The sequence below is a fragment of the Balaenoptera borealis genome (genome assembly GCF_965194805.1).
Source record: "Balaenoptera borealis genome assembly, chromosome: 3".
In the NCBI taxonomy this organism is placed as follows: domain Eukaryota; kingdom Metazoa; phylum Chordata; class Mammalia; order Artiodactyla; family Balaenopteridae; genus Balaenoptera; species Balaenoptera borealis.
In genome coordinates this window covers 122,727,615-123,013,059 of record NC_138866.1, presented here as the reverse complement: position 1 = coordinate 123,013,059, position 285,445 = coordinate 122,727,615, and the positions used below count along the sequence as shown (strand labels likewise).

The following is a 285,445-nucleotide window of genomic DNA, read 5'->3' as shown; positions in this document are numbered from 1 at the left end:
TCTTGCTCTGACCCCGGGCCGTGCCAGGACTGGGTGGGGCTGGGCATCTAGCCAGTGCCTGAAGCATAAGAAGGTCTCTCTGGGGCCGTAAGTCCCACTGGCCCAGGCAAGCAGGCCCACAAAGCTATTGTGACAGCAGTGGTTAAATTAAGTGGCTGTCACGGAGCCAGGCAGGGGCTGGTTTCCTGAAAGGGGATTTATGGCCTCCCTGCCTCATTTACTGCCCGATCAGCCTGGGACCCCCCACTATGTGCCTGCCTGACAGAGGCCCATTCTCAGAGCCCAGGAGCTCCTGCCACACGGGGGAGCCAGCTGGTACTGTCATGCCTGGGCCGCCAGCAATTGGGGGCCTCTAGGGTTAGGTTTCTGGGGCCGTACCACTGCCTGCCTTAGTCCTCGGAAAAGGGGCCCAAAGGCCGTGAGAGGGCATGAGGCCACGTGAGGCCTGGCCCAATCTCTGGCTCCCAGACGACACATCCACACTCCCTCCAGGATTATGCTCAACCCTGCTGCCTCTGAGACCCTGCTGGCTGGGGCCTAGCCCCTCGCCTTGCTCCTATCACCTGCCATGTTCCCTGACCTTATCCCAGGCCGCTCCCCTCCAGGCCTTCCTTCTCTCCCGGAGTCTAGTCTGTGGTGACAGAGTAGGAGGTGGGGGGCTGGCCATGCCTCACCTCATTCTCACTCACACACACACACACACACACACACACGTATTGAGTAGCAACATAAATGTGCCAACATTTCAGGTCATTGTAGGGTAAGACACTGTGCTTGGAGCATTTCATCTGCCAAATCCCCTGACCTGGACATTGTCAGATGTTTACTGGGAACGTCAAATGAAACATCAATGATAACAGTAAAGAAACAATACATAAAACATGTAAGAACTGGAGTCCCCAAAAGCGTCCTCTGACCAACCTGTTCCTCTAAGGAACAGGTCGTCTGGCCTTAGACCCTCAGGTGCACAAAACGTCTCAGCCAATGAGGGTCCAGAAGGGTCGACACTCCCCTCCTGGACCCCACCCTGGGTCCACAACAAGCCAGAGAGCAGTATCTGCTCTCTTCCCTGGTACTCATTCCTGGGACCCTCCTAAGTCACATTAGTGACATTGAAAAGGTGAATTGTGGATGGCCAATGACCAAGTCCCAAATAATAAAATCATACCCAGCTCAAAGATGTCCTTGAGCAAAAGCATGTGGCGACTGGGACCTGCCACCCATCTCAGGTGGGTCTGCTTGGGCCATACCTGCAGGGCAAACTCTGGGCCCCAGACAGCACCTGGGACACAGCCATCAGGAGCAGCCCAACCCCCACCCTCCCTGCTCTAAATGGGCTCCTGTGGTCTTGACTCTCTGAGGCCTTGAGGGGGCAGGTTCTCACCTGGATTCTCCCCTGAAGGTCAAGGATGTCAGGAAGGCCAGGAGGGGCTCCCTCTCCTCAGCTTGGCCCCAGGACCCCAGGCTTAAGCTCCAGCCAGCCTTTCCAAACCTTCTCCCTCTGCTCCTCATGTGCACGAGTTGGAGGACTGCAGGTGTCATTGGTACCCTGTACTTTCCCACCTGCTAGCCTTTGCTCAAGCTGTTCCCTCCTCCTGGAGGAGCCTCCCCCTCCATCTCCACCTTTTCTGATCCTCTCCAGCCACCAAGGCCCAGATCAGATGGGGCTGCATCTGAACCCTGGAGAGGGTCTGGCCTTCATGCTGCTAGATTCGGGAATCCTAGGCTTTCCCTTCAGTTGAAAGAAGGCTGATCTGGGATGAGTATAGACAAAAGATCCGTTTGCCCTGTGGGATCCTCATTGACCTCATCTGTAAAATGGAGAGAACAGCCCTGCTCATCTCCCTGCCCCACTGTCCCCCAGACTCTGCCCCTGTCCACTGGGTCTCAGGCTTAGAAAAAAGGAGTCAGCATTGGAGGATGGGGCAGCCTGGAGCAGAGGGTAGAATTAGGAGGGGAGAGGCTGCTGCGTCAGGACCAGCTGGGGAGCAAACTGGAGGAGTTAGAGTGAAGCGGCGAGCTCTCTCTGCCTCAAGGCTCATGAATGGAGAGGGGTTTGTAGGCAAGGCAAGGAGAAGCAAGCTCTGCAGCTTGTGCCTGGAGGGCAGCCTGGGCTCTGTGTGTGTGTGTGTGTGTGTGTGGTGTGTCTGTGCGTTTGTGTGTGTGTGCAGAGCGTATGCTGCTGTTAAATGTGTGAATGCAAATATGCGCATGTGTGTATGCCACGTGTATTTCTGTGTATCTGTGTGAGCTTGTATGTGTGTATATATCTATGTATGTGGTATGTTTGTGTGTCCTTGGACGTGGACTAAGAAGCAGGGTGGGCGCGGCCCTCTTGTTATTCTGCCGCATCCCTGGAGTCCCATCCTGAGCTTTCAAGGGTTCCATCCGCTTTCCTCCACCTGCTCCTTCAGGTTCTAAGACTTTGTAAGGTTCGTCACCAGTTATTCATTCACTGGCACCTGGCCCTGGCCTGCTTTGCCTGGTGCACAGCAAGAAAACAAACAAAGCCTTACACTGTGGGTACCTGGCTGAGGGGTAGGAGGATCCAGGCCCTGACTTTGAGGGTCTCCCTGGTGGGAGGCCAGGAGATACTGCACACACACGTACACACACGTACCGCACGCATGAGCACGAAACAGTGAGATGATGGGGCGAGGGAGCCGGTGGGGGTCTTGGTCAGGGACAGATTCAGCCCTTGGGGAGCCCTTGGGGACCACAAGGCCAGAGCATGCTGGTAACCCCCATTCAGATCAAGGGGCTGGGCAGAGGTGGAGGTTCCTGGCCCAGGGCTGAGACAGGGGCAGAGCTGGGCAGATGCAGAGAGAAGGGAGAAGGAGAAGGCTCCGAGGAGAGAGCCAGATGAACAGTGCGTGAAGGAGAGATGCTGGAAGGGGCAAGCGGCCCTGGGGCAGTGGAAAGGGGGAGGAGGGGCTGCTGCTATCCTGGCCAAGTTGGCTGAGCTGGACATCAAAACTTTGAGTGTGTTCTGAGGAAGCTAGTCTCTCCCTCCCGCGGAGAGACAGATGTCCCTTTGATGGTGAGAAGAAAGGATGTTGTACAGAGAGAGTGGAGGAGGGGGGCAGGGGGAGACAGAGTCTCCTCCCTGTGGCCACGTCTCCTCCCTGTGGCCACCCAGGGAATGGGAGAGACCACACAGTGTCACGTCTTCCATCTCCAATGCACTGTGACACCAGACCCACCACTGGGGTCCTCATCTGCCAAGGGAATGGGCAGATGTCCTGGGGTCAGGGTCCGATCACCAATTGACTACTGGCTACTTCCTGGCCCCTGAAGCCCCGTGGCTGGCTCAGTGGGAGTGGGCCAGTCCTGCAATGGCGGAACAGCCGTGTCCCATGGGAGCTGGAGCAGAGCAGGCTCAATGCCTGCTGGCCACTTCACACCTCCCTGCAGCCACCTTGGTTAGGCGTCTCACCTGTGCCAATGTGTGTGTGCACACGTTTATCAGCCTCGAGAGGTTCTGTGCAGTGTGCAGGGCTTGCCCCTCCAGCCCCAGCTGGCCCTCTCACTCCAGCAAGAGACAGAAACGCTCCCTTTACAGTCCCTGGACTTCTCTGAGTCCCACCTCTACTCTTGGCTCGCAGTTTCCTGGCCTGGCATACTTTCTGCACCATCACGAGGTCATAGGATGCCTTTGTAAGAATTTGCAGAAGGCGCCCCTTCCTCCAGATGCTTTCCTGCCATCTGTCGGAACAATGTCATACTAAATATACACATCTATGATGGACTGAAGCTGTGAGGTGAGGGCCTGGAACGCTCTCCCTGCTCCCCTCTTGGTGGCCCCAATCCACCATGTTCCTGCGTGAGGCGCTCTCTGATCACTCCAGCCCTGGGGTTTCCATAGCTCCTGGTGGGGAGCAGCTCTTGGTGAGAGCAGTGGTGGCCTTGGGCATCCCTTCTGAGAGCCAGGTTCGGGGAACTCTTCCTAAGAGAGGGCCAGCCTCCTCCACTCCACTGTCACAGCCCAGAGAGGGCACACTTTGGGGCTCCCAACCCCGTCTCCACCAGTGCCTGAGGGGCCCTGCGTTGCAGGCAGCAGCTGCGTCATGGCTGGATCCAGGGCAGATTTCAGTCCAGGCGGGGAAAGCATCCTCCCGGCCAGCCTTCTAGCTGAAGAAGGGGGATTGGCTCGTGGTTCCAGTTCCAGGACCAGCAGGAAATGTCTTAGAAAGGTCCCTGGTGTAGCTACTGGCTCTGAAAGCCACGGGGCCTCTATGGCCTTCTTATTCCAGGTTCTTTGGAAAAGCCCCTTTCGTATGGAGCACAAGCTCCCCCAGCCACACCACCCTCCCAGCCTGTGGGTGTTCGTGGGTCATCACAAAGGGAATAACCTTTCTCTGCCCAGGCAGGGCCACAAGCTCTGACAGTTTCTGGGATGTCTCACCTGCACTTGCACTCCTCTTATATTCTTCGCTCTACGCCACAGCCTACAACCGCGCCCCCTGCGAAGGGAATGCCTCACCACATCCTTCTGCCCATACCCACTGTGGGAAGGCTCATCCTGTGTCCAGGGCCTGGTCCTTACTTGTGCCAAGGTGCTGCTGGCTAGGTCTGTAGGGACCTACAGACCCCTTACCCCAGCTCTGCCCAGCTTTTGCACCTGCTCCTGGGACTCCAGCCTTTGCGCTGTCAGCCCCTCCAGCCTCTGCCCACAGCCTCTCCCCTCCATGTCCATAAGGCCGAGCCGTTCCAAAGACCCCTGGCTGCCCTCCCACTTCCTCCTAGATACAGAGGCTTGCAGACTGCAGCGTCCACACCTGCTAACCAGACATGCCTGGACCCCCTGGGACAGAAACGCAGCAGAGCCTCTGCTTTTCATGTCTGGGGAAGTTCACACCACCCACCACTTGGGCCCAGGCTCCATCAGCAACCCAATGGAAAAATCCAGCCAGCCCCAATGGACTTGGCTCTGACCCCTTGGGAAGGAAAATGGGAAACGAAACGGAGGTGGGGGAGATATGGAAAAATAAATTTCCAAGCCCTGTATGTGACGGTGACATCCCAACAGCCGCTGCTGACGTGGAAAAATAAAAGTTGCTGGCTTGTTTTCTCGCCTTCTCTTTCTAAATGATTTGATGTTTTATTCCCCCCCATCAAACTCTCTATTCTCTGCTAATGGCGGAATAATAAAAAATTATCCCTCATAGCGTGTGAGTGAGAGGCCAAGACGGGAGTCCAGGAGAGGAAGGAGAGGAAGAAAAAGGTTATTATAAATGTGTCAGCCTTGTTTATGGCCCTTTATCAGCGAGGGAGAGACGGGGAGGGAGAGACACCGTGAGTGCACACTTTAAAGCGGCCTGCCAGCTTGGTTGAGAAGTGTAAATAATTTTTATTTTCAGCTGCATTTAGAGATTTTAAAATATATGCCCGCCAGCCAGCCGTTGCGGGGAGCCAGCCGTGCTGCTGTGGAGAAGAGGGGTGGGGGTGGCTCGCCTTTTGGCCCCTTTGATGGGCCCGTGCTTGACAATTATGGGTTTCAGAAGCAGCATTCACTGATAAGGGCTTCCTTCCCAAGGAGCCCGGAGAGATAGTGAGGCCAGCCTCGGTGGCTGCCAAACTCCCCAGCTGGCTGGCTGGGGCCGATCTAACGGAGCAGGATTGGGGAAGGCCGCTCAGCCATCCAGTGTCCTTCCCAATAAGGCCAGCAAAGGCACAGGCTGCGCCGGGTCAGCACCCCACCCTCCCTGCACCACTGGATGCCACACCTGCATCGCGAGCTTGAGACCGTGTAGCTTCTGCCCCTCGGGTTTCATTCATGCTGTCATTCACTAGTCAACATTTATTGAGCACCCACTCCATGCCAGGATCATAAGGGTTCAAGGGCAGAGGAATTTAAAGATTGTCTCACCTAACTGGTCCTATGATTCCCTCCTCCTTGATTGCCTCCAAGAGCAGTCCTTCATGACCTCTCGTGCTAGCCCACTGCATTCTGGGCTTGAAATAGGCTGTCCTAAGGCTGTGTGGTCCTTCATGACCTCTCGTGCTAGCCCACTGCATTCTGGGCTTGAAATAGGCTGTCCTAAGACTGTGTGGTCCTTCATGACCTATCGTGCTAGCCCACTGCATTCTGGACTTGAAATAGGCTGTCCTAAGGCTGTGTGGTCCAGTGGTTAGGAACACACACTCCATAACTGAGTGATGGCTGACACTTTGGGCAAATGACTCCCTAGGGCTGAGCCTCCATTTCTCCTTCTGTAAAATGGGGATAATACTGGTACTAACCTCATATGGTTGTGGAGATGATGAGCATAAAGACTTTGCTGTTTGACACACAGGAAACACATACTAAACAATGTCTCTTGTCATTGGCTGTGCATATTAAATCCCACCAGTAACCCCTAAATGTCCAGTGTGCTAGTACAGAGGCCAGGGTCAAGGGGATGTTGCAAGGAGCTGAACTCTGTCTTCCAGAATCTCATGGGCCAGGCTGGACAGAGGGCCCGTGTGTGGGAAAGGCTCATCAGCACAGGTTCTGGCAGAAGGGTCCCTGAAGGAGGAGTAGGATGGGTGGGGGAATAAGGAGGAGCCTGGCCTGGCAGGAGAGGAAGAGCCAGTCAGTGCCCCAATGGCCTGATGCCCTCCCCCAGGCTGGGTCCCAAACCAGCTCAGAGAGGGGATTTGGCACAAATACCCCATGAGAGTTGTGTCCCAGGTATGTGGCCAGCACATTACTGTCCCCTGTGCCTTGGGGCTTCTAATTTTGGTGCCCACTGAATTCTACTTCTGTCTGATGGAAATGGGAGACAACTTCCATGCCCTACGTGCCCCTCCAGACTCTTGGGCTGGGCAGGCTCACAGAAGCAAAGGAGAACAGAACCAAATCCCCAGGTCTGTGACTGCTAATTACAGGAGAGCAAGCCTCTTAAGTCCTCCCAGTTAAGTTCCTTCTTCTGGCTGGAAGGACAGGTCACATCAGGTCAAAGGCAACTGGGTGCTTAGCCCTGAGTATGGATTTGGACAAGAGCACTGAGCTGGGCAGGAGCAGACCCAGGATTGTACTAGGCCTGACATGGGGTCTGCGGGTTGAGAGCAAACCACAAAGCATGGGAGAGAGAGAGAGGCAGCGGGACAGGGTGAAGAGGGAACAGAAAGGGGCTCTGCACCTGCCTCCTACCTCTTGTCAACCCTTCAGTCAAACTTTCATGCCATAAACACACTACTGCCTGCTCTGAGCCTGGACCTCAAAACACTAACAGCCCCAGAGGGAGACAAATGTGTAAACAGACAAGGACAAGCCAGCATATGAATTGGTGGTCTATGGTGGTCCAAAGGTGGGAAAGGGAGGTAGGCATCAGGGAAGGAGGCACAGAGCAGGAGAGATTGAGTGGGCTTCAGAAGTAGACACAGGAGTTTTCCAAGCACACACTGCTTATAGAGGGTGCACCATGAACAAAGGCCTGAAAGCACATAGCCACATGGATCACTGGGAAAAGTACAAGGTAATTATGAAGGCCTGGGTTTATGTCCCCAAAGTATCCTGAGGAACATTAGTCCTGGGAGATGTTGATCAATGTTACTTGAAACAAGAGTTCCCCTGGTCGGATATATTTGGGAAATGTTAGACTAAACAATGAAGAGCACAGGGTACAAGATCAATATACAAAAATCAATTGTATTTCTATCATAGCAGTGAAAAATGAAATTAAGAAAGTAATTCCATTTACAATAGCATCAAAAAGAATAATATACTTAGGAATAAATTGAACCAAGGAAGTACAAGATTTGTACATTGTAAACTACAAAATACTTATGAAAGAAATTAAAGAAGACTGAAATAAATAGAAAGACATCCAATGTTCATGGATTGGAAGGCTTAATATTGTTAAATTTGCGATACTCCTTAAATTGATGTACAGATTCAATGAAATCCATAACAAAATCTCAGATGGCTTTTTCTGCAGAAATTGACAAACCAATCCTAAAATGTATATGAAAATGCATGGGACTGCTGGTGGGAATACAAAATGGTACAGCCACTTCAAAAGACAATTTGGCAGTTTCTTACAAAAATAAACATACTCTTACCATATGATCCATCAATTATGCTCCTTGGTATTTACCCAAAGGAGTTGAAAATTTATGTCCACACAAAAACTTGCACACTAATGTTTATAGCAGCTTTATTCATAATTGCCAAAAGTTGTTATCAACCAAGATGTTATTCAGTAGGTAAATGGATAAACAAACTGTGGTACATCCAGATAATGGAATATTATCCAATGCTAAAAAGAAATGAGCTACCAAGCTATGAAAAGACATGGAGGAATCTCAACTGCATATTACTAAGTGAAAGAAGCCAATCTGAAAAAGCTACATACTGTATAATTCCAACTATATGAAAGTTTGGAAAAGGCAAAACTATGGAGACAACAAAAACAATTCAGTGAGTTTTAGTGGTTGGAGGGAGGGAGGGATAAGTAGGTGAAGCACAAAGGATTTTAGGGTAGTGAACTACTCTATATGGTACTATAATGGTGGATACATGTCATTATACATTTATCTAAACCTATAGAATGTAAAACACCAAGAGCGAACCCTAATGTAAACTGTGGACTCCGACTGATAATGATGTGTCAATGTAGGTTCTTCAACCGTAACAAATGTATCACTCTGGGGTGAGATGTTGATCACAAGGGAGGATGTGCATGTGTGAGGGCAGGGGTTATATGGGAAATTTCTATTTTGCTGTGAATGTAAAACTGCTCTTAAAAATTGTCTATTTAAAAATAAGTCTATTTTTTAAATGCAAGGGACCCAGAATAGCCAAAATAATCTTGAAAAAGAACAAAGTTGGCAGACTCATACTTCCCAATTTCAAAATTCACTACAAGCCTACAGTAATCAATACAATGTGGTACTGGCATAAGAATAGACATATAGATCAGTGGAATAGAAATGAGAGTTCAAAAACAAACCCTCACATTTATAGTCAATTGATTTGCAACAAAGGAACCAAGACAATTCAATGGGGGAATATTAGTCTTTTCAACAAATGATGCTGGGACATGATGCTGAATATCCACATGCAAGAGTGAAGTTGGACCCCTTCCTCACACCATACATAAAAATCACTCAATACAGATTAAAGACCTAAATATAAGGCCTGAGATTGGGAAAGGCTGGGCTCTTGGGGCTAGAGGCAGGAGAGTTGGATTACCACCTGGTCAGGTCCTCTGAGTCTTCTACAATAATCATTATTATTTATTTTGCCCTAAAATTTAGAGGTTGACAAGTGTCAGTAACAGATCTTGGGGTGAATCAGTAGAGACAGGAAGGGTCTCTAAAGGATTTCCATCTCTCCTCCAATTTATCTGCTTTGAAAGTTGATGGGAGTAGATATTGGTACAACCTTGTGGAGGACAGCTTTGCAGTTAATAATGCCCTCCCTGAAGAATGTGAGAGCCCTACCACCCTTTAGCATTTGCAGAAAATGCCACTGTGATGGAGCGGAGAGAAGGAGGAACAAAGGTGTTCATCACAGAATTGTTTGTAACAGCCTTTTTGGTAGACCAATTACAAAAATGGTCCCAATTCCCCATACTTTCCTGTATCTCTTTCCAATGTCATTTTGCAGTCTTTCCAGCAAGAGATGGAGATGATTTCTCCACCCCTTAAATCTGGACTGGCCTCTGACTAGATTTGGCCAGTGGAATATGGTGGAAGTGATCATGTGCCAGTTGCAAGTGTTGGCCTCAAGAGCTCTTGTATGCTCCCACTTGCTCTCTTGGACACCTGCTACCAACACGAGGACAAGCCCAGGCCAGTTTGCTGCAGGATGAGAGACCACGTGGAAGAGAAGAGAATCATCTCAGGCAAGGCCATCGTAGACCAGCCAGCCCCCAGGTGATCCTCCAGCTGACTGCAGATGCCTGAGTGGACCCCTAGGAATCAGCCTAGCCTGGCCCAGACCAGGGCTGCCCAGCTGACTTCCAGACTCATGAACATAATAAATGCTTGTTTTAAACAGCTAAGCTTTGGGGTTGTCATGTAGCCCTTATTTATGGTACGAAAAAACAGCCCCAAACTGGAGGCAATCCAGATGCCGATTGACGCGAGGCTGGAGGTATAAATGGTGGTTCAGCCATACAGTGGAACACCCTGCGACCATTAACAAATGAGGTTGATCCATAAGTACTGACCTGGACGATGTCCATGATATATTGGTGAGGGGAAAAAGCAAGTGACTGGCTGACCAATATGTATGCCATGACCCCATTTTTGTTTTTTAAAAGTCTGTGTATAAAAATATATAGACACAGACCTACTAGAGAATGGACTTGAGGATATGGGGAGAGGGAGGGGTGAGATGTGACAGGGTGAGAGAGTGTCATGGACATATATACACTACCAAACGTAAAATAGATAGCTAGTGGGAAGCAGCCGCATAGCACAGGGAGATCAGCTCAGTGCTTTGTGACCACCTAGAGGGGTGGGATGGGGAGGGTGGGAGGGAGGGAGATGCAAGAGGGAAGAGATGTGGGAACATATGTATATGTATAACTGATTCACTTTGTTATAAAGCAGAAACTAACACACCATTGTAAAGCAATTATACTTCAATAAAGATGTTTAAAAATATATATATAGAATTTGCTATGAAAAATTCAGCAATGATACACAGCAAACTATTCATAAGGGTTTCCTCTTAGGGAGACAGGGAGGAGTTTTATATTTTTTGTTTTCTTTCTAGTAGTTTTTTTTTTAAAGTGAAGATTATTAGGGAAAAAAAACCCAAAAGGTGGTGTTTTCAATGGCTGAGTTTGTTGTTGAAATTGAGGCCCAGCTCTCCTTATATGGATTCTCCAGCTTTTCCTCTTCTGCCCTGGCCCAAGCCCACCCCCTCCTGCAGCAAACCCGCACCCCTGCATATCCCTCCATCACTTGGGCACTCACCATCCATCCCTCACCCCTGTAGGTACTTACCTGCAGATACCAGAGCAGGAAGATCCTTTGAGGATCAAGCCCCACCTTTGTGGTACAGATAGAGGGAAACTGAGGCACAGAGGTGACAGGGACATATTGGAGGCCTTATTGAGAGGCTGCAGCTGAGCTGAGGCAAGACACAGGTGTCCTGAGGGCCCGTCCACCTCAAGGAGCCCAGAGCAATCCCCAGCCCAGGCTGGACCTCTGCTGGGTCCCAGTTCCCTCAGAGGGTGACTCGAGGATCAGGGACAAGCTTATTCCTTCTCAGGAGATGGAGGAGGGGCCGTGAGGGAGAGGAAAAGGGACAGAGCCAAAGGGAAGGATGGGTGGGGGTGGGCGTCAGTGCCAGCCTCTGCTAGAGCCTGCGGCAGCAGCCAGATAATAAGCAAGAATAATAGAGGAAAGGGAGCGAAATGTCACACAGGCTCTGGTGCCATTAGCCACCAGAGAAAGAAAATATCACATAATTAGGCCAGGCCTTTGTTTGCTTTTGTGGAGGGGGAGTAGGAGGGGCCCCTGGTTGTTGGGGGGAACTGTGCCTCTGGGGATGGGCCTGCTTACCTGGGGCAGGGGAGAGGCAATGGTGTGAGGATTCAAGCCTGGTGCTCTGGGACCCTTGTCCCTGGGCCTGATGTGCCTCTGGGTGGGTGGTCGGGAAGGGGGCTAGGGACGGGATGGGACTTGTTTCACCTCGAAACTGAAATGTGGAGCTCAGAGATCTCCTTGCTAAACTGCTTTTGCTGCTGTTTGTTTATATTTTCCTCATTATTTCTCAAGTCACAGAAACACCCGGTTAATAACTGCAGAATTTCACACCCGCAGCTAATACGGGCACTACTCTTGGCATAGCAGCCACGTTTTTTTTTGTTGTTTCTTTTTAACTAATTTATTTATTTATTTATTTTTGACTGTGTTGGGTCTTCGTTTCTGTACGAGGGCTTTCTCTAGTTGCGGCAAGTGGGGGCCACCCTTCATCGCAGTGCGCGGGCCTCTCACTATCGCGGCCTCTCTTGTTGCGGAGCACGGGCTCCAGACGTGCAGGCTAAGTAGCTGTGGCTCACGGGCCCAGTTGCTCCGCGGCATGTGGGATCTTCCCAGACCAGGGCTCGAACCCGTGTCCCCTGCATTGGCAGGCAGATTCTCAACCACTGCGCCACCAGGGAAGCCCAGCAGCCACGTTTTAAAGAGAAATAAGCAAGGCCTGAAATAAAAGTCAGCAGGAATACAAATCTGCAGCAAAGAGGCCCACTCCCCGCCTTCCCCGTGCAACAGCCAGCATGTACATCACTCTCTCCACGCGTGCACACACTTTCACCCAGGCACGAGGATCCACAGGCCAGCCTTCCCCGTTCCCTTCAGGGCTACTTGAAGGGACTCTTATCACTGCTCCCTCCACTCTAATATGAGTTGGGCCAGGTCCTTGTTTTTGCAGACCCAGGCTCTTCTTCTGACTCCCTTCCTCTGGGGGTGCCCACCTTCCATCTCCCCTAGCTGAGGAGGTTCTAACCACCAGCTCACCATTCATTCATTCAACACGTGTTTCTTGAGCACATACTTTGTGCCAGGCACTAGTGGAGAGAAAATACAGACATGGGTTCTTTCTTGTCTGGTGTAAGAAACAGATATTAGACAACTAAATACATGAATAAACATATAAGAACAAGCTAGGATAACTGCTCTAAAGGAAAAGGACAGTGTGCAATGAGAGCAGAGAAGAGAGGAACTGCTTCAGATTGTGGGTTCAGGAAAGGCTTCTTTTAGGGGAAAGGAAAGGCTTATTTGAATTGAGGCCCGTAAGTGGGAGTTTTCTGAGTGCTGAGTGGAGAGTAGAGTATTCCAGGTGGAGGGAATAGCATGGGCAAAGGCCCTGAGGCAGGAAGGCCAGTGTGGCAGGTGAGCAGGGAGCTGGGGGGAGTGTAACGTGAACTGGCCTGGAGAGACCACGTAGGTACTGTAGACCACCTTAGGGAGTTGGGAAGAGTTATAAGAGTCTAAGGAAAGAGGGAATGAGATCTGATTTACAGTCTTGGAAGATCTCTCTGCTTGGCTGGAAGAGGCTTGCAGAGGAGTGAGAAGGGGTATGAGCTGCGGGGCGGTGGTGGGTAGTTGTAGGTTTCCTAGTGAGAGATGACAGTGGCTTGGGAAGGGACTGTGGTTATGAGATCAAGAAGAGAAGGAGGGGTGAAGGGGATCCCAAAGGCAGACAGGACTTGGATTTCCGGGACGGGGGAGAAGGAATCAAACGGGGCTGGTGGATGGAGGTTCATTTCCCGAAATGGAGAGTCTGTAGGAAGGACAGGTCTGGGACGTGTGTCTGAGGTGTACAAAGATAACACTCAAGCCCACAGGGACAGACAAGGTTGCCTATGGAGAGAGAGAAGTGAGGAGAGGTGTTTGCACATGTGTGACTCTCAGCTCGGACTCTCTGTGAGGGAATGCCCCTCCCTCCATCACTAATAACATCAGAATAAATGTCCCAACCACAATTTGTGGAGAGGATTAAACAGGAAGGAGTGTCAGCCCAGTTGCATCAGATGCAGCCCCACCTACCTTTCACCACCCTTGGGATGTGGCCCAACCAGGTATCTATGGCCTGGGAGGTTGGTAGGGGGAGGGGGTGTGGGAACCCAGGAGAACCCATGGAGTCACCCCAGAGAGGGGAGAGGTGAAGGATGACAGGTGAGAGCAGGAGGGGAGGTAGAGGGAGAAGATGGTTGGCTGGGCTGGGCGGGGAGGACAGAAGAGACAGAAGGCAGGCAGGGAGTTGGGCCGGGGCAGCAAGGGGGTCTCCATCTCCACCAGGCAGGCCTGGGCTGCAGGAACTAATTAGCACAGGACATTTAACGAGGCCCTCTGACTCTGGCTCAGGCCCACATGGTGCAGTGTGAGGGAGTGTGAACGTGTGAGCTGCGCTGGGGGCGAGGATGCCAGGCCCCTCCCCTCCCTCTGCCCTCTCTTCCTGAGAACCTGGGGACAGGGTGGAGGAACCCGAGCGGGAAGGCAGGAGGCCCTGGTTTGCCAGAGTCCCCGACTCTGCCTGGTCCCCAGGCTCCCTGTGAGGGGTTGATGGAGTTCCTGCCTGGCCATTTAAACACCCTTGGCCTCACCCCAGGCCCTCTGACTCCAAGTTCCACTGTCCCTCACAGCTTGTCCATCTGTATGTGTGGCGGGGGACATATACACTCAGATGCACAGATTTTCCATGTTCCCGTGTGTACTTATAAAACATGCACAAATACGCTTGCACACATATGTGCACATGCATGTGTATGCACGGGTGTGTGAGTGTGAGGAGAGTGGTGCGTCCCAAGCTGAGGTGGTGAGTAGCAGTGTCCTGAGGCCCAGCTCAGCCTCCCTCCCCAGGGAATTCACCTCCACCCAATTGCAGGGCTCCTCTGTCCTTGTGCTCCTGCAGTGGGAATTGTACCCACTGTCCTGGGGTTGGGCCACAGGCCTTCTCTGGGGACCTCAGACTGACTGAGAGCTGCCCTGGAAGATGCTGGGACTCTCCCTGTCTTTGTCAGGCTGGTGGGCTCTGCTGGGGCAGAGGCCCAAGGGTCTAGGACCTGCTGAAGGGAAGCTGCTGGCCTGAGGCTGCCAAGGCAGCTGTGTGCTTCAGCAGCACCTAGCTGGACTCAGGGGACACCGGACAAGGTCAGCCTCCGGTCTCCTTGCCTCTTGGCGGAGCTCTGGGAGGGAGAGGCTACAGCCAAGTGACCCCCTCATAGCCAAGGATACTTGGATAAAGGAGGTCTTACCATACTTTTTTTTTTTACTTTTTATTTAATATTGGAGTATAGTTGATTAACAATGTTGTGGTATTTTCAGGTGTACAGCAAAGTGATTCAGGTATACATATACATGTATCTATTCTTTTTCAAATTTTTTTCCCATTTAGGTTATTACAGAGTACTGACCAGAGTTCCCTGTGTTATACGGTAGGTCCTTTTCGGTTATCTATTTTAAATATAGCAGTGTGTACATGTCAATCCCAAACTCCCAATCTATCCCTCCCCCCAACCCTTCCCCCCTGGTAACCATAAGTTCGTTCTCTAAGTCTGTGAGTTTTTTTTTAGATTCCACATATGTGATATCATACGATATTTGTTTTTCTCTCTCTGACTTAACTTCACTCAGTGTGACAACCTCTAGGTCCATCCATGTTGCTGCAAATGGCATTATTTCATTCTTTTTTAATTGCCATACATTGTTGAATGAAGTTTGGCTTACACACCATAAATTGTCTAGGTCTGAGGTCCAGCCCTGCCACTGACACGCCCTTTGATGCTGGACAACACCCTCCTCTCAGGCCTCAGTTTGTGCATCCACAAAATCAGTAGCGGTGGATGGTAGTGGATTGGATGACCCCTGAGGGCCTGTCCAGCTCCAGTGCTTTGCTGTGTAATTGAGGCTGAGGCAAGTAACCCTGGGCCAATGAAGACCAACCCAGCGGCATGAGTGCGGGGCACAGGCAGGAAGTCCAGCGAGCACAGAGGCAGGAAGCAGCCCTAGGGCACTTTTGCTGACGAATGCACTTGTACCACCCTGCATTGCTTATGTCTGCAGTAAAGAGAGCCTCTTCCTAAAACATTCAGGCTCACGTAATAGCTGGGTACTCATCTGAGCTCTGTGACTTCTGGAACTTGCAGGCCCACCGGGAGACAGAGGCTGTACAATCACAAGCCCAGAGCTCTTGGAGAAGCCAGTGCAACCACTGGTTTTCCCCTGCCCCCAGCCAGTTTCCCCACCCCGGGGAGGTCCCTGTTTATACCTTCCTGTCTTCTTTGCCATAACTAAACAGGACTAGGGAGATAGTGGCCCCAGAAGCAGCTTAAAATTTTTATTTATTATTTTGAAAACAGAACACTTTCACATTTCAAAAATCAAAAAATTATAACACGGTATAGAGTCAAAACCTTCCCTCCCACTCCCTGCTCTGTAAACCCTGCTTTTAGTTTCCTGTGTGTTCTTTCAAGGTTTCATTTGCTTTCAGAAGCAAATACAAATATGAACAGCTTCTGAATGGATGGCTAAGTGATTTGGGGGCTTTCGTGGTGTGGTGAGAGCCGGGCCTCCTATCCCTGTCCATCCTCAAACCCAGGGCTGCAACCCTCCCAGGATGATAATCAATCCGGCGCTTTCAAATATTTATGAAACACTGATGGATTCTCTCCGTCTGGAGTTGTAGCTTTCATGGAATTTGGCTTTAGTAGCCAGAAAGTCAATATCTTCCCTGGGCCACCGCCGAGCTGCATGCGTTCCTGTCGTGTCCCTGGTCCTGTGGGCCTGGCTGCTTCTGCTGTGTCAGCTTCCTGCCGGCGGCTTGCAACTTCTCTGCCATTGGGAGCTGGCAGGGAAGGACACAGAAAAGCCACACTTCGGGGCTGAGCAGCTCTGCGGAGACTCACTCTGGAGCATGGGCAAGTCAATTTCCCTCCCTGAGCCTCAGTTACCTGATCTGAAAAATGAGAAGTTTGGCCAGCCATTGAGCTCTACTGCTGTTTGGTGCTCAAGGGGACCCTGTAAGGTTTCCCAGATGGGGGCTCCCCAAGTACAGAGCTAGGTCTTCCCTTCCTCCTTTATCTTTCCCCAGCGTCCCCAGGCCTAGGGCAAAGCTCAGGCTTGGGCTCTTTCCTTCTCATAGTATTACAGACACAAGGCTCCATTATTCTGGGAAGAGGGTGTTTCCATGGGCTCTAAGGAGACCAGGGCTCCTGGGTCTCATCACAACTTGTCCCTCGTTCATGGCTTCTTCACTCTGGGGCCAGAGGAAGCAGTTGTTATAAAGCTGATGAGATCCGAGTCTGATCAGGGGTGAGGGATGGTCACAGAGCAGGGCTGATGGGAAGTTATGAAAACAGAGCTGATGTTTCTGCAATACTGAGGTCAGAACCAGGGGCAGCAGAGAGAACTAATGAGCTTGGCTGTGATGTGGTGGGTGGGTGGGAGCCAGGACTGCAGGGGGGTGGGCAGGTGCAGCCAGAGCGGAGCCAGGCAAGGGTCCACCTGGTGCCAGGGAAGCTGAGGCAGGGCGTCCCCACCCTGTCCAGCCTTTTGAAATACGTGTGTGTATTTAACTTTATGGTCTTATGACCTTAAAAATATTTAAACATATATTCAAGTAATATGAATACATGAATACATTTTTACCACAAAAACTCAAACAATAGACAAGCATATAACACAGGAGGTTTCCTTTCCCTACAGAGCATCCTCCACTGTTTACTATCGTTAACTGTTTGATATGTAGCTTGCAGACTTTCTCCTACATATACTTATACACAAAATAGCTACATGCACACAGCTAAGATGTTGTTTAACAACATAAATAGGATCCTACTGATATATCTTGCCCTGGAATTTACTTTTTTCCCCCGTAAGATTGGGGGATCTCAACTGCTTCCAGGTATTTCTTACAAGTGATGGGCCTTAGTTCTACTAACAGTTCCCCTATCGATGGGCATTCAGGTTGTTTGTGGTTTTTTGCTATTACAAACAGGGATGCTGGGAATATCCTCAATGATCCTGCTCTCTTGGCCTAGCTCAGACCTCTTGTCGGTTCCCAGGTGCATGGGGACCACTGGGCCAAAGGGAAGTATCTGATCCACAGTGGTGCCCTGAGTAGGAAGGGCTGAAGGCATGCTCCCCCTCTGGTGAGAGAAGCCGAATGCTGAGCCCAAGGGCAGATGCACCTAGGGTGACATTTCAGGCAGTGAGATGGCAGTGGTGGGGTTAATGCGGTGCCCATTACATTATGCCATATCTCTTACTACCCACTCTCTCTGGTTCTTGCCCAAGACAGCCCCAGAGGGGGAAACATGAAGACGCTGTAGGAGGAGGTTGGCAGTGGAGAGGTCACTGGGGGCCGCAAACCAAAATGGTCAGAAGGGAGCTTGGGCTTGACTGGGGCTTGATGAGAACACCATTCAAGGTCACAAGCCAGGGTATGGAGCTGGGAGTTTGCTTTCTCTGAGTGTTTGCTCTATGCCAGGCACTGTGCTAGGGGATTTGTACACTATTTTACTTCGATCCTATGTGGTAGCGGTGATTCCACTTATAGACGCTGACGCTGCAGCTCAGGTGAGGTGGCTTGCCCCAGGCCACACAGCCGCTTTACCTGACTGCACAGCCCAAGTCCATCCATCTTCCCTGGCTGCCTCCCTTTGGCCTTCTGGCCCCCTGCTGGATGATGCCAGGTTGGGAGCCCCACAGGCCTCCTGCCACCCTGGGGCTTACAGGTAAGTGGTCAGTAGTGACAGATGGACAAGGGGTCTCTCCTGAGAGGAGCAGGGCCACCGCAGGGCTGGCATAGGCTGCCTGAGCTCATCCCATCGTGGTGTCACTTGGCTCAGAAGCAGGCCCTAGAATCTGGACGGGCATTGGGAGAGTCAGGCAGAGCTCGGGTTTGCTCAGGCTGTGGGTCCAAGGCTAGGTTTGGGGTCAAAGGGCAAGCAGGATGGCCAGAGATTTGTTGGCTGGGTGTGAAAAGCCAAGGCCTTTCTTACTTATCCCTTCATATCTCCGTGTTAGGGCAGGATTTAGGGTTTTCTTCAGAGTCTCAAAAGCATCTGTGGTTCCCAAAGAGGTTCCAACTCTGCGGACAAAAGCACAGTCTCCAGAGGGCACCTGGTGCAGAGGAAGAAAGGTGGGAACCCTAGTTAGGACCCCACCTCTATCCTGACTCAGCGTCCCCATCTGCACTATCCCAGCCTGGACACGAGTATCCCTAAGGGCCTTCCCGGCACCTCCAGCTGGACGCCCCTTCCCGTCCCAGGGGAGAGCAAACCATTCCGGGAGGCCCAAGTAAGGGTGCTCTTTGAGGGTCCCTGGGCTCCAGGGGACAAAGAACAGGAGAGCTGGCTCCTGCCTTGGGGAGCAGGAGGTGCTGAGAGAAGTAGAAGATGGTACAAGAATAAGTTTCTCTCTTTTTTTTCCTCCAATGGAACTCGGCAGGGAGGGAGGGTCCAACATGAAGAATTGGGAATCTGTGTATTGGGTGCTGGAAGAACTCTCCAGGCTGGGGGGCCCAGACTCCTCTGCTGCCCAGGTGACATGGGTGCCCAGCTCTGTGCTGGTCTATGGCGGGAAGTGTTCTGGCAGGGACAGAAGAGGGGAGCACTGCCCTCCCGTTAGAGAGCTCTTACCAGGCCTGGTAGACAAATTCCAGGCAGAACCACAGAGTTTGGACTCTGGGGCTGCAGAGGTTGAGGGAAGGAAGCAGCCCAAGTCCTGGATCCATCAGTGAATGAGGCCCTGACATTGGCAGATGGCTTTAGCATCACACAAGCAGGGCAGGCTTCCTGGAGGAGGAGGAGGGAGACCACACTGAGCAGGTCTCCTGAGTGTGTGTCCTGGAGCCAGACACACCTGGGTAACGCTCCCACCTCATCGCTTACTGGATGTACAACTATGAACAACTGACTTTCCCTCCCTGTGCCGCAGTTCCCTTGTCTCTGAAATGGGAATAATAATAGATTCTAACCCAGAGGGCTAGAATCCCAATTTTTCATAATGGTGTCTGGCACAAAGCAACTGCTCAACTAAGATGAGCCATTTTTGTGATTATTTTCATCAATGTGATTAGAGGATGGGAAGAATATGAAAAGATGAAGGAGCAGGTAGTCCAGGTGGCTGCCAGGGTGGGGCTAAGAAACCCAAGTCTGGAATAATCTCCAAGGAGGTTCCACCTCTCTGGGAACAAGGAGGCCCGGCACAAATTTACAAGCAGCTGGATCATCTAGTGCCATGTGCAAGGCCAACTCTTCTGGGAGGTGATGGGTGGGTGGATCAGACTGAGTCAATTAACAGCTTCTCAAGGGACAGGGCAAGTCCTTTCCTAGTCTGGGCCTCTATTTCCTCATCTGTACAATGGTAAGGGAGTGGCTGGACCAGGGGACCAGAAAGGCCCAGACATCAGTGATTATCTCTGAGCTAGCCGTCTAGGGAAGAAGCCAAATGTGGAGGGTAGGGTAGAGGGTCTGACCTTGGGGAGGTTCCCCCAGAGGGAAAGTTGGCAGGAAACTGGGATAGGGCAGATCCTGTCCCCCACTTCTTGCTGCCTGGTGGGTGACAGCTCCTCCACTCCCTGAACGAGACTGAGGCTGACTGACTGAGAAGACTCCAGAGCCAGGCTGTCAGTGAGTGCCCCCTGCCACCTTTGTGTGGCTAATTTGCATAAAATTTGCACAAATCTGCATAATTTAGGAAGCAGCCAGTGCTCATCTTGGGCAGTCCAATTCACTGTGATTTTATGAGCTTTGAAGTAGCCCTTTTTTCTCCTGCCCACTCTCCCTCCTGCTTCCCTTTTGTCTGAGTCTGGCCTGTCAGATCCTGTTGCCTCTGCCCACCTTTCCAGGGCTGGAGGATGGGCCTCCCAGGCTTGCTTGGGTCTCCAGAGAGAGCCTCTCTGCAGCTGCTGGGTGTAGTTGTCTGTAAGCTTGACATTGGTTCCAGCCCAACCCTCCAAGAGGCCTTCACAAAGGAAGTTTGGGGACCCAGAAAAAGCTCTAGGTGGTTCATCAAGAATAAGTCAGGCCAAAGGACAAAATCCTTTTTCCTGACAGGGCACTAGGGCACAGGGTGTGTCTAGGTGCCTGCAAAGCTTTGCACCTGATATTGGTGAGGCCAAGATGGTACCCTGAGGCTGGAATACAGGGCATGGACTTCAATTGACTCATCAAACAGCTGTCCCTGACAGCTCCTGGATTACTGACTCACGGGAACTGACTCATGGATAACCGTCAGCCCAGACGGATGTCCCTACAGCTGTGCCACAGGGCTCTGTTCCTGCCCTTTCAACATTTTTATTCTTGAATTAGTCAATAATCTTTTGGGTATAAGTAACATTAACTCAACTCCAACTGGCTTAAGCAAAAGAAAAAAGAGAGAGAAAAGGAATTTATTGGCTAATGTAACTGAGAAATCCAAGGATATGGACCTCAGGCATAGCTGGATCTTGAAGCTCAAATACTGTCATGAGAAAATTGTTTCTTTCCTTGGTGTTGGTTTAAACTGGCCCCCTTGCTTTTAGGGCCCCTGGAAGCTCCAGTGTGATATCCTGCCAGCTCTAAGTCCAGGAGAATCAGAGCTTCTTCCCATCAGTTCCAATTAAAGTCTAGAATGCAGTCTTAGTGAGTTATCTTGAGTCATGTGTCCAAGGCTGAACCAATCACAGTGATCAGAAGCATGTGGCCCTCTCACTGGCCAGGCAAAAGTCACATGGGCATCTGAGGCTGGGGAAGGGTCAGCCCTACTATAAGGATTGAGAGTGGGAAGGGGGAGGTTCCTCTGGGCAAAATCAGGGACCCTTTCCAGAAGACAGGTGGGGGTACTTGGTAGGCTGGCTCCAACTGGGCACATAGCGCTTTCTGTGTATAAATATGTTTTTGCCAACCTGAAGTACAGGGAGCTGGAAATTGGGAAGAGGGAAGTTTGTGAGGACTCACTGAGACTATGGATGGAGAGCGCATAGCAGGTGCCGGGGGATGTAAATTTCTCACCTTTATGAGCTGAGGAGAAACTTGGGCAGGATTTGAACCCAGCCCCACTGGTATCTGGGCACTTGGTGGGGAAGCCATGAAGTCACCCAGTGACTGCAGAGCCCTGAGCCACCTGGTCTCTGAAAAACAAAGACAATGAGCTTTGTAGAGCAAAAGGGACTGCAGCGGCCATCTGGATAAGGAATGGGAGATACTGTCATTTAGCTCTGATGGAAGGTGGGCAGGAAGACCCTGGATTTCCTTCCCACAAATGTTGATGGAGCCCTGGCCCTTTAAAGCTAGGGAGGCTGAGAGGAAGGGAGTAATTACGGACACAAGAAACCTCCATTTTAACGTAATCCCTCACCAACTGCAGGCCCTCCATCCCATCCTGAGGCCAGAACTGCTGAGTCTGCCCTCCATGTCAGACAAGCTCAGCACTTTCCCTGCTCACTGGGGTCCCTGTGCTGCCCAGTCCAGGGTGGAGGCTGTAGCTCAGGCCTGGAGCTCCCAGCTCCGCCTGCACGTTGTGCTGCGTGGGCCATTGCGGTGGGGCAGATGCTGCCAGCTTTGCCTGGGGTCTGGCAGAGCTCAGGCTCCTCCTCATGGGGACTCTGCCCCAGGGAAGGGCCAACAATCTCCAAGCACTCAAGATGAGCCAGACACTGGGCTGAGTGCTTTTACTCATTTAATCCTCAACAACCTATGAGAAGGATAGGGTTATCACCATAAGCTTCCTCCTTGTTTTAGGAATGAGGAGTCTGAGACCCAGAGAGGTTAAGCAACTTGCTCAAGGTGGCACATCCAGCAAACAGCAGTGGGATCTGAACCTCAAAGATCTGGGTTCTTTATATTGCACTTGTCCCTCCTCTTTTTGTACCATCTGTACAGTGCGCAGAAAATCACCTGTGTCCCATGCTGCCAGAGGTATAGGGAAGGGCTGAGTAAGATTTTAGAAGACGGGGCTTGAGAAAGTGTCTTCTAAGACAGAGCCCTTGTCCCCACTCCCAGGGAGCTGGGAGGCTGCAGGCCCAGAAGACCTGCGTGGATGGAATGTGCAGAGGAAGATGGTCAGCTGTGTCGCCCACTGCAGAGGAAGAGGAGGAGGAGGAGGAGGAGGGGAATGAGCGTGAGCCTTTAGGGGTGGAGACTGGCGCCTTAGCTGAGCAGTGAAGGTGGGTGGCAGGCAGCTGCCCATGCCTGAGGGAGCTGGCTCACACCAACCACTTGTGGAGGATTTTAGCTGGAAGTAGAGGAAGAAAGAAGGGAGGATAGGAACAGAGGTAGGAGAGGGCTTTTTTTAATTTTTTTTAATTTTTTTATTTTTGGCTGCATTGGGCCTTTGTTGCTGTGCGTGGGGGGCTTTCTCTAGTTACAGCGAGCAGGGGCTACTCTTCGTTGTGGTGTGCGGGCTTCTCATTGTGGTGGCTTCTCTTGTTGTGGAGCACGGGCTCTAGGCGTGCGGGCTGCGGGCTTCAGTAGTTGTGGCACGCGGGCTCAGTAGTTGTGGTGCACGGGCTTAGTTGCTCCGCGGCATATGGGATCTTCCCGGACCAGGGCTCGAACCCGTGTCCCCTGCATTGGCAGACAGATTCTTAACCACTGCGCCACCAGGGAAGCCCAGAAGAAGGTTTTTGATGAAGAGGAAACAGGGCACGCTTGGGTCAGAGCAGGGGCATCAGGAGGGGAAAAGGGGACAACCACCTCATCTCCCAGTTCCAGAGTCCCCTGTAGTACTGGTGTCATGCCCATTTTACAGAGGAGGAAATAGAGGCTCAGAAAAGCAAAGCCACCGATGGGTCTCCCAGCTGGGGTGCTGGGGCTGGAGTTCACAAAGGACCGAGCTGGACGCTGCTCTCTGCCTGCACACCTGCTCTCTATGGTTTCGGATGCATAGATGGATGCTTTGTTTTTGTACATTGTCATACCGTTCTCCAGAGCTTGGGCATTGCAAGCCCTCCTTTGGAAATCTCAGGGGCTCCCAGGGCAGGAGGGTAGTCCACTTGGGATCATCACAGCCTCACACATGAACAGCATTCTCTCCCATAGCCCCTGCCTTCCCGCAGAGGAAGAGCCAGGCTCGGGTTCAGGAACTTTCTACCAGTCACTGCTGTCTCCAACATGAGAAACTGTTTCTTGAGATGGTGAGTCCCCCATTCCTCAGGGTGTGCAAGCAGGGGCTGGATGCTGTCTGGGCCTAGGCTACTGCGGTTGAGATTGCTGCCCTGCATGGAAGGTATCCTGGCCCACCTGGAAACGTCTTTTCCAACTCTTAGGGAAGTCCCATACTTGATGGTGGAGTTTCTGGCAGGCCAGATGACAGAAGTGTGTGTGTGTGTGTGTGTGTGGTGGGTGTCCTCCCAGAGCCCCTCCAATTTCACTGTATAGGGGGTTGCCTCCTCTGTTTCCGTGTATGCTTGCCCCTGGCTCAAGTTTCCCTGAACATAGGGTGGGCAGATCCCCACAGAAACAACCAATACACCTGTGGGTACCCATGGCAGCTGCCCAGAGCAAGAGAGGGTGAAGCCAGGGCGTGGGAGCTGGAGCAGTGAGCCGGCTCCCCCCGCCCCCTGCCCCGCTGTGCCACACAGCCAGAGCCACGTGAGCTCATTTGTGAGCTGCCTCATGCCGAGTGGGTCTCGCTGGGAAGCCGCTAATCCCATCTCACGCCTCCTGTCTCCTGGGGGACAGCTTCCGGAGGATCAGCTCGCCCCACACAGGAGACATTTGGGGCACTTCCTGACTTCACTGACAGTTTCTGATTCCAGGCCCTGAGCGGCTGTGTGACTTTCCTTCCAAGTCCCCAGTTCCACAGATGCCAGCTTGCAGGGCCAACTGGTGGTTACCCAGCAACGCGGCAAATATTTGGGCCAGCCAGGCTGGTCTGTGCCCCCCATCCTGGGTTTAGTGAGACCTTAGAAGGCAGGCAACCCCAAGGGCTTTGCCTATTTTTTAAAATATCTGGGCACTAAGTAAAAATAACTCCACTTGGCAAAAACCCTTTTGCTGACCCCTTCTCCAGGGCTTTCCATTTGGGGACCTGGGTGGAAGGGATGGGTGAGAAAGCAGCATACAGCAGTGGAGAGAGGGAGCAAGGGCTTTGGGTGTGAGAAGGCCCAGGTTTAAACCTGGCTCTGGAAACTTTGGCAGGTAGGAGAGAGTGGACCCCTCCCTCTCAGATCTACTCTGCCCCGGAGAGTTCCCCATCTCAGTCCATGGCCTGCAGCATCCCCACCTGATCTGCCCCAGCTAAAGCTGGCTCCTCCCAGTGGGTCTCATACTGTTCCCCCTTCAGGCACCCGATCTCTCTCCTGGATGCCTCATTGGTCCTCTTGGCCCCTCCAATTCAACCTCCATCCAGGAGCCAGAGATTTGCACTAAAATGATAATCTGATTACCTCATAAGATCCTGCTTAGAAACATCTCCTGCAAGCCCCTTAGCCGGCACCCATGCCCTGCCCAGCTCCCCTGCCTCCTCTCGCCTCCCCTGCAAACCCTCTGCTCTGGCCATTTGCCATTGTTTAAACCATGCTTCCTCAGGCCTCCAGGCCCTGGCTGGGGCTGGTCCCTGGGTACCACCCCACCCACTCCTCCCCACCTTCCCAGTGTCCACCTGGCTGCTCCAGTGCCTTCTTGAGGATGTACAGATTGGGCTAGCTTCTCTGGCATTCCCAGCCTGATGCCTGTCAGTACACTCTGAGCAGTGATTTTTCTCTTTACTGACCTGTCCCACACCATCCCTGTGCCCCTGTCACCCTGCCCTGGTCTGGACCACACTGAATGGGGAGCACCTTGGGGCAGGGACTTGGTAGGACGAGGGCAGGGATCTTGGGTAGGGCCACTGCTGGCCCATAAGGTGCCTTTGTGTGAATTAGAAAGAGACGTCCTTCCTCAGGTGGACACAGCCCCACGCTGGGCTGCTGGGCTTGACAAGTGGAACATGGGCTAAACTTCAGTCCCTCTTCCTCCCCAGCCAGGCACTGTGACCCTGGACTTGGCTTGTCTTGGCAGAGTCCCCCAGGGCTGGCAGTGCACCCAGCACAGCACGGGTACTCGGAGAAAACGGGTTGAGTTAAGCTGGAGTGGGCCATGTCCCTCCCAGGGGGCCCCGTGTCTCCGGCCTTCTGCCCTGGGCTGGTCATGGCTCCCACAGGGGGTTTATGTTTTCTTCTTGGTCACGGGCACTTTCTGCTGTGTCTGCTGCAGTGAAGCTCTCCCCTGGGTGGGGCTTCCAACCCGGCATCTGGCCAGGGTCTGCCTGGTACTCTGTCCATTTTTGTAGATGCTTATTCTCACAGATTGAATCGATTTCATTCCTCTTCTTGTTGAGACTGTACAAACAAAATCCACGGTGGTAATTGGCAGGCTGGGTGTCCAGGATATGAAGGGTACTGGGAATGTGAGGCTAGAACCCGGGGCTCGGAGAGGCAGACCCTGGGGCCCAGTCACTGTGGCCCCAGTTGCTGCCCTGAGGCAGAGGGGCCTGCAGAGGGGCTGGGGCCTGGAGCTCCCTCAGCCACCCCCATGTTTCCCTGTCACAGGCTGCAGCTCCTTCAGGGGCATTTTCGGAGAAGGGTCCGTGACTCTGGCTTATCTATCCTCTCCTGTGCGAGGAGCAGGTACCTCGATCACTGGGTCAGGAAGAGAGACAGCAAGCCTCCCACTCACTCCTTGAGCATCTGACGGGGAGTAGGATAACCCTGCAATGGCTCCCGTCACATTCAGAGAAAAAGCCCAAGTCTCCACGGTGGCCTACATGGTCTTATTGATTTGGCCCCATCCCCTCTCTGACCTCATGTGTTCCACTCTCCCCCTCAACTCCCCCTCCTCAACTCACTCTGCCTCCACACTGCTGGCCCCTTTGATGTCCCTCCTACATGCCAGACACGCTCCCACCTCAGGGCCTTTGCACTTGCTGTTCCCGTGATCTCATATTCTCTTAGCTCAGGCCCCACAGGACTCACTCCCTCACGTCCTTTGCATCTGTACTCAAGGGCCACCTTCTCAGCGAGGCCTTCCTTGACCACTTGTTTAAACCGCAACCCCTCCCCAGAACCCCCAAGTTCCTGCTTATTTTTGTCCATAGCACCTATCATCATCTACAATACAATTTATTTTCCTTTCTGATTTTGTTTGGTGATGGTCTCCCCTCTAGAATGTAAGCCCCATAAGGTCAGTCACTTTTCACTGCTCTGGCCCCAGTGCCTGTCGGAGGGTAGTTAGAATGAATGAGAGTTTGTAGAATGAACAGAAGGGTGAATAAATTACCACAGTGATAAGGAAGAGCAGCTGCCTTGTGTGGGCAACCACTTGTGCCAGCCCTTTGCATCCACTGTCTCCTTGAATCCTCCCAGCACCCCTCCACCTCATATGGTGAGAAAACTGAGGCTCAGGAGGTTAAGACTTCCCCAAGGTCACTCAGACTGTGGGTGACCAGGCCAGGCTAGTTGGACCCTGCAGGCCAGCATGTACCCACAGTGTGGCTACTACAGCAGGTAGGGGGCGCTCCAACGCCTGCCATCTGGAGGCTCACTTGACTTTGGCCTTGGGATCCCAATGTACCTGCAGACCCTGACATTCCCAACATTCCCAAGGCCAGAGCCTTGGGCTGGGGAGGGAGGGAGGAGGGTGTATGGGAGCATCCATCCTCTGTTCCTGCAGCCTGTGGACCCCTCCTCTCTGCCTCCTGCAAGGTCCCTTCATGGTCCCAGGCCGTCTGACATCGTCCCATGGCTGGCCCACGTCGATGTTCCTACTTGCAGCTTCTCAAGAGCACGACTGAAAAGGCACAGTTTTAACCTCCCTTCTGCCCAGCCTGCCCGCCGACGGTCATTTCAGCGGCACAGGAAATATATTCTGACTCAACCTCTTTATAAATCTACTTGTCGCTCTCTCTTCTCATATTAACAACCTCCCCCCCGAGCCCCTCATTCCCCGCTATCCTCTGCCATTGCCCCCTCCAGCAGAGTCCCCAGGGAATGTTGTATATGAAATTATTTTGTGAAATCCAATAAAAATTTTAATCAGGTCAACATCATTACAGCAAAAAGAAATGATGGCTCTTCTCTGGTGCAGAAAAAATGAGGAGAAGAGAAAAATCCACCAACCCACCCACCCACCAGTGCGTGCCCTTGTGTGCACTCACACCCGTGTGTGTGTGCACCCCCACTGATGTACGTGGTGCCCTGCACTTGCATACATGTGTACATTTACACGGGGTTTGTGTACATCATTGGCAAGTCCCTAGCATCCTCTAGGCCTCAGTTTTGCCATCTGTACAATGGAGCCTTGATTACTGGACTCAAATCCCTATCAGCTGGGAAACTCTGTAATCTGGTGCCTGCTCACAGCTGTACCCATAGTCACATCACCTGGTGGAGGTGGCGGCCTTGCCCCACACTTCTGACAGATGCCATCTCAGAGCACAGAGATTTGAGTCCAGCTCCAGGCCCACTCCTAACATTTGTGGGGTCTGGGGCAATGGTACAAATGGAAGCCCATATACCATATGTCTAGATATTTAAATGATAAATCAAGCTAACTGTTAAATAAAACATGTGCTAGTCTCCTCCCTTGACAAATATACCTTCATAGCAACCTGAAAGGCCAGGTTCAAATACAGAATTCTTGGGAGGAGCTGGCCCCAGACTCCAGCCCCAGGCCCTGGCCTGCCCCTCACCTTTCCCTCTACCCCTGGCTCTGTCCCAACCCTGAGAAGGGCCTTGCTCACATACGTGGGGACAGACATCCCAGTTTGCAAGGCCAGGCTCTGTCTGCACCCCTGCCCCTGCGCACAGCCCCTTGGACCTTCTTCAGGCCTTAAGCATGGACATCAGTGGCATGGTGCCCTCTTAGGAGGGGGGGTCCAAGGAAGAAGCCCCTCACGGAAGAAAGTTCCAGACCAGAGCAGGGCTTCTAAAATGCAGGGCTCAGGGCAGGAACCCCTCTTACCTGGGTTTAGGGTGATGCTGTCCTCTCTCCCCACCATGGGGAAGAATGGACAAAGAAGCAAGAGCCACTCCTTGGGTCCTGACAAGGCCTATGGCTTTAACCCGGCAGTCTGCCCTCAGGCCCCCCTTTCCCCACACTTCCCTCCAGAGGCTCCCTCCGTGGCTCTTCTACAGCATTTAAGGGGTGCATGTCAGGGAGGCCCCAGGCACAGACATGCCCCAAAGTGGGTAAGAAAGTGCTCTGCACCTGCCCCATGTGTGTGGTGAGCTTCCTGGCTCAGGGATGTGGGTGGAAGCTGGCCACGGGCACACGGATAGAGAGGGACACCAAGCTGGGGCACTCACCCTGGGGAGAGGTCAGGCTTTCTGACCGGGAGGGTCAGGGCAGATGCGCATGTGGGGGAAGCCATAACCCTGGTGGGAGTTTTGTGGGTACTTTCAGAGCGCTGCTCCAAGGATGCCCCAAGCCACCAGAAACTCTCAGTGTCTCTGATTCTGGACGACAAATCAATTAACCCATTGGTGCCTACGGCCCCACTGCAAGGAGGGGAGTCCGGAAGGCAGATGGAAGGCCCAGCCTCACCTTCACTTCCCCCACCCATAAAGCAGGGCAGTGACACTGGCCACTCTGGGGTTCCTGGGACAATTACAGGGGGCTGTGTCTCTGAAGTGAATAGGGGGGAACAGGAGAGACACCCCCCCCCACCATTCCCTCTCTTCTCCAGCCCTGCCCCCACCGGAATCCAGGAAGCGGTTTTACCCTTCTGACATTTACAGAAGCCTGTCCCTCCTCTCCTTCTTGATGACATCTGAGCCTCCACCTGGGCCAGCAGCGCTGTCTTGAGGGCAGGGCTGGGAGGCTGCTTAGCCTGACCCTCTCCTCAGGGGTCCCCAGGGGCAGGAGTTTAGAGCCCCAGCCCTCCCCCAGGCTGATGGGGAGGGGGAGGGAAGGGAGGGGAAGTAAAAGAGAGCCAGAAGGACTAGGGGGAGGCTCCCACTCCAAGGAGTCTCTCCTCTCACCAGAGGCCTTCCTTCTCCCGGAACTCCTCCCCAACATCCCAGGGCGAGGAAGCACTGACCCCATGCAGATGCACCATAATCCCTCTCCATTCTTGCCGGATGTTTACTCTGTAATCAGAGGCCTAGGATTGTTCCATATCCTGCACAGCCCACCTCCCCTCTACCTTGGTCTTCCCAGGCTTGGCTCTGTGGGGGGTGAGAGGTGGATAAATATTCCAGCTCCTTACCCCATGATAGGACATCTCTGCAGCGTGCTTCATGCAGTCCCTCCGAAGTCCCCGGGTCCCCAGGCAGACTGGGCTCCCCGCTGCTGCCCACATCAGTCCCCCATACTGGCTTCCTTCTCTGCTCCATCCCACTTCCCTTCTCTCCTCCCTTCCTGGGATCACTTTGCACTCAAATGCCTGTCTCGGTGTCTGCTTTTGGGGAACCCAGCCTACGACAGTTATGCATGCAGTGAGTGCCAGCTGGGACTGGATCCCCAGGGGAGAAAGGACGTTTTCAATCCCACAGAAGCAAAGCTTGTGTTCTGATCTCACTCCTCCCTGCAGGGCTCCCCATGTCCCTTGGAACACAGTCTGTGTTCCTGAGTGGGGGCTCCTCTGGCTCCCCTGTCCTCCTAGGTTACATCAGCTCACTCTCCAGGCTACCCGTTCCCTCCCCGCTCACCCACTAGGCTATGAGTCCCGGGAGGGCAGGGGCTGGGACCTGGCTCCAGTGTGGCCCACAGAAGATGCTCAGGACTAGCTCTTGAGTGAATGAGGATGCTGGCTGTGCTCTGGGAGCTCAGGACAAGGGCTTAGTCACTTGCCGGAGGATTTGGCTGGGATGGGGGGAAACGCCTTCCCCACTACCAGTCCAAGGAGGCTGCTTCCTAAAGGCTGCGATGGGAAGATGTGAATCATGGAAACAGTGATTTCTTGCTTACTGTGATTATTGGAGCATTCATGCCACTGTCCTTTGCAATTTCAGAGAAGAGGACTTTCTGCCAGAAGGAAGCCTCCTAGCTCTGCAACAAGGTGGTCTTGGCGTCTGCCAGGCCGTCCCCCTCCAAGTGGCAGGAGCCTTGGGGAAGTGGACCCAGGTGTGTAGGATGTGAGGAGCAGGCAGAGAGGGAAAGCAGGGCCTGCCTGAAGGAGCTGCTAAGTGATCAGGGAGAGCAGGAAGAGGCCAGGGAGCGAGGAGACACGAGGGCTGTCACCATACAGGCTCCACATTGAGTCTGTGATTTTTTTCAGGTGTAGAACTGGAGATGCACGTCCTCCCGCCAAGCCTGTCCTATCATTAAGTCTGGTGTGACCCCGGGCAGGGGATCTTGGTCACTCTAAGTATAATATGAGAGGCCTGAATAAAATGCCATTTTGCAAGGAGCACAAAATTTGAAGTGTGGCTTCAAATCCTGACTCTGCCACTTACTGGCTTGTGACCTTGGCCTTAGTTTTTTCATCCGTAAAACCGGGATAGTGAAAGCGTCATCTGCTTTCTGCGGCTGGTGAGGGGATAAGATTCCTTGTTTCATTCGACAAAAATTTACTGAGCCCTTTCTAGAAACTGAGGACACAACAGTGAACAAAACAGACAAAAATCCCTTCCTTGGGACTTCCCTGGAGGTCCAGTGGTTAAGGCTCTGTGCTTCCACTGCAGGGGGCACAGGTTCGATCCCTGGTTGGGGAACTAAAATCCCACATGCCGAGCAGCGTGGCCAAAAAGAAAAAAAAAAATCCCTTCCCTCATGAAGTTTGTGCTCTAGGGGGGACACAGTCAGTAAACCAGGTAAATAAGTAAAATAGATAGTCTGTTAGATATTGATAAATGCTAAGGAGAAAAATAAATCAGGAAAGGAGAATAGAAAGTGTCAGTGGCGATGGGGATGGTGGGCCTGCAATTTTCAGGTGGCCAGGGAGGGCCGCGCTGAAAACCTGACACTGGAGCAAGATCTGAAGGAGGTGAGAGAGGAGGTCAGGTAGGCCCTGGGAAAAGCAAATCAAGCATAGGGAACGGCAAGTACCCAGGCCCTCAGGTGGGTCATGCGGCCTAGGAAGCAGGAGGCTGGGGTGGAGGGAGCTGGGAGATGTTAAGGGCAGGGGTTGGAGGAGTAATGCAGAATCACATCGTCATGGTAGGGACTTTGGCTTTTGCTCTGAGTGAGGTGGAAGCCGGTGGGGAGAGGAGTGACAGGACCTGACGTGTGTTTGAACAAATCACGTTGTCGTGGGGGGAGCCCCCTGGCTGCTGAAGGGGAAGGAGGCAGGGGTAGAAGCAGGAATCCCATTAGGAGGCTGTTGAAATAGTCTTGGTCAGGGATTCAGACCTGGTGACGACTGGTGGTAGGGAGATGCTTTTATGTCACAGAAGGACGTGTCATCATGTCATCAAATTGTCACTGGATACGAAGGTTATTCTATTTTCAATTAGTTTCAAAAGTCTTCTGGAAACATTGAGAAAGTCTCCAGGCAGTGCTGGTATATCTTCAGCACCCCTAACTCTTAGGAATCTCCTCCCCTTAAACCCAAAATGACAGGCCTCAGACTCAAGGACTCCTGGCTTTTATGTCTAGTTAATCTTTCAAAGTGGGATCATTTTTATCATTTTCATGGCATGTGGTTTTACACTTACCTTCTATTTATGAAAATTGAGACTGATTTTCTCTTAAGTTACTAATAGAAAAGCTTCTTTTAAAATAAATTTATCTAAGTAAAATGTAAGTTGGGGATTTCCTGGCAGCCCAATGGTTATGACTCCACGCTTCCACTGCGAGGGGCGTGGGTTCAATCCCTGGTCGGGGAACTAGGATCCTGCAAGCCACGCGGCACGATCAAAAATAATAATAATAATTTTAAAAATAAGCAAAATGTAAGTTGGCTTAAAGGATATTAGGACAACAGTACAGGTAGTATAAAAGTTGAGCAGAAGTTGTGGGGTGAGCCTGAATGGCTGCAGCTGGGGAATCTCAGATCTAAGGTAGAGAGCTGGTTTTCAGCTGTGTGCTGATGTGCTAAGGCACTGGGGCTCTGAGCAACGCTTTGTACTTCCAGGTGTCTCCCAGACCTCTGCTGGCCCCAGAATCCCAGCAGTGCCTCCACTGACCAGCCCTGCTCTCCCAACCCTCCTCCCATCCTGCTCTGGTAAGGGAAGGTGGGCCGAGGCCATGGGTTAAGAGCTGGGAGACAGGGTGCCCCACGGGGCAGAGCTGGGGTCAGGAAACAGGGACTGAATCCTCCCATTGCCCCTTTACAGCCCCCTCCAAGGGAGGGTCCTGAGAGCGTGAAGAGAAGGCTTTGGTGTGAGGCTCACTGGACCTGGTGGGGGGAGGCTGGGGAGGACTTTAATCACCATGCCTGTCACGCCCCCAGGCCAGCCGCCAGCTCTTGCCTGTTCCCGGGGAGGTGAAACATCGTCGCATTTTCTTAGCCTTCTCTTCAATCTCAACTTGCCCTTTCTCCACATGTGGCCTGCAGATCATCCTTAAAGGTTGGTACGAACTGGAAGGGAGGGAGGAAGGAGGGCAGCAGCCTGTGGGGACATCCCCAGGATGGAAGTTTATTTTGGCCCCAGTGCAACAGTCTTGTGGCTCCAGTGAAGAAGGATGGGTCTGCACCACCACCCACCAAGCCTTGGGGCTGGCTGGATCCCACTCACCCTGCCCAGAAAAAGTACGGTCCAGGTGAGGCCAGCTTAGCCTGGGGCTGGTCATTTCGAGCAGGGCCGTTGTCACAGCTTCTGACCCCACTGCCCTCCTCGTGCATTCGGCACACAGTACTCGCTGGGCTCCCGTTCTGCTTGCAGATTTGACTTCAGAATGAGCATGCTGAACACCTCCTGTGCTCTGAGCAAGATTCTGGGTGCTTCCACAGATAACACCATTTCGAAAGGCTCTTCTACAGCGGGGGAAGGGTCGGGGGAAGGGATAGTTAGGGAGTTTGGGATTGACATGTACACACTGCTATATTTAAAATGGATAACCAACAAGGATCTACTGTATAGCACAGGGAACTCTGCTCAGTATTATGTAACAACCTAAATGGGAAAAGAATTTGAAAAAGAATAGATACATGTATATGTATACCTGAATCACTTTGCTGTACACCTGAAACTATCACAACATTGCTAATCAACTATACTCCAATATAAAATAAAAAGTTAAAAAAAAAGAAGAAGAAGAAAGACTCTTCTAGGATTCCAAGGCTGTTCTGGCATCTCCCCTGGGGTTTTGGCTAGAGAAGATCGACGTGGTCTGGCCAGACCTCTGCTGCCCGCCTACCCTTACTGTCCCAGCTGCTGTTCCTGGACACAGCCCTCAGCCGCCCTCATGGGCAAAGCTCCGGTGTGTTCAGGCTCTGGTCCTGGACCCCCTGACCGAGCCTACCTGGGATGTCCACATCCAAGAAGGGCCAGAAGGACACATCCATCCCATCCATCCGTCTTTACTTGGCATGTAGGCCTCCCAGTCACCTGCCCGGGCCCATTCCCTTTGGCTCTTCTCCAGCTGTGTGAGTTCCCCCGACACCTTTCCCTCCAGCCAGGACTCATTCCAGCCCTGGCTCTGTCATTGACTTACTACATTAATTGGGGTTCTGAGGAGTGGAGATAGACCCTGGACAGACTTGCCAGCTCAGAAACCCCAGGGTTGGCCTGGCCTTGCCCACCTTATTCCTTCGTCTAGACTCTCCTCCGACCTCAGTGGCCCCAGCCTCTCCAAATCCTCCCCTGATGCCTCACCTGTTACTCAGGGGCTGGGGCTATCTCAGCTGGTTACTGAGGACACAGATGGCTCCCTGAAGGGCTACTTATCCAGGTTTTGTCAGATAGGTTGGGAGGAGGAAACTGTCCCTTCATGGACCCAGAACTTGACCTAGGAGCCTGGGTTGGTGGGGAGCAGAGGGTCAGAGAGGCTGTTCTGCCAGCTGTGCCCCCTTTTCTCTTGGAGAGCTGGGCGCCTGGGTTGGCAGTTTCTTCTGAGGACTGACCGCAGGTCCTCACTGCTTTTAAGGCCTCTTCTTCTGGGATAGACTGGGAGACAGTCTGTCCAGTTTCTGAGGTGTCCTGGAGCAGGTCTGCCTGGATAACAGGAATGTCAAGGAGAATTCCCAGGAGCCTGCCTAAGGAATTGGAGCACCGAGGATCTAAGACCAAAGGCCAGGAGGGTAGGCAGTGGGCTTGTGGGATGGGGGTAGGGAGACAACACAACAAGCCCAGGTGAAGGAATCTGGAGCTGGGGTATGAGCAGGAGCAGAGTTTTACCAGAACATTCCAGATCCCCATAGTCAAGGGTTCAGACATTCACAAAAGTGTGTGTCAAGGACATGTGAAGGAAATCGGTCCTAGCTATGGCCTAGCTGGGAGGAAAGTCCTGGGATGGTGTGGGTCAGGACAGATCAGTTCAGACAGAGTTCTGCCACAGCAAGGGCCGGGGGTGCGGGAGCGACACAGGCAGCACCTCAGTCCAACGCAGTCACGAGCTCTTCAAACAAGCCACTTCTAAGGGACCCATGTTCTTCTAGACTTCCGTTCCAAGCATCTAAACTGGAAGAATCTATGATGACAGCCCTAAGGAGTGAAAGATTCCAAGAACAGATTCCAAGAGTCCGAGATGTGGAGCCCCCCACCTCTTGTGTCCCCAGTGTCGGTTCCTTGTTGCCACGTGTCCAGGAACCATTCTCCCGGGCTCGAGTGAGAGGATGGGGAGTTACCAGAGATGTTTCCGGTGTCGGCTTTGAGCTCCCAACATCTCTGAGGACCAAGCACAGATTTGTTTGGACAATACAGCCTCTGCTTTCTCAAAGGACAGGGCTACCTTCCTTCCTCGCTGAGCTGGGCCAGGCCTGGCCGTGGGTTGTTCTCTCTAAGGGAGCCTATGGCAGCAGCATGCTTGCCCCGGGGAATGAAGAACGGCTCCACTTAGCAAAATGTTGAGCCTCCCTCCACCTGCCAAGGGGGAAGTGGCAGGAGTGAGGCGGGCTTGGCTCTGGGGAGCACCTATTCTCTGCTCACCTGGGGCTCTCAACCCCTCCAGGGAGACAGGGCAGCCTCTGGTTTAGCTCCATCCCCCAGGAGACCCCCCCCCACCAGTCTCAGAGTGGCAGCTGCTAGGGGTACAGGGAGAGGAGGGAGCAAAGGATGAGGTTGGGGCTGGAGTCTGGCTTCTCTTGCCTAGTAACGCTCTTCCACCTCCCTTACCTGCCTAGACCCCCCCAAGGTCCACTTTCCCACGGGTGACTCCTCTCCTCCCCCCTCCCCAGATAACCCCTAACGGGGAGGAAATGTACCTGTTACCCAATAGTCCTCCCTGCGGTTTTTCTCCCACAGCTCCCCTTGCTTGAGTGAGCTCACGGTGCCCTCAAAGCAGGAATCCCATCTTCCCTTTCTCATAGCATTTTAACAGGACACAGGGTGTGACTGTCCCAGGCTGCACTGTCCAGCACAGGAGCTATCAGCCATATGTGGCCACTGAGCCCTTGAGATGTGGCTTGTCTGAACTGAGATGTGCTGTAAGTGGAAAATACATATCAGGCTTCAGGAACTTGGAACCATAAAAGAATGTAAAATAGCTCAATAATTTTTAATACTGATTACACCTTGAAACGATAATATTTTCGACACGGGTTAAATATATTTTAAAATTCATTTCACCTGTTTCTTTTTTTTTTTTTTTTTCTTTTTAATGTGGTTACTAGAAATTTTAAATTCCATGTGTGGCCTTGCACTTGTGGCTCATGTTATATGTCTGTCGGCCAGTGTTAGTCTAAGGGCAGGTTTCCAGACCTCCCTAAACACAGAGCTGTCTGTGCAGGAGGACTGGGGACTCCGAGGTGTTGAGCACGTGAGCCCTGGAAGGAGTTTCAGCCTCTCACCTAAAAGCAAGCTCTGGGCTTGTGGAGGAGCACAGTGGCAGGTGTGGGATCCACCCAGCAGGGGCACTGAGGTCTCTGCTGGCTCCTGCACAGAGTGCACGCCCTCCAAGGCAGTCCTTAGCAGCGAGGTCCCAACGCCAGCGCCCTTAGTGCTTAAGGGCTCTGGAGCAAGCACCGTGGGTTCAAATCCTAGCTCTGCCATCAACTAGCTGCTGACACTGGGTGCTCTGTGCCTCAGTTTCCTCATCTTAAAATGGAATTAACATTAGTAGCTCCCTCATGGGTTTGTTTTGAGGATTGAATGGGCTGACACACGTAAAGCAGTCAGAATAGCATACGGCACAGAGTAAGTGCTCAGCACACAGCAGTCAGGGGTGTCAGAGCCCTGGCCTGGGTCCCTCAGAAGAGAGAGGAGACAGGAGGTGGATGGGGCCAGCCAGGCTTGAAGCTCAGTTCTGCATTGGCCTCCCTCTCCTCAGTTTCCCTGCTGTCATGTGAGGGTAACCAGAACCCTGGTGACCCAGGCTGGTGACACAGGTCAGTGAACACGCACTTTCCTCCTGATCCCCTTGCCATTCAGATGCCCCGCCATCTCCTCCAGAAAGCATGTGTGGAAAACTGGAGTCCCACTCTGGTCTGACCATCTGGGGAAGGTGAGCTTGAGGCCTGGCAGGGTGGGAGCAGGCCAGGCTGGTGAGGGGCTAATAGCTGGAGGACTCAGGAGCCTCAATTCTGCCAGCCCCTCGGAAAGCCCGGTCTTAACACCGCTGGAAATTCTTAAGCTGGGATTTCAGTTTAATTACATATTGATTAAAGGGAACAAAGGCACAGAGGCTCCAGGGACCAGGCTCAGGGAGTGCCTGACGGAACTTCAATCCTTCTTTTTTTCTGTCTCCCACTCTCTTAGAGGCTCAGAGCTCTCTCCGCGGAGAAGGCCTGGCCTTATGTGAGCTCTGCGGGCATCAAAGACCCTGCCATGAACAGAGGGGGCAGCAGGTGGGCCTTGGCTACACAGTGTTGGGCTTGCTTCCCTGCCTTAGCTCCCAGCAATCCCATCTACCCACCACCCCCCCCAAACCCCGTCAGGTCCGGAAAAGTCCTGTCCAGGGTCACACCCAAGGCCAGAGGAGGCAGATCTGGCACTTGAACCTGAGTCTTTCCCCGGAAGGCCCTGGGTGGCACGGAGACCTGCTCTGTCCGCCAGGCTCACCACAACTCCACACGGAAAGGTACCCAAAGACAGTCCTATTCAAGAAGTATTTACTGAGCACCTACTCTATGCAGGTTCTGTGCTAGGCACTGGGAAGTGAGTCTGCTATGGTCTCTGTCCTTCTTCATGGACCCTTGACCTGATCTTGGGAACCAGGCATGGTCTTCCTATGGAGATGGCGTCTGGCCTGAGGCTTAGAGGACAAGAAGAAGTAGCCATCCAAAGGTGGGGAGGGAGGCAGAGAATGGGAAAAGTGTTCCAAGCAGAAGGAACAGCATGTGTGAAGACTAAGAAGCAAAAGGGGCATTTTGGTGGGCCAGAGCAAGCTAGATCACAGCGTGTGAGGCAGGACATGGTAGGCGTAAACTGGAGGCCTGAGCTGGACCCATCTCGTGAGGCCAGTGGTGGACAGTGGGGCTTTACATCTTCCCCACCCTTTCCCCAGCAATGCAGTCTGAGGGACTGAACTCAGCTCAAGGGAATGGAGTTGCCATTCTATTTCCTCATCAGTGTTTGGCTCAGGGAGGGGTGTGTGACCCACTTCTGGCCAATAAGAGTTGAGAGGAGGCCCACCTACTTCTAGACTTCATGTTTTGTGAGCCAGTACATTTCTTTATGGTTTAAGCCAGTACTAGCTTGATATTTGTTATTAGGAGCAGAAAGCATATATCAGTGTAGACCACCATAAGGACTTTGGACTTTACCTTAAGAGTGATGGGGAGCCACTGAAGAATTTTAACATTTAAAATATTTTGTTTTTAAAAAGATCACTCAGGGTGCAGAGTCCAGAAGGGAGGAGGAGTGAAATCAGAGACCCCAGCTGGGAGGAACAGGCTGCTTGGGGAGGGAATGAGCTTCCCATCAGGGTAGTGAGTAAGCAGGGGCTGGACTGCCATCTGTCGAGGGCAAGAGTTGGGCATGATGATACCTCTTAGTTCTTGTCTGCTGATAAGATCCGGCAGTGCTGCAGACGGCCTCCCTACTTCCTGCTTCCCTGGGAATTATGAGATCCTCGGCCTGAGTAAAATTCCCAGACTTAGGAGCAGCCCAGGAGCCCAGGGGACTCCTAACCAGCACTCCCTATCCCCCTTCCCTGCTTTATGGTCCTCCACGGCACTTATCACCTTCAAATATCTGTCATATTTTACTTATTTACCTTGTTTATTGCTTGTTTCTCCTGTAGACCTTCATGCTGTCCAATCTGGTGGCCGCTGGCCACATGTGACTGTTTGATCACTTGAGATGTGGAGAGTCCGAACTGAGATATGCCGTTGGTATAAAATATACACCAGATGTTGAAGACTTAGTGTGGAAAAAAAGAATGCAAAATGTCTAACCAATTAAAAAATATCGATTACATGTTGAAATGATAATATTATGGATATATTTGCATAAATAAACTATATTATTAAAATGAATTTCATCTATTTCCTTTTACTTTGTTAAATGCAGCTAGTAAAATTTTAACTTACTCACGTGACACGCATTATTTTTCTGTTGGACAGTGTTATACTAGACCAGGGATTGGCAAACTATGGCCCGTGGGCCAAATTCAGCCAGTAACCTGTTTTTGTGCAGCCCATGAACCAAGAATGTTACGTTCTTAAAGGATTGTAAGAAAGCAAGCAAAGACGAATATGCAACAGAGACTGTATGTGGCCCACAAAGCATAAAATATTTACTTCTAGCCGTTTACAGAAAATGTTTACACTAGACTATAAGATTGACAAAGGCAGGAACTTCTGTCAGCTTTGTTCTTCACCGTGTCCCCAACGCCTACAACAACAGGAGCACTGCCTGGCACACAGTTGGTGTTCCATAAGCATTTGATGAATGAAGAAGTGAATGAATGAATGAATTGTTGCCAAACCTTATGTGGCTGCCTTTTGTTCCTACCCTGGATGCTGTCCCCTAACTGGCCTGGCTGCCCTCAAGAGCAGAGATGCGCCTTTTCCCATATAACCCACTACACAGCTAAACATGGGGCCCGTGGGTTGGGGGCAGGGGCAGGAACGACACACACGGAGTAGTGTGCTGCTTCCTCCCCGCCTTGTAGAGGTCAGAACCACCACTGTCCGTTCCTGCTGCCAAGAACCTTGAGGGCAGGAGAGATGGATGGCATTCACCTACCCCTTAAATCAGAGAAATCCAGATTCCTCTATGGAACAAGCTCGTGAAGGAAAGAGGGAATCAGCCTTGGCCTGGGGAGGCTGGGGTTTGGATTATTTTTTCTTCAGGGTTCAGTTCTTCTCCAAGGAGTCTGTCAGTGGGAGGCAAGGTGACCCAGAGCACACAGAACCAGGCCCAGCAGAAACGAGGTTCTGCCTGCCCCGAGCAGGATGCTGTGGCTTTGACAGATTAGAAACTAGGACTTGGCAAAAACATCATGTTTTCATGCTTTAGAAAAAATTGGGTCTGGGGGGTTTGTTTTTGGCTCCTTTGTGCTTTGCTTTTACATCCCTTGCAATAAAATTGCTCCTGACCATCTCCACCCACCCAGCAAATGCAGTTAGAAAGGGGAAAGGATGTTGGTGGCTCCCCTTGTGCATAGACAACCCCAAGAGAAAAAAAGAAAGAGTATATAGTATCTCCTTGCTGGGGCAGCAGAGATAATGATGTGAGAGCCCCAAGAGATGCTCAAACCATCCCTCAGAGGGGGTAGGCTTGCTCATGTGGGAAGCAGCACAATTTCATGGAAAGCGCAGACTTTGAAATCAGACCCACTTCCTAGTGGAGCATCTCTTCATCTTCCTAGGCCTCCATTTCCCACTCTGTAGAGCGGCTGATGGTAAGGGTTGCTGTGAGGATCAGAGTAGTGGTTGAGCAGAGTTCCCGGCACACAGAAGGCCCTCAGTAAACAGCCGTTGTAATTGATTATCTTTGTTTAGGAGACAATTCCCTCATCAAGAGCCAGAGAAAGGAGAGGTCTAGACAGCTCCTACCTGCGTGGAGTGGCCAAGAAGGCCTCCGGCCTGGAGAGGCCCCAGTTCAGCTCGTCTTGGAGCCAGGGGAGATGAGGGGTCACTAAGTACCGGAGTGAGAGCCGTCCTCCAGGCTGAAAGCCTCCCCAACCCCTCCCTCTCTCCCACCCACCACTTTCGTCCAGGCTCAGAGCTCCTGGGATGTGGCAGCAAGAGATTGGCAGCTTCCTGCTTTCCTCCCCTCTCTCCCTCCCTCCTTCCTTTGTCATTTGTTACATGGGCTATAATCAAGGAGGAAAAATCTGTAAAAATTAAGTGATTCTGAAGGGGCTGAACAGGGACCGGGCGGGGAGGGGGGTGGGGGTAGGGAAGGGATTGGAGGGAGGCTGTGCCCTTCCTTCTTCTCAAAGGCTTTTTGGAGAAAGGATGCTGGAGGAAGCACCTGCTGTGTACCAAGCCCTAGGTGAGACAGAGCTGGACTAGGCCTCACTCAAGAGGATGGTAGCCTGGTGGGGATGACAGACACCTAAATAGACAACAACACTGCCAGTGACAGCGGGAAGCTGGGCCCCTGTCCAGACTTCTGTTCTCTTCTTGACTTGCTGAGGAACAAGCCCTCCAGGACTATTCCTCTTGGGGAAAGTGGGGCTTCTTTTAAATTTGTCCAAAATGTAAGCTCCCTTATGGGTGGTTCCTTGAGGTGGGCCTGGAGAGAGACCACCCAACCCAGCCTGGGTGGGATGGTCAGGGAAGCCTTCCTGGTGCTGATAACATTGGCACAGGGCTTTGTAGGCTGCTCCGGAGGTTAGCAGCCTGGGAGAAGGTAGAGTTGAACTTTTAGTCAGAAGGAACAGCATGGCGAAGGCTGGAAACAGGTTGGTGCCCCGTGTGTGAAGGGAACAAGGGTGTCCAGGTGTGTGTGAGTTGAGTACATGAATCTGGGGACAGGGCAGGTCAGGCAGCCTGAAACGCAAGAGCTTGGGAATCTTGGCCTGTGGGTGATGGAAGCCATTGGGGCATTTAGGCCCCAATTTACAGGTGAGGGTCTTGTAAATTGAGACCTTGCCCAAATTCCCCAGACTGCGGGCTGGGCTTGGAGGGCAGGTGCCGACCTCTGCTTGCCACTGATAACAGTGTTAATGACTCTAATTCACTTTGGTCCATTAATGAGCCTTTATTGAGCAGAAGCAGGCGCCAGGAGTGTGGGAGTGTGAGCTACCATGTGGGTCCTCCAGAGCCCTGCTCCCAGGGAAGATGGCCATCTGAGCCTCCCTGGACAGCCGTCGAGTAGGCCAAGATATCACCTCCTGCTCCCTGTCACCACCCCTGGGCTGCAGTGCCCCCCGATGTCCCTCCTGGCTAGTGAAGCCTTCATTCAGGGAGTAGATGGCAGACAGGGAGGCAGGCTGTCACTGTAATAGTTTGTGACCTAGCCTCAGCCTGGTCCCTCCTAGGGTCCAACCTAGGCCTTGAGGTTGTGGTGGGGGCTTGTGTGGCAGGACTGGCCCAGGTGATGTAAGTGTGTCTTCCCACCTGGAGGAAGGGTGCAAAGGCAGCCATAGCAGCAGCCAGAGGAAGAAGGGAGTCAGCCTGGCACCCAGAATGAGTCCCCTGGCCAGCGGCCCCCCTTCAGCTCCCAGTGTGGGCTGGCAAGAAGTAAGGTGGGGCTGTTGGTGGGTTCCCTGAAAGAGGCCTAGGAACTCAGGCAGACAGGCAGGGTCCTAGAGCACAGGAGAACCCTAGCCAGAAAGCACCACCTCAGCTCAGCCTATAATAGGAATGAATCATGAATATGCATGAGACCTCATGACTATTCATATTAGGGAGAAGCCTAAATGCTCCCAGGTTCTGACTCAGGTGGGCTTGGGACAGGGCAGGGGTCTCTGGCTCCACCATCCCTGTGACCCTAGGACCCTGGCTTATGTAGCTGACAGCTGTTGGAGCAGCTGGAGCAGGAACCCCAGTTCCTGTCTTGGTTCTACTCCTGTCTCTCCCTATGACACAGAGCGAATCACTGCCCTGCCTTAGGCCTCAGCTATCCCATCTGCAGAATGGGAATAAGTCTCAGCTCAAATACCTCCAGGGGTTGTGCTGAAGGTCAAATCCAGGCAATAGCCATCATGTGGATTGGATTCCTCTGGAAGTTTAAGAAGGGTCTTTAAGAGTCAAAGGTTGCCCAAGATTTTCAGTCAAGGTCTCAGAGAAGAAGTGCGGCATATTAACTCCTCTCACAGACTCAAAAACTGTGGCCCAGAAAGGTAGAGAGACTTGACCAAGGTTACATAGTGGATTCTAAGCCCTGTAGCCTGGTCCTTGCCTTGGTCAACTTTAGGACACTAGGCAGGGCTGCTCTCCCGAACCTAGGCACCTACGCTGTTTCCTGTCACTTCACCAGGGCTTTCTGAGCCATTTGTTTTTATGTCTGTATGTTGGGTGCCCTGCAAGTGAGGCTGGCGTCTGCCTGTGAGTATAAAACTGACAAGAGGCACTGGCAGAGTGTGGAAACTGTCAGCAGAGCAGCCGCCTGTGAAATTAACATGATATCGAAAGCGTCAATGTTTATTTACTGGAAATATCTGGACAGGATGCAAAGCGGGACTGCAGCTGCTGCCTCGAGGGTGAGGGTGAGGGTCACCCCGCCTGTCCCTCCTCACCAGCTACTAGGTCCTGCTAGCAGAATCAGCTGACCCCCTAGATGAGACTCCCACTCTCTTCTTGACGTGCTGAGGAACAAGCTCTCAGGGAGAAAGTGCGGCTTCATTTAAGGCTATCCAAGAGTAATCTCCCTCATGTCCCAGGATTCCAGTGGTGGTGTGTCCTGGCTCTGGTGAATGAAGATGAGTCCTTGTTCTCCAAAGCAGCCCTCCCCAAGCCCCAGCTGATTGGGCCAGGTTGTGGTCACCTGACTAAAATGTGGCCAATCACAGGGTGTCTTGTGGGAATTTGAAATCAGGGCACAGAGGTTAGGTTAGCAGCAGGGAATTGAGATGGGAGATTGTGTTGGCTCCAGGCAGAGGCTACCATCTTGGGGTGGTCAAGCTCAGCTAAGCGCATGCTGATAAGTGAGGGAAAAGCTTGGTTAGCAGAGATGAGGAGAATAGAGCGGATATGCAGAGGGGAGCAGAGATGAGAGAACTCCTAGCTCCTGAGAGAGACAGACACAGATGGTTTTCATCTTGGGATAGGGAAGCCTGGTAGTTCATTGTGCAATTGTGTTTCTTCAAATTTCTCTGTAACCTTACATTCAAAGGCACTTTTGGGAGAAAGGGCAGAAATCCACTGAAACCGGCCCTAAGACAGAGACTGACTCCAGGACCTGAGGTGACAAGAAACAGACCCTCAGATAAAGTGTGGAATTAGCTGGGAAGGAGTGAAGGGGGTGTCAGTAGCCCATAGCATATGGTAGCAAACCTGCTAATTATGCTGTGCCCATAGTCGTTGGGACCCAGACCTGGGGCCCACTGAGAGCCAGGCTCAAGGAACCACAGAAAAAAAGTAGAATCAGGGACATGCCCTATAGCTTGCCTCTGCTTCTCTCTGCATCCTCTGTGAATTGGAAACATGGCTCTTGGTAGCTCCCAGGCTCACATTTCCCAGCCTCAACTCCAGAGAAAAACCAATATTGGTATTCTCTGTTTCCAAGTTCAAATATCCTAGGAAAGGGTACTGATTAGCCAGACTTGGGGCAAGTACATACCAATTTCTTATCCACTCACACTAGCAAGGAGATGTGGGTTGGGTATAGGTTAGCCCAGCTTGGGTTGGGTACCCTCCCCTAGGCCGGGGCATGTCCAGGGGGTGGGTTGCATAAGAAGACAGCAGTTCCTAGTCAAACCGCAAGGTTGGAGGTGTGGGCACCTCACACAAAGCAGGCAGAACAACTGACACCCACTCCATTCTTTAAGCACAGAGATCTGGGGGCATCAGGCCTGCTCCCATCACCTACTTCTCTCCAGAGGATACAGGTTGGCATCTACTGATGGCAACTATGCAGTGTTGGGCTGAAAGCTTTTTTCTACTTCCCCCTTTGCTACATGGAAGTTTTCATGGCACTTGAGCTGATTTCCCACCCCCCGCCCCAACCCCCATGACTGCATGCCAGGTGCATGGATAGGTGGTAAATTACCATTTAGCCCAGTGTCCCCAACTTGATTGGTGACAAGAATCAGCAGAGCACATTCCCAGACATTTGGATTCCATATGGCTGGACTGGGCCTGGGAATCAGAATTCTGACCTTATCTTATCTGGAGGATGACTTGGGAATCACTGATTTAGGCCATGGAGGGTGAAAGTCTCACCTGGCCTAAAATGAGACCAAAGTAGAGGGACAGATGGCACCCACAGGGTGGACTCAGCCCTGGGAAGTCTTTTAAGTGGTGGTCTGCACCTTGGCTGCACATTAGAATCGTCTGGGGAACTCTGAGAATCCTATTACTCAGGCAGCACCCCAGACCAATGAAATCAGGATCTCTGGGAGTGGGAGTTAAATAGCAGTTTTGTTTTGTTTTTTGTTTTTAAAGGTCCCCTGGTGATTTCAATGTGCAGCCAGGGTTGAGAACCACACTGATCTAGAGAAAGCCACACTTTCACTTCACTCACACTCATACTTACAGACCCCAACCCGCCCATAGCCTAGAAGAGGTGGCCTTCCCTATCTTCTGGCCCTGCCTCAGCTGATGGGACAAAGGGTGGACACCTCACATAATCCCGGCACATCACAGTTTCTCTTCAGAATTTAGAATTGAACACGAAGGCTGAGTGAGTTGCCATGGGGAGCTGAGGTTGCCCTCTTAGGGGAGCTGGACTCAGACATCCCCTGATTGGGCAGCAGAGGAGGGGACAGGTGACCTGAGCCGCTGGGCAGCCAGAGGCCGAGCCAAGAGAGGAGAGAAGAAGCTTCCTGTGATGGGCTTCCCTGAGACTATATCCTTACAGCAATCCCCTTGTTAGAGAACATCTTTAAATGGGCTTCTGTTCGTTGCAGTGAGGTCAAATCGTTTTGGATACTGACAGCACTGGAAGCTCAAACTTACCCCAGCCCAAGAGCCCCACATGCCCCTGCAGCCTCCACCGTTCTGCCCTGGAGGGCCCAGTGAGGGGCAGCGGGCTGGCGCCTACTGGGCACATTCCACAAGCCAGCCACTTTCCACCAGCTTTGTCTCTAAGCTTCCCAACAAGCCTGCAAGGTGGGAATGATTATCACCGTTTTAAGGAGCAGTGCAGTGTTGTGCCCCAGGCTGCCTGGCTGATTAGTGTGGAGCAGAGACAGAAAGCCGGGTGTGCCAAACCGCTTCCAAAGTGTCTCACCGGAAGCCAATTATGCAAAGCAGGGCAGAGTGGAGGTCCTGCTGCGAAAGGGGGTGGGGCTGCTGCTTGCCTGGGAGGAGGGGGGCTGACCATTTGAAAACAACCCCATTGCGGCCTAGGCCCTGAGAGAGACTGTGGGAGGCCCGAGGCCCTGGGACATGCATGGGCATGCTCAGAAGCTGGGAGCTGTGATTACTCTCATCATCCCTGTCACTGTTGTCACACAGGCTACAGAGTGCTTTGTGAACCACAGTCCCCTCCTACCCCATCCGGTGTGATTCCTCATAACGCCTGGTACCTGTAACTCTGATCACACTTTTTAAATGTGTATCATTTGAGTGACTGTCTAGTTGGAGTCTGTCTCCCCCACCAGACTCGAAGCTCCCCAAGGGCAGGAACTCTCCTCATAAAATCCCTGGTGCCTAGCCCAGTGCCTGCTTAGAGGAGGTGCTCAGTGAATATGTGGAAGGGAGGGAGTGCTCAAAAGCAGGAATTATGACTCCATTTTCTAGATGGGGAAAGTGCAACCCAGAAAGGGGAAACCAAGTGGCCAGGGTCAGACAGGGAGCAACCGCTAAGCTAGGCTAGGACCTGACCCAGAGCAGGGGGTGGAGGCCCAAGAAGTGAAATTTCAGGACGGCTGTAGGCATAAGTAATCCTGGACAAATGCATAACTACAAACTGAGTGTGGGATGAGAACGTGGTGATAAGACCCTGAGTGAACCCCTTCCTGTGACGGAGGCCTCCCCTCTCTGACGGGGAGCCACCACCCCTTCCAGCACGAGCAGGTGGAATGAGCAGTGGCTGTTCTCCCCGAGGCTGAGAACCATAGGCCCGACCCAGAGTGAGCAGTAGGTGGGCCACAAACTGGAGAAGGTGAAAGGCCTGCAGAACCTCACTACAGGGTCCATTAGAAACCACGCTTGCTTTTAATGTTCCTAAAGAAAGAGAGAAAGAGAGAGAGAGAAAGGTGGGCTTGTCTGCTCAATAGGGTAAAAGACAATTTATGACTGGTTTTCACCATGGGCTCTTAATTTCTACCCTGATGGGACAAGTCTCCCTCTTGGACAGGGCACCTGGTATTGGGACGGGTCTGGCTGTGCGTCAGAGACAAACCCTCCATTGCTCACCACCTGTGAGTCTCCTGGTCCAGGGCCCCATGCTTGTTCTGAATGTTCTGAGTGAAGGCTGGGGACAGGAAGCTGTATTGAGAAGGTGGCATTATATATAATGGGGAGTCCATAAGAATAATAATAGTAGAAGCAAACATTGATTGGTCACTTGCTCCGTGCCAGACACTATTCGAAGTGCTTTGCAGGCATGATCTAATTTAATCCTCATAAGTTACATGGGCAAACTGCCCAAAGGCACACAGCTGGTACGTGGCAGAGCCAAGATTTAGACCCAGGTCATCTGGCTCCAGATCCCATGCTCTTAACTTCCTACACTTGGCCCCTTTGACAGGACTTCATCTCTTGGTATGCTTTGTGTTTCAATGTGATTCAAATATTTAGGGTATGATTTTGCCTAATCCCACTGTTGGCAGGCCCCAGGCCAGGGGATTGATTCAGAAGGGGGTGGGGGAGAGGGCGGGGTGGTGGTGATGCGGAAAGGACTATTTGGGGAAGTGACCTATACCATGAGTTGAAGGTTGCCAGGAAAAAGAAGTGAGCGTGTGTGTGTGAGTGTGCATGATGGGGCAAGAGGGAGGTGGGGGGTAGGGAGCATCCCAAGGAGAGGGAAGAACATGTGGGGAGGTCTGGAGGGGAAGGAACTTGGGCATTTCAGGAAAAGGAGGTCAGTGCAAGCTCTTCAGAACCCTCTGGAGAGAGGAGACCATACTGGGTCATAAAGGCTCCCCCGGAGTCTTTGAGCCAGGTCCCTTCACAAACCTCGTGGGGTGGGCCCCACGAGGCACTACTGGCCAGGATGCTGACCTGCCGCGCCCATCCAGGGGGACCAGCGTCACTGGGACTTATTTCGGGCTCGTTATCTGGGCGCCTCTGAAGAACCCCTACCATTCCTGCCCTCAGTCTGACCCTGCCTTCTAACCCTGTAAAGGAACAGGGTCGGGGCACAAGGGTCCGGAGTCGGGGAGGGGGATAAAGGGAGGTTCCCTTAGTCACGCTGCTCCCGGCCGGCCCCTCGCAGCCCTTAGCCGGGCACCTCCGCTGGTCGCCTAGGAGATAGCGCCCGGTGCGCTCTCATTGGCCGGCCGCGTCTCGGAAGGCGGGAGCGAGGCTCCCGGCTGCTGTCCGCACGTGCACGTGTGTGAGCGGGCTCACGTGTGTGTGCAGGGTGCGGGAGCATTGAGCACAGGGCTGATCTGGGCACGCTGTGATCCCAGGAAGGAGGGAAGCCACGGTATGGGAGGCGGGGTGTGGACCCTTGGGAGGACCCAGATGGTCAGAGCTTGGTTGGGGGTGGCTTATCCAGGGTGCACCTGTGAGCTGTGGAAGGGGGCTGTCCTGTATGTCTGTGCTTTAGTGTGAGTGCTCGGGTGAGAGGATCCAGTGTGGTATACCAGTGTGAACAGCTATTATCGGTACCAAAGTGTACACTGAGGGTGTCTGCTTGCATAGGTGAAAAGGTTTGTGTGTGGACACATATATTGCTGCCTGTCTGTGTGGGAGAACATGTGAGGCTGTATAAATGTGAGCTCTTCCATGTGCACGTGTGCCCACTGGAGTGTGTGTGTGTGTGTATGTGTGTGTGCATGGGTAGCAGAGAGGTGTGCGTACTCATGTGTGCATACTTTGCCTCTGCTGCTCCCACACCTCAGATCTTTCCTCCATAGACTCTGAGATGTGTCACTCTCATGCTCAAGCACCCACCATAGCTCCCCATTGCCCCGTGGCACCCTACAGAACACCCACCTCAGCTTCCCCAGCCCCTCACACTCAAGTCGCCCTCCCTCCCACAGGAGCACCGAGAGCCAACAGGAGCAGGGATTCTGTCCCTGGTGCAGGGGAGGCTTCAAGGGCAGGCGTGAAGAGTTCAAAGCAGATTTTCTTAAACCTAAGCCAGGGGAACTGGAGCTGAGGGCCTTAGGAGCCTTGGAAAGCTGGGACCTGCCTTTTGTCTCCCCTATTTGCTCTCGCTACACGAATGGTAACCTTCCCTTAGGCCCCCACTGCCTGTGGGACACTGGACTCCACAGCTGTGGGGTGCTTACCAGGTGTTATTCCCTCATCTACCTCCCCACCCCATCCTCCCCTGCCTGCAAGTGTGTTTGGGAAACTTTCTTTTGTGCAGGAGGGCTAGAGGCCAGCTGGAGCGCCCAGCTGGGACCTGGGAACCCATCATAGCCTTTCCAGCTCTGTGCCTCACCACAGAACAATCCTCCCATCAACCCATACTTTCAGCAGTCCTGTCTGCCTCTGGGCAACTACAGGAGCCCATCAACCTTGCAGTGTCCCTATCCCTTCCAGCTGCCCCGCAGGACAAAGGAAACAGCTGTTCTCCTGACTCCTGGCCAGCCAGGTGCCAACCAGGGGCCAAGCAGTCCTGCTCGGCACTTCTGGCTGCAGGGCCTTCCACCAGTCCTACTTCCATGCTGGTGGCTCTACCTGGACTCACCACGGGGCAGAGGATCTTGTCCCACTCCGCATGGGCCATCCTGCCTAGCTGAGCTCTTGGGGCCCACCTGGTCCAACGCTAGCCGTGCAGAGAGGGGAAGTGAGGCAGAGGGGCAGGGACTCACCCCAAGTGGCAGAAGATTGGCAGGCTCCCTGAGGAGGACACAGGAAGACTGCAGAAAGGTGACCTCCAGGGTATGTGTGGGGAGGGGGCTGCTCTGGTGACCGGGCCTCTGGGGGCTTTGGCTGTCCCGGCTCCAGACTGAGAAGCATCTGAGGAAGGTTGAGGTGGCCTGAGGCGGCCAGGGCCGGGGCAGGTGGATGGGCCAGCAGGCCCCTGGGGCCTCTGTGCCAGGTGACTGAGCAGTTGGTATCAAGCATGGCGAGGGGGATTTATGGGCCCAGACGCAGGGCTGAGCAGTAAATGTCGTGCTAGAGAGGCTGTAACTCTACTTTGCTTCAGCAGCAGTGTGGGGGCAGGGAAGTGAGACGGGGACACCGCTGAGTTCTGGGGTGAACCCTGAAGCTGGAGGGGAGTAGGGAGACCCAGCTGGTATAGTCCTCCCTCAGGCACCTGGGAGGGTCGGCCCAGAAACGCTCAGGGACCGGTGCAAGGTCACACAGAGAAGTGTCTTCCCCTCCCAGTGCTGGGTGCTGGACAGAGCCCAGGAGACAGGCACACGGAGAGCCTCACTCTGACCCAGCTCTGTGCTACCGGCGGGGCAGAATAACTCCCCTTCCCACCCAGGGCTGCTCCCTGTGCCCTTGGCGTGTCCTGAAAGAGGCTCTGGCGCTGACAGGAAATGGAAGGGACAGGGTTTACTGTGCCTGTGTCTCTCCTCTTTACGACACTATATTTTTTAACGAGCTATATAAATGTCTGCTAGTCGGAGAGCAAAGTCAGGGCCCCCAGCTGCCCCCCTCCTCTGGGGCTGGGTGCCCCCTGGGGCCAGCCTGACCTTGTGTTTCCTATGGGAAAGCTTTCTGGATGCTACAGTGGTTGCCTCCCTGTCACCACGTCCCAGTTCAGCTGAGTCAGGGCTGGTGCTACTACTGACTCATTTTGTGACCTTGGACCTGTCACTCCCCCTCTCTGAATCTCAGTTTCCTCATCTGCAAAACGGGAGCACACACTGGGCATTGTGTGCGTTCTGAGGTGCCACGCCTTAGCTGTGCAACTTTGCACAATGGCTCAGCCTCTCTGAGACTCGTGTTTCTCATCATCAAAACAGGGAGACAGTCATGCTGATCACTGCTTTGGGCTCAGCTTTGGACGCTGGGGCCTGGGAATGGTGGACCATTGGGAGGGTCCGCAGTCCTCTCACCTGCCTGGCTTTCTCTTTCCTCCACCTCCAGCTTTACCTCCAGCCTCCTCCTCCTCCTCTGTTCCTCCAGAACACCCTTTTGCTCCATCCCCAGGATTGGCTGTCTCCATGGCGGTGTGTCTCAGCCCAGGCTGGGAGTGAGGGGGTGCGGGACAGGGTGGAGCTAGTGGGGGGTACGGGGACAGCCATGCTCTGGTTCCTGCTGGGGTCACATCCAGGGCATGTATTGGCATGGGGGTTGGGGTGTGAAGGAACTGGGAGAGGAGGGGTTTGGGGCTGAGACCCATCCAGACACTGGGGCATCCCTCAGTCTCCGTGGCCCCCAAGTCCCCAGCCTAGCCTTCCCAGACAACAGAAATCACCTGGCCTGGGCTGGGGTATAGGATGAGCCATAATAGGTTTATGGGGAGGCTGTAAATCCCTTCACAGGCTAAGCAATCAGTTCCCTCAGGCTGTCAGAGCCAGGACTTAGTTACATGGCCACTGTTCTCAGACCCTGCCCCGTAGTCCCCAGTTGCCTGGCAGGTACCAGGGCCAAATTGCCAGGTCCTTAGAACAGGCTGCTGGGCCTTGTGTATATCATGCTCTGATCTCAGGGCCCCACAGAGACGCCAGGTAGACTGGGAGCCAGGAGGGGAGAATTGATTATCAGAAGCTTTGATTGTGACCCCCACCCATGCGCTCACCCACCTGTGCCAAAGCACACTCTCCATCACTGACTCATTCCCATCCCACAAAGGAAGGAGGCCGCAGGAGGTGATGGGACCATGCCCACGCCACAGATGAGAAGCCTGAGCCTAGAGTGGCTCAAAGTAGAGACCAGTCTGGTGCTCTTTTTTGCCATGAAGTACTGGTGCCCTGAGTATGAATCCTGGCTTCGTCACCTACCTGGCGGTGAGCCCCAGGCAACCACTTCTCCTCCCTGAGCCTCAGTGTCCTCATCCAAAAGGAAGCACATGAGAACATCCTTGTGATAGGATTAAATAAGAGAATGTGGGTAAAGTGTCTGGCCTGGTGCCTGGCACAGCCCTTGATAAACAACAGCTGTTACTATTATTGCTATATTAACCCTGGTGCCACCTGCCTCCTGCTTCTGCTTGAAAGGACACTGCACCAGGGGCAGCAAACTTGGGCTCAAGTCCTGGCTCTTACTTACCACCTGTAGATCATCTGTAGCCCTGACACCATCACTCTCTAAGTCCCCTACTCCTGGGTAAACTGTAGAGGCCTGTTCACAAATGAATGGTTCCTGAAAGAAAAAAGGCCCTGTGGAGGTTCCTATGGAGGGTGACTTCCAACAGTGGCTGTATCGACCCTCGCATCCTGCCTGCCCTTTCACCATGTGACTTTGCAGCTCCTCCCACCCAGAGCTGGGTCTGACCTCCCTCCCCTGAATCTACGTGGGCCTGTGACTTGCCTTGACCAATAGAATGCAGCAAACGTAAAGCTGTGGGACTTCCTGGCCTAGGCCTCAAGAGACCTGGCATGTTCCGTTTCGCCCTTCTTGGAGCGCTGAGCTCCCATAAAGAAGTCCAGCTAGCCTACTGGAGAGACCATGTGGAAAGAGAGAAGCCTGCTGTCCTCCAGCCCTTCCAGCCTCCCCAGCTCAGGTGACAGACATAGCCAGAAGCGGCCCCGGATCTTTCAGCCCCAGTCAGTTCTCCCCAGCTAACACCAGGCAGAGCAGAGATGAGCAGTCCGTATCAAGCCTGCCCAGATTATGAACAAACAATAAATGGTTGCTGTTGTCTTAAACCACTAAGTTTTGGGGTGGTTGTCATGCAGCAACAGATAACTGATACAATCCTTTAGCCCTTTCTGTACCATCTTTACCCAGACTTGGCCTGGATGGGTGGAGCTCCTTGGCATCAGTTGATTGGACAGGAGATGAGCACCTGACTTAGAGGCAGCACATCCATTGGCTGACAGGTGGCCAATCAGATTTATTTTTTCCTCTGGAGACTATGAATGAAAAGATCAGAGATCCTAGCAAGCCAGAATATGAAGGCAGCTGAAGCTGGGGTTTTGGAATGGGAGCTGAGGACGACTTTCAGCCCTATGCAGGCTGTCCTGTCATCAAAGGACACCGAATTGGGGAGAGGAGCAGGAAAGCTGATAGACCATGGAACCAGGTTCTGTGAGGGCCCAAATAAATCACTTAACTCCAGTTGGTCTGCTCTGACTTTGCTCCTTATACCTCACGAACCCTGACTTCAGGCCCTGAAAGCCTCAAGGTCCCCCAGGACTCCTAATACTTGCCAGGGGTCTACACTGCTCCTCTGATCCCTCTCCTTTGCTCCCTGTGACCTCCATCCCCCAAAACACACACAGGTTGTGGCCTTGTCCTCCAGGGCCCCAGGGCATGGCCACTCTTTTTCCAACCTGGGCAGTCAGGCGTGATAGCCTAGAGTCTGCTGCCATCCAACCCACACAGCCCCAAGGCTTTTAGTGGCAAACCAGAGGGTATGACCAGGTTTGGTTTCTACCCCAACCCCACTGGAGTTCCAGCTCTTTGGGATTCCCCATTATGTTCCCCACGCAGTTCCTGAGTTCAACCACCACTTCTCTGCTTGTCCATAATGATGTCACGATAATAACAGTGGTCACTGTTGTACACCAAACAGGTGCCACACCTGAGACGGTGTTTGAACCAAGGTCTGCCTAACTCCAAAGTCCATGCCCCATACACCACTCTGCTGTGTGACTCTAGGCAGGTTACTTCCCCTCTCTGAGCTTCAAATTCACACTTCTGACGGGTAAGCCGGGGGGGTCATGGTGTTTTCTGCTCCCTCTAATACTTACCCTGCTGGATGCTATCCTTGGCCCAGTCCACTTGCTTGTCCAAGGGTAGGCTCCCAGTCTTACCACCCTTTCTCTTTAAGGTATGCTGTATCCTGAAGGAACAGGCCTGGAGGCTGCCTCTGGTCTTGGTCTTCTGGAAAGCAGGCTAAACTCTCAGGATTCAGTATCTTGCCTTTTCCCCAGTAGCTTGGACCCAGGCTGAACAGTGAGCAGAGAAGCCAGCTCCCTATAGGGCTTGACGTGGCAGGACACCCTGACTCCACAACCCCACTGGGTCTGAGGCAGACTGGGGTCATGTGGTGAGTGGTATCTGTGCCTTCTCCTTCTCTGTCGGAGGCTGTCAGGCCATGGAGAAAGTAACCACTCCAGTCTGACTTTCCACGCTATTCCCCCTTAAGTCTGCCAGGATTCTTAGCAGTTGAGTTCATTACCCTCTTCTATAGATGAAGGTCCCACAGTTAGGAAGGGGCAGCATTAAAACCCAAGCTGCCTAGCTCCCAGCTTGGGCTTTTCCTGGGGCCCAGGCTCTTTGGCTTGGGCCAACCCAGCCCCCTGACCCGGGGTGCCCACATCCCCGTGAACTGACTCTCTCCCCCATCTGAAAACAACCTCACAATTTTCTTCTGTACTGAATTTCCTCAGGGATGCTGTTCCCTCCCAGTAGCCAGGAAGATATTGGCCCTGCTCTTACTAGAACCTCGTGAAGCCCAAGGGATCCCAGCATCCCAGATGGGTTAAGTAACAATCCCATGGGCTGCCTTCTGCGTGAGGTCGGTGCCCACCAGGGCATCCAGGGCTGTGGCGATGGAGAGCCTATGCTCTGGTCTCTCTCTGGAGGTGGGCAGGCCTGTCGAGTTCTTGAAGCCTCATGTGATACCACTGGCCTCTTGTTGCATACAAGCCACCCCCATGTCCAAGGACTCCTCTCCCTGCCCTTGAGGTCCCCAAAGTTGTCTCCTGCCAGATGGGGGTCCCCAGGCCTGGTCCTGAGAAGCCCTGAGCCAGGCTTAGAAGTCTGCGGCTCTGGAATTTCCAGGCCCTGGTCCTGTCACTTAGAAGCTGCGTGACTTTGGCTAAGCTACCACCCTCTCTGCTCCTGGCTCTGCATCACAGTTGGACCCAACAGTAATCATCACCAGCACCACTGGTAGAGGGTTTACTGAGTGCCAGGCACTACATCAATCAACAAATATACCTATGCTCCCTCATTTAACCTCCTAATGGCCAAAAGTCGTAAGATCATCTTCATGTTACAGATGAGAAGACCGAGGCTCAGAGGGGTTAAGAAACAGCCCCAAACAGCTAGTAAGTGCTAGAACAGGACCTCAAACTCAGACCTGACCTCAAACCTCAGGGTCTTATCATCACTAGTCTAGGCTGCCCCCCGACCCCGGGACTAGCAACCTTTTCCACATCAAAATTCTAGGATCCTGTGGGGAGAGGATCCTGTTTTTTCCCAGGATAAAATCACAGTTCGGAGGGCTTGAGGCTTCCCCAGAACCAGGGACAGTCTGGGTGGTGGCTGGGAGATGTGGGCAAGTGTACACAGACTGCCTGGAGCAGAGCAGGCTCTTGGGTACATCTGTAAACTGAATGAATGAATGAATGAATGAATGAGTGCCAACTCCATGCCAGACTCTGCTCACCCTGCCATCCCACCAGAGGCTTGGTTTAGAAGTTGCTAGGCATGCAGCTACCCAGTTCATGCCAGCTTGGGTGGGGGTGTGTGAGCCCCAGGAGGAGCCCTGATTGGAGGAGCTGCATTCTGGAAGTTTCTTGCCGCTGAGGGCTGACTTCCCTATTGCATCCCTCCACCCCCAAGTTCAGCTAAGTCTGTACCCATGGGTTCCTGCATCGCTGGATTCTCCCCTAGCCTGAGGGTTAATGGGCAGCAGGGTCACCCTGGGCCCACTGTGGGGCTGAATCCAAGGAGTCCCCGAGTAGAAAGAGGAAACTTGGAGGGGTGAAGCCAAGCTTTCCTGAACCTGGTGCCCCTCCCTGTCCGACAGAGATGGGGGGTGAGCACATGGTCTGCTGGCTGAGCTACCGCCCCAGATTCTAGAGCCCATGGATTCCGGAAAAGTTACAAGCTGACCTGTCTGGCTCTTCACACTTCTATCACTCAGAGCATCCCTTTCCAGGGTTGAGTTTGGAGCGTCTAGGTTTGGTGAGAATGAACAGGGCCACTTCTGACTCTCCTGGTCAGCTCACACGCAGCTGGCTCCCAATCCCAAACCCAGAGCCCTTCAAAGCCCAGGGAAGGCTCAGAGTAAAGCCTGGTGGAAGACGGGGCATGACTGGGTTGGTGACCTGGGTCTGGGCAGTCCTAAGGGCAGCCCCAGAACTGCCTTCCTAGCCCCAAAGACTGGGGGCTCTACATGGGAAGTGGCATACAGTAGGCACTTGATAAATGCTTATGGAAAGAAGGTTTGGAGAGATCTGGTGTTCCCAATCCCTGGGTAGGTCCAGGTCAAAGCTGCAAGGGGCTTCTGCCTGGGGGGACCCCACCCCAGAGGTGGTGGAAGCGATGATGTTCATGGGCCTTGGGACTCCTCGGGGCATCTAGAGCCCTGGCCATCCAGGCAACGCTTGTGGTCACCGCCAGGCAGCTGTCCTGGGAGAAGCCTCTGGAAGTCCCTGGAGGGGGCCCTCCCCTGGCATGCCCCCAACCCTGACGCCATGGAGATCCCTTAGGAGCCCCAGCACCCGCAGTGAGATAATAATGACCATAATGAGAACAGTCACCCACACATGTGCACAGCGCTTTTACAGGTTACAAAGTGTTTCACATACATCATCTCATCAATTCCTCACAACAGCCCTGTGAGGTAGGCAGGGCGGGGAGTAGCGTTTCCGTTTATACAGATGTGGAGACTGAGGCCCAGAAGGGGTCAATGACCTGTTTGAGGCCACACAGCAAGTCAGCAGCAAAGCTGGGACCAGAGTTAGGCCTCGGCCCCTGGCTCTCTCCACTGACTGTGCTGTCCTCCAGGAGGACCCCAGCCCCTGTCCAGAGTCTCAGCCACACTCAAGCCAGGCCCCGCCCCCTGGCAGTAGTGCTGCCTGGCAGCTCAGCAGACAGGCCCTCACCCCCACTGGGCAGCGCTGTCCCCTCCACCCGCTCTCCGCCAACAGCCAGCCCAGAGCTGGGCCCAGACCCCCACCCAGCCTTCTCCTGGCGACTGCCCTGGACGGGTGGGCAGGCAAGTGGGGCTGGAACCTCCTCCCCTGTTTTCCTGAGTGATCCCTCCCCACAGGGGAAGAGAAGAGAAAGGAGGAAGAGGAGGAAGAGAAAAACAAGAAACTGAGTTGGAAGAGGGCCCTGGAGCAGTCAGGACGTCAAAAGTTTGCATTCCGACTAGCTATAGGAAATAGTTTTTTTTTCTCTTTTTATTATTTCAAGTTTTCATAAAAATCCATAATTACTGAAACCCAAGTTACAGAGGAAGTTCGTAACTTTTTTATTGAATTATTGACTGTGCCGTGTCAGCTTCCGACTCCAGTCTGTCAACGTGTGCCCCTGTGCAGGTGGGGTCCCCAGGCCTGGACTTCTGAGGTCCTGGTAGAAAGAGGGCAGGCGGTGAGGGCCAGCGGGGGCAGCAGGGGACGGCGTGGGAGGGAGAAAAAGAGTGTGTGTGGAGGGGCTGGGAGGAGGTGGGAAGGACTGGAGAGCGAGCGGACGGCGGCCAGGTCCCTTCCCCTGCCCGGCACGCCCCAGGGTCCCCGCCCCCCGCCCCGGCCTCATATCATCTTCATATTGAACTTGCGAGGTGCATCGGCGGAGCTGATGCCTGCGTCCGACTTGCGGGGCACATACTCAATCTCGATGTTGTGCTTGGTGTTGCCCTTGCCCCGGCTCCAAAGAAACAGCAGCACCAGACAGAAGAGGACGACGCCCAAGAAAGAGATGAAGCCCATGGTGGTGGCGATGATGAGGGTCTTGATGTCGAAGGGGAAAGGCACGGTGGCGCGGGTGCTGTTGGCCTCTCCCTCGCCCGGCTGGTTGGAAATGAAGGCGAAGGTCTTGTTGGGTTGATGGGGCCAGTCGGGCGAGTAGCTGCGCACGTGCAGGTGGGCAGGCATGGAATCGTTGCCGCCCGCGTTGGCCGCGATGCACAGGTAAGTGCCGTTGTCCTGTACCTGGGCATAGCGCACCTCCAGCGTGCCGTCGGGGAAGACCGTGAGCCGCCCGTTGCTCTTGGCCGAGACCAGGTGCTTGCGGGGCGAGAGCCAGAGGATGGCGGGCGGCGGGTCGCCATCCGCCCGGCACACGAACTGCACTGTGTGGCCCTCATCCACAAACACCTGCTGGGCCTTGCGGTCCCGGATGCGGGCACGGCGGCAGGTGAAGTAGTTGGGCAGGAGCACATCAGGGAAGTCCTTGAACTCCTTGCCCTGGACGAACTCGGGCGTGGCACACGTGGGCTGCTGCCGGTTGAAGTTGAGCCGCCAGCGGCGCCGGAACACCCACAGGAGCCGGCAGTCGCAGGCCAGCGGGTTGGAGTCCAGGATGAGCGTCTCCAGGTTGCCCACCGAGTGGAAGGCCGACTCCTCCAGTGTGGTCAGCTGGTTGCCGGAGACATTGAGCACGCGCAGGTAGTTGAGGCCGCGGAAGGCGTAGGGCTCCACCACGGCCAGCTGCCCACCCACCAGCTGGATCTCCTGCAGCCTTAGCAGCTCGTGCAACATGGAGCCCTCAATGGTGCTGATGGGGTTGTAGGAGAGGTTGAGGAAGCGGAGATAGACCAGGTGGCGCACTGCCAGATAGGGCACAGCGGTCAGGTTGCAGTGCGTGATAGACAGGGACGTCAGGTTGAGGCCATAGAGACAGTTGGCAGTCATGGTGTCCAAGTAGGGCCAGTGAGAGATCTCCAAGACCTTGAGCCGGTACAACCTCTTGAAGGAATAGTCCCGGATGGCATTGATGTTGAGGTGCCGGAGCCGCAGGACGATGAGACCGTGCAGGTGGGACAGCGCCTCGGTGGGGATGGAGGTCAGGTTGCATTTCTCCAGCGTCAGCTGCTCCAGGCTGTTGAGGCCGCTGAAGGCTCGGTGGGAGATGTAGACGAGGTCGTTGTCGCCGACTTCCAGTGACTTGAGGTTGTACAGGTCCTGGAACATGTAGTCCAGCAGGATGACGATCTTGTTCTCGCTGATGTCCAGCTTGGTCAGGTTACTGAGGCCGGTGAAGACGCCCAGGGGGATGAGCTTCAGGCGGTTGCTGCGGAGCCCCAGCGTCCGGAGGTTGAAGAGGTTGTTGAAGGCGCCAGGCTCCACGGCGCTCACGATGTTCTCATTGAGCTCCAGCTCCTCCAGGTGCGGGAAGCTGGCAAACTCGTCCTGGTTGAGCGTTTTGATGCGGTTCTTGCCCAGGTCCAGCAGGCGGGTCTCAGTGGGGATGCCCTCAGGCACCGCCACAAAGCGCTTGCGGTGGCAGAGCACTGCGCGGTCCTGGGCGGAGCACTCGCAGCGGGGCGGGCAGCCTGTGGCTGAGCCTGACAGCACCGAGCCCAGCACCAGCAGGAGGATGGGCTGCCAGCAGGCCAGGAGGGGGCTGGGCATGCTCCTCACGCCCCCCGCCAGCATCCTCTCGCTCACCTGTGGCCAGGAGCAAGCACAGGACAGAGGGGGCGGTTAGAGGGCAGTGTCTGCTGGACCCCCGCCCAGAGCCCTCTGTGCCCTCTGCCCTCCTGCCCTGTCAGGATGTCCCTGACACAGAGAGAGAGGCAGGGGTCCAGAGTGGCATATGACACCTGCCTGGGACCCCACAGTGAGGTCCAGATGCCCAGGCCAGAGGGCCTCCTGCCACCCCATGCTGCTTCCTCCTTGCCCCTTACCCTACCCAGAGCCCTCCTGAAGGACCCTCCAGCATCCCTGGGATCCAGGGGGCTCATGGAAGGGGTAGGGTCACTTCAGATGAGCCTGGTGTTGGCACCCTACGCTGCATCCACCTCCTTTCCATTTTACAGACAATGCAACTCCAGGCATGCACTTCACACCCCACCTGGCACCCTGAGCCTCAGCTTCCCCTGGTGTTCATCAGGGATAAAGCGAGACCTGTTGAGCTGCCCTCAGGGCTCACAGAGGGAATCAAAGGGGCTCAAAGGCTGAGGCCTCTAGGAATAGCCAGCAGAGGAGCACATCTGGGCCCCAGCTTGCCAGGCAAGGGCTTCTGAGGCTGCTGGGGCCCACCCTCTCCGAACTTCAGCCTGAGCATCCCCAGGCACAGACACCACGGCTCCCTCTCCATCAACACTGTGCTGAGCTCGAAGCCCAAGAATCTTGGGCAACCAGCATACCCAGTGGTTCCAGCCAGTGTTTGTGAAACTGCTCCCCAGTGGGGTTTCTGGATCAGTGGAGGGTACCCCCTTCCAGAAAGCCAGGACCCAGCCGTAGTGCCTCCCTGGGGAATCTTTCCAACTCTATCCTTCCTCTGGGTCCCCACGGTGACCCACCCAAGCTCCTGAGCTCAGGCTCCTGCTATTCTTTCCTCCTGGAATGTCCCTTCCCCCGGTGTGTTGAAACCCCATCTTCAAGGCCATTGCTCTGAGAAGCTTTTTCTGATCCCCAGTTGGAAGTGTACTCCCCTTCAAAGACTCCCCCCAGGCTTCATCCGTCTGTCTCTCCGGCTTCCAATCACCCTCCTCCTAGTACCAGGGTTCTGTGCAGCTGCTGGTCCGATGGGGGAGCAGTCAGACCCCCACAGCCCAGGACGGCGCAGGCAGCCCTGGAGGTGCCGGTCCACACTGGGGCACTGGGGACGTGAGGCTTGTTACAGCTGGGCCCTGAGGCACGTGCAGGATTTGGGTGGTGATGACAAGGGAGACGGTGCCGGGATAGGGGTCCAACCTGAGTACAGGCTGCAGGTGGTGTGAGCAAGGGGTGTGCGGGAGTTCACCCCCTGATTACTCTCTCCTAGCCCGCATTCAGAGGCCACTTGCTCCCACTTCTGCTAGACTGCTCTTCCCTCCTCTATCTCTGTTCCACCCTATGGGAAACTGGCCCAGCAGGGTACTTAGGGGGCTGGGAGGACTAGTCTGGACTCCTTCAAACTCCAGAGGCTGGACCAGACGATCTCTGGGGGCCGAGCTGAAGCCCTTCTACTGCTAGTGGGGGTGAAGATCCATCCCACCCAGCCTGGCACCCTTGGGGCTCTGCTGCCATCCACATAGCCCACACTCATGGCCCTGAGGGGGCCTCACTGTAGGAAGGGGATGCCCAAGCTGGGAAGGTCCCATCTCTCTGCCTCAGCTCAGGCCCTTCTCCCACCCCTTCAAGCTCCTCCCCACACCTGCACACAGCCTCCACTTCCAAAGCTACAGGTCTTATCATCTGCACTTCAACCCTTATGGCAACTGGGGCTCAGAGAGCTTGTGGCTGCCCAAGGACACCCAGCCAGTTGAGGAGGTGGATTTGGGACCAAGGCTCTGGTCTGTCGGACTTCAATGACAATGCTCCAGCGGTCTCCCAGGACTGACAGGCACTCCCTGGTTGTTGATCGACTAAGTGACTGATTAACTAGAGAGGGCTCCTGGTGTCACTGACATGTTATAGAATCTGCAAGGTTTTGTTATTCCCAAGGGCTCTGTCCACCACCACCCCCCCCTTCCCCTCAGCCCCTCTCATCCTCTCTCCAGAGTTTTCTGTGGTTTGGCCTCCCCCACCCCACCCTCATCAGGCCATTTTCCACAAGTCACACACGCTGCAGTGACCCACCAGAAAAGCAAACATCCTGACAGGCAATCAATAAGTAATTGGGATGGCAGCTGGGGCTGGCGTGGGTGTGAGCTTGGGGACCGGGAGAGGTAAATAGGACTTTTAGTACCCAGCTCACCACTGCACTGAGGCGTGGGGTAGGCTGATGGAGAGGGTGCTAAGGAATGAGAGAGGGGATAGCGAGTGCACAGGCTACCTTGAGATGTCAGTAAGACCCTCATACAGACAAGAATCTGGCATATGAAGACTCCACCCCCTTGTCTCAACCTACCCATCTACCTCCTCTCCCACCATTCCCCCCAGGGAAAACACCCAGGTATCCCAGCCTTGTCCTGCACATTCCTGGCTCTAAACCATCTCCTTTTGGAGATCTCTCCCAGCCTCACTGCCCCAGCAGCCTTTGTGACCATCCATCCCAAAGGCCATCTCCTCCATGAGGCCACCCCTGATCTACTCAGTCAGAAATCATCTCTTGCCCACAACTCTGAAGTACCTTAGATTTATTAGTAATGACATTATGTAACTGATGTATAGCACATCTCATTCTAAAAATGATTTGAGCCAATGACCAGAAAAATTATGTTACAAGATGATAAGAAGATAAAGCTAAAGAAGGCAAGCCACTCAAGAAAGAAGGTCACAAAATCCTATATAATGATTAAAGGTGAGAGCTTCCTAGTGACCTGAGCAAAGAGGGAAATGTGCTCCAAAGCCTCAGCATTTGGCGCCTCTCCTGTGTCGTAGTATGTTTAATCCTGGGTCAAACTCCCATGGGTACATTTCTCTCACCTGCTAGAGAGTGAGGTGCCTGAGGGCAGATGATGTGTCTGCAGCCTCAGACCAAGGTGTGGCACGGAAAAGACTCAACTGAATGTTCTTTGAAAGGAAGTGTGTGTGCATGAGAGAGTTTTTGCAGGGGCTGAAGTCACTCTGATGAAGCTGGCTCTGGAGCAGGCCCACTGAGCAAAGAGAGACCTGGGGGATTCAAATACGTTGATAGAAAAGCTGGTCGGCATTGCCCTGTGTGGCAGGCCTGGCAGTTAGACCCCCAGAGCAATGGGCCATACTCCACGGGACCAGGATAGCTCCAGAAGGGCACATCCTCTGAATTGCCTTTTACATGTGACTGTCCTGAAAGATGGGGAAACTGAGGCCTAGAGGGGCTAACATGGCTTCCCAAGCTGGTACAGCACACTGGGCCTGGTCTCCAGGTCTAACACCCCCATAGGGTCCCTGTCATCTAGGGATACTGGTAGGGTTGTGTCTGACGGGGTCACCAAAACTGCTGAGTGAGCAACGTGCTGCTCCCGCCCTCCTGGCACCATTAATCCCGCTGGTTACCCCTGCAATGGCCAAGGAGAAGTGTTCTATGCATTTTAATCAGTGTTTTATTTTGGATCCTTGCCCGCTGAAGGGCTTCCCACAAGGGCAAGAGTTTAAAAATTGGACCAATAAATACAAAGGAAATGAACATCGAAGGCTGGCAGGTGGGCAGGCAGAGGAGAGCCGTGCCCGGGCCACAGCATACAGAGCCGACAGCAGCCTGCGTCCTCCCAACCCCAGAGCAGTGGGAGCAACCGAGCCATCAGACCTGCACTGCAGACGGCCACCTGCCACCATCACACCCTCACTCACGTAGTGGGGCAGATGCAGCCTGGCTCACTTGCTCCCCACACCAGCCACTCCACTGTGTGCCCCTCAAGGACGCCTGCCCTCCCTGCCCTTTCCCCCGCTGTGCAGGGAGGGGCTGATTCCAGGGTCCCTGAGGGAACCCACACAGAAACTGGATCTTCCCCAGCTAGAAAGTCAACATCCTCAAACCTGCTTAAGGGATGAAGGCGAGTAAGGGCTCAGGCCCCAAATTGTAGTTTTACTGGGACTGTAAGGATCTGAGGTTGGCATCCCCAGCTGGGGCCTTACATTGGGGCTGTCCCTCGGGGTTCAGGGTTAAAGAGTATAACTGGTGGAGACAGAAGGGGCATAGGATCATCCATGGATGGACTTGGAGAACCCTAAGGGAGGTCAGGGGTCATCCTCTCTCCTAAGGCAGCATCTGGAGGCCCCTGGGGGCAGGGGCGTGCCTCTACCACGCACCCAGCCTGGCCCGTACGAACTGGTCAGACGCCTGCACTGAGGGAAGGGTTGGGACTAGCATCTTCAGACCACTTGCTACAGGCCAGGTTTTAGGCTTTATACACACAGTCTTAGAAACCCTCACCCAGCATTCAGAGATATTTCCTACCCATTTTACAGATGAGAAAAGCTGAGGTTTCCAAAAGGAAGTTCCTTTGCCTTTAGGCCTAGGCTACAAAGCTAGGAAACAGCAGATCTCCGTTCCTCCTGGTCAGGCTGCCTGCCCCAAGAGCTACCACAAGTGGAGCAGGACTTCTTTCAGACACACAGGCCAGTTCAGAGCCAGAGGAGGGGCAGGCGTGTCGCGGCAGCGCTAGGGTAAGGCCCCCAGGGCTAAGGGAAGGCACTAGTCCTTAGGTAGCTGCATGTAGGTAACTTGCCCCCTAAATGACAAAAGCTTTTCCCCAACTGTCAGAAAACTGTATGTTGAACACACTGTATTTTTTCAGTGTTTTCCCACCGTACCATTCTCCTTTGCCTGCTGCCACTGTCTATGCTAGAATCTCACCTAATTTGGGGTCGGCTGCAGCACAGGATGGAAGGTTCAGTTATTTTTGGTTTACAGTATCAATATTTCATGGTGTTCCCACTCAGTGTTCCTCAGGGACCGCAGGGATCCCCAGTACACACAGGCATGAGATCCCTGGCATGGAGGTGCCCACTGCCATCCCCGGGGCCCGTGGACCCCTGGGTTCCCAGCCTGGCTGTGTGACCTGGGGCAACTGTGACAGGCTGCTTCTTCACTGGGAAATGAGGCTGTTATGCACGATCTCATCTTGTCCTGACACCCTACATTCCTAAGACCGGGTCTGCAACAGGAAGGAAGGAGGAGGGAGGGCAGACTTGGGATGGGGGACTGAGGGCTTCAGAGAGTCTGCCTCGGGCCCCGCCCAGCTCTACTACCCTTTCCTACTGATTGTCAAAGCCCTGGGCCTGTTAGCACATCCTGTTTCCGCCACCACCCCTTGAGGTGGGTCGATTACTCGGAAAGGTGAAGGGACTTACGCTGTGTCACCAAAGATTGCAGGCAAGGCAAGGTCTAGATTCTTCATGACTTGCCCTGTCCCCAAGTTCCTGCCTGTCTGAAGTCCCTTCTCTGCTTTCAGCTCCAGGGCACAGAGCAGCTGGATCCATTTCATGAAATGATAAAGCACGTTCGTGATAAGAGTACCTGTTCAGAGGCAGCTGTGGCCACGTGGCTGAAAGTAGGGTAATGGGGGGGTGGAGTGAGGCCTGTCTAGAAAGCCCCGATGGTCACTCCATCCCGGGGCCTTTCTCCCACAGCGATGGTCGACCCATGCCTGGAGATCTCCCACTCAGCCTTCAGAATCCAGCTCAAGGGTCTTCTACCCCAAGCCGCTCTTTGCAAGTCCCCAGGAAGAAGGGATCACCTCCTGGGGGTCCCTCTGGATCTTGGGTGGCCCTCCGCCAAGCACTGCTGGTGTGTTTACCTCTCTCCCTTCCTCCCTCTGTTAGAGCCTCTGCTGCCTCCCCTTCTGTGGCCCCCAGATTGAGAGCCCCCAGTACAGGGCTGGGGCTGCTATAGCTCAGCACCACCAGGCCCAGCTTCAAGGGGCAGAGAGCCCCGACACACAGCTGCTGGGACAGCGCCCAAGAACAGCTCTTGACTCCTGGTCTAAGCTCTTTACAGAGGCTTCAAGGAGGAGGAGGAGGTGTCATGTGGGCTCAGGCTGAACTACAGATACATTTCCACCGGCCAAGTCAGGGACGGGAGGGGTGGCATTTCAGCCAAGAGAACAGTGCGGGCAAAGGTGTGCAGGGTGGAGGTGACTCGCGTCCGGGAACATTTGAGAGCATCCAGGGGCTCCTAATTGCTTCTCTCTTACCCCAAATCCTGACCTGGGTCCCTGGACTCCTTTTAAAGATCCTCCATTCTGGCTTTCCCGGGCTAATCCCTGCTGAGGTGTGAATGGCTGATAATGGCTTAAGGTGTGAGCTGCTAATGGGGGAAACTTGGTCTTCCCTGGTCAGTCTGATCCAGCAGGGCTACGCTGAGAGCCTGGGGAAGGGCAGGGGCTGCCCCCTGGCACACGGGGAGGGGGTATGGGGGCAAAGGAAACCCTGGGAGGAGGGGTTAGCACCAGGTTGAGCTCTGGCAGGATAAATCCAGACCGACTGTGGCCCGCAGGCAGGCAGCTGGGCCGCGTCCGTCTGTCTGTCTCCTCCTGGGCTGGTCTGCCTGCCTTTGCCTGCCCTCTCCTTCTCCCTTCTCCTCCTCCTTCATCCGCCCCCAACGGGGAGAGAAAAATCAACCTGAAAGAAAATTGAGGTCATGTCCTTTGTCGTGTATAATTCTTTATTTTCCTCTTGCTCTTGGTTCTAGCAAAGAGTTGCCGGGCCCCCGGGGTGTGTGTGTGTGACGTTTGTGAGCAGGCAGCCATGTGTGGCCTATGTGGGTGTGTGTGCCTGCTGTCCCTCCTCCTGCCACTGCCACTCCCTGCACCCACCCTCACCCCCGGCCACTGCCATCAGCCCCATCTCTTAGGTGCACTTGGAAGCTCAGTCCTCTCCCAAAGGTGCTCCCCTGGCCTCTCAGCCATGGCCGGGCTGGAGGGCGCTGGCTGGGTGCAGTGTGCCTGCCTGTTTGCTAGGGCGGCTGCCCCTGTGTGGCCCTGGGCAAGCACCCGTGCCCCCTGCACCTAAGGGAGGGGCGCCCCTGCCCACCCCACCGCCTACCCCACTGAGCACAGCTGATCTCAGGAGCTGACAGCTTTCCAGCCAGTTCGCAGCCCCAGGCCATTTGTGGGATAAATTATGAATTTTAATTGGCAAAGCATCTTAGTGTTTAAAGGCTTCTATGTATAGGCTTCGCCCTCTAGGAGCTGCTGGCTCGCTGCGGAGGAGCAAGGGTGGGGCAAGGCCTAGAGAAGGCTACTTCTGAGTGGGCAAAGGGCACTGGGCTCTGGCCAGGGCACCCTGCCCTGCTGTGTGACCTTGGGTGAGTCCTGGACCACTCTGGACCCTGCTGCCCTTCCACACGGTTGTTCTGAGGTGAGAGGCCAGTGGGGAAGCTAGGAGCCGGCACGGGGGAGGCAGGAGGGAGCCACTGGCTCTGGGAAGCTTCCTTGTTGTCTGCTGTGGGCCTGCCTGAGCAGACAGCACTCCTAGTTGGATTGGTGCTGTCCCAGAATTGAGAAGGGGTACACAAGCACCCATGTGGTGACCTGACGGGTCTCAAGGAAAGTGATGGTCCTGCACCCCCATACCTCCCTTCCCATCTCTCTCCAGGTCTGAGATGCCAACCCAGGCCCTCGGGGACAGGAAGATGCCCCCGAAGGACTCTGACCCCATCCACCGCCCAGGCCAGGGGCCCCTTGGGAGGTGCCTAGCAGACATGCCTGCTTCATCTCCCCTCAGCCCCCCTCTTTCTGGGGCACCCAGGGCCCTCTCCCAGTTGGTCCAGCCCTCAGGCTCCTCTACCTTGGGAACAGCTCAGGCTGGCCCATTTCAGACTTTGGAGGCCTGAAAACCAGCCAATCCCCACCTGGGAGGGTCACAAGCCTTGGGCTTGGGAGAGGGGCGAGGTCACAGCCTCAGAAACCCAAGGTGGATACGGGGGAGCTGAGGGGAGTGGTGGATCTAATGTGGGATTTGAAGGCCAGAGACCTAATAAATATAATGATGATGATGATGATGATTGGAAAAACCCTAACAGAGGACTTTTGGTGTGCCGGCATTATTCTAAGTACTTTACATATAAAAATTAATTTAACCTCACCACAACCTGTTGAGGTAGGCCCTGTTATTGTTCCCACTGTGCAGATGGAAAAGACAGAAGCACAAGGAGGTTCTGTAATTTGCTCGAGGTCACAAAGAGGTTCTGTAACTTGCTCAAGGTCACAAAGCTAGCATGATATGAACTCAACAGGCACAACTGATGCCATCACCTGACTGTGCATTCATGAGAAGCCCAAACTTGGGACGGCCCTGGCATCTCTGCAAATCTCTAAGGTGTGTCCCAAGGCAGAGGGTATAAAGGGTCCAGTGCACGCCCACAGGGTAGAACCAAAGACCCATGTGTGGAGTCATAGAGGAGGCCTATTCAGTTCAGTACGAGGAATCAAATGGAAGATCAGACGGCTCAGGATAGAAGATGTACCTTGGTAGATAATGAGTGAGCAGGCTGTCATGAGAGATATGCAAGCAGAGACCGTGGATCAGGGACACTGCAGGAAGACTCCTCTGCTGGGTCCACACCTCAGCAGCCCCTCTTAGCTCTGAGATACCCCCATCTTGCACCCCAGTAAAGGGAGTTGACATGGCCAGCCCCCCAACTGCATCTGCAACCCTGTGCTGGGCCAGACAGAGGAAGCATGCTGGCCAGGCCCCCACCCCCTCCTGGAGCCACGAGCCGGTTCTCTGCAGAGGGAAGCAGAGGAGGTGGCAGAGAGAGATTAATTCCCTGAAATGGGAAAAAAAAGAAAAACACACACACACCACACACCCTAATAACATGTAATAAGAGGTTGGAGACAAGGAACAATGCCCTGGTAATGTCACCCTGGCGGCAATCAATTTGGGTGTCACATGAAATAGGCCTAATTATTCCTCCAGCCCCGTCGCTCATCTCTAACCAGCTCCAGGGGCCCAGGCCCGGGCGGGGAAAGCGGTGTAGAATCAATTGTTGGTGCACCAGGCTGGCAGAGGGAGCTGCTCCAGATTAGCTTGCCAGCACCAGGTTTCTCAGCCCCTGAGGGTAGGCAGGGGCTTGAGGGCCTTGCAAATGCCCAGGAGCCACCTTGCTCAGCCATCCCTCACTTGCTCAGTGGGCAAGGGAAATCAGGGAGGACTCCCCAAGGAGGTGGGAAAGAAGGAGGAGCGAACATACATATGTTCATCATTGTTCATTCCCCAGGTCACCAAACTCTTAGCACTCACCAAGGCCAAGCCCCACACCAGGTGCCAGGGGTTTATCAGGGGCTGTGCATTATTAAAATAATGAAGCAAAGTCTCCTTCTACCTCCCAAGCTAGGACCACCCCTGCCCATCCTGTGGGTGAACACAGAGCCACTAGGATTCCTTTGGCTCTAAGTGTGCAGGAACTTAAGCTCTCCTTGCTCCTTCTTCATTCCCACTTCATTGGGGAGAACTGCCTGACTGCTCTTGCCCATCCCTGACCCGCTTGCCCAGGGTTTATACAGACAGCACCTCAACACCTGGGGAAACTGAGGTGCAAAGGGAATGATTGCTTAGTGAGCACCCATTACACACTGGCTGCTGCTGCCTATCTCAACCCCCATTTCATACACCAGAAACTGTGAATTTCGGATATGCAAATCAAGGCCGTAATATAAGATCATTTTACACTCATTCAATCAGTAGAAGTCAAGATGTCTGAACATACCGAGTGTGGGTGCGGGTGGGGAATAATGGGGATACTCATCTCCTGCTGGGGGAAGCATAAACAGTCCAACCAATTTGGAAAACACTGTGGCACATTTCCTAGTAAAGCTGAATATGAATATGACCTACAGCAATTCCGCTCCTAGCTGTGTGCCCCAGAGATGCTCTGCCTGTTGTCTCAGGGGAAGAGACAAGAAAGTTCACTGCAGCACTGTTTGTAAGAGTAAAAAGGGAAACAACTCACATGCCCATTAATAGAAGAATAAATACACTGTTTATGTTCAAACAACAGAACATTATGCATCAGTGAAAATGAATGAACTACATTTATCATTATTTGTAACAATATAGATGAAACTTAGGCATATGGTGTTGAAGAAAAAAGGCAAATTCCAGAGGACTGCACAGTTTCATGTTCCTTTTACAAAGTTCAAAACTAACTAAAACTGAACAATTTCTCTATATTAAAATGTGATTTTTAAAAGGCAAGGGAATACTAAATAGATAATTTAGGGTAGTGGCTGCCAAGGGATGGGGTGAGAAGAAACACATGGGAAGATGCATATCGTTATTAAAGTGCTAGTGTTCAGGTTGGGGAGTAGGGTCATGGTGTTCATTATATTAGTAGTCGTAGTAGTAGTAATACTAACTACATTAATTAATTAACAGGCCATGCCTGGACCGGTGAGCAAGAGTCGCAGACCAGAGCTCAGGAAGAAGGCATTCTAGACTGAGCCCCATGCTTGTAAGCTGGGGTCTTTGGGCAAGTTGTTCTACCTCTCTGGCTCTCAGTTTTCTCAGCTATAAAATCAAATCTCTGTACCACCTACAAGGCTAAGATTGAGAGCACATCACTGATACAAACTATGAGTAGCTAGCAGTTCTGGAGAGTTTACTGTGTACCAGGCACTGTTCTAACTGCCTTGCATACATGAACACACTTAGTCTTCATAATGGCCCTCTGTTATCCTCACTTTACGGATAAGGAGACTGAGGTCCAAAAGATTAAGTTACTTGCCCACAGTCACAGAGCTAGGCAGTGTGGAGCTGAGATTTGAACCCAGGCATCTGGCTCCAGGTACCACACTCAACAACCTCACTATAAAATGACACAAAAGGAACTGAACACAGGAGGAGGGGACTGTTGTCAGAACAGCTCTACTGGGTCCACAGAGCCCAAGAATATTCATTCATTCATTCAACACATAAATGAAGGTCAGCATCCCTCAAATGCATTTGGAAATGAACTTGCCTTCCCACTGTCTTTCTACAAAAAAACTGTCCCTGATTCTGGAATCCTGCTTTCTGTGTCTCTGCCAAGTCTTTTACTGCCTCAAGAGGTACCCAGTCTCTCTCTCTTCCTGGAGGACCCCTGACTGCCGCAGCCCCCAGGAGCAAATCCCAACCTTCTCTGCGTACTAGTGTGTGCTACTGAATACCCTGCCTTGGCTCTCCCCAACCGCTGCCTGGGGCATCCTTGACACCACCTACCTCTGTCCATCCATTACAGGCAGAAGACACTGTGTTCCTTCCAGGTAGTTTTTGCTACCAGAATCAGCTGCTCCCTGGTGCCTCCCAGCATCTTTCTTATCCCCAAGGCCAGGCAGGGGAGCCCAGGGGATGGGCCCAGGATTGCCCCGGGTGTTCAAGGCAATCCATGGGGGCCATGCGAGGGCCTAGCCCAGAGCAGAGCAGGCAGCTCAGCCAGGATGTGTAGAATAAATGCATGAATGAATTGGCTGGTACAATATTAGGTGCAAACCAGGCAACGTAGGTGCGTGGAGGAGGAGGGTCAGTGACGTGGAGCAGTCAGGGAGGCTTCCTAGAGGAGGGGCCAGGAGAAGAGAAGACCTTCTGGGTAGGTCTTCTCACAGCTAGACCAAGAGACCCCAGCCAGCAAAACCGAGGCTCTCACTCTGAAACCACCACCACCTACAGCCTCCCCTCCCTGGCCCTTCCCTAGTCCCACAGGACCCACTTCCTCAACCCTCCACCTGACACACTGCCTCATGCCTCCATGGGACCCTGTGCAAACCACTGCACTGCTTCATCTCTCAGCAGGAATGCATTTCTCCCACCCTCCAGACCCAATCATGATACTCTCACCATTTGCTTTGGTGGCACGTGGAGAGCAGTAACAGATGAGCCATCGCTGGTACCAGGGATCCTGTCTGGCTTTATGCTGACCAACCCTCAGAAGACTTTTTTTTTTCTTTTCTTTTTGATATCCCCCTGGAATTCTGGGTTTTAGAAAATAATACCTAGTATAGGAAAAATGGGTGCTCCGGGGCAGGGGATAGGGGAACTGATCTCTAGGAAGAAGACTACTGCAAGGGGTAGAGTGGTCTCTACAATGCCCTCAGCCCACAAGCCATGACAAGTTAGCCTTGAGCACCCACCCATCCTCCCAAACCTGGCCCCTTGGATTCGGGACCCATTCTAACTCCAGGCACTGGGGAGCACTGCAGCCCTGACCAAGCCCTACCCAAGGCCCATCTCACACATAAACTGGCAGGGAGTGGGAGAAGGGGCAGAGACAACAAGAATACCAACAAGAATACCTGCCCTCGCCTTTGCTAAGCCTCCCTCCAGGAGGGGCAGCTGGGTGCTGCCGGGAGCCCCTATCTGGGTTCCGAGGAGTTCTTGGCCTCTCCCTTCTGTCACCTAATCCCCTGTCTCCTGCCTCAGGCCATGGGGAGAAAGCAGGAAGGGCAGGCAAGCTGTCCCAGCAGACCAGGTGCTGGCATCTTCCCAGAGGTGTGAGGACTCTGAGCCCCTCCTGGCCTACACAAGGACAAAGGGTCTGGGAGCTGCTGACCCTCCCTTCCCTCACAGCACTCCTTGCTGGATGTGTGGAAGCCCCAGGCTCTCTGCCGCCTCAATGCCCCGGCTCATTGCTCCCTGGGCATGGGAGGCACCGGTGCTGGAGCCATTGGCGTAACGACCAGCAGGGCTGAGCCAGAGCCGGAGCCGCGGGCCAGGTTGGGCTGCACACCCTCCAGCTGCCCAAGCCGAGCAGAGGAGGACAGAGGGAGGGCTGGGCTGGCAGGAAAGGGGCTTGCCCAGATGGTACTGCCCCCACCTCAGGGCTTCCTGCACTCCCACCCCACCAGGGCAGAGCTATTGCCATCCTCCCAGATGCCCCAACTCCCCCACCCCGACCCCAGGACCTCTGAGAACAAAGAGGAGGTGCCATGCCGGCACAGCCAGGGCTGGATGGAGCTGGGCTGGGACCAGGGCAAGAGACAGGAGGGGACTGCCCACTGGGCCTGGCCCCACCCCTCCTCAAAGTGGGGTCCACCTGGAGGTGCCTGGGGAAGCAGGAAGCCCACAGCCCATCTTGCAGAGGTGGGGGGCCGAGAAGGAGACCCCTTCTTCTCAGCCGGTTCCTACCTCCCACCAGCTCTGCTTCGGAATGAAAAGTGGGGCAGGGGGAAGTGAGAAGCCAGGGCTGAAGACAAAGGGGAGGCCCCCCAATGGTTCCTGGGTCCTCCTCCACCCCAACTCCCTCTCCTCCACTCTCCTAGCCCCTATTTCCCCTTTCCTCCCTCTCACTGGGCAGGAGCTGGAAAGGGGCTGCCCCTTGTTAGGGGAGTCAGGTGGCGCCCAGCCCCGTGCCTGTGGAGAAACCTGGTCCCTGACCTGCATCCACCGGCTTCGGGGTGCCTGGTGCAGGCTAGGGCTGCCTGGGGGTGTCTGGGGTCTATGGAGAGAGGCAACCACCCAGTGCTGAGCAGGCGGCTTACCCTTCAGGGTGACCAATGCTCAGAATGGGAGGTGGGACAGAGGACAAGCAGGACTGGGAACCCTCCCCAGCTCCGGGGGTCCCAGCTAGACAACCTGAAATTTGTTGGGTGGGAGGGACGGGAAAGAAAAAACCTTCATTTCTGAGGCTTCGGGGGGGCGATCAGATCTGTGACCCCCAAAGCGGGTCTGGGTGACGCTGGGGTGCCCCACAGCCCCAAGATGGGCACAGCCCGGGCCGACGGCGGCCCCCAGGGGCGCTCGCCGTGGGGCTGCCCACTCGGGGCTGGGCCGCGGCCGCCGGGCTCACCTGCATTTCGGGCGCGCTGTCCGTCCGCTCCGCTCGGTCACCAATCGCATGTCTCCCCCGCCAGGGCCCCAGCCCCTGCCCAGCCCCCTCCTTCGTCTCCTCCTCCTTGTCCGACACCTCCGCCCGGCAGTCCGCGCGCCCTCGCGGGGCTAGCCGTCCGTCTGTCTGCCCCACGCGGGCGGGAGCCAAGCCGGAGCCGGGGCCGGGGCAAGGGCCGGGGAATGGGGAGGAGGGAGGCCGGGGCCCCGGCGGGCGGAGGGGCGGGTGCGCTCAGGACTAGCGACGCGGGCTCTATGAGCCTCGTTCTGCGCCCCGGGCCAGCCTGGAGCCGCCGCCGCCGCCGCCTCTGCCACTGGGGCCGGGGTCGAGGCCGGGCGCGCTCCGCAGCGGGGCCGGGGCCAGGGCTGAGGCCGGCGGGCAGCGGCCGCGCATGCTGCTCGGAGCCCCGCGTCGGGAGAGGAGCCGGAGCGGCGCGGGTGGGGACTCCGCGCGCTCCGGGACCGGGGCCGGGACCTGGACCCGCCGCCGCCGCTGCCTGTGCTGTCGCCGGCCGCCCGCTCCGGCTCCCGCGCCGGCTCCCGCCCGGGCTCCGCGCTCTGCCGCGGCGCGGGGAGGGAGCGCGAGGAGCGAGCCAGGGAAGGAGGAGGGAGGGAGGGAGCGAACGAGCGAGCTAGCGGCGGGAGCCGGGCGGGGGAGGAGAAGGCGCGGCCGCAAAACCGAGGGTGGGGGGGAGGAGGTAAGGTGGAGGACTCGGCTCCTTTCAGCGAAGGGGGCGAAGAGGGAGGAGCGCCCCAACCACCGCCCTGCACGGATGGGGCAGCGAAACTGACAAAGGGGCGCGGGCTAGGGGCGTGCCAGCCTTGCGCGGGGGCCGGAGCCTCCGAGCTCCAGCCCCGCACACGACCGTGCTCCTCCGAGTCCCAGGCCAGCGCGGCCGCGGGGAGTCCGGTCTGCGGTCCTGGGGGTGTGTGCCCACCCTCGCGTGTGGCCACTTGCGTGTACATGTGAGCGCGTGTGTTCACACGTGTTAACTGGGGTCATTGCACACTGCCATGTGGACCGACACACGCACGTGAACCGGCAAGGCTCCCCACCGACCAGGGTTGTTTGGAGGACGGCGTGGGAAGGGTGAGGCCTGGAGCCGCGGTCAAACGCCTTGTCCCCTCTCCTCGGAATTGTCTGCGAATCCCTGGAGGGCCCACATCCTGGCGGCCTTGGAGCAGGTAGAGAGGGAAGCTCCGGGGACGCCGAAGAAGGCGCGCCAGCCCCGCGGCTCTACCCCAAGCGTGGTCTTGCGCCCTCTTTTGCAGCCTGGGTCCCCGCCCAGCCTGGCTTCCTGTCCAGCAGAGGGCAGCAGGCCGCTCTGGCCAGCTCTGGCTGCGGGCACTGCACCCAGAGACCAGTAGAGGGCAACGCAGAGCCTCAGTCTGGGCTTGACTGTCCCTCACCCCGCTCCCCAAGGGTCCAGGGGATCCTGAGTTGAGGCACGTACTCAGATAGGCCCAAGGAATGGGACCTCTCCTCAGATCCAGATCCTCCTTGACCTACAGATACAGAGATTCGGCTGGTGGAGGTGTCTTGGCAAAGCCTGCAGAGTGGGCTACGACCCTCGGGACCTCACCTCCTTCCACTGTACACCCCCTTCCATCTCCTTGAAGCCAGATGCCCTTTAACACTAAGCTAGTTTGATTAGAATAACCATCAATGCTGACACCATCCCACATGCTCGCCCCTTCTCCACTGTTGGGAGTGAATCACATGAGCACATTAGGGGTAGGGGTCCCGGCAGGCAGAAAAGGAAGCTGAGGCTGGGGGGCACAGATGTGGGGGAGGAGACTGGCCCAAAGCCTTTCAGTCTCTGGGGCAGAAACGGGGAATCCTGCTCCCAGTGCCCTGACCCCCATGGAGCTTGTCTGACATTCACTGCAGTTACCTGGCTAGCATGGTGGGGCCGCCAGTCCCCCCCCTCCCTCCCCCACAGCACCATCTTCTCCACTGTTCAGCCTCACACACAGCCCAAAGAGTTGCACAGACCTTTTGTTCTAGCTCGACAGAGTTTGGGTACTTCTCAGTCTCACAGCCACACCACAGCTCTGAACAGTCACGCCTGGAGAACCATCTCCTGTCTCCTATGTCCATCCTCATCCTAGGCCTAGCTGGAGCCCCCTCCTAGTAAGTGAGGATGCTGTGCTGTGCACTCTACATTCATCCTCCAGCGACCCTGGGAGAAGGCACTGTTGTTCCCCCTGTGACAGAGAGAAGGAACCCCAGGCTCAGAGAGGTTCTGTGATTTCCCTGTGGTCAAACAGCTAGTAAAGCCTGGAAAGGGAATTTGAATCGCCTTCCAGGGCCAATTCCAGCAGGGGGCAGGCTTGGCAGAGGGACTTATAAAAGCTGGGAGGGGAAGAGAGAAGGCGACACAGGAGTCCCCTTCGCTTCAATAGTCCAGCGCAGGCGGTTCCCCGGCCCCTCAACCCTGTGCCGCCTGGACCCCCATCCCAGGCTCCCCAGCTCCCCCACCCCGGCTGTTTGTGAGTTACCCGTGAGCTCCCGCCCTCCCGCGCCGCCTCCTCCCACCAGCCAGACAGGAATAGACGCTCTCTCGCTCCTGCGTAAAGGCTCCGCCAGGCACCCGGCGGGCGAGCAGACCCGCTGCGGGGCGGCGGCGGGGGCGGGGGCTATTCCTGGTGCGGCGGCTGACGCAGACACTGCACGGCCACGGCGTATCTCCGCCCCCGACTCACCTGCTCCCTGCCTCAGTGATCTCGACGGAGAAATGGGGGAGAGCCCACTGCTCCCACCCCCAACCCCCAGATGCTGGCTGAGGAAGTTGGCGTCCTGGGGTGAGGTCTTCTGGGGCCCACAATTGTCCCTCTGCACCTTGGAGGCAGCAGGGATGACCAAAGAGCTGTGTGTCTGGGAGGAATTGCCCCAGAGTCTTAGTTCTCCATGTGAACAGTATCCAAGCCATTTCCCCTTCCGTTTCTCTAAAAGAAATGACCCCTCCCAGGATTCCCTGTCTTATTTCACCAATGGAAACAATGGGGAAGGGAAGGCTTCGGGGGGAAGAATTTGGAGAAAAGGCCTTTTTGAGGGTCCAGCCTGGGCCTGGTGAGAGTGCAGGTCCCTGGCCTTGTCACCAGAGACCCCATGAAAGGGGGAGGGTGTCACTGGGGACAGGTATCTTTCCACTCCTGTCTGGTGGGGCGGTCCCCAACACAGCCCTCTCAGGGATCCCAGGGCCATGAAGAATATGGAACATCAGAATGGCCCAGTCCAAGATTTCACTGGCACAACATGGAGATCATAACCCTGGAGCCTCAGCTGAAGAATGTTCACCCACACCTCCAAGCCTTTATCCTTACTGGTCCACCTGCTCGGCCTGTCCTCTCCCTGGTTCCCACCTGTGCTTCAAGACCAAACTAAGGCCATTTGCATCTATTCCTGTCTCTCCTCCTCAGGCTGAAATGCCCTTAGAGGCAAGGGCCCAGTCTCCTCCCTCTCTGTCCTCAGACTAGGAGCTCCCAAGAGCAGGCCTGAGACAGCATGTTCCTGGCTTCAGGGTGAAAACTCAGCAAGTCCCAGTAAAGCAGGAATTGATGGCTGCAAGGAGTCAGTCTGCTACAGCCTGAGTGCTCACAGCAAAGCAGAGAAGCTGGGAATGGGTTTGTCTGGGGACTGTGGAGGAGGGGCAGGACCCTCCAACATTTATTTGGCTCCTACTGTAAGCCAGGGTCTAAGCTATACTTTATATACTTCATCCCACTTCAAGATTGAGATTGCTATCCCCATTGTACAGATGAAAAAACTGAGGCTCTGTGAGGGCTGGTGACTTGCCCACGTTTACTCTGTGAAAGAGGTAGAGCTGGGCTTTGAAGCTCTGTGTGTGTCTGGCATCAGAGCACAAGCCCTGCTCTCCCCTACTGTGGGAGACTGAGGAGGCAGGGCCTAGTCCCCTGTGGCACAGGAAGGAATGGGTGGCACACACAGGCCTGCACGCATGCCTGCTTTGTGCTGGTCCTGCCCGCTTGCATCCCAGCAGCTCTCAGGGTTTTACAGTGATGATTATTTCTGAAGGCATTTGAAATTAATGACAGCTCTAAAATGGCTGGGACAGTGGAGTCATTGCTGAGACCTCTAATTAGCAAGAAAAACGGAGACCAGGAGCCAGGGAGGCAGGTGGGGGCTGGGCAAGTGGCACTGGGCATGGAGCAGGGTTGGGGAAGTGGGTTGGAGCTGGCATCCAGCTGGAGGTCTCTGTGGGGCAGGTGGAACCCATGTCCCACTTTATGCCACACATTTAATTCTGAGCACTCATTAATTTGCTGTGTCACCTTGGGGGAGTCACTGCCCCTCCCTGGGTGAAAGTTTCCCCAGATACACAATAAGGGGTTGGCCTGGGGGTCTCTAAGTTCAGGGTTCTATGGGGAGAATAGGATGAAGCCGCAAGAGGGGGCTCCTTGAAAGACCCTGAGTCCCTAGGAGGCTGAAGCCCAGAAGCTGGGGGTCCTATAGCCTCCGGGAGCCACTGAAGAAGCCCTGCATAGCTCTCACAGCCCTCCATGTTGGGGTTGCTGAGGCTGCCGGTATAATGAAGTCCTAAAGACTCAGGCTGGAGTGAAGTGGATCAGGAAGTGGCAGAAAATCCATACGTCAGAGCCCCGTGCTGGTGCAGCTATGGAGGGGGCAAGGGATGGGGGGACACCTGAGGGGGCCGGCAGGAAAGTCCCCTGTAGGAGGCAGGCCTGGAGCTGTGGCCAGGCTTCAGGCCTTCCTGCTCCCTCTGAAGTCCTTCCCTAAGAGCCAGAAGGGACTCAGGGACTCCAGGGTCCCACCTAGGCATGTTACAGAGGGTCTGGCTGAGGTACCTAAAAGGGAAAGGACTTACTCAAGGTCATTTGTCCAGGTGCACCCTAGCTCTTGGTCTGCCACATCCTGCATGGGGCAACTGGCACAGGGAGGGGCACTGGGGGTCAGCTGAAGGGGACCTATTTGCACAGTGGCTGGCCCAGCTGGATGTGGAGATGTGCTGGTTGACATGGAGGGACACCCACTGTGGGTACAGGCTGAGGCCAAGACTCTAAGGGCAGGGGTGTGAAGAGCCCACCCTCTCTTCCTTGGGGCATCCTCTTCCCTGGCAGCCCCCACTGCAGCCATGTCTTATTTATCATTAACAGCTTTAAGACCCTAGACCCACTTCCTTGAATCCTTTCACCCACTCCCCTTCCAATGCAGGGCACTATGTGGCCCCCCTCCCTCCAGAAGCCTGCTCGAAGCACCTCAGTCTCCTGCTCTGAGCTGGCCTGTGCATCCGTGGGCACCTCTCTAAGCCTCAGTTTCCTCCTCTGTAAGATGGGAATATCAGTAGAACGCATTTCATGGGGCTGGTGTGAGGATCTCATGACAATGTACAGTCATCCCTCCAGGACCCCCCACAGATACCAAAATCCACAGATGCTCAAGTCCCTTAAAGTCGGCCCTCTGAATCTGTGGATGTGGAAACTGGATACGAAGGACCAAAATGTATATCTAGTACTTGATGCTGGGCCTGGCACACAGTAGGTGCTTGATAAATGTAGGTATTTTTATGGTTATTATACTTACTGTTATGGTTGCTCTCTGCCCTCTGACCCTGCAGCCCCTCCTCCGTAAAGACAGGGGTCTACCCTGAGCTCCCTTTCAGCATTCCCATCAGGAGAAGCCTGGACCAAGTTCTTCATTCTCTAAGAATCAGGAACACCCTGAAGGCAGGGATTGTTCTTGTGTCTCCTCCAGTTTCCTCAGAGAGCCCAAAGACCAGATTCCAGAGAGTCTGACGTGTGCAAATTAAACTCAACTGAAATCCATTCATCAGGAAGGACCAATGGGCTCCTCTGGAGAAGGGAACCAGGGCATGGGGGGCGGGGGCAGGGATACTCTTGAATCCCCAGCTCTCACCTCCCCTCATCTTGGGGGCCTCGATCACCCACGCCTCCACTGGAAATGTTCCAGCATCAGTGATGTTCACTTATCTAGAAACAGTGTAGGTAGCAGCCTCCACTACTTGGAATTGCACTGAGAATTGGGGGAGGCAAAAAGGCTCCTGGGGGACCCAAGGCAGAAGCCCGCAGAGAGATGAGGTCCTGGGGCTGGCCCCTACTCAGTCTGCTGAGCTTGGCGCCTGGTTGCTTCATCCATAATGGCTGAGAAGCAGGAAATTTGTCTGGGGCCAGTCAGTGAAGGGGCTCATCTGCCCTGCCCACCCTGAAGTCCCTCCAGGGGAATAACTGATGTTCCTGACCTTGAAGTTAGCTCTCCTTAAGAACACAGGGAAGCGTGCACGCCATTAAACACGCACACACGTGCACACACACACACACACACACACACAATATCCAAATGATTAAATTGAGAGCAAAAACAAAAAAGCAAATGTAAAAAGTAGTTTGTATAAAGGGACACTCCCTGGCTCCTTGGGAATCTAGACTCCAGGCTTGGCAGAGCGACTTCTCCCAAGAGTTTGGGCTCGGCTGTCCCCACGGATCATGTCAGGGGGAACTTGAGCTAATGTGTGTAAACAGACAGCACTATTAACAAATCCATTTATTAAGCACTTGTCTTGAGTTCTGTTGTGCAGGAGACTTGTTTATTAAGTCGGAACCTGTTATTAACTTGAGCCAAAGGCAGCAAGGCAGCTTGGAAGATGTCCAGCCCTAGAGCCAAGCAGTCTTGAGTTCCAGTCCTGGCTTTGTCTCTAACCACTGCGTGACACTGGGCAAGCCACTTCACCTCTCTGAGCCTCAGCTGCCCTGTGATAGGCAGCCCCTAAGATGGCCACAAATGGTCCCTGCCTTCTGGTATTCACCCCCCACCTTGTGTAATCTCCTCCCCTTGATTGTGGGCTGGACTAATTGACCCAATTCTAGTGAACAGAATATGGCAGAAGTGATGGGATATCACTTCTGAGATTAGGTTACAAAAAGACTGAGGCTTCCATCTTGGGCACCCTCTCTCCATCACTTGCTTATTCACTATGACAGAGGCCAGCTGCCATGTTATTAGCTGTCCTGTTGAGAAGCCTGAATGGAAAGGAACTGATGTCTCTAACCAACACTCCACGAGGGCCTGAGACCTGCCGATAGCCACACAAGCAAGCATGAAAGTAGACCCTCCCCAAGTCCAGCCGTGAGATGACTGATGCTCTGGTGGACGTCTTGATTGTATCCTTGTGAGACACCTTGAGCCAGAGGCACCCAACTAAGGCTCACCTGGATTCCTGACCTACATAAACTGTGAGATAATAAATATTTGTTGTTTTAAGCCACTATGTTTTGGGATGATTTGTTATGCAGCAATAGATAACTAATACAGGCTTCATCTGTAAAATGGGCATAAAAATTCCTTTCTCCCAACATGGCTGGGGGCATTGAGATAATGCAGGAAAAGTGCCTGCTGCCTGTCAGGATGAGGAATGACACAGCAACTAGGTGGTTATCTAGTAAAGTTGAGGAGATGCACACTCTATGACCCAAAAATACCCTCCTGGGTATACACCCTGGAGAAACACGTCCACAGAAGACAAGCACAGGAATGTTCCCAGGGGTAGTGTTTGTATTAGTGAAAAATTGGAAATGCCCTAAATGCCCATCATGGGGAGAAGGCATGAACAGAATGTGGTATAACCATGCAGTGGAATACTACGCAGCAATGAAAATGGACAAGCTGGAGCCACACATGTCAGTGTGGGTTCTCTCACAAACACAAAGTTGAGGAAAAAAACCAAAGATGGTACCATTTATATAAGGTTTAAAAATAAGCCCCAAACCCTATAAATTATGTATGGACATCTACATATATAAGAAAAGCATACAAACATGCATGAGAATGATCAACTCCGATTCCAGGGGAGTGTTACCTCTGGGGACAGAGGAAGGGAAGGTGGTAGAGTTGGGCTTGTCCTGAACCCCATACTCCAGAGTGTTTACCATGAGCATGCACAGTGGTTTTAAGTCACTCATTTAATCCTTTCAACAACCCCATGGGGTCCATTCTATTATTCTCTCTTCTTACAGAGGGGGAAACTGAGGCACAGGATCTCCAGGGAGATTTTCCTGGAGTGCAGTGGGAGGCCAGGGCTTGGTTCCTCACTTTATTGCTAACTTGGGGGAGGCCACATTACCTCCCTGGCCTCGGTCTATTCTTCTGTAGCATGGGAGAGACTTGCCCCCCTTCCCCCTTTCCCCTTCCCCCTTCCTAGGTATGAACTGAGATGCTGGGAAAGTCTTGATTAATCAATCTGGAATATTTGCAGAGGCCCCCCATAAGCCAAGCCTGGGGCCAGCTACATAGTAGGGGAGACTAAAATCAAGGAGGTGTGGACAAGAGAAGGTGTGAATAAGATGGTTCAATTCAACACAATGCAGTTCAGTTCAATTTTGCATTGACTCAGTTCACAGACAATAGTTGAAGTGAAGGAATACTGCTTGAGCACCTACAACATGCTGCGCCCTGTATTAGGTGCTTTTTCTAAATTATCTCATGTAAGCCTCAACCACAACCCAGTAAGTAGGAACTGTTATTATCCCCACATAACCAGTGAGGAAACAAAATCAGGGAGGGTGAGCAACTTCCCCAGGTGGCACAGCAGAGCTGAGATTGTCAGGATTTGTCCTACCTCCACCCTGACTTGCCCTCTGTTTGGTGCTAGGGGCAGAGATGGAGGGTCCAAGCCTTGTTGCCCTCTGGGGATCCCAGCCCAGACCAGGAAGGTCTGGAGGAGTTGGGAGGAGAGAAAGATGTGTGTGGCTGGAGCAATCAGGTCAGGTTTCCTGGAGGAGGGGGAGGGGGAGGTGCTTCAGTGGGCTCATTAATGGTGAAGCAGGTGGAGGCATTCATCCATCCCTTCTCCCATTCATACCCTCAACAAACATTCGCTACAGCTTTCTCTGTGCCCCAAAGAGCCCATGGTCTCATGCACAAGACTCAGCGCAGCATGAGCTAGGCTGAGGCAAGGGAAGCATGGGGGCTCATGCACACACAGAGCAAGCACTGGGCAGGCAGGATAGACAACCAGGAGCTGGTGATGGCTGAGCTGAAATCCAAAGGGTGAGTAGGAGTCAACCAGAAGACGGAAGGTGGGGGATGGTACTCCAAGCAAAGAGAACAGCAGGTGCAAAGGCCCTGGGACGGTGGGGAGAGACAGCAGACCCCAAGGAAGGCCAGCAATGACCAAGATGGTTCCAACTCAGCTGAGAAGCGGGTGTGGGGCTGAGGCTGCCACCATCTCTCTCCCAAGTAGGGAGAGTGTCTGCCTGCTGTGTTCCCTAACCAGCTGTGTTCCCACGCCAGCTCAGCCCTGTTGGGCAGGCAGGGGCCCTCTCCAGAGGGCTTAAGAGCAGGGGAGTTCGAAACATAACGGCGTATGTAATTATGTGCAAAAATGAAGGAGCGCTCCGTACTAATTGATGGTGGGAGAGAGTAAATATCGGCAGAGGCACCCGGCTGCATCTCCCCGTCCAGTCTGGCTGGGACCCGGGGCAGCCGCCTGGCCACTAATATGCCCGTAAATTATTGACGTTATAAAGAAGAAAGCAGGTGTCATGTGGCACCCATAAACAGCTTGTTAGCTAAGACTAACGAAGGGGCAGCTTGCTGTTTGGTGTTGCGTGGGGTCCCCCCACACCCTCCCTGATTGCAGAGGGAGATGCATGAGGGTGGGTGTGGAGAGAGGCAGAGAGACTGGCTGCCCCCCTCCCTGCCCCCCTCCAACATCCTGACTCACTGTGGAGTCCGGTGGTGCTGGGAGAGAGAGGAGGTCCACAGACATAAAGAGCCCAAAACGGGCCATGAGCTCCCCATCACTGCAGCGTGCGAGCAGAGCCTGGACAAACCTGTCACAGAGGACAGAGGAGCCGGAAAAACTCTGAGGCCTGCCCAGTCTGATGTGCTTAGGCCAACTGGGTGCTGGGAAAAACCGGATGCTGAGCCTAGACACACAGGGTGCACATCACAGGAAAGCCACCTGCCAGCTGTGTGACCTTGGGTAAGTCACCCACCCTCTGAGCCACTTTCCATTCATGCTACCTGGGTATAGCCATGCCTATCATGGAGGATTGTGGAGGGGGTCCTAGGACCATACGTATGTGACACTCTGGGTGCACGTAAGCCCTTGTGCATAGGACGCTCCTCTACCTCCCACATACACCCCCAATCTCGCAGGGGGCTTCTAATTAGATCAGGCCTAATGAGGCTTCCCTCTGCCAGGCTCTGTTTACGCTTCATTTAAGCCTGAGTCTGGGACATTAGGAGGAAGGGGGGAGGCAGCCAAGGAGGGGGAAGGTGTCCAGCTGCCAGGTCTTGGCCCACCCCAGGCTCCACCTCACACAGGGCACCCTCACCCCAGGGAACAGAGGAAGAAGATGGAGGGGGTGCTCTAGAGCTAGAGCTGCCAACAGAGAGAGGCCTCGGGGGAGTGGGGAGGTGTAGGAGTGATGGTGGGGAATGCTAGCATTTTGGCTCCTTGATGATGAAGAACTTGAACCTCGCTGTCTCTCAGGCTGGGGGTCTGTAGTCTCTAAGATGCTTTCTTCCAGGAGGTGCAGCCAGGCAGCCTGACTGGGGCACTTGGGTGCCCATGGCGTGCTCAGCTGCCAAGGGCCACGCAAGACAAGAGGAGGGGACTAGGGAAGGTGCCCTGGAGAGGCAGCCAGATCACCCTCTGTAACCTGCCTGAGGCCACACAGGGGGCAGAGCGGGGCAACATCTGGGCTTGGCTTCCGGCAACAGATGGGTTCCTCTCCCCAGTCCTGAAATACCCCCAGGAGAGTGTTCGTTCTGTCAGTGGTTTCCTTCTTCCTGAAGAAAGAAGGGAATCCTGAGAGTTTTTATCAGCTATGCTTCGGGCTGGGCCTCTCCTCCAGGGGTCCTCTCTGCACCCCTTATCTTATCTTGTACAGGCTTGGTCTGTCCCACTGCAGCCTGTTTTGCAGATGCACAGAGAGGCATCATCGCTGCCCCAGGTCACACAGCAAGTCAGTGCTGACGCCTGAAGCTGGGGTCTCCTGCCTCTCCCCACACCTGTTGGACTCAGCCCTGGGAGGAAGTGGGAGACTCACACTGTCACACTGGGCGCTGGGCATTGTGCTGTGACTGTTGGGATGAGCGCACTCTGACAGCCACTGTGGTGTGGCATTCCCAGGAGCGCCCTTCCTGCCTAAGGACTCCCAGCCCTCAGCACCTGCCTATCTATCACCTGCCCAGCGGGGTGGGGGCAGCTGGGGTAGGTGCCTGCAGTGACAGCCAGGTGGCCTGGTCAGAGAGGGATGGAGGCATTTTGGAGGGACGGCTCTTGGGGCTGGGTGCTCACCTGGGACCTAAGGACATCTCCCCCCACCTCCGACCTGAGAGGGGACATCTTTTGCCCAAGATCATAAGTCAGATGTGGGGGGAGCTGGAACATATCTGTCTGGTTGCAAAGTCTGCACCAAAATAAACGGGGGGAGCATGTAGACGGTGCAGCGGTATTGTCACTGGCTGGTGTGTACTGTGGGCTGCTCAGGTCAGCTCACAGACCCTCATGGCCCCGAGATCAGCATCAGCCCCTCCTTGACCCCTTGAGGGTCTGTCCCTCCCTCCATCTCTCTGGCTTACCCTCCTTCTCTCAAAGGGTCAGGGGAAAGAAAGGCAGGCCAGACCCCTGGGCCAGTGACAAGTGGATCTGACCAGGCCCCCTGGATGGTGCTGGGAGCTGAGGAGTGGAGAGCAGGAAGGCTGCCTGGGCTGGACCAGGTGGGAAAGCAGGGCTGTCCAGGGGGTCAGGGGAAACACAGGGCCCTGGTAGGACTGGGGGCTGAGGCAACCCTCAAAGGCAAGAAGGACCTTCTCTCCTCCCTTAGCTAGGTCAGACCTTGATAAGGACTGCGGACCATCAGCAATAGTCAGGCTACACAGAGGGAAAGAGAGGCTCATGGGGGAATGTGGAGGGTGGGCACACAGGGAGGAAAGCCCAGGAGCCTCAGGTCTGTGGCACTTCCTCAGGGCCTCTTCTGGCTATGTGGGCCTGCACCTCCCTTCCTGCCATTCTTGGGTGTGCCGTCCCGCCAGGCATAGCACCAGTGTCAGACAGGGCCCATCCCAGGAGGGCCCACGCCAAGCTCAATGGTTTAGGGTTTCTACCTTGAGAGGAGCCACAGGTCTGGCCCAGAGGCAGCAAGCCAGAGGAAAATCTCAGGTAGGGATGTGGGAAACCAGGGCATCCTTCCTGAGAGTCTGGTGCCACCCCCAGGCAGGACGCCTGGGATTTTTGCCCTCCTATCTCTTCTCCCTCTAGTATGGGACTGGGCAGCGGGATGATATATCTGCAAACAGGGAAATGGGTGGGTGTAATGAGTGGGAGAATGTTCTGGAACATGGAACCCTCTGGGCAGAGCACTTAGGCAAGTCCCTTAACCTGCTCCAAAGTGTCGTGAGGATTAAATGACATAATCTATTCAGGTCCCCGGGAACAGGGCCCAGCACATGGTCAGCCCTCAAGAGGGTGCACTGTTGTGATCATGAGTCTAGTTGGTGCAGGGATGTCTGCTTTGTGTGTGTATCCAGTTTTTTGTGTTATGGTTTTTTATGATAATGGTGTTGTATTGCAGATCTGTTCTGTGTGTATCACTGTTAAATGTGATATGTCATCGCTGTTGTGTGTGTCAGGGTTAGGTGTCCTGAGCAGGACTTTTCTGCATCTCCCCCATTCTCTTAGCTCCATCAGTCCACAGACAGAAAACCCAAGCCCTCATTCAGGGCTTCCAGCTGTGTGGAGAGGAGCAGCAATTGTGGTCTATACCTGGACCATGCCTGCCCTCTCTATCCCTTCTCTGCCCATGTTGTCCCAGAAGCCCACCTCTCACAACTGGCTGACCAGAGCCTGGAGGGCAGGTGTGTGAGGGAGGTACCCTGGTTCCAGCAGTCCCAAGGGCAGACCTGAGTATCTACCTGCTCCTTCTGGGCCTACCGCCTACTTGTGGCATTTCTATAACCTGGGAAATGAGGCTGGCACTGATAGAAGTATGAGTGATATCAGGAGGGCAAGAAAGAACCTAGCACATGTGCCCCTGAGATGACAGGAAATGGGTCCCAAAGCAGGGTTGAGCCAGGGGCAGGCTGAGCCCTGGCTGACTTCTCACTGGTCACTCCTGAAGCTGATGGACACAGTGTTGGGCTGGTTCCCTCACTCCCTTCAAGCAACACGTGCAGAGGGTGTTACTGTGCCCATTTCACAGATGAGAAAACTGAGGCTCAGAAAAGTGAGGTGACTTGTCCTAGTCAGTGGAGCCAGGACTAACAGCCAGGTCTGGCCCTGGTGATAGTCACAGAGGTTTGGGGGTGGAAGGAGGAACCCCAAATGGAAACTTCTCCATGGGGCAAATGGTGTGGCTCAGGCTGGCAGCCTGAGGTGGAGAGATCTGGAAGGCCCCAAACAATGGGGGCCCCCCACCCTGAACCAAAACATGGGCTCATACACTCAGATGCAGTGTGCTCACACCACCTGCTGGGGTGCGAAAACCAGCCATAAATACCTGCATTGTCGTGGTGGCTCATCAGGCAAGTGGGAAGAGAGGTCTGGTGTGCCCTCAGGAAATTTCAGTGACTCACAGACTTGTGGACCCCCCGCCTCTGCACACCCAGACACTCCTCCCATATGCACACCCCCGAAACTGGCTTGGCTGGGTGCCTCCTTCCTCCCCCAAAGAGAGCGGGGTAGAGAAGACCACCCATCCACTCCCCAACTCAGGGGGCTGAGGGGTCTGGGAGGGGGGAGCCCTGGCCAGCCAGCTTGCAAAGACTCCATACATCCCAGCCTAGGAAGCAGGGGCCAGGGAGGGTCCCAGGGCACACAATGGGGTGGGGAGAATGGAGTGGAGTGGAGGGCTGACCCCAAGGCCCACTCCTTCTCACTGTCTCTCTCCCCAGAGGCAGCCCAAGCAGAAGTGGAGAGGTGGAACTCATCACCACACATTCCACCAGTGCCCAGCTCTCTCTCCACTCTTGAACTTGGCAGGGACAGCTTCACATTTAGTTAACACGCAGGAGGTGTGTGTTGGGGCGGAGGGGGTACCTGCACATCTCATGGCTAAAGATAAATGCCAGCTAATGTCTGAAGTGTAGGAAGCGTCATGAACAAATTCAGGCCCACAGTGTGTGCCCTCCCGTACCCAGGCAGGTTGTCCCCTAATGCAGGCAGGGCGGCTGCCTCAGACCCTCGCTCACTTTGTTACACACCTGCACTCCTGCACAGCTTACTGGTCCCCCTAGAGAGCAGGCTCCAGACCCCCATTAGAAAGGCTAGCGGGCTTTCCTTAAGCCATCAGTTAGCTCTGGGAACTGAAGAATAAAGAGAAGCAAAGTTAAACATCTTGCTGATAATTCTCCCCTTGTGGTGGACATTAGTCTGCCTTCCCAGTGGACGAGGAGACAGCCCAGGGTCATAGGATGCCCCAGAAGAGCCTCAGCTTGGCTGGTAGACCAGGGTGAGTCCAGGGAATGAGCGAGTGCATGACGAGACTTCAGTTTCCCCATCTACAAATTGGGACTGCACTATCTATCCTGCCTGCCTCATGAAGGAGCCAGAGACATGAGAAGGGCCTTCTGCACGAGCCTGGTGGGGGTGTGATGGGGGCAGACACCCAGCCACTGAGGCGAAAGACACATCTATGGCCCCCATAGTCAGTAAAGGGATGGATTGTTCCTGCTCGTGCTTTAGCTACATGTCAGGGAAGTGTGTGTGTGAATCAGGCCTGCAGACCTGAAGGGACCCCACCCAAACACATGGCCCCCTCCGCCACCCCACCACACCCCAGTGTGTGGGAGGACCCGGGCACGTACACGAAGCTCCCCGCTCTGGGCACATATGCTGGCAAACTCTGGTTCTGTCCCCATACGGAGTCCCGCTTCCCAGAGCCCTGCTGTCATGGCAACCAAGAGAGCTGAGTCAGGGCAGGGATGGGGAAAGAGGAGTGGGCTGAGGGGACTGGGCTGTGGCTCACAATTCACTTGAGAGGGCCAAGTGCTCCTTCCCTCCTCTTTGTGCCCCTTCCCTCCTCTTTGTGCCCCTCCCCTCCTCTTTGTGTCCCCTATATAGGTCACAAATCTCTGAGCAGGTAGAGGCCAGGCAGGAACCTGGAGCTTCCCCCACCCCCAAGTAGACCAGAGCAGAGGCTGGCCGGCCCTCTCTCCTGGGAACAGATGTGGCAGAGTAAAAACCCACATTCAGGGCGAGGTTTGAGGGCCAACCCCTGGCCCAGACAGCTCCCCCTGCTGAGTCCGCTGTGATTCTTCTTCCATCTCCATCCCCACTGCCTGAGGTTCCAGCATGAGCGATGTCCTCCTTGGGGCCTCTGAGGTGTCTCTGTCCTCAGGAGTACCCCAGGAAGGGCGGGGACTTTGACAGTCACAAATGACTGGGCTGGGATTAGCTGACAGCCAGGTAGGGTGTGCTCCTCTAAACTAGGCCCAGAAGAGAGGCAGGCCCCACCACAGATGGTAGGAAAAAATAGAAATGCCTGACACTTCCGGAGCATTTACTCTGTGCCAGGTACCAGGGCCCTCCGGTAATCTAGGCATTAACTTATTTCATACTCTCAACAACTCTATGAGGATGGTGCTATGAGCGTCCCCATTTTACAGGTGAGGAAACACAGGCACAGAGAAGCACAGTAACTTACCCAAGGCCATAGAGAAGTAAGTGGCCCCCTGGGTACATTCCAGCTGTAGAGTGTGGAGGTCGGGGAAGGCTCTAAGCTGGTTGAGTGTGTGGTAGGGGACCTAGAATTCATTTGTCTAATTGCCTATTTTATAGGTACTAATGTTGAAGCTGGGAGGACAGTTTCTCTTGTAGCTTCCCTGGTGAGAGTCTAGGGATGGGCCAGTGCCCTGCTGAGAATCAAGGCCCCTGGAGGCTCCCAGACCAGGCCCTGCTATGGCCCCCATGCTGTCCTGCCCCTGACAGAAGGCACTAGGAAGCCAGAGATGAAAGGGTCCCAGTCCGTTTGCCAGAGCACAAGCCAGGGGATAGGTAGGTCCAGCTCACAGGAGGGTCTGACACAAGATGGGTAGTGACCAGAGCAGGAAAGGAGGAAAGATGAACCCCAGGGAAGGGAGGAAATCAGACTTATTTTATTTTCAGCCCTCAGCACTTTTCCTGAAAGAGAACAGCTGGGCTGCTGGAGTCAAAGAGAAAAAAATTTTTTTTGACTACTTTGCAGATTCCCCTTCTCATGAAAACTGACGCCACCATTGCTAACTGATGGATGGATGGTAAGATATCTATTTCCTTGTCTCCTTCATTCCTCCCCCTCTCTGGGCTCTGTTCTGTGGGAATCTAGGAAAGACTGGGCAGTCATACAGCAGCTGGGGGAGAAGGGTAGTAAATGGGGATGACTTTGGCATCAGGTGGGCAGCTGGGGCCCTCAGTAGCATCATTAAGCCCATTTTACAGATGAGGAGACTGAGCCTCAAGATCACCCAGATACAACAATAATTACAATACTAACACTAACCATAGAGTCAGCACTTAAGGAGCACTTGCTGCATGCCAGGCACTGTGCTAGACATTTCACATGCAATGAACCTATGAGGCAGATACATTACCAACCCTGTTTTACAGAGGGGGAAACTGAGGCTCAAAGAAGGGAAGTCACTAGCCCAAGGCCACACAGTTGGGCCCGTAGAGCTGGAATGTCCCCCCATACAACCATGCCCATGTTCACTCTGCGAGCTGCAACCTTCCCCTGCCCTCCAGCTGGCTGCTAATGGGAGAATCAAGATTTGAACCCACACTTGTCTACATTCTCATTCCAAAGCTGGGCTCTACTCCATGTTGATTGCTGTTGCCAAGAGAACATTAAGCAGCAGTTCTAATCACAGGATAACCTGGCCTGATCCTGACCCACACCTGATTCCTCAGGCCAAGGGGTACAGAGCTTCCAGCTAAGCCTGGCTCATCCTCATGACCTGCCCTGTCTGGGCCTCAGAGACCCTGCTAAGAAAGGGGGAGACTGGACAGGCTGGGCCCTGGATAGCAACACATGAACTGGGGCCAAGGCCCCCCAGGACCATGCTGAGCAACCCATGCCTCCTTCCCAAGGGTTACCTTTTGCTCACTCTGTTCTCCAGGGCTGGAGACCACAGGCAGGGCCCTGCTCCTCTGGGATCCCAGTCTGCTCCCTGTGGCCAGAAGACACAAGGAGGGGACAACAGGAACCCTGGCCTAGGCCTCAAACCTGCTGTTACACAGCCCAGTAGCTCCCAGGAATCTTGCACATATACCCTGGAGTACCCCAGTAAGGCCAGGAGGCCCTCAGCTATGCATGTGTTATTGTGGGTCTTGATCTGTGTACTCTCAAGTCCAGACTTAGGGAAAGTGCTTTTAAGACACATCCAAGGAATGACTATCAATCCTGCAAGCTAAGAAAGGTTGTCTGGATCAGACCTGGGAGTAATATAGGATAGCAGTCTGTGTTATCTGCAAACCCAGAGCCCTGCTTGGCTGTCCAACGTAAATGTGTTTAAATAGCAACACACATGTTCATGTCAATGGGAATGTTCTAGGCTAATTGTGGCTGGTGTAAATGTTCATGAATTCAAAGTGAACATGATAGGTGGTGATACTGTGTTCAATGTAAATGTCCAGTCTTTGCTAAGACAGAGGACTTCATGAAAAATACGTTTGGTCGATGGGGATGCACATGTGGGGTCAATGGTAACGCATGTGTTCACTACAGATGCAAGCTTGAGGCAAATATCCATGCGAATCTGCAATATGGGGCTGACTATCAGAGATGGAAATCACGATGAGAAAGGGTGGCACAGGGAGAGCAAAGACCCAGGGGCACGATGTGGAAAGGAGAGGAGGATTCTGAGCGGGGAGGAGGGTGCAGAAAGAAGCTGCAGGTATTGGACTCTGGCTCCTGGGTCAAGGTGGAGAACCTGCTCAGCTGGGGTCCAGACGTGGCTGGGGAAGGTCTCTAGCTGGGAAACAGAAGCCAAGGGAACCCAAAGTGCAATTAGGGGACCTGGAATCCCGTGTGCCCAGCTGGACCCAGGCTGGGCTCCACTGCTCATGACTGGGCAAGTGAGGCCCTACCAAGGGGAGAGCGGGGAGGATGAAAGGGTGGGGATCCTTCCACCAGCACCCCCAACTCTAGCATCCCAGGGGGTCAACGACAGAAAAATAAAACAAGAGTGTCACGAAGCCTTAGTTCCAGCCCTAGTCAGCCACCAGATAATACTGGTCAATGCACCTAAGATCCCAAGCCTCAATCTTCTCACATGAAAAATGGAGGGTGTGTTAATACCTCCTGTGTGGTTCCCACATGAGATAGGATGTGAAAGGGCTTTGAAAGCTGTAAAGTGATGTGCAATGTGAGGTTGGAGGAGTCCTGGTCCCTGGGGCTTTGCTGTTGATTGATAAGCACCAGGGAGGCCAATTTGATGTCTACGTGGTGTGTAAGCATGTGCACAGCATGTACACACATGTGTGTATATGTTTTTAAGACCTGAGGCTCTCGGAGACTGCCACAGAGGTTTGAAGTGAGGGGGAAGAGAAGGAAGTGAGATTTCAGGATAATCTTAAAAGCAAAAAAAAAAAAATTATTACGTGTCAAAAGGAGTGGGGAGGCTTAAATGGCTCCCAGGTGGGACGCAGAATAAAACAGTTTTTGCTTTTATTTTTCGATTGTCTCCACGCAGGGAAGACAGGCAGAGGGTCGCCATAGCAACTCTGGGCATCCGGCAGGGGGCAGCCTGGACTCTGCAGGTTTCTCTGGGCTGAACAGGGTAAGTCAGCCCAGCAGATCCTAGAAGGTGGGGCTGGGTCCAGTACTGTACCCTTGTCCTGGAGGTCACCAGTTCCTTCTCTTCTGGAGGCCACCACGATGGACAAACAGGAGCTGCCTAGTGGTGGGGCCAGGCCAGGTTGAGACTGGGAGCTGAGTCTGAAGGTAGAGAAGTGTCAGGATGGGGAGGGGATGAGATGGGGGCGCTGAAGGGTTGCCAGAGGCAGCAAGGGAGTCCCACATGGTGGTCACAGAGGGGAGAGGCCATGCATGGCTAATACAGATGATGGAATAAGGATTGGGAGATGGAGTAAGTGTTGGAGGGTCCAGGTGCTGGAGTGGAAGCTAGTGGCTCCCCCAAGCCACCCCTGAGCCTATGTTAATGGAGGGCAAGTAGTCATTTTAGAGGCTGGGTCTAGAGTGAACTTGGCCTCAGGGTTGGGCTTCAAAGGCAGGGGTCAGGCAGGAGAGAAATGTGGATAAGAAAAATCCTGATTGGAAAGAAGTAGCTATGGCAGATTCATGCATCTGGGCACGCACAGAGGCCACTTTCAATGGAAAACTGAACTGGGGGGAAGAGAGAGTCCTACGTTTGTGGAAAGTAGCTGGGAGTTCACTACCTCTTTTATTGTGTATCCTTAGTGCCTGACTTCAAGAAATACTTTTTGAACAGATGAATGAATGACAAAGGACTGAATGTATGGTGTTCAGAAAGCTACATGGAAGCTCTAAGGAGGCAGTTGACACCTTGTCTCTGATCATTTGCAGGCTGGTATTGAAAGCTAAGCAGCAAAAGAAGCCAAGCCAACCTAAAAATACAAATGAGGAGGTTGCTGGCCCAGGAGACCACAGGACTCTGAACGTCACGTGGCCCAGGGCACACCCAGAGCGTCTGGCAACACAGATTTGGAAAAAGTGGTCATAGTTCCTTCTTCAGGTCAAATGATAAAAGCCCAAATTTATATCAAGTAGTGACTGATAACAGTCCATTCCTACCAAGAAAGTACCACATGGTAGCCACGTGTTTAGATTTCTTTAGGTCATGCTCTAACTTAATAAGCCATGATTCTGAAGCTCGTGCTCGCCTCACAGCTTGAAGTCCTGGAAGTCACACTTTCCAAACAGCTTCAAATGAAGAACAAACACACACAAACTCAAAAGTTCTTGATAGGTAAGTAACTCCGGCTAGTGGAAATATAGATTCTGGGGCAGGGTCGTGGCTGACCCCTTCACCCAATGAACTGGCTACTTTTGCCACAGTCTTGCTTCAAGGGAAAGAGGCTTTGAAGTAATTTGGGGTCTGGGGTCTTTGGATCTCTGGGTTTGGTCAAGCCCTCGGGGACTCTCAGCTGAAGGCCGAGCAAGGGTAGCCTTGGGAGACCTCTCAAACTCGAGAAGTCAAGGAAAGCCACAGAGCAGTGAATCTAGAATCCATTTCCCATTCATGCCAGAACCCTGTTCCCTCTACTCACCTGAGGAGCTTCCCCCTCATGAGGGCCCACGTGGCTTCTGAAAAGCAGGCAGAATACACCATGGAGTCAAAGGGCGTGAGCACACCTCATGGACCCACCGGCTTTGGGCAAAACTTTTGCCTTCTCTGTGAATCAGGGAATCAATGGGACAGAGCATCCCTCAAAGAGCCACTGTGAGGATTGAATAAGACGATGAATACTCGAGTACTTCATTAACGGTAAAGTGCCAGAAAGAATTACTACTATTCTTGTTGCTGTTACTGATTCACTGAGTAGAAGGGGGTCCCTTCCTACAGTCCCCGGGGATTCATAAGCCTGTCTGGGCCTTCCAGCAGCATCTCTGCTCTGCACTATGAAATCTTGGCTGACAGCTCTTCTGTCTTCCTGGACAATCCCAACATCCCTTGCCTGTGGCTGCAGCTGGGGAAAGTGTGTGTGTGTGTATGTGTGCGTGTGTTGCTAGAACATGGAAATCACCTTTCTCCATGTAAATATATCCTCCAGGTGACATCTGTCACTCACACCCAGTCCAGATGCACCCCACCTCCAAGCTATTGCTCCTGCTGTTCTCCACCTAGAACCTGCTCCCCCTCCTTGTCCAGCTAAGCGGTTCAGGGTCCAGATCCAATTCCTCCTTCACCAGGGAGTCCTCCTGGATTTCTCCAGCCCAGTAGTGGTCAATGGCAGGACCACGGAAGAGAAGGCAGGAAATTGGGCTCAACCTATAGCCTGTCTGGTTTGTGCCATGGCTGGTAAGGAGTGAGCCTCCCTGGAGGGAGTGTGTCTCTGTCACACCACCTGGTCTTTGCCTGGTTACCTGCCTATCTCTTCCTCTGACTGTGAGCTACTGCAGGGGAGGGCAGGGTCTGACTGGCCCAGTGAATATAGGGTGAGGGGTAGGGTAAGGGAAAGCCACCTCACTTTGGGGAGGGGGAAATGCTGGTTGGTAAAGAAGTTCTCAGAACCCTGATGTCAGAGGTGGGGGTGGGGACCTAGGTCAATCCCTTCATTGGAGGAGACTGAGGGCCAAAATGAGAAAGGGACATGACCAAGGTCACACAGCCTTATGTGGCCGTGGACTCAAGCCCAAGTCCTAAGTCACTGTCCCTGCCCCCTGTCCCGTCCCTGCCCCAGCTCTTGGTTACTCATCTTGGACTCTAAGGCAGATGTGTGGCCTCCAGCCAGGGGGGATGGCACCTTCCTGAGTGAGGAGGGAAGGTGCTGAGTGAGAGGAGGGGTCCTCAGCCTGGTGGGTCACGCAGACCACCCCAGGCCTTCTCCATGTCAAATGCAACATTTGTTGAACAGAATTGAATTTACTATTCAATTGCAGGAGGTGTAATTTGATCTGGGTCTTATGAAGCCCTTAATAAAGTCAAGGTATTACTGGTACCTCCTGCTTTTTTTCATTTGTTAAAAGAGGCACTGGTAGGGGCTTCCCTGGTGGCGCAGTGGTTGGAAGTCTGCCTGCCGGTGCGGGGGACGCGGGTTCGGGCCCTGGTCTGGGGGGATCCCACATGCCGTGGAGCGGCTGGGCCCGTGAGCCACAATTACTGAGCCTGCGCGTCTGAAGCCTGTGCTCCGCAACGGGGCGGGGGGGCCGCGGTAGTGAGGGACTCGCGCACCGTGATGAAGGGTGGCCCCCGCTTGCCACGGCTGGGGAGAGCCCTCGCACAGAGACGGGGACCCAACACAGCCATAAATTAAAAAAAAAAAAAAAAAAAAAGAGGCACTGGCGAGGGGGAGGGGTGCTCAGCTGGGAGTGAGGACATCTGTCTGCTTTCTGCTTGTCCTGGCTCTGCTGCCACCATGCCATATGCCCCAGGGGAAGACACCGCTCTGCTCTGTCCCAGAAGCAAAAGTCTTCATCCTCAAGGTGGGGACTGTCGGTCAGCCCTGATGACATCAGGGGAGACAGCCAGGAAAGGAAAGGGGGTTGGATTCCCTACGAGTTGGAAGTGCAGGGGAAGAGAGCTAACATTTATTAGGCACATTCTGTGTGCCAGGGTCTCCATTGTATTAGCACATTGTATGCTCATGGCATCCCTGTGGGGCAGTGCCGGTGGTCATCAGTAAGCAATGTTTGCTAAGATCTCAGTTTTCTTCTTTCAGGCATGTGGTAAGGAAATGTACTTCCCTATTGCCTTTGAAGCTGGGCATGGCCACATGACTTGCTTTGGCCAATGAACTGTTAGTGGCAATTACCTGTGTCGCTTACAAGAGGGAGCTTTAGAGCCACTGCCAGTTTGGCCATGCCTCTTCCTGTTGCTATGGTATCATGGGCGCACATGTTGAAATGGGGGCAGCTCCTTCAGCCTAAGGTCCTGAGTGACAGTTAAGAACAGACCCTCCCTCCCCCTGTCGCAGTCATGCAAGAAATGCACCTAAGCTGTTTTAAGTCTCTGAGATTTTTAAGGTTGTTTGTTATCGCAGCAAAACCTATCTAGTCTGACTGATACAGTGCCGCTCTGTTCCCGTTTTCTAGATGAGAAAACCGAGGCATAGAGAGGTTCAGTACCTTGTTGGGGAACCAGAGTGAGTAAGTAGCAAATTTCGGTCAGTCTCAATATACCTGATGCCAAGACCATGCTCTTCCTAAGCTGGGGTCCTGTGTCTGCCCCATGCTGGCTGGGTGTGGTCAGAGTCCAGCCACTGGGGATTGGGGCCCGCTGTTCAGCATCCATTTCTCCTCATTTTCCGCTCTGCTGAGCGTAGTGTCCCTGTAACCCCTCCCAGTGGCCCATTGGAGGGGCCGGACTGGGGCCTTTCAGTCTGTGAGGGCTGGTGGAGGTCAGAGGAGAGAGGCTTGGAGAGGTCATGGATAGGGTTACGAGTTAGGCAGACCTGGGTTCTAGTCCTAGCTCCGCTACCCTAGCTGGGTGACCTTGGGCAAGTTACTGTCCTTCTCTGAGCCTCAGTCTTCTCAGGTGTCAAATGGGAATAATGCTACTTCCCTAGTTATTGTAAGAATGAAATGAGATGCAAAGATCTTGGCACATAGTAGGACCAGATACTTGGTCTCTGTTATCACTGGAGGCAACACCCAGAGCTGAGGCCACCCCACTCTCCACCCCTGCCCTCCCCACCTCCTCAACCGGAATAAAGCCAGACTTCCCTGCCCTGTTTTCTCTAGACACATCCTAAAGGAAGCTTGCCCCATCATCTCACAGGGCCCTATCAGCCCCTGGAGGAGGGAAGGATAGCTCTCTGTAAACCCATTTATAGTCAGAGAGGAGAGGCTTTCCCAGCGTCACACATCAGGAGGTTCTGGTGGAGCTGGTGTCATAGTGTTGCTCAGTAGCCCCATTTTCCAAGGGTCTGGAGGGGACTTCCCAAGAAGGAAGGCTGGCCGCCCCAGACATGCCAGGGAGGGCTTCCAGGAAGAGGAGCTAGGGGAGAGCTGGAGATTCAATGGAGGTGACGGTCCTGCTTTAGAGCTGCCCACATGGCCTGATTCTTCCCCCAGACCCAAGATCCCTAGTTGCCACCCCAGGCTTTTTCCTGCCAGCTCACTCTTCTAGATCCGGATAGCCCCTCTCTACACTGCTGCTTACCTGGAACATGGCCACACTAGGTCCCACCACCACGCCTCTGCTCAGGGCAGGTCCTCCTCCAGGCTCAGGACCACATAAACTCATCCCTATGTCCCCAGCAAATGCCAGAGATCATGTCCTGAATGACCACACCAGTGGCAGCTACCATTTAATGAGATCTACTCTAGCCCCTGTGCTGTGTGCACACCACAGGAGCCCTTCAAGGTAGGGGCTATCAGCCCCATTTTACAGAATGAGGAAACTGAGGCTCAAGGAGGCTCATTTACCAGAGGTACCACAGGTATGAAAAGAGGGAGCTGGACTCACAGCCATGTCCCCAAAGCCTGTACTCTTAGCATACCTACCCCCTCAATCCCTGGCCAGATGGATGGGTGGGAACAGTCCTCTCCTTTCAGCTCCCCGAATCCTCCCGAGCCTCCCCTCCCACCTCCCACCTCTGCACGGTTCCCTGTTCTCCAGGCAGCCTTCTGCGTCTGCCCCAGCCATGTGGAGTTCCACTGCCACCCAATGAGTCTGTGATGTACTCGGGTTAGATTTTGATGCCTGCCCCTGACCAGGAGAAGCGCCCGAGTCTTCTGCTGCCTCTGCCCCGGTGTCACTGTCCACAGGGTCAGGGGACAGGGATAGGGTGACGAAGCCAGAAAGGGCCGCGGAGTTGACATGAACCCTCAGGCAGGGCACAGGGCTGCATGTTCTAAGGGCAAGTTTTACCCAAGGCCTGGACAGGGGGTCACAGGGGACACCAGGCCTGTTTTGGCCCTGGGCTGAGCTCTGGGGAACACAGGACCCCAATCAACCCTCAACAGCCCCATAGAGCTCCCGCCCTCCTACTGCTCCCTCTGTCTTACTCCGTCTCTCTCTCCCTGCCTTTCCCACCCCCTTCCCCTGCCCTTTTTCCCTTCCTAAAAAACACAGAGAAATGGGATTCAGAAGCCTACACCGCCTGCGAAGTATGGTTCAGCCTCCCCCAAAGAGGAAATGCCAGCATGCGGGTTCTCATGGCAACCCCAGCTCCTCCCTGCCGCAGCCGCCCTGTGCCCATATGGTAAGATTCACATGGCATTGACTCAGCTGGGCCCTGGGGTCCCAGGCCTAGGCCTCAACGGGGCTAATGTTGGTTTATTCGGCTGCCTTGGCCAGAACCTACCCTCCTGAGCAAACAAGACCACCTCCTGCAGGGAGTCTTTGGGGGTGCTAAGTCCCACCCAGGGTGCAGGGAGGTGGGGGCAATATTCAGGAGCTGCCTCAGCCCTGAGGAGGGGGCTTTTCTGACCTGATGCAGACTTTGCTTCTCACCCTTAAAGGCAGAGCAGAGTGGGCTGGCCTAACAGGGTAGGAGGGAGCTCCCTTGCCTCCTCCTTCCCTCTGCCTTTGCTCCTCGGTATGTCTCCTGGACTTTAGGATTTCCATGTTAGGTGTGGATGGATACAGGAAACAGTATGGAACTGGGGCTTGTTTCTTTGCTCCTGGCAATCGTGTACCAGCTACTTGCCCCCATCCCAAGCCACAGCACGGGTACCCAGCAGCTCTGGTCTCTGAGCTGTGGAATGAGGAAGCAAGGCTTGGACCCTTGCCATGGCTGAGCTGCCCCAGGGCACTGCCCGTTCATGCCTCTAACTGCTCTCCATGCCCAGGGCAGCTCCTACCAGCCTACTATGTGGACTCATGGTTTTCCAGGCCAGCTGGCATTTCCATGACTAATGAAATGGAAGCTAGTGCCAGGCAGGCTTGGGAAAAGCAGGGCAGGTGGCTGAGAAACAAATCTTCCAGGGCCTGGCACCCACTCTGCTTCCTTTCCCAGGGCCCCGCAGGACAGACAAGCACAGCGGTGCAGTGGAGGGACGTCTAGGTCCCTAGTACTGCCTGGATCCCTCCACCTGACCCTGGAGCAGCTGCCCAGAACTCAGATCACCTGCAAAGAACCACCTTGGGTGGGTTAGGTATAGTGGGAGTTAATGGGGGGACCAAGCCCCAAACCTGAGGGGAGTGACTTAGTCTTGGGACCCACTTAGTCTGGCTTCATGAATGTGGCTCCCTTCACCACCTTGGGGCCGTTCTCCCTGGTTGCTCTAAACGCAAAACTTCCCTGTCTTGATCCCTCCTGTATTCTCCCATTTCTAATCCCCTCTCCCCAGACATTTCTATGAGTGTCAGAGTCAGGGAACCCCAAAGGGGATGGGCCTGAGCCCTTAGGAGCACATCGTTGGGGCCCAGAGAAGGTCAGAAACTGCACAAGCTCACACAGCAAGTCTGGTGTCAAGTAGTCCCAGACTACTGGATGGATGGATGGATGGATGGGGGCGGGGGGAGCCGGGAGCAGGGATTCAGGAACAGATGGGCTTTGAGGCTCCTCCGCAGGGGCTTGGGGGAGGGGGAGGAGGCCTGGAGAAACTGGAACTGTTACAAAGTTGCGAGTTAAAACATTCTTCACACTCCCGCCTCCTTTACTGTTCTGATGCACCAAGATGTGACAAAAATGTGTCAGATTTTTAAAAAACCACACACATACACAAATGCCAGTCCCCATCTCTGCCGCCCGCCCAAGCTTGGGCCATCTGTTCCCCGGGGGTGGGAGGGGAGTGGGGCTTGGCAGTTGGTGTCATCACTCTGGATACCCCCAATCCTAGGTCTGGACCAATGTCCTGGCCCAGAAATAGCCCTCAGGTAATGGCGGGATGTCTAAGAAGGTGAGCGCTTAGACACTTGCTCTCCCCGAGCCGTGCTGCCGCACCCTGCTGCCAGGCCACTGCCAGCTCTGCCCACCCTGCAGTCCAGCTCATGCGCAGCCCCTCACTGAGCTGGGCACTGCCCCTCCTCTCCAGTTCGCTGCATTTGGATGCACTGGGGCTGGGAGCCCACCGTCATGGTATAGATGGGAAACCGAGGCCAGAGAGGAGGAGAGACTTGCCCAGGTCCAAGTCCATGCCCCTCATTCATTCATTCAATGAATGAATGTCTTCCAGCAGAAGGGTGGTGAAGACAAGAAAACAGGTGGGCCTGGCAGCAGGGCTGGAGGGGAATTAGGGTGACCAATCATCCTGATGTCTCTGGGACTGTCCTGGTTTTAGCTTTAAAACTTCTGCACCCTGGAAATACCTCGGTCCCAGGTGCACCAGGATGACGGGTCACCTGGTGGCTACTTTAAGCTGGGCACACATAAGCTGAGTCGCAAACATGGGGATTCAGTGTGAGGGTCTGGGACGCTGAGAGAGAGGGGGTGGGCTCTAGGGGGAGGGAGTAGGCAGATACATAGGGCCTTGTGGGCCCTGGAAGGGAGTGGGGGTTTTATTTGGTCACAGAGTCAAATTTTATCGCGGTCACAGAGTCAAATTAGGGAGCATCTGGTGCAAAGGTTATAGCCTGTAGAGAATTTTTTAAAAATTCATCAAGGCTGGAGACAGTGGCTCGAGTATGTGAAGCTGGCAGAGACTAGATCTTGCCAGGCCTCCGAAGCTTCCCAAGGGAATGGGGACTTTAGCCCAAGGGCATCAGGGAGCCACTGAAGGGTATAAAAGTAGGGGCTTGATGTGGTCAGATTTGCAAGTAAGAAATCCTAAGGCCCCAGGCTGGTCATGCCTCCATGTAGGGCCCTAGAATACCATACATCACTGTCCCCACCCCCAAATGTAGGAGAGTCTGGTCATCCTTCAGGGCCCAGCCCAAATGCCACCTCCTCTGAGAAGTCTTCCTGACTTGCTGAGAGAGGCAGGTGCACTCATGCCCTACTCTGGGCTCCTCCACCCTGAGGCCCCTCAAGCATGGGTCCCAAGGGAACCCTCATCACAGTGGCCACCCTGCCAGCTCCCACACATTGTCACACTAGATCCCCAAAGCCATCTGACCAGATCCACGTCCCAGGTGTGGACACGGAGGCTCAGAGAGGGGAAGTGGCTTGCTTGAGACCATACAGCATTTGGTGGTTGAGGTCAGTTCAGAACCATGTCACTTCTTTCTGAATTCAGAGTCCCTGGGGCCCTGCCCACAGGGCTGTGGGGATGGGGAAAACAAGGAATAGATGAGCGGTCATTACCAGGGAAAGCTGGACGGAATGGGCTGCGGGATAGGGCGGCTGGCTGTATGGGAAAAGCTGGCCACAGCTGGGAGATTTATAATGGAAGTCTCCCAGAACAATTACTGAATTACCAGGCAACCTGACCTTGCAAGCTGGCAGGCAGGAGAGGCTGGGGTGAGGTGAGGGGGTAGCCTAGGAGCAAGTGCTCAGCCTCCTCCAACGGGGGTCCCCGGGGGAAACAGGAGACCGCCTGGTGGAGAGGGAAAGGGGTGGGGACTGAAATGCCACCATTAACTCACACTTGTCTGTTTAAAGTGGTAAGGTCCCTGTCAGAATGCAATAAGCCCTCCTCGCCCCGCACGACAGAGTTCATCAGGGCATCCTTCTGGATAGGAGGATTCAGCACAGTTATTTCTCTTCTCTGAGTCTCCGTCTCCCCATCTGCAGAATGGGGATCCTCATCCCAGCTCCACTCACCCTATAGGGTTTGTTTGAAGCTCACGTTAAGTCAAGCTTATAGACGGGCTCTGGGTCATGTCCAGCCTACTGTAGAGTCAAGGGTGTGGCCAGAGGGCCGGGCAGCTGCTCAGCCACAGGAGACTTGGAGGGGTTCAGAGACCATGGAGGACGTTGCCTTTGACCTCTCAGGGGGCCTGTGAGATGACCCTCAGCACCAAGGGACTTCCTAAGGGATGATCTGAGGTTCCTGCAGGAAGGCTGCCAACCCTGGAGCACCAGCCTCCCAGGAGTCTCCTGGGAGAACCGTGAGCCCCCAGGGAGGAGCAGAGACTCTTTTGCCCTTGCAAGGTGACCTCAAGTGAACGCCCGACATAGTTTGCAGTGCAAACAACTGGACTCTCTTCTCTGTGCCAAGTGGGAGGTAATCCCGGTACAATGGGGATGTACTGGTACTTCTCTGTACAACTGGGGTAGAGGTTTGGAGGAGGCAGGGGTTTGCTTCCTGCCCCCCCATTCTCCTCCTGCCCCTCAACACTCTTCCCTTACCTTCCTACCAACTAGAAATTAATTTGGGTTATTAGATTAATTAAATGGCTTAATACAGCTTTTTAATACTTGTACAGTGTTAACAACAGTGCCTGACCCACAGTAAAAACTGAGTGTTAGTGATTATTATTGCTATTATTATTAACACTATTACTATAATGCTCTTCTGTTCAAATCCAAATACCATAGGCAGGATAAGTTGCTACCAATCACTCACACCTTAGTATGAATTAGTTTAAAAAACCTTCTTGCTTTCCTGCTCAACCATCTAAGGTCAGCTTCTCTTGGGATGAGGGTAAATTTGGAGCTTGTCGTGCGGGGGGCGCATAATAAGAAAGACCTGGGGGCTTCCCTGGTAGCACAGTGGTTGAGAATCTGCCTGCTAATGCAGGGGACACGGGTTCGAGCCCTGGTCTGGGAGGATCCCGCGTGCCGCGGAGCGACTAGGCCCGTGAGCCACAACTACTGAGCCTGCGCGTCTGGAGCCTGTGCTCCGCAACAAGAGAGGCCGCGATAGTGAGAGGCCCGCGCACCGCCGTGAAGAGTGGCCCCCGCTTGCCACAACTGGAGAGAGCCCTCGCACAGAAACGAAGACCCAACACAGCCAAAAATAAAATAAATAAATAAACTAAAAAAAAAAAAAAAAAAAAGAAAGACCTGGGCCTCTGAGCATTGTATTTCAGGGTGATGTTGCCCAGGTCTTCCTAGCCTGGGTGGGTGGAGAAGGTAGAGAGTGAAGGGTGAAAAGCCTTCAAGGGCTTAAGAGTCTGCCCCTAGTTCTCAACCAAACCAGGCGTCTGGTCTGGGAGCAGGGAAATCCCCAGAGGTAGGCGGGAGATGCCTGCCTGGAACACAGGCCTCTTCCCAAGACAGGCAGGAGGGAAGGCTGGGGGTAGAGGGGAGGCACTGAGCTGTGCCCAAGCCTGGCTGCCTGCCCACCACTGCTCTGGGCACTGCGGGGGGAGGCTGGGAAGATGGGGACGGGTTGGGGGGTGATTATGGGCAAACAGAGTGGAAAATGAAGCCCTTCAGATGGCAAATGAGTTTAACAGAAATGAGATGGGCAGAAGCTGTGATGAGAATGGCAACGCTGGGCAAAGGTGAGCTGATTCTCAACCAGGCCTGGCTGGGAAGGCTGGGGTAGGTCAGCTTCGCCTCTTGCCCTCACGGGCTAGCCAGGCCGCAGGGGCCAGTGTGCACGCCCCCATACCCACCTGGAATGAAGAAGGCGGAGGAACCGAGGAGAGGTAGTGGGGCCTTTGGATTAACAAGATCCCACAGGAGTGGCAGGGTGAAGTTAAAGCATGAGAGACTGTGGTCAGACTTGCAGAAGAAATTCTCGGCCAGCACAAGGAACAAACTGAAGGAGTCTGGTGTCCTAAAGGCACGCATCAGCCCTCTACCTTCGCTGGGCCTCAGTTTCCCTGTCTGCACGACGGCTGTGCTGACTCAGATGTTCTCGCAGACCCTCCAAGGGCCGATGGCTCTGGGCAGGGAGAGGCTGTCCCAGATTCTGCCTCAGTCTTCACGGGTCATTCCTACCCGGGACGTTGCCCACGCTGCATGCGGCCCAGCTCTCCTTCCAGCCAGGATCCTGCCTGGCCCTCTGAATGGAGGCGAGAGGAGAAGGCAGAGGAGGAGCAGGGCCCACCTCCAGCACAATAACTAGTAACCGGGCTGACCGACTGAATTATACCTTTTCCACTTCCTTACCCTATTGATCCGGTAGGACTCACGCGTGTGAGCATGTGTGTGCCCCTGGCCCGCGGGGTTCTGCGGGCTCCAGTGCTCGCGCTGAGCCGGTCAGCTTATCAGGGGATGGCGTGCTGGCAGCTCGGGCCCTCCCGGTGGGAACTGAGCTCGCCCCGGCTGCCCCAGCTGTCTGGCTCCTGCCCGAGGGGTGCTTGCAGCTCAGCCTGGCCAGGGCCGTAGGGAGCGGGAGCGAGGGAAGGGCCCGGGCGTAGTGAGAAGGGAAGAGGGGTGGGCCTGGCTGGGGCCCTTGGGAATGAGGGGGCAGGAAACTCTTTTCCACAGGTTCTCAAGGAGGGGCCAGGCTGTCCAGGAGCCTAAATAATGCCACAGGGACCCCAGTGTGAGAAAAAAAACCCCAGTCCTGCTCTGGGGCCCCATCTCAAGAGGCCATGCATGACCCCGCCCTCACCTCTCAAACCTCCACCCTCTCCACCCTCTCTTCCCTGACCCTAGTTAACTCCTCTCACAGCCAGACCAGTGTTTCCCTGAATGCTCCAGCCTGGGAGTCTTCACTCCGTAAGTGTCTGGTGAGTCAAGGGAGACCAGCCACCCCCTCCATGGCCTCAAAAACAATCCCTGTAGCCCCTTCGAAAGATGGATGGTCTCTGCGTCCATATTTCAAAAGAGTTTTTAAGTCCATGAAGCGACTCCTGAGCCATCCTATGCACATACACACACAGCGCAGACGTGTGCCAACACATCCACACACGTGACACCAGCATCTCAACAGCCACGCCCCCCATGGGACACATGCACTCTGAAAAGAGACGAGCATCCCAGCGGGCTCTGGGCCTGGAGCTTCTGGGACAAGCTGAAGCCCCTGCAGGCAGGCAGCTGCCGCTCCCCACACCTGGCAGACAGAAACTGGCCTCTACGGAAGCTGGGGGTGGCTGGGGTCCCCCCTTCCACACAACAGCCCTTTCGAGGATCTGTCTCACCTCCACCTGCATCACACCCTGAGGCTAAGGCTACCCCAGTGGCATTAGGAAATCCTTCCTATGTCTAGCTTAAATCAAATCGATGCTCTATCCTTTCACTAAACAGACATTCTTGGGCAGGCACTGAGTACCCCATGGTCATGCCCTGGTAGAAGGAAGGTGAGATTTGCTGGGTCACCTGAGAACTGTGTGCCAGGGGCAGTAAGAAGGAAGTGGCTTTGGTGTCTCCCAGGGGTGGAGGTAGGGGAAGGCGTCCAGTGTCCCTGGGTGACTTAAACCACAGCAATTCCCCGTGATCCCGTTTTCCCAGCTGAAGAGGAAATACCCCTCCCCGCTCTGCCCCCAGTCCAGTGAATGTCTCCCTGAGCTCACTGGGAGTGGCGAGGCTCCCACTCTGGACTTAGGTCCTGTCTCAGACATTGATTTAACTTAGTTGAGTCCATCCTGAAATGGCAGTAATGTCTTTAGCCGTTATCTGTCCACCTTCTCTTGGAAACCCCTTCCCACCCCTGAGGCATCCTACCCAGACCTCAGACCCTGCGTATTGCCTGAAACTCCACCACTAGGGGTCCTTCCTCTGTGTCAGGCATTCTCTCCACGGGAGTGCTATTACACAGGCCCCAGCTCCAGCCAGGCCTCCCCAGCCACTCCTCCCCTCATCCCCAGAACCCAGGGGCTGAAGCTGGAGGGTCCAGTGGGGGAAGGGAGAGCTTCCGCCACCCTCCATGCAATCAGCAGAGAGTGGCAAAAATGAACTGTGAGTCCCGGGGCGTGGCTGGGGAAACACTGAGGCCAGAACATGAGGTCACCTGGACAGAGAGGCCCAGGGAGGGGCCAGGAGGGGTGAGTCTGGGGTCCCACCACAGGGCATCTGAGGCAGGACTGAGACAGGCCTTGGCCTTCAGACCACAGTCTGAGTTTGCAACACTGAGCATCTGCTGGGGAAGGTGGGAAGATGCCACGGAGCTTTCCCTGGGAGACTGACCCAGATTTCTCTCCCTCTCTCTCAGCCACATAGGAACACCGGGTATGAGTGTGTGTGCGTGCGTGTGTGCATGCGTGTGTGTGTGTGTGTGTTATTCTCAGTTCTGGCAGGCAGAGGGGTGGTGGGAAGGGAGGAAGCTTGCTGAAAGCTCTGGGAAATGAGAGAGAAATCCTCCCCAAATCCTTTGCTCTATCACTAATAGCTAAAATATGCTCTTGACAACAAGGTGAAAGGCCCCGAATACTCGGGCCTGACCTTGCCACCAGGAGCTGGAGCCCCAGGCCTGGCTGTTGGGGGAGAGCCCCAGGCCCTGAGTGGTCAGGGCTGAGTCTTAACCCCACCCTCTGGCCTTCCTGACCTCTCCTTCCTGGGCAGTGTCCCACAGGTCACACTGATGCTGCCCTGTAAGGCAATGAGCTCCCCATCATGGGGGCTGTACAAGTGGCAGGGGGAGGGTACCTACCTCTCAGGATCCCATGGCAGGTACTTAGGGATGGCTAGGGAGGGGGCGAGCACAAAAAAGAGCTGGATGGCCCCTCCCAGCGTGAGCTGTCCCCTTGATGCCAGGTCTACCCACAATGCCTGTCCCCAAGGGATTAGACCTTAGCACTCAGGGAAGGGCTTTGTGAGGGGAGGGCAGAGCTGGGCCCAGGCCTGGCAGCGGGAGGTTCAGTAGCTTTCTGGCTCCAGTGGAAGGAAAAGGGTTTGTCCAGTAGGGCTGCTGGTCATGGCTGGGGGCTCTGGTGTACACATACAGATGCAGAACTGTACCCACAGGGTCACACTCCATCAGACACACACACGTGACATACACAGAGACCTGCATGTGCAAACAGAAGCAGGGCTGTACACTCAGGTATGAGCTGGTACACTCACGGGCACACAACGGACAATGGTTGGTTCCCTCGTGGGCTCTTCTGGGCCCCATGAGGCATGTGAGAGAAATTTTCCCCAGAGACTACTAGGGGCTCAAGGTAAATCCTTGAAAACCTTCCTGTGGTAAGACTCCAGAGGGAGGTGTCCTCCTCTGCCACATTCCAGGCTCCTTGCCAGACCTCTGCCCTAGGCAGGCCCGGCACCAACTCCTCTCCAGCCAGGCCTTCTCTGCGCCCTGCACGGCGGCCACCCTGGTCCCCTCCTGAACCCTGAGAGCTGGGGGGTTTGTCCTTGTGAGGACCCCAACATCCCGCTGAAGGGCGGGAGGAACCCTATGCTCATGCACCGCTCGTGTGAGACCCTGGGCATGGCCCTGCCCCTGTGGGGCCTCAGTCTCCCTTCTGCCCGATAAGGCTGACCCCTCCGGAGGGGTCACTGTGAGGACTGGAGGTGTGGCACAGGTGGATGCGGCCACAGCCATGGGTGCCCTCCAGGCCAGCTGCAGCCCAGAGCACCTAGTTCCTGAGCCCGAGGCAGCCTCCCAGCATGGTCAGGATACCCTTAGTCCTCACACACCCCCTCACAGCGGGCTCAGTCACCACCCATGGACGCTGACCTGTCCACGCCTCACCTGACACCAGGCAGGAAAGGAGCAACGCTGAGCTTCCCCGACATGTGTGCAGGGCCTGTGGCCATCTGCAGAAGCCCTGGCCTCTGTCCTCACACGCCCTGCGGTGCATCTTTCCAGCATCTGCAGGAGAGAGGAGGTGCACCCGTCCTCCCGACAGCTCCCTCAGCCACCCCTACCCTGTCTCCACAGCCAGGCCCCCTTGGGTATTCTGTAATTGAACTCCTTGCCTTTTCCTGAGTCTGCCTGGCTCTCCCAGACTCAGAGCCTTTGCACAGGCTGTTCCTTTGCTGTGATGACCTTCCCTCTCCATCAGTCTGAAAATGCTTCCCTCTCCTTAATGAATCTATTCAAATGTTTCCTCCTCTGTGCAGCCTTCCTCCCCCATTGTGCTCATACCCACATGATGCTCTGGTACTGTCTCCACGGGGCAAGTCTTAACCCGGCACTGGTCAGGTCTGGCTATGTTCTTGTCCTGACTGGCTGTGGGATCCCCCAGGGCATGGCCAGGACCTTCATCTCAGCATGGTTAAGGCTCTCCTTAGGGCCTGGCACTGAGTACCCAGCATCCAGCAAATATTTATTGAATGAATGAATGAATGAACGATGCAAACGTGTGGACATCCTTGCCAAGTCCCAGCATAAGCTGAGACACAGCTTTGAAGTTCTCTTTCAAGGGGACAGATGTGCCTTAGGGAGTCTTACAGTCAGATGCTGGTCCCTCATCCAGCAGACACCACCAGCGAGGCATACAGTGTATGAAGCCTCCGTCCTCAGGGAGTGCACCGTGCTCCTGGGAGCACCAGAGAGCCCTGGGAGGGGAACCATCTGCATGACGCAGAGCTCCGAAGAATGTGTTGTTGCCACCACTACCTCATTTGCCGACTATGAGCACCTGCTGCGGGACCAAGGAAGATGTGGTCCCTGCCTGCCCTGGGAGCTCATGAAGTAGACATGCAGGTGGAAGAAACGACTTGATGGGCTAAAGCTAGAGGCAGAGGAGGGTGGCTTGGGAGCCACACATCCTGGTTCATGCTGCCCACCTCTTAGCGGCCCTGTGATCTTGGGCAGCTAGCTTAATTTCCTTGCATCTCAGTTTTCTTCATCTGTAAAATGGGGATGATAACGTGTATTTATCCCATAGGGTTGTTACGAGGATCAAATGCTTATAAGATGCTTTTAACAGTGCCTGGTACAGAATAAGCACCCAAGGAACAAGAACGGCCACGATTATTTGTTTTATCATTAGTTAGAAGCAGCCCTAGACTAGGCGTGCAGAGAACAGGCAGGCTGGTGGCAAAGGAGGTGGGGAGATGTCTAGGGCTGAGTAAATCAGCCTCACCAGAGGATGTTTGGTTTGGCTTTCTCTGCTCAAGGAACCAACGGATCTAAAGAGATCTGGGTGGAGGGACCCTGAGAGGACGAAAGAGGGGAAGGCTTCACTGAATGGACAAGTAGTTTCCCAAGGGTCTGGGAGTGCTAATCTTAGCCCTTTTGCTCAGAATGTACACAGATGAGAGAAGGTGTGCTAGGACCTGCTGGAAAGGGCTGTGGTTGCCTTGCCGTGGAGGCCAGCGCCAGCAGGGGGATGCAGATCTGATGTGGCAGGACTGGGCATGGGGTTGGGGGGCATTCTCCCAGCTGGAGGAGAAAGACAGAGGGCTGAGGAGCTGCTTTCCCACCTCTGGGGAGGCTTCCTGAGATGTGGGGGATCTCAGGCTGATGCCTGTGGACTTTCCCAGGGGTATGGATGCCTCTGTTTAATCCAAGCTGTCCTGGCAGAACAGGGAGGGGCGAGAGGGCATGGGGTGAAGGAGGCAACCTGGGAAGTGAACTCTCTTGGGGTACACGGGACAAAGGGTGCTCTAGCAGGCTGTGCTCAAGGAGAACAAGTGCCTGGGGAGGAGGGAAGAGCTGTCGACCTTCTGCTCAGCCTCTCGCTTCTCCTTCTCCCTACCTAAGGCCACCGCCCCCCCATCAGCCATGTCAGTGTGACATTAACAGGCTGACATTAACAAGCTGGAGCTCCTCCACTTGTCTGCCAGATCGAGCCTCAGCCATGGAAGAATTGCTAATTACAGCCACAATAAGGAAATATCAATGATGGACGTCAATATTACTGCCTCTTGCGTCCCTGCCTGTTGATTTGGAGATGAAAAGAGCCCTGTGGCTGTCTCCCCAGGATAATGTTGAATGATGACAGAGGAGAGGAGAGCTCCATGCGGAGAAGGCAGCACCCTCCAGCTCGATTCATTCATGAAACTGGGGACTGTTTCCTCTGGGCAGGGTCCCCTCTACCAAGGGCCAGGGCTGCAGCTGCAGGCAAAGGGTTCATACACAGGGAGAAGACGCTAGTGATCTTGCTTAAAGCCCTGGTTCACCACGTGACTTCAGGCATGTCTTTTGCCTCTCTGGACCTCAGTTTCCTCATCTGCCAAATAGGTACAATAATTCTAGTCCTGCCTATCTTGCGCAATGTGGAGGAGTAAATTAAGTACAAAAGCAAGGGTTGAGAAGGGTGATCTTCAGTGCAAATACAGGGGCTTTAAGGGCCAGAGGAGACAAGTGGGGTTAGGGTTAGGGGCTCGGGGGCACTGACAAAGAGACAGACATGTCCCAGTTCAATGAACTCTCAGAAGCAAACATGCTCCCCCAAGCCTCCATCAAGCACTCAAAACTTGGTGGAAACCAAACAAACCATAAGCCAGAGAGAAGAGAGGCAAAGCTTGACTCAAATGTGCAGCAAACCAGCTGACACCTCTGAGCCCCTGAACTCGTGAGGACTTCAAGGCTTTTGGTGCAAACCCACAACCCTGAGTGCCATGCCGGTCACAGGCAGAACTCACACACAGGGTGGACTTTCACCCACCAAGAGGGTCTCATAGGCAGCCTCTCCAGAATCAGAGAACACGGCACAGTGGAGAAGCACCTTCAGAGACAACCCGGAGAGCCATGTGAAATGCACTGTCCATGCCAGGGTGCATCACAGGCATGTGTAAGCATGCACCCTCAGAATACACACGCACGGCCAAGTTCATAAATGAATGTGCAGAGGCGACACAGGCAAACACACACCACACACACGTATGTACGCAGCGTCTTAGGCCCAAAGCCAAGGTTCTTCCTAGTCCATGAAAAACTCTCCCTGTCGAGAAGGAAATAAAAAGCCCCATGCGGCCTTCTAGGCACATGTGGCCTCTCAAACTGTGGCCAAGCCAAGCAGCAGTGGTTAGGTGCCTGGGAAGCGAAGCCCAGCATGGCCTGAATATTTCACGGGAGATTTTGCTTCACACAAAATCCCTTCTTTGCCTCCGTGCATGTCAGGGTATAATTACCCATTAGGTAGTGGAGCAGAAACCTGGGAAGATGTGTGCGCAGCTCCGAGTCTGGGCCCCTCGCTCTGCCTCTGCCTGCAGGCCTGGTCCAGCCTGGCGGGGCCCATCCCACCTCTCACCTGCCCCCGAGGGAGGGAAAATTGGATGCCATTTGGGACATGGAGTGTTCTGGCTCAGGGTCACCTCTGTGCTAGGTTCTCGGACTCTGCCCCTAGCTAAGGAAGGGCCGCAGTCCCCCATCCTTTTGCCCCTCACCCCACCCTGTTCTCTCTGCAGGGGCTTAAGACCACTGGCTTATCTCACTCCCTCATCTTCCCTCTTCTCCTCTCCAGCCCGTCGAACTGTTTGCAGTTCCCCAAACAAACGACAGAAAGGACAGAGAAAAAAAAAGAAAACAGAGAAACAGAGAAGACTGAGAAAGAGAGAAGACAGACAGGAGGTAAGCGCTAGAGGAAGGGAGAGAGTAGCTGGCTGGCCCCTGGAGAACCCCACCCCCACCCCCCCAGGGCTCACCCCTCAGGGAAGAGAAAGAGGAAGCGGTTTCACACCTCTTTGCTTCTGCTTCCCGCTGGAGCACTCTCCCTCACTCCTTTTGCCCTTAAAAATGTCCACTCAGGGGACTTTCCTGGTGGTGCAGTGGTTAAGAATCCGCCTGCCAATGCAGGGCACACGGGTTCAGTCCCTGGTCCGGGAAGATCCCACGTGGCCACAGAGTAACTAAGCCCGTGCGCCACGACTACTGAGTCTGCGCTCTAGAGCCTGCGAGCCACAACTACTGAGCCCACGTGCCTAGAGCCCGAGCTCCACAACAAGAGAAGCCACCACAATGAGAAGCCCTCGCACCGCAACTATATAGTAGCCCCTGCTCGCCGCAACTAGAGAAAGCCCCTGCACAGCAACGAAGATCCAACGCAGCCAAAAATGAATAAGTAAATAAGTAAGTAAATAAATTTTTTTTTTTTTAAATGTCCACTCAGGACTTCCCTGGCGGTCCAGTGGTTAAGACTCCGTGCTTCCACTGCCGGGGGCTCGGGTTCGATCCTTGTCAGGGAACTAAGATCCCACATGCCGCGTGGTGCAGCTAAAAGTTTTAAAAAAAAATGTCCACTCAGCCTAAATTAAGCTCAGGTGATAACTCCTCCAGAAAGCCCTCCCGGACCCCTCCCTAGGTCAGGAGCTTTCTGTGGCTCCTACAGCCCCTTGTGTTTCTCTCCATCACTGTTCTGTAATCAATGGCTGAAAACTTAGATGCCTACAGGGACCAGAGAGGAAATGACAGTGTAGGTAATGCAATCGGGAGATGGGCAGGACTTGAGAAGTAGAGAGCACACGCCCTGCCTAAGGCATCAACACCAAGCCACTTTATGGCCCAGTGATTCCACTCCTGGGATAAACCCAAGAGAATGGAAAACAGGTTCCCACAAAGACTGTTACACAAATGTTCATAGTGGCAGTATTCATAATTGCCAAAAAGTGGAAATATCTAAATGTCCATGAACGAATGGATAAAGAAAATATGGAATATCCGGAGAATGGAATATTATCAGGTCATAAAAAGGAATGAAATACTGACACATGCTACAGCATGGATGAACTTTGAAAACATTGTTATGTGAAAGAAGCTAGTCACAGAAAGCCATCTCTTGTATGATTCTATTTATATGAAATGTCCAGAATAGGCAAATCCATAGAGACAGAAAGCAGATTAGTGGTTGTCAGGGCCTGGGGGATGGAAAGAGGGGGAGTAACTGCTAATGAGAGTACAGGGTTTCCTTTTGAGGTGAGGAAAATGCTCTGGAATTAGATACTGATGATGGTTGCATAATCTTGTGAATATACTAAAAAAGACTGAATTGTACACTTTAAAATGGTAAGTTTTATGGTACGTGAATTATATCTCAGTGAGAAAAAACAAATTGTTTAAAATGGAACAAAACCTATCCATAAGCCACATCCCTGGCTGGGGCCTCCAATTTTCAACCTCTAGTTCATACATCTGTCTCCCCCCCACAAGAATGGGGATTCGGCCCTACCTGAGGCTCCTCGGTGGTCCCCAGAGCTGGCGCCCCAAGGGCAGGCACTTGAGCCACAACAGTGACCACAGCAGCATGTTGACCCAGGCCACATTTTGTGCTTTGGTCCAGAGTCCCTCCCTCAGACAGCTCTGGTCCAGAGTTACAGACGTGCCTCAGGTAAGGCCACAGAGGCCCAGGTTCAGGATTGACTGAACTAAGGTCACATGGCAAGTCGGGGGCAGAACAGAGAAACCAGGCCTCCCAACCCAGTACAGGATGACCAGGGCAGCTGGTAGCCAGACTCTGGTGGGCAGAGGAAGGTGGACACAAAAGCATGGACAGCTCTGCCGCTGCTTCCTGCCTCAAGGCCCCCCAGATTCCCCAGGCCTCAGAATCAAGTGCACCTACTGGATCTGGCCTCAGTCCCCTGGGGCCCTAAAGGCATCTCAGCCACTGCGGTGAGACCCCTGCCCCTCGCTCCTTCCTCAGCACCCCCGCCCCCCAGGGAGCCCAGAGTTGCTTCCCACAATTCCTAGGCACAGCCGGCACCATGACCTAGACATCCAGGTCCTAAGAGGCCCAGCACGGCTTGCCTGGACACTGTGGGTTGCCAGCGGCAGAGGCCGAGCCTCTGGGGCAGAATGGCTTTCTCGTAGGGTGACCAACCATCCCAGGACTGAGAAGTGTTAAAACTGGGACAGTCCTGGGCCAAATGGGACAGTCGGCCACGATGCCCGAGAGGGCCCATCCCCTTTCTCTGCCCTGGTAGGAGCCGCAGAGGGAGGGGGCTCCTTTCCTCAGAGGCCTTTCTCCCCTTCCTCTCGTTCTCACCTTCTCCTTGTCTCAGCCATCCTCCCTCCCAGAACCATCCATCAGCAGAAAGGAATCCTCTCTTTCAGCTTCCCCTTCAGGTCCCTCAAGGACAGCAGGTTTCCAGCACTAGCCCCGTGAGCCCCTGTGTTTGTGGAGATGCCCTGGGGGCCACTGGGTGGACGGGAGGAGGGGGGCAGGGTGAGGCCCTTTACTCCTCCTTCAGTCATGGCCTCCCTGTAGACTGGCAGGTCTTGCAGGGCAGGAAACTACTTTTTGTTTGGTTCCCAGATGTGCCTAGTCTAGACAACTAGGTGCCCATTTGCTGAATGAACGATTGGGTCTATTTTCCACTCTAGGCATCCCTACTGCAGGTTTGAACTGCTAAAGAGGTCTTCAGGTGGCCAAGAAGGCCTCCTCCATCTGACCCCTCACACCTCCCAGCCGCCCCCCAACTCACTGACAGGCCCCACCTCCAGCACCTCCAGAGAGCCCCAGCCTTTTCTCCCATAGGTCCCCTTTCTGGAGCCTCTCTCAGCCTGTTCCTAGGCATCAAGCTCAGTTCCTCCCCTCCTGGAAGTCTGACTTCATCACTACCTGCCCCCTCCCATGAGGCTCCCTCCCCAGCTGAGCCCTTGAGCACCTTAGGGAGGGTGTGCAGGTGAGAAGGAGGGAAGAGCTGGAGGTGTGCCTGACTGCAGGTTACCCAGGACTCGGGCCAGCCTCGAGCTGGAAGGGCATCTGGGTGTCTCCGGGGCTGTCTGCCAGCAACTGGGTGCAAGGCCAGCGTCGGCTGGCAGAGGAGAGGAGGGGAGGGGAAGGGAGAAAAGGGGAGAGGAGGGACAAGATAGGGAGGAATAGGGAAGATGAGGGAGCTGCTCTTAGCCCCAGAGTCCCAGGAAGGCTAAGTCAGAGTCCAACACGGTGATGAAGCAGCTGGGCAGCCAGTTACATGTGGACACAAATATCCCCCAAAGACACAGATCATTCCCCCGCTGTTCAGAGTGAAGTAAAGGGGGAAGGAAGCCCCTCCTAAGCCTGTTCATACATTGACCCTTGAGCCTGGTCACACACTGAGTGCCAATCCTGTTCACACAAGGAGCCCTGACCTTCTTCCCACACACCCAGACCCTGGTCCCACACAACAAGTTGAGACCCTCCTCACACACCGAGCCCAAAGCCTGCTCACACCGAGTCCCAACCCCCCCTCACACAAGGAGCTGCAGCCCTGGTCACACGCTGAGCCCTGACCCTAGTCACACGGGACCCCCAACCCTGATCACACAGGGAGCCGAGACTCTGGTCACACAGCAAGCCCCGAGCGTGGACACACACTGAGGCTCGACCTTCCTCAAATGGAGAGTCCTGACCCTGGTCACACACGGAGCCCTGACCCTCATCACATGCTGATCCCAGAGCCTCTGCACACACAGAGTCCAGACCCACCTCACAATCGGAGCGCCAACCTCTTCACACTGGAGCCTGGACCTGGTCACACACGAAGCCCTGACTCTGGTGACACAGGGATCCCCGACCTTCCTGACACATGGAGCTCCAACCCCCATCACACAAGGAGCCTCAACTCTAGTCACACACAGAGCTTTGTCCTTAGTCACACAGGGAGCTTGGACCCTCCTCACACACAGAGCTGCAACCAAGGTCACGCACGGAGCCCTGACCCGCAGAGCAGACTGGCTCTCAAAGATAGAGAGGAGGTTCCAGAGGCATCAGCCTCTCACCTGCCCCAATTCCTCAGGCCTGGGTGACAGATCCAGTGTTTGGGTGCCTGAGACAGATCCCAGCTCTGAGCGACTGTTGGCAGCTGGTGCCCGAGGTGGATCGTGGTGGCTGATTTCCCGACTTTCTCAAGACCAAGACTGAGCAGGTGACCATCTCCTCTGTGTCCAGGACACAGCACGTGTCTAGTAGACACCAGGTCCTCTAGGAGCCCCAGCCCCAGGCTTCCGTGGAGAGGCTGCCATGCCCCTCCCTTCCCCTCCCCCAGCTCTGCAGCGCTTGCTCCCTTGCTCCTCTCCCCCTTCCCCTCCCGCAAGGATCCAGCTCCACCTCCCTCTTTTCCAGGAAAAAGCTGTGAATTGCCAGGTACCTGTCCCCTCCGCTTTCACCCCTCCCCTCTCCTGGCCTTCCCCAACCCAGATACACATGGAATAGGGCCCCCTTCAGTGTCCTCAACTGGCTGTCAGCTAATCCCTGCAGAGGTGTTAACTGATAATTAAGATGTTAGCTGTAAACTTAACGTGTGATTCTCTGCCAGGAGTATTTTGGTTTTAACAGGTTGCTCTTTGAATTGGGAAAACCTTCAAGATCCAGCCAAATGGCAGACGGGGATGCTGAGTGGGGGGGTGGGGTGGTATTTTGTGTCTGGAGCCCTTCCAGCCTTCCTGAAACCCAACCCCTCTCACCTCCCCTGTCACTGGGATGGATAGAACACAAGCATGGGAGCCGAGAGAGCGGCCTCCCAGGCTGACTCCACCTGCTAAGAGTTGACGCCACTGGACACGTGATGAAGTCTCTCTGAACCTCAGTTTCCTCACCTGCAGACGTGTATATAGAATACCAACCTTGTGGAATTGTGACAGCACATAGGAGGCCCTCAGCACTGTAGAGCTCCCATCATCCCTAACTTCCCCTTGTTTCTTCCTTCCACTCCTCCCACCTCCTCACACTCTAGCTCTAATCAATCTCCAAGTCTACCTATTCTCTGGACTTCTTAAATCTTTCCCCAGGCAAAGATCAATGGAATCAAACAGCAAGGCCTGGACAGACACGAGAGTGTGAGGACATTTGGCACATGATAGAAATGGAGCTTCAGAGCAGGGAGAAAGGACAGCTCACTCAATAAACAGTGTCCAAACAACTGGCTAGTCATTTGGGGAAAAACCATGTAGATCCCTATCCTCAAACCACACACATAAGAACATTCTGAATGAACTAGGTATTTAAATATTTTTAAATATCATAAAAACTAGAAAACAACATAAGACATCTTTTCAAAACTCTTCAGTGGGTAAGGCCAGAAACTCTAAAGGAAAATAATGACAGACTTGACCACGGGACAATTTAAAACTTTTAAGGGGTTTGAAAAAAAAAACTCCATAAATTTAAATGACAACCCCCCCCCCCACAAAACTGTGAAAAAAATATTTGCAACATATGACAGGCAAAAGGGTTAAATCTCTTACCCTCTTACAAATCAGTTTGCTCTTGCAAGTCAATAAGATGCATTTCACACACCCTCCCACCATCACTGAACCAAGGTCCCCTGTGACCTCCCCACTGCTAATGCATGATCAATGCTCAGTCTGCATCTTACTCGACCTTATGCTTGAAACATGTCTTGCCCTTGGCTTCCAGGATAGCATACCTGGCTCTCTTCCACCTCATTCATTGCACCTTCTCAGTCACCTTTTCGGTGCCTCCTCAGCTCCCTAACTTCGGACCAAAGGAGGCTCCAGGACTAGGTCTTTGGTCTTTCTCTTTTCTACCTATACTCAACTCCCTTGATGCTCTTATCCAATCTCATAGCTTTAAATGCTATCTTTATGCTGATGACCCCATATTTGTATCTCCAGCTCAGACCTAGCCCCTGAACTCCATCCTCACGTATCCATTTCTACTCAGATGTCTACTAGCATCTCACACTTTACATGTCCACAGCCAGGGCCTGCTCACAGGTATGCCACCTGGGCAGTCGTACTGGGCCCTACACTCAGAAAGGTCCCAGGCTTAGTTTAATGCTCTACTGTCACCACTTTGAAATTCTTAATATTATTTTTTAAACAAAGGGCTACCCACTTTCATTTAGCTCTGGCCCCCACACATTATGTAGCCAGTCCTATCCACAGCTGAGCTCTTCTCCTCCCTTACACCAAACCCACTTCTCTGCCCCGTCTCTGTTGATGGCAGCTCCATCCTTTTCCCTACTTGGGCCAAAACCGTTGGAGTCATTGTTATGGACTGAATGTTTGTGTCTCCCAAAATTCATATGTTGAAGCCCAACTCCCAATGTGATAGTATTTGGAGGTGGGACTTTTGGGAGGTAATTTGGGTTAGATGAGGTCATGAAGGTGGGGCCCTCATAATGGTATTAGTGACCTTGTAAGAAGAAGAAGAGACACCAGAGCTTGGTCTCTCCGTATGCACACAAAGTAGTCACGTAAGCACATAACGAGATGGTAGTTATCTGCTAGCCAAGCAGGGGGTCCTCGCCAAGAACTGAGTCTGCCAGCACCTTGATCTTGGACTTCCCAGTCTAAAGAAGTATGAGAAATAAATGTGTGTTGTTTAAGCCACCCAGCCTATGGTATTTGGTTATGGCAGCTTAAAATGACTAAGACAGTAATCTTTGGCTCCCTCTCTCTCTCAAACACACACACCACCTCATCCAATCTGCCAGGAAATCCTATTGGCTCTATCATTAACAAGCACCCAGAATCTGTCCACTTCTCCCCACCTCCATCAAGACCCCCTGGTCCAAGCCCCCACCATCTCTTCCCTGGTTCATTGCAACAGTCTTCTGACTGATCTCCCTGCTTCCGTTCTGGCCCCCTTCACAGTAGCTGGAATTATCTGGTTAAAATGAAATTCAGATCATGTCATATCACTATTCAGAACCTTCCATGTCTCCCTGCTTTCCCTGCTTCATTCTGAGTAAAAGCCAAGGCTTTAGGGTGGCCCACAAGGCCTTGCGTGATTTGGCTCTTGATCCCTCTCTGGTCGCACATCCCACTCTCTCCCTCCCTCACCCTGTTCCAGCCACACTGGCCTTCTCACTGAGCCCTGAACAGGCCAGGCCTGCTCCTGACTCAGGGTCCCAGACATTTGTGTGACTCATTCTCTCGCTTCCTACAGGTCTTTTCTTTACTGCCACCTCCCAGTAAGGCCTTCCTGACTACCATATTCAAGTCACCCAACACCTCCCATCCCCTCACCTGCTTTATTTTTTTCTCCTTAGCACCTAACACTCATACTACACACACTGTATTTCACTTGTTTATTTTCCCTTGGCTGTCTCTCCTTCACTAGAGCTCGTTCCATGGAGCAGCGGGCGGTGGGGGGGGAGGTTTGGTCAATTTTGTTCACTGTTAGGTCCCTAACCAAAACAGTACCTAACACATAGTAGGTGCTCAATCAATGCTTACTGAACAAAGGGACAGATGAATAGAAAAATGAGCTGAGGGCGTGACATACATAGGCAATTCACAAATAAGTTGAAATGGCCAAAAAACATACACAGATATGCTCAACTTCATTAGTGATCAAAGAAATGTAAAAGAAATCAGTTTTACCTATCAGATTGGCGGGGATTTAAGTGATTGATAATGTCATGGTTGGCAAGGGTGAAGGGAGGAGGCCTCTTGTACACAATAAGTGGGCACAAGTTTCTGGAGGCTGATCTGGCCTATGGATCAAACCTTGAAATGTGCGTAACCTCTGACCCAGACAGTCCACGTCCAGAAACACTCCCAAAGGACCCATAACACAAGTGCACACAGAGGTACGAACCGGGAGGTTCTCTGAGTGAGGTTTATAAATAGCCAAACACCGGAAACAATCTAAATGGCCACCAACAGGATTAATAATTGATAAAATAATTTAAAGACCATCCATACAATGGGTGTAAAAGGATAGAGAAGAAGGTTAAAATGATCTACACAATATATTAAGTGAAAAATCAAGTGACGGGGCAGTATATCTAGTGTGATCTCATGTTTTTCCTTTTAAAATATGTTTGTAAGTACACGGAAAAAAGTCTGGAAGGATACGATATATGCAACTAGTTAGCAGTGGTTAGCCCTGGTGAGGAAGAGATTATGGGAAGAGGTTGAACTGCACGCTTTAAATACTTCTAAACTGTTAGATAGATAGATAGATAGATAGATAGATAGATAGATAGATAGATAGATAGATAGACAGACAGATAGAAAGATAGATAAACACATAGAGAACATGTTACCTTAACAGTTGGAAAAATGACTCCGCCTAAGGAGAAGACACTTCCTTTGCATCGCTTTGCTGTCGCTGCCGAGGTGGCCTTTCGCGGTAATAGCTGCTCCCTCATGATCTGGCCCTGCCTCATCCCTGATACCCCACCACCTCCACCCCAACCCCCCCAGCATGCTGGGTTCCAAGCTCAAGAAACCATTTTCTATTCCTAGATCCTCTCACAGCTCCACACCTGTCTCACAGCTCTGATCACGGGCACAAGGCCCTGACCAACGCCACCCAGTGACCGCCTCAGCCTGAATTCTGCTGTCAGAGAGCCAGAGGGGAAGACAAGGACCCCAAGAGCACTCTTAACAGCCAGGACTGCTGCCCCAGCGTCCAGCAGGAACCCCAGGTCTCTGCCCCAGGGACAGTCTGCAGGACCTGGGCGATTAGGAAATACCCATTGATCGTGGCCTGAGTAGGCTCGGCCGCCCTTGGCTCCAGGGCACCCTCCACAGGCACTGGATGCAGGTGATCCGAGGGGACCAAGGTGAGCCCAGCAGGGAGGACTGAACACAGGAAGAGGGAGCCTGGGGTTTCAGCTCCCACTAGGGTTGCCAGATTTAATAAATAGAATTGTATGTCCCATGAAATATTGGGGACACACCTATGCTAAAAAAATGATTTGTTGTCTTTCTGAAGTTCAGATTTAACTGGACACCTTATATTTTTCCTGGCAAGCCTAGCTCCCACCGCATCCCAGCCCTTGGGGAACTTGGCCCCAAGCAGAAAGCCTCCCTCCACCTGGGGCTCCCAGGAGAGGCAGAGAAATGTCCTCTCTCAGGCCCAAGACCGAGGGGATTAAAAGTAGGCAGGGCTGTTCTTGGTGCCGGAAAGAGCACCTCTGCCCTGAGGGTGTCCTGTAGAGAGCGTAAGTAAGAGGCACCACTCACGGAATCACAAACATCAGGGGAGTGAGTACAGCGACTCTGGCAGGGAAAAGCCAGTGACAGCAACGGATGAGAAACCTCAGATGCAAAACCTCCCACTGCCAAAGAAATTGGCAGGTGTGTACCACGAAGGATCCTTAACAAACCGCTGACAGCGAACGTGTGAGAGCCAAACAGGGGGCCTCTCAGTGTCCCAGGGACGCGGCCTGGTGAGGACGGCTTGCTGCTGGAGTGGCCCACTTCTTGGAGGTCTGGGAACTCCTCCCCAGGACGCCCTGCAGTGACTGGGGACTTCAAACCCCATGCTGTGCCCCTCCCTCCCCATTGCCCTGACACGGCCCGTTCAGCCGGGGTGGGGGTCCTTACACTTACAGTCCTCCCACCCAGTGCAGGGGCATGAGGCAGGGAGAGCCCCCTTGATCTCCCCCTACCTGGGTTAGACGGCACCAGGAGGCAAACAGATGGTCCTCTGGGGGCCCGGGAAGCAGCAGGAGGAACAGCCTGTCCGTCTCGGTCCCAGCATGCACTGTGGGAAGAGCAGGAGGGTTAGTGTGGACAAAGATGGGGCCTCTGCTACCCGGGGTGGGCCCGCCTCAGCATGGGTCCCCCCCCCCCAAGGCAGATCCTGACCCCCTAGCCCAGCGGGCTCAGCGCCGCCTCCCACCTCAGGGATGGGCCTTGTGGCACCGGCCTCCCTACCGTCTCCCAGCCCCCTGGACTGCCCTCCCAGGCCTGGTGTCCAAGGGCCTGTTCAAACCCCTCCCTTCTCACCATCTCACACTGTCTTCAGTGGGTCAGGCCCATCTCGGCAAGTCTTGTTCAACACACACACACACACACCACACACACCAGAGGCAGCTCTACCTCGTTCTCTCTGAGGTTCCCTTTGCTACCCACGAAGTCTGTCCCCTGCCTCCTGGAAGCTTCACTCACATGTCCTCACCCCCAGCACCCTCAACCCAGGATGTCTGGCTTCTGTCCCACCACTGCCCACAATACCCTCAGCAAGGACCCCCACCTGCCCGTGCCCGTCCTCCTGCCCCAGCCTGCTGGGTCTCTGGCTGGCTGACCACTCCCTCCTGTAGAGGCTCCTGACACATACTCTCCTCACTTTCATCGCACCCCTCCATCACTCCTCCTTACCCATGGTCACGAGCTGCTGTTTCCATCCTCCCCTCCCTTCTCCTCCCTGGGCCATCTCACTCACACCAGTGTTTCAATCACCCTCTATCTATGCCCCCCAGTAGCTCCCATCATGCCCAGAGGAGAGTGGAGGCCCCTGACCTGTCTCCCACCCTCCCCTCTCCTCCCTCAGCTCCAGCCACAAGGGCCGCCCCGCTGCTCTCTCTGCCTCCCTCCAGATCCACACAGGCCTGGCTCCTCCTCATCCAGGTTCAGCTCAAGACACCTCCTCAGAAAGCCTTCCCTGACCACCATGTGCAGGAGTCCCTCCTTACCCGTGTCACACTACCCTGACTGACTGATTTCTCATTTCGTTTTCCCTGTCTCAACAATCCCACCGTGAGCTTTATTTCCAGTCAGGTTAATTGAGGTATAATTTACTTGCAGTAAAATTTACCCTTTTAGATAACAAATACTAGTGAGGATGTGAAGAAAAGGGAATCCTTGTGCACTGTTGGTGGGAATGTAAATTGGTGCAGCCACTATGGAAAACAGTATGGAGGGTCCTCAAAAAATTAAAAATAGAACTACCATATAATTCAGCAATTCCACTTCTGGGTATATATCCAAAGGAAATGAAAACACTAACTCAAAAAGATATATGCACTCCTATGTTCACTGAAGCATTATTTACAATAGCCAAGATATGGAAACAACCAAAGTGTCCATCAATGGATGAATGGATAAAGACGATGTGAGATATAACAAAATATTATTCAGCCATAAAAAATAAGAAAATCCTACCACTCGTGACAACATGGATGGACCCTGAAGGCATTATGCTAAGTGAAATAAGTCAGACAAAGACAAATACTGTATGTGGAATCTAAGAAAAGTAAAATAAAAAAACAAACGCATAGGAAAAGAGATCAGACTTATGGTTACCAGAGGCAGAGGGTTGGGGGAGGAGGAATTGGAGGAAGGTGATCAAAACTTCTAGTTACAAGATAACTAAGTTCTAGGGACATAGAGTACAACATGATGACTATAGTTAACACTGCTGTCTGTTATATAGGAAAGTTATTAAGAGAGTAGATCCTAAGAGTTCTTATTACAAGGAGAAAAAACTTTTTTATCTCTTTTCTTCCTCCTTTTCTTTCTATTGTATCTATATGAGATGATGGATATTAGGTGGTAATCATTTCACAATATATGTAAATCAAGCCATCATGCTGTACGCCTTAAATATATACAGTGATGTATGTCAATTATTTCTCAATAAAACTGGATCAAACTTTACCCTTTTTAGTGCACCGTTCTAAGCTTTGATAGCTGCATACAGCGTGTAACCACTACTGCAATTAAGATACAGAACAATTCTATTAACCCCAGATCCAAAAATCTCCATGAGCTGTCCCTTTGTAGTCAACTCCTCCCACTCCCTACCTCTCACAACCACTGATCTGTTTTCTGTCTCTATAGTTTTGTCTTTTCCAGAATGTCATACAAATGGAATCATCTATATGTAGCCTTTTGAGTCTAGCTTTGTTCATTTATCAAATAATGCATTTGAGATTTACCTGTGTTGTTTCTTGTACCAGAATTTCATTTTTTTTTTTTTTTTTTTTTATTGCTGAGTAGTATTCGATTGTTTATCCATTCACCAGCTGAAGGACATTGGGATTTTTTTTCCAGTTTTTGGTGATTATGAATAAAGCCACTATAAATATTTGCATACAGGTTTTTGCATGAACATAAGTTTATATTTCTCTTGGGTAAATACCTAGCAGTAGGATTGCTGGGTTATATGGTAAGCATATTTTTAACTTTATAAGGAACTGCCAGACAGTTTTCCAAAGTGGCTGCACCATTTTCCATTCCCACCAGCAACATATAAGAGTTTCAGTTGCTCTGTATCCTCACCAGCACTTACTGTTGTCAATTTTGCAAGAGTCATTGTAAGAGATACTGGGGGTTTTAATTTGCACTTCCCTAATGACTAATGATGATGAGTGATTTTTTTATGTGCCTGATTTATTATTTTAGTACCATCACTATTTGAAAGTACCATTTGATTTAATTATTTCCGTTTATTTTCCATTTCTCCCATCATATGTGAGAGCAGGGACCTTGGCATCTACTCCCGCAATATCTAGAAGAGTATCTGGTACTGGATAATGATGATGATGATGGTGATGAAGATGATGGTGATGGTGGTGATGATGATATCGAGCATTTATAGAGTCCTTATCATGTGCCCAGCACTGTTTTGAGTGCTTTACAAATATTAACTCATTTAATCCTCACAACCACCCTAACAGAGACAGATGCTATCCCCTTTATAAAGAGGAGAAAACAAAGGCAGAGAGAAGTAATTAATCCGTAGCTAATAAGGGACTGAGCCCAGCTTCAATCCCAGGTGTTCTGGAGTCAGAGTCTGGAGTCATAATCAATACATTACCTGGCCCATAGCAGCCACATTTGCTAAAGGAATGAAAACGTGGAAGAAAGGCAACAACTTCAATCCAGTGTGCCATGGACTGAATGTTTGTGTCCCCCCAAAATTCATATGTTGAAACCTGATCTCCAATGTGATGGTATTCGGAGGTGCAGCTTTGGGGAGGTGATTAGGTCATGAGAGTTCAGCCCTCATGAACGGGATTAGTGCCCTTATAAAAGAGACCCCGGAGAGCCCTGTCGCCCCTTGTGCCATGTGAGGTCACAGCGAGAAGATGACATCTATGAACCAGGAAGCAGGCCCTCACCAGACACTGAATCTGCCAGCGCCTTGATCTTGGATTTCCAGCCTCCAGACTGTAAGAATTAAACTACTGTTGTTTATAAGCCACTCAGTCTCTGGCATTTTGTTATAGTAGCCTGAACAGACTAAGACAGAGTGGCTTCTAGACGCCGCCCCTTGGATTTTCTCCCTCCAAAGGTGAACTCATTCTCACTCTCAATCCTGCTTCTCCTCCTAAAAAATGCATTTTATGTTGGTATGGCAGGTGTCCAATGGGGATAAGAGGGGTGAGGCTGAGTCAAACCTGGAGCCTGATGGTAGAGGGCCTGGGCCTGCCATGGGGCTTACTCATTCACAGGGACTCTTCCTCAAAGCTTTTCCCATCAGTCCCTCCCACAAACCCTGGGCCTCCCCAGGTGGAGAGAATGAACAGGAAGTCATGGCCTTGGCAATTCTGAAACCCTTGCTCTGAGAGCACCCCATAAAACCCCTGCTACAGATAACTTTACTGCTCACTGAATGTCTGGGCACATTTCCTCCATGCCCTCCCCCCCACAGAATGTCCCCACACTTCCTCAGCTCCTTTACAGGTAGTTGAGGCCATATGAGAAGTTCTGGCCAGTGGGCTGTGAACAAAAGTGATGTGTGTCATTGCTGGGCCAATGCATTTAGGAGCCAGTGTGTGCCTCTACCATTTTCTCTTCTTTGCCACAGTGGCTGAAGGAGGCCACAAGTTCCAGATGGGGCAGCTACCACATGGTGGAGCTTCTGTCAGCCTGGGTCCCTGTGTGACTAAATGGACCAGAGGCTGCCACCCTCCCCACTTCCCACATCGAACATGTAATGTGAATTCATATGGTAAAGGAAAAAAGAAGAAAGAGCCTTGTCACATTAAATCACCGAGAGTTCAGAGAGAGCTTGTTCGTGCAGCACATCACTATGCTACCTACATCCCCACTGGCCACATGGGGGCATATGGTTTGAGAACATGTTTGGATGACTTTCTGGGTGACAGAATTAAGCTCCATTTGGGAGCCCCTAAATGACTAGGATTTCAGTGGGGGATGGAATATCTCAATCACCAAGTTGAAAGGTTCCCCATTCGCAAGGGAAAGGGGGCAGTTCCAGGCCCTTCGGCAGGATCCACTAGCAGGACAATCCCCATCTGGGGAAGGGAGGTGTGGGCCGAGGCAGCTGGGAGCGTCTCCATGACAGCTGGGGCCTTGGCCTACATTCAAGGGCTTGAACTTGACTTTAGAACAAAGGCTGGCGTGTCTTTAAAGCTTTATACCTAACTCAGGTTTGGGACCAGCTCTCAGAAAGGCGCTTGGACCCCAAACTGGTCTGTCCTGGATGCACAGTTTGGGGTCGGGGAGTGGGAAGGAAACTCCAAAAGGGCCTTGGAGCTGCAAATGATAATGCACTGCAAGCTTAATTGTAGGTTTACATTTTGAAAGCAATTATCACCTTGAATGTTGTGTGCTCCTGTGGGACAACACAGGGAATAGGGAGAAGAGGCCTCCCCTCAAGATAATAGCGGGGCGCTGGTAGACGATCTGAGGGGAAAGCCCTTAGTTTATATAAAGCCCCTGTGACTTCTTGCCTTTTCCAAGAAGTAAGATTTGGCTACAGTAAAATACACTGTCTCCTGCCACACACCCCCTCCAAACTGGTACAATACAGCTTCTTCAAGGCCATTAAAAAGACTTCTTGAGAATGAGCTCTGGATGCCGGTGTCAATTCTTGTCTACGTGCATCCAAAGGCCTGTGGTTTTGAAATGGGGCCAGGGTAGCTGGAAACTGTGGCCTTGCATGGCACCCTGTAGGGGTACTGGGGTGTGCCGGGGTGGGGACTTGGATCAGAGGCAGGGGTGGGGTTGTTTAAAGTGTAGAAGCCCCTGGGGCAAAGGTGGACTTGGTGGAACCCAGGGACCTGGGGACAGGGGCTTCTAAAAGAGCAGTCATAAGGAATCCTCTCTCAGAGGCTTTGGGGGTGGGGGGCCTGCAGCTGGGTGTGGCCCTGGGAAGGACTGAAGCGAGTTTTGCCATCCTTTTGGCTAAGAATAAAAGGATGTGACTGATACAGTTCAACTGAAAACAAAATCCCCCAAAGAAACAGGCAATAACTGCTCCATTCTTTACCACGAGGGTTTATTTACTTGGGTTTTTTTTTTTTTTTAATTTTATTTATTTATTTATTTATTTATTTGGCTGCATTGGGTCTTCACTGCTGCACGTGGGCTTTTCTCTCTAGTTGCGGCGAGTGGGAGCTACTCTTTGTTGTGGTGCGCGGGCTTCTCATGGCAGTGGCTTCTCTTGTTGCGGAGCACAGGCTCTAGGCGCGTGGGCTTCAGTAGTTGTGGCACGCGGGCTTAGTTGCTCCGCGGCATGTGGGAATCTTCCCGGACCAGGGATCGAACCCGTGTCCCCTGAATTGGCAGGCGGATTCTTAACCACTGTGCCACCAGGGAAGTCCCTATTTAGGGATTTATTTACTTGGGGGTTTATTCCGATGATGAGAAATCCATAATGATAAGTTTGGTGATTTCAGTGAATTTTTTGGCATAGGAGAAAATCTAAATTGGGTGCAGACCTGAGATTTTAACCCAGTTTGGACACCTTGCACCCACCCTCATGACCACAGGATTTGCTTAGATATGCTAGTGGTAAGGAACTGTGCCCAGAATTTGCTGTGCTTTCTGCTTTTGTTTCCTACGGGCAAGTTTCCTGACAAATGATGCTGAGAATTACTCATCCTGGGGTCAAGGATCCAGCGATGGCTTGTGGCTAGAGTGGAGATTTGGCTGGGCTGGGGTCAGCTCAGACCCCTGGCTCGAAAGTAAACTTGAGGATCCCCACTCAGGGAGGAAGGGGTTTTAGATTTGGACCTTATGGTCTGGTATCCAGAGGCCTGGGCAATGTTGGGATGAACGCATTGGCTCATGGAGAATGCCTGACTAGAACTGCTTGCGGGAGGATTCCGTGAGCACGACATGAATCGTTTTCCCCTGAATGGTTTTTGCTGACTGACTGGGCTTTAATTCACTGTCTGCTAAGGGTTTGGGGGATGAAAACAGAGGATGAAGTTTCAAAGGCAAATATTGAAAGAAGTTCCTGTGGGGAATTGAGGAAGAGCTGGCACAGGAGAGAGGTGGCAGGTGGAGGGAGGATGGAGAGGGATGGGAGAGGGTAAAGGGGCACAGACATCACCATCTCGTCGCAGTCACCATAGACAGCATCCCGAGAGCTCCGCCCTCACTGGGCTAAGCACTTCCCATGCACGAACACGTTCAATGCCCACCAGCACCCTAGGAGGTGGTACTGTCACTGTCTGCATTTTCAGGATGGGGAAACCGAGGCACAGAGAAGGGGAGTAACTTGCCTTATAAAGAATGAGGCTGAGTTTCAAACCCAGGCAGTCAGGCTCCAGCACTCATCCTAAGAGTCCCTGATGAAACTGGGTTGGTCAGGTTAGAAATGAATGAAAGCCCCACCCCTCAATGCTATTGGCAGGAATTCTGTCTGTGGATGGTCAGATCTAAGTCGTCCAAAAACTCCCCTTTCTGCCAGTCACTAGCTCTGTGACCTTGAGCAAGTTACTTACACTGAGTCTGCTTCCTTATCTGTAAAACATATTTTATATGGTAGTAAAGATTACAGAGCATGTGTGAGTGTGTGTGCATGTGTGTGCGTGTGTGTTCCCTTGTACAGTACTTGGTAGAGAACAGGAATTCCACAAAAAGTAGACACCCCTCCTCCCTGCCATGGAGCCACAGCACAGATGTGCCAGTCTCCAGAACTTCCAAGCATGGACATGGGCATGGACATGAATATGCATGTATGTACTCATATATCCACATGTCCCTGCCTGGGTGAGCACTCACGTGCACAGGCATGCATTTCCCTCCCTGGTCCTGTCCCTAACTCAGGCTGGTGGAGGCATCAGCCGTGCAGTCCCCAGCCAAACACCCAGACATCACTCTCGAGTCCTTTCTTTCCCTCTCTCACCCTCACCTCCTCTCACCACAGTCAGCCAATTTCTGACTATTTCTCAAACTCATCTTCTCCCGGTTCTCCCTCACCCCCACCCCAGCTGGCTTGCAGTCCTCCCTCCACCCACCCTCCACACAGTGGCAACCAGAATGACCTTTCCCAGTCACAAATTTGACCTCACCCCCGCTCCGCTTAAAAGCATTCCAGGAAGCCTGGCCAAGCAAGACGTGAAACTCAGAAGCCCTAAGGAGAAGTCTGACAGATTTGACAGAATAAAGATATAAAGCTTCTATATGGCCAAAGATACCATAAACAAAGTTAAAAAGACAAACAGCAGACTAAGGGAAATATTTCCAACACATATAACATACGAACATTTTAAAATTCCTAATATACTAAAAGTTCCTTTTTACCAATAATAAAAAGGCAAAAAGAAAAGAAAAATAAGCAAAGGATGTGAATAGTCAATTCACTGAGAAGAAAATACAAATGGCCAATAACCACATGAAAAGATGCTCATCCTCACTGGGGAGAAGGGAAGTGAGTGTTGAAACCACAGTGAGATGTTCTCCTGGACTGGCAAAAATTAAAAACCTTGATAATGTTCAGTGCGAGGATGGCTGGGGAAATGGCTACCTGCAGATACCAAGGGTGGCCCAACCTTTTGGAAAAGCAATGTGATAGTAGCTATCAAAATTTAATAAGCATACCCTTTGCCCTGGCAATTCCACATCTAGGAGTCTATCCTATAGAAAGGCTTACATGTGTCAGCCAAGGTATATATACAAGGATGTTCACTGAAGCATTATTTGCAAGAGTGAAAAATTGAAGACCACCTAAATATCCATCAACCCAGGACTAGTTACATAAATTACGTTATGTCCAAACAATGGAGTATTAGGCAACAATTAAAAAGAACATGGGAGATCTGTATGCGGTGACACTGACAGATGCCCACAACACACTGGTAAATGAAAAATGGAAGTTGTAGAGTAATGTGCATAATACAATTCCATTTCTTTTTTTAGATAATATACAATAAATATGTTTATAAAAGCACAGAAAAACTTCTGGAAGGAGGCATACCAGACCAACAATAGTGGGACCTCGGCAAAATGAGATTTAAGGGCAAAGAGGGAACTTCCCTACTTAATAGGACACACTTCTACATTGTTCCACTTTTTACATGAGCAAACATTGCTTTTGTGGTAAAAAAAAAAAAAAGGAAAGGAAAAAAGAAGAAAAATACCCCATCCATGGCCCCTCACTGGCTGTAAGACAAAGTCCAAACTCCTCGGGGTGGCCCCTAAGGTCCCTCAGGACACAGCCCTTGTGTGCCACCAGCCTGAGGTCTCCTCTTGTCCCATTCTTTGCCTAAGTCTAGATAGACAAGCTCAGCTCCCTTTTAGTCCCCCAGACTGCCTCTGGGCCTCTGTCCCTGCAGTTCTATCTTCCCGCAATGTACTTTCCTGCCTTCTGTGCCTTATCTTTCAAGTCGTTCCTCGTGTGTCGCCACCTTCTGGAAACTCTCCCTGAACACTCCCCCACACTCTGCCTTCTCTCTCCCTCCCAGCAACGGTGACAGCCAACAACCAGGGAGCACACATGTGTCTGTGTCGGGGCTGTGCTGTATGTTTTACATTGTATTGATTCCCTCAATCCTCATAGCAACCCTAGGAAGGTTTGTCATCACCTCATTTAACAGATGAGGAAACTGAGGCAGAGAGGGGTTACCCAACTTGCTCAAAGTCACACAGCCAACAATCAGCAGAGCCAGCGAGTGGTGCCAGGCAGGGCACCCGTGCAGCCCCCACCAGCGCTCAGCACAAAGTATCTATACCGGCCAGGCTTCAAGACTTGCCTGGGAGTCTCAAGGTTGGGGTTTGTCTTGATCTTGCCCCCAGAACCTGGGCAGGTCAAGCGTGCACAGGGAGGTCTGCTGGGCCCAGAAGCCAGCCCCCAATGCCACCCAGCCAGGGCTAAAGGAAGCAGCTGGTCTCCTCAGGGAGCTGGGGCGGCGGTGAGGATGGGGGCTGGGACCAGCGCAGTTGGGGATCAGCTGACCCAGGACTGCTGAGGAAAGGGACAGTTTGTGGAGCTGCAGCCCCACCCGAAGCGGGGACCCAAGCTACTCCCTGCACACCTACTGTGTGTCAGGCCCTGGGGGTAACAGGCCAGGGAAGCTGGGGGCCAGGAGACTACTCCGCCCTCCACGTGCTGTAAAGTCAGACACATGGAGGCCAGGAGCCTAAGAGAGGGACAGGCCAAGAGCTGTCGGATGGTGCTCGCAGGAGCGGGGCCCTGGCTTCTGATTGGGATGAAGCAGACAGGGGGTCTCCATGAAGGAAGTGGCATCTGGGCCCAGCCTAAAAAGATGACGGGGATCTGGGCAGATGGAGTTGGGGAAGGGAACTCAGGGGGGCTGGAACAGCTGGAACAAGGGCCTGGGGGTAGGCAAGTGTGCGGAGCGTTGGGGAAGAGTCACTGGTTTTGGCTGGAGCACAGGACAAGTAGGGAAGCAGCAGTGGATGAGGGGGTAGGGGTGCTGGGGGCCCTTGGAGGGGGCAGCTGCCCGCAGGCGAGGAGGGGGCACTCTGGAGCAGGTGGATTGCCTACGATCGGAAACTGGCGGGCAAATCCACCTTTGCAGTTAGCTGCAGGACAGTGGCCTAGCTCCCCACCTCGGTGCCCTCATCTGTAGAAAGTCATGCACCTTCCTAGACTGCTGAGAGAATTCAATGAGACAGTGATTTGCAGCACCTGGGACCCAGGGAAGGGGGATGGCCGCGTCTGGTGGGGGCACCGTGCCCGAGGAGGCCGAGGTGGCTCACGGGGCATCTGCCCGTGTGATGTGAACTTGTGGGGGCAGATGACCCACAAGGCCTCCCAGCCCAGCAAAAAGTATTCAAATACTATCCTTGTGTTTAAAGTATAAACTCCAGGTAATGTCATTTCACACTCTGCACCTTAAAGAGACATGAGAGGCAGAGCCCCACGATCTTGAGCAAGTCTCTGCCCCTCCCAAGGCCTCAGTTTCCCCATGCGAGTGTTGGGTGACTGGTTGGGTGGTTTCTCCAGGCCTGGTTATTCAGAAGGGGTTGAGCCATGGAAGGAGGGAACTGGGGGGGTGGGGGGAGGTGCAGAAATCCAGAGGGGTGGGATTCAGAGAGGGGAGGAGTGGGGATGGAGGAAGAAAAAGACTCTCCTTCCTGGGGCTAGTCCCCTACCCAGCCAAGGCCCTCCTCACACCCCCTACTCCAAGGCCCACCAGCCCTCACCAGTGCCCGGTCGTATTCACTCAGTTCGGGGTGGAGAAGTTGGAAGAAGAGGAGCCCCTGCCTCCCAGGGCAAGTTCACTCGTGGGAACAGTGGTGTGCAGGCCCGGAGACAAGTAAGACCTGGGACCATGCCCCACTGGGCTACTTCAGGCTGAGTGTCATTAGGCAAGTCCCTGCACGTCTCCATTTCCTCTTCTGTGAAATGGATAAAAATGCTTTCCTTGTAAGTAATATTACCAGCCCAGTGCCCAGCACACCACCAACCTGCCCCAGAGGTGAGTCCTTTGGTTCACCAGGAGCTGAGCATGCCCTGGGGGAGTCACAGCCAGCTCTTGGAGGCGGGGAGAATCACTCACCCTAGGCACCCCCAAGACCCCCATGGGTGCCATCCTCCTCATCCCTCACAGGGACCCTATCTTAGCTGCTTCCCCACTGGCCCATCTCCAGCACCTCCCCCTCCCACCTGCTGCCAGAGGAACGCTCCAAGTGAGGCCCACTTCGACTCTGATCACTGGGCTGTCATTGACTGCTTGCTTGTTACCTCCCCCACCAGCCCTGTGGGCAGGAACCACATCTGATTCATCTCATCCATTGCAGAGTGTGGGGTCTGGCACAGGAGTCCTGCCCACAGGCAGCAGAGCTAGCAGTGGGAATGAACAAACACGACCATTCACCCCTCCCACCCGGCACCTGTTGCTCTACTGAGTATCCATGACAATGCTGGGCTCAGTGTGGGGCTGGGGTCAGAGCTTAGCGTGGGACCAGGATCAAGATTCGGTCTGTTCAAGATCAGGGCTCAGTGTGGGGCTGGGATCAAAGTTCAGCCTGTCCAGGATCAAGGATCAGTGTGGGACTGGGGTCAGGGTTCAATGAAGGAAGTTTTCTGCCCCTTACCATGAAGGGCTCAGGACTTCTTCCAGCCTTACCCACTGCTTTGAAAACAACATATCCTATCCCTGGGGTGCTGGGGCCTGTCTTCTGAGTCTCCACTATGCCCGCCCTCTACTCAGGCAAGGCCTGTCCTCTGCTCCACTCCAGGCAGCTATGCTGGGATTCCCATACTCACTATGCCCCAGCCACCACCTGACTCCTACAGAAGGGGCTCAAGGCAGGAAGTGCTTCCTTGCACCCTTAACTGGCCTTCAGAAACACAACAAGGACAGTCAGCCTTCTGGCATGAATGCATTCCTAAGCCAAGGAGAAGCGGTTTGTGAGTTAGCTCAGATTTTTCTATTATCCACCCCACTGTCCCCATTCCATTAGCCCAGATGATCCAGTGCCAACAGAGGTAAACCCAGGTCTGGCTGAACAGGAAGGCGAAGGTGTTAGCTGGTACATGGCAGTGAGATATGCCACCCAAATACCTCCTCCTATCACAGTGCCTGAAATCCCTCCTTTGTGCTCCTTGCTTTAAGTAACTCTTGCTGACCCTCCTCTGAAACCTCCATCCTGAATCAGTTTTCAGCTGGGTGTGGGGACTGCTGGATCTCTCAGCCCTGGGTGACTCAGGTCTAGCCCAGGTCTGGCACTCACAGGGCTCAGAAATGGGAGCTGAATCAGAGACTGGCCTGAGTGGGCATCGGAGCTGGGCAGCGCCCGCCCCTCAGCAGCCCCACTCACCCCGTCAAACCCTCCACTACTACTCTGCCTGCTACTCTCAAGCAGAGGGTCAAGTTGGTTTGCTGGAAAGACACATGGTTCTAATTTTAATTAATTAAAGAAAAATCTAATCACTGCATTAAACTTCTCATTACTCCACTTGAATACCCGTTAAGTAAATTTAATTACCAGAGGATTGGGTTTCCCAGTCTCTTTCATTAGCTTCTGATAAGATGAGGAATGGGAAGGGAAGAGGGTGGGAAACAGAACAATGCCATTTTTAACCCAAGGAGGGCAAGGTGGGCATTGTACTGGGGCTACCATGGTCAGGCTTTGGTGCCTCCCTGAGGACAGGCTTGGCCTTGGGCCTGGGGAGACCCCCACCACAGCTGCCTCTAGAAAGGAAAAGGCCTAGCATTTGGCTGCAGTCAGCGCTGAATGCTTCATTTATGGCCACTCTTGGTTATTTATACCCCACCTCCTTCTAAAAGAGTTTGAGGCTGCTAAGAACAGCACAAACTGAAACATAAGAGAAGAAATCAGAACAAGGGAAAAATATGAGAGAGAAGAAGATGAAGCCTTTGGCAAGACTACTGAGCAACTGCATGCCACAGCATCCTGAGCACTTATCAGAAATGGGCCACAAACCAGCTATGAGCTTCCTAGCAGCCAAGGCAAAGAGAGCAACACACTTTGGCACTAATGCAGTAACCAACAGAGTATTCATAAGGAAATGCACACTGAGCCTCAGGCTTTCCATCTGTAAAAAGGGTGGAGCTGGCGGATGAACTAAAGGAAATAACCATTGGCTGGAGCAGTCAGCAAAGGTTTCCTAGAGAAGGAGAGACCTAAACTGGGCCTTAAAAAAAAGGATAGGGCAGACTCATCTATAATAATCATTTGTTATTTGCCTCCCCCAGTTGGAGGCATCTCTTCCTGCCAGCAGGACCCTGTGCTTCCTTTGGGAAACACTCTCCCCCTCATTCCTGGTCACATGGTTGGGGAAGGACAGACCCTTATCCCCAGCCCATCCATGTTTCCAAGCCCTGCGGACCCAATTAAAGGAGCAGGATGATCTTAATCCTGCCAATAGGGCCCAAGAGATCAACTCCAGGACTTTTATTTGCTCTATCAGGAAACCAGATTTTATCTCTAGCCCAGACCCCAGATTTCAACCTGGTAGCATGTTGCCCCAGAAACTGCTGGCAGGTGTCTTATGATCACATCATGTGAAAAGCCACTAGGAGTGGAGCCATCACCAAAAAAGAGAAGCAGAGAAATACAGACAGAAAACAGATCCTGTTCACATTGTTGAAACCACTGGATCAAGCCCTGCCTGAAGCCCAACCTACCCCTGGACACTTCAGTTACATAAGCTGATAATTTCATTTTATTGAAATAAGATTTTTGCTACTTGCAACCAAAGGGATCCTGACAGATATAGTGTTCAGAAATGTATCCTTCCTGTTCCAGAGACCAAGAAGGCTCAGACATCCCCAGGAGCTAGGGAGTAGGCAGGGTGGGCATGCCACCTACCGTGACTGCTATTGTGCCTGCTGAGTCCTGAAGCTTGAGGAGTCCCTTCGGCGCAGGCTGAGGTGAGGAATAGGCGTGGGAGCAGGTGCAGGGGCTGGACAGGGCCAGAGCCCTGGAACGCTGGCAGGAGGCAGACTCAAGGCAGCCAGGACATGGCTGTGGGGTCCCTAGAAAAAGGAGAAGCAAGAGTGAGCAGTACAGTTCACATGGGAGACAGAGGGGCACAGGGCGTAAGGCAGATGGTGGCCACACCTTGACAAAGGTGAGACCAAAGTCAGCCAAGTTTATCTTCACTTCCTCACATCTTGTATCTCATTTCCCCCATTTACTGCCCCCTCCCCCTGAAGTACCTCCAGGCTGTAGGAGAGCATCTGTAGAAGGGCTTCCCTCTGAAGAGAAGGGAGGGCTGGGGGGCAGGCATGGCTGGAATCCATGTGCTATTGCCAGAGTGTATGTGCCTGGTGTGAGGGGAGAGGGCGGGGGAGCTTCACCCTCAGTACTGTGGACTCATTTCTCACAGTTCCTCTCCCAGTGCGTGCCCAGAACTAGGCCTAGGGCCTGAGGCAGCCAGAATAGGACAAAGCTGAGTGAGGCAGCCGCCTCCTTTGATATCTGGTCTGGACTTCTAAAAGAATCCTAGAGAGGACAATGCTTAACCCAAGGGCATGAATGGTGGTGTTCCAGGCATAGGCAGAGAGCAGTGTAGGCCCTCCAAGTGCCTTCCTGTTTGAGGAACCAGGAAACCAACTACTCTGGCTTCACACCAGCCTCCCTTGGGCACTGCCCCTGGCTGGGGGGCCACCCCTCAAGGGGCCCACACTCTTCCCCAGCTTCTCTCTGAGACCAAGCTGGGACCTTTGGGGAGAGGAAGAGGGTGAGGATATTTCAGACTCAGGACACTGCCAGAGGTCCTGGGCTTTGGAAAGTCACTAAGCCTCTTTAGGCCCTTAATGAATCCTCTGATCTAAGGGATGCTGGCTTTCTTCCTGGCTCCAGAAAAAGGCATGATGACAGAGATCTTGAATCACAGAACACTGGGCTGATTGGATCTCTAGAAATGTCTCGAATAGCGCTTTCTGCAATGTTGAATGTGTTCAATACCTGTGCTGCCCGATACGGTAGCCACTAGCCACACGCGGATATTGGAATGTGGATAGTGACACTAAGAATCTGATTTTTTTTCTTTTATTATATTCATTTATATTTAAATCAAAATAGCCACATGTGGCTAGTGGCTACCACATTGAATAGTACAGCCCCGGACCAACACTTGCCCAGTCCCTGGCCACAGTACCCAGAGAAAACTGAGGTCCAGAGAGGAGAAGGGATTTGCCCAAGGTCACACGGAGAGTGGCAAAGGCAAAACCCAGAACTTAGGTCTTCAGACTCCTAGCCCCGACTCTCCACAGCACCCACTCCCTTCCCATGGTGGCCTTATGTTCCCCCATCTTGCTCAGCACTGTCACGGAGTGTCTTGCTGCCCCACTACCCATGCTGCTGCTCCTGGGGCAGGGTATCAGGCCGCTTTTGAAGGGACCTAACTCTCCCAGCCACTGCTGCTGGCCCATCCCCCAGCCCCCCAGCAAAGCAGCCTCAGTGACTATCCCTGAGGTTGGCTGGGGAAATCATCCATCAGAGAGAAAGTGCTCTGGGCACAGAGCTGTTCACTGCAGGGTTATTAATAACACCAAAATGCTGGAAGCTGCCTAAACATCCCACACTAGAGATGACAAAGTGCATCATGACACCTCTGTTGGATGGAATATTACACAGCCATTAAAAATGATAAACACAGAGACTGGTAGCAGCACAGAGCAATGTTTACCTAACAACATTGAGCAAGAAAACAGAAAAGGGATGAGGGTGGGGCTGGGTTGCAGCAGTGTGCAGGTCTCTGCGCTCACAGAGCCCACTTATATCTATTACCCCCAGCCCGCACTGCAGCATCACGACCTCCAGATTTCATAACCATTCTACAGATGGAGGAGCTGAGGCTTCGAGAAGCCACACACATACGCCTGGTTACATGGGGAGTGAGGGCAGAGTCGGGGCTCAAACTCTTGATTTCTGACTCTAAGGACAGACTTCCACTGCTGCCTCTTTGTGCCATGATGGTGGCATTAACAGTGCCCTTTCTTTTCTATTAATTAACTCATCCTATTTAACAAAAACACATTCTAAGTGCTTTACAAATGTTGGCCCATGTGGTCTGTACAACAACTGTACGAGGAGCAATTTATACTCTCATTTTTTGGATCAGGAAACTGAGGCACAGAGGTCAAGGGCCACTTCTACTTCCCACATGTTCTGCAAGGTTCCAGTATTGTCTTCACAGGAAAAGGGCAAGGGGACAGGGAGGGAACAGCTGTTGACTTGGAACAGTAGAAATACAGATGTGTGTGTGTGTTCCCTTTTTAATTGCATGGAAATTCTTTCTGTAGCAATTGAAAGAAAAAAAATTCCAGAAGTAAAATATGGTATCAAAAAAATGTAAAACAAAAACACATACACAAAAATGAAAACATTCAAACTGAAGCTACTGATGCATCCAAGAAACCTCGACTGTGAACGTCATCCACCTCCTGGCAGCAAAGCTCATGTCTCCAGGCTTTCCTGCCAATTTCCTGACCTTGGACTACTCCCTCCTGCCTGGGTGAGATCCTCACCTCAGAGGGCAGCGGGGAGCAGCCCTGTATGGAGGTGGACTTCAATAAACACTTCCTGGCACCCCTTGGCACAGCGCAGCAGGCCAGCAGACAGGCCTCAGAGCCCCAGCGGCCTGCAGTGCTGCTGTCGCTGGCCAGGGCTGACCTCAAGAGGCCAAGATATCCAGGCCTCTGCCTCCAGCCCCAGGCAGCCCCATTCTACAAGTGAAGCAACTGAGGCCCAAAAGGTAAAAGACCTCGTCAGAGGTAACACTGCTACTGAACAGGGAAACGAGTGTGTGCACATGCATGTGCATGCATACAACCCACATGTGCACATGTGTGTCTCCCGTATGTGCAATGCTTCAGGCCCAGGCACCCTCAAGCCTATAATTAAAAGGGCAGGTGATCCCCAGCTTATACACACACACACACAACAATTATTACATTATTAACTGCTACCATATCCACAATTGTATTTCTATTTCTCCTTTACATTTTTCTCTGTTATTTTTCATTCTGTCACCAAATACTTATTGGGCACTTACTATATATTAAGTATATTATAGGTGCTGGAGATTCAGTGGAGTACCCCTCATGGGGATGGGGGGTACAGATGATAAGCAAATAAATAGCAAATAAAGAAACAAGATAATTCTAGAGAGTGACAAGTGCAATTAAGAAAATCGAGCCTGGTAATGTGAGAGAGAGTACCTGGGATGGGGCTAAGGGGTCACTCTAGCTGGAGGATCAGAGGAGGCCTTTCTGCAGAGGTCACATGTGAATTTATACCTGGACAATTAGAACTCAGTCACTCCTAGAGCAGCAGGAGCAGGGCAACGAGCAGAGTGGGGGGCTTCCCTGGTGGCACAGTGGTTAAGAATCCATCTGCCCATGCAGGGGACACGGGTTCGAGCCCTGGTCCGGGAAGATCCCACATGCCGCGGAGCAACTAAGCCCATGCGCCACAACTGCTGAAGCCCACGCACCTAGAGCCCGTGCTCCGCAACAAGAGAAGCCACCGCAATGAGAAGCCCGCGCACCACAATGAAGAGTAGCCCCCACTCGCCGCAACTAGAGAAAAGCCCCGCGCGCAGCAATGAAGACCCAACGCAGCCAAAAATAAAATATTAAAAAAAAAAAAAAAAAAAGCAGAGCTGGGAAGGAGCCTGGTGTTTTTGAGGAGCAACAGCAGGTCAGCACGTGGAATGAGATGGGCAGAGGTGGGGGCGACAGCAGGAAAGGAGGCCACAGAAGGAGGGTGGGCGCTGAAGGCCAAGGTAAAGTTTTGGACTTCATCCCTAGTGCAATGAAGGGTCACCTGGGAAGTGCTGGGCTGTTTTATTCATTGTGAAAAGTTCCTTTGGGCTGCTTAGTGGAGTCTGGATTGAAGGGGAGCAGGGGACCAGTGGGCTGACTGTCGCAGTCACCCAAGACAAGAAGATGAGGCTCGGGCTGGGGTGAGGGCGGGAGCAGACAGATGCAGGATATATGTTATAGCAAAACCAACTCATCGGCAGTTGGTTGATGAGTTGGATGTGAGGAGGTGAGGGTAAGAAAAAGGAATCAAGGATGACTCCTAGATCTTCTACCACAGACACGTACTATTTTTACTACCAGACCCCCCCACAAAAAAATTTAAATAACTATTAAAAAATAACAGCAGATGAGCCACCAGGAAGACTGCCACCCCACACACACGCTGAGTCTCACACCCCCCGGGGTGCATCTTTCTTCCCAAGCCCCTGCTCTGTTCTCTGGTCCTATGTGTGGCACACAGGGAGGGGCAGAGATTGGGGCCCACCCTCAGGCTGACAGGAGACAAGATTGTCCAAAAAGACAGGACAGGGCAGGACGAGGGAGGTTGCAGAGGGGCTGGCCCAGAGCAGGCCCCCAGCCCATGCTTGTAAAGAACATGCTGGCTGAGGGGCTTCCCTGGTGGCGCGGTGGTTTTGAATCTGCCTGCCAACGCAGGGGACACGGGTTCGATCCCTGGTCTGAGAAGATCCCACATGCCGCGGAGCAACTAGGCCCGTGAGCCACAATTACTGAGCCTGCGCGACTGGAGCCTGTGCTCCGCAACAAGAGAGGCCGCGATGGTGAGAGGCCCGCGCACCGCGATGAAGAGTGGCCCCCACTTGCCACAACTAGAGAAAGCCCTCGCACAGAAACGAGGACCCAACACAGCCATAAATAAATAAATAAATAAATAAATAAACAAACAAACAAACAAACCACTATTTGTCAGATTAAAAAAAAAAAAAAGAACATGCTGGCTGAACCTGTAAAGTTATACCAAGGGGTGTGGGGACTGGGGCGGTAGGGCCCAGAATCTGGGAAAAGCAGGAGTTTGAAGCTAAGACAATCCTGGGTTTGAGTCCTTGCTCCACCCCTTGCTCGCTGTGGGACCCTGGGTAAGCTACTTCACTTCCCAAGGCTCAGATCCCTCATCTTCCAAGTGGCAACCACAATCCTCCCACCGAGAGCTGTGATGAAGACTCGCTGAAATGATACATGTCAAGAACTGGCATTTATAAATATTAGCATCTCTCCCCTTTTTATTAAAAAGGGGGCTAAAAAAGCCAATTTAAGCTTAGACTGCGAACCTTACATCTATTCCAATAGAGATTCTAGAAGTGCTTCCCAGAATGCCAGGAAAGACAATAGTAAGTTTGAGAAGTTCACTACCACAGAGTCCTGCGGGATAACTGCATGTCCTCTCTTGGCTGCTCAAAATGATGACATGCACTCCAACCAGCCACTAGCGAGGCCCCCGTGACATCCCTGATGGATGAGACAGAAAAATATGGGCTGGGCTTCTCAGTGGTTAGCTACATAACCATGTCCAAGAATGTGGGAGAGTGGGTCGGACTGGTCCCTGGGGTAGAATCTCACCGGCATCAGCAGAGCTGGTCCTTGGCCCTGCCTGGAACGACCTTTTTTGGCAGCGACTAGGATGGAGCTTCGAAAGTAGGTCCAGCCTGGGAGGGGTCAATTAGGGAGGCAGGATCCCCTGTTCAAAGCCCTCCACTTGCCCTAGGAAAGGGCCAAAGTGGACAAGAGAGAGTTACTAGGCTCTGGCTGAGTTCTGTGAGTAGCTCCGTGAGTGGCCAGGGAGTCGTGGCCTCTGTGGAGCCTGGTGGCCAGGAGACGTGGGGGCTGGGTGAGCCAGTCACTCCAGCTCGCCATGTCAGTCATCAAGGTATCTGTCTAGAAGATTTTTGATACAGTGGGGTCTGTTCACAGGGGCTTGACAGGAAGAGGTGGGCCTGGAACCCATGTTCCCTGGGGAAGCCGCGGGGGCCTGGTCAGGACTTCAGATCCCTGATAAAGACACTTGGCATTTATGGGCCTAGAGAGCAGAGCTAGGCCCAGTGAGAAAAGATTCCAGGAAGAGAGATCTCTCTTCAGCATGAGGAGTAGTGAGCTCCCTGTCCCTGGGGGCATGCAAGCAGAGGTCTAGAGAACATATATTTTGGGTAGGGATTTGCACTAAATGGGGGGTTCCTTTCAGCCATGAGTTTCTTTAATTCTATTCACATATGAATCAGGGCTAGATTGTGTGGATCAAAGGGGGTTTTACAGAGAGTGAAAGGAAGGCAAGATAATGGCCAGAATAATAGTTATTATTATTATTACTACATTATAGATCACCACACATTCCCATCTATTCTCTAACTGGATCTTCTGCCCAACCCATGAGGAACATAGGGCAGGATGATTAACCCCATTTAGCAGATGTGGAAATTGAGGCCCAGAGAAGGAATGGGACCAGCCCAAGGTCCGACCAGCACGTCAGCCCCAGACCTAGGGGCCTTCCCCTCCTGCACTCCAATGGTCATCCTGCCACCACTGCCTCAGAAGGAGCGAACAGGAATCTCCCCTCCACCCTGGGCTCCTGTCCAGCTGCCACAACTCCCCATCCCTGAAGGTTAGAGTCTCCCTTTGCACACCGCCCCACTGAAACCTGGGAGGTGAGTCCCAGCCCAGAAGGCTTCTCCTCCCAGGTTACAGAGGCCCTGCTCCCCACCCTTTCCTCTCATTCCCCTGGTAGTACTGCCACAGCCCCTTAGGTTGGATCCTTCAAACCAGACCCAGAACCAGACACTAGGCTGTGCCCAGGAAACGAACTCAGGGAGAAGGGTCCCTCCAACTCAGCCTTATTCTTTGCCTCACCCCTATACAGCCAGCTTGTGTCCAGGGGGAACCAGGGCCCACCTTGCCAGGTATCCCTCCTGAACACCTTCCCTTTTCCTAGCCGGAGGGTCAGAGAGAGGGCATCTGGGCAGGAGAGGTGGGAGTGTCAGGAGGTGGGGAGACTGGGACCACCGAGGCAGGAAAGCTCCCACCCCTTAGCACCACTCCATGTCACATCACACACTGAACCCCAGGAAATTCTTGTGAGCCAAGTAGCAGCATCTCACTTTACAGATGATGGAATGAAGGCTCAGAGAGATTAAGAACGTGCCCAAACTCAAAATATTAAACCGAACAGAAACAGCCGGTAAGTTCTAGAGCCAGGATTTGAACCCAGGACTGGCTGATTCGAAATACCCTGTGCTTTCCATGCTCCCTGCCGCCTCCACAGAAGTGCAAGGAAACTCAAAAGGCAGCCTGGTGAGCAGATGAAAGAGGGGCAGGGGCGGCAGAGAGAGGGAGACAGAAGGCAAGACAAAGACAAGACAGAGAGCAGCAGGGACAGACGAACTGACAAGTGGACCCTGCAGGGGCCAGAGGGAGGCAATTGCAGAAACCACCCTATTGATCAATGAAAGGTCCTCCAGTGCCACCTCTGCGGCCATCTGCTCCTCCAGTTTAGCTACTGGTCTTCCCTAGGTCCTTCCCGGGATGCCCAGGTCCAAGGAGCAGAAGAAACCTCCTGTCCTAGGAGCCCCCAGTCAGCGAGGGTGTCAGGCCAGATCCCTGGGCCAGGGAGGTGGGCGGAGAAAGTAAGGGGCCAGTTTTATCCCTGGGCAAGGCCATCTGCCTGGCCTCTGTCTGCCCAGGCCAGGCTGGAGGGTCCAGCTGCCCAGACCGCCCACCAGGTACAGCATACCCGCTGGCCCCACGTGGCTGTGGGAGTGTTCCGGGCTCGCCAGGTGTTCCCGTGCCCCACTGGCAGCCGAGCGTAATTGGCCTGTCCCCAGAGCATGCAGGATTTAAGCAACAGCCTCTCAACTGAATATTTAAGAAGAAAAATACCTTTGTTTTTTTAAGAAAGAGAGAAAGGGAGGGAGGAGGAAGCCAGCAAAGGAGGGGGAGGGAAGGAGGGTGGGAGAAACCTACCCCATCACTGCAGTCAAGGTCACAGGCATCCTTATGGGGCAGGCGCAGACAAGGAGCCTTTAATCTGGGAGTTCAGGCTGAGGAAACTAAATGCTTGAAGCCGGAGTGCATTACTGCCCTGAATGATCTGTCAGCTTCTATTAGGCTAAATATCTCTGTATAATGGGGAATTATCCTCTGAAAAGACAAACTGCCGGCCTCTCCAGAAAGGGGGCACGGTGGGAACCTCTCATCGTGAGGGCTCTTCCACGGGGGTGGGGGGAGGGAAGAACAGGACCAACTAGGAAAGCCACCCCCCCATCCCACACCCCCTCCCCGGAAAGTCACAGTCACCAGCTGTGTGATGCTTGCGGCGGGTGCCAGCATCCCGCCCCCTCCTCCCCAGACTCTCCCTCCACTAAGGAGTCTGAAAAGATGCTAGACGTGGAGTCGAGGCCTGACAACGCCTCAGTGATAGCGGGTGACCCTGGGTGAGTTCCTGCGCCCCTTTGAACCTCTGTGTCCCTGCCTGTTAGATGGAGCTGACGATACGCACCCAAAGGCTGTGCGGTGGGGGTAGGAAGCTGGCACAGAACCAGCACAAAGTGGGCACCCAGGACAATTTTGCTCACGCTGTTCTGCCCACAGGTGAAGACCTCCTCTTCATCCCCTCCTCCTCGTCCTCACTGGCCCCCATAGGGCACCACCACCTCTGCCAGGAAACCCTCCCTGACCCCCACCCCTGGGTATCTCCTACAGCCAGAACCCCACCTTCTGGGCTCTGCCAGTCTCCGGTGGTTGTTTACATGCGGGCCCTTCAGCCTTAGGGGCTCCTTCTGAACGGGACAGCATTTCCTCCTTCCCATCCTCCCCAAGCCCTCTCACACGCGGGACTGGCACTCAGGACTCTGCTCAGATTTGCAGGCTAGTAGGCGAGGGCTGGAGGAAACCAGGATCAGGCATGGCCTGGGTCCACTGAAGGGCATCACTCATGGTAACACATTCAGCACCAGGGATGCCAGGCCAGGAAGCCAGAAATTCCAGGCCAGGAGTCTGCAAGAGCAGGGTGGCGGGCGGACCATCTGCAGGCTGGCCAGGGCACAAGGCAGGGCTGGGGCCAGGTTAGAGCAGCGTAGAGGTGGGACTCAGTGCTGGGTTCCTGGCACAGTACTGAGGCGCTGGAGGTGCTCAGGCCAGTAAGGGTCTCAGGGGTCAAGAGGGGCAGGGTTGAGCAGTGGGGGGAGAGGCAAAGGTCAAATGGCTCTAGCTGGGTGGGGAGCAGTAACATCCCGCTGACTGTCACGGATGCTCATGTGCAAACAACACTGTCCAACTCTGCAAAGCCCTTTTAAATCCATTAGTTACTTTGATCTGCACAGCCCTCAGGGATTAGTTACTTAGTTCATTAATTCAACAAGAACTTCTTGAGTGCCTACTCTGTTCCAGGCATTGTTCTGGCTCACTCAACAGAGGGGAAACTGAGCCCCACAAGTGCTGCCCAGGAAGTTCCATGGCCACATGGGGTGGGCAGAAGTCCAGGGCTGCTGTCAGTCTCCATTAGTGACAGGTGCTATAGGGCTTCTGCTACAGCCCAAGAGTCTGCAGGAGTGATCGGGAATGACCACGGGCTGGGGGATCCAGATAATCCTCCAGAGTTGGGGAACGAGCGGGGGCAGAAGCCAGACAGAAGCTGTGGAAAGGGGAAGCCTGATGGGGGTGAGGGGGGGATCACGGGGCAGGGGGCAGGGAGGAGCCTCAGCCTGGAGTGAAAGCTCCTCTTCCTCTAAGGCAGGGGTGGGAAGCCAGAGAGAAAGTGTGAGGGGAAGGAGGCAAGTTCACGATGGAGTTCTCCTCTGTGGGCAAGAGGCTGGAAAGGGCGCAAGAGGCACAGGTGAGAAATGACAAGGTCAACAGCCCCACCTGAGGAGACGAAGGGGCACACAGGCAGGGCCAGAGGGTGAGAGGGGTCAGAGTGGGCACATCAGGAGGACTCAGAGCTGGGCTGAGCCCCCTAAGATGTCTGAGCTAGGGGAAGGGCAGAGGGCAGGGAGCCCGGCAGGGAGGAGCAGGGCCCATGACTGCCCTAGCGGGTGCCCCATACTGTAGCCTCAGGCTGCCCTGTGCTCCTGGGGCACGAAGAACCTCCTCAGAGTGTGGGCTCCCGAGGGCCCAGCCACAGCCCAGAGCAGCCCAAGTGCCTCCAGACTCTCCCTGCCGCTGGTGGGAGCCACCTGGGTCAGCTCAGGAGCAGCTGTTCCCTTTTGGTTCCTCAAGGCCAGCCCAGCACACTGAGCATTCGCCGGCGGGCTCCTCACTTCCCTGGACCCTACTCGCCTCATCAGTAAACTGAGGCCGACCCCACCTCTCAGTGGTCAGGCCAGGAAAGCGCCGCCCCGTGCCCGGATGCACACACAGTAGGTGCACATGGATGGCTGTCCCCTTCCCGTCCCTCGTGGTGGAGTCTCCTCTAGTCCTCACAGCATCCCCAGTGTCTCACACACATTTTTGCTCAATTCACTCTTACTGAACTGACTTCAACTGCCAACCGGCTGGTAGCAATGTAGGGAGGTCAGAATTCTGCCCACTGGACCCAGTGGGGAAGGGGCTGAGAGGAAGGAGGACGTCACAGAGGGACATGGCAGATGCCCCAGGGAGCAGACATGAGGATGAAGCAGAGGCCAAGGTTGCTGGGGCAGCAGAGGCCCCGCTCTCAGCACACACATTAGCACTCCTTAATCATTTAGCAGGCCAGCAGGGGAGCCCGAGGAGGGGAGTGAGGGCTGGGGAATGGGGTTCACCCAGGTGGAGGGTCCCTGGGCAGATGGGCCTCATGGGCCCAGGCCTCCTCATAGCACCCATAGCCTTGTGAGCTGCTCCTCCAACTCACCCCACCCACCTCAGAATCTACCCCACTGTGTGCCAGGCCCTACCCAACCAAGAACATTGGAGAGAAACTGAAACAAGTCAGGAGGAAGGAAGAGCCACTTCTGGAAGACGGGGCAGAACCTGGAAGGCTTTACAGAGGTGGTGACTTTTCAACTACTCTGGGCCTCACCTTGCTTTTCTGTGAAATGGGACTGCTATACTACTAAGTACTACTAAGTACTCCTCCTCCCACTACTCCTCTTCCTCCTCCTCCTCCTCCTCTTACTACTACTACTACTAATAATAATAATAATAACACTAATAATAATAATAGCTTAAGAATTTGGAGCGCTTACTCTGTGCTAGGCTTTGTGTGAGCACTTTGTGCCCAGAGAGACTGAGGTGGAGCTGAGGGCAAGCCCGCCCTTCTCCTAGACGCTCTTCGGCTGGACCAGCTGGTGGAGGGTTGACTGAGGTCTGAGCCTTGGGCCAGCTGCAGGCAGGGTGGTAGGTGAGGTGGGTGTCACCAGTGGCCAAGGTCTGCGAGTTGCCCCATGTTTTCAGCATAACTCCAAGTGACCACTCCTGAGCCTGGGTGAGTGGGGTGGGGATAGGGGTTGGGGGAGGGAACCTTCCAGAGTCAGGTCAGAGGTAGCAAGGTCAGAGGTTACACAGTGGCTATGGTGGCAGCTCAGTTTGGCCATCCCAGTGTTTAAAACGCTGGTGCTGAGTATGGCCTATACCTGCAGCTCCCCCTGCCTATCTCCCACCGGACCCACCTCACCCACATGCCAGGTTCCAGAAGATCTCGGGCTCTAAAGAGGCACGGTGGTGAAACTGCACAACAATGTTAGGCAGTAGATGTTATTTCTCCCACTTGATGTGGAAACAGGTTCCGGGGGATTATATTATACTTGCCCAAGGTCACAGATGGGAATGGCCAGGCTGGTACTCACACCTAGGACTGTTTCTAATGAACAAGGAGATGCCAAAGGCTGAACAGGCTCATGGGGCTGAAGTTGGAGGGTATCTCAAGCATAATCAGTAGGCCTGAGAGAGGTCTTTGGGGGTGAAGTCTTCCTGGCTCCCCTCTCAGTGGCTTCAAGTTGTCCCATGCCCAGGACTCAGGGGGTCAGGCAGTTTGAGGAGATGAGGAGGTAACAGGCAGGGGAGGGTGAGGGATATCTCTCCTGTGGCTTCCAGCAGCCCTCTGCCTCATTCTACCCCTGCTCAAAGCATTCGTCTCCCTGGTGAGATGGGGCACCCTGGAGGCCTGAAGTTGCCAACAGGGCTTGAGAAGCACCTTCGTATGAGGCCAGGGCGGGTGAGGGTGTGGTTAAAGAGAGATGAAATTCAGCCCAGAGCTAGGATAAGGGGGCTGAGGCTAGGTGGGCAGTGGGGAGGCGGTCAGAAAGGCCCAAGAGAACAGGTGTCCATTGCCTGGACTCCCACTATTTGAGTCCCCAGAAGTGTTTAGTTTCCATAAGCTTTGAGCCAGGGAGAGGCACCATCTAAGAATACTGGCAGTGGGAGGTAGGGCCCTGAGGTTCTGGTCCTCCTCTACTTTCACACTGTGTTTCCCCAGGCACAAGTGTCTTCCCCACTCTGGTCCCCAGTTGCCCCATCTGCAACATGAGGTGTCCAGGCCTAAAGGCTGGGGGACACGGAAGGGGAGTGGAGACGCCCCAGACAAGCCGCCCCTCCCAATGCCTGTATCAACTGTATGCAGGCTACGTGCTCAGCATGATCCTCTGTGACCTTCCTTTACCCTCTCAACAAGGCTGTGACGTAGGTATCGGTACTCCAGTTGTGTAGGTGAGCAAACTGAGGCTCAGACATGAGAAAGGACACTCCAAGGCTCCAGGAAGACAGGAAGAGCTGAGGACAAGACCTGTGAGTGCTGTTTTGTTCAGCACCCCGGACAGTTCTTGGCTGCTGCCTTCCTGACCACCACCTGGTCACCTCCACCACACACACACCCTTAGCTATGCCTGCTTTTCCCAATTCCCCCTTCCTATACAAACTTCACCCACCTTCCCCTAACTGCTTTAGCTGCACTGATCTCTCCTGGGCTCCTGACATGGCTAGGATCTGTGCTCACAGCACTGAGACCTAGCTCAGTAGCTCTTGCTCCCTTTTATGTCTCTGACTTAAATCTCATTCTCTCGGCAGCTCCTTGAGGGCAGGGAACCATCTTCCTCTCTATGCCACAGTCTGGGCACACAGAGGGGACTCCACTGGCTTTAGATCAGATGTGGGTGAGAATTGGCTGGAAAACTCTAGGCCCATCACTTCATTTCATTCACTGAGTTTCAGATTCCCCAGCTGGGAAACGAGCTGATCCTGTCCACCTCACAAGCCTGCTGGGGTTTACACAACAGAGTGCAGATAAGCCATGCCAGGGGCTGCTGCCTCCCATGTCAGTGGGGCTGCCTGCTGACCCCACCTCAGTACCCTCCCGGGACCTCGTTCAAATTCTGGACCGCTTCTCCCCATGAAATATTCTAAATGACTCACAAATGGGCAGATTCTTATCACTGAGAAATGTCTGAGGCTCGTAGAGGGGTCAGGAAAGCCCAAGAGAATAGCTGGTACAGCGCTCGGAGTCCCACTATTAGAACTGATTCCTTTGTGGGCTCATGAGTGTTCAGTTTCCACAATCATCTTGAGCCTGAAGGAGGGAACATCTAGGAATATTGACGGTGCAGGTAGGGTGCTGGGGTTCTGGTCCCTCTTCTCTACTAACATACTGTTTCTTAGTACAAGTGTCTTCTCTTCTCTGGCCTGCCACATGAGCTGTCCAGGCCTACAGGAGGTGGAGTGGCCCTCTTTGCACCACTTCCTAGAAGCAGAGGAGGAAAATGCCTGTAAGGGTGATGTCAGAGGTGTTGGGAAGGACCCTCTAAAGCTCTCAAATCCAGAACCATGATGCCCAAAGGCCTCCACTGGGATTGCCATGCTCCTTTGTCCTCTAATAGGGCAAAGCCAAACCCCTGGTCCTTATGGGACCCAGCAGACTTACTTACTATATCTCCTAGTCCATCCTCAGGCCCAGCTGACTCACCCAGGGAACTTCAGCCTGAGGAAGACTGAACTTACACCCCAAATCTAGATGGAAAAGGGAATAAGATTCCATGGGGGGACCTGGGCAAGAAGAGCTCTGCTGAAGGCCCCTCTCTGCCCCAGGGAGGGATGCTGAGGGAAAGGGGGAAAGGGACAGAGAGTTTTATCCTGGCTCCATCACTCAACTAGCTGGCTGACCTCAGAAACTTGCTTTTCTTCTTTGAGTTCCAGTTTCCTAATCTATAAAATGGGGGAAATAATCACACCACACAGTGTCCAGTAGTGGCAAGTTCTGGAGGAGCCGTAGACATTATGACCAGATTCCTGGCCAGGACTTTGGTTTTTTCATATCAAGCCCCAGAGTGGGTGACATCAGCCTTGGGCACGTAAAGAACAGGGCCCATGGGGGAGATGAGTGCTGAGAGCTCAGAGGAAGTGTGGATGAGGTGGGTACCAAACCTGCCCCAGCGGGGTTCTACCTAGAGAACCAGTCTGAGCCCTGACCCTGGACACACACCGGATCCCAACCCCGGTCACACTGAGCCTTGAACAAGTCACCAGCCACTGCGGTCAGTCCCCACCAGAGACCAATGTCATAGTCGGCCCTAAGGAGGGCTGTCGGGCTCCCATCTTCTTGTAGAAAAGCTGCTGAGTAATCTCCCATCAAATGAACTGGTCATCCCTGGTGGGGAGGAGGCGGGAGCCTGTGGGCTCAGTGTGTGCTCCCGGCCTTTTGCCCCTCTGTTCACACCCTCCCCACACCTTTCCCCTATGCCACTGGCTTTTGTCTGAAGATGCCCCCCACACACACCCCAGCCCTGCTTCCATCACCCTGGCCCCCTGACGAGTTTTGTCCCCTGATCACAACCCCACGACCCAAGCTCTTGGTATGTTTTGCCACTCTGACCTCAGAAGGTGGAGATCCTGGGATGCCTGCGGGAAGGGGCCCCCGGCCTCATCCATTCACTGGGCTCACTGTCCATATGGGGACACTGAGGCCACTGGGGGTAAATGGCAGCCTCAGGACTCCCATCCTGGTTCAGCACTTTTTTTTTTACCCAGCCCTCTGGCTGCCAAAGGGCTTCCTTTCTCTCAGTGCCCCCCCCAACCCAGCCAACAGAGGAGGGGCCCCTGCAGATGGGAGTCAGGCAAACCCCAAGCCCCCTCCCACGTCCAGGAAGGCAGCAGGAGGTGGCAGAGCCTCAGGGAACCACCCTGTCCTGGGCTCCTCTGTCCTCGGAAAGCCCCAGCTCCAGGCTAATTTTGGACATCTTCTCAGGCTGCACAACTGAAGAGATTTTCCAGATCCTCCCTGGCGTTATGGAGCCGCAGGGATGAGCTGCGCCGCCCCCACTTCCCAGGGCAGCTGAGGCCTCCCGGCCAACAGCACTACAGCGTGATACTAGGGGGAGAGTGTGCATCTGAATCCAGACAGGGCCCTGGGTGAAGACCAAGGTGGCGGCACAGGGAGATGACCTGCCCACCCAGGCCTGAAATCCCACCACTGGTGACTCATCCTTTTGGGTAAAGCACTGCCCTTCTCAAACACAAGACTAGGCAAGGGTGGGGAGTCACCCCTAGAGGTGACGGCTCTGGGTTCATATCCTGGCTCTCAGTACTACCAGCTGTGTGCCTTTCTGAGCTTCAGATCCCACATAAACTGTGGGATTAGGGGAACAATAATATGTCAGTCACCTGACTGTTACCACTAAGATCCTGACATCCTTGCCCTCTCCCCCAGGATGTCCCACAAACCCCTCATCCCCCACCTTCCTCCAAGCCTCCTCCTCCTCCTGTGCTCCTGCCTCTGTGAATGTCTCCACCATCAACCCAGCTGTGCAGGCCAGAAATGTGGGAGCCCTTGTAACTCCTCGTGACTCCTCCTGCACTCCCTCCCCCATCCCACCCAGCACAGTCCTAAAAGTGTCTCCAATCCAGAATCCTCTCTGCACCTCCGTCCAGGCCAAGCCTACCACTGCCTGCTGGACTGCCACCCTTTGTCCTTATGCCTCTCCACTCTGTTTCTCACATGGCCGCCAGGGCAGTATTAGTGAACCCTGAATTAGATTAGGTCCCTTCCCTCCTTAAAACCCTCCGGCAACTTCCTCCTTCTCTTAGAGCAAAACCCACCCACCCTCCTCACCATGCTCCACAGACTCTGCCTGACCCACCCCCACCGGCTTTGTTCCCCTCACCCCACAAGTTTCCTTCCAGCTCCTCAACACACCAAGGTTCCCCCAGGCATGGAATGCTCTTCCCTTCCACTCCTTGCACACAGCTCCCGCCGCCTCATCCATCTGATTATGGGATGAGACACCTCCTAAAGAAGCCCTCCCAGACTGCCCTGTCTCAGCGGGCCTGGAGCCTTCCCCACCTCCACATTCTCTATTATTCCCTTGTACCACTTGTCACAATTTGCAATTATACATCTATTTGTTTGTTTACTTGTTTATTGTCTGTCCCCACCCCCACCCTAACAAAAGCTGTGAGCTTCACAAGGGAAGGGGCCAGAGCTGCCTTGTTCAGCCCTGGATCCCCAGTGCCTGGACATTGTAGAGGCTCAGTAAATAGGAATGCCCCCTGAGGTTCATCACTCAGGAGCCGATCAGAGAGTCCACCCTCTCTGCTTCCACAGCCAGTTCCAAAAGCCATATCTGGAGTCTCAGAGGAGGCTTTGGCAAGCACAGACACCCAGAAAGGCATGATGCTGCCTCCCTGGCTGGTGCCCATGGCCTCAGCTATGCCAAGGTACCATGCAGATCCCCTGTAGGGAACAGTGCAGCGAGAGACAGAGCAGGGCATGGACCTGCAGCTGCTGAGACCGTGCCAGGGGCTGGGCATTCTCACAGCAAACCATCTCAGCAGGAGGCAGGCAGTGGGCAGGCATGTGGGGAGGAATAAGATGTGCCCACATCTCCTGATGCTCCAGAAAAGAGAGAGAGAGAGAGAGACAAAAAAAAGATCCAAGCTCGCCCCTCTGATTGTGCCTTCTCAGTACTGGGCTCTGGCAAGCCCCTGAGCCTGGCCCTACCCACAGCAGCCTTGGCCAGGTCAGTCCTTTGTGGCTGACCCCTGCTGCACCCAGGCTCAGGACAACTTGACCTGGGTTGTGGAGGCGGGGGGGGGGGGGGGGAGGGGAGTGGCCGGGTATGACTGGGTCTCACACACGGGGTTCCTGGAACTCAAATCATGGAACTGAACTGCTAGAGGTGCTGGCAGGGCAGGGAACCAAACAGCATCGGTCCCCTGGCATCTGGGGTCCAGGCATCTCCCAAGCTGATCCCTTCAACATTCTCCCACACTGATCCTCCCAAAAATTCAGATTCCCGTCTTCCTGCCAGCAGGCCATGGACGTCCAGTCACACCTTTGCATCTTCCTCTGCCTGGAAAGCCCTTCCTCATCTCTCTATCCAGATTTCGTCCTGATCAAGTCCCACCTCCTGCAGGAAGCATTCTTGGACTCCCCAGCCCCAGGGAGCTCCCAGGGAGCAGTATTCTGTTCCCACCATTGTTTCTGCAGGTGGAGGTCAGCACACCTGGGAGATGGGATGGAGACCTGGTGAGTATAGGTGGAGTGCTGGCAGCAAACCAAGGCCGTGTGTGTGGTGAGCGTCCAGCACCTCCTGCTCCTTTGCTAGTCGTGTTCTTCTGAAAGGAGGGTGGAGCTTGGGGGGAGACACCCTCCACCCTCAGATGAGCCTCAGTCTTAGAGCCAGGCGGGATCCCTGCCCCTAAGATTCGCTGGCCTGATGAAGGAGACGAGGGCCAACCCTCCTATCATCCAATCATTGAGCAAATCTGTACCAGGCACCTGGCGCCGCTTGGGCACTGGGGGTACCAGAGTGAATAAGCCCGGCACGGTTCCCTGCGTGACTATGGGAGAGAGGACCACACAGATAACATTCCTGCAAGCTTGCCTGCTCAGGGCCTCCCAGGTCCTGGGCGGTGCACAGGTGAGTGGAGGGAGAGCTTTGCGGTGGCACTCCAGGGTGCTGAGAGGGCTCCCAGTAGGGCCACCTAGACCAGACTGGGAGGGCTCAGGGATCCTGGAGACAGATGTCCTGGAGGAAGGGTGTCTGTGCTGAGATGCAGAGTGGGACAGAGGCTAGGGGAGAGGGGTGGTGGCAGGGAGGGTCTCGGGCACCTGGCACTAAACCCCAGGAGCCCGGTCCTCCCACTCACGGGCCTCCTCACCCAGACTCCACCCCCAGCTCCTGACCACCAGGCCTGTGGGGGGAGGGAACTTGGCGTCTCCTCGTAGCTGTCCTAACACTGATACAGCAGCCCCCCTCCCAAGACAGCCACTTTGCCAGGCACCATGGACGTCACTGACATTTCCACATGCCGCCATCTCCTGGCTGTGGCCCATCTAACTAGTCAGTGGGGACTAAGGCAGTCCCTGGAGCCTATCAGAAAGCCGAGAATTGAAAAGTTCGGGATGGCAAAAAGGCTCCATGGCGGGGCGGGGTGGGGGGTATCTCCAGTGAGGGGCACCCTGATGCCCTCTCTTCCCTCCCACTGCAACTCCCCCAATATGCTGGTGACCTCAGGGGAGGGTGAGGCTTAAGGAGTGGCCCCGGGCTGTGCCCACAGCTCTGGCCTGGGCACAACTGGGAGGGGAACCAAGAAAAGGGAAGTAATCACCCCTGCAACCACCCCCAAACACACACACACACCCCTGGGCTGGGGAGGGGGGACAGTGTGTGAGGGAGGAGAGCCACACCCCCCCCAGGACCACTGAGGGACGCTGGGGAGCCATTCTTCAAGTCACCAGAGTGGCCACTCGGTCCAGCATTAAGCAGAGAGGAGAGGGAAAGAAGGCCCCACGGCCAGTCTCTTCTGGGAAAGGAAGCGGTGGGGATTCACTTCCCACTATGCGCCAACACCAGGTGTTCCACGTGGGCAGCCACAGCCCATCCCACTACACCCTCGAAGCAGAAGCGATCCTGACCATTCTGCAGGTGAGGAAGTTCAGCTCAGAAAGATCACACGGCTTGCCCATGGTCACACAGCCAGGAAGAGAGGGGCTTAAAATCAGGTCAGCACTGGGGCAGCGAGGGGTTTTAGCCAGACACGAAAGAAATCCTCCGAAAGGTTGGAAGAAACTTGATCCCAGGAAGATGATTCCAGGAAGGCTGGAGTCCCTTCTCAGAAGGCTTCTGGGGAAGACTGGATAAGAGGCTGAGGGCAGGGACTGGACCTATTGACCTCCAGGGTCCCACCCCACCGTGATTTTCTTCGACCACCGGGCAAGCTGCACATACCTCCTGGAGGGTGGGCTCGGGAAGAGCTGGGCAGCCCCCGAAAATGGCTGTGGGAGGCTCTGACCATCGGAGCATAGGCCCCCATCCAAGGCCGCCACCCCCAGCCCTGGCCACTCTGTAGCTCTGCTCTCTCTATGGGAGGCTCTGACCTCCTGAGGCCACCAACAGTGACAAGGGTGCCCAGATCCCAGAAGAAAAGGGACTGGAGAGGATTAAATGGGGGAGAGGAGGAGCTCACCCCTAGTGGCCAAACCAGCAAGTGGTAAACCCTGTCTGGAGGTTTGGACAGTGCTGGACACCAGCTCATCCAGATCCTCCTTCTTGTGCAAGATAATTACAGTTCTTCCTGTGTAATGAGATGGTTTTTAAAGGCCATTCAAAAGAGATTTCCTATAATGAGGTGAATGGGTTTAAAGTATTACACATCAAGGCAGCTGGTAATTGGTGGGACCTGGGCTGAGTCCTGGAGTGGAGTGATGGGAGTTCCACATCTAAAGGCGAGAAGATGAAGAACCTAGGGGCAGGGACTTCCCTGGTGGCGCAATGGTTAAGAATCCGCCTGCCAATGCAGGAGACACGAGTTCGAGCCCTGGTCCAGGAAGATCCCACATGCCGCGGAGCAACTAAGCCCCTGTGCCACAACTACTGAGCCTGCGCTCTAGAGCCCACGAGCCACAACTACTGAGCCCACGTGCCACAACTACTGAAGCCCACATGCCTAGAGCCTGTGCTCCACAACAAGAGAAGCCACTGCAATGAGAAGCCAGCGCACCGCAACAAAGAGTAGCCCCCGCTCGCTGCAAATAGAGAAAGCCCACGCACAGCAACGAAGACCCAATGCAGCCAAAAAACAAATTAATTAATTAATTAAAAAAAAAAAAAAAAGAACCTAGGGGCAGGACAGGAATAAAGATGCAGACGTAGAGAATGGACTTGAGGACATGGGGAGGGGGAAGGGTAAGCTGGGAAGAAGTGAGAGAGTGGCATGGACTTATATACACTACCAAATGTAAAATAGATAGCTAGTGGGAAGCAGCCACATAGCACAGGGAGATCAGCTCCGTGCTTTGTGACCACCTAGAGGGGTGGGGTAGGGAGGGTGGGAGGGAGATGCAAGAGGCAGGAGATATGGGGATATATGTATATGTATAGCTGATTCACTTTGTTATAAAGCAGAAACTAACCCACCATTGTAAAGCAATTATACTGCAATAAAGGTGTTAAAAAATTAAATAAATAAATAAAGGCGAGAAGAGCAGGAGGGATGCCAAAATCTGGGAGGTAAGACGGACACTCTGCCAGAAATGTTGCTGCAACGCCAAAAGGTGTCCCGGAAGAGCAGACAAGGGCATGGGAGGCTGACAGAGCTGGGGCTGGGCAGGGGATAATTTCTGGGGGTGGGGTCACAGAGGTGGGGTCAGGAGAAGGAAAATGAATGTACTGGTTGAATTGTGTCCCCAAAATTCATGTCCACCTGGAACCTCAGAATGTGACTTTATTTGGAAACAGGGTAATTAGCAATTGCAGACGTAATTAGTTAAGATGAGGTCATACTGGATTAGGGTGAGTTCTGATCCAATGACTGGTGTCTTTATAAGAAGAGGGAAATTTGGACATAGACACACAAACGAAACAATGCCCCGTGAAGAGGGAGGTAGAGATTGGAATGATGCCAAGCAATGCCAAACAACCACCAAAAGCTGGAAGAGGCAAGAAATTTGCATCCCAGAACCTTCAGAGAGAGTATAGCCCTGCCAACACCTTGATTTCAGACTTCTAGCCTCTAGAACTGAGAAGATAAGTTTCTGTTGTTTTAATCTACTAGGTGTGTGGTAATTTGTTATGGCAGCCCTAGGAAATTAATACAATGACCATTCTAACAACTGCAACTATCCAGCAATTAAAAAGGCAGCCTCAAAAGTGGTGAGCACCTCACATCTGGAGGTGTGCAAGCAAATCTGGGAGTGTCCCCATTCCTCCCAACCCCGTACTCTGAACAGATGCTAGGGCAGGTTCACACTTAGTCCCCCATCTGACCTTACTGTATGCAGTCCAGAGAACTGGACAGGAAAGAGTTATCATTCCCATCCCACAGATTTGGAAACTGAGGCCCAGAGAAGGCAAATAACCTGTTCAAGAGCACAAGGTAGCCAGTCAGTGCCAACCACAGGCCTGAAATCCTGGAATCCTGAATGCCAGTCCTGGCCTTTTTCAGGCTCATGACCCTGAGTCTTCCTTCTGTGCCTCCCCTGTCTCTAGACTCAACTGTAGTTCAACATCGTGAAAGGCAGAGAAAGACCCACAGTCTCCCTGAACCCAGATGTTCCAGACTGAAAGTGACATCACTGCTGAAAGCCTTGCCCAACTCTAAACAGAAACTTCTAAGCAGCACTGTTGGCCATTGCAGCCAGGTGCAGTCACCAGCCTCTCACACAGCATTCGGCTAAGAGAGGGAGGTGCTGGGACCCTTACTGAGCACCTACTCTGTCTGTGCAAAGTCCTTGGCACAGTGTGGGGTGGGGGTGAAAACCAGAGGAGGCAGGTTACTGCATCTCCTTGGGGACCCAAGAGTCCATGCAGATCAGACCACCCAGCAAGACCCCATAGGGTGTCCCCAGACCAAGTGTGACCTCTGGCTGGACATCCTAGGTCCTCTCCTGGGGCCTGCGGAGGAGGAGCTGGACCTGGAAGTTGAAGGATGGGAGGTGACAGTATGGCCTTCTCCAGCTCCTTCCAGGCTCTGAGCCCCGGTGGGCTGCACCACACCCCAACCTGCACCTGGCACTTGGCTCCATCTACCCCAGGAGCTAGAGAACAGCGTGGAGGCCCCCAGCTCTGGCACCAAACGGAGTGTGAGCGCAGCCAAGCTCACCAGCCAGGGCAGCCCGCTCCTAATGCTGGTTAGTTGGCGCCGCACAGCCAAGGGACGGGAGGAGTGGGCTTTGAAGTCACCTGATGTGAATTGTCCAGCGGGAACAATGGGCCACCCAGCCAGTGGAGAGTCTCGGCTCTTTCTAATTAGGTGCCTCTTTGAACACGGAGGCATCAGATTAATGAGGTTTACAGCGCTCAGTTTCATGGCGTGGCCGGCTGCCTCTGTTCTCTGATAGCAGTTTGATGACAAAACCTTGTTCTCTAAATCAAAGGTTCTCCCAAAACTCTGCTTTCTGACGTGCCTTGGGTTTCTGCTGGGTGTCTAAAAGCCTTCACCTCCATCCCATCACTCCCAGTGCCAGCTTTTGTTTCGCTGAAGAAGATTTCACAGGGCTGTGACACCTCACCCAGCCCACCTGGGAGAGGCAAGGGGCGGCTGGGGTAGCCCCATTTTGCAGAGCTTGCTGGCCCAGTGCACCCTGGGGCCAATAGCCCCCCTCAAGCCTGCAGGCCCCTCTGCTTCAGCTCTTGGAGGCTTCAGGCGTGCTGGGCCATAGAGAATCCACTGGCCAATTTCCCACTGTTGGCATCTGTTCACAAGCCTTAGGGACATCTGGTTCACCAGTCTTGGAGAAGATTGAGACATCACAGGAGCCAGCCTGCAAGGCCTCGCCCTCCCACCTCTTCTGCTCTAGTGGAAGCCTCCTCCCCACCCCCACTCTGGGTCTTTGCTAGTACAGCTCCCCTCTCCTCGCCCCCCACCCCCAAATGCCCCTCTCTCTAAACTCACACGACCTTTCAAATCCCAGCTACACCCTTGCTCCTCCTTCGTCACCACAGTCACCAGACTTCTTTCCCCCTCTGAGATCTCCCAGCCCCATATCCCTGTCACCTTGCGCAACTGTTCCTTGCCTTGTATTCCATTGTTTAATGCTACTACCTTGCCTCATTATTTTGTCCTGTCTCCCCTGTGAGACTGTGGCACACGGACAGGAACAGTGTCTGTGTCAACTCTGTGTCCCCCACAGTAAAGACTGGCTGATAATGAAGATTCTACCCTCCCTTGGCACTCTGGGATACATAGGGAGAAAAGACACCATCCTGCCCTCAGCTTCCCCATTTGCCAAATGGGAACGAGACCCTCATCCTGCTTGCTTCCTGGGGCTGCTGGAGTATCCAGGATGACCCTGACAGAAGCATGTGTTTGGAGGAAGTGGGGCAGTGCAGTGGGTGGGGTACCCCTGGAGCAGGGCGGTGGGCTCTGGCAGGGAAGCTGGGAACCACTGTGGCCTGGACAAGTCAATGCCTCTCTCTGAGCCTCAGTTTCCCTATATGTAAATAGGGTTGGCTCCAGGACTCACAGAATGTGTGTATTAACTCACTCAATCCTCGTGCCCACCTCTGGAGTAGACACTGTTACTAGCTCCATTTCACAAATGAAGAAAGGCCCAGAAAGGTTTAGAAAACAGCTTATAGGTGGCTGGAAGCAGGACTCAAACCCAGCAACATGCTAGCTCCTGAACCTACCTTCCTCACCACTCCACTGACTTTCAAGTGGGTCCTGGCTAAGCTTCCACAGAGCCTATCATTTCTGAAGCTTGTTTAACCTCTCTGGGCCTCTATTTTCCCATCTGAGGGGTGGGTGCACAGTGACACTCTGTAGATGGTTTCTGCTAGGCCAGGGAAGGCTGACATGCTCCCTGCTCCTCTGAGTCCCTTCCAGACCTCAGCTCCAAACCTCTCCCACTAGAATTTTCCTGCCCTTTGGATGACTACCCCATTGGGCTGTGCCTCGCCCATCTCTTCCTTCCAACTTCCTGGCCACTCCTCCTCACCCTCCGAAGGCTCCCATCTCCCTCCGAGTCTCAGCCCTTGTCATCCTCTTGGTGACTTCACCACGCTAGGGAAGACCAACACTGGGGCTCTCCGTTCCCTGACCTCCTGCCTCCAGTGACTTTTGGCTTCCATGCCCTCCAGCTTCCATCCCAGGCTGTAGCCTGGCTCTTGTCTCCACCACAGCTTCTGATCAAGCCTCCCAGCCCAGCCCACCTGTGCCTCTCCTTAGCCCTCTGCCACCACTGAGACCTTCACACCTCCCTCTCTCCCCCACTGCTCTTCCATCCTCACTCTCTTTGCCTAGCTTGGGTTCCACGGTCCATCAGTATAATAAATCGTTCAAGCACATTGCCCCCCTCTCTCCCTTGGCAACACTTTCAGGAAACCCATGTCTGGCGGAACCCAATTAGCACCCTCTTGACACGTACAGCTGGAAAGTCAAATGTGATTGGAAAAAATGAGACCATGCAGGCTGTGCCCTCCGTGAGCTCAAAATCTCAGAATTTGAGTGGTCCCAGCACTGCTCAGCAGTCCCAGCTTGTGTCACGGGCTGGCTCACTTTCCTGCTCTCCAAGATGGCAACGTCTCCCCACCCCACTTACCTCATACCTCCCATCTCTGTCTGACCCGTCACTCTCAACTGAGCCCTCCCTTCAGTCTCCCTGAGGAAGCAGAAGCCGGCAGATGTGAACTCCCTCATCTGCCTACTGCAGATTCCAGAAGCCCACCTGCTTCTGCCTGTATGCCCTCTTCCTGCCTGAGGAGGGGTCACGCTGCCTGTCGAAGGTTAGTTGCTCCACTTGGACTCTGAACCGATCACCTCTGGTCCCAAGAATTTGGCTCCCACCACTGTGCTGTCTCTTGACATCACCCATCTTGCCCTCTACTGGGTCCATCATCCCCCCACCAGCAGCGATCATGTTCTGGTATCTCTCGTCCTTTAAAAACTCCTTCCTTAATTATGCTGAGTTTAAAAAAAACTCAATCTCAGAAGATTCTATACTATATGATTCCATTTATATAATACTCACAAAATCACAAAACTACAGAGATGGAGGATAAAGTAGTGGTAGCTGCGGGGGAGGGACGGTGGGGGAGGGGAGGGGTATGTGGTAGCACAGGGAGCCTCATGGTGATGGAACAGGCTGTGTCTTGACTGGTGGTGGTGGTTACAAAGCTACGCATGCAATACAATTACACAGTACTGACACATATGCACACACACGCACATGCACACATGCACACACACAACTGGGAAATCTGAATAAGGTCTGTGGCTTGTATCAATGTCAGTGACCTGGTTTGATATTTGATGTGTATTACAGTTATACAGAACATCACCGCTGAGGGCAGCTAGGTAGAGAGTGTCCGGGACTTACATACTCTTTGGATTTTCCTGTGACCCTCCCCCTTCCAGCCCCAACTCCATCCACTTCTCTTCCCCTCTTCACAATAGGAAGAGTCAACTACACCCTTTCTCCCTTCTCTCTCCACCCATTATCCTCAGCCCACTTGAAGCTGGATTCGTTCATCCCTTCACAACACTTCTCTCATCCAAGCCTGCCATGGCCTCCTTGCTGTCAAAGGCAAGGGCGGTGTCTATGTCTCCATCTTACCCACCCTCGCAGCATCCTCGACCATGGCTGACTTTGCCCTTCTGTTTGGAACCCTCTCTTGGCTTCTGAGTCGCCACACCATCCTGGTGTGGATCTTTCCTCGCTCTCCCTGGATAGGCACCATCAGGCTCCTGTGCTGGCTCTTTCACTTCCAACAACTCTCCACGTTGGTGAGCCCAGGGCCCAGGCCTGGGTCCTCTGTCTCCACCATCCACATCTCTTCCTGGGTGAACAGTGCCTATGTCTATAAACACCACCTACAGCTCTGGTTCCCGCATCTCCAACCCCTGCTTAACCTTCTCCCTGAGCTCCAGCCTTATGAACCCAACCATCAGTGGACATTTCTGCTCCAGGAGGTGGTCAGAACCAAACTCCTATCTGACTCCCAATCTCAAACCTCATCTGGTCCTCTCCATCTCAGAAAATGGCCACAATGGCTGAAGTCAGAAATCAAGGGGTCCTCCTTGCTTCCTTCATGTCTTTCCCCCAACTCCCAGTTCTGCCTCCACAATGGGTCTGGAATCATCTGCCTCTCTCCATCTCCATGGCTACCATTTTGGCCCAAGCTTCCATCACTTCTGCCTTACCCTGTTTCCCCTCTTGATCCCTCCTACAGCAGCCAGAGAACTCTTTTTAAATCATAAATCAGATCAGTCACTCCCCAGCTTAACCCATCAAGAGCTAGCTGGACGTTGCCCCTTGGAAAACATCTCAGGTCCTCCCCACAGCCCCAGAGTGCCATGCAAATGCCCTCATGTGAGGCCACCTCCCTCCCACCACACAGTCTCCTCTTCCCCACTCAGGGCCCTCCCACAGGTGCTCCCTCACCTGAGAGGGAGCCGGGCCTCATCTCACAGGTGACCCCATTCATCCCATCACTGCACCATTAGCAATTTCGAATCTCCTGTTTGCCTTTATTTTGTTTGTGTCTTCCTTACCCACCAGCCAGAGGGAGTTTGCACGTCAGTGCCTGGTGCATAGTAGGTGCTCAGTAGTGCTTGTTGAGTGAATGGACAAGAGCTCCCTGGTCTCCTCCCCCAGCAGCACCCTCTCTCCCCTGAGGAGGCAGGCTCGTCTGCACATGGGGGAGGGTGCACGTGTCTATAAATATCCACACACTCCACTCTCCCCAAAACAGTAACTGTTACCCAGATGACTCGATGACATGATAATTTCCCCACGTCTTGCTGGGAGCTGCTTCTAGCAGTAAAAGTTTGCTGTTTTATGGCCCCAAGAAGACATCAGCTGTAATGTGCTAAAATTATAACCTAGTAGAATCATCTGTTTAAATACTCTGGAAACCAAATACTCGGGGCTGAGCACTATTCTGGATTGCCCTGGATGCCAATGGTGGACCTGGTTGTGTGGAACACTGAACGCCCAGGACTGGGCACCAGCCTATTCCACAGGGTGACCGTGGTCACAGGTGGAATGCGGCGGTGCCATTCATCACGTCCGGCACGCTGCAGGCACTCAATATGGGGCACTTTCCATTCCTTTCACACATCAGTGGGGCCCACTCAGCATGGGCCCATTGGGCAGGGCATGGCCGAGGAGGTGTACGGTGTATGAGGGATGAGCTATAGCAACTGGATTTTGGCTGAGCCTGAATATCACGGTTAGAGTGCAACCATGTGAAAATGACATGAACTGCCCTGAAAGGTAGTGAACTCCTGTCACCAGAGGTGTCCAGCAGAGCAGGACATTGTAGGGGAAGGGTTTGGACTGGCTGCCCTTCTCCAGCCTTGCAGCACTGGGACTTGAGCCACGAGTGGAGTAGACCTTCAGGGTCAAACAGACACGCATTCAAATCCCACCTTTGCTACAGACAGCTTGGGTGACCCTGGGCAAGTCACAACTCAGTGCTCAGATGCAGTTTCCTCATCTCCACAGAGAGGTAACATATACAAGATGTCTGCATGTAGTAGGTGCCTACTAAATGTTTGTCCTTCCCCTCCCTGCTTCCCTCTGAGTCAATGTAAGCACAGCTATCTGGGCCTTGGAACTCTCCAAATATTCTTCCTGCCCTTGCAGGTCCACCCTCCTATCTACCTGAACCCTAGTACTGGCACCACTTCCTCCAAGAAGCCTCCCCAGGCTGCTCTGATAGACGCTGAGCTCCTCCTCACTTGCAAGCTGTGTTGCACACCAGGTGTTGGAGGCTGGTGGGTCTGGGCACATATGCCTACTGCATCTCTGGTGTCTCATGATCAGTGGGTTGGGGGAGGGGAGCATGCTCTGTGTGTGTGTGTCTTAAACAATAATGACAGTAAACATTTACATTGCACTTATTATGTACCAGGCACTTTATAGGCAACTAACTCATTAATGTGTACAACAAAATTATGAGGGAAGCACTATTTTATCTCTATTTTACAGATGGGGTAACTGAGGCTCAGAGAGGTTAAGTGACTTATCCAAGGTCACACAGCAGTAAATGGCAAAGCCAGAATTGCACCCAGGTGGCGTGACCCCCAGAGTCTGTGCTCCTAACCTCGACCTGCACCATTCAGCCTCTCAATGCAGATGTGGTTCCCCATGTGAGCTCTTTCACAAGTCCTGCAGAGGGTCAGAAGTCATCTTAGGTGAACAGTGGTGGTGCTTCATGACCCTGGAGGCCAAGACACATGCATAAACACTCACACACAGACGTATATACAGATGCAGGCATTAGTGAACATGCAGACTCATGCACAGAAAAGGAGTGAAGAGCCATCACCACCAGTCCCTCTGCCCGAGAGGCTCTCACCTCTCCTCTCCCCAAGCCACCATGGGCAGGGGAGTAACGGGGAATCTCAGGCACTGCCCACCTCTGCTGTCAAGTCTATCCTAGATGTTAAAAATCAAATCCTCGTCTGCCCATGTGGTGAGATCCATTTATTATATAGCTGGTGGCCTGGAAGCTCAGAGAGGCTCCTGTTAGGTCACATAGCAAGTCAGGACAAAACTGGGCCAGTGCCCAGACCTAGGAAGCTCTCAACAAATGCTTTCTCACACCATCCCAGGGTCCCCTCCACAATCTCCAATTCCAGACATCTCCTCTATTCCTGCTTGCTTTGAGCAGGACAGAAATAAAAGACAGAGCTGAAGAGAAGACAAGAAGAGAAAGAGGGGAAACAGAGGCAAGAAGGAGAGAAACTTGGGAGAAGAGAGGAGAGGAGGGGAGCAGCGGGAAAGTCTGAGCAGTGAGCTGCAGGGAGCCCGGCTCAGATCACCAGCCCCCCTCGCCCGCCCGAAGCTGCCCGCCTCCGAGAGGAATACAGCGAGGCGGGGGTTAACTCTCTGCTGTGGAGCAGAAAATGAGGTTCCAGTTATTAGTTGATTTATTGCTCTGTCCTCACTCTGCGCTCAGGTCCTGGAAGGAAATGTTCCACTCAAAAGCATTAAGCGTCTTCAAAGAGCAGAGGCATTAAAAATTGAAATCATAAAATAGACACGTAAATACAGTGGAGGTGAGAGGCGGGCAGCCTCCTAGGCAGGCTGAGGTAGGGGTGGCAGGCCCAGGTCCCAGCAGGCCTGTGGGGCCGCCACACGCATGCAGGGGCCACCACACGCATGCAGGAGCCGCCACACACATGCAGGGGCCACCACACGCATGCAGGGGCCGCCACACACATGCAGGGGCCACCACACGCATGCAGGAGCCGCCACACACATGCAGGGGCCACCACACGCATGCAGGGGCTGCCACACGCATGCAGGGGCCGCCACACGCATGCAGGAGCCACCACACACATGGAGGGGCCGCCACACGCATGCAGGGGCCGCCACACGCATGCAGGAGCCAGCTGTGTCGGCTGAGGCGAGGGGGCGGTCCTGCCCAGAAGGGGCGCACCAGCGGCATTGCTCACAGTGCCTGAAACCCCTCCATCAGCACACCGGCGTCTTAGGGGTCGGAATTGTCCTATCTTTGAAAACACATTCCCTCTTGGTAGAGGGACAGCCCCGGGGCTTGTCAGATAATGGGAGGAGAGAGAAGGGAGGGGAGGCAGACAGACTGGGAGGGCTGAGCTGACCCCACCTTAGCCAGCGTGCTGGGGGGAAGAGGAAGAGGCAGCCCTGGGAGCCTAGGGCAAGCGCAGCGTCTTCTGTGCCAGGGCCCAGGCTGCTCTGTGGGAAGGGAGCCCCGGCAGACAGGCACCTAGTCCCAGGCCCTCCTCAGTGGTGCTCAGACCCCACTGCACAGCCGGGCTTTGGTTGGGCCATGTGGGGACCGACCCACCCCCAGCCACGGCTGGGCCTCAGGGGGAGTGGACGAGGAGGGTCCCTGCTCTGCCCTCAGTACATCTGGGCAGTGGAGTCACGGGGCAGGTTATACAGCCCATGCTCTCTCCATACAAGGGCTAGCGGGCCGGAGAGCTGCCAGTGGGGTGCAAGGCCCACCTAGAAACGGGCACCCAAGAGGATACTCACTAGCATCCTGAGTGGGCCGGCTCCCAGCACGACCCACACATACACACAAGCACACACGCACACGCCTATGGAGCAGATTCTGCCTGAGCGGCATCTGTGATCCTGGCCTAGGCAGAGGTGAAGAATCGAGGCTGAGAGACAGTGAGGCCAGGCTCAGAGTCACACAGCACGTCGCTGGAGACCCAGGCCCAGAACTCAGATTTCTGCCATCAAGGCCCCCGCTCTCATCCCCTTCCAGCTCAGCTTCACTGGGAGTGGGAAACAGGTGTCATCCCCACCTCCCCCTCTTCCTGCCCTCCCTCTGTCCCTCCCTCACTCCATCTCTCATCCCTGCACATCAACAACCATCCCACTTTATTAGGGAACTCTCCCTGCTCCTTACCCCCCAGCTAACCCTCCTCCCTCCTCAATTCTAGAACCACTGCTGGCCCAGTCACCTCTTTCCACCATATGTAATTTTTCTTAACCGGGAGCTCGTTAATGATCCCTGTGTTTTCCAGAGGAAATAAACAGCAGTTAGAGAAATAAATGGTATTTTTATTCTCCAGCAGACTCAGCATCACGCTGCCCAGCCCATCCCTGCCCCGATGGCCAGTCCAGCCGCCTGCCAGGTCTGCTCTCTTGCCCTCTCTCCCTGCATCCATCCCCATGTGTACGTGAGCAAAGTGCCTGCCACCAGGCCACCCAGCAGCAGGTCGCCTCTTGGAATCTGCGTGAAGAACCATAAATTGCTGAGAAAGGGCCTCCTTCCCCGTGCAACAGAAGGTTAGAGTGTTAAAGAGAGCAGTGAAACTGTTTTTATTAATCAGAACTGCTATAAAGAAAGCATTTTAATTAACATAATTATCCCAATTGAGAAAAGCAGTCCTTACCCCATAGATACTTTTCAGACTAAAGATGCAAGCTGTCACAATCAGTCATAATTAAGTAAAGTGAGCCACTTTTTTCTTCTCCTGCTCCCTTCCCCTCTCGGGCACCCGCTCCTCCCTAGGTTAGATCTCAAAGTGGAGACAAGGCAGATGTCACACCTTCAACGCACTCATGCTCTCACACCCCGGCTGCCTCTTGAGCTGCATTTCAGAGACGGTGTGCCCCCCGGGCCAGTGGGCCCTCCACCATGACCCCCTCTCATGCCTGACCTCAGAAGGGCCTCCCCACCTCCTAGGGAAGGAAGGAGACCCATCTCCAAAGGCACCCACCTCACCCCCTGCTGGATGACAAGTCCTAGAGCACCGTCCCTCCTGGACACCTGCAGGGACTTTCCTGGGTCAGCAGGCCCAGAAGGAATAACTGGGGAGGACAGCCAGTGGGCACCCCAGACCATCACCCTGGTCCAAGCCACCAGCCCTTCTCACCTGGATGTTCACCTTCACCCCCTAACTACCTCTCCAATCCACTCTTGACTCAAATTCAGGCCATTTCCCCACATAACAGCCAGAAATCTGTTCATACCACAAATGTAAGTGTATAACCCTCCTCGGCCCTCATGGAGGCCTGGCCCAGCCCCCTTCAGCCCCATTTCCCACTACTCCTCCCCTGGCTTTCTCCACCCCAGCCACACTGGCCTTTCCTCATCCTTCTCAGCTCACGTGCTATTCCCTCTACCTCCTGCCCTCATCCCTCCAGCCACCACCTGCCACCCTCTCAGCTCACACGTTCAGGCTGCAGTGCTCAGCTCATGTGTCACCTCCTCAGGGAAGCCCTCCTTGACCTCCTGGACCTGGTCCATCCCCTCTTAAATCCTCTCACAGCACCGCATATCCGCCCCTTGCTAGCGTGTACACAGTGGCTTTCCAACAGTGCTGTGATTCTTTATTTAGCTTTAGTCTCCTCTGTTCAACTATAAACTTCATGAAGCAGCCAGACCCTTTATTATTTTGCTTTGATTGTATTTTTGTTTGTTCACTGTTGTGTCCCCAGTGTCCATCACAGTGCTTGGCTTGTGGTAGGTACTTAAGAAATATTCGCGGAAGGAAAGAAGGAAGAGAGGGAGGAGGGAAGAGGAGGGAGCCCCCGTGTCAGCTGAGGGCATTTCAAGGAGGTAAGGGGTCACCCCAACAAACTGTGAAACTCTCCATTCCCCTCGTCCCATCTGGGCGTCATTGCTCTCCCCATTTTACAGATATGGACACTAAGGTGTAGAGAAGCAGGATACGCCCAAGGTTACAGTGAACCAGTTAAAGAGTCTGGGCCTGTCTGAGGCTCTGAGAATGTCTGCTTTGAGGTGGGATGAGGAGGGAAGAGAGAGATACAGGACCACCCACTGTGGATATAGTGTCCCCCTTGGGCTTGGGGGATCTGAGAACTGCTGGGAGCACCTCTTAGGATGTGTGACCTGGGACTTTTCAGCCCATCTGAGCCTTAGCTTCTCCATCTGTGAAATGGGTGGTCTGGAGCAGGCAACATCCTCTGCCCTCCACCCATGACTCCCACTCCACCCCACCCTGACATCTAACACCCCCAAAGCTTCAGACCTCCCTCCTTCTCCCCCACAGAGCTGGCGATGCTGACAAATGCACCTGCTCACCGGGTACGTGCCACCCTCTGTGGCCACACAGGGAGGGTGAGACTGAGAGCTTGCTGCTCCCGAAACAACACCTACAGGGTGACACGTGCATAGGTGACACCAGGGGTGTATTTTACCCCAACATGCTTCAGTTTCCTCCCTGAAAAGGTGCTTATTTTTTAGTACATCTTAAATAGGAGCTGCAAAGTGTATTGTCAGCTCTTTTTAAATGGCTTGTTAGTGCTCCTGTAAAGCTCAGCACTGGCCGGAGGAGACAGCTCACTCCTGGTCCTGGTGTGGCCTGGACTCGCTTGCAGCCTGCGCTCTGAGCACACACCCATGCTGAGTCTTGCACTGGACTCTGGCATGGCCAGGAAGCCCAGGAACTAGACACTCCCCGACAAGAATATGCCCAGATCCCTGCTGGGGTCACAAGATTTGGCAACCCTTTGGGAACGGCTAGGAGCAGAGTTGGGCCCTGCCTGGCATAGGAAAGAGGAATGAGCACTGGCTTTATAGTCAGGTGGCCCAGGTTCAAATCCCTTCTTGGCCACTTACCAGCTGTGTGACCTAAATCCAGCTACCAAACCTCTCTGAGCTCCAAGTTTCCTCATCTATAAAATGGCAGTGCTAACTCCTACCTCAGGGCTTTTTTGAAGAGTGAATCAGGTAATAAATACCAAGTGCGAGATAACATTCAAGTTTTAAGGTGTGATAATGGCATTATGGTTATGTTTCTTAAAGGGTCCTTACCTTTTAAAGATATACACTGAAACGTTTATGGATAAAATTATACGATGTCAAAATAACCCAGTGGGTAGTAGGTGGGTATAGAGGAAACCAGTCTGGTCATGAGTTGATGCTCGCTGATGAGAACGTGGGGTTCAGTAGACTAGTCTCTCCACTTTCGGATAGGTTGACATTTTCACACCAAACCATCACACAGGCATCCACCAGGTGTTCATTAAATCCAGGGGTGCACTCTCCCAGCCGCAGAAGCCTTGGACCCCTTGCACAGCAAGATCCAGAGACAGGTGGCAGCAAGACAACATAAAGCACCAGAAAGGAGCATGGGGTGGGGGGCTAAACCTTCATAGAGGTACCCCAAGAGGCTCCTGCAGTCCACAGAAGGGGAGACAGGCAAGTGAGGGGCCCCTATAACCCGGAGACTTGGGATCCCAGGGGAGTCAGGCAGCCTCTGTTTCAGGTCCGCTGTCCCAGCTGTGTGACCCAGGGACTATGGCTTTCCCTCTCTGAGCTCCAGGTGCCTATCATTATAATGGGGGTGGCAACACCTCACCCCACTTGACCCATCTGACCTGCCCCGGTAGCAGGAACCTAGCCTGAGGCAGGTGCTTAATCACCCTTAATCACCCTTCTACTGGCCCCGCCTTCCTCAGCAAATTTAAATACAACCATCTTCAGCTACTGAAGGCCGGGGTGGGCAGGCCTGCTTCCCATTGGACACAGGGATGCAGACCTGATAAGAGCCATCCTGCCCTCCGGAAGCTCCCAGGGATAAAGTCATTTTTTAAACTACTCTGTACCCAGCAAAGCCTCAGGAAATGGGGCTGAGAGGACTCCAAGCCTCAGGAAAAGAGGGACTCCGGGCCAGGAAAAAGGCAAGGATGATAGTAGTAATAGGAACAACGATGATGGGGCCTGACTTACTGGCACCGGGTCACAGCCTTCACCTGCACCTCTTGTTCTATCCTCACCACCACCTACCAGGTACACGGTACCATCATCCCCCCTGTAGCTGAGGAAACCGAGGCTCCGGGGGAGATGTTGCAGCAAGAGAGTGCAGAGTCACGCCTGAACCCTGCCACCCAAGTCCAAGGCCCAACAGGGTGGGGAGACGCTGGGGACACCTGGGCATCCCAAGGGGCCATCAGCAGAAAGTGCTGTGTCTGGGAGCCTGCGGCCCCACCGAAGCCAGCCCTCTCCAGGCCTCAGTTTCTTCATCTGTGAAATGGGGGCAGGGAGACCCCAGCCCCACCTAGCGGGCAAGAGGGGAAAGCAGCACAGGTTGGGGAGGAGGCCACATCTCGAAGGTTCCAAAGGGAGCCGAGGCGGCTGTGAGGTAAGTCGGGGCGCGGGGGTGGGAGGCGAGAGAATGAGACAGATCTCTCAGGCTCCGGCTCTGGCGCTGTGATATTTTCCCCGGGTTATATTTTTAGATGGACTACTTTCTCTCCCCTCCCCCCTGCCTCAGTAGGAGGAAGAACACAGAAATAGCTGGGTGTGTGTGTCTGAGAAGCTATATATAGTGGGCATAAACCCTCACCCAGGGCATCTCCCACTCACTGCCCCCTGGAGCAGGAGCGGGAAGGGGTGGGGGGCCTCCTCTTGCCCAGTAGCCACAGAGTCTGCTCGGCTTCCCTGGCTCCCTCCAGGCACGTCCCTCACCCCAGCACAGGCGTGTGCACACGTACACACACACAGCCAGACCCACATTGCCAGTGACTGCTGGCTCGGACCTGAGCCTCAGGGGGCGTTGGAGAGGGCTCGGAGCAGCCGGCAAGTCCTACCCGGTGGTGGGGGTGGATGGGGTGAGGTGGGAAAGGGGGTGACTTCCAAAGACGTAACTCTAATTCTCTCTGCCTCGGGTTCGCTGGTCTACAGACTGCGATCAGGGCCCTTCCTTGGACTTGTCAAATCTTCAAAGCTGTGGATACTCTGACACTTCAGCATCCTTAGCAGAATATATATCTGAAGTCAAACACATTCCCCCAAAGGCATCTGTCTGAGTCTTCATTGCTCAGATGCGGCAGCTGAGAGCTGAAGGTTACAAGCCATCAGTGGCAGAGCCGCTTTCTAGCTTCGAGCTCACCTCTCTGAGCTCAGTTTCGTCATCAGTAAAGTGGGGATAAGGTTGGCACCCACTTTGTGGGCTACTGTGAGGGGCAAATGGAGCGAGGCACACGAAGCCACCATTCCATAATGAGGAAGAGGGCCACGAGCTCCCAAGGGCCGGAAGTACCCCACAGCCTCCCTTGGCCAGAGCCCCCACTGGGCCAGGCTCCAGCCTCATGGCCAGGGGCTGGTCCATTTCCACCCAACATCCCACCCTAGCAGGTCTCCACAAAGCTCACACCCAGCCCACAGTAAGTGCTTCCCAGATGGCAGGTGGACCCTGTTACTACCTACCCTGGGAGAGCCTGAGATGGAGTTCTGGCCTCCTCTCCGTCCTCCCACCGGTCACATAGGCTATGGTGGAGGATCAGGGTAGAAGGATTTACCCTCATGACCACTCCCCTCCAGGTGGTGGGGCTCCCGCCTGGGTATCACAAGCTGGTTTGGGTGTACCCAGTCCAGAGGCAGGTCTAACTGAGCTTAGCTGATTTCCTGTGCCAGGACCTGAATAGGACAAAGAGCCCTGGATGGGGGATTCAGGGACTGGAGTCTGAGTCCTGGATCAGCCATATGAGCCTGAGGGTATCCGTTTCCCCACCCATGCAGTGCAGGGAGTGGACTTGTGGTCCCCGGGAACCTTCGGGCTCACAGCCCACTCTTAGCACAGCTGACTCCCCACAGACAGACTTACAGCCATCATCTTGTTGAACCCTCAAAATTCCCCTATGGGAAGGAAACAGTGGTCATTTTACAGATGAAGAAACTGAGGCCCAGGGAGGGGAAAAGTCCTACCTGGGTCACACAGAAAGCTAGTGGCAGACTGTTTAACCCCCTGGCTCCACGGGCAGCCTTGTCAGAGGTGGAGCCTGCATCTGCCAGGCCTGGGGAAGTCAGGACACCTGGGACACCTGTGCTGAACCACTGGCTCGCAAGATTCCTGAACATGTGCCAATGGACACACCTCGAGGAGGAGGCGTGCGAGCTGGCTCCAGCACAGCACTGCTGCAGTGTGTGTGAAAGTGGCCCTGTCCCCTTCCTGCACCCATCCCCTGGCCACTGAGTTTTTGTACCCAAGTGCAGAACTTCATTTTTCTACCTCTAAGATTCCATTTGGTTTGGTGGGTTTTAGCCCAGAGCTTCCATCAGCTGAGGACCCAAGGTGAGAACCACCTCTCACTGGCAAATGTGGGACTCTGTGCCTTCATCTAAGTCACCAGAAGATTGGGGCAGAATGAGGCCAGAGCCCTAAGTTGCCCCACTGGGGACCTTCTTCCCACAGACCAACGTCCAGTGTTGACTCTTTGGGCCCTTGGTCCTGCCCAAGTCCTCCTGAGTGCACTGTCACTGGGCACCGGTATCTGTCCCGTCACAGAGCCCCTGAATCCACCCAGAGGCCCCAGCGGCCCTGGAGATGGGCGGGGAAGGAGCCTGCATCCCTGCAATGGTCCACACCACCCTAGTGGGGCCGTAGGCCCCTGTCCTGCCTAACCAGGCCTGGGTACAGCAGTGCCTAAAGAGGGGAGGAGGAAGGACTCATGGCCAGGGCAACAGTCATTCCCCAGGTGGAAAGGATGTGGGCCTGATGGACCCGGGTATATAGATATTGCACAAGAAAGAAGAAGCTTGCAGTTGCTACAGCCTATGTTCAGTTTCTGGACATCCGCATGCAAAAAAAAATGAAGTTGGACCCTTATGGTACACCATATACAAAAATTAACTCAAAATGGATTAAAAATCTAAATGTAAGCCCTGAAACTATAAAACTCCTAAAGGAAAACATAAGGGAAAAGCTTCAAGACATTGGACCTGGCAATGATTTCTTGGATATAAAACCAAATGCACAGGCAACAAAAGCAAAAATAGACAAATGGGGCTACATCAAACTTAAAACCTTCTGCGTGTGAAAGGAAACAATCAACAAAGTGAAAAGGCAACCTAGTGAACGGGAGAAAATATTTGCAAATCATATATCTGATAAGGGGTTAATATCCAGAATATATAAAGAATTCCTACCACTCAACACCAAAAACCAAATAATCCAATCCAAAAGTGAAAAGACATTTCTCCAAAGAAGATATACAAATGGGGGGCGGGGGGATGAGGAGGGTCCTCAAACTGAGCCTCTTCAGACATGACCCCCAGGTCAAGGCTGTTTCTCCTCGCTCAGACTGGGCCCCCTTCCCCTCCACCCCTGGCTGCGCCCTCACCCTCCCGGTCCAGCCAGGCCTGGTGGTGATAGATGCTGTCCCAGAGCAGGCATTTCAGGCAGCTGCCTCTCCCGCCGCCCGGCAATATGATTAATGCTCAGCCTGCCAGGAGCCCATTCATCACGGCCACGCCACATCCCCACGAGCCCAGGGCAGATGGGCTGCACTGGGGCCTGCCTGAGTCCTGGCCCACAGAGTCTTCCCAGTTCCCAGCCAAGCCAGAGACCAAAGCCTCGCTGAGGGGTGGGGCCCAAGTGATGGCTGCATCAGGAAAAGGGCTTTCTGCGGCCCTCACCACCTCACTCCTGCCCCTTCCTTTCAGCCTCCAGGGAGGGACCTCCAGGGGCAGCTCTAGGGGATCAGACAGAGCTAATGGGAACAGCACCCCGTGTACTCCTTCCCAGCTATGTGGCCTTGCAGACCTCATCTTCTCTTCACAGCTCAGCTTCCACATCTGTAATATAAGAACAGTAAGAAGCTGCCGGCAGGTTCAGTTGAGGTGATTTGTATCACATGCCCCCCTGAGGCCTGGCCTGCAGCAGGGCTGGGGCAGGATCCTGACTCCTTAGGCCTTGCGGGGCTCTCCTGGGACTGCCCACTGAGCAAAATCAGAGCTGGGCCCCACCACCCAGGTCAGAACCCTGCCCCACAACTGCATAGTCACTACACCCGCTCCGGCCTCAATTTCCGCAGCAGCAGAATAGGCATAATAAAATTATCACTAACCCACGCTTGGCATACAACATCTTAGCCACTGATCATTTTTATTATCCCGGGGCACCTTCCAGCCCACCTTCGGCACCCCCCTCTTGGCAGGTAGGCTGGGTGGGGGGTTGGACAGAGTCATGGGAGGCCTGTGCAGGAGAACAGGCTGGGCCCAGGCACCAGGCTCCGATGTGGAAAGCCGCCCCCAGGTGCCAATACCGTAGGATGTGTCAGGGAGCCGCCCCACTGCCCCAGTTTCCCAGAAGTGTCCAGGTGAAGTCGGGGAGCGAGGAGGATGTGCTGTCACACATGCACATCCAGGACCACGCATGACCACTGCCCGGGACAGCCAGAGCCTAGCACTACAGCCCCACCCGTTCCTGGTGCCCTGCACGCCCCCCAGGGCAGAGGACACAGGTGGGTTCAATCCCACCCCTGCCTCTTCTCTGACTTGGGTCAACTCACCTTCCCCACACGGGCCTCTGTTTTTCGTATGGCAACAGGGCTAGCGACATCCCTCTCCTGTATGAGGAATGAACAATGCTACATGTGTGAAAACTGTGCCAGGTGCCTGGCAGGTGGCATGTGCCAGGTCTTTCTCCTTCCCCTCTCTCCTCCCTGTCTCCCACCTCCACCTGCCAGGCCTTTCAGGCCAGCCCCGTCATTATCACTGCTGCCCCCCTGAGCCCCATTAAAGCAGCCTCCCCATCTCCTCACAACTTGGATTTCACCCCTCTGTGCCCATCTCCACCCTGGTGGCTGAAAGCACCAATCACCAAAGCAGGGATAAGCTGCCTCCACCTCATACCCAGCAGTGCCCCCGGCAGCCTTCAGTAATTGATACCCAGAGGAAGGCAGCAGAAAAGAAGCCAGAGCCGCCGCCCCAACCACAGCCACAGGAGCTGGAGGACAGAGATACCACTGGCTTCAGCTGCAGCTGGCTCTGCTGCCCGCCCCACCCATAAGAGCAACTGGCCACCAATCCTGGCAATAATAATAGCTCCACTGACGGGGTCCTCACCACGTGACAGGCCATGTTTAAAGGCTTCTCATGCATCATCTTATCCAATCTTCCCAACATCCCTGTGAGGAAGCGACTGTTATGCCCATTTTACAGAAGAGGAGACTGAAGCACAGAGACGTTAGGAAACTTGCTCAAAGTCACACAGCTCACAAGTGGTGACAACAGTATGAACCCAGGTGGTCTGGCTCAGAACTTGGGCTCTTAACTCTATACTTTTCTGCTAAGTCCATCCCCCAGCACCACAGAAATGCCCACGACCGGAGATCTGGTGGGGAGAAGGGAGAAGGCCATGGGGTCTCCCTTCTGTGTTGAGCTGACTGAGGTGAAAACCAAGGAAACAGAGCAGTATTCGAAGCAGAGACACTCTGACTTCTTAAAGCTGAAAATTACACCCCCAAGAATAGGATGTCAATTAGGGCATAGGCCTGACACCCAGCCCCATCATTCCCCTGTTTTAGAAATGAGGGCAGTCACAGCTTGGGTCTGCATCTCAGACCCACATGAAAAAGGCCAGTGAACTCTGGCAGCGATGATAGAGTCAGGGTGGGTGCCTGGCAAGCCCACCAGTCCAGCCAAGACCCTTTCCCCAGGCCTCCTGGGCTCTTCTGGGTGGGCCCAGGCCTCTTCCGGAGTGGCCCTCACACTTCTGGTCCCCTCAGATGAGTGTACACCCCTTGGTGCCCACATGTGGCTTCACGTGGGGCAGAGCATTGGCCAAGGCTGGCCACCACCCACGCCCAGTCTTGACTGCTGATGGAGCCCGTGCCCTGCTGTGACCTGCGGACCTGCAGCTCCTCCTTCTGCCCCTGGACAGATGCTGTTGTAACTGTGGCTCCCAGACTTGCATAATGCCTCCCCGCCAGGCTCCCCATGTACCACACACACACACACACACACACACGCACGTGCGCGCGCGCGCTCTGATCCAGCACAGGTTTCTTCTATTCCAAAGATTTCTCGGGCCATCCCACAGTCATAAATAATCAAACATGCATCAGATGCCAGTTCCAGGTGTGCCAGATGACATCCCTTCAGGTCTGTGGTCAGCCTTGTGGATTTGAACCTGCCCTTCCCAGCCTACCCTTAGTAGCATCCCTGCTACTGAATCCCACGTCTGGGACAAGCGCCTGGAGCTTGCTCTTAGTCAACTGAATGGGGCTAGAGCCCACTCAGCCACCCAAGGGATGGCTGGCTGGGGAGGGCAGCTAAGGGCAGTTACTGTGGGCTAGCTCCTAAGGGCGGGGACAAACTCTAAGCAGAGGGGCTGTCAGTGTACAGAGGAGAGGGAAGTGGGTCATGTCTAGGAAGGATAGATGTGCCCCGGAGAGGGAACCTGAGAGAGCAGCCAAGTGGCTTCATCTTGCAGCCCTGCTGATTGTGGCCTCCTGGTCCGGACAGGAGTCCAGCTCCCACCCCACATGCCACGGCTTCTCTGGAAGGCAGACCCCAGCTCCTAGGGGCCCAGCCAGGGGACATGGTGGCCAAAGGTGTGCCCTCCAACCATGCCTCTCCCCTTGGGAGGCCCCAGACTGGGAGGAAAGGTGCAGAGTATTGGAGAGTGATACATAGACTGTGGGACTTGGAGGGAGAACCAGAGCCAAATCCTACCTTGGCCACCAGGGTCCATCCCCACCTCTCAGCCTCAGCTCTAGGCTCCTTTCCACCTCTAGGAAGGGAAAAAACTGCTCCCTCTCATGAGTTGTTGGTAAGATTAATGAGCTAATTAAAGTGTGAAAAATGTTTCTTGTAGACTTAAAAGAGGTGATCAACCATGGCAAATTAATAACAATTAACACCCCTCCTCCAGGCAGTCTGCCTGGATTGGGTCCACTGGGCACAGTTTTCCCTCGCAAGAATGGTAGGAAGCCTGCGCCGGCCTTTGCAGGGGTGTCTGAGCCGCCATGGGCTGCTCTTCTCTGTTCCCCAGAGTCCTGCAGACTCTTCCCAATAACCAGACCCACCCCGTGCCTGGCCCCGGGCTCTGTGTTCACAGAACTCAGTCCATGAGGCAAAATAACTGGTGTGTCTTTTAACATTTACTGAGCATCAACTGTGTGCCAGCCTCTGTACCAGTCCTTCTCCATACAACATAATGCCCGGAAGGATACACTGTGAGGAGCCCCCTTTCAGAGATGAGGAAATGCGGAGGAGTGGGTCGCACAGACAAGGGTGAAGCCAGAACTCCAACTGGTCATCTCAGTTAACCCTGTCCTGGGCTGTGTAGCAAGGTTAGGTTGCCAGAGACGGTGGAGAACCAGGGAGGCCCGCCCTCAAGTCCCCCACTGCTCCCCACTGGCTGCTGCTATTGCTGTGAAAGGCTTGGGGGGGAATGGTGCCACCTCCCCTACTTCACACCCCTCTGCTGCCTACTGTGTGTGGAGGCGAGGCTGACTCGGCAGACACACTTGGGCCCCCTGACGCCAAATTAAAGCCAGAGCTCTCTTAGAAATCATCCACTCAGCAAAGCCTCCTTGGAACTGAAGTCCGAGGAGACACAGGAAGCTGGGGGGAGGGAGAGCGTCTGCCCCGAGACCTGCTGGGGCCTGCCCGTGCAGCCCCTCATCAAACAGTGTTCCCCAGACCCAGGAATCGTGTTCCCAAAATGCTCATTCATTGCAGAGCACGGCCAGGCCCCCAAAGCCTGAGCTCGACCACCTAGAGCACCTACAGCCTAACTTAGGCCCTGGCCTGCCCCCCACAGGCAGGCCCACCCCCCCTGAGTGGCCCACAGCTCTGCCCCCTGCTCAGTGAGGGGCCTCCAGGGTCCCTCCAGGGTCTCACTCCTGGCTGGTGCCTCTGCCAGCAGCCCCCAAACCCCAACAGCGCCCATAACCCTGAACCCTCAGACCAAGGAGCCATCCTCCTCTTTTCTTCCCCAAAGCTGATTCCCAAACCCTTTTTTTCACCCTGCAACTCAACAGGACCCCCTGTTGAGCATGGCTGGAGGAAGGCAAAGGTGGGCTCCAGGAGATGGAAGAGGAGAAATGGTGGCAGAGAGGGCCGAGCAGAGGGAGACAAGGCCCCTGGAACCTGCCCTGCACACACACACCTTAGGGCCCAGCCTCATCCACCAACCCAGACAGCCGCTGCTGCTTACCTCTCGGGGGGTTAGCGTGAGCGGGCTCAGGGGCTCTTCAGAGGGACACCTGCAGAGAGACAGCAGAGAAGGGGTGAGACCGCAGTCAGATGGAGACCAGCAGACTCCTCACGCACAGGACCCATCCGGCAATCAACCCCACCAAACCTCTGCCCACAGCCCGGGACAGAGGGAGCAGGAGACTGGGCAGCCAAAGGATGCCAGACTCACTCCAGGGAGTCAAGAATGCACTTTCTGTAAAGCAAGTGCCTGGCTGCAGCTAGCTGGGGAGGGACCTCAGGAGGGATGGAGCTGGGGGGAGGGGTGCTCCCTGTGGCAAGCCCGAGTGTCCATAAACAGAGAGCAGCTGTCTCCACCTACCCATACCTGTGGGTTCTCTGGCCCCTGGACACACAGGACTAAACCTCAAATTCTCCCTCCTGAGGTCAGATGTGGTGGCCACAGGGAGCACCCAGGCCCTCTCCTTCATCTCCAACTGGGACCTTGACCTGGTCATCTCAGCTTTGTCACTGGCTCGCCCCATGACCCTGGGCCGGCCCTTCCCCTCACTGTGCCTTGATTTCCCCAGCAATACCAGTAAGTGCATCAGAGTTACCTGGAGGGCTTATGAAAACATGGCATGCTGGACCCCACCCCCAGAGTTTCTGATTCAGCAGGTCCAGGGTGGGGCCTGAGAATCAGCATTTCCAAGAAGCTCCCAGGTGACGCTGCTGCTGCCATTTGGGGATCACACTTTGGCAACTGCTAGTCCAGATGTGTCTGGCCTGTAAAGTGCATAGTCCACACCCTCAAGGAGTTCATAGGCTGACTGAGGAGACCACACTCATGTGCACACACGGCTGATTCAAAGCAGCCACAGCAGGTCAGCTTATATTGAATAGATCCGATAGGTGTGGGCTATGGGCTAGTGCAGTCATGGAAGTCTTCCTGGAGGAGGTAGAGACTAAATTTACTATTTTTACATATTGTAGTCTTATTACTATACAAGTAATACAGGCATACCTTGTTTTATTGCACTTCACAGATATTGTGGTTTTTACAAATTAAAGGTTTGTGGCAACCCTTCATCGAGTAAGTCTGTCAGCACCATTTTTCCAACAGCATTTGCTCACTTCATGTCTCTGTGTCACATTTTGGTAATTCTTGCAATATTTGAAACCCTCCATCAGCAAAAAGATTATGACTCACTGAAGGCTCAGATGATGGTTAGCATTTTTTTAGCAATAAAGTATTTTTTAATTAAGGTATGTACTTTGTTTTTTCAGACATAATGCTATTACTTAATAGACTACAGTATAGTATAAACGTAACTTTTATATACACTGGGAGACCAAAAACTTCACGTGACTCACTTTATTGCAATATTCACTTTATTGTGGTGGTCTGGAACCAAACCCACAATATCTCCGAGGTGTGCCTATACATGAAAGCATTCTCTTGTTAAGAGCTTCAAATACAGATATTTGTAGGGTAAACACTCTCTCACTCCCAACCACGTCTCCAGAGGTCCTGACTGCCCGGCTGGTGTGAAACTTTCACTATGCATTTGCACAGACATGCAGAGAGGCGCACAAGTGTTTACACAGAGAACAAACCTGCAGTTACGTGCCAGAGAGTATGGTCTCTATGCTGATGTATAATCGCGTTCCTCACTTAATAGATTCTGGAGATCTTTCCCTGTCTGTACATAAAGATAACAATAATCACTGCTTGTACTCACTGAGCACCTACTATGTGCCAGATACTGGGTTGAGCACTGTATGTATTAACCCATTTAATTCTCATAACGACCCCCCCAAGACAGGTGCTGCTGTTAGCCTAATTTGTAGATGAGAAAACCAAAGTGCAGAGTAACCTGCCCAAGAACGCCCAGCCTAGGGAGTGGCTGAGCCCATGAAGCGCCAGTGTCTGTGCTCCAAACAGAGCCCCACTATGCTCGGTGCTACATGGAGGAACTCCACGTGGTGAACATACCCTCACCTATGTAATCAGACCTCCCAGTATGACTGCTTAGGGGGTTCCAGTTTCTTATTTCAAACATTGCTGGAAAAAAAGCCTGCCTCTTTGTACACATGTATTTCTAAAAAGCAGGTCAAAAGGTATACACATTTTAAATTTTGATACTCACTGCCAAGTTGTCCTCCAAAAATGCCTGTGCCAATGCCAAGCTGACCATTTCCTCAGGTGAATGCCTACTTAAGAACAATTCCCATTTACTGAGTACCTACTAGGTGCCAGATCCAGTAACATCTGGGTTGTCATCTCTATTTTGCAGATGTGGAACTGAGGCTCAGAGAGGTTAAGTTACTTGCCCAAGGTCACACAGCTGGTAAACAGCATATCAATTTGCCTCAATATTATGAAGGAAGAAAGGGAAGACGAGAAGGAGGGACGAAAAGACAAAGGGAGAGAGGGAAGGAGATTCCTCAGTCCATGTGCCCTTCCATCTTTCTGCTCCCTTTTATAGCAAAACTCAAGAGCTCTCTCTACTAAGTGTCTCAGTCTCCACTCCCTCACCTCTGGCTCTCCCTCACTCCCTCTCCAATTGTGTTTCCATCCCCATCACCCCACAAAACTGCTCTTTATCAAGGTTCCCAGAAACCTCATTTTTGCCAAACCCAGTGGTCACTCTCTGACACAGCTGACTGCTTCCTCCATCGGGAAACACTTTATCTCTGGGCTCCCACGATTCAGCCTCTCCTGGTTGTGCTCCCAGGCTTTCCTCCCTTCTTACCCCACCCGCCTCCAAACATCAGAGGCCACAGGGCTGGCTGGGGCTCTCTGCTCTCTCCTACCTACGCATTCCCTGTTGGGTTGGACGTGTAGCTTTAAATCCCAGCCACGCCCCCAGATCTCTCTGCAGCCCCAGCCCTCTCCTGAGCACCAGCTGCGTGTATCCACAGGCCTATTTGTCATTTCCACTTGCTCATCTAACAGACCTGTCCAAAAGAGAACTCTTCATTTTTATCCCCCAAATTATATCTCCCTCAGCCTTGACTCCTCTCTTTCTCACCCCACACCCAAGCCATCAACACACCGTGTCAGTTCAACCCCAAAAACACATCCAGAACCTGCCCGCTTCCCCGGCTCATCTGCTCCCGCCCCTGTCAGCCTTTGCCTGGATAATTGCAGCAGCCTCCTGCCTCTCTAGGCTCCCTGATCCCACCCTGGCCCCAAACTATCAGGGCAGCCACAGGATGGTACAAATGGAATCCTGTCACTCTCCAGCCATAGCAAGGGGTTTCCACGGCAGAGAGAATCAAGTCTAGACTCCTCAAAGCCTACCCACTGCTCAGAACTCACCTTCGACCACAATCTGGCCCCCTCCCACACTGGCCAGTTTCGGGGACTCTGTCATTGCTGCTCCTGCTGCCCAGAATGCTCTTTCCCCAGACCTCCCTATCACCCTGGTCAAGTGGGACCTCCTTTATCTTCCCTGGTCATCCCCATGCACCCCAATCTCTCCCATCTTTCATAGACTTTATCCCTACCTGACATTATCTTGCTGATTTAGTCCTTGTTTCTCATGGATCTCCTCATCATAATACAAACCCAGTAAGGCAGGGAGGGACCGTGTCCATCTTGTTCAGCTCTATATCCACCTCTCACTAGGTGCAGTACTCAGCACATAGCAGACACTCAGTAAATATTTGTTGAATGAATGAACGAATAAATGAATGAAAGAATGAAGAGGCAGAGGCAGCTCTATCTGGCTCCAAAGCCTGTGGTTCTATTTTCTACACAGTCTGCTGCCATATGAAGTGGGAAGGAGCCGGAAGGCACACCCAGCAGGGCAGGACCCTCTGAGCAAAGGCAGGGAGGTGGGCACAAGGCTGGGACAAGGCCAGCTGGAGTGGCGGATGCACACTCAAGAGCAGTGGGGCCTGAGGCCTCCCTGGGATGCCAAGCCCAGCAGCCCTGCCCCAGGGGGAACCTGGGGCTCTCACACCTGCCAACCTGTCCCATTCAGGAGGGAGCCTTGGGGGGCAGCCGGCAACTGAGCATGACTGGCAGGGGGCCAGGATGCCTGCCAACAGCTGGCACTGCTGCCTGGCAGCCAAGTAATCGTGTTAGCCAGCGGAAACTGGTCCAGGGAGCTTTTTCCTTCGCCTCCCGTTTTCCTTCTCTTCCCTTCCCCCTTGGAGCTGCAAGACTCGGAAGATTGATCTTTGCCTGAAACGGAGGAGATAACTCGATATAATGAACTCCACTGTCCCTCTCGCTGTTTGGAGCTTTTAAAAAATTTAAAAGGGCTAGGGACAAAAAAGCTTGTCCTCAGGGCTCTCTGGGGCTACACATCCTCCCCTGGAAGCCCCCACCTCTGCTCATGCCTCTGCTCATGCCCCTCTCCCAGTTCTCTATCTGCCTCCTTCCCCCCTTCTTTTTCCCTTGGGATGCCTTGATGGAACAAAGGTTAAAAATATCCCCTTTCTCTTGCAGGTTTTAAAAATAATTTCATTGAGGTCAGGGCTGGATCCGCCAATCGCCCTGCCTCCCACTGCCCCGCCCCTGTGGCTGCCCCCCACTCCCCATAGTCACCAGCCAGCCTGGGGGTGACAAGTTGGCTCAGTCCACCTGTTCTCAAAGCATTTCCAAAGGGAGCCAGCGAGGCCCGGCCTGCCCACTGAGGGGCTGCCAGAGATGGCTTTTGTTCCAGCAAAGGGCTCTTTAAAGAGCCACCTAATGACACACAAAGGAAGCACAGCTCCAACTGGGACCCAGGTTTTGCCCCACCTCACTGGAGGTCCATGCCTCCCCCTCCCCAATCAGCCCCACCGTCCAGCCTGGGACTCATGGCTCTGTGCCCCTACATACATCCACATAATCAGTCAACATTTATTGAGCACCTACTCTGTGCCAAGCATTGGGCTGGGAGCTGGGGATGCAGGGGACAACCAGTGCCTTCTGATTCCTGCCCTCAGTGGCCTGAAAGCCTGGCGAGCAATCAATGGTCACACTGGTGGGGGGGCAGGGGGGAAGCCCACTCCACACTGGGCTGAGGGGGCTCTGAGAGCAGGGACAGCGGTCAGGGAAGGCTTGCCTGAGGAAGTGTCCTTAGAGCAGAAATCTACAGGGCAAGTAGAAGATCATAGGGCAGAGGGTGTGGGTGGAGGGCTCCAGGCATTACAGGGAGGGTCTGCTCTCAGGAGGATGCCACCCAATGGGGGTGGGGGGAGGAGTTCTTCCCCAGGGCTCTCCACCTGCAAAGGGAGGCCAGATCCCATGATTCCCTACCTGGCATTCAAGGCCCTTCCTAGCCTGGTCTCTGACCCCAAGACCCCCTCATCTCCAGCCTCCCCCTTCAAGGTGCAGCTCAAGTGTTGCCTCATCGGCCCCAGGGCAGGAATTTCTGCTCCCTCTGGGCTCCTACACCAGTGCTCCTCCCCACCCCAGCCTCCTGCTGGATGTTACAGGCAATGCTGAGCAGTCTCTGTGTAGCCGGAGCCCCGCACAGAGCCAGGAGTGTGTGCCAAGTGGAAGGGAGCAACTGGGGACGCCATCAGGTTCCGACTCAGATCAGGGACGGCCGAAGGCATCAGAGAGAGGTTCCTGAAGAGGTAGGTCAGGGCTCTGAATAAAGAAGGATTTGGACAATATAAGGGGGGTGGGCGGGGGATCCAGTAACCAACAAGGACCTACTGTATGGCACAGGGAACTCTGCTCAATGTTATGTGGCAGCCTGGATGGGAGGGAACTCTGGGGGAAAATGGATACATGTATATGTATGGCTGTGTTGCTTTGCTGTGCACCTGAAACTATCACAACATTGTTAATCTGCTATACTCCAATATAAAATAAAAAGTTTAAAAAATAAAATGAAAAAAAAAAAAAAAAGGTGGGTGGGTGGGACTTCCCAGGCGGTCCAGTGGTTAAGACTTCACCTTCCAATGCAGGGGGTGTGGGTTCAATGCGAGCTAAGATCCCACATGCCTCAGGCCAAAAAACCAAAACATTAAACAGAAACAATATTGTAACAAATTCAATAAAGACTTTAAAAATGGTCCACGTAAAAAAAAAAAAAAAAAGGGGGGCTTTCCTGGTGGTCCAGTGGTAAAGAATCCGCCTTCCAATGCAGGGGACGAGAGTTCGATCCCTGGCGGGGGAACTAAGATCCCACATGCCACAGGGCAACTAGGCCCAAGTGCCACAACTACTAAGCTCCCGCGCCTCATCTAGAGAGCCCGCATGCCGCAATCTACACAGCCCACGCACTCTGGAGCCCATGTGCCACAACTAGAGAAGAGAAAACCCGCACGCCACGGCTAGAGAGAAGAGACCCGTGCGCCACAGCTAGAGTGAAGCCTGAGTGCCACAACGAAGAGCCCACGTGCCACAACGAAAAGATCCTGCATGCATCAATGAAGATCCTGTGTGCCTGCAACTAAGACCCAATGCAACCTAAATAAATAAATATTTTTTCAAAAATTTAAAAAAAAAAAAAAAGGTGGGGGGGATCCAGGGCAGCAGAGACAGAGCAGCTCAGGGAAGGCCCGAGGATGTGGGCACTCAAAGACTTGAGGCCTGCCTAGGCTGATCTCTAAGCTGCAGCGCTTAAGAAGTCAAGTTGGAGAGGGGGAAACTGAGGCTCAGAGAGAGGCTGCTTCCACTAGGCTGTGCAGCCAGGCAACCGGCAGGCAGGATGCTGTCCAAAGGTCCTTAAGCAGTCACTGCCCACCAGCACCCATTTCCAGTACCCTCGACCCCCACTAGAAGAGCTCACGGACTAGTACTCAGGCAGCTACCACACCATGCGGCCCATGGAAGGAGGATGGGAGCCCGGAGAGCCCAAACCTGAGCTAGGGAGGCAAGAGGTACCTGAAGTGGTTCTCTAAGATGTTTGCTGGGCTAAGAAAGGCACTCCAGACAGGAGTCATCCTGGGCAAGGCCCCAGAAGAACCTCCGGCAGATTTGCTTCTCTGCCCACACCCAGGGTTTCTGGCCTGGCTGGGCTCCTGGGAGCATGGGTCAGCCCACTCAAGCCCGAACCTTGAAGAAACCAACCCCTTCCCCGCCTACCACCACATTGCCCTGAGAGGCTGTTCTGGGAAACCCCTAGCCAGTCTCAGGCTTTCTGTCCCCCGCTTATGGCCCTGAGGTCCCAGCCCCCTTGGGTCAAGGACACAGCAGAGGCTAAGGGTTCTTGCCCAGGAAGGCCCCCGACTACCCCTCCAGCATCCCCCAGGCGGCCCCGGAAACCAAGCCTGGCCACCCCAGAGGGGCAGGTCACGGCCCCCGCAGACTGCAGTGTGGCCAGCCTCTCTCCCCAGGGCCCACCACCGCCAGGAAGAAACGGAAAGGCCCAGCCTGCCCTTGTGGTTCTGCAGGCGAGTGGCTTCCCGCCTCAGCTTCTCCAACACAGTCCCCTGGGGCTGCGGGCTCTGCGGGTCTCAGGCCGGTTGGAGGTACAGGAAGCTCAGTGTAACCAGCCCAGCCCCGCTGCTGGGGCTGAAGCCCTGGTTCCACACAGACCAGGGAAGCCTCACCCAGAAGGTCCAAACACAAGGCTTCCCAAGACCTCAGCTGAACCAGAGAGGAAATCAGGGTTCAGACAGAGGGAGAGAGAGTCTGGTGGGGGGGAGGGGCAGAGAGCGGCTTGGGCCATACTCAGTGGGCAGAGCCTGGATGTCAGGCGGATGGAAATATTGGGCATCACCCTCTGTGCCCAGTAGCTTCATGGGCTGAGCCAAGCAGAGGAGTAGGGCCTTCAGCCAGTTACTGGCAAATGCAAGGCTGGACAGAGGGGCCACTCCAGGTGAGCCGGCTGACCTGGCTTAGCCCCCCAAGCCCAGCTCAGGCCAGGCCAGAAAAACTGCCACTGGGCATGTGTGGAGCTGAACATTCTTTCCTAAGCCTCTGAGGGGCAAGAAGGCCTAGGCTGGTCCCCTGACCACGGCCTTCGGGCCAGGCCAGCCAGAGCTGCCCCTCCCTGTCACTGTACCCGCAGTCTTTGGGAAGCAGAGTCACAGCAGACAGGGTCTTGCAGAACCACCATCTGGGTGGCTGACATAGCAGCTTACCTACCCTCTCAGCGGCCCTATGAGGGGGCTGTGAGCATCCCCCTTACAGAGCGGAAAACCGAGGCTGAGTAGAAGACACAGAGAATCCTGCTCCCAGCCCAACAATGAGAGAAAAACCAGATGATGGGCAAAATCATAACTTTTATCCAGCCCATCAGAGAGCTGAGGTCACGAGGCAACCAGGGGAACCAAACTGCAGAGGGTGACAAGCTGCTCCAAGGAGAGTGGGACACACAGGCGGTTTCACCTCTGGCAGAGTCAGGAGGAAAGGGTGCTGTCAAAACAGCAGGTGAGGGGCTTCCCTGGTGGTGCAGTGGTTAAGAGTCCACCTGCCAATGCAGGGGACACGGGTTCGAGCCCTGGTCAGGGAAGATCCCACATGCCGCGGAGCAGCTAAGCCCGCGCACCACAACTACTGAGCCTGCGCGCTAGAGCCCGCGAGCCACAACTACTGAGCTCAAGTGACACAGCTACTGAAGCCCGTGTGCCACAACTACTTAGCCTGCGCGCTAGAGCCCGTGAGCCACAACTACTGAGCTCAAGTGCCACAGCTACTGAAGCCCGCACGCCTAGAGCTCGTGCTCCGCAACAAGAGAAGCCACCGCAATGAGAAGCTCACACACTGCAACGAAGAGTGGCCTCCGCTCGCCGCAACTAGAGAAAGCCCGCGCGCAGCAACGAAGACCCAACACAGCCAAAAATAAAATAAATAAATTTTTTTAAAATTTATTTATTTTATTTTATTTTATTTTATTTTTGGCTGTGTTGGGTCTTCGTTGCTGCGCGCGGGCTTTCTCTAGTTGCGGCGAGCGGAGGCCACTCTTCGTTGCGGTGCGCAGGCCTCTCACTGTCGCGCCTCTCTTGTTGCGGAGCACAGGCTCCAGACACGCAAGCTCAGTAGTTGTGGCTCACGGGACCAGTTGCTCCGCAGCATGTGGGATCTTCCCAGACCAGGGCTCGAACCCGTGTCCCCTGCATTGGCAGGCAGATTCTCAACCACTGCGCCACCAGGGAAGCCCAAAATAAATACATTTATTAAAAAAACCCAGCAGGTGAGCAGAAAGTAGCTACAGGTGGAGGAAATCGCAGGGGCTGAGTGTGGACCAGCATATGACCATTTAGATCCCACGGTCCCAGACAAAATGGGGGTTGGCCCTCCCCACCAGCTTGTTTCCACAGCACCTCACAACACTCATGAGAAAGCGTGGGGCACAGTGGGAGATGGAAGAAAGACCCCTCAGTGCGCAGAGAGAACACCCAGTCGCCTCCCCTCCCTGCTGACTTGGCTGTCCCCTCCGTCCTCCCCAACTGCCCGCCAGCCTCCCCTGCCAGGAGGGGTCTCACTAGGGGATTTGGGCAACCCCTTCTCCTCTCTGGGTTCCTTCCCTTGTCAGTCACGTCCATCACGACCATCACCTTCGCTACGGCCCACAGGGTAATGAGAGTGGGCCTGCGGAGAGCCCAGGGACCAGGGGAGGAGAAAGAGAGCACCAGGGCTCACACCTTCTCTGTGAAAGGGGGAGCATGACCCCGATACCCAAAGCGGAGTTGAGGGGCTGAAAGGGCACAGATTATTGGGGGTGGGGGTCAGAGCCGAGGCTTCCTAGCCTCAGGCCTGTGCCCTGTGCCCTTCCTAAAGGAGCCCCGGCCAAAGGAGGGTGGGCAGGGTCTGCTCCATTCCTTCTGAAGATGGTCTACTCTGGGCAGAGAGTTGGGGGTGATTTTCTTTTCTCTCTCCTTGAAGAACCTTTAGACAGTCAAATTATAGTTCGATATAAAAGCAGAGGCAAAGACATCAAGTTCAGGAGTTATTCTCTTCTTAACGAGCAAGTGGGGAGGACAGAGGGGGAGGCAGGAGAGAGGCTGAAGATTTGCAGTGACTGGAGGTGGGGGGGCAGAGTAGATGAAAAAGCCCCTAGGCCACCGCTCTGGGGGAGGGCAGCAGCAAGGCAGGGAGCTGGGTGGGCATCGCAAAGGCCGGAGGGGATGCTGCTGTGAGCCTGGGGGGAGCGGGGCTGTTACCTCCCAACCAGGCAGGAAAGGTGGCGTCTGAGGAGCTCATGCAGTGAGCACCGCAAGCTCCAGGAGCAGGTGAAGAGCCCACCCCACTTTCATTTATGCAGCCAGACAATCAACAAGTATTTCCTGAGCACCTATTATATGCCAAGCCTTGAGGGTCCTCAGTGTAAGACAGACAAGGTCCTCGGAAGGGAAGAGGATACATTGTAGGCAGGCCTGGTCCAACGCCTCCAGGGAGGCCTTGACACTGGCTGTACATTGGACCCATCTGTCAGACACCGGGAAAGCCCAGAGTAGAAGAAAGAGCAGAGGTTTAGAATTAAACAGGCATTGGCCTGAATCCTAAACCTTCACCACAAGCTGTGTCCATGGGCAAGTCCCCTAGTCTCTCTGAGCCTCAGTAAGAATAACAATAGCAGCTAACTTTTATTAAACAGTTACTACATACTCAGATTTGTTCTACAACTTTACATGTATAAACTCACTTAATCAGTACAACAACACTATGAGGTAGGTACTATCATTATCCCCCTTTTCTTGGAGGAAACCAAAACACTGAGAGGTTTAGTGCCTCTCCCAAGGTCACACAGCTAGTAAGTGCGGTAGCCAGGAGTGACAGCGGGGACAGTCTGGCTCCAGGGACTGCACCCTTCACCACTGCATCATGGTCAAGAAGCTGTTCCCAACAGACGCCTTTAGCACTGTTCCAGGCATTCCACCATAAGCTAGAATTATTGCCATCCCAACCTGTCTCTGCCCACTGAACTCCTATTCATGCTCTGGAGCCCATCTCAAATGCCCTCTCTGCAGTGAAACGTGACAATTTCTCTCATAACTAAGGAGGATTAAGGCTCAAAAAGATGAAGTGGCTTGTCCCAAGTCACTTAGCTGGTTGAGGGCAGAACTTGCCGTACACCACATGCACCACATGCCTCTAGCAGGGATGAATGTGGGGATACTATGTGAATGAGGCCAATATAGGGTCACCTAATAGTTCCTGGGCCACCTGGGAAGGATGTAGAGTACCTGAGCCTGAAAGAGCAGGAGATTATAAGAACTGGGAACAGAATCAATCAGTTAGTCAATAGCACTGCCTGGGCGCCCTCTGTAAGGAACATGGGTATGAATGAGGGATCTCCTCCACTTCGTTCCATGGTCTCCCATCCCTCCCCCAACCCCAAGGCTGAAAGCACCTACTCTTCTCTCCACCTGTCCAATTCCTGCCCAGCTATTTTTTCAGATCCAGAACCAGTACTGCTACCTCCTCCAAGAAGCCAGCCCTGATTGTCCAGCACCCTTTAGAGCACCTTGAACCTGCAATCTAGATGAAGACTAAAGCAGATCTAGAGGGTAGAATTGCCCCCATGCCATGGGTAAAGGGCAGTCAGGTGTAGAAGCATGTCTGGTGGGGAGGCGAACACTGCCTGGAGGATAACAAGGCACCCTGCCCTGCAGGAGACTCAGGCAAGACACTGCGCTCGCTGGCTTGACGGATGACACCATTCGGTAAGAAACAAATCCCGAGACCCGTTCGCCAGGTGAACTGGGCAGGGGTTGGGGGGTGGGTATCCATCATAGAGATGCTTAATGAATGTGCTGGCCGCAGCGGATGGCAGCACGTACATCTGCCTCCTACCCCTCTCCAGCTCCTTGTGCTCTGGGACCACCCTCTTCCCCCACCCTCAGGCTCAGCCCTTTCCCTAAGCTTTCCTAGAATCGTGGACAGAGGATGCAGAGATTAGCTGGTCCAGACCAAAACTCCCATTGCACAGACTCGAAAACTGAGGCCCAGAGAGAGCAGCAGTTTACCCAAGGTCACATAGGAAGCCAAATGCAGAACCTGGACTAGAGCCCAGGCCTCCAGCCAAAGCCCACGTGGCCACTCCCTTAGACTCTACTCTCCAGGGACTTCTCCAAACCCTCCCTGCCTTCAAATTCTGCTGACTCCATCCCCATCCCCAGGCCCAGGGCTCCTCCAGAGCACCCGTCCTGGATCTCTCTATCCTTCTGTTCCCCTCGTCTACCCATGACAACATGGCCATACCATGGCAGGCACCCGGGGCTCATGGCCACTTCTGGTAGGACTGAGTGGATGAGGGTTCACAATGAGTCAGGGCGGGAGCACAGGAAGGTCCTGAGGGTCTGCATTAATGACCAGATAAGACCCATCCCCAGAAAGTCTTCCCAAGGACCGTACCCCCAGGTTCCCTCTCCGAGGTTAATCACTCCTGCTGTGTGCCCGTTAATCATTCTCTGCCTGGTGACCCCTCACTTCCTAGAAGAGCAGAGGTCAGGCTGGCCCTGGCTGCATCAGAATGTCTGCCAATTCCCAGGCTGGGCTTTCACCAAGCTGATGGGCAAGTACGCTCGGAACAAATCCCTCAGTCAAATTAACGAGACGCTGATCTGCCTGTGAACAGAGGAGAGGGAGCTTTGGGGAAGGGGGTGGAGAAGGGCCAGAGAATGAGGCTGCACACGACACAGGAACCCGGCAAGCCCCCACCCCAGCATCTCCCAGCGCTGCCACCACACCTGAAATGTCACCATTAAAGGGAAACATCGTTCCTTTGGGGTTCAGAGGCATTAAAGTCTCCTATTAAAGTGAAAATATCCCGGAGAGAAATCACACCCCCACTCATTACCCACCTCCACGCATCAGCAGAGGAAGTGGGCGGAGGGAGGGGCAAGCACCGAGAACCTACTATGTGCCCAGTGTTGGAGGCGACACCGAGGCTCAGGGGCCAAATGGCTGGCCAGAGGCCACTCAGTCTGTGGGTGGCAGGGCTAGGATTTGAACCCAGAGCCAAGCTCGCTCCTTCCATGCGATCCAGACAGGGGCTGTGACTGCCTCCCTGAGACTCCCTCTGGCAGGATGAGCTGCTGCCCACCCTCCCACCCCCAACAGCCCAGCAGGGCTTCAGGGCAGAGCTTCACTGGGCCCCTGTGGGTGTGAAAAACAGGAATCGAATCCTTCTAGGACAGGTACTCTGAGCCCTCCTAATGAGGTGTACTTTCCACACTCTCCCACCCTCTGGACATGCCACCCCCTACCCCCACCCCTGCAGCCACCAGTTTACCACCGAGCAAAAGGAACTGTCCTCGGAATCAGATGAGCCAAATTCTAATCATGTCCCTTAACCTCTCTGGGCCTCAGTCTCTCCATCTGTAAAATGGAGAGAGTAACACCATCCTTGCAACAGCACTGCGGGGACTCCCTGGGAGATGATCTGGAAGAAGCCCAGCCCCTAGAGTAGCCCCCTCTGCCTCCATGTGTAGCCACCCCACTTGACTTCCTACAGAGCCCAGCCCTCCTGGAACTCCTGGAACCCTGAAGTGGCTGCCACCAGAGGAGGGCTCGGGCCCAGTGAGCAGAACCAGGAGGACACAGGAAGAAGCAATGGGTAGAGAAAGGCCGGGTCCCTGCCCTGTCTTCCCAGCCCCAGCCCAGTTCCCCCTAGTTGTCCTGGAGGGAGGTCTGGGCCCAGCATCACCTGCCTGGCCCAGTACAGGGCTCCTCTGAGGCCCCTGCCTTTCCTGCCAGGAAACAAGCACAACTCCATCCCCTGGGCGAGGCCCCAGTGAGCACCCCTCCACAACCATGTCTCTGGGCAAGTCTCCCTGATGCTCTTCCTCTCACTCAGTCCTCCCACACCCGGGCCTCGTGGCCCGGAGGAGGAAGCAGGCTCAGCGGGGGCTGCTGGATGGCCCAGAATCTCCGCAGCTGAGCAAAGACTGGAGAAGGGAGGGGTCTCTAACTCCTGACCTATTGCCAGCCAGGTCTAGGGACATGGCTCCTTAGGAATGGCTCTTCTTTGTCCCCTCCCACAGCCACTTCATAGGCCTCCTCGTTGCTGCCCAGTGAGGCTGCTCCAGCGCCTCTGGGGTCCTCCCACAAGACCACCCATCCACCCACTCCACACCAAGCCATCACCAAGGGGTCCTCTGAAAAAAGGGGCATGACCCCAGCTAATTATTGGCCCTTGAGTTAGTCAATCACCTTCTCTCTGCCATGAGGGCTGTCTGGGAGCAGCCAGAGAGGTTGAAACACAGAGAAGTGACCAGCTTGGGGGTTGGTGAGGGGAGTAAGGAGGGTATAAGAACGTGCATTAATTAAGCACCAGATATGGGGCAGGCTTGCTCTATTTCATTAAATCCTCCTAACAGCCCCTTATATTATGCCCACTTTACAGGTGGAGAAAGTGAGCCTCTCCGAGGTTAAGGCACATGACTTAACTTGGGATTTGAAGCTGGATCTACCCGACTCTCCATTTTTCCCCCGACCCCCACCCCAGGTGCTGAATAGACACCATCAGATGGACTAACTGCCCTGGCGACAGAGCTGGTGCCATTTCCCAGATCTCCCTTAGGACAACCTTGTCAGTGACCCCTTCCTCCCTGACCTCAGGGTCAACAGCTGGCCTGGCCGATCCCAGGGTTGGAGGACGCCTGCTGCCTTCCTGTGGGGCTGTCTCCCTCTCCACTCTCTCTCCATTCTCGCTTACAAATGAGAAAGAAGAATAGAATTACAGTTTGGCTACACAAGGCACAGAATTAGCAGGATTAAATATAAATAGCTATTAAAAGTGCCTTATAATTAAATTCATTTTCCAGTTATTTGTTTTACACACACACACCCGCCCACACTCGTGCACACACGCATGCGCTCCAGGCCACAGCTCCACACAGAGTGGGTGTCAGGGCCCCAGCTGCTAACCAGCCTCCTCCCTACTGTCGCCTCTTCTTTGGAGTTCTGGTGCCTGCCTCTCTCCCTCTCCCGCCTCTCTTCCTCACCCCACTCCCTGGCCCTGTTTCGGGTCCATCCATGGAAACTACTGCCACTGCTGTTCCCACGTTCTGAGCCTACTATGAGCCAGACACCTGACACCATCACCTCCTTTGTTCCATCCAAAGATTCAGCTTTCACTCAATAAATATTTGTCGAATGCCAAGTACTTAACATGCACGATCTCATTTAATCCACACAATGACACTCATTCCTTCATTAGACAAGTATTAGTTGAACACCGACTACATGCCAGGGTCTGGTAAGTGCTAGCAATACTTCAGCCAACAAGACCGGAGCCTCTGTTCTTGGGGAGCCCACCTTGAAGAAAGCGCAGAGCCAGAGACCAGGCCAGGTGATGGGAAAGATGCAGACGTCACCTGAGTTGAGCCAGGAGGAGGTCAGGTGGGACGGGGACGCACAGAGGGGGTGTGTTGGGGAGATTCTTCCCACTGTGAGCTCCTCGAGAGCCAGCGTGTGTCCCACCATCTCCCTGTGCCCAGGGGAAGAGGTGGGGCACAGAGTGGGCACGTCATTCATGATTGTCAGCCTAAACTGACCTAGCCAGGTGTGAGCCCATCTCTGCCACTTCTCATGCTATGCCCTCGAGAGGCCCTTCCTCCCCTTTAGGACTCAACTTCCTTCTCTGTAAAATGGGAGTAAACCTAGCCCTGTCTACATAAAGTACAGAAGTGAATACATGTAGAGAGCTTTGAACTGTGCCTGGCACATAGTAAGTGCTCAATAAGGGCTAGTTGCTTTTATGACTACCATTATTACTACGATTACTGCTATTACTGTTATCCATCTCACCTATGGAGTTGATCAGTTATGGATATGAGAGAACTTAGAAAAAGCCTCATAGAGATGGGAAGGATTATAAGACCTGTAATAGTGGGGGTGGGGAGGATGCCCTGAGAGCAGTACAGTGAAAGTCTATGTGGAAGGGGTCACACAGGGAAGGAATACTTCCAGCTAATCCCTGGAGGGCTTCCTGGAGGAGGGAGCAGTGCTTTTGGCCCCTCCATCCCAGCTCCCTCCCCTCTGCTCTCTTGGCCTGATCTTCAGCTCCTTCTCATGGGAAGACCCCAGCCCCAGAGCCTGGACTCTAAGGGAGGGGGAACTTCGAAAACTTCAGCCTTTGAATCCAGCCATTCAACTAGCCCCACTGCCTCCTGAGCCCTGGGAAACGAACGAGAAGAAGACCCCACCCTTCTAAGGGATCAGATGGCTAGGAGGAGGGCACATGTGTCCAAGATGAACAGGGTCTGAGACAACACCAAAGTAAGGGCATGACCCCAAGCAGTGAACTGTGAGGCCACCAGCATTTTCTAGTCCCTGCTGTGCATCAAGCACTCTGCTCCATTATCTCTCTCAGGCCGAACAGCCACCCGCTCACACAGTGGTACAACCCTGGCCCCTTCTTCAGAGGAAGAGACTCAAAACCCAGAGAGGTCAGCAGTGACTTGCCCAAGGCCACAAGACCTGCAAGTGGCAGAGTCGGGGATGGATGGACCCCAGATCCATCTGATCCAAGGCCTTTCCTTACCCCACGCTGCCCCTGAACCAGGGAGGCTCTGCTGGGGGCCACAGGCCCAAGGAGGCAGTGCTCCTAGAGAGCTTCCTCTGTTCAGGCCCTGCCTGCCTGGCCCCTCTCATCCTCCCGCTGTCACCCTCAGGGTGGACTGCCCACCCTACTGGCCCCCCGCAGAGCCCCCGCACTCAGCCAGCCCCAGGAGCCCGAGAGTAAAGACTTCTTGTCCTCAAAGTAGGCAGCTGAGCTTGTTAGCACAGACTCCATCCTTTCCTCGGTGAGGACATTACTTCATCATCCAAAGCCAAACATAGCCCCACGGTGTCCAGCAAACACTCTCAGGCAACCGGCAAAAGCAGCGCAAATCGATGGGCAGCAAGAGGCCTGCTCTGGCCCAGTTTCCCCACAGGGCTTTGGGGCTCTGTCCCATCTTTCTGACAAATACCAGGGAAGAGAAAGGAGCCTGTGTTGGATGAGAAAGATTACAGGTCGAGCAATAAGGCACAAAGACCCCACAGACAAACCACGCCTATTGTCACTTCCAGACGAAATCGGCCAACCCCAGGTGAAGGAGGGAGGGCGGGGGTGGGGGGGGGTGGATTCTGATAGCAGGCCAGGCTGCAGCACCAGAGAGCCGAGCGGGAATCCCGCAGTGTCCATGGTGATGGACAGCCTTCCCTTGTGCCCACAGGAGGGGCACAGCCTACGTTCCTAGACTCATCGCTGCCACCTGCCCTAAGCCCATCGGATGGGCTTCTCACCATCTCCCCCACACACAGGTGGCCTCACGCCAGCCTCCTCTTCAGTGACCATGCTCTTTCCCCCTCCTTTCTGTCTGGCCAGAATTGGTGCCACCTCTTTCAGGGGCCTTTCTGACTATTCCATCCTGCAGGGACCTGCTCTGCCTCATGGCTGGAGCACTTCTCACAGGCCCCACAGAATCAGGCACATGGTTCTGTGGTGCCTGCCATGCCTGGCTCTCGTTGTTGTGGTTGTTGTTGATTCGTGGGTCCTGTTGTGGAGAGAACAGAGATCTGGCTGCCTCCATCTCTCCTCCGTCATTGAGCTTGGAATAGAGACAGGCCCATGGTAGGTGCCTGATAAGTGTTTGTTGGTTGAACACTAGGAAATCCTTCTAAAGCCTCCCTGTGCTGCAACGGGGAACACCTGGAGAGTTTAGAGACCAGTGCTGTAGTCAGCTCTCATGCTAAGCTTCTGTGTGCTCTGGGAAAAGTCACTGGCTGGCATCCTCTTGGCCTTGGTGCCCTCACCTGACAAAGCAGGGCTTGAGTCAGAATGACAAGCTGCAGGAGAAAGGTGAGCCCCAGGCTGAGCTAGGTGCTGTTCGTGGTGCTGAATCTGGGTGTGGCCCTCTCTGAGGCTGGTGGGCACAAAAGCTGAACCGAGCCCAGAGACAGAGGACTGACTGGAGGGAGGGAAGGAAGGCACAGCTGAGAGACAATTTATTTGGACTGCTGGCTCTGGGCACTGCCAGGGTCTGTCAGCACGGGGGCCACATGCTCAGGCTGGGGGAGGAGGTTCAGCCCCAGCCATTGGGAGACCAACGGTCTGGCCAGGGACCCAGAGTCACATTGAGAACACTGTCTGGTGGAGGAGAGGCTGGAAGCACACACACACCATGTGTGCACGCAGCAGCACACGCATCATAATTCTCCATAAACAGTGGGCAAGCCTCGCAGGCATCGAGCTTCCCAGCCCAGAGTGCCCTCCCAGGCATTGCTACGCTCCATCCCGCCACACCTGAGGCGGCACAGGGAACCCCTTATGGACCCACTTAAAAGAAGAGGCAAGTAAGGCTCGGTTCCTGGACCCTTCTCACTTCCAGAGTGTGAGAGGCTACTGCCGGATCCCCTCCTTCTCCAAACTGGGCCAGGTGCCTGTCTTCATGAGAGATGAGACAAAGAAGGCATTCGCTCTGGAAGAGCAGGCAGCAGGCCCAGAGCTGGGAGAGAAAGTGTGAGCACGGAGGGATGGGGGAAGGGAGGGAGGCAGGGAAAGGGGGAAGAAAGGGAGGAAAAGAGAAAGGGAGGGAGGGAGGGAAGGAAGGAAGGAAGGAAGATAGATTCCGCTGCTATTGAGGAGCAGATCTTGGCAGGCCCTTCTGCTGGGCCAGCCACCGTCCGCTTCTGAATAATTTCTCCAGCAGAAACTCCATAATTATGGGTAATAACAATCACTCTGATTTGCACATATTGAGCACCTTTCAGCCTGAGATCTCCAAGTGCTTTGCCAACATTAATTAATTCATTAGGCATGCTTGCTTCCCTGGGACAGGGCGACATGACGCCCCGCCCAGCACAGCACAGCTGGCTCGGCTACTCAGCCGGTGGGTGGCAGTCCCAGCAATGGGCACATGTTGGGTGTCCTGGGGGAGGGGCTCTGAGGAGGAGAAGACTGCAGAGCGGCCCCTCTGGCCCTGCATCCTGGCTCAGTTGCCCGCCTCAGAGGTCGAGCCCCTGCCCCGAGGCACAGCTTCCCTGCCCCAGCCTACCAGAGGGCCAGGGCCAGAATTGTCCGGTGCACAGAGTCACGGAGCCTCAGCTGTGCCCTCAGTCACTGGGGACCTTGGGAAACTCACAAGCTTCCAGGAAATAGTTTCTTCACTTGTAAAAAGGGGCCCGGGGTCTCCAGCTCCTAGGGTGGTTGTGGAGCTCCCAGCAGGCAGTGTGGGTGGGAAGCATTTAGACCTGACCAGGGCTCTGCAAAAGAAGGACGCTGCTTCTCCCTCTGCCAGCCTGGTCTGTGGGAAATGGGACCAGATGGCCACAGATGGATGTACGAACCTTCCCTACTGGCTAGGACCCTCCTACGACTATACTTGGGCACTCAGTCCCCTTCAGAAACATGGAGACGCCCCTCACTCTTCACTCAGTCCTGCCCCTATTGCCCACCCCAGGCCCTGTCCCACACTGGCCTCGGTGTCGGAGGCCCTAGGGATCTGACTGGGAAGGAAGCGGTTCCCTGAAGGCCAGGCTCAGAATCAGGGCCAAAAGGGAACTCAGGGGTCAGCAGGTTGTAGCCCCAAAGCAAGGCACCCCCCAAACTCAAAGAGGGCGGCCAAATCCAAGTCATATCTTCCAGGTCCTGATAGTGCAGAGGGGAAAAACTGAAGCACAGAAGGGAGAGGAATACAAGCTTTGAAGTCCCACCTGGCATCGAATCCTAGTACCACCATTTCTTTGTGCTATCACCTTGAGCAAGTCACTACCTCCCTGAGCCTCCATTTCCTTATCTGGAAGATGAAGTGGTAAAATACCCTTGGCTAACAGCGCTGCCTACACGGCAGGTACTTAACAAATGGAGCCGTTGTCATTAATTATGCTGCAGTTATGCTGTCTATTTAACACCTTCCCTAAGGTCACATAGAAAACTCCATAACTGGGTCCCTGGTTTCACCTCACAACTCTTTACTGAGCATCTACTATGTGCCAGGCACTCTGCTGTCCACCTCTCCAGCCCCTCTGCTTTGTTCACATCCTCTGCCCAGGTGGTTGGCTTCCTCGCTGGGGAGGCAAAGAGCTGGGGAGGCAAAGTCTCAACTGCAAGGAACATGCGAGTCCATATCCACGCAGAAGGGCTAGGGCAGGCCACACCCTCGCCCCACCACTGGCTACACCCTGCCCAGCTGAGCCCACTTCCTTCCTTGGCGGGTCCTGATCTCTACATGGACATCTCCTCATGTGGTGACAGAAGATGACCCCTCATGTGCAAAGAGTGCTTTACAGTTATAGAGCCCATGGTCCCCTTGGGGTCCACGAGGAACTCAGGGTCCAAGGAGCTCAGACACTTGACACCCACACTCACAAGCACAGTCCCACATGCATAAACACTAGCACACAATGACACAATCAGGCGTGCACTGTCATACACACAATCACACGAAATACATGGTGACACACACCCATGGACACACCTTCTCACACAGAGTTACACAACACATACACTGACACACAATGACAACCACACACCCACGAACACACACCATGAAGGGGAGGCCAAGCCGAAGTGGTGGCCCGGGCTCAGCACGGCTGGTTGGTGAGGCAATGAACACAAGACTGTTTCCCTCCATCTGGGCATCTAACTGGTTTCCCCTCCTTCTTCTGCACATTTTCATCACGGTCTTAAGAACACTTGTGCCAACACGCTAACTTGAAAGATGATTACAAAAGTGCCGCCTCAGGGGAATGTGCTCAGGGCACTGACCCTGCACTCCCCAATTTCCACCCACACATCTTCCCCCACAGGGCACTGGATTCCTCTACATGTGTGCACGCACGCCCAGTGCTCCACTGCCCGCACACACTCACAGGCCCTGCCTCTCATACACACTCATCCAGGCTCACACATGCTGACCTCAGGGACACCTCGGAGCCCAGCCCTAGGGAATGGCCCCACTTCTGCTGCGCAGGTCGCCCCACACTTACCTGCAGCCCCTGCACCCGGGGGAGTGGGCCAGAAACCCAAGGAGTCCCACCGTCCTTGAATAAGGTGAGATACTCAGGGCCTGCTGCCTCCCTCTTTGGCCAAGCCACCCTCCCTTCTCCCTCCCCAACCAGTGTCCCTGTCTCAGGGTCATCTCTTCCCGGAGGCCTCCCTGGTCCCCAGGAATCATCTTGGCTTGATGTTTGAGACTATGTCTTCGAGAATGGTCTTCTCAGGCAGTCTGCCCTGGGGTCTTGGCTGTGGGCTGACACGAAAGGAGGTCCAAGCCTCTGGAACAAGAATGGTTGTGAACCACTCTTGCGGGATGGTAGGATGCTTCCCCAGGCTTGGGTTCCCGCCTCACGCCCCCAGATTGGGCTCCTCAGGCATCGACCATGTGTAGGGGTTGACTCCAGGGACAAGGCCTCACAGGGGAGGGGCGTCCAGTCAGCCAGAGCAAATCTGAGGTGGGGATGGGAGCACCACATAGGCAGAGACTGGGCCCCCATAGACCTTATGTGGTCACTTTCCATCTTTGTGCCTCAGTTTCTTCATCAGTCAATGGGGATATTGTGAAGACCAAGCCAATGTGCTTTTGATCTAAAAATGCCATGTAGGTGTTAGGATCTCATGGTGTTTTCCTGCAGGGTGTCCTCAGGGAAGTCTTTTATTCCCTTGACTACACAGGGTCCTCAGTGGACCCTGAGCCACAGAGATGTCCCTTCAAGTCCCCAGAGGAGAAGAAAGAAGGTGTGGAGACAGGATAAAGAGAGCCAGCAAGGGGCGGGAGGTTGCCCTAAGGGACCGAGAGAAGGATGAAGAGGAGAAGAAAGGCAGCCATAGGCGTCTATGAGCACGGGCTGCCTGGAACTGCCCAGAACCTGGGGCTCAGCCCCCCACCCCGGCACAGGCCTCAGGGCACAGGGCCCCTGGTAAGAAGCCCAACCTCCAGTTCGTTAGCCAAGAGCTGCTCGTTAATCACCGCAGCCGCCTCTCTCTGCCTTGGCTGTGTCAGGCCATAATAATATATGAAGAACATTCATTTATTCACCAACTTCCCACTCAAGAAAAGATATATGATGTTGTACGAATGGGTTTATCCTGACACCCAGCTTTCAGCAAAGTGAGGCTAATTTAAACATTTAAGTCAACAGCTCACCCCTCCCATTGTCTCCCAATTTTTTTTTTTTTTTTAATGGTGGGAGGTGAAGGATGGGAGGGAAGTTGAAAATGCACAAGCCTGCATGGCTTGAGGGTTAGAGGCAATGGAGGGAGAGGAAAGGGATTCTTGGCCGGCTTTCCCTCTGGCCTCTCCCCCCACCACCCATCCTGGCCCCATCTCTGAAATAAAATCAGTGCAACAAGTGGGTGTGGAGGAGAGAGCACTGAACTTGGGGTCCAGAGTCCTGCTCCATCTCTAACTCACTGCACCCTGACAAGCCCCTCCCCGTCTCCGGCCTCCATTCCCTTGTCTGTAGAGCAGCGGGTTGAGCAAACTAGACCGCGTCCAGGTCATCTCCAGCTTCCGGAGCCGGGTTCCTCTGTCCACTTCTGGGCATCTCCTCACCCCTGTGGTCCACCTGCATGCTCTTAGGATACTAAGAGGACTAGGCCCTGCCACAGAGAGCTCTCAGGAAGGGCTGAGATGGCCACCCTGCTAGGGAGAGTCGGCTGAACCTGGGGGAGTTCAGAGCAGGCTGGGAAGTCAGGGTGTGCTTCACGGAGGAGGCAAGGCTTACATTCAGGCCAAGGGGGCAGCTCTTTAAGAGCGCAGCCTCTGGGGCTAGATGCTTGGACTCAAATCCCCACTCTCCCATCTGTTCTGTGGCCTTAGCAGATTGCTTACCCTCCCTATGTCTCAGTTTCCTCGTCTGAAACATGATAACGAGAGGGCCTACCCCACAGGGTTCTTGAGAGCATCAGACGGGGCCACCATCCACGAAAAGCCCCTGGTACCACGCTCCACACAGAGGAAGTACTCAAGCAACACCAGCATCACCATCATCAGGGGTGGGCCGGGGTGGGTGAGGGAATATCTGGGTGAGGTCTGTCTGCCCCAAGTCTCCCCACTTCAGCCCAGGCCTGTCTGAGGTGTCCCAGGGTGGGGTCTGCTCCTCTCAGCCCATCGGAAGCCCACCAGGCCCCCGACCAAGGCAGCAAGATTTCTCTTTGTTACAGGCCAAGACCCAACCACCCCACTCTCCATGAGTAAGAATTAAAATCAGGGGCTTCTCTGAAGCCCTGGAAAGCACTTAATAGCAGGGCAGGGGAGCAAGTAGCAGGCACCCAGGGGGCAGGCACGTGACATGAGTAAATGAACCGCCCTCGTGTGTGTGTGTGTGTGTGTGTGTGTGTGTGTGTGTGTGTGTGTGCCTATGTGTACAAGCACACACGTAGGCATACACTAACTTTCCCACAGCTCCCCCTCCCTTCACTGTCCTCTGACCTGAGGTTTCAAGCCACCAGCTGCCCCCAGAATCCGTGGGCCTGAGAGTGGGCTAGTGTGGAGGTGAGGTACAGATTGCAAGGGCCCTGTCCAGATGGAAGACTGGAGATCAACTGGGAAGAAGGACAGGAAGCCTGCTAACCCCACACTGCCAGAGCCAACTTGGCTCAAGTGGGCCCGAGGCAGCAGGCCATGGCCAAGTTACTCTCAGAAGCTCAGTTTCCTCACCTGAAAAAATGGAGCCAATGAACACCAACTTCACAAGGTGGCTGTAAAGATTAAGTGAGGTCATTTACTGAAGCACCAAACCCAGGGCCTGGCACACAGTCGGTGCTCAGTGAGCATCCCCCACTGCCCCTCCTCTAATTTCGGGGGTTCTGGGAAAGCTGAAAGCAGTTCTCCTCTCACACCCCACCAGAACAGGAGACCCCATTAGATAGTGACAGACTGGAGCTGGCAACTGGGGAAAAAGGAGCCAGCTTATGTGGGGGGCGTCTGCATCTCTGCAAATCTCACTCTAATTGAGCGTCCTATTAAAACACGTTGATTGGCAGCACAGCCACTTTAATAAAAGAGTTCCTGTGTTATTTTTACAAGTCATAACTGAACAAACATGCCAGATCCTCTCCCCTGGCCATGCCTGAAGGGAACCTGGCATCTGAGCCACATCTTGTAACTGGGATGGCACTGCTCACCTGTGCCAGCAGCGTCCATACCTCAAGAGGCCTGGAAGGCGGCCACGCCCCAGAAAGTGACAGCCAGAGGGCCCCTCCCTCCCCAGGCAGGCCTGGGTGACAATTCTAAGGAGGTAGCTTTTTTTTTCCTCCTCGAAAGGAAGCTTGTCGGTGATTCACGCCTGTTTCCCCGCAGCAGCCTGCTTCTGTGTTGTCGCTCAAGCACACCTGATGGCTCCCTCCCCCGCGGGGGGTGGAGGGCATCCGGGGGTGGGGGAGGTGACATTTAACAGCCCAGGCTGGGTGTGGAAATGTTCAAGGAGGCAGAGTGAGCCCAACCACTGAGGGTGTCCTGGGCCCCAGCCAGTGACCCCAGCCCCGCTGGGCCTCAGTGCCTGTCTATAAAAGCAGAGGTTGGACCATACACAACGCTTGCAAACTGGGCAACGGAATGCTTTATTAGGCCTGCTCAGTGGTTTTTAAAAGATTCGAGTCAGTTGCCAACTTTTATGAATGACATAGAAATCTGCACTTCTGGTTTCTCTTGGAAAAATCTGATCTGGCCACAGAGGTCCTGCATTTCCACGTGGCAACAATCAGCTGGGGCTGACAGTGGCCCTCCAGGTCCCCACAGTCCCCACCCAGCCTGCTTCGCTCATTTCCATTCCCTGCCAGGCCCCTGGAACCTTTGAGTCTGAGACCCCCCGGGGTTCCAGTTCTGAGGTTCCAAATCTCTAAATCAGTATGAGCTCGCTGTGCTCTGCCTGGGGCTGGGGGAGATGAGGAAAAGGAGGTTAACAGGACTCACAGCTAGACCCAGATTGCGGATACAATCTAGGAACATATAAATCGTGGACTCTATTGTGAAAGGTTTTATTTTGTTGTTGCTATTAATAAGCATCCATGTTTAATTCACACCATTCTATTAAACCAAACACTTGCTCCAGTGTATGGGGTGGGACAGTGCTGGGACCAGCCACCCAACTGTGAGGGACCAGGCCATGACAGCCCAGTCCAGACACAGGACCACACGCAATCAAAGGCTGTCCTAGTAACTTGCTGATAGCACAGAAGCTGGGACGGACATTCTCTGTTTTCAAATTTGGGGACATACTAACCACTTTAAAGGGTTGAGTTGTAATTGTGCAAATACACAGAATGAAATAAAAGCTTTTTTCCGCTATGATTGTGCTCTTTCCAGTTAAGATGCCCAGTCTCTAGAAATACCATTAATCTGGTCCAGGTCAGGTACAGGACATTCCAGGTAAATAATCTCCCACTGTAATTAAGGGCTGGAAGGAGAAATTCTGACAGAAGGAGTTCTCAGGAGGGAGGGTATCAAGGGTTGAGGGAGCCCAGGCAGTTTCTTGGCCTCAGGGCATGAAACCAAGTCCCCTTATGGCTGCCTGTAGCTCCTATGCCCAAGAATTCCCCCAGGGGAGTGATGTCAGAGGATATGACCCAAAGGAGCTCACTGAGGCCCTGCCACATGCCCAGCCCCCAGAGCTTCCATCCTGGCTCATGGCCTCTTTGAGCCTCAGTTTTCCCATCTATAAAGTGGACATGAATGATGGAGTGAGGCTTGGCTTGCAACTGTGTTCAGGGAGCAGGCTTCTGCTTCCATTTCCCTTGTTCCCCAAGAAAAGGCCCACAAGCCACCTGAGACCCAGTTCTAGGCTGTGCTATGCTACTAACTGCTGGCTATATGACCCCCAGGCTAGACCTTCAACATCTCTGGCCTCATGTCCCCCATCTGTAAAATGGGGCTTCACACCCTCTTGGGTCTTTTGAGCTCTAAAACTTGATAAGCCAGCCCTGAAATCACCTGGGTGGTCTTTGTTGAAGCCAGAACAGTCTGCGGCTTCCTGGTACCTGGGGGTGGAAGAGGACACAGAGCAGGCTCGGGAGGTGCTGGGTGGCCCTTGCTGAGTGAAGGCAGAGCAGGTCGAGGGGTGGGTAAAAAGCAGTGACATGAGGACAGTGAAGGCAAGCCAGTCTTTTAGGACCCTGGCTGTGGTGGTCAGGCAACAACAAAATAAAACCTTTCACAATAGAGTCCACGGTTTATATGTTCCTAGATTGTATCCGCAATCTGGGTCTAGCTGTGAGTCCTGTTAACCCTGGCTGTGGTGGTCAGGCCTGGATGGAACGTGGGGCAATGGCACACACCAAGCTCATCTTATGCTCAAAGACCCAAGTGCAAGGGCAAGATATAGTCTCAGAGCTCCAGAGGAGCAGGACTTGGGCAAGCCTCCTCCAGGAAGCCTACACTGATCACCTTCCTCTCAGGACCCCACTCCCCGTAGGCCCACATCGATTCCTGATCAGGCCCTCAGTGTACAGATGGAGTGAGGTACCCTGCCCAAGGCTCTCTGCACGGAGCCTCCCAGCCTCCTATGCTTCACAGCCAGGAGATCTGGATTGGAGCCTGGGAAAGCAAGACCACATTGGGAGAGCCCTTTGGGGAAGCTACACAATGGACAAGGCTTCAACCACCAGGTCTTTGCCCTTCACCCAAACTCAGGTCTCTTATCTACCTGGTCAACACCTTTCCACTTCCAGCACTCAGTCCGTGGGCCCCCTTGTCCACGAAGCCTTCCCTGACCCCCCACCCAAGGGACACACCACTTCCTCCACTGGACCACCCACCCCGCGAAGCAGTCCCTCACACCTCTACCTCTGTCCCAGGGGCCTTCACTGTAACGTCTACTCACAAGGCTGCCTCCCCACAGGGCTGGGAGCTCCCTGAGGGAGGGACCGGGTCTGACTGTTCTCTGTCACCCCAGTACCAGCTTCAGGACCCTGCTTGGCACATAGTAGGTGCTTAATACATGTCTAAGGAACTACTGGAGGACCAAAGGTGAGAAGGCAAGAGAGACCTGGCCCAGAAAGGGAGATGCCCATCCACCCCCACCTCCCAGGCAGGCAGGCATGCCCCTCCCCACCCCGCCCTCACCCAGTTGGCAAAAGCTGCAGAATTAAGCACAAGTTATAATTAAGACGGGATGTTTGAAGAGAAACATAATCTCCGTTTCCGTGGGATCCGCGGGCACAACAGTAATTAACATCTCATTAACATTTGCCTAATTAAGCAGTTTATGAAAGTGTATGGATTTGCATACTGCCATACCAGGCTCAAGGCGGCAAAATTAACCCCTCAGGCCCTGGGTCGGGCTGGGAGGCTGGGAGGGCTGGGTGAGGCCTGGGGAGGAGGTGGGGTGGAGTGACACCAGTCAGCAGAGGCTGGGGGAGGGGATGGTCCTCACCTGCCCACCTAGCACCACCCCCAGCCCTGCCTTACCAGCCTCTCCACCGGCCTGAGGGCGGCCAGTTCACTCCTCCCCTCTCCCCACTCTCTGGGCCAACAACAGCAGAGTTTCTCAAAAAAGACGTTTTTTTACAAGGAAATGGTCATTGGTCCCACCCCCTTCACTACCCCCAAGCTTTTCCCGACCTCCCACCCCACCAGCCCCTGAGGATCTGCCTGGAAGCCCACTGCTCAGCCAAGCTCCTGGGTGCCCACCCTTCCCTGTGGCTCTCTGCCGGGAACAGACCTTCCACCTAAGAAAACCTTTTTAGCTTCAGGTGCTTTTACCTGCATTATCTCACTCAGCAGCTCCTCCCACCAGCTCCCCCAGGGCTGTGTGAGTGTCACCCCATTTTATCCCAAAGGAGAGAGGCTCAAGGAGGTGTAGACCCTGTCCAAGATCACAGAGCTGGCGGTGGCAGACCCCTGGGCTCTGTGACCTCCAAACCCCTCCCATTTCCCCAGGGGCTCAATCTTGGGGGCACAAACGCTCCCAGCCAACAGTAACAACACACACAGCACACTTGTAGCCCCACCTTGGGAAAAGGCAGTCTGCTCCTTCTCACCTCCCCTGGACACCTATTAACCACCCTCCTGGGGGCCTCCTCAACTCCCAGCCCAGCCACCACAGGTGGATCTGAGTCGAACCAGAGTCACCCATGACGGGCCATGGCGGGAGGCCTCGGTTCTCCAAAGGAGACAAAGAAAGGGGCCTTTTAGGACGGTGTCAAGGATGAAGAAAAGCATTTCTCTCTAGAGCACTTTGAAGCCTTGAGCACTGCACGCATTTTGGTGTTCATTAATTATCCTCTTACTCCTTGATCTCCGCTCCCACTGAAATGATGCCCACCATTCGTGCTCCTGGGACATCTGTCAACTCTCTCCTTCCGAGGGCAGGTTCGGACAACTTTTCTCAGTGAAAATTTAGCAAGATATATCATGAGCCTTAAAAAAATGCTCATTCCGAACAAGCTATAAAAAGCATAAGCCATAAAGGTGAGAAATCTGACTTTGTTACAATTTAAAGCATCTGTGCCACCAAAGGCACCACAAAGGGAAAAGACAAGCCAGAGACAGACCCGAGGAGTACACCTGCAGTACATATAGCCAACAAAAAATTTGTTTCCAGGCTGTATAAAGAACTCTGCAAATCAATAAGAAAAAGACAAATCGCCCACTTTTTGTAAAAGGGAAAAAATAGGAACAGGCAATTGGTGGATGAGGAGACCCAAAGGGCCAAACTCATGACAAGACTTGCCTCAGGGCAGCAGAGTTCCCAACAATGCCAAGTAAAACGAGATACAACTCTGTATCCATTAAGTTGGTAGGCATCTAAAAAGTCACAGTGCCAAGTGTTGTTGGGGACTGTGGGGCAACAGGACAACTCCTGCGTTGCTGGTGGAAGTAGAAGCTGTTGCAAGCATTTGGGGAAACAATTTGGCCTTATCTTATAAAGCTGAAGTTGCATACAGCCTACCACCAAGCAATTCCACTTCAAGGGAAACTCCGCCCCACACACCAGGATGCACAATGCTCACAGCCGCCTTGTTTGTAAGAGTGAAAAGGGGCAACGCTCTAAATGTCCACCGGCAGGACAATGGATCAGCGGCAGGATGTACAGATTAACTGTGGCAGGTTGAACACGTGCATTTACCTTCACTCCTTTCCAAAACCCCATTACAACAAGAAAGGATCTTTTTTTGTACATAAATCCACCAGGACAAAGAACGGAAGAAAAGGAAAAGAGCAACATAATTTTGGAAGTTGGAAAGCAGATAGGTGAGTGGTAATTGATTCGGCAGAGCTGAGAAAGCAAGTGCCGGTCCTATTACCTGGCAGAACCCACCAAAGGCTCAGTAACTGGAGGCACCAGGTAACCCTGGACACAAGGACTGGTCAGAAGGCAAGAAGCAGGTAGACCCCAAGGAGCTCCCAGCTCTGCCCACAGAAGACTGGGAGACACCAGGCCGGGTGGAGCGTGGGGGACCATACTGAACACGGAAGGAGTCGGGGAAAGTTTATGCGCTGGATCTCAGGTCTCGGCTCCAGCCTTCCACCCCCACTCAGCTCCAGGAGGCCCTGCCATCAGGGGTCCCAGTGAACCAGCCACAGCGAAGCCACAGTTGATGAGTCTGCCCCCAAACAGGGGACACCAATCAGCCTTTAGTGCCCCAATGCTAAATAAGAGCTACCAATCAAGCATTACCAGACATTTGAATGTCAGCTCCACCAGCTCGAGGACTTTGGACCATTTTGTTCAGGGCTACAGAATGGGGCTGGGGCAGAGTAGGCACTCCATAAATTTCTGCCAAGTGAATTAACTGAGGAAACCTCTAATAGGAAAGACAGAGTCCCAAACAAGTAAGAAACCAGAAAAAAAAAAAAAAAAAAAAAAAAGCCGACTTGAAGGAAACAGGCAATGCAGATAAAAGGAAACTTTAAAAAAAATAGAGAGTGAGCTATTATTATCCTCAGAAATAAAATACAGTATCCATGAAATAAGAGTTGGATGCAACATATTTTAAAGAGAACATTCAGCAAATAAAAAGGAATCTTTGAAATTTAAAATTCACAAAGCAGAAATCAAAAACTCTATTAGAAGAGTAGAATGATAACACAGAAGAGATCTCCTAGAAACAGGGACAGAAAGGTAAAGAGATGTGACAAAGGAGGGAAAAGATAAGGACGTTAGGGGTCCCTCCGAGAAGCACAACATGTGGCTAGTTGGAGTTCCAGAAAGAGAGAACAGAGAAAATAGAGGTCAGGAAATCACAAAGGAGTAAATCAAAAACTTTTCTGGAGCTGAAGAACATGAACTTCCAGCTTGAAAGGGCAGACCCTCACCAAGTAACTCACCAGCACAGTGAGTTCTCAGAACATGGAGGTAAAAGAAGGTCCTACAGGCTTCCAGAAAGAAAATCCCAGGTAGGATGCCCAGAATTGATGCCAGAGCAGTCGTGGACCCCTCAACACCAGCACCATAAGCAACATTAAAGCAACAACTTTAAAGGGAGGGCCCCCTTTAAATTCTGGGAAAAGAGATCTCCATCTGGAATTCTATACCCAGTCAGACTATCAATAAAGATTCAGGCAGAAGGAAGAGTTTTCAGACGTGCAAGGTCTCAAAACATGTACCTCCCACGCACCTTTTCTGGAAGCTATTGGAGGATGTGTGCCACCAAAATGAGAGTGTCAACTAAGAAGGGAAGCAAGACATCCAACACAAGAGAGGTGAAGGGAACCCGAGTAACGGAGGGGGGCCATCCCGGTGTGCCTGCAGCACAACGGGCATCTAAATAAACTGAATTGGAGCAGGTCAGAAGGCTCAGGGAGAAATTTCATCAAGAAGATGAAATTGATAGAGTACTTTACATGTTTACTTATGTTGAGAGGAGATTACCCAACTGGGGGAGAGTTGGGAATCCAATAAGTGATAAGTATTTAAAAAAAAAAAAGGCCCTAATCCCTCCCACCCCTCCAACCCTGCAAGAAGATAGTTATAAGCTCCAGGGAAAACAGAGCTGTCAAGAAAGGAAAAGTAATCAGAGTATTCTATGTGGCTCAGCTGGGAAGCTCAGCCAAGCAAGAATGTGGTGACGGGTGGAAGCAGGGGGATGGTGATCAAATGGAACTAAATCCTCAGCTTCTTTTTTTTTTTTAATATTTATTTAGTTATTTTTGGCTGCGTCGGATCTTAGTTGTGGCACGTGGGATCTTTCGTTGTGGCATGCAGGTTTCTCTCTAGCTGTGGCTCGCGGGCTTAGTGGCCCACGGCATGTGGGATCTTAGTTCTCCGACCCGGGATCAAACCCGCGTCCCCTGCATTGGAAGGCGGATTCTCAACCACTGGACCACCAGGGAAGTCCCTAAATCCTCAGCTTCTATAGTAAAACTCACTACGTAATGCCTGAAACTAAACCAAGGAACAGCCATACAAGCCAGTTATTTAGAAGAAGGGAAGTAAACACACAAACGATCCACAAAAAAGTTGAAGAGTTTGCTCCAGAGGAGTGGCAAATGGCCCAGGGAAGGGCAGAGGACTGCAGGGGTTATGACAAAGTAACACAAGCGGCCTCACCCACTGCCAGTGGGGCCACCTCTGGCCCTAAACACCACAACCCCTGCCATAACCTGTGAGGGTTCATTGTCCCACCAGCACCCCAGCCTCCTGGCCAGCTCCTGCCTCCACCCCTGCTGGGTTTCAACACCTGGGCCCCTCGCCCTCCCTCAAAGGGGCAGAAGCAGGTCCCCTGGGGCAGACAGGGAGGCCTTCAGCTTCCTCTTCCTCCTCCTCTTCTCCCTGGTTGGGGGCTTCCTGAGGGTGGGGGTCTGTCCAAGCCAGCGGTCTACTGAGTTTTTCTTTCCACTTTTCATTCAACAAATAGTTACTGAGCACCTCCTCTGTCCCAGGCACTGGAGACAGGGCTGTGAACAAGGCAGCAGCACATTAAGCAAATAAAGCAATAAGTACAAACTGTGGGGAGAGCCACGAAGGAGGAAAACCAGGTCTGTGGAAGAAGAGCTCTGATTTCTTCATGGGGACACTGAGGGGCAGACGGGGATGGTGACAGGTACACAAGTCTCCTGTCTAGAAGGAGGAAAGGAATAGGTGGTGGGGAAGGAGGAGCATAAGAGTCTCTACCCCCCTCCCACCTCACCCCCCCCCCCCCGCTTTGCTCCCCACCCATCACCCAGCCAAGACCAGGGCCAGGCTTGTCAGAGGACAGCAGGAGAGAGAAGTTCATGGCCCAGGCTTTTAACGGAAACTGACGCCCACCTTGCCAGGGTGTTCTACACCCTCAATTCATTCCTCACTCAGGTCAGATGAGGCACCTCAGCCAAGTGGGGAGGGCAGGGCAGCAGGGTGTGGGCACAGGGTCCCTCTGCCAGAGAGTTCTCTCTGCCTGCTGCAGCCCTGTCACCGCAGGTGTCTTCCTGCCCTGTCCTTCCTCCATGAACCCTGCTTTCATTCAGGTCTCCCTTGCTCAAGATCCTTCCATGGCTCCCACTACTCTCAGGGACAATTTATGGGCTCTGGCATGCAATCCTGGCTGCAGCCTGACCCAGGCGAGGCTCACGGCCACAGAGCTGAACTAGGGGCTGATGACCACTTAGCACCATCCTGGTAGAAACAGAGGAGGCTTTCCATGGCAGGGCGAGGCTCAGAGCAGGAAGCCCCCACCAGCTGCCACAAAGTCAGCAAAGGCCTCCAGAGGGACCATGCTGAAGCCGGCCTTGGGATGAGTGGAAGTCTGCCAAGAGCTCCAGGAGAGGGCCGAAAGCCCACTTGGCCCATTCCTACCTCCAGGACTTTGCTCTTGCTGGGCCGCTTGCCCAAGGGCCCTACCCAGTTAGCCCACTTCAAGTCCTCCTGAGGCTGCTCTTCAAGCAGCTTTCCATGACCTCTCAGTCTCCTCCATGACTTGGGCCTCTCTCCTTTCTCCCCCTAGCACAGAGCAGGTGCTTTGGGAGGTCTGTCAGCCGACAGAGTGGCCAGGGTCAGCAAGGGGTCAAGGAGGGTAACTTCCCATGGGAGGAATCGCCCTCCTACCCTGCCATACCCCAGCTTGGGCTGGGCAATGTCAAAGCCAAACACAGCCATGGATGGAGGCAGGGGAACTGACATGGAGAGAGAACGAGGGAAGGAAGCCAGCCCCTCAGGCCCTCGCCCACTGCTGGGGACAGCGACCACAGCTGACGGTGCCGGACCGCTGTCATCCACTTGCCTATGCTCCCTCCCCCACCTCACACCATGAGCAGAGATGGTCCCTGGGAAGAGGGGTCAGGGCGGACCTGAAATAGCCACCATCACCCAGCACCTCCTAGGTGCCAGGCACCTCACATAAGACCTGCCTTTCGTTACATGCTCACTCAGCGCTAAATGTGCAACATACGTGAGCTTGTTTAATTCTGAGACCCTGCTGTGCCCCATTTTCCAGTTGGAGAAATTGAGTTCCAGAGAGGTTTAGTGACTTGCCCACAGTCACACTGTGGTTAGTGGTGGGGCTGGGATCTGGGGTCAAATATGCCAACCTGGGGAGCTTAGTTCTTCCCAGGGACCTCCTGAGATGGGGGTCCCTGGGATGGGGGGACATACAGTTTGGGGCCTGCATCCCAGGAAGCAAATAAGCCTTCGTGCTCTCAGCTGGAGTGGAGGTGCCCAGAGGGGCAGATCATTGCTGCCATCTATCACTCCCCATAGATGGGGAAACTGAGGCTCTGGGCGGTCACAGCTAGGAAAGGTGGATTCAGATCCAAGCCTGACTCCAGACCCAGGGGCTCTTCCCCAGGAACGATTCATCCTCCTCAACTGGGCAGGAGTCAGTAGGCCCTTTCTGAGCCCCTGGACTGGCCAGGGCTGGGCTTAGCCATTCTGGGCCAGGGACACAGGAGGCTGGAGCTCCCAGCCTGGCCTGGCAGGCTGCCACCCAGGGCCAGAGAGAGCCCAGACACCCACCCCCTTCCACCCCCTGCCTTGGCCAGTCAAGCTGGTGGGCTATGAAGAAAGGGGCTGGTCCCACCTTCAGGCTCCCAAGTGAGGACTGTGACCCTTCCCTGGGCTCAAGTCACCCAGAAAGCTGAACCCCACACCACACCCAACACAACATCTCCTCACCCGCAGGCACCTGGTGGGTGAGACAAAGTCAGAGGGAGGATGAGGCCAAATAGAGGTGGGATGACAGCATCACAGCCCTGGGGGAGGAGCAACCCCGCTTCTCCAGTTGGGCCAAGGGCTCCGAAAATCCAACCTCTTGACAGTCGAGGACCCTGGACCTCCAAAGGTCTGTGATTCCAAGATTTCATGCTTCTCAGAATTTTGCATCTGCCACCACTTTTGAGCACTGACTAATGTACAACAACGTATGGCATTTGCCCCCTCCACCATCCCACCAGGAGGTGGGTTTTAACTCACTTTTCTCGCAGGGAGCGGGGACCTGCCCAAGGTCGCCAGTGAGGAGAGGCAGGCTGGGTCAGACTCTGGTGCGCTGACTGGAGCCGCTGTGCCTCAGCCCACGGCCCATGAGTCCTCACAAAGCCCACTGTCCCAGATGGGGCGGGAGGGGAGGGCAGGGGGTCTGCGATAGATTCCTCTGACCTAGAAAACCAAGGGTCTGAGAGCCAGGATTTCTCAGCCCCGGGATTCTCCACTGAGAGTTCTCAGAGGGTAGAAAGGAAGCGCCCACACTGCCCTGCCCTCCGAGACCTTCTCCAAGCTCTAAAGACAAGAGCTTCCAGTGTTCATGGAGTGCTCTGTGCAGGAGCTGGTGGGGCTGGGCCTCAGGGCCCCGGAAGCTGGGCCAGGAGCCTGGGGTGGCACCCGAGAGGTAGAGGGGGCCGGCAGGGACCGCAGAAGCCACTGCCACCCCTCTGCCTGCAGGATGCTGTTGGGTCCATTCCACAGATGCAGTAACTCGGGAAGGAAGATTCTGGGCTCAGCTCCACATCCTGCTCCCATCCCAGCTCTGGCCCTGAAAATCTGTGGGGGGTTAGGCGGGCTGCCTGCCCTCTCTGGCCTTGAGTTTGTCTCTGTTCAGTAAATTGGGTCATCCCCCTCCAGCCAGGCTCCGGGGTCTGGCGCTAGCCCCGCACTCTGATTCAGAGGCCACTGGAAAGGTGGGATGCCCACCTCCACTGGGGGCTCTGCCTCTAGACCTGCAAAGAACACCATTCAAGCAGCATCCTCCGTGTGGAAAGAAGAACCCTGCAGCCCTTCTTCTAGACCAGTGTGACGACAGGTGCTCTGGGGCCAGCGCTGGCCGGTAGCCTGGAGACTCTGCTAGCTTCTCCAACCTGTGTTCCCCCTGCCCCTGTCCCTGGGAGTGACCTGGGCGGACAGTCCCACTCTGCCTGGACCCCCGCACATCCCTGGTCAGGCAGCGAGATGGAGTAGAAAGAGTGTGGAGTTTGGTGTCCGACAGCCCAGGTTCAAAGGCCGCCCACCAACCCCTCCAGTTCCAGAGCAGTTTGGGGCAAGTCTTTTAAATTCTCTCGACCTCCTCTCGATTTCCTCATCCACAGATGGAGCCCACAAGCACGCCCCTAAAAGGAGGGGATGCGTGTGAGCAGGCGAACCAGTGAGACGGAAGCGGGAGACTCTGCCCATGCCTCCCTGAGCAGTCAGCCTGCCCCCAGGTCCTGCCAACCTGACACCTCGGTTCCACTTTCAATGCCTAAAAGCCACTGACAAAGGGGGAAATCTGTAGTTTAAAATAAAGTGGAATTTGCCTCTCATTAAAATGAAGTTTGTCACCTCTATCATAAATTGTCCCTCTCAGCTGCAGGAAAAGGTCCATTAACACATTTCTTTTCCTTCTCCAAATGAGATGAGAGTGGGTAGGTTTGAAAATCCCTGTGGACAGTAAAAAAAAAGCCAGCAAAGACCTCCCCCCTACCACCTCCAGCTGCCCCCCAGAAGCCAAAAAATTCATTGTAATTATCTGTCTGGGAGCAGGCTCGGGAGAGCGCCTTAGCAAGGTTCGTTAAGGCGCTAATTAGCAGGAACCAGCTTCAGCTATGGGGGTTGGGGGCCAGGGGAGTGGGCTTCAGTCTCTCCCTCTCCTCCTACCATCCCCCAGCCTTCCACCCACTCAGCTTCACCTGGTTCATGGGCACCTGCTCTCAGAGCCCAGGTCCCTGCAATAGCCCTCTCCCTTTGAGGCCTCAGTCGCCACATCTGAGCTACGGAGACTGATCCCTGTGACTGCTGGGGGCTCACAGAGCCCTGGATACCCTGTCCCTGGGAGGCTTTGGCACAGACAGAACGATAGAGCATGGTGGGGGGAAGGGGTTGCCTGGAGCTCTCAGCACTTTCAATTCCGATGTTATAACAATGATGACCTATATTTAATGAGCACCTACTATGTGCAGGGCTTGACGGAATGGACTCTTAATCTGGGCACAAGAGCCCCACGAGGTCGTCCCTCCCAATGTCCTTTACAGATGAGGAGGCTAGTCACAACAAAGTTGAGTGACAGCTAGTAAGTGAGATCTGAACAGAGGCAGCTACTATCTGAACAGAGGCAGGGAAACTGAGCCCGGTCCCCACCCACCCACCACCCTTGGAGCCCGTGCATCCCAGCCCCTGACTCCACACAGAAAGGACACGTGATTCTCTAGCACCTTCCAGCACAAATGGCCCTATGAGAGGGAACTACTACTGTACAGTGATATACAGAGATAAAGGGACTCCCCCGGGTCACACAGACCAGGAGAGTGAGGATTTTAAGAATATGTGTCCCTGCTCCCACTTCACAGCCCTGGAAACTCTCTTGGGGCCGGGCAGCCCCCCAGGGGCCCTGCCCGGAGCAGAGCTCTCCTCCAGTGCCCTCACCTGGGAACCTGCCTGAGGCGCAGCTGCGCCTCCATGGGCTCAGAGACCCCATCTGTCATGCCTACTCAGCTGTCTCCAGGCCCCACCCAACCCTCCCTTAAATCCTGAGAGCACCCCTCAGCTCCTGCCAGCCCTCACAAACAATATCCCTCTCAATCCCACACCTCCATGGCTCCAAGGGGGTCACTGGGCCATGAGCTCTGGGAGGGCTCCCAACCTCTCCTGAGATCCAACCACCAGAGCAGCTCTGATCCCTGCCCTGCCAGACCTTCTGGGGGCTGCAGGCCGGCCCATGCCCTTTCTGGGGAGGATGGGTGAAGGGAGCCAGAAGAGGCTGCGGAGGGGCAGTCTAGGGGGTGGTGAGAGTGTGCAGGGAGGGTGCCTCAATCTCCTAGAAGGTTTTCTTGGCTCCTTAAGTGAGCAGGGAAGTGTGGGCCTTCACTCACACGAAACGATGGCCACACCCGACAGGTCTGTCTCCCCTGCCTGATGCCCACTCTGTCCCCAGCCAAGCCCTCCAGCCCCTTGCCCACTTCACCCAGGGCCCGCTGCCCCTCAAGCACCTTCCAGTTTAGATTCTGCCTCAGAATCAAGGAGCAGCCGCTACCCGATTCCACTCACACCCCCATGGACAACAGAGTTTGTGGGGCATCCTGCAGGAGCCCTGTTCCGACCACCATTGCCCAATGCACACACACATCCACGCACACACGGTCCCGGGTGCCTGCCCCCGGCTGAGCGTGAGCGCCCACCACCCATGCAATCCATCTGCCACCCAGTTCAAGCCTCTGGTATCAGTAATGAGAGCAGCAGGCCAACAGGTCACGGGGCTGATTGCCACTCAGCAGCGGCAGATGAAAGGAAGCTTCCTGACCCTGGGCTGAGCCCTGACTCTGTTCACAGGGATCAACGATGGGGATGGGTACTCCTGGGATTCTAGCCTCCCCCTTTACCTGGGTTCAACTGTCTGCAGAGGAAAGTGGCCAAAAGGGGCTGGAGTCAGTGCCCGGCATCAGGCCCTAAGGTTCTTCCCCAGCAGCTCCCAGCCCACAGCCTCAGTGTTCCTTGCTCCTGCCCAGAGAGGCCAAGGGCTCTATCTGAAGTCACACAGCAAGTCAGGGACAAGCTGGCACTAGAACTCGGGTCTCCCATCTCCTGGACCTGGGACTCAGATGCAATGCACATTGTAATCGGGGCAGAGCCACAGACACAATTCTCATGTCACGGGCCATCTTATCTCCTAGAACTCAGGATGACAGTGCCTGCCTCGGGCCTAGAAGGACAGGCCCCAAACTCTCCCCTTTCTCCATCAAGAATTCCTTCTCCAGTCTCCTTGGCCATGGTCATTGAGCCCCTGCTTGCATACTTCTGATGAGAGCAAGCTCACTACCACCCAAAGCAACCTGTCCATCTGTAGCTCTAATTGGGATCCCCCCGGCCAGACCTGGCTCTGCCATGGGGCAGTTGGTGGCCATTGCAGGTCGGGGTGTGGGGAAAGGGCTCTGGCCCCTCAGAGATTTCTGGATGACAAGTGCAGCCCCCGAGCCTACTCTTTTCCAGGTCCCAGCCCCTCCTTGTCTCCTACTTCCTGTTAGTGTCCCGGAGGGCCCAGGTAGAGGCCCAGGCTGGAGCAGCGACTGGTCGGTGGCTGAAGACTAGTTCCTTGCTCTCTCTGAAATGAAACAATTTAGGTAAAGCCCTGGCCCCAGAGGCTCTGGCAGTGTGGGTCCATCACACTCAGCCCTGGACAGGGTCCTGCATACCAGGCACGACCAAGCCTCCCCAGTCATCTCCTCCTTCACACCAGACTCCCTGCTCCTTGTGATACAGCCTCCCACAGCCTGAGCCACGGCTCTCCAGCACTCTGCCCTATGTCTGTGTCCCTCCAGGCCTAGAAAAACCTTGTGTCTCCCTGCCAGCTTGGCCTGTCTCTGAGGTTGGCCCTGGGCCAGAGGCTGGAGGGTCTCCCCCAAACCCTGGCCAGCCGCAGGCACCCCACTGTCGCCCTCGATGCCCAGTTCCAAGCCCCCATCCCTCCATCAGCATCCCCGCCATGCCCTCATTAGCACAGCCGGCTGTCCCCGAGCCCCAGGCTTGCTGAGTTACAGCCCATCCATCCCTCCCAACGTCCTTGCCACTGCCACCGTGGGCCCATATTACGGCGTGCACATCTGCCAGACTGTGGCCGCCACCACTGCCACCGTTTCCAGGGAGACAGACTCGGTTTATGACATTATCAAAAAGTCCAGCCCCTCCCTCCCCCTCCCAACTCTGAGCCCCACCTCCCTTTATGGGGACGAAGATTTGGGCTGTACATATCACTGCATGTCTTACCTGCAGATTCTAATGTGCCTGAATACATTGCTGCTGCGGAGGACACCACAACCAAAAGCACGCAGCCAGCATGTGCTAATAGGTGCATTAAGGCCTCACTCTGGCTACCCTGGCCACCCTCCCTGCCACACCCAATGCCACTGGAGAGTCCCCAGCCCACCCCTCGCCCATGCACCCCCTGTTTCCCTCTAAGCCCTAAAGCAGAATCTGCTCACAGTAGAGGCGGACTGGGGATGGGTCACCAACCCAGGGCTTTGAGGGAAGGAAGGTAGAGAGCTGGCCCTGACTGAGCCCCCAACTTGGGGGCCCCAACATAACAGACCCTTTACACATCAGCCACCAAGTCCTTCTCCCAGGAGCCCCACAAGCAGCTGGTGTTAAGAGGAGAAAACCGAGCATCTAAGGTCACACAGCCGTGGAAGCTGGGATTCGAACCCAGAACCGGGGACTGCAAAGCTCCTTCCGCCACAGTCCTGGCCCCCCAAGGCCTGAGGGTTAAAAGCGGACATGTTATAAGCATTTTACATGTTTACATGTAATAATTTAAGCCTCACAATGACCCCATGAGGCCGGCACTACAAATACACCCATTTTACAGACAGGACACTGAGGCAGAGCCAAGGCCACATGGCTTACAGGTGGAGGAGCCAGGATGCAAAGCCAGGCAGGCTGGCCCCAGAGCCCAGCTCTTAAGGGGTCTCCTCAGAGCAGCGTTCTAGCCTGACCAGGTGAGGTGTTCCCACCACCCCGGGAAGACTCAGCCCCTTCCCTGCACCCACCCCACAGAGATGGGCCTTGTCACCGAGATAACACTAGAGGAGCGAAGCCCAGGCGCTGGGCCTGACACATTGTAAGGGTTCACCCCAGCCTTCCCCAACTCCCAGTCTTAATCACAGGGGAATCATGAGGAGCAAATGTTCAAGATTTACTCATCCATCAAGGGCCAGGCAAGTGGTACATGGCAACATCATCATCATCATTATTATTATTATTGTCATTGCTATCATCACAGCGGAGGTTTGACCCCATCATTGTGGGCTTTCTGACCTCACGCCCCACAGGAGGGCACACACTCCCTCTCTCCATGACCCCGGGACACCGAGGGTGCTTCACTAACTCTCTAGGCCTGTTACAACTGTATTCATTTCCAAGGGCTGCTGTCAAAATTACCACGAACTTGGTGACCTAACAGAAATTTATTCTCTCACAGTTCCAAACTGGTTTCGCTGGGCCAAAATCAAGGTGTCAGGAGGGCTGATTCTCTCCAAAGGCTGTAGGGGAGAATCCATTCCTGGCCTCTTCCAGGTGGCGTCCAGCATTCCTTGGCTTGTGGCCACATCACTCCAATCTCTGCCTGTGCAGTCACATAGCCTTCCCCTCTTTGTAGTCAAACCTCCCTCTGCCTCCCCCTTAGAAGGACATTAGTGATTGCATTTGGGGCCCACCCAGACAATCCAGAATAATCTCCCATCTCAAAATCCTTAATTTAATCACATCTGCAAAGACTTTTTCCATATAAGGTAATTTTCACAGGTTTTAGGGATTAGGATATGGACATCCTCGGGAGCCATTATTTAGCCTACCACAGTCACCAAATACCCAACTCAACACCCCTCCTGGACAACTAACAGGTGCATCAAGCTTCACATGATCACAGCTGAGTGCCTTACTTTACCCCAAGCCTGATCCTGCCAAAGTCCCCATTTCAAAAGTAGTTGAACCCCCATCTGCCCAGCTGTCGCGGCCAAAAACCACGGGGTCAACTCTTAGTTCCTCCCTTTCTCTCCCCCGGAATAGGTGATCCACCGTCAGCAAGTCTCATTGGTTTTCCCTTCAAAACTGACCCAGGATCTGACCATTTCTTGCCACCCGCACAGCCACCACCTGGTCCAGACACCATCCCTCTCTCCTGGATTACTGCAAGAGCCTCCTCCCTGCGCACCTGCTTCCACAGTGACCTCAGCACAGCAGCCAGAGGGACCCTTAAAACCCAAGTCAAGGTATCACTCTGTCAAAACCCTGCAGTGGCTCCCGACCCACTCAGAGCAAAAACTTCACAACAGTCTGCAGGTTCTGGCCCCATTTGCTCTCAGACGTCAAGTCCCACCCCTCTCTCTCTCCCTCCCCACTGTCCTGCCACTCAGGCCTCCTCCCTGTTCCTCACACAGGCCAGGCATGCTTCCAACCTGGGGGCCCTTGTTCCCTGGCCTTGAATGCTCTCCCCAGGTATCCATGTGGTTCCCTCACCTCCTTCAGGTCTTTACCTAAAGTCGTCTTCTCAATGGAGCACTCCCGCCGCTGACATTTCCTTTTTTCCTCCGCCTTGATTTATTTTTTTTCTCCTTGACATGATCACGATCTAACACGATACTTATCTTGCTTATGCATCTTGTTTAATGTCTGTCTCCTCTGCTAGAATGTAAGCTCCATGGAGACAGCCTCCTAGGTCCAAAAAGTGCCTAGAATGTAGGTGCTCAATAACTATTCGTATTCATTCACTCCACAGATAATTATGGAACCAGGCACTGAGGAGATACTGGGACCCAGTGGTGAACCAGACGCAGCCCCTGACAAGGACCATCCAGGGTATCAAACACAGAGACAGGGAAGCACAGAGTGCTGTGGGAGTTCAGAGGAGGGAGAGACTAACTCAGCCCAGAGAGTTGGGGAAGACTGTACTTCAGAGGGTTTTGCAGAATACATAGGAGTTCACTGGCTGGATGAGGAGACAGCTTTCTACCTGGCAGGAGGAACAGCTGGTACAAAAACAGGGAACAAAATAGTAAGACCTGTTCTTGGGACAAGGGAGCAGGCAGGATGTGAGGCTAAAGGGGTCAAGCAAGGGCCAGGTTCGAAGGACCATGGAGAGTAGGCCAAGGGAGTTGAACTTTTCCCTGTGAGCAATGGTAGGGACTGAAGGGAAGTGTGTGGCAGGTGTGGATGTCTGCAGGCTCCCCTACCGCAGATGACCAGCAAGCAGCCTAGATGTGGGGAGAGGCAGGGGTACAGGGCCCACCTACCAGGTGCCAGGGGAAGGAGTAGGAAATTCCCTCAAACTGTGGCCTCAGCCAGGAAGCAGCTCAAGCCACAGTGACATTATGGGGCCCCAGTGTGCCCAGGACTGTGCTGGGAGGAGACCTTGGGGAAAATTAAAGCCAACAGTTTACAACAAATTCTAGACTGTGCAGCTTCGATGCAGCCAGGGGACAGGAGAGCAGGGATGGCATTATGGACTGAATTGTATCCCTCAAAGTTCACACGCTGAATCCCTAATCCCCAGCATGACTGTATTTGGAGTAAAGAAATAACTAAGGTTAGAGGAGGTCATAGAGTGAAGCCTTAATCCAATATGATTAGTGCCCTTATAAGAAGAGACACCAGAAATACCTCTCTCACCCTCTCTCCCTCTCTCCACGCCCCCCTCCTCACTCCCTCTGCCATGTGAGCACACATCGAGAAGGTAGCCATTGCAAGCCACAGAGATTACTCTCACCAGAATCTGACTGTGCTGGCATCCTGGTCTCGGACTTCCAGCCTCCAGAACTGTGAGAAAATTAATTTCTGTTGTTTAAGCCACCTAGCCTATGTTATAGCCATGCAGTATTTTGTTACAGCAGTCAAGCAGACCAAGACAAATGTCAAAGTCAAGGAGAGCTTCCTGGAGGAGACAAGGTTTGGGGCCATCCTAGGGCTTGAAGACAGCTCAGATCCTGGCTGGCTGGCCCTGTGGTCACACAGCAGACCTCAGCCAAGGCCCTCCTTCATCTGGCCTGCAAAGTCTCAGCAGCTTCTTTGGGGTTTAATTCCTCTGCTGAGGAGCACAGAGATAGTTGCAGGATTGATGGAACTTTGCATCTTCCATAAAGTATAGCCAGACCCCTCGAGACAGGGGTAGGAAGTTGGAATGTTATGGTTCCTGAGCACCGGATACCCGTGTCCCCCTTCTGCCACCATGAAAGGTAACTCAGCCTGGCCCGAGCCAACCAGGAGTCAACGTGCAAGGGCCTCCCCCCAACTCAGGTTCCCACCCCTAAGGGGGCTGCCTGCACGTGGAGACCTGGGCTGGGCTCTGAATGACAGAAATGATCAAGATATGCAGAGAAAGAAAGAAGGTCTATAAATAAATATACATTTTTATAAAACATGTTTAATTAAAGTGGATTAAAATTAATTTGCTTTAAGAAAATTAGAAGTGCCCTAGAGGATTTCAGAAGCAGGGCAAGAGACCCTGAATCTAGAGGCTCCTTAGAAGGGCCTGGGAGTGGGATAAGGGGTGGGGGGGGCGCCCATTCCCTGCTCATGGTGTCCTCTGAAGGAGGTGGCTCCCATTTACACAGCATTCTGTACACCTCAAGGTGTGATCCCATGGGATGGCAGGCACGTTCAGCCTCACTTTGCCAGGGAAACTAAAGCCCAGAAAGGGCAGTGATTTGCCCAAGGTCACACAGCACAACTGTGGCAGGGCTCAGTGGGAAGCCGCTGGTCCTTTCTGCCAGCCCTGGGCATTTAGTTCATGCTCAGCACTCCAAAAGCCCCTCACCCCACATACAGGCCCCCTCCCCGACCTGAGCTGCTGCCCCCCAGGATCCTCCCATCTGCAGGGCGGGGACTCTTGCTCTGTGACAATCTGGCTCCTCTGAGGCCTGGCACAAGGAAGGTGGAGGGAAGCAGCCCGGGGGTTGGGGACAGGAGGCAGAAAGGGAAAGGACCTGAAATCAACAAGCATTCCAGAATTTTAAGCAGTTTTTGGAGGAAAACAGGAGCAGGTTCAGCTGTAGCAATTTGCTCCAGGGGAAAATTATGTTCCCGTGCTCTATTATACAGAACAGAAGGAACATTTGGTGGGTTGAATACTTGTTAATTTATTTCTCTGTTTGTTAATGGGCCTGACGCATGCGCGTGCTCGTGTACACACACACCCCAGGCGTCAGCACGAGATGAGGCCCGGCTCCCCGAGTTTTCCTGCCACCTTCCTATGAAGTATCACTCCTGTCCTTGCTCCCTCCTCTCAACGCCGACGCCAGGGGTCTAGAGGGAGGAAGTGTGCAGTTCAGGGACTGAAGTGAGGTAAGAGCCCCTCAGTTTCCTCATCTGAAAAATGGACTTGGCAGTGAGATGACCCAACGTGTTTGACCTTGGAACGAGTATAAAGAGACGCAAGAAGTCATTTTGAGAGTGTCTAGAGACACGCAGTAGGTCCCCACAGGGCCTGAGGGAACGATGCTCCGCTGGACAGCTCATCGGCACCTCACACCCAGCAAGTCCAAATGCGGATTGTCACGCTTCTGCCTGGCCCAGAATCCTATCTCGGAAGTGGGGCCACTCAGGCCAAGCTGACCTCCCCCGACCTGGACTCTCAGCCTTCCCCCAGCACGGCCCATCTCCAGCATCTCCCCTTCCATCCACTTCTCACCATCCCGAGGCCACTCTCCTCCCCGCTGTGACCCCATGTCTCCCCTCCAGATCCAGCACCCACCTCCCCACCAGGCTCCTTGCTTGCTTTCTTTTTTTTTTTTTTTTTTAATTATTAGCACATTTAATTATTATTTATTTTTATTTATTTATTTTTTTGGCTGTGTTGGGTCTTCGTTTCTGTGCGAGGGCTTCCTCTAGCTGCGGCAAGCGGGGGCCACTCCTCATCGCGGTGCGTGGGCCTCTCACTATCGTGGCCTCTCTTGTTGCGGAGCACAGGCTCCAGACGCGCAGGCTCAGTAGTTGTGGCTCACGGGCCTAGTTGCTCCGCGGTATGTGGGATCTTCCCAGACCAGGGCTCAAACCCGTGTCCCCTGCATTGGCAGGCAGATTCTCAACCACTGCGCCACCAGGGAAGCCCCCAGGCTCTCTGCTTTCCCTGCCACTGGCTCTAATCCATTCTCTCCCCATGGTGGCCAGAACAGAATTTGAAAAGCACAAATCAGATCCTGTCACTCTCCTGCTTAGCGCTCTCCAGAGCTTCCCCCACCCCCCAGTGCTCCGAATAAAACCTGCTCCTGGTAGGGCCTCCCCTCTCCCTCCTTCCCTGTCCACCAGCGTGCTGTCTTCCTCCTGGTCTTCACACACACCCAGCTCTTTCCCATCTCCAGGCCTTAGTCTTGCTCTTCAGGCACCTGGAATGCCATTTCTTCTCAGACTTGAGGTCACCTCTTCAGAAAGTCCTGCCTGGATTCCTCCCCCTCCAAAGCCACTCAGCCCACCCCAGCCACTCCCTGTTTCATGGCCCTGTTTACTTCCCTCCCAAAATCATCACAGTCTGACACTACTGAAATTATTTGAGGTTTGGCTCACTGCCATTCCCACAAGAATGGAAACCATCTGAGGGCAGGTGGAGCATGTGTAACTTTCCTCTATCCACAGAACCTAGAAATAGCACCTGGTACTTAGGAGGTATTTTATAAACACTTGAATGAATGAATGAATGAATGAACAGACAGGTCAGCTCTAAGCCAGAGGGGTTAGTGAGAAGGGGGCCAGGGTTCCCTGTCCCCATTGTCTTCTGCCCCAGCCTCTGAAGGGTGTCAGCACCTCTTCAACTGAGAAAAGGGAATGGTTAGGGATGAAGTTTGTGGAGCAGCACCTATGATCTGGGACCTTTTCTCTAAACAATTTCATGAAGCAGTTACAGACCTGAGACTCAGGCCTGAGTCCTGGCCCCGCCACTCTATGCAACTTGTTTGACCTCTCTGAGCCTCAGTTTCCTCATCTGCATAATGGGGTAATAACAGGACCCATCTCCTAGGACTGTTCTGTGGGTGAATGAGATCTTGTTTTCAAAAATATGAGACGAGGTATTTCCCTGGCAGTGCAGTGGTTAAGAATCCGCCTGCCAATGCAGGGGACACGGGTTCAAGCCCTGGTCCGGGAAGATCCCACATGCCGCGGAGCAACTAAGCCCATGCACCACAACTACTGAGCCTGCGCTCTAGAGTCCGTGAGCGGGAACTACTGAAGCCCCCGTGCCACAACTACTGAAGCCCTCGCGCCTAGAGCCTGTGCTCCACAACAAGAGAAGCCACCGCAACGAGAAGCCCGGGCACCACAACGAAGAGTAGGTCCCGCTCGCCGCAACTAGAGAAAGCCCACGCGCAGCAACGAAGACCCAATGCAGCCAAAATTAATTAATTAATTAATTAAAATAAATAAATTTTTTTAAAAATATATGAGACGATGATGATGATAAAAAGATCCCATCTCTTACAGATGAGGAAGCAGGAAAGGTTATGGGTGCTGTCTGGGTCCCATAGTTGGAAAGTGGGGAGCTAGGACTAAATGCAGACTTGCCCCCAGAAATCAGGGCTCTTGCCCCTGTGCTGGTCACCCCACCCCCACTGGCTGGGAGTGGGGAGTGGAGCACAGGAGGCCTGTCTGTCATTTGTGCCTCGGTGGTTGTGTTCCTTTATGTTCCCCACGTGAACTGGCTTAGCCTCCCGTTCCCCCAGGTTCAGCACAAAGACACTTTAGGAGGCTGGGAGTGCTGGCCAAGGAGAACAATGTGGCTCCCACCCCACCCCCCATGCCTGAGGCTAGGGAGCTGGGGAAGAGGCAGTGGCCCAAGCCCTGGACAGGTAAACTGAGGCAGCCTGAGAGCAAGTCTGTGCAGAGACTCCCCAGGATGGTCTAAGGTGGAGGAATGGGCAGCCCTGAGACTCAGAAATTCTGAGAAGAGTTGGCCCACACAGCAGGGGAGGAGGAATACCACTTAGCAAGCACAGCCCTGTCGTGTCCCCCCCCCCCCCCCCCCCGCCAAGGGCACAGAGCAGGGGGAGGCGGCAGGACTCCAAAGGCCCTGGGGTGGGGTTCTAAGGCCAGACTCGGGGCACACGCACTCCCACTTAGACTGGCTTCTGGGGTTGGAAGGTCATCACTGAAGGTCCAGAGGCCTAGAGGTAAGGCCGCCCTAGCAGAGACCCTGCTCAGGTCCAGCAAATAAGGGACGCCGCTGCGAAGAGCCAAGGTGCCTTCCGCTTGCAGCCCACGCACATTAAGAATTATTCCTCTCGCCAGCAAACAATTTGTTACAATATCCATCGCACACTTTTCCTAGTTGGGTGCCCTCCCATACATCCTGGATTAATCCCGGAAGTCACTCCATTCATTTAGGACACGCCTGAGTGTGCCTCCTCTTTTATTAGGGAAATTTTTCATTGTTTTGAAGTACTCATAGGTTTTAATTTGGGGCTGAGATTTTAAAGCCTCCTTCAGTGGCTAAGACACATGAGTAGGCTTGTGGCTGGAAAGATTACCTCTGTCCTCAGATCTGGAAGGGCCTGGCAGGGGCCACCAGACCCTCTAGAGGAGGGGAGCAGAGCACCTCCTCTCCAGGGAGCCAGGGACTGCCGACCTCAGTGCTGTGTGGCATTGGGGCACACCCTCGACCTCTCTGAGCCTCCCCAAGAGAGGCAAAGTCAAGGAAGACTGCATATTTGGGTGTCCCTCTACTGAGTCCACCCAGAGAAATCTGGGAGATCATCACCTCTAAAACACACAGCCCTGGGCAGTAGTGTGGGGCCACTGAAAAAGCTAAAAGTTTGGAGTTCGTCAACTATACCCCAATAAAAATTTTAAAATAAAATAAAATAAAAGTTTGAAGTTCAGATCTGAAATGACCTGGGGCAGGTGAGTCATCAGCCTCTCTGAGCCTAGCTTCCACCTCCTCAGGATGAGCTAAGTGCCACCCCCTCTCTGGGTTTTTGTGCAAGCCCAAGTTCAGAGCAAGTCTGACTCAGGGCCTGGCACACAGTGGGTGCTCAATAAGAATTACTCTCCTGGCCCTCCCAACCCACCACAGACCCCTCCCACTTCTCCATCTCTCAGTCTTGTGGTCCTCAAGAAGCCAGACCCCCTGGTTCCTTAATCCAGGCTTGAGGCTGCCCTCAGGCTGCGGCACCTCCAGCCAGAGCCTCTCCGCAGGCCCATCTTGCCAGTCTGGGTATCTGCCACCAACCTCCTCCCAGGCCTTGCAAGAGGCCTCCATACCCCCCACCCGAGGCCCCGGGGCCTGGGGAGTTCTGTCTGTACACAGTAAACCCCTGCCCCCCCGCCACAGGCCCCATCCCATGCCAGGCTCTGTGCTGGGATTCAGGCTGCATGTTTGCTGTCCCCCTGCCCTAAATCAAGAGACAGCTGTCCCACTCCCAATTTCTAGTCCCCCACCACCACCAGGGGTCCGGGGCTGGGACTTCTCTGGGCTCTGACTGCAACCCCCTCCCACCCCCCACTCCCCACCCCCATTACCATCCCCTTCCTGGTCTTTGCTCACCCAACCAGGCCTGCCCTCTCTACATTCCTCCCTGCCCCACCTCCTTCCCCAAATCTTCCTGGACACTAAGGTCCAGCTTCCTCCAGGAAGCCCTCCCTGACTTCTCCAGCCCTCATCTCCTTCCCTTTCCTGTACTCCCAGCATTTCTCCTCAGTCCCGATAAGTTCACGTTGCTACTCAAGAGCAGGAACTATGTCACCTACTCATTTCGTGGCCACCAAGCCCAGTACCACTGGGTACTCAGGAAGGATGGGCTCATTAAATGATTCAGAGGGAAGGGTGTAGAAGACTCTCACTGATGGAGTACACACCTCTGTGAATAGGTCTCATCATGCCCATTGAGCTGATGGAGAAACTGAAGTTAAGAGAAGTGAAGCACCTACCACAGCAACAGGGCTGGCATGTGAACCAGCCCCACCAAATGGTGCTGTTAAGACACAGTCCAGGAAATTCCCTGGTGGTCCAGTGGTTAGGACTCTGCGCTTTCACTGCCAAGGGTGTGGGTTCCATCCCTGGTCAGGGAACTAAGATCCCACAAGCCGCATGGTGCGGCCAAAAAAAAGACACAGTCCACAAATCCACATTCCACTGACATGACCCACCAGCCCTGCAATTCACACACACTATCCCGTGTGACCCTCACCACCTCAGCTCCACTGTTATCTGTGCCACCCAGGAGGAAACTGGGATCCAGAGAGGCGGGGTCACTTCTCAAGGCCACACAAACTGTTAAGTGGCAGCACTGGAACTTGAATCCGAAGTCTCTCCGTTCCCAACCTGGTCAGAGGGCCTATCAAGACCCCCCTCACGGGGTCTGTAGACCAGCCTTCGCACCCTGGTGCCCTCCCCTCCCCAGGCTGCTGGATGGCCCTCCCTGTCCCCAACCAGCACATCACCTGCTCCCAATTATCGGCCCAACCCCAGGACTCCAGGGAGAACTTGCACGGTTGATCGACCTTTTGGAGGGGCCTGGCTCTCACGGTTCTGGGTATTTACACAGACAGCCTTGCTGCGGTGGCTCCCGGAAAGTAGGACATGTCGGGGGAGGGTAGGAAGGCAGGTGCAGACTGAAAACACTCCCGCCATCCTCCACACCACCTGGACAGCGGAGCCACCCGTGGCACGGTCTCCTCGAATGACCTTAACAAGTCCTGGGGGCAGACCCTGTGGGGACTGGGGTAAAGGCCTGGACTGCCCACTGAGGGAAAGGCCTTGGCCAATGTCCCCTCCAACTCCTCTCTGCTCAGTGACCTGGAAGACCTCGGGGGACATGGGAAGAGAAGCCCCTTTTTAGCAAGAACACCTCTCTGCGTCTAGGGGTCACTTTACGTCACTGCTCCCTCATCTGTAAGTGGGGTTCAGGAAATAGAGGCCTCCACATTCTAGACATTCAGGGAAACTAGGCTGGCTTATCCCAGCAGGATCTGAGGATGCAGCTCTCCTGGGACACCCAGCAGACATTCAGCTCCAAGCAGGACAGATCTGGTCTCCCAGGAAACCAGCTGTGTAGCACTGAGTAGGGGTGCCAAGCTGAAAGGCAGGTGGACACACCCACCAAACAGCTACAAAACCACACCCAGGATGTTACCACGGAGCCCGGGGTCTCAGAAGCCAAGAGGTGCTGCCCCCTATGCAAACTGTCTGCTCCTGAGCACAAGGTCAGGCCATGTTCACCATTACAGACTGTCAACACCACACCCCAGCCTCCTCCCAACTCTATCCTGGCCTGAGTGGAAGAGGACAGGGGGTTCACAGTAGAAGGCACCAGTGTGTGGGGTTCAGGCTAGAGCCAGAGGGGCGTAAGGGCTGCAGGGGGTGGAGGTAAGGACAGTTTCCCCCTCTTTGCCCTCCCCATGCCAATCCCCATCTCCACTGCTGAGCAGAAAGGAGCTGCCCACCCCCCATCACACACAACCATCATTCTCAAGGCTGGGGCACCCGTCTTCGGTGTCCCCCACCCTCTCATCTGCAGCTCAGGCTCCACTCTGTCTCTCTCCAAGCCCAGCTCAAGCACTTTCATTATTCAGAAGAGCCTCTTGATTGAAAAGGCCTCTAAGGCATCTCGCAAATAAGAATCCTTTAATTGGGAAGTTGTTAACTTCTCAAAGAAGAATTTTAATTTTGCTTCCCCACCATCTCCTCTCCCCGAAACCTATGAAAACTATGGACTAAAAACAAAGACTAACAAAGCCAAACACCCCAGGCACCCTGTCCCCAACTGCACAGTGCCCAAGGCGGCAGAGGCAGAAGTGGCAGCTGCCCCCCCAACTTGCACAGATCCCCCCCGGACCCCCACCTAAGACTGTGCGAAGGCCTTGACCTCTCCCTTCGGGCATGCCTGCTCCATACCACCCTCACCATCCACACAAAGGCTGAGGGGTTAATAGGATGACAGGGCACCCAGACAGGGCAGGGACTGCGTCTGTTGGGTTCCCAGAGCCAGACTCTCGAGGCACATCGCCCCATAACCTCCTCTGCTGTCCTCTATCACACTGTCCTGTAGCTGATGACTTTAAATTATATTTATTGAGCATTTGCTATGTGCCAGACATTGCTCTAAGCCCTTATGTGCACCAACCGACTTAATCCATACAAGGTCAATGCTATTATTATTCCCAATTTACTGATGAAGAGACTGAGGCCCAGAGAGCTTAAGTAAATGGCCTAAATTTACACCATTAGTGAGAGGCAGAGCTGGGACTGGATTCCAGGCAGTCTGACCCCAGAGTGGGCATAACCTAAAGTGCCACCTTCACCCGCCCGCCCCCCTCCATGGCCTGTGCACTCCTTGAGGACCAGGGCCATGACCATCTCATCTCTGGGTTCCTGGGGACAGCACAGAGTCTAGCAAACAGCCCGCACTTAAGAAATGCCTGCAAAAGGAAAGCACTTTCCCAGTGGTTCTCTCCTTCGAGCCTCACCAGAGGCCTGTGACAAAAACAAGCAGGAAAGATGGTCCCTGGTTCACAGTCAAGGTAGACTGAGGCTCAGAAGTGAAAGCAACTGCCCCAGGTCACCCAGCTAGTGGGTGCAGAGGCCAGGGAGTTCCTCCTCCAGCGCCGACTGTGCGTACCTGCCTTCCACCCTGAGTGTACAGGGACTGGGTTGTTACCGTCACACACCAGGTACCATGTTCCTGGGCCCCAATTAAAACCCCGGCCTGAAACAAACACCAGGAAGCCCTGGGGTAGGAATCTCCTCTCTCCATCCCTGACAGCTCAGGGCAGCCTCAACACCACCTTGTATACCTCAAGGCATGAAATGCTCACCACCACCAGGGCTGCCTGGTCCACTGTTCACTGCTCTGGAAATCCCAGGCTAGTTGCATGCTGTTACCAGTTGAGTTTTGCCCCTCACATTTATATGTTGAGTTTCTAAACCCCAGTACCTCAGAATGTGAGCTTATCTGGAAATGGGGTCATTGCAGGTGTAATTAACTAATTAGGATGAGGTCATACTGGAGTAGGGTGGGTGTGGCCAACCAGTATGGCTGGTGTTCTGATAAGAAGGGAAATTTGGACATACACATACCCAGGGAGAACGCCATGTGAAGAGACACAGGGGGAAGATGACCATCTATAAGCCAAGGAGAAAAGCCTGGAATAGATCCTCCCTCACAGCCCTCAGAAGGAACCAACCCTGCTGACACCTTGATTTCAGACTTCTAGCCTCCAGAACTATGAGAAATAAGCCACCCAGTTTGTGGTTACAGAAGACCTAGGGAGGGTGAGCTGACAGCAGTTTCTCCAGGCTGGTAAATCTAGACAGCTTGTCTGTAAGCCTTGGGTAACAGGCCCACCCATGGGCAAGGAGCCCCCATGGGCTGGATCCCTAAGCAGTAAGGCCCAGATTCCTCCTCTACATGCTCTTGTCCAGGCTCTGAGGCTTTATTTTTTATCTTTTTTTTTAAAAAATAAATTTATTTATTTATTTATTTGTGTAGTTATTTATTTATTTATTTCTGGCTGTGTTGGGTCTTCACTGTGGTGAGCGGGCTTTTCATTGCAGTGGTTTCTCTTTGTTGCGGAGCACGGGCTCTAGGCACACGGGCTCAGTAGTTGTGGCTCACGGGCTCTAGAGCGCAGGCTCAGTAGTTGTGGCGCACGGGCTTAGTTGCTCCGCGGCATGTGGGATCTTCCCGTACCAGGGCTCGAACCCGTGTCCCCTGCACTGGCAGGTGGATTCTTAACCACTGCACCACCAGGGAAGCCCCCAGGGTCTGAGGCTTTACACACACCCTTCCCCCCGCACCCCTACCCTTCGTCAGACTGCTGACAACTCCTTCATTTACATGCCCACCCCAGCCTCTGCCCTCAGCTGCAGCCGTACAAACCCACAGTCTGTGCATCCCCTCCACGTGGATACTGGCATCTCAAACGTACCACTTCCAAACAGGACTCTTCCTTTCCCTTCCAAATTCATCCTTGGCCCCCTGAGCTCAGCTCAGTCAAAGGCTCTACCAGCCACCCCGTTCTCAGGCTCTGACCCCTCACAGCCCACAGTCCATCCTTCAGTACCCCTTCAGTCTCCTACCCTCAGCCACTCCTCCCCACCCAGGCCCAGTCCACCAGCTCTCTCCGGACTGATGCTGGGGCCTCTGCATGGGCCTACCAGCTTCTACTCTTCCCGCCGACCCACAACCCCCTCCCCAGTCTTTTCCCCATGAGGCTGTGAAAGGGAGCCTGTGAGCCATGAATAACCTCCATTCACACTCTCTAACAAGAGGTCCCGCAAGCCCATTTCTCAGCCCTTCTTACCCACCGGCTGCTCCCTGCTCAGAGCCTATCCAGACCTCCAGGGGTCTATTCCCTCTCCTCAGGTCTCTGCTCACAGGGCAGCTCACCTGAGAGGCCTTTTCCAGACCACCCTGCAGAGAACAGCTCTCCCGCATGCTCTCTCCCTTTTCCAGCCTTATTTTTCTCCACGGCTCTTATTATTCCCTAACCTTTATTATGAATTTACTTCTCTAGTCATTTTCTGTCTACTCTGTTAGAATTTAAGCTCTATGAGGGCAATGACCTGGTCTAACTTATTCACCTGTGAATGCCAGGCACATAGAACAGTGCCTAACACGCAGCAGGTGTTCGATAAGTATGTGTCGAATGATGAATGAGCCATGGAATGAATGAATGACTTCAGTAAGCATTTGTGCAGCACCTGGTATAAAGGGAACAGAGGGGCAAATCAGGCTAGGTCTGCCCTGAGGTCTGTGGGGAGAAAGACCCACGCCCATAGGTAATCCCGCCCAGCGTGTGAGCAGTGCTGGTGTGAACACACGTGCACGGGGAAATGAGGACTGGGAGGGGGCCACCAGATGGGCCCAGAGGTCAGGGAAGCTTCCTGGAAGAGACACCCCACCCCCAGCCTCCCTTCCTGGCTCTCCAAGGTCATGGGCCGCCTCCCACTCTCCACCAAGGGGAAGGAGGGAGGCCTGTCTGAGCAGCAGCACTGATTCAGAAGTCCGTAAGTGTTCAGAGCTGGTGTGTGTGTCCCTCCTGCACCGAGACCTGGGCAGGGCTCACCAGAGAGACAGGGGGGCTTGATTTCAACGCCATTGATCCCTCCAGGGAGTGAGAGGTCAAGGGCTGTGGCATCTGGGACCCCCAGCCTCATCTGCCTTTCCCCCACTCCACCAACCTGCCCCCTCCCCTCCGACCACAGGAGCAGCCAGAGGAGGCAGAAAAGAAAGACCTGAACTCCCTCCAGGGCTTTGCTGAGTCAAGTCTCAACTCCTCAGCAGGTCTCGAAGGCTCCCAGTGACCAGCCCTGCCCCACTCCTGGGCACCTCACTCCGCAAACACTCCAAAGTCCCCCACCTGTATACCTCTGCTTAGCCTGGGCCCTCCTCCTCCCCCAATCCTTTTCCACCCATCATAACTCTACATACATCATCTTGTTCATCCAGGCATTCTTTATGATGACACACCACGGGAAACAATCAGACCCTACCACAGAGAATTGGTTAAACATGCTACGGCACACACAGGCTGGAACATTACGCTGCCATTAAAAATCACATTACAGAAGAGTATTTAATGATGGGCAAATGATCTTAGTATAGTATTAAGTGCAAAAGGCAGGTTAGAAAACAGTAAGTGCAGTTTGATCCCAATTATGATATAAATATGTATTTTGTAAAAGACTGACAGGCAAAACACCCAAGTGCTCACATTTTCTATGGAGAAATGCAGGCTTTTTTATTATCAGAAAAACAGAACATTTTAAATGAATCCTACAGCCTTCCAGGCTCAGCTCAGGCAGCCCTCCTTCAGGGCTCTCCAGCCCCCCAGCTGAGAGGGGCCCCTGTTAGTTTCCCGTCTCCCTGCCCACTGAGCTTCCTGGTGCCTCACGCTGTCACCTAGCCAGCGGGGAGGCTGCTGCGGCCCCTAATAGGGGGGTGGGGGGCAGGGCCCAGCCACCGCCTCCCTGACGCCCCTGCCCCCAGTCCTCCCATCACCCCTGACTGCTTTGCAGATAACCCTGACCACATCCTCTCTCCCCATCTCCCAGCAGCAATTACAGGTTAAACTGGAGGGGCTAATTAGCTGTTCATTCCACCCGGGGCTGACTGATTAACAGGAATACTTTGATGGAGGTAACTGGACTTCAAAACGAGCCCTAGCGCCCAGGAAGGAAATCCAGCCGTCCGCTGCCTGCCACACCCCGCGGCTTCCTGAATGGGAGGACAGTGTCGGCTGAGCCGCAGCCGTACCACAACTGTCACCCAATCCTTCAGGAGAAGGGGTTGAGGCCCACTGCGCTGCTGAGCCGCGAGGTCTTCTCTCTCTGAAAAATGGGGTTAACATTCCAGTCCAGCCTGCTGCCCTGAGCCCTCCCCCGGTGCTCCTTCTGTGTAGCAAACTTTCTCAGGGGTCACAGAGGCCTGTCCAGAGCAAAGCATTGGCCGGGAAAAAGGGTGGAAGTCACCTGTTCAAAGTCACAGGCAAGGCAGCAACCCAGGCCCCCCTCCTTCCCCATCTACCACCTCTTTGGGACTTGCTGTAGTTCCTCCACATCCCCTCACGTGAGACACAGAGTGGGAAGGCCTGTCACCTCCCACCTTCTGGGTGTCCTGCTCCTTGTGATACAGTCCAAGAGGCCATCTACTCTGCTCACACGGAGCCAAAGTCACCTGGCCACCAGTGATTGTCACACGCACGCACCTGGGGCAGAGCCTCATCCTGCCTTGAAGGTGTCTGGATCCACACATTGACTCTGGCTTGGAGACCCATTAAATTCCACACGTTGGAGCCAGTGCCAGCCTCTTGACAGTTTCCTGGACCCTGATTGTCTCAGTCTACACGTTCCCACTCCCTCCTGACCTAGAGTCATGCACACATTTGGTCAACGATGGGACAGAACCAAGGACAGAGCCCTTCAGCTCACCATTAGAGACTTGCCATTCCACGCGGGAACCCATTAGCCGGCACGCCTGTGAAACCGTGTCACTCAGAAAAATGCCCCAGGCTTCTGAGCTGGCTGCCAGAGCCCTGCCATAGCAAAAGCAATACTGGGAGGTGGCCCAACCGAATCAAACCTCCTGGACTTGAATTCATGTGGGGATGGAAAGGTGGGAACACCCCCCGGAAAGACTGCCCCTCGATGGCCTTCCCACAGCCTCTCCCTTGAGGACACCACATCCACTCCCCATGGCCCACGCCAGCCCCGCTCTCCCAGCGGCCCAGAGCAGCTTCTTACCTCAGGTCGGGCAGGCGTTTGGGGAGTGCAGCTGCTGGGGGATCAGCCTGGTTTGACTCGGTCTCTCTCTTTGCCTGTGGGCACAGGAGCCTCAGGGCCTGTGGGAGCAGGAGGCTGTGGGAGAAGGAGATGAGCCGTCAGCCAGAGCGGAGCAGCAGAGAGCAGTTCTGGGGAGCAGCGGGGGCCATGCACACAGGGAGTCTGATCCCACCCGGCTGGGCAATAAACACTCACACATCTCACACACACACACACACACACACACACTCCCTCTTGCTGACACACTCACACTTGCACACTTGCACGTGCCCTCACTCATTGGCACACTTGTGCTTATACATATGCACACGCTCTCACATGTACACACACATGTACTTACTCTCTGACACACTCACATATCACTCACACACTGGCATTTACACACACGTACTCTCACTCACTGACACTCACATACACTCACATGCCACCATCTAGGGCAGGTGGGACTCTGGGAACGATGGGGCTTCTGGCAGCAGGCAGAGAGGGGGGTGTCTGAACATGCCTCCCCCACCCACTGGCTCTGTGACCTTGGGAAAGTCAAGTCCCTGAGCCTCACTTCCCTCATCCGTAAAATGGGGATACCGTCCCTCCCGTCAGGACTGCTGGGAAGATACAAGCAGACAAGGGATGCACGGCCTGGGGCTCAGTAGGTGCCCAGCCAACACCAGGGCCTGCCTTCCCCCCTAGCCTGGCTCCAGGAAGCAGGCCCCGGGGCTGGCCCCTGAGAGCAGGCACAGCAGAGCACCAGGGGTGCCTCTCCCTGGGCCTGAGCCCCAGCTTCCTGGTTCCCAAGGATGCCCTCTGCTCCCAGCCACCCACCTCCCCGCCTTCCTTCCCCAGCCTCTTCTAGTTCATTCCTTCACCAAACACTCTCCAAGGGCAGCTCGGGTCCCTGTCCCCCCACCCTCCATGAGTGGAGGAAGACACTAGGGAGTCCTGTCTCCTTGGCAAGGCCCCAAGACACAGGCCTGGGGCTGGAAGTCCGAGGAGGCAGGTCGACTCCCAGCTTCCTCACTTGCTGGCTGTGTGGCCCTGGGCCAAGCTTCCCCCTCTGAGCCTTAGTTTCCTCAGCCTCTCAGACCAAGACCCAAATCCCCCTCTCAGATAAAGACCTAAATCCCTTTCTGAGCTATTGTCAAGAGGTTCCAACCCCATCAGTGATTCTCTAAGCATGAGACACGTTGCTGGAGGTACATAAGGGGATTCTAGGTGGTATGTAGACAAACATTTTTATTTTCATAGGTGTGTGTTTATTTTTCTGTGTATTTTTTTTTTAAAATGACAAGTATATCACAGCTGTGATTTCATGGATGTGTGGTGTGGGAAGCGCTGGGTAATCCACCTTCAAACGTGAGTCAATGCAAAGACAAGGGTTAAGAAAACGCGAGTGCAGGTAGCACCCAGAGGTGGCCATAACCATGATGGTGAAAGGGAGACACAGAAAGTCGGCATCTAATAGGGTCTGGCTCCCAGCAGCCCTCACGAGGGTTAGCAGCTCCCTTCTTCCCTGACAGGCCAGGCCAGCCCCTCCTTTTCCTCTTAATTCCCCACATGGCACCATAAAACACAGGCCTAAGTCCCCGGGGGGACTCACAAGGCCTTCCAGATGGGATGGATGGACGCATGGATGGAGGGGGCTTGGAGGTGGTTGCCATAAAGTGGGCGGAAGATGGCAAAGGCCTCTGAGTCTCTCCCAAAGTCAACATTCCCTCAAGTCTAACATGCAAAGATGGAATTTCTAGCTACATGGTAGGTGAAGATGGAGGGACTCTCTAAAGGCAAGTCTTCTCGTTTCATGGGCTGTAAACTTCTCCTCCAAGAAAGAGGCAGAGAATTGGGCGGGTTTCAGGGTCCACCTTGGCTTTCCTCTCCTGACAACAGAGCCACAAGCAGTGTGGACCCAATAAGAGAGGCCTGCCTAGCCCCACAGTTCACCAGCCCCAAATTATGCCCCCTGCTGCCAGCAGGTCCCAAGGGTGCCTCCCAATGGCTGCCGATCCTGGAGGACAGGACAGGACAGGACATAGTGATGCTAGCCTGGGACAGAGGGGTAGCCGGAGGCTGGGCAGTTCCTCAGGACGGGGTCCTCCAAGCCAGGCCTATCCAGGCAGGGGTACCCTGAGTGGACGCCCAAGCTGGCTCCCAGTAGATTGGCACAAGTCAGCAAAGCCCAGGCCAACCCAGGCAGCCCTGTCCCGGGCAGGCCTCCAGACCACCTGGCTGGCAGCCCTGAGCCCATTTCCACCTGAGCTGGCAGGACAAACCATCCTCACAGCTCCTCTCCAAGCACCCAGCTGCCATGTTCCATGATAATGAATGGGCCTCCCGCTCCCTTCTTCCCAAACCTTCCTGAAGCTCCCACTCTCCACGGTGGCATCACAAGGAGTTGCTATGGAAATGCGACCACAGGCAGAGCATGACAATGATTTGGGGCAGGGGAGGAGACACAGTGGGAGCCGGGAGCTCTCCTGGACACAAGGCCTGCCTGTGTGCTGAGTCCTAGAAAGGACATGAAATCCCAGCTGCAGGCCTCACAGCCCAGGGTGGTGATGGGGACCATGGCAGAGGTGGGGGGGGGCGCTTCCAACCTGCCCTCCTGGCTCCTTACCCCCTCAGTGGAGCCCAGGGAGCCCTGGGAATCAAATGCCTGTGTCTTCAACAGAATTAACACATGCCCCGGGGAATGTGAGACTTCCACGGAAACAGCTACTTCAGGATGCTGCTAAAGTGACTTCAGTACTGTGGGGGGCTGGCACCAGTAGATGCTCAGCGAACACTGTGATCAAAGAGGATAGTACTGGCGTGTGTATATGCAAGTGTGTGTGTGTGTGTGTGTGTGTAAGAGAGAGAAACAGAGACATGTGCCTGGTCAACACAGTCACAGAATCACAGAGCTTGAAAGGCCCATTGTACAGATGGAGAGACTGAGGCCCAGTGAGGGTCAGGGTCAACCCAGCAAGTCAGCCAAAAAGTCAAGTCCAGAACCCAGGTCTCCTCTCCCCCAGACCTGAACCCTCTACCTAATACCCCTGGTTTTTCATTCATTCATTCTACTTTTGGTAAGCACCTACTATGTGCTTGGTGACTGGAATAAAGAGATGTGAAGGACACCGCCCCTGCCTACCAGAAGCTCAGAGAGGAGACAGGCCATCACAGTCAGGGGGAGGGGGCTGGGACAGAAGTCCAAAGGGCTGCAGGAGCCCAGGAAAGGTTACCTCAGAGATTTCGGTTATGTGCTTCTGAGCCGTACTTCAAAGAGACCCCGACTTGTCTCCCAACTGCTTCCTCAGCCCAAGGCCCCCTACAGTCCCCACGCAGAGGCCTGCAGTGTGGGGCAGTACTGAGCCCACCTGCCCTCACCTCCAGGAGGTCATGGGGTGTTCCCCATTAGCACCCCCAATCTCCAGAAATGAGGAACCATGAGAAAAGTACCTTGCTACACAGAAGGAGCTCAAAGAAAGTTGGTGCCCTGGTGCCCTTCTCCTCCCCCAGGCTCAGCATCCTCCTGCACTGTTCACTCTTTCCTTGTTCATTTTTGCTTTCCTAGGCACCTCCCATGAGCCAAGCATAGCACTGGGCCTGTGGTGGAGCAGAGAACAAGTGAGCCCTAGTCATCAGCCATGACACTCGTGGAATTCAAGTCCCCATCTCTGTCAGCAGCATGCAAATTCTCTCCTGTAGTGGGTTTTTTGGAGGGCGTAGTACTGAGACAGCAAGAGGGGACACCTTCCAGAGCTTGGCTTGGAAGACCTGCCAGCTCTGCTGTATCCCACATGGGCCACACCTCCCAGCAGCTGGTTCATATGCCCACAACCAATTTCACACAGGCGGAAACCAAGACCCTGAGAGGTGGCCAGGTGGACCCCAGGTTGCTCAGCACTGAGAAGGAAGAACAGGGAAAGAGCAGTGAGGACAGAAGGGAAAGGCCAGGTCCAGGGCTGTGGAAGTGGAGGAAGGAGCTGTCTGGGATGGCTTCCTGGTGGAGGAGAGATGGGGGTTAGCTCAGAGCCTTTCCTCAGCCTCCCAACAGGAAATGAGTTTCCGTGAGAAAGAGAACTGAGCCAGGGTCTGTTCTGCCAACCTATGTGACTTGGGGCTGCGCTGGCAGGCGGAGGATGAGGGGGGCATGTTCCCTAACAGCCACGGTCCCATCCCAACCCACTGAGGGCTGCCACAGCCGCCATCTCACATCCCTAATTACCGCTGCTCAATGGGGAACCAGCTGGGGATGGGAAAACAGTAGAGACACAGAAAGGGAGGGACAGAGCACATGAGAGACAGAGGCACGAAGAAAGAGCAACTGTCTCCCCAAAGCCAGAGGACAGAGAGAGAGGCAGAGAGATGAAATGGATGGGCAGATGGGGCCATCCCTCCCTCTCCCAGAGCCAGTGCTGTAGCTGCCAGGAGGAGTCCACAAACCAGGGCTTTGCAAAGATTTCTCAGCAATAAAATTCTTATTTGAAATGAAACCTTACGCAGTGGGGGAAGCCTTCTATGCCAGACATTAAATCCAGAAGCCATAAAGTGAAAATTTGATAAATCCGACTACATAAACACATAAAAACATCTGTACAGCAAAGACACTATAAACAAAGTTAAAAGGCAAGTGAGACACTGGAAGAAAATATCACTAATATACAAAGAGCCCCTACAAATCAATAAGAAAAAAAAGACAAAAGAAGAGAAAAATTGGCAGTGAATTAGAAATCCGTAGAGGAGGAACTAAATTGGCCAATAAACATATGAAAAGATGTTCTATCTCACTAGCAATCAGGGGAATGCAAATGAAAACAACACGATATCATTTTTTGCCCATCAGACTGGGAAAAATTAAAATGATTGATAACAACCAGTGCTGGCAAGGATGTGGGGAAATGAGCACTCATGGACCATCGGAAGGAGAGGGAATTGGCTCAACCTTTGGAAGGGTAATTTGGCAGTACTGAATAACGTTTTAAACCCACACACCCTACCACCTAGTAATCTCACGTCTAGGAGCTTCTCCTACAGAAATGATAGCATAGGCACTCACGTATAAATATTCTAGGATGTTCATAGCTGCATTGCTGGTAAGAGTAAAAAAGAAATGGCCTAAATGTTTATCAAGAAGGGAATGTTTAAACAGAATACAGCACATCCATACTATGGAACACTCCGCAGCCACGCAGCCCTTTGACAGAAGGAGGCACCTCTATGCATAACAATATGAAAAAAAATCAAGCTGTATAATGCTATTTCAGAAGGAACCCATTTTTATAAATAGCAGATTGTTGGTTTATGCCCCAAAAGGCTGGAGGATAATATCCAGACAGTACAGTGATTGCCTCTTAGGTGGGGGACGAGGGGGCTTTCATGGTCTCCATTGCCTACAAAATGTGTTATTGAATTTTCAATAAAGAGTTCATTTTTTTCTTTAAACCCTGCCGGGACCCCAATATAAAATGCAGATCTGAGCAGATCTGCTGTGGTTGAAATGGGAGGGGCCTATGCAGCCCCACCACCACCCCCATAGCCCCCAGGCCCCTTCAGGGACACCAGGGCTCTAGGACCAGTTTGAGAACCTCAGCTGGAGAATGTGGAGCCCATACCTTCACTCCCCCAAACCAAGGCCAGCGGGGCAGAGGGTGGCCCAAGTCACACAGGCAGTACAGACGGGTCGGGGCTAGAGGCCTCTGGCTCCTCGGCAGGGCTCTGGCCCTCCAGGGCTGGGGCGGGAGGTTTCCCTAGGTGACCAGGAAACCCTGGAACATCACAGTCTTGGGAACCCTAGGCTGAGGCTCAGGGGAGCCCAGGGGGTGAGGGCAACACGGGAAGGGTCTTAGTAGAAAACTCCAGGGGAGGGGGCTTTGAGGTCCAGCTCTGAGCTCTCACAGGGCTCCTGTGCTAGGGAAGGAGAGGGAAGGAAAGAGGAGAAGGGAAAGCAACAGGGAAGCTGTGGTGTGCTTCCCTCTGTGCAGAGAGAGGCTGGGCGAGCCCGTGGGTACAGGTAGAGGGCACTGCTGTGTGCAGGTGTGCGGTGCTTGGAGAGAGGGGGCTCGTGTGGGTCTGCGGCGGTGACTGTGAAGGGCATGTGTGTCGTCGTGTCTACATCTAGAGTGTGTGTGTGTGTGTGTGTGTGTGTGTGTGTGTGTGTGTGTGTGTGTGTGTGTGTTAGGGCGTCTGGGCAGCCAGCAGGCCCATAGAGAGGCCAGGAGCGGATGGCAAATTCCAGAGACCCATCCCCAACTGGCCCTCAGCCTCATGCCTGACCCAGTGCCTCCCAATACTGCCCTACCCTCCAATGAGAGGAGGCATCAAGGACTCAAGTTTGTGGAAAGAATGAGTGGGTTATCACAGCACTCAGGCCCCAGCCAGGCACCGGGTGGAGCAGCAAGGGCGTGGCCACGGGACTGAGACGCCTAGCCTCCCATCCTAGGACAGCATGACAGGTCACATTAACCATGTCACCTAGAATCGATTAAAGCATAGTTCCTAACGGGGGTCCCCTGGGACGGGGAACTTAGGAGGTCTGTGAGCACTGAAACTGCACAAAACTAGATGTGCATTTATGCACATGGTGCAGGGAGGGGAGGGCGCGTTGTTTCGGGTCGAGGGCCCTGGCTTTCATCAGATTCCCCAAGTGGCCCACAGACCAAAAAGACTCAGAACCATCGAGCAGGAAGGGAGCAAGGCTGGGCGTCCGAAGGACAGAGGTCTCAGGGGCTCATTAACCCCTGTGTCTGCCTGTACGTCCACGGGGGTGTTGGAAGGCAGGGGCTAGGACAGGTTCTGCGGCTCCAGGCCCCAATCAGGACCCCCGCGAGAGTCCCAGGGGGTGGATGCTAGCTCCGAGCAGGGACAAGAGCCGTCCAAGGTGAGCGGGGCTGCCTCGGCAGCGGGGAAGCACCTCGTCGTGCAGGGGTGAGAGCACAGGCTAGATAGGCAGAGGTCAGGGTGAGCAAGTGGCGACCCTGAGTCTCATTCTCAGACTCTGTGGGCCTCAGTATCCCCAGGGCTACACCCCAGGTACACAAGGTGTATCCTGGGAGTCCATTCTGAGCGTGTGAAAGGAAGGGCCAGGGCCATGCAGGGGTGAGGCTCAGGCTGTAGGGCTGAGTGTACGGTCCCGCATTTGGGAGTCCTCCCACCTGGTATTGGTCTCAGCCCCTCTTCCCTCCTGGGGTAGCGGGCAGGCTGCCCCGGTTGCCCCACACTGCTGACTAGGTCTGCAGAGTCCAAGACCTTCTTGGGTGTCACCACCTCCCACAGGACAGTGACCCCAGAAAGTACAGGAATAAGAGGTTTCATTACAATCCTGGACTGGGGCCAAGGGAGCCCAAGGGCTGGACAGAAGCACTGAGCAGGGCTGGCAGACAGGCCAAGGCTTACGAGCTCAGTGGAGCCCCCCAAACTCTCTCTGAGCCCTCCAGGGGCCTCTCTCAGCCTGGCCTGGGGAAACTGAGGCACAGAGAGAGCCCTCTGTCCTGGGTCATACAGGGAGTTGGTGGCAGATCTGGGCCAGGATCCCAGGCCTCCCGCCCCTGGCTGAGCTTACTCTGGGCACAAACGCAGCTCGTCCGCCTCAGGTGACTCAGTGCCCGTCTCAGCACCCTTAATCCTGCCAGAAAGAGGCAGCTGGCACTGGGGCTCCAACACACTGATTCACATGCAGGCCTGCAGGGCCCCCTGGATCCAAACACCCTGAGCCTCAGTTTCCCCCTCTCTAAAACAGAGGTACAAAAACTCCTGTTGTGAGGATTAGAAGAGCACAGATGCACAGGCTGCTTAGGGGCACTTTCCAACCTCCCATCTCTGGGCCTCAGTTTCCCCATCTCTAAACAAGACGGTTGCTCTGAGTGACTCCCCAGGTCCCCAGAGCCTCTGAGGCTTCTGGGAAACTTGCCTGGGTGCACGGCCCATACCCATGTCTGTGGGGAGACAGGCTGCAGGGGCAGAGACCAGGGCCTGTCCTCAAGGAGCTCCTTGCTAGTTGGAAAGTGAGAAGTGTGGGGACTTCCCTGGTGGCACAGTGGTTAAGAATCCGCCTGCCAGTGCAGGGGACATGGGTTTGATCCCTGGTCCAGGAAGATCCCACATGCCACGGAGCAACTAAGTCCATGCACCACAACTACTGAACCTGTGCTCTAGAGCCCGCGAGCCACAACGACTGAGCCCATGTGCTGCAACTACTGAGCCCGCATGCCACAACTACTGAGCCTGCATGCCACAACTACTGAAGCCCGTGCGCCTAGAGTCCATGCTCCACAACAAAAGAAGCCACCACAATGAGAAGCCCGCACACTGCAATGAAGAGTAGACCCCGCTTGCCACCACTAGAGAAAGCCCGCGCGCAGCAATGAAGACCCAACGCAGTCAAAAATAAAAAATTTAAAAATTAAAAAAAAAGAAAGTGAGAAGGGTGACTGTGGAGCAAAGACTACTTAGCAGAGCTGGGTGTGAAAGCGTCCATGGAAGGGCTCCCAAACATGCCTGCACACTGCCACAGTCTCCACCTCTCCCTTTTGCTTCACACCCAGCCTGCTCCACTCATTACCTGCCCGTCCCCTTTAGGCACTAGGTTTGTACCCCTGCTCCAGGGGCCACAAGAAGCTTGAAAATAGAAAACCCATTGTGAGCTGGGCAGTAATCAAGGAAGGCTTTCTGGAGGAGACAGGACAAAAAGAATCAAGTTCACACAGGGGACCTTGAATACCCAGATGAGGAATCCAGACCCTGAGGAGCCACTGGCAGTTTCATACGGGCACCCTCACCCTGAGCAGAGATGCCAGACCCCACCCCAGGCTGGCCTCAGAGCTGTGTCCCCAGCAGAGGGCTTGAGGGGGTGGGGGACCTAGGCACCAGGCCCCCTCCACCCCTCCTCCACAGCCATGGACTCTGACTCCATCCCAGAGAAATGAGTCCTGGTCGGCGATGCCCAGCGGCCGCGGAGGCCTCATTGCAAACAGCTTTGCTGCTGGTGAGTGCCGTCTGGCCAGGGAGGGCTCCCCGACAGATTAAGAGCAATGCCGGCCCGGACTCATTCATATTCCAGTCTGGCTGCTGGCTTCAATATGGCTGAGAGACGCGAGGGCAGAGGCGGCCCTCCGAGAATGGCCCGGCGATGATTCCACTCCGATTCCAATTTATTTTCTATCATTAATGCTTTTGAAAAGCCCCACATGCTCTGCAAACAGGGAAGGAGCACGGGGCTCGGGAGGGGAGGAGAGGAGAGGGCTGGGGGTGGATGGGGGCGCAACAGAGGTGGTGCGGGCAGCCGGCGAGGGGCCCTGAGACCTGGGTTCAAATCCGCACCCCATTTCCACCTGCCTAGAGAACACTGGGGGTAAACCTGGCCTATACCTGGCAGTGGGGAACGGCCCCTGCTCTGCCTAACTCAGGGGACAGTTTCCAAGATCTACTGAGGGGTCAGAGGTGAGCAGGCTTTATATATTGTAAAGGGCTGTACACCTTGAGGAACCGAGAGCGAAGCAAACCTGATTGACCATGGCAACAGAGGCCTATGAACTGGACGCCTACCTCCCCAGCTACACTGGGGGACCCCCACCCCTGGGTGCAGGAAAGGTCTGGGTTGCCTCTCACCCCAGCACAAGCAGAGGAGATAAGGATTTGGGTCCCCTGTCCCCTGCCTTGTCCGTCTCACACTGCCAGCCTCCCTACCCCCACCCCCCCACAGGCTTACCAGGACCAAAAGGCCCTAATCCCTCCCACCCCTCCAACCCTGCAAGAAGAAGATAGTTATAAGCTTCCCAGCTGAGCCACATAGAATACTCTGATTACTTTTCCTTTCTTGACAGCTCTGTTTTCCCTGGAGCTTATATCTACCCTTGGGATCAAGTCCAAACTCCCCACCTCCATGCAAAGCTCTCCCAGGCAACTCAGGCCCATCTGGGCAGCCTCAACTCCTCCCTGGCCTGACCCCCCCCTCAGTTCCAGCGCTGACCACCCCTGGTCTTCGCACATGTTATTTCCTGTCTGGAACTCCCTCCTCCTTGAGCACAGGTTGAAACTCCTACCCACTCTTCAAGATGCAGCCCAGGTTCTCCTCTATGAAGCTTTTCCCAATTTCCCTGGCCAGCCCTGTTCTGTGCTTCTAAGTATCCCGTACCCAGCTATGTTACAACTCAGCAATATGGTAATTATGTTTGTGTGGCAGCTACCCTCCATTCAGCAAGTGGCCAGGGGCTGCGTCTGATTCGTCCCCAGCATTCCCAGTGCTTGGCAAAGTGCCTGGCTCACAGTAGAGCCACTGATTCAGTCAACTGATCTTAATAGAGCACCTACTGTGTGTCAGGCTCGGTGCTGGGGATGCAGCAACAAAGACAGAGCCCGTCCTTGCCCTCAAGTTCTTCCAGTGGATGTACTCAGGGTAATGTCTGTTGAATGAATAGACATACGACCACCTTGTAAATGGGGAAACTGAGGCCCAGAGAGGCAAAATGCCCTGTCCAAGGGTGCCTCTGCCTCCTTGCCCACACCTCTTTCTACTCCATTTCTCTCCCAGAACCTTAGCAGCAGTGAGGAGGAACTCAAAACTAAAGGTTAGAATCAAAAAAAAAGGAAGAAGAGAACGTGGTGGATTTTCCTCCTTTCTCAATAATGTAAAGAAAACTGCTTTTGCCAACTATGGCAGCTTAAAAGCAATTAGAGTTTTTGGAGGGGACTCTGGGCACAAGCAGAAGAGACAGAGTGAGCGCCCAGCACAGAATTTTTCCAGCATTCGTTTGTATCAAGCAAAAGGGGGAAAAAAAAGTGTTAAAACAGCAATTTCTAGCAGCAGAGATGGTGGAGATAAAATATTTACAGCCTCCAAGGGAGGGGCCTGGGAGGGGCCAAAGACCCCCACTCCTACTCCTCTGGAGGCAGGAAAAGGGAGGGCAAAAAATGGGAGACAAGGAGAGATGAGCCACCTCCCCACCACTCCTGTCCCGACAGGAGCCGTGGGGCAAGGAGGGGAGAAGCCCCCAGGTGCCCCTACTCTCTCACCCCTTCCCCACCATTCATGGCCCACAGCCACTAACCAGCCCCCAGACATCAGAGATCCATCCCTCCAATCCTCAGACCTGGCTCTGCTCAAAATCCAGAGAACATCACCACTCCGAGCTGGCATTTGAGGCCTGCACAGCCCAGGCCCCTCTCCAGCCTCTTCTCCAGATGCTCCCCACAGGGCACGCTGCCCTGACTGTTTTCCGAGGACCCTCGCTCAGTCCTACCTCCAGGCCTTAGCCTGAGGAGGGACTATAAGGAGTGTGTACCTCTACCCTCAGGGGGAGGTAAGTCAGGTTGGAGGGTGTAGACCTTGAGCAGATGACGGAGCCAAGGACACACAGCTCTAGACCGCACATTAGACTTCCAACCACGCCTCTCCCACTGAACCGCTCCTTCCCTACCTGGACCCTTCACCTGCCCCTTGGCCTCCTCTCTCCAAATACACAACAGCCTCCAGCGGCACCTTCCTGAACCCTAACTTCCTCCATCCCAGCTGCAGCAGAGACTCCCCTCGTGTGGCACACAAATGACATACTCTCCATTAGAAGCAGACGTTCCTAGGTTCAAATGTCAGCTCCTCCACTCACTAACCGTGTGACCTTTGCAAGTCCCTCAATCTCTCTAAGCCTCAGTTTCCTCATCTGTTAAATGGGAATAGTAATAGTACCTATCTCATGGGATTGTTTTTAGGATTAAATGAGGTAATGTATGTAAAGCACCTGGCACTATGACTAACATTTAGTAGGTGTTCAATGAACTCACCTCTGCCCTACTTCATGTTCAGTCCTCAAGCGTGACTCTCCAGGCCTCAAGATGGCCCATACACATGCACACAGCCTCCCGCGCCATCTTGTCATCACCTGATAAGTGCACAGAAGGCACACACCAGCTGGGAGCAGAGGGTGGAGGAGGTGCTGAAGGGCTCTGCACACTCAGAGGCCCAATCCCTCTGCACAGAGCCAGGGAGCCTCTCACTTTGCTTAGCTTAGGAAGGATTCCTCCAAGAACAGCAGGAAGCCTCAGTCAGAACCCTGAGAACTTGCCAGGCCAGGAGGAGGTGACTGGAGGCTCAGCCTTCCCTCCAGCCTGTGGTGCAGCGCATCCCTCAGCCATCCTTCCAGCCCTACTGGACAAAGGCAAACACCAAGGCCCAGGGAACAGCAGTTAGTAGTAAATCCCAGAGCAGAAACCAAGTCTCGAAGACAGTGTGGTCCAGCAAAGCTGGGTAGTTCTGGTCTCAAATCCCAGTCCCACCGTTGACCAGCTGGGTGACCTCTCTAAGCCTCAGTTTCCTCATCTGTAAAATGGAACCCATAATGCCCATTTTGCAGGGCAGTTGTATGCACTAACAAGGGTAGCGCTCTTCCAGCGCCCTGCCGAGGTTCCAGCATGCAGTCAGTCAGCATGGGGACGTATGCTTGTTCTGTCCCATCTTTTCCCTGGACTCCAGGCACAGTGCACTCCCTACCCCGCAGCACTGGGAGAGCAGAGGGAAGGCCTGGAGGTGGGGGCAACAGGACCTGCCCTATTTCCTGTGATCCTTCCCAGCCCACTGCCCACCCAGCAGGGGGCTAAAGGACCAGCCAACAGACAGGCCAACAGCCATGGCCAATCCTCCCTGCCCCACTCTCAGAGCAGAAGAGGTCCATTCCCTGCCTCATTTTATCCAGGAGAGGTAGTGACATGTCCCAGGTCATACAGCCCCCATCAAGCCACTTGGAGGAAGTCGGGTGTTTTCCTCTCTTTCCCCAACTTCAGAGAATACGCAGCCTCGACATAGGGTCTGGCAGTGCCACAGGGCTGTAGACCAGGAATCAGAAGGTGTTTTGAGGTCTCTGTCTCTTGCTTCCCCTCCGATTGCCTTCCTCCCACGGGGCTCTCCCGCCCACTGCCCCTACTCCTGTCCTCAAGAAAGAAGCCCAACAGTAAGCCTGGCACTAATCAGGGCTCTCCTTGTGGGGGCAGAGATGGGAGCACATGAGGACTCTCTGAGCCCTGGATGGCTGAGCCTCAGGACACCCTACTGCAGCCTCCTCCCCAACCTACATACCCATTCTCCCCACTGGTAAGTAACTGGGGCGGGGGGGTGTGCATGTGTATGCAGACAGGATCACGGGTCCTAAGAACCTGGGGCCCACCCCCAGGATGACTGATAGCCCTTCCCCAGCTGGGCCCGCCTCCGCTCCTTTGCATCTAGGGGAGAACTGGTCTGTCTGAACCACAGGCCCACGAGGCCCAGGACCTGGGGATCCTGGGACTGAGAAGCCGGATGCCTGACTTATTGCCTAGGCTCTGCAGCGCTCTTCAATGTGAGACCCAAGATGCAGTTGGCCACTCCCTGTGGCTCAGTTTCCTTATCTGGAACCTAAAAGAATGAGATCATCTCTGAGCCTGCCTTCTCCTTCCGACATTCTCCAATTGCATACCTATGACCTCTGGGGCCCTCAAAGAGTCAAGAGGTGCTCCCAAGTCACCAAGGGCACTAAGGGCAGAAAAAGGAGTCCCAACCCTGTGTGGGTGCCGGGGGGGCAGGATCACCCTGACCCCAAGGAGACAAGGAATCCCAGGGAGACCTGCACCTACCCTAGGCTGGCAGAGGACACCCATCCTCCCTCCCCAGGGAGGAAACTGGGCCCAGGCAGGAGAGCGAACACGGCTCCTCAGTGAGGCTAGAGGCAGCCAGAGCCCTCTCTCCTTTCTGCACGTGCCCCAGCTCACCCCTCCATGCCTCACTTCCCATCTCTGTTCTGAGGCTACAGAAGATTCAGCCCAGCCCAGATCTCAGGCTCGGCCCCAAGCTGTGCCACCTGCCCCCTGGACTCCAGGCACAGTGCCCTCCCTACCCTGCAGCACATACAACCCCAGTTCCCCCAAAGCCCCTGGCTGCCCAGGCTAGGGTCCTGAGCCCTCCCTCCAGGCAGCCCTCCCCGTGCCTTCCCCACTGGCCTCCAAGGCGGCTGGTGGGGGCAGCCCTACTCCTTGTGCCAGCAGGGGCTCCCCTGGCCCTGCATGGCCAGAGCCTGATAACAGTCTCCTAAATTAAACAATAAACAAGAAGTTGTTCTAGATTTTCCTGATGCTGCAGTTCCTGATTAATCCCCATAGCAAACAAAAGGAAAAGAGCCCCGGTTACCCTAAAAGAGACTCACTTCCTGTTTCCAGGCGGAACCTCCAGCCTGAGCCAGAGGAACCCCCAGAGGGGGATCCTGCTCCAGCCACCTGCCAGGCTCCAGACCACTTACCCCCTCCCTTTCCCTCCACCGTCTCAGCCAATCCTGGTTGACACCCTTAGCGGCCTCCTACATCCCACCTCTCCTCCCCTCCGGCTCTGCGCTATGTGACCTTGGACAGGCCAGGTCACCTCACAGGCCTCAGTCTCTGCAGCTCTCAAACATCCTCACCTCTCAAGGATAAAATGAAATATGTGACCACTTGAGGTTAGACAGAAATTTTCTTGTATTTTTTAGAGATGGATGCTGAAATATTTAGGGGTGAAATGTCATGATGTCTATAATTTACTTTAAACTACTTCAGAAAGAAAAAGATAAAGCAAAACATGGCAAAATGTCAACAACTGTTAAATCTAGATGAGCGGGTATATGGGAGTTTCCTACACTATTCCCTCTATCTTTCTGTATGTTTGAAAATGTTCCTAACGAAAAGCAAAAACAAAAAAAACAAAAAAAACCACATTGGTCACATGAGCCAGAGCCCCACAAATAACGCCTCATGCTCCTGGCAGGCCTGAAAGGCAACTGGATCTCTTAAGTAGGTTAAACGTCCCCCCTGCCATCTCCTTTATGTGGTTTCCCTAGAAATCGCTTTTGCACAAATTCCACTGAGTCCTAGCTCAACATTTAGAAGCCTTGGCACATTCAGAAGCCAGACACAGTGCTGTACTGAAGCAACTGTTGTCTTCTCTTTTTTTTTTTTGAATTTTATTTATTTATTTATTTTATACAGCAGGTTCTTTTTTTTTTTTGAATTTTTGAATTTTATTTATTTATTTATACAGCAGTTATCTATTTTATACATATTAGTGTATATATGTCAATCCCAATCTCCCAATTCATCCCACCACCACCAGCGACTGTTGTCTTCTGACCCACCACCTCCCTCCCGCCCACCACCTCCTGTCCTTTCTGCAAAGCAGCCCTGGGCTAGAGATCGTGATGCTGGCTCCATCCTCATGTGGCCACTACCCTCTCTGAGCCTCCAAATGTCGCCCCCCACCCCACTTAAGCACAAATGATGACAAGTCAGTGACTGCCTAGTCTTCTCATTCAAAGGCACAATGTTACCCCACAGAGACTGAAATCCCCATTTAACAGATGGGAAAGCTGAGACTCAGGCCAGGAGAGACTGGAAGCAGAACCCAGAAGGTGGGGACAAAGGGAGGTGGGAGTGAGCAAAAGCTCCCTGTCTGTCCCCTCCCCCCTCCTCCCCATTCCTCTACCCCAAACCTGACAGCGCAAATCAGAGGGAAGATGGCCAGCACCTCCCTTTCTCTGGTTCCTATTTACAAGCTTCCTGGTCAGGAATAAATGGCCATGATCGCAATCTCCCAGCCAGGCCCAGCTGACCCACACCGACGTTGGCCAGGTCCACCTCTGCCGATCGATAATGGAAGAGTTAACAGTACCTCAAATAATCAATCGCTAATTGCTGAATGCCATGCAATTCATCGGGGAGAGTTACATGTGGCCAGTGCCTGGGCATCCCTGCCCTGGCCTGGCGGAGCCTCCAGAGGCAGAGAAGGCCTCGTCTGTCGTGAGCACCTCAGCAGAAAAGCCGCCCATAACTTGGAGCTTCACAAACAGATGTCCTAGGCCCAGCTCACATCCCCAGGCGCAAAGGAGAGGCGGAAGAGGCAGTGGCCGACGAGGCCCTGAGGGATGGGCCACATGCCCCTGGTCAGCCCATCTGGCCCCAGGTCCCTGGAAGTGCCAGGTACCCAGGATGGATAAGCCCAGTCCTCGTCACCAAGGCATTCCCAGGCCATGAAGAGAGACCAAGTGCCATGTATCATGGACCTTGCACACAGTAGGCCTCACATACGGTAGGTGCACAGCAAACGTTTGCAAAATGTAAAGCAGATATGTTGCTCTCAGAGTTCTGAGGAAGGAGCCACTACTCCCAGCTAGAGTGACCAGGAGGGGTTTCTAAACATGGCATTTGGGCTGAGTGTTGAAAAGTGGGTGGGATCTACGGGCAGAGACGGAGGAAGGAATCAGGAAGAGGGGACAGCAGAGCGAAACCCTGGAGGAAGGAAAGCCAGAGCGTGTGTGAAAAGGAGAGTGAGTGGCATTTGGCTGGAGCCTGGGTGCACAGAGGAATATGGAGGGAGATGGCTGGGAGAGAGAGTCAGACTGTGCAAAACACTGAGGGGTCCAGACGCCAGTCTGAGGGAATGAGAAGCCCTTGAAGGGTGCTGAGTAGGAGCGTGACAACGAGCATGTGTTTGGAAGGACCTTTAAATGCCATGGAGTCCACAGTTACTGCCAGGCTGCACGCCCTAAGAGGGCGGGGGCTGGTCTTATTCATCTCTGTCCCCATAACAGCCAGCACAGCCGGGCCCAGAGGAAGCATCCAACAAGTGAATCGCTGAATGATTACAGGACCATCAGATGTAGGACTGGGGACTCCTGGACTCACAGCTGTGGAAGATGATGTTTGTATAAAAATACATATTTATAGTAGAGTCTCAAACACAGCCTTTTGAGGCAGGCTGGGAGAGAATTATCTCCAGTTTACAAAGAGGGAAGCTGAGGCTCAAAGAGGGAAACAGTGACCTGGCCAAGGTCACACAACTGGCAGAACCCAGTGCTCTCCCCACCAGGCCCAGAAGGCTGAGCCCTGCTTGCCTTGGCATGGCCCAAGGCCCATCCCCTCCTCATTCCCTGACACCGCCACCGCTACCCTGTGCTGGCCAGACAGAGAAATGCAGCAAATGCTGCCCCATTGAGCATCCCCCCATACTAACTCCAGCTGGGATTGGCTGCTGTCACCATGGCAGCCTGTCCCTGCACCTATAATATAAACAGGGCTAGGCAGGGAATCTCTAGAATCCCCAAGCTTGGTCTAGACAGACCTTGTTGCAGACAGACCCACTTCTCCCCAGCCTCCGCCCCTCGAAATTTGGGAAGCATACCGATGCAGCAAGAGTCCTGGACCAGGAATCCAGAGCAGGGTAAAGGTCAACTCACTGTGTGACTCTGGAGAATCACTTCCAAGTTTCCTCATCTGTGAAATGGGTCGGTGCTCTCTGCCTACTTTACAGAACTGCCATGAGGACTAAATGAGGGAGGGAGTATAAAAACTTATGGAAAACTATAAAGCAAACTTTGTCCTGGAAAATAATAAGTCTCCTCTCTACTTCAGCCTGTTGGAGAACAGGACTCACTTCCCTCTCCCAGCAGAGAGCAAAACATGAGCTAACATTTACTGAGATTCTTCAGTGTATCAAGCTAGTGCACACTTTACATGTATTATTTCAAAGTACACTAATGACACCCCTACAAGGTAGGTATCATTCTCCCATAATAGATGAGGAAACCGAGGCTCAGAAAAGTGATTTTCCTGAACTCATCCCACTCAGAAGGAGCTGAGTCAGAATTCAAACTTGGTTCCAGATGGCATCCAAGCCCAGGCCCTTTGATTGAGGGGTCCATTTCCACACCCCCAAATCTCAGAGCTGCAGAATCAGTGCTCAGGGTAAGGCTGCATGTCCACACCTGAGCTGCATGTAACACACATATACTCCAGAGGCCTGAGACCCTGACATCAGATGCGCCGTGCCACCCCATGGCCTGTGGACCAGCAGGGCCATCGGAGTGGCATGGGGAATGGGGTTGGGGGTGGGGGTGGCTGGCACAGCTGGTCTTGAGCTAATTGGATCAGTCCTGGGCATGGAGCCGCCTGTCCGGCTGCCCTGGCAGATGGGTGCCAGAACTGGAACACCTGCCAAGGCTCCACCTCCATGTCCAAACCAACCTGGACACTGAGGTCCCATTTTGGCTCCCTCCCGTGCTGACCCTGGGGGCTGGCCGTGCCTACATAGATCCAGAAGGTCAGGGTGGCAGCCGCTATCCCTCCTTCAGCGGCTGGCGCCTCCCCTGATGTGGCCATATGGCCCCATACGCTCCCTGACAGCTGGACTGCCAAAGCAACTGCCTGAGGATGTCCTCTGCAAAGGCCCCGAGGCCCCAGCCACCACCCCCCACCCAACCTCTGCCTGGTGGGCCACAGGCGCAGCCAGGAAAACCCCAGGCTGGAACGCCCTGCCCCCAACTTGCTTTATGATCTTGTGTAAGTCACTGCCCCTCTCTGGGCCTCAAACTCTTCCTCTGTCAAACAATGATGTTGACCACCCCTCTACGCCTTCCCTTTGTATTCCACTTCCAAGGTCACTAACTTCCACCCAAACTCGCTCCAGGTGTCCAGGGAGAAAAACGTATCTGTTTTATAGACATAGAAACTGAGGCCCAAGGGACCTCAGGGACTTGCTCAAGTGTGCACAGTGGGAGGGCCAGTAGTAAAGGCTCATTTTATGACTCCAGGATGCCTGCCATCTCTGTATGCCCAGGAGGTGGGAGTGGTGATAACCGAGGCCTGCCCATTCTGATGGCCTACATCACCCCACCTGGCTCCCCACCCAGCCCGAATTTCTCTCCATCCTCCATCAAAGGGGAACCATGCACGGCCACTTGGCCATCAGGGTGAAGGCTGACAAGGTGCCTGCCCCTGCTGCTGCCCTCAGCACCAGCCTGGATTCCCAAAGCAGCCTCAGGACTGCCTCCCTGCCTCTGGCTCTCCTGGCCAACCCCTCCCCCCGACCACTAGAGGGAGAGGTTTAAATTGCAAATCTGATCGCGTCCCTCCAGAACTTCAACTCTACAACCCCTGAATACGGAATCAGCCCACACTCTTCAGTCGGGCACTCAAGATCGTCCTCCGTCTTGTGCCAACCTGCTCTGTGCCTGCTGTGCCCCTGCATAAACTACTCCACTGCAAACACGTTCCACCCATGCCTGGCGCCTCCCACCTCCGTGCCTTTGCTAACACTATGCCATCTGCCTGGAAAGCCCTCACTTGGTCACATGCTCCATTCATTCACTTATTCAACGTATTTACTGAGCATCTACCAAGTGCCAGAAACATCCGAACAGGTCAAATTGCAGCAGCCCTTCCGGTCCATCTGAAATAACCCCTTGCCAGCCTCCCTGCCCCATACCTCTGCAGGGGCCCAGCCCAGTCTGCCTCATACCCAGGGGTGTGGGTCGATGTCTGTGACCCCTTTCAGAGCCCACCCAGGGAGGGGCCCAGGTTTGTCATCAGTACCCCCAGTACTCAGCCCAGGCCTCAAACCAGGAGATGCACCCAAATGTGGAGTGAGCCCCAAGTGAAGGGTTCCAGGAAGTAAAGAGCAAGGCCAAGCAAGACATGGTTCTTGGGAGCAGATGTCTGGGCCCTGGAAGTCCGCAGAAGAGACTCTGATTGGCCATGGTGGCCCCCAGTCCCCTCAAAAGGAGGCCTGAGTGGTCAGGGGTAACTTTACCCTTTCAAGTCACCCAAGGGCCCAGCCCAATCAACAACTTATCACTGAATTTGTTATAATTTAAAAACACAAACATGGCAGGGCCAGGGCCTGGCTGGACACGGAAATTAAGGGGGCCACAATGAGCACTACCCATTCCCAGTCAGGAGGTTTAGGGAGGGGAGTGGCTGTCTTTAAGAAGACAGTGGGGGCTGGGAGCACCTGACTGGGATTTTCACCCCGAACACAGAGATCTGGGGCCAAAGAGGTACCACGTTCTCTCCCTCTCCATGGCTTGAGGTCCCATATGGAGGGCTCATCCTGCTGGAGTCAGCTGGGGGCACTGGGGGCGGTGGGGGTGGGGGGCGAAGCAGACATCTGGCCATGCTCCAGCCACCTGGGTATCAACCAGAGCATCACTCAGGTCAACACACAGGAGGCAAAAGTCCAGACTCAGGGAGCCACACAGGGACAAAGGGGTAAAGAGGTGGGGAGAGAAAGAGAGAGAGAAATGACAGCTAAGAAAGACTGAGTCAGCTAGAGCTGGCAGAAAGGAAGGGGTAGAGGCAGAGAGAGTCTGCCCCAGGGTGAAGCCAGCAAAGAGGCTGAGGGAGCCGCCACAGGACCCAGCAGGCCACCACCACCACCCCCAGCCCCAGGATGAGCTTTGGTCACTCCTGGGCAGCAGCCTCCCCACCAGAGGCCTTCAAGGGCCTGAGTGGCCCTGGGGATGAGTCCAGGCTGTCATCAGGACTGGGCTGGGGTGAATGGTCACAGAAGCCTGCCTGGAGTTGATAGCTACTCTAGCCGCCTATGTCTCAAGTGGGCCATTTGGGAAGGAAGTGGTCCCAGTAGTCACCAGACCCCATCCCCGCCAATGCACATTTAGACCACTGTGTGGAGAACCCATTCACCTGAGGGTGAGCTCTTTGGCCCACAAAGGGACTCCAGGGTAGAGATCCTGAGACAGTGGGAAGGGTTCCAGGGCCCAAACAGGAGGACCTAGAGTGCCAGGCTGGGGTTGGGAAACCCCTCTGATTCCCAGAATGATACCGACATCCCAGTGCCAGAACCAGGTTTGCAAACCATCAAGCAGAGCCCAGGGAGACTCTGGCCCCAGATCTAGGAGGCAAAGATTAATGAGGCTGGGGTCAAACCTGGAGAATCAGGCTGAGAGTGGCTGCACCCACCTCCCTGCCCATCTGGAGAGGGTGTTGGTCACAGGCAGCACGAGAGCTGCCCTGGGGAGACCTTCCAGCAGCAGGCCCCCAGAGCCCTGCTGCCCAGTCAATAAAGAGGGCTTGAGGGGCCTCCCTGCCCCCTCCCCACCTCACCAAAGACCAGGTTTAAAGGATAACTTCACAGTGAAAGGGGCTGCCCTGAGACTGCAGTTCTCCTAGCTCCATCTCTGCCTCAAAATCCTCTTCTTACAAGGTGGCAGAGAGATTCCAGAAAGGTTAGTGGAAGTGGAAGTGAGGTCTAAGCCTGAAAGCTGGTCAAATAAGACATTACCATACCCCACAGACCCAGGTAGATACTGACTGGCCCAACATCACGATCCTTCACCCAGCATCTAGGCTGAGAACGAGACTTCTGACCCCACAGGCTCATACACTGAGTGCCAGGAAGGAGGGCACATGGACAAGGGCTGCTGGGGAACTCAGCTGCTCCAGCCCAGAATCCCAAGCCAAAAGGAAGGATTGGGAGCAATCAGAGAAGGCTTCCCAGAGGAGGAAGAACCTGCCTGGAAGCAGGGAGGATTTGGTAATTTGGAGGGGCCTGCAGGTGGCCTGAACTCTGACCCTTTCTTGGGCCTCTCACTCCTGGGGACACTGGCCTCCCTCCCTCTCGGGGCACCATCCTGGACCACATCTCCCCATCCTAACTTCTGCAGGGGCAGGGCTGGCATGGCGGGGTGGTGGGGGGTAGCTAGGAAGTTTCCTGAAGTAGTCAGCAGTGGACAGGAATGCGGGAGGAGACTCAAGAAGATGGAGGTGGGGACCAGGGTACAGCACAACCACAATCTCATCACACTGAGTGAGGCACGCAGGATCATGGCTCCAAGCAAAGCAGGCATGGGGGGCGGGGGTGGCACTATGCTGGGGCCCTAGAGGTTCCCTTCCAATCCCTAGCCTCTTGGGAGCTCCTGCAGGCCAGGGCTGATGGGATGCACTTTGCCGGCAGTTCCCTTCTTCCAGCCGCCTGTCCCACGGAGCAGAAGGAGCAGGGACACACACGTACACACACACACACACACACACACACACACACACACACACACACACACACACACGGGAACGTCTCCCAACTCTCCCCACCTCAAACCCGTGTCCTCAGCCTGGCTGCAAAGATGACCTCGCGGCCCTGGGACCTGGAAGCTGTGGCTGTGCCTGACCCTGGAGGGGTCACAGGGGTCCAGCGCCCGGAGCGGCTCTAGAGCGGCGCCGCGGGGCTGGACGGGTGTCCCAGAGAGCCGGCGGCTGCGCTGATGGGGTGGTGGAGATGCAGCCCTTGGCCCGCCGGGCGGCACAGCCCCCGCGCCCCCGCCCCATTCCTCCCTCTCTCCTCGAGAAAGAAAGGCCGGAGTTCCACCACTAAAGAGCCTCCATCCTCTCCCCCTACACGCAAAGTTGCTCCAAGTCGCCGGGGTTCCCGCGACACGCGAGGGTTAGGCGGGGCTGCTCAGCGGGCGAGAGCGCGGTCACGAACAGGGGTGCCGAGCGCGCCCCCCTGCAGCTCCGCGCGTGCACCCTCCCACAACGGGCGCGCACCCAACACCCCACCCCCAACCCGCGGCCCCTGAGGCTCCCGCCCAATCAGAGGCCGCGCACGCCGCGCTGCCGGCGGGCAGAGACACCCCAGCTCCCTGGCCTGCGCCCCCGCGGCCCCCGCCCCGCCGAAGCCTCGCGCCCCGGCCACACTCACCGTCCCGGGCGCGCAGTTCGCGCGCAGCTCCTCTCCGGGGCCGCATTCCCCGTCTCCGTTCCCCTCCTGTTCCCGCTCCGGCTTGGGTTCCCGCTTCGCAGGGCTCGGCTCTGAGATGGTGGCCGCGGCAACGAGCGAGGCAGGGAGGGCGTGTGCGCGTGTGTGTGTATGTGTATGTGTGTGTGAGCGCGCGCGGTGTGTGTGCGTGTGCACGGGAGGGCACCGCGCTCCCCTGCGCGCCCCGCTCCTGCCTCCTGCTCTCCACTCTGCGATGCCAGCAGAATCCCTAACGCGCGCTCCCACCCTCCTGGGCGCTCACACTCGCGCACACACGCGCACACCCGGGCGCGCACACACACCTCGCCGCCTCACACCCGGCTCCGCACTCACGACTCTCGCCCACCTGGGGCGCTCACAAAGGCCCCTGGCCCCGGCCCGCCGGAGCCCCCGGAGCGGGGCCTGAGGAGTGGCCCTGCGGTCCTACCGGGCTTGGCCCCGCCTTAGGTCCCCTGGTGCTCCCTCGGGCGTCCCTGCTCCTTCACCCTGCCCTGCCGGGCCGCGGCCGTGCTCTAAGCCTGACCCCGGCCGAGGAGCCCGACTCCGGCTTCTGGCGCTCCCACCCAGAGGCGCTGGCTCCCTCCTCCTCGCCTGCTCCGCCGCCCGCAGCCGCGTGCTCTCCCGCTCCTTTCTTTCCCCCTTTTCTGTCACTGCCTATCCTTTTATCTCCTCTCCTTTCTCCCACCTGCACCCGCCCGGGTCCCTGTCCTCAGTCTTTCCGGCTGCCTCTCTGTCTTGCCGACGACCTCTCCCGCGCCTCCTCCCCACCGCCCTGCGCTGCCCTCACATTCTCCGCATTACATGGGGTGCCGCCCGCCACTCGCCGAGCCCAGGGTGCGGACGCACTGTGGGCGGCGAGGGGACCCGCCGAGCCCGGGCCCCACCGCCCCCTCGGCTCTCCGCTTGCTCCTCGCTCCTCGCTGCGGCCTGGCGGGCGGCTACGTCCCGCGCTAGCCTCGGCTGTCGCTGACAGCTCCCATCTCGCCCGGGCTTAAAGGGATAGCGCACCGGGCTCGACCTGCCCCACCCGGGGGCGCCGACGAGGGCGGCCTCCTGCGCCGGCACAGTCCGGGGCGGTGGCGCAGCCGGGGCGGTGCGGGCGGTGCCCTGTCCAACGCGGTTGAGCCCAGCCCTCCCGGGCTGGAGGTGAGTCAAGGAGAGGGCGGTCGGGCCTGACCACGCCATCCAGGGGGCGCTCAGTGCTTGTTGGCGGCTAAGCCTAGGGCCAGGCTGGAGGTATGAGGCAGTGCAGGCTGGACGCCCTGCACTGTGGGGCGGGGAGAGGAGGGATCAGGGAAGCAGCTGTCCGGATCTGAGCACAGGGTGAGGACACCTGTCATGCTGAGAGGACAGGGCTCACAGGATGGCCTCCCGCTCTTGCTGTGTGACCTTGGGCAAATGCCTGCCTCTCTCTGGCCTCAGTTTACACTTCCTTGGAAGGCCATTGGCTTCCATCATCTCTGGGGCTCTGATTTGGTGGTAGATCCCTCCAAAAATGAGAGAGCAGGAGATATGACGGAACTTCGGGGGGGTAGGGGGGGGCGGTGGAGGAGGTCCAGGAAAGCTCCTGGAGGAGTTGACACTGAAGCTAGGTATTGAAGGATGAGTAGGAGTTGACTGGGCAGAAAGGGCATCCCATGCCAAGAGAAGAGGATATACAAAGACCTGGAAGTGGGAAACAGGGAAAATGTGTGTATTTGGGGGGAGGAGAAGCTGTAAGAGCCTTGAATTGAGGAGTTTCAACTTTGTTCTGGGGCAGCAGTGGGGATGCCACTTAGTTAATCTAGGCAGAAGCCCTCCCCATCCTTCAGCCATCACAGAGGCATTGCTAAGGGCTCCCCACATCCAGGAGCTTTTGAAAGAGGCCTCCTCTCCTCTCCTCTCCACTCCACCCTGTCCCAACTTCTCCCAATCTCTCCAGCCAGGCGCAGCACAGCCTCCCCCTGCTGACCGGAGCTGGAAGTGGGAGAAGCCCAGGCCTTGCTGTAGTGGTGCTGTGAGCCCCAGAAGGGTCAGACTTTAGCACCCACCAACCAAGGTGCCCTGAAAAGACCCAAGCCTTTGTTGTCAGGCCATACCCAGTGCCAGTTCCAGCCTCAGTGTCCTCTTCTGTGCAGTGGGAATAAAAATACTCAGCCACAAAGGAGGTTGGCGAAGAATTCATGAGAATTCACACACAAGAGTGACCCAGCACGCAGGAGGCATTCAGCAAATGTCCTTTTCCCTCTGCACACCTGGCCTTGGCTCTGTGGACCATCCCAAAGGCCCTTACTCTCTCCCTTTTCCCTTCTTCCCTGGCCATTTTCCTTCTGCCTTCCTACCAGACTTCCTGGGGGCCTCAAGGGAAATGAGCTCACGGCTGTTGCCTGCTCTGGTTCAACGCACCTCCTGAGGAGTCTTCCCAGGGCTTCCAGGTGGGCCCTAGGGAAGCCAAGCAGAGACAAACAGCCTTTCCCCAGAGTCCCTGACATCCAAGCAGAGCAGCAGTCTACAACCCCATCCATTTCTCCCACTCTCCTGTTCTGGGAGCCACACAGCCTTTGTGTTTGTGCTTGGGAATTTATGCCCCCAGTTTTGCTGTGCAACCTCAGATAGGCAGCACACCCTCTCTGAGCCTCAGCTTCTTCCCTAAGTATGGGGACATGCTGGTGTGCCACACAGGGGCAATGAACATAAATCTAAGTCATTTATTTTCCCTCAGCAGGCCCAGGCCGTGTGCCTCTATCCAGGAACTCTGCACAGAGGCAGGCAGGTACAGAAGACTCTTTGGGACCCCCTTATGTCCTGCTGTTGTGCTAGTGACCAGGAGCTGATACCACCTCTGCCTCCCAGCAGGCTTTACAGAGAGGCAAGGCATAAATATGAACAGACCCACTTGGAGGAATCACTCTCCACTGCCAGAGCAGCAAAGGCCAGGGGCCAGCCCGCTGTGGGCAGCTCCAGGAAGGAGCTCCTTCACGAGAAGCTAAGAACTAGCTGCTTCCTGCCACAAGGGCTGAGTCAGTGCCCCTGCTGGTGTCTGCTCAGGGCTCCTCTGCTGTTTTCAGCCAGGTCTGCAGGCCATTGGGGGAGCCCTTGGCAATGTCCCAGACCCAGTCACTAAGCCAGGTCCAGCCGGGGGCTAAGTGGCCCACATGGAGTCCCAGGAGGCAGTGGACATTTCCTGCCTGCCTTCTCAGCCAATCCCTGGCTTCCTGGATCAGGCTGAAAAATAAATAGGGTCACTGAGGGTTCAGAGAAATGCCCCACCCAGGCAGGCTGTCTCTGTGCTGTCTCTCATCCCATCTCCCCACCTCCAAGTCTTTTCCCACCTGTTCTAGGGCCTCTTGGCTTCCACGCACCCATCCACCTCTCAAGTCCCTGCATCCCTAAACAGCTTTCCTCGAGTACTCCCCGCCCACTCCCATCTCCCTCCTCCTCTTTACTCTTAACCTACTATGTGTCAGGAGTTTTCATACATCGGTTCATCTTTACCCTAATCCTGGTGTTATCATTCTCATTTCAGAGAAGAGAAAACCAAAGTTTAGTGTGCAGTTCCAGGATTTGAACTGAGAGCCACTGTTCTCCCTTCTTTCCATGAACATTTGTTGAGGGACTGCTCCATGCCAGCCTCTGTGCCAGGTGTGGCAAATACACATCAGAGGACTTAGTGTCTGGAGAAAGAAACAGACAGAACCCAAACAGACAGAACTCTTTACATTGCAAAGAAATGTAAAATTACAACTAGGACAAGTGCCATGAAGATCTATGGGGCTGTTAGGTTGAGGCCCAGGCTGGTCTTGGGAGTCAGGAAAGGCATCCTGCAGGATGTGACATTTGACCTAGCACCAGAAGGTTGGGTAGACATTAACTTAGAGAAGTAAGGGGCTCCAGAGAGAGGGACTAGCATGTGCAAAGGCCCTGTGGTGAGAGGAAGGAGAGAAAGCCCATGTGGCCAGAGCATAAGGAGAGGGAATTGGAGATGGGACTGCATGGGGCCAGGACAACAGGTTCTGATGGGCCCTGCAAGGAGTTGAAGGTTTAGCCTGATGGCTCTGGGCTGGCCCTGGAAGTTTGAAGCAGAGGACAGTGTCCCACTGTTCCTCCAACTGCTTCCCAGCCCACCACCCAGCACCTTTGTACCCAGGGACCACTTCTACCCCCTTCTTGTGATGCCCCAGCCCTAGCACAAGGTGGGGCATGCTGGAGGCTCAGACTTGGCAGCTGAGCTGGCAGCATGGTGAGGGGGAGCAGGAGACCTTGGCTCAGCCTTCACTCAGACTCCAGCTGAATGACTCTGAGCAGCTCCCGCCCCTCTCTGTCCCTCATTTAACTGTAAGGCAAAGATTAAGACTGATTCCCTCTGCCATGTCTGGTTGATCCTGGGCTATAGCCCATAACAAGGGAATGGAGAAGACACAACAGTCAAAATGACCCCACCTGAGCCAGATTCCAGAGCCTAGAGCCCCGCAGTGGGGATGGGGGTGGGTGCTGCTTGGGGCCTGCTGCTGGCCTAGTGCCTTCCCATCCCGCCTCTCCTCCTGAGCTCACCCTCCCCAGCCCTCCCCAAATGAAGCACTCTAAGGGGCTTTCCTCCTCCCCTCCACCCCCAGCATGGCCCATGCCCTCACCCACTTCTCCCCCATCAGATGTCTGGGAGTCCCTGTTGGCCTGTAAGAGCTGAATTGGATTCCTTGGGCCTTTGGTTTTCCCATCAGTAAAAGGGTGTCATTCTTTACTCCTCCTGTCTCCCTGGACAGGAGAGAGGATGAAGAAATGAGTTCTTGGTATAACCTCCATCTACTCCATCAGGGGCACTGCTCCCTTGTCAAGCATCTTCCTGGGACCTTGAAGTCAACAGCACTGGGGGAAACAGACACACCAGCGAACCTTTTAAAACCTACTCCTGGCAGACTGTAGCCAGCTGCCCCTCCTTAAGGACACCACATACCTTCCAATAGGACCGCATCACCCTCATGAGTGCCACTGGACAGAGACCGGTTTGTGGGTCCCATGTATAGATGGGAAAGTGAGGCTCCAGAGACAAGAGGCTGGCCCTGGTCATCGCAACAAGCCCTCCTGCCTTGCTTCATCCCAGCTGCCTGGGGGAGTTCAGGGAAGGGGGACTCCGTGGGGTGCCACCTCCCCTCCCCCAGTGCTCCCTTGTGCGTCCAGACCGAAGCCGGAGGGGGGCTCCCTTCCTGGGCAGCACTGCCCTCCGCCCTGTGGGAGGCTCTCTTCTCTGAGTTGTAATAGCTGCTTCTGAGCTGGCCTTACCTTTTTAAGGGCCCATCCTAAGGATGCTGGGATGGCCCTGCAGGAACTGTCCCCAGGTTAGCAGGGGCCAAGCCAGGTCAATCCACAGTTCTGTCACATCAGCTTTTTCTACAATAATCACACCTACCTATAAGTGGGGAAGTACTTTGCTGTCCACAAGACTATCCCGTGTGCCTTCTCAGCGAAGGCATGCTACAGCCTGGGGAAGTAGAAACAAGGATTATCCTCATTTTACAGATAAAGAAACTGAGGCACAGAGTTAAGGCCAGGATGGACATGGGGGACCTGCAGTCCAGCACAGTCACATGTCGGGGTGTCAGGAAAGGATGGTGCCAGGGGCAGCAGGAGTGGTGGCTATTGGGGATCTAGGCAGAGAGGTGACCCTGCCTATTACTGAGAGGTGGGGTTGGAATTGCAGTTTGAGAGGCCAGTGGGGCAGGGGGCAGTTTAGGGACCTGGGAGTGTGCACAGCTCAGGGGATAAACCTACAATTCAGCTCCCACTCACAGAGGACGTGCTCTGTGCCAGGCCCTGTGGGGCCCTGTCCTCAGGGAATTCACAGGCTGTGGGCAGACAGGCACCAGGAGAGCCACATCCACAGAGGAAGGCCAGGTCTGGAGTGCGCACTGTGTTGGGGTGGCTGGCAGGATCACAGAACTAAGACTTGGGAGCCCGTGGGGCGTGTCCCTGAGCCTCAGAGGAGAGGAGGGGCCTCCTGCACTCACCTGGGCTGGTGTCAACGGGATCTGGCTCTCCCCAAAAGACTGTGGATTGGCCGCCCTTGAATGATGCATAGGAATTCACTGGGCGGAGGAAGGGGGCCTGGGGAGGGGGAAGTGCAAGCAGGAGTCACCTCTGAGTCCTCAGCCCCTAGCAGTCCAGGCCTGGCTACTGCAGGGATTTAGGGAGTACGTGCTGGCCGCTTGGATGGTGTTTGAATGAAAGAAGGAAGCCAGGGAAGGAGGGAGGGAGGGAAATAAGGAGAGAGGGAGGGAGGAAGGAAGAAAGGGAGGGAGGGAGGACTGCATGAGAACAGACAGAAAAATAAGAAAGCACCCACACTGTCGAGGGAGGGGCAGGATAGCAAGTGGGGTACACTGGGAGGAGGTGGCAGGGCAAGGGCAGGGCCAAGTCACCAAGGTTCTTGAATGCCGTGGGAGGATAATTGAACTTTGAAGGATTTTAAGGGGAGGCAGACGATCAGATCCGAATTTGTGGACGCTCCCTCCGGCTCCCGTGGGGAAGATGGATGGAGGGGGTAAAACTGGCGGTCAGAGCTGGAGAGGAGGCTATTGGGGTCCTCCAGGCAAGGAGATGGGGTGGGGTGGAGGGTAGATAATTAAGAATTGAAGAAGCAGTACTTGGCGAGTGTCTGGGTGTGGAGGTGAGGAAAGGAGGGGCCCCCAAGTCCTTTCAACAGAGTCTACTGCGAGCTGACCCCACCAGGCTTCATGACTTCGTTCCAGGGAACCCTCACACCGACCTCCCTCGATCGCCTGCCATGTGTAGGGGGCACAGACCCCCTTCAGGCTGAAGCACTTCTCCCTGCTGCTGGGAGTATTGAGGCTGGCCGGCCACAGATGAGCACCTGCCTCTCAGCTGAAGAGAGAGGCTCCCTGCCCAGGGCCTTGCCCCTCCATGGACAGCTGCATCCAACGACTGGTCAAGGCAGGGGATAATGGCCCAACCCTCTTGTCCCAATTCAGGACAACCCCACAAAGAGAGCTCAGGTCCAGAGATTCCCATGGCTCTGTACTGTGAATGCATCGCAGCGCAGCTTCCCCTTCTGCCCCATCCTGCTTCCCTCACTCCCTCCCCGCCAGGGGGGTTGATCCCAATAAACCTCTTGCATGCTAATCTTCCTAAACACGCTGGTATTAACATCCCCATTTCACCCATAAGGAAATTGAGGCTCAGAGATATAAAGTGACTTGTCCATGGCTGCACAGCTGATAAGTGGCAGGTCAGGGGCTGGCTAGGGAAGGAAGAGGCCAGGGACCCTGGCTGGCTGAAGCAGGGAGATGGAGGTGGAGTCAGTCCCCAGGGAAGCCTGGTGCAGCCTGTAGGCCAGCACCAGAACCAGGAGGGAATTATTCCATCTGCCTCTCTCTCCCCATTCCACAGATGGGGAAAAGGAGATCAGGGAAGGGGCAAGACTTACCCAGGCTCATAAAGTCAGTTAATGATGGCCCTGGGAGTATTTCCTAGGGTTCTGCCTCTCAGACCAGCGTGGGTGTTTCCCTTGGACCACACTAATGTTCTCTTCCCACCTGCCTCCTTTTCCAAGCCCAGCACTAGGTCTCAGGCTCAGAGACCCGGCTGGATTGACCCTTACTCAATTTCCCAAGGCTGGAATGAGGTGCCTGCAGTTCCCCAGGCCTGAAGAGACCTTGGCAGCAGCCTGAGCTGCCCAGCCCTAGCGTGAAGTTGGGATGTACTGGGCTGGGTGGGCTGGATCCGACTGGCACAGCAGAGCAAATAGACGAAACAGACGGGAAGGAAATCAATTTGAGTATTTGATTAATTTTCATTTTTAATTTGCACAGAGAGTAACGCAACCCATTTGACACTGCATACTCTCTGTGAGCTGCTAGCATTCGCCATTGCTGCCACCGCTGCAGCTTGGTGTGCCCGGCGGCTCCCTGCCCTTCTGTCAGGCGAGCCAGTCCCTCGCGTGGCAGAAGGGCCTTCTGCAAAGCAGGAAGGAAGGGTTTCCTCTGGGACCTCTGCCCCTTCTGCCCAGGAGAAAAGTGTCTGGTAAGTCCCTTCTGGGCAAGGTGGGAGGGGCCAAAGATGTGCTCCCTCCTGGGAGGAGACCAATAGGCAACTGTCTGTTCCAAAGTCAGGGTTGGCAAATGAACTCTCGGGAGTGGTGACAGACCAGTTTGGGGGGAAAGGGAGATTCTGGGTGCACATCAGTTCACAAGTGCTAAGTAATTGCCCAGGCCACCTATATTCAAGGGCAACCCTGTACCTAGAGTCAAATCTGTCTTAAAACTAGGACAGTCTCAGCTCTTGTGTTCTGAGACTTCACGGGTCAAAGCCCTGCTATCTCTTTGTTGATTTGGAATTTAATCACATGCAGGTGGGGAATGTTGGTCTGAATTGAAGAGACTAATTCCATCACACCCTCTAGCTCCTGGCCCTTCCTTCTTCCCCCACCGGGCCTCATGCCCTGAGAGCATCACCCTATGGGGCTGAGAACAGAGACTAATGAGGCAGACCTGGTTGCAATCCTGCTCTGCCAATTATTAGATCTGTGACCCTGGGAAAGTCACATAATCTTTCTGAGCATAGCCTTCAAGGACCCCTTCAGACCTCATCCTCTCTTGGTATCTACGGAACACAACATTCCATGGCCTCCTCCAAGAAGCCCTCTCTGATTAAGGCTTCTATTTTCCTCACCGCTACTATTCCTGGGTGCTGGCCCTGCCCTGAGCATGAGCCCTTTCCAACCCCTCCTTGACCCTCAGTAGCTCAACTGTGTGCACTGCACACTCTGCATGGGGTGATGTGCTAGAAAGAACGTGACCTTTGATATTGACATCCCTGGTTCAAATCCAAGTTCACCTCCATGCTGGCTGCTTAGGCCCATCTCTTGAGCACCTCAGACTCAATGGATCCATACTGAACTCATCATCCCTCCTCAAAGTCACCCTTGCCTCTTTTTCTTCCCTATCTCATTAAACAATACCCCTGTCAAGCAACTGCTCAAGCCAGCGAGCTAGGAACCGCTGAGACTCCTTCATCTGCTTCATTCCCAGCATCCTATCTGCCCCAGGTCCTCTGTGCCCACCCTCCACTACCTACCCTCTGATGGGGCAGGCAGAGGGGAGAAGAGGGATGCTCCGTGGTATTTACTCCACTGCATGACCGGGCTGGGAGAGCCTTCAGGGAACAGTCAGTCCTCGCCTCTCATTTTACAGATGAGGACACTGAAACCCGAAAAGGGACAAAGCCCTGCCCTGGGCCGGATGGTGAGTTGCCCACAGCAGAGCCACTTTGAGAAGTCAGATCTCCTGTGCAGCCCAGGTGTGCATCTCAGGGAGGTCATGGTCAAGGCCAGGCCCTGTAACAGTGGCAGAAGGGAATATGAAGCCCCTGAGGTCTCGGCCCACTTCCCCTCGCACCCCAAACCCAAAGAGGCTGCAGGGGAGGCCTGAGGGGCTGGGGCTGTGTTCAAGTTCCCAGGCAGAATAAATAATCAACTACTGAGAAGCTCATGAAAACCAGACATCACTCCCTGGCGACTCCACAGCCTGGACCCTGGAGTCCTGCTTGGAAGTGGCCACGGCAGCAAGCAAAAAGGGGCCTTAGCCATGACTGGAACCAGTGGTCATTCTCTGTGTCCCCCTCCCCACACACCCAACTCTCACACTGCCTGAAATTCTACCACTGTGCCGGGCTCAAATGCAGATTAATGCGGTCTGGCCATTAGAAGAGCTGGTACAAGGGTGGGAGAGAGGGCCTGAAGAGGAGTCATCCCAGTTAGAGGTCCCTGAGAGGGAACCCAGGGTGGACAAGGCTGTCCCCTTTTACTGAGCACCTTCTGCATACTGGGCACTGTGCTGAGTGCTTCACAAGCTTCCTCCCTGCTGCTCCAAGGCCCCCTGCCTGTGACCCAAGCATCACTCAACCCCTCCCGACCTGTTTCCTCTTCTATAAAATAAAATTAGTAGTAATAGCTACCTCCAGAGGCTACAGGATGATTAAATAAGAGAAGGTATGTAAAGTGCTTCCTACGTTGCTGGACATAAAGTAGATGCTAATTAAATGCTAATTATAAATGAGATAACTCCTGTGATAAGGCCGAGAATGGGCCCAGTTCATGCTGGTCAAATCTGAGCTGCTAATAAGATAAATGTTTTAACTACTTGCCACTGGAATGGGGCAGAGCTGGGGGTGGAGAGGGGGGTCTGTCCAGGGCTATGGGACAAAGGAGTCGTCTAGAAACCCAGAGCATTAATGCTAAGACAAAGCATAGAGAAGGGGTAAGGCCACAGGAAATGGACCACCAGAGGCCAAAATCCACTCTTATCTTTTTAAAAGCCTCTATCTCTGAGGTTTGGGCCTGGATGGGCTGACTCCAAAGGTCCCCCAGTCTTTTGGATTGGACCAAGTGGGGTAGTCAAGGAGAAGGGATGAGAACTTTATCCACTGGGAGGGAGAGGGGAGTGGAAGAGACCCAAAATGAGACAGAGACATTATGAAGACAGTCATGTGACAGCTGCCAATACACAGCCCTTAGTGCACATGTGCTTGGCCTTTGCCTACATTTTCTCAACTCATTCTCCAAACAGCCATGTCAAGGGTATTGTTATGCCCATACACAGTTGAAGCTCTAAGAGGCTAATAATGACTTGCCCAAGGTCATTGCCTATAAGCCTTGGAGCCAAGATTTGAGCCTAGATCTTTCTGGTTTCTCAAGACCATGCTTAGAACCATGTAAAGAAGGATCAGGGAGGGAGCTGGTGCCAGCCTCTTCTCTGGGTTCCAGAGCCCCTGGCCCAGGGTAGTGGGGCCTCCCAATTTCCAAATCAATGCTTCCTCAGATACTCCAACAGTTTACAAGGCCAGAAAATGTCTGCCTCTTCCTAGTCTGACCCTGGAAGCAAGACTGGGAAGAACCTGGCCATGCACCAGAGCTGGGGCAGTCATGCTTGAGATTAAAAAATAATAATAACATTTTGCTGCACTAGTAACACGCCAAGCACTGCTTTAAGTGCTTTATATATTATGTTTCATTCTATAGCACCCTTTGAAGTAGGTGCTTTATCATCCCCATTTCACAGATGAGGAAACTGAAGCGTAGAGAAGTTAAGTAATGCCCCCAAGTTCACACAGCCTGGGGGAGACAGAGCTGAGATTCAATTTCAGGCAGTGACGTTGCAGAGGCCGTGACTATAACCATCTACCATGCTGCCTATCAAAAGGACCAAGTACTGCCCCCAAGCCCACAGCAACCAGGATGGTGTCGGGGGTAGGATCCGACTTACAGCACTCTTATTTGCACACACTTTTTAGAGTGAAGAAAGCGAGACACCTGTGTCTTTGCAGACTCAGCATAGAGAAGCTAGGTGGGCTGTCCCTGCTTTTGCCTCGGTTCCAGAAGACACAACCACAGGCAGTCAGGTTGCGGGGAAACTTGAGGCCACTGACCCACTGAATGACTTAGGCAAGTCATGTTCCCAGGGCTCTAGTCCCCAGGTCCCACCCATATGATGATTTCCCAGGATGAGCCAGTTCTGAAAAGCCCAACTCCACATTCCACGCACCTCTGGGGAGTTTGGGGCACTCTCCAGGGTCCTGAAATATCTCTCCTGCCAGTAAGCAGGGAGTCTGGAGACCCCAAAGCAGCTGACTTGGTTCTCTGAACACGTTCTTAAAAACCAGGCAGGTACATCAGCATTTTGGACATGGACTATTACCCTGAGCACACGTGGAGAGCTATTTCTTAGATTCATCACCACCACTACCAAGGACAGTCCTTCTGTGAAGTCAATGAATTGATGCACCTCTCCCTCCTCCCTGTGGGTGGCTCCGTTTCCATTTGAATTTTCATGTAAAGGACATGCCTCAATGAGGTAGGCTGGTCTGTAGCCCTGGAATTGAGGTGAGTGCAGCACGAGGTGTTTAGCCCAGGGGCTCGTAAATGTCATCGGCTGCCATCATCACCACCATAATCCTCATTTTCCCTGGGTAGACCCCTCTTCTGGGATAGCAGCCACACCCAGATGTGTACCTCCAGCTTGTGGCTCCAGAAAGCACACCTGGGGAGAAAGCAGTGGTCTCCATTGTTGCGTGCAAAAGATGGCCAGATGGCAACCTTTAGGGGAAGGAGGAGGAGGGCCTTCCTTTCAGAGGCTGCTCAGATCCTCTCTGTCCCAAAGTTCCCCCTTGGGGGACCTGGAATGTCCTTGTCCTACCTGTGCTTTCAAGTTAAGACTGGGTAAGGATCTGAGAGGGTCTCCCTCAGTCCCCCACCCACCATCCACAAGTCCTGATGGGGAAACCCCATGAAGTGACTCCAGGACCAGTTGATTATAGAGCCATCTTCTCCCTCCATACCCGCTTCTTCAGGCCCCAAGACTCCCCATCTCAGTGGAAAATCAAGCAGCCAGATTCTAGCAATTCTTCTTCTGCCTGAAGAAGGCAGGGGCCCTCCCCATTTAAGGAAGGGGCCCAGATGCTGGGGAAAGAGCTATGTCCCCACCACAAGGGTGGGGAGTGGGGAAAGAGAAGGACTTACTACCCTTTGCTCCCCCCTCCCACCTTCTCCCAGTTACCCCAGCGTGGAAGGGGCAAGGTCTCGAGGCAGAGACCCCTTACTCTTGTCATCACGTTCAGCCCCAGCCAGCCAGTACCCTGTTACTCAGTCTCCATTACAGAGCAACTCTGCAGGCTCCACTGCTGGACCGGAGAACCCTCAAGTCCTCCTTTCAGCAGACACTTATTAAATACCTACTGTGTGCCTGACCTGTGCCAGGCAGTTCTCTTACACTTGATCCCATTTGATCTTATGACAACCCATGCAAGTAGCTATTTTACAGGTGAGAAAACTGAGGCTTAAAGAGGTTATTTTCCCAAGGTCACACAGCTGGGGAGAGGTGAATCAGGAACACCAGATTGCCCCTTTTCCAGTCTGATGAGAGTGGATCTCCTAGCCCTGCCCCAAATGTTTGATCCCACAGAGCTGACTACAGCACAAACTTTTGCCTTAGAACAGGTGAGCTTCACTGAGGAATCAGAGGGGAAAGGAATGTCTAGCCTCGTTTACACCTGCTCTGGGAGAACTTGCCCAGCTGGCTCCCTGGGTCTTGGAAGGATACCCCATGTGGGCAATGGTCAAGGTGATGAAGGAGGAAAAGTAGTCACTTCCAAGGCTCAACTCCTTCCTTGCTCCCCACCTGACAGGCCATCAGGCACTGCTGAGACTGAGGGGTGGGGAACAGAGGGGGTTGTGCACCGTGAGATCCAGGAGGCAGATGTGCCCTCCTCCCCCACCAGAATACAGGCCCCTCACTTCTCGGGGCCACCAGAGAAGACCCCTTCTGAAATGCCAACATTTTCTGAAAGGGTCAGGGGTCACTACCCCCAGGGTCAGGCAGGTAACCAGAAACAGACCTGCTGAGGAAGGGCCAGGGAAGTGCAGGCTCTGCCTAAAAACCCCAACTACCCTACGTGGGTCTGCTGATTTTTCAAGAGAAGCCAAAAGCCAGACTTCCCTCGGAAACTGCCCATTTTTTAAATATTGGCCACTAATTCAATTTTTTAAAGTACCCTAAGGGCCAAACATTTGCCATCTCTGGCTCGTGCACTTAGACGCTCCCACTGACCGAGGCTTCAGTGGAGACCAGCACAGTGTGGCCCAGCAGTTCACAGAGCCCCTGCCCAGCCCCCCTCATCTGAGCCTTGGGGATCATGGTCCCCTTTTTACAGCTGTAGAAACTGAGGCTCAGACCCCAGCCGAGGCCTCCTCCTGCTCCCCAGGTCGGTGAGCTGACCCCTCGTGGTAGCCTAGGGAGCCCAGGCAGGCTCTCCTATGGGAGGGGACCAAGGCTCCACCCAGATGGAACTGCCCTGAGCACAGATGAGGACCCCAGGCTGCTCTGAGGAGCAAGCCTCAGGAGCCTGGGGCAAAGGAGGCACAGATTTTATTCACCCCGCCATCCTCAGTGGGCCCTTTTGATGGAGGTGCAGGAGCAAGGCCCCAGGGCCCAGAAGAGGTAAAACTGGGTGGCAAGAGGGCTGCCAGCAGCCCTGGTAGTGGGAAAGAATGATGCATTGGATTGGATTTTCTCCATTTGGAGGTGATGTTGGCTCCACTGTCCACTAGTCTCATCAGTATTTTTCATCGAGAGGTTGCTACATTGGATGGGGTGGGGACTGAATGGGGACAAGGTTCAGGGACCTGGGCCCCCAGGGAGCTAGAAGCCAGGCTTCTGATGGGGAGACCACAGGGGTGTGAGAAAATCCACAGTCCAAGACAAGGAGGCACCAATGTCCTTTCTCGGCTTTTTACACACATGCACACGTGTGCCTGAGACTTGTGCATGGCAACACCAGCACATGCACACATATGTGTATATGGGCAGGTATACGTGCAAACGTTCTCACACATGCCTCCAAAGCCCTTGCTTAAACTGTGCTCCCCGCCTAGGATACTCTCCCCTTCTCTCTGAATCCTCCTGTATCATTTCTTGGGCCGCCTCCATGCCTAGTCCCTGGAGCCAGAGAGGCGTGTCTGGATCATGACTCAGGCCTGGGGGTAATGGGCCCTGGGTGTATGTCTGAGAGAAAGGGAAAGGGTCCTAGGGCAGAGTAGAGCTCAGGGACCAGGACAGTGCCAGTGCTGGCAGCAGGGCAGGGAGGTGTCCCAACACTGCCAGGATGGGAATGCTGAGGCTGCCGTCAGGGGACTGAGAAGGACCCACTGTTCACAGAAAAGGGCACCAAAACTGGGCCTGAAAATCTTCCTTTGGCACCCTGCTGGAAGTCCTCCAGGCTTACCCCTGACCGGGTGCTCTCTCCTTTTTCCTCTGAGCTCCGACAGCCCTGATGGTGGGCTGAACCCACTGGACACTGTGCTCAAGAAATCTTAAATCCATCTTCCCAGAGCATCCAACCTACTGGATCAGCTCCAGACCCAGGACTGTACTTTTAAAACCCAAGCCCTTTCGTGGTGGGGAGGTAGCCTTCAGCACCTAGCAACAGAGAAACCTGGCTGAATGTGATTGGTCAGTTCCAGCTTACGGGAGGGAAAGCGTGAGCTGATTGGTTGGCGATGTTTATAAAAGGGAGACACCAGCGACCACGAAGGAGCAAGTCCATGCAAAGGACCGTGGTAGGGCTTGGCTATCCTCCCGAGAGAGCCAGAGAGCTAGCCAGAAGGAAGAAGGAGGACAGTCCGCAGCTCAGAATTCCCCCTCCCATCCAAGCAGGCCATAGAGGAGCACTCCCATTGGAGGTAAGTGTCCAGTTTCAGATCCCAATCTTGGTGTTCCAGGAAGATGGGCCCAATTCTCAGTCTGCTCATGGAGACTGGCAATAAAGCAAAGTTTCTGGCACTCAGAGGGTTAAGCCTGAATTAACTAGAACAACCCTAAAAGCATTTCCCAGAGGGTCACAACACCTGTGTCCCCAGGCAAATTCCTGGAAGGTAGGCCAAGGGTTTCCAAGCTGGAGAGGCTTTGGGGATGAAGTAGCCCAGTTCCCATTACACAGATGAGGAAACTGAGGCCCAGAGGAAGCAGTGGGGGGTAAGGGGAGGATTTGTCCTTGGTCACACAAGTACTTAGAAGCCAAGCTGGAACTGGGACCCAGGTCTGCTGACTCCTGGTCTGTCCAGCAATCTTCCATCTGGCCCACACAAGCCTGTAGGTCCTTCATGAGGCCCAGCTATTGTGTACCTCCATGCTTTTGCATATGTCCCTGGAATGCCTTTCCCTGCATCTCTACCAGGCAAACCCCTATCCATCCTTCAGTTTTCAACTCAGGGATCACCTTGTCTAGGAAGCCTTCTCAGATGCCCCCTCTGTCCATCCTTGTGCTCCCATGGCTTCCTTCGTGCTGCCTGTCATAGCTCTGGTCACAGGGGACTCCTATTGTCTGTTTACATGTTTGTCCCCTGACAAGGCTGTGGCCCCTCAAGGGCAGGGTCAATCTGCTCCATCCTCATGTCTCCACCACCCAGGCCAGGCCCAGGGTGCAGCTGGAAGTTGAGAATTAAATGTCTTTTCAACAGAGGAATGAAAGACTTTGATGTTTTAATTTCAGTTTGCCTCCAACATGATTCCCATCTTCCATGTGCCCAGCCCTGTGCTTGGGAGGAGAGAAGGGGAGGGCAGAGGGCCAAGCCCTGCCCTCCAGAGGTCCCAGACTGGAGCCATAGAAGAGGATGTGTTAAGGCAGGGGTTCAGGCATGCTGTGCTCAGGGTTATTACTTAGAGGCCTGGGTGCCAGTAAGGGGAGTAGCACTAGACAGGGCTAGGACCCTGTCTGCCCTTGCCTGGGTACCTATGCAACAGGTAGATCCAGGGGGAGGGCTGTCCCCTTCCTCAGGTCTTCCTAGTAGCTGTAGAGCTGTGAGACTGCTACCCCGAAGAGCTCTCAGGCCTCAACTGCACACCTCCAGGGGTCATTATTCATGTTGTTTTCCACTAATGGCACCCCCTGGAGCCCAACTCCGTAGCCTACAACGTGAATGGCACCCCCTGGAGCCCAACTCCGTAGCCTACAACGTGAATGATACCCCCTGGAGCCCAACTCCGTAGCCTACAACGTGAATGGCACCCCCTGGAGCCCAACTCCGTAGCCTACAACGTGAATGGCACCCCCTGGAGCCCAACTCCGTAGCCTACAACGTGAATGGCACCCCCCGGAGCTGCGTAATGTGGTGGCTCTGGGCGCTCAGGGCAGCCAAGCTGATGGTGGACCCCAGAGGGAGTCTTTAGTCTCACCTTTGCAGTATCCCTAGTGGTGGTCATGGGTGGGGGCTGACTAAAGACTGCCAGCTCAGATGCCCCTGTACAGGAGAGTCTGGACACTGTCAGCCCGGAGCCTCTCTTCCCAGCCCCTGCTCCCAGCCTCCCCCCTCAGCAGTCATCGACCAGCTAGCTGGACGGGCCCGTGGATGACATGTCTGCAGCATGTCATCCATGGCAGCCCGACAGCTGAAAACCACAAGATGCCCATTTACTGCAGGGCAATATTTACATTTTCCAATACCAGGCAAAGAGGTGGGTAATGTAACAATATTGGGGGCATAAGGGCTGTTCCATACAACAGGGACACCGTTAGAGGAGTACCCTCTGTGTGCCAGACACCATGTAGCGTTTCTGATTCTCACAAAAATCTTGGGAAAGAAGTATAATTACAGTAGAACCACTTCACATCTGAGGAAACTGAGGCTCAAAGAGGCTCAGGGACTTGCCAGGCCACACTGAGTCATGGCAGAGCTGGATTGAAGGATGCCCTGCCTGATACCAGGGCTTTCCACCTGCCCCCTAGTAGCCCAGCCCCCAGTAACCTTCTGTCCTCAAGGGCTATAAAGGCAGCAGGAACTTATGTCCGAAGTAGCTTTGGCCAGTCCAGTGTGATGAGAGGGCTGCACTATAAGTGTCCCCTCCCCAAGGCTGTGGGCTCTCCTTTCCTGTAGCAGATAAGAGCTGTCTTTGTGCTGCATGCAAATGTGGCTGCATGTGCATGTGACTCTATGTACCCGTGCTACATGGAACAGTCATGTGCTCTGGTCCCAAACAAGCTGGCCTCAAATCTCACTCATTCACACAGTAGCCTGGACCCTGGGGAGTCATGTCCCAGCTCTGCCACTTACCATCTGTGTGACCTTAGTGGGCTACTTAACCTCTCTGTGCCTCTGAGTCTTCATCTGTACAATGGGGATAATAATAGCACCTTCCTCAGAAGTATATGAGTTTAATACAGTGCCTGGTGCATGGTAGGTGCCATATGGGTGCTGGCTAGTATATTTTTTCAGCAAAGGCTTACTGAGCACCTACTATGTGCCTGGGAGTCTGATAGGTGCTAGGACCGCATACTTATCCAGACAGGCACAATTGCCACCCTCAAGGGGATCTAGCAAGGTTCCTCAGGGCTGCCTCCTTCCACAAAGATGCACTTGCAGGTGGGACAGGTAATGATTGAGACAGAAGACGGGAGAGGTGGCATCAGGGACCCTGCTCTCTCTGGTTTTCCTCCTACCCTTCTGGCTGCACCTCCTCAAGCTGCCCCCTGGCTCCCTGTCCTCCACCAGCCCCAGCTGTGGGGGGCTCCCAGGGCTCTGTGCTTTGCCTCTTCTCTCCCCACTGCCCACCCTCGCCAGCCCACCCACCCTCTCCCATCTCCACAGCCATGGCACCCACATCTCTTTAACCTGGCACACCCAGCTGCCTGCTCAACACCTCCACCTGGGGGTCCACCATGTCCAGATAACAAATCACCCTCCTCCCCCACCAGGTCTACCCTCTTTCTGGGTGCCCATCTTAGAACCTAGCCCTCCCAGCTACCCAGTCACCCAAACCAGTAGCCTGGAAGCCCCCTTGTCATCTCACGCTCCATCACTCCTTCATTCAACCACTAAATCCTATCAACTCTACCTCCTAAATCACCATGAATCCATCCATTTCTCTCCAACCCCACCAGACTCCACCTCCCCCAGTAATAGGTGCTGTTGGTGCCTCACCCAGATCCCTTTCACCAGTGCATTTGCCCCCCAGCTGCTGTGAGCGCTGGCTGTTAACAGCTCACAGCTGCCCTTCTCTGGAGCATTGCCCTCCACCAAGGAAGACTGACCTTATCAGGAAATGCTTGAAGGTTTACAACCCACAGCCAATGGCTGACAGATCCAGGAACAAAAGCCCACTCCCCAGCCCCCTTGCCTCCTGACAAGTCTGACACTCTTCAAGCTCCAGGGCTCCCCTGGGATCAGGCTGAGACCAGACTTCAGCTGACCCCCCTCATCCTTGCCTAGCTTCCTCCCCATCCTATCTCACTCTCTTGTGGGCATCACTTGAAAGAACTCATTTAATAAACCTCTAGACTCAGATCTCCTTCTCCTACTCTGCTTCTCAGGAACCCAATCTAAGAGACCGTCTCCTTGCTGGGCTAGTCAGAGTGACATATCCCAGCCCCTGGGGGAAAACTTGAAGGACAGGTGGGGGCCAGGCTGGGGTAGGGGACCATCGGGCCCTGGGAAGGGAAAGAAAATGAGCCCTGATCCTCCCCACCCATTCTGTATAGGCTGGCCTGAAGGAGCAGCTAGTACCCACCCTGGCCTCCCAGACACTGTGATTAAGTTTTGTGCCAGAAGGAGAATGGGGAGCTAGTGCTTTCCCTCCTCCCTTTTTCTTTTCACTTCTCTTTTGCTTTTTTTCAAAGGCTGAGCCCAAGTTAATCAGATAAATTCTTCGCCGGTTGCACCAACAATTTTTCTAAGGTTCAGTCTCCCCAGAGCGACTCATAATTACTCCAGACTGAGACATTAAAGCAAAGGGGAAAGAAGAAGGGGAGAAAAAAATGTTTTTAATTAAAAAATTAATTTTTCCAACAGACCCACTAATGGCTACCCGGCTGTGATGCTTCACTACCCCGGAGACAATCCCCCTCCATCCATCTTTTCCTCATTAAATCTCGAGGAGGGGGGTGGGCCTGGAGAGAGCAGCCCCTCCCTGAACAGAGCTTTCTCACCCTCCAGCTGAAGCATCCAACTCTCTGCCCTCCTGTAAAGTAAGTGGTTGGATTGCAGGAGTCTAGGTGGGAACAGCAGACCCAGAGTGCAGGCTTTGGAGTCAGACAGACACGGGTCCCTAATCAATCCCTTAGGACATATGCAACCTGGCAGAGCTCCCTGGCACCTCCCTACTCAAGTGAGGTCCTCCGACCAGCAGCATCGACATCACCTGTTAGAAACCAGAATCTAGGGCCCCTCCCCAGATCACCTGAATCCAAATCTGTGTTTTAATAAGATCCCTGGTGATTCATGTGCAGACTACATTTTGTGAAGCACTGCCTGGACTTCCCTGGTGGCACAGTGGTTAAGCATCCGCGTGCCAATGCAGGGGACACGGGTTCCCTGGTCCAGGAAGATCCCACATGCCGCAGAGCAACTAAGCCTGTGCGCCACAACTACTGAGCCTGTGCTCTAGAGCCCGCAAACCACAACTGCTGAGCCTGCCTGCCACAACTACTGAAGCCCGCGCGCCTAGTGCCCATGCTCCGGAGCAAGAGAAGCCACCGCACTGAGAAGCCCGCACACCACAACGAAGAGTAGCGCCCGCTCTCCACAACTAGAGAAAGCCTTCGCGCAGTGATGAAGACCCAACCCAGCCAAAAAATAAATTTAAAAAAAAAGAAGAAGAAGAAGAAGCACTGCCGAGTGGCTCTGAGCCTCAGTCATTTCCTCTGGAAAATGGGGAGAATAAGGACCTCTGCCTTACAGCTTAGTTTGCAAGGATTATGAAGACGTAGAAGAAAACAGTTTGGCAAACCATAAAGCAGGAACCTTAAAAAACACTCACTACTTATTACCCTGAGCCACTTTGTTGTTTGCTGTCAAACCTCCTCACATCCAGTAGCATTTCAGGAACTTGATTTGGTGAGCCAGAGGCCTTCCTGCTCACTCAGGCACTTTGTTCCCTGTATCTGGGGCCCAACCAGGAGTCTCTTAAAGGAACTAAAGAGTTTGTAATCAGGGAACTCTCGACCAGAGGAAATAAAGTCACTCACTGTCACAAGCATTCTCCGGGTGCCTCCCCTGCTCACAGCAAGCTAGGAGCTGCTGGGAGTGGGTAGGCTGGGGTGAGGGCAGCTCAAATCCCAATGTCATAGGGATGCAGGTATGCACTCTAGACAGATAGCAATAGCCAGGGCCTCTGATTTTTACTTCATCATTCCCTTCTGGGGTCTTTCCTGAAGACATAATCTCACGTGTGGACAAAGCTTTATGCTATCAGATTACCTCTAATTAAGAGTAACTGGGGGGCTCTGCTACCCTTGTAGGGTGTGAGAGCTCCCCTTTCTGGTCTCCAACTCTATTGTAATTGAGGTTTCTGTTTATTAACTTTTTACAACATTTTACCTGGAAGTTTTGATTTTTCCCACTCTCAAGAGTCTCCATTCTTGGCAAGAACACTGGAATCACAAATAACTGCTGAGCAATCATCGACAGGAAGACACTGGAACTCACCAAAAAAGATACCCCACATCCAAAGACAAAGGAGAAGCCACAGTGAGACAGTAGGAGGGGTACAATCACAATGAAATCAAATCCCATAACTGCTGGGTGGGTGACTCACAAACTGGAGAACACTTATACCACAGGAGTCCACCCACTGGAGTGAAGGTTCTGAGCCCCATTTCAGGCTTCCGAACCTGGGGGTCCAGCAACGGCAGGAGGAATTCCTAGAGAATCAGACTTTGAAGGCTAGCAGGATTTGATTGCAGCAAGACTGGGGGAAACAAAAACTCCACTCTTGGAGGGCACACACAAAGTAGTGTGCACATCGGGACCCAGGGGAAGGAGCAGTGACCCCATAGGAGACTGAACCAGACCTACCTGCTGGTGTTAGAGGATCTCCCACAGAGGCGGGGGGGGGGGTGGCTGTGGCTCACTGAGAGGACAAGGACACTGGCAGCAGAAGTTCTGGGAAGTACTCCTTGACGTGAGCCCTCCCAGAGTCTGCCATTAGCCCCACCAAAGGGCCTGGGTAGGCTCCAGTGTTGGGTCACCTCAGGCCAAACAACCAACAGGGAGGGAACCCAGCCCCACCCATCAGCAGTCAAGCGGATTAAAGTTTTACTAAGCTCTGCCCACCAGAGCAACAGCCAGCTCTACCCACCACTAGTCCCTCCCATCAGGAAACTTGCACAAGCCTCTTAGACAGCCTCATCCACCAGAGGGCAGACAGCAGAAGCAAGAAGAACAACAATCCCCCAGCCTGTGGAGCAAAAACCACATTCACAGAAAGACAGACAAGATGAAAAGGCAGAGGGCTATGTACCAGATGAGGAACAAGATAAAACCCCAGAAAAACAACTAAATGAAGTGGAGATAGGCAACCTTCCAGAAAAAGAATTCAGAATAATGACAGTGAAGATGATCCAGGACCTCAGAAAAAGAATGGAGGCAAAGATCGAGAAGATGCAGGAAATGTTTAACAAAGACCTAGAAGAATTAAAGAACAAACAAACAGAGATGAACAATACAATAATTGAAATGAAAAATACACTAGAAGGAATCAATAGCAGAATAACTGAGGCAGAAGAACAGATAAGTGACCTGGAAGACAGAATGGTGGAATTCACTGCCAGAACAGAATAAAGAAAAAAGAATGAAAAGAAATGAAGACAGCCTAAGAGACCTCTGGGACAACATTAAATGCAACAACATTTGCATTATAGCGGTCCCAGAAGGAGAAGAGAGAGAGAAAGGACCAGAGAAAATATTTGAAGAGATTATAGTCAAAAACTTCCCTAACATGGGAAAGGAAATAGCCACCCAAGTCCAGGAAGTGCAGACAGTCCCATACATGATAAATCCAAGGAGAAACACGCCGAGACACATAGTAATCAAATTGGCAAAAATTGAAGACAAAGAAAAATTATTGAAAGCACCAAGGGAAAAACAACAAATAACATACAAGGGAACTCCCATAAGGTTAACAGATGATTTCTCAGCAGAAACTCTACAAGCCAGAAGGGAGTGGCATGATATACTTAAAGTGATGAAAGGGAAGAACCTACAACCAAGATTACTCTAACCGCCAAGGATCTCATTCAGATTCGATGGAGAAATCAAAAGCTTTACAGACAAGCAAAAGCTAAGAGAATTCAGCACCACCAAACCAGCTCTACAACAAATGCTAAAGGAACTTCTCTAAGTGGGAAACACAAGAGAAGAAAAGGACCTACAAAAACAAACCCAAAACAATTAAGAAAATGGTCATAGGAACATACATATTGATAATTACCTTAAACGTGAATGGATTAAATGCTCCAACCAAAAGACACAGGCTTGCTGAATGGATACAAAAACAAGACCCATATATATGCTGTCTACAAGAGACCCACTTCAGACCTAGGGACACATACAGACTGAAAGTGAGGGGATGGAAAAAGATATTCCATGCAAATGGAAATCGAAAGAAAGCTGGAGTAGCAATACTCACATCAGATAAAATAAACTTTAAAATAAAGAATGTTACAAGAAACAAGGAAGGACACTACGTAATGATCAAGGAATCAATCCAAGAAGAAGATATAACAATTATAAATATATATGCACCCAACATAGGAACACCTCAGTACATAAGGCAACTGCTAACAGCTCTAAAAGAGGAAATCAACAGTAACACAATAATAGTGGGGGACTTTAACACCTCACTTACACCAATGAACAGATCATCCAAACAGAAAATTAATAAAGAAACACAAGCTTTAAATGACACAATAGACCAGATAGATTTAGTTGACATTTATAGGACATTCCATCCCAAAACAGCAGATTACACTTTCTTCTCAAGTGCACATGGAACATTCTCCAGGACAGATCACATCCTGGGTCACAAATCAAGCCTCAGTAAATTTAAGAAAATTGAAATCATACCAAGCATATTTTCAGACCACAATGCTATGAGATTAGAAACCAATTACAGGGAAAAAAACACAACACACATGGAGGCTAAACAATACGTTACTAAATAACCAAGAGATCACTGAATAAATCAAAGAGGAAATCAAAAAATACCTAGAGACAAATGACAATGAAAACACGACAATCCAAAACTTATGGGATGCAGCAAAAGCAGTTCTAACAGGGAAGTTTATAGCTATACAGGCCTACCTCAAGAAACAAGAAAAATCTCGAATAAACTATCTAACCTTACACCTAAAGGAACTACAGAAAGAAGAACAAACAAAACCCAAAGTTAGCAGAAGGAAAGAAATCATAAAGATCAGAGCAGAAATAAATGAAATAGAAACAAAGAAAACAATAGCAAAGATCAATAAAACTAAAAGCTGGTTCTTTGAGAAGATAAACAAATTGATAAACCATTAGCCAGACTCATCAAGAAAAAGAGAGGGAGGACTCAAATCAATAAAATTAGAAATGAAAAAGGAGAAGCTACAACAGACACCACAGAAATACAAAGCAGCCTAAGAGAATACTACAAGCAACTCTATGCCAATAAAATGGACAACCTGGAAGAAATGGACAAATTCTTAGAAAGGTATAACCTTCCAAGACTGAACCAGGAAGAAATAGAAAATATGAACAGACCAATCACATGTAATGCAATTGAAACTGTGATTAAAAATCTTCCAACAAACAAAAGTCCAGGACCAGATGGCTTAACAGGTGAATTCTATCAAACATTTAGAGAAGAGCTAACACCTATCCTTCTCAAACTCTTCCAAAAAATTGCAGAGGAAGGAACACTCCCAAAGTCATTCTATGAGGCCACCATCACCCTGATACCAAAACCAGACAAAGATACTACAAAAAAAGAAAATTACAGACCAATATCACTGATGAATATAGATGCAAAAATCCTCAACAAAATATTAGCAAACAGAATCCAACAACACATTAAAAGGATCATACACCAAGATCAAGTGGGATTTATCCCAGGGATGCAAGGATTCTTCAATATATGCACATCAAGCAATGTGATACACCATATTAACAAACTGAAGAATAAAAACCATATGATCATTGATAAATATCATTGATAAATGCAGAAAAAGATTTTGACAAAATTCAACACCCATTTATGATAAAAACTCTCCAGAAAGTGGGCATAGAGGGAACTACCTCAACATAATAAAGGCCATATACAACAAACTCACAGCAAACATCATTCTCAATGGTGAAAAACTGAAAGCATTTCCTCTAAGATCAGGAACAAGGCAAGGATGTCCACTCTCACCACTATTATTCAACATAGTTTTGGAAGGCCTAGCCACAGCAATCAGAGAATAAAAAGAAATAAAAGGAATACAAATTGGAAGAGAAGAAGTAAAACTGTCACTCTTTGCAGATGACATGTTACTATACATAGAGAATCCTAAAGATGCCAGCAGTAAACTACTAGAGCTAATCAATGAATTTGGTAAAGTTGCAGGATACAAAATTAATGCACAGAAATCTCTGGCATTCCTACATACTAATGATGAAAAACCTGAAAGAGAAATTAAGGAAACACTCCCATTTACCACTGCAACAAAAAGAATAAAATACCTAGGAATAAACTTACCTAGGGAGACAAAAGACCTGTATGCAGAAAACTATAAGACACTGATGAAAGAAATTAAAGATTATACCAACAGATGGAAAGATATACCATGTTCTTGGATTGAAAGAATCAATATTGTGAAAATGACTATACTACCCAAAGCAATCTACAGATTCAGTGCAATCCCTATCAAATTACCAATGTCATTTTTTACAGAACTAGAACAAAAAATCTTAAAATTTGTATGGAGACACAAAAGACCCTGAATAGCCAAAGCAGTCTTGAGGGGAAAAAGCAGAGCTGGAGGAATCAGACTCCCTGACTTCAGACTATACTACAAAGCTACAGTCATCAAGACAATATGGTACTGGCACAAAAACAGAAGCATAGATCAATGGAACAAGATAGAAAGCCCAGAGATAAACCCACGCACCTATGGTCAACTAATCTATGACAAAAGAGGCAAGGGTATACAATGGAGAAAAGACAGTGTCTTCAGTAAGTGGTGCTGGGAAAACTGGACAGCTACATGTAAAAGAATGAAATTAGAACACTCCCTAACACCATACACAAAAATGAACTCCAAATGGATCAAAGACCTAAATGTAAGACTGGACACTATAAAACTCTTAGAGGAAAACATAGGAAGAACACTCTTTGACATAAATCACAGCAAGATCTTTTCTGATCCACCTCCTAGAGTAATGGAAATAAAAACAAAAATAAACAAATGGGACCTAATGAAACTTCAAAGCTTTTGCACAGCAAAGGAAACCATAAACAAGACGAAAAGACAACCCTCAAAATGGGAGAAAATATTTGCAAACGAATCAACAAAGGATTAATCTCCAAAATATATAAACAGCTCATGCAGTTCAATATTAAAAAAACAAACAACCCAATCCAAAAATGGGCAGAAGACTTAAATAGACATTTCTCCAAAGAAGACATACAGATGGCCAAGAAGCACATGAAAAGCTGCTCAACATCACTAATTATTAGAGAAATGCAAATCAAAACTACAACGAGGCATCACCTCACACCAGTTAGAATGGACATCATCAGAAAATCTACAAACAACAAATGCTGGAGAGGGTGTGGAGAAAAGGGAACCCTCTTGCACTGTTGGTGGGAATGTAAATTGATAGAGCCACTATGGAGAACAGTATGGAGGTTCCTTAAAAAACTAAAAATAGAATTACCACATGACCCAGCAAACCCACTACTGGGCATATACCCAGAGAAAGCCATAATTCAAAAAGACACATGCACCCCAATGTTCATTGCAGCACTGTTTACAATAGCCAGGTCATGGAAGCAACCTAAATGCCCATTGACAGACGAATGGATAAAGAAGAAGTGGTACATATATACAATGGAATATTACTCAGCCATGAAAAGGAACGAAATTGGGTCATTTGTAGAGACGTGGATGGATCTAGAGACTGTCATACAGAGTGAAGTAAGTCAGAAAGAGAAAAACAAATATCGTATATTAACACATATATGTGGAACCTACAAAAATGGTACAGATGAACCGGTTTGCAGGGCAGAAATAGAGACACAGATGTAGAGAACAAACGTATGGACACCAAGGGGGAGAAAGTGGTGGGCGTGGTGGTAGTGTGATGAATTGGGAGGTTGGGATTGACATAAATACACTAATATGTATAAAATAAATAACTAATAAGAACCTGCTGTATAAAAAATAAAATAAAATTCAAAAAAAATAAAAAAGAGTAACTGGAAATAACACTGAAAGACTGAGCAAATGATAGTAAGGACCTTTGAAATATTAAACTATTAATGACAAGAAATGTTTATAATGTAATGTAGGATATAGAACAGCTATAAACTTATACCTATGTTTAAAAAAATTGTAAACATAAGTTTGTGTGTGTGCAGGTGTGTGTGTCTGGGCTTCTGGCCAGAGAATGCTGTAGTCCTGGTTTCCAGGGTGTCTATAAGCCCAAGTCCCCATAGCCAGGGCATCCTGTAAGCAAGGCCCCGCCCCGGGAGAAGAGGGCTGAGGGAGGAAGAGAAAATAACAGAGGAGAAGGATCAGGGCCACAGCAGACAGAGCCAGAGTTCAGGGCTTATCTCCAGCACCCACAGAGAACTGCAGAGACCAACAGAAGGAAAACAGAGAATGAGGCAGCCATGGACCACATTGCAGGGGTGTGAGGGGAAGGCTGAAGCCCCAAGATGGAGCTCACTCTAAGCCATGGAATGTAGGGCAGAGCAGCTCCCAGTATACTCCAGGCGTGGCTCCTGGAGCTGGGGCCAAAGCTTCAGCATCAAGCCTTACAGTTAACGTTAGCCCAGAATCGGCAGGAACTGACACCTTGTCACAATATCAAAAGGTCTTTGGCACTGGCAGTGTTTAGGGGGAAAGGTGCTGGGGTTATAGTAATGTTGAAGTCTATCCAATAGCTAAAGCGAGTGGAGCTTCAGTCAAGATGCTTCTCTAAATTTGTGCTCTGTGGGCCTACCACTAACTCCCTCTACTTTTCTGCAAAACTTTAACAGTGACAGAGAAAATTTAAAAAGAAAAAATAATAAATAAGGCATAACCTAGGAAGGCCAGAGGAAGATGACCCAGCAAAGCCACATTCTGGCTCTGGGACTGGATTTGCAATACCTACAAAATCACCAAGGGATAAGAGCCTTAAGCAGGGTATAAAAGGAGGGTAAAACCAAAATTTTAGACAATAATAAAAAAAAAAAATAAGACCTGGTTTTGCACTTGGGACTTCAGGGGATTAAGGGAGCAAGTGCAAAACCAACAGTTGTTAGGGACAAAAAGACAGAGAAAAACTTTGTTTTGAAAGTTATCACTTGTTTGGGTAACCCCATTATATCTGATGTTTTTCTTTTCAGGAGGTTTGATAATGGACTTTATTTCTTTTTTTTAATCAGTCATCAATTTTATACACATCAGTGTATACATGTCAATCCCAATTGCCCAATTCAGCACACCACCATCCCCACCCCACCGCGGTTTTCCCCCCTTGGTGTCTATACGTTTGTTCTCTACATCTGTGTCTCAACTTCTGCCCTGCAAACCGGTTTGATAATGGACTTTAAATACAGGCCTGAATGTTTTGACCAGGGAGTGGGGGTAGAAATCTTTGCCAAATACTTTTAGGCTTCCTACCTCATCCCCATCCTCTCAACACCCAGTGAAGTGGAGGGCTGGGCTATCACTGAGGGCCAGAGAGGCAGAGACTGTGGACAATGGTTAGTGGCACAGCCAGAAACAGAATCCATGTCCCAGCCCCCCCACAACCCCAGTTTTTCCTGTGTCTCCCCAGGCCACCTCCTAGTTGCAGGGGGTTGTGAAGTATCTTTCCTTGAAGTCTCTTTCCTGGGGCTGATTCAAACCAACCTCGTGCATGTGACCTCATTCAAGATGCCAGAGGTGAGAAAACGCCAGTGCCCCTGGGGGACACTGCCAAGCAGTCCGGGCTCCCCTCACTCTCACTTGGGGAGTACAACAGATCTGAGACCAGGAGAGCTCTGCACTGGAGCGCAGTCTCCAGCTCCTGGTGTTTGAGGCTCACCTTTGCAGGCAGACAGCAGGGAGGGGCTGCCTTATAAGATCAAAGACAGCGTTTTCCAGATGGACAGAAGAAAAAGCTCTTGTGAAGAAAATCATCGTTCTTTGGATCTGCTTAAGGTGATGCCCAGCCGTTCTTTAGTTAATCTCTCCACCTACTTAGGAAGAAAGGTAAATCATTGACAGCTTCTCACTAGAATGACTTGGCCCAATATTGTGGTTATAAAACCTTAGGCTGGTAAATTCCCTCATCTGTGAAATGTCCTTCCCCAGACAGCTACTGGAGCACGGCAGACATCCAGCGACCTGAGAGTGGGCACAATTAGATCCAGCCTGAGATGGGCCAGAGAGGCCTGCACTGCCACCCTTCTCCCTGCATGGTCTGCTCCATGTTTATTGAGTCAAGATGGCATCTGGTTCCCCCACAAGCTCTGACCTAATGGGTTGGGCTCTAAGACAACCTTAAGGAGAGTCACCAACCACTGGCCTGGGGGCTAGTAACATGTTTCCCTGGAGGAGCAAGAAGGATGCCCTCATTGCCTGGGGTTCCTGTGGAGTGAAGGGAAGACAGAATCAGCGTGCCCACCCAATTCCTTCACACTGTCATGATCTTGGAAGAAAACACTCTGCAATTTGCTTTGAAATCTTAAAAAAAAAACAAAAAAACTAAGTCACAGAGTAGTCAAGGTTGAAAGGAACCTCAGAGAACAACTGGTCCAACCCCCTGACTGTTCTGAGAAGGAAACTAAGGCCCAAGGTCACACAAGGAGGATGAGGTGGGCCTGAGTCCGCAGCCCCCAGGGTTGGCCTCCGCTGCCTGCAGCTCACATCCCCAAGACCCAAGCTGCAACGGGGACTGAATCTCGGCTGCCCAGAGGGGAAGTCTAAGGAGCAGGAGAGAGAGGAAAAGAAGGGGGAGGACAAAACACAGGGTGGCAGGAAGCAGTGTGAATTTGCTCAGCCCAGTTGTACTTGATCAATCGTACGCGGGGTGCGGGAACGGGAGCGGGAGCCGCTGCTGGAACCACAGATCCCCGGAGTCCCATCACTCAGCGATATGGTAATAAAGTGGCCGGGGCTGGAAAAATGCTATGAGATTCCAGAGAGCTCAGTCTCATCCTGCTGGGTTATAACCCTGTTATTGACACCCCTGAGGCTTGTTCTGTCTCCTTCGGCCCCAGGAGGGGATGCAGCCTGACCCAAGCCCAGGGCTGGGAGAGAGGGGAGGTAGGTGGCGGAAGAAACTGACTCCCCAGGGCCACACCTGCCATCAGTGTCCCTTCTCCCTGAACCCCAACTCCTGTGTCCACTGAGGCTTCAGCCATTCACGGGCTGTGCCAGGAGGGACAGTGGGAGGAGAAACTGGGGTCAGGCTTGAGGGTCCTGGAGTGCACAGTCCTCACCTGCCAAAAGGTTAGCAGATAGCAGAGATTGTGCGGTTCAGCTGTTCATACTCAGAAGACAGAAAAGGCCATGGGGGTTTCAGAGGGGAAGACAAGCTTCCGGGGGGAGGTGCGGCTACACCGGGCTGTGAGGGTCATAATTCTATTCCGGAACCATTGCCACAGGCTCCTGCAGACCATCCTCCTCCTCCCCTCCTCCCACACGTGGATCAGAGAGCATCCTAAACAGCAGGTGCCCACTGTCATTCTACATGAAACTTTCCCCAGCATGCCAGCACTTCCAGGAGAAAGTCAAAATCCCATCATGTAACAATAATATTCAGCCATAAACAGAAATGAAATTCTGATACATGCTACAACATGGGTGAAACTTGGAATCATTATGCCAAGTGAAATAAGCCAGACACAAAAGGACAAATATTATATGATTCCACTTATAGGCTGTACCTAGAATAGGCAAATTAGTAGAGACAGAAAGTAGAATGGTGGCCGTCAGGGGCTGGAGGCAGAGGAGGGGGGAGGGGAATTATTGCTTAATGGGTACAGAGTTTCTGTTTGGGAAAATGAAAAAGTTCTTGAAATGGATAGTGGTAATGGTTGCACTACATTGTGAATGTACTTAATGCCAATGACTTGTACACTTAAAAATGGTTAAAATGGTAAATAAACTTCATGTTATATATGTTTTACTACAATTTTTTAAAAATCCTTACCCTTGAAACTAATGTTGTATGTCAATTATACCTCAATTTTTAAAAAATCCATCACACGCTGCCATGCAAGGCGCCTGCCACCTCTCCCTAATTTCAAGAGGGCATGGGACTTCCCTGGTGGCACAGTAGTTAAGAGTC

The 285,445-nt window shown here is 53.7% G+C and overlaps 2 protein-coding genes across 4 annotated transcripts; both read right to left on the bottom strand.

Moving 5' to 3' along the window:
• Nucleotides 1-56,135: 56,135 nt before the first annotated feature.
• LINGO1 (leucine rich repeat and Ig domain containing 1) lies at nucleotides 56,136-134,122 on the bottom strand. Of its 3 annotated transcripts, XM_082386986.1 has the most exons (3): nucleotides 134,004-134,122; nucleotides 120,167-120,261; nucleotides 56,136-58,985 (listed from the first exon to the last, which is right to left on the bottom strand). In XM_082386986.1, exon 3 carries the CDS (start codon nucleotides 58,971-58,973, stop codon nucleotides 57,129-57,131), a length of 1,845 nt encoding a protein of 614 aa, XP_082243112.1. In that variant the 5' UTR covers nucleotides 58,974-58,985; nucleotides 120,167-120,261; nucleotides 134,004-134,122; the 3' UTR covers nucleotides 56,136-57,128. The 3 variants fall into 3 exon arrangements, with proteins under 3 accessions (XP_082243112.1, XP_082243110.1, XP_082243111.1); XM_082386984.1 differs by lacking the exons at nucleotides 120,167-120,261; nucleotides 134,004-134,122 and adding an exon at nucleotides 72,655-73,295; XM_082386985.1 differs by lacking the exons at nucleotides 120,167-120,261; nucleotides 134,004-134,122 and adding an exon at nucleotides 64,242-67,839.
• On the bottom strand, nucleotides 134,072-257,624 carry LOC309626389 (uncharacterized protein). The gene is made up of 4 exons (XM_082387079.1): nucleotides 255,472-257,624; nucleotides 254,569-254,678; nucleotides 232,083-232,196; nucleotides 134,072-134,170 (listed from the first exon to the last, which is right to left on the bottom strand). The coding sequence occupies exons 1-4, from the start codon at nucleotides 255,808-255,810 to the stop codon at nucleotides 134,140-134,142; spliced, it is 594 nt and encodes a 197-aa protein (XP_082243205.1). The 5' UTR covers nucleotides 255,811-257,624; the 3' UTR covers nucleotides 134,072-134,139.
• Nucleotides 257,625-285,445: the final 27,821 nt, after the last annotated feature.

What these genes read in the sequence shown, in the direction of transcription:
- LOC309626389 (XM_082387079.1), bottom strand. Translation starts at nt 255,810, where the DNA reads ATGGCGTGGTCAGGCCCGACCGCCCTCTCCTTGACTCACCTCCAGCCC. An exon ending in GGGTCCCCTCGCCGCCCACA is followed by an intron (nt 254,679 to 255,471) that starts GTGCGTCCGCAC and finishes CCACCATCTCAG; the next exon opens with AGCCGAGCCCTGCGAAGCGG. An exon ending in CGAACTGCGCGCCCGGGACG is followed by an intron (nt 232,197 to 254,568) that starts GTGAGTGTGGCC and finishes CTTCTCCCACAG; the next exon opens with CCTCCTGCTCCCACAGGCCC.